The 285,700-nt window shown below is 36.2% G+C and overlaps 4 protein-coding genes and 3 long non-coding RNA genes across 9 annotated transcripts; 4 read left to right on the top strand and 3 right to left on the bottom strand.

The window, feature by feature from the left end:
• Window positions 1–26,748: 26,748 nt before the first annotated feature.
• LOC121417964 (hydroxyacyl-thioester dehydratase type 2, mitochondrial-like) lies at window positions 26,749–31,184 on the bottom strand. The gene is made up of 4 exons (XM_041611672.1): window positions 30,835–31,184; window positions 29,485–29,567; window positions 28,620–28,720; window positions 26,749–28,118 (listed from the first exon to the last, which is right to left on the bottom strand). The coding sequence occupies exons 1-4, from the start codon at window positions 31,089–31,091 to the stop codon at window positions 28,035–28,037; spliced, it is 525 nt and encodes a 174-aa protein (XP_041467606.1). The 5' UTR covers window positions 31,092–31,184; the 3' UTR covers window positions 26,749–28,034.
• Window positions 31,185–32,422: 1,238 nt separating this feature from the next.
• On the top strand, window positions 32,423–36,687 carry LOC121417963. Its single transcript, XR_005970407.1, has 3 exons — window positions 32,423–32,629; window positions 34,389–34,533; window positions 36,272–36,687. It is a non-coding gene; the product is annotated as an uncharacterized LOC121417963 (long non-coding RNA).
• An 8,686-nt stretch (window positions 36,688–45,373) lies between these two features.
• LOC121418458 lies at window positions 45,374–58,334 on the bottom strand. The gene is made up of 6 exons (XR_005970468.1): window positions 58,254–58,334; window positions 52,582–52,917; window positions 49,837–49,941; window positions 49,050–49,238; window positions 48,651–48,838; window positions 45,374–48,278 (listed from the first exon to the last, which is right to left on the bottom strand). It is a non-coding gene; the product is annotated as an uncharacterized LOC121418458 (long non-coding RNA).
• Window positions 58,335–63,242: 4,908 nt separating this feature from the next.
• Window positions 63,243–133,703, bottom strand: LOC121418456 (E3 ubiquitin-protein ligase UBR2-like). 3 transcript variants are annotated; one of them, XM_041612346.1, is made up of 52 exons: window positions 133,555–133,703; window positions 118,237–118,365; window positions 116,841–116,974; window positions 116,338–116,416; window positions 115,744–115,851; window positions 114,669–114,799; window positions 113,547–113,610; window positions 110,166–110,243; window positions 109,238–109,424; window positions 108,385–108,489; window positions 107,978–108,066; window positions 107,252–107,353; window positions 106,054–106,135; window positions 105,492–105,567; window positions 104,801–104,900; window positions 104,000–104,128; window positions 103,007–103,091; window positions 102,197–102,283; window positions 101,777–101,838; window positions 101,269–101,379; window positions 100,696–100,761; window positions 94,252–94,359; window positions 93,566–93,629; window positions 93,244–93,302; window positions 93,007–93,072; window positions 92,103–92,155; window positions 90,910–91,015; window positions 89,519–89,567; window positions 88,929–89,083; window positions 87,617–87,707; window positions 86,769–86,857; window positions 85,269–85,552; window positions 84,477–84,632; window positions 84,009–84,055; window positions 83,333–83,426; window positions 82,500–82,688; window positions 81,420–81,787; window positions 80,944–81,043; window positions 80,391–80,451; window positions 79,670–79,757; window positions 78,924–78,979; window positions 78,230–78,326; window positions 77,106–77,179; window positions 75,007–75,163; window positions 73,821–73,917; window positions 72,887–73,020; window positions 70,576–70,676; window positions 70,279–70,349; window positions 69,586–69,663; window positions 68,826–69,005; window positions 66,466–66,567; window positions 63,243–65,585 (listed from the first exon to the last, which is right to left on the bottom strand). In XM_041612346.1, the coding sequence occupies exons 1-52, from the start codon at window positions 133,615–133,617 to the stop codon at window positions 65,450–65,452; spliced, it is 5,577 nt and encodes a 1,858-aa protein (XP_041468280.1). In that variant the 5' UTR covers window positions 133,618–133,703; the 3' UTR covers window positions 63,243–65,449. The 3 variants fall into 3 exon arrangements, with proteins under 3 accessions (XP_041468280.1, XP_041468277.1, XP_041468279.1); XM_041612343.1 differs by lacking the exon at window positions 93,007–93,072 and having other exon boundaries at window positions 93,178–93,302; XM_041612345.1 differs by lacking the exons at window positions 70,279–70,349; window positions 93,007–93,072 and having other exon boundaries at window positions 70,505–70,676; window positions 93,178–93,302.
• A 9-nt stretch (window positions 133,704–133,712) lies between these two features.
• Window positions 133,713–165,353, top strand: LOC121418457 (WD repeat-containing protein 74-like). Its single transcript, XM_041612347.1, has 10 exons — window positions 133,713–133,813; window positions 147,990–148,096; window positions 149,447–149,644; window positions 150,645–150,788; window positions 151,404–151,505; window positions 152,666–152,766; window positions 154,323–154,378; window positions 157,021–157,163; window positions 163,139–163,195; window positions 164,571–165,353. The coding sequence occupies exons 1-10, from the start codon at window positions 133,747–133,749 to the stop codon at window positions 164,784–164,786; spliced, it is 1,191 nt and encodes a 396-aa protein (XP_041468281.1). The 5' UTR covers window positions 133,713–133,746; the 3' UTR covers window positions 164,787–165,353.
• Window positions 165,354–220,337: 54,984 nt separating this feature from the next.
• On the top strand, window positions 220,338–244,408 carry LOC121418455 (bestrophin-2-like). Its single transcript, XM_041612342.1, has 8 exons — window positions 220,338–220,583; window positions 225,033–225,238; window positions 228,965–229,119; window positions 236,554–236,631; window positions 238,426–238,578; window positions 238,942–239,022; window positions 241,211–241,362; window positions 242,233–244,408. The coding sequence occupies exons 1-8, from the start codon at window positions 220,408–220,410 to the stop codon at window positions 243,116–243,118; spliced, it is 1,887 nt and encodes a 628-aa protein (XP_041468276.1). The 5' UTR covers window positions 220,338–220,407; the 3' UTR covers window positions 243,119–244,408.
• Window positions 244,409–255,424: 11,016 nt separating this feature from the next.
• On the top strand, window positions 255,425–266,840 carry LOC121417962. The gene is made up of 5 exons (XR_005970406.1): window positions 255,425–255,847; window positions 264,162–264,295; window positions 264,821–265,449; window positions 265,691–265,860; window positions 266,809–266,840. It is a non-coding gene; the product is annotated as an uncharacterized LOC121417962 (long non-coding RNA).
• The last annotated feature ends 18,860 nt before the right edge of the window (window positions 266,841–285,700 follow it).

Genomic DNA, 285,700 nt, shown 5'->3' with positions numbered 1-285,700 from the left:
TGTTTTGGCATCCTAACCGATCATTATAGCGAGAATCGACAAGATCCAAGGAGTTTGAATTTTCGACCCCTCGCCCCACCCGCGACATGGAAAATTGGCCAAAATTGGCCATAATTGGTTAAAATATTTTTTTTCCAAAATTGCCCCCGAAACCCCCCCAGAGCAGCCGTCTTCGCTCCCTGGGATGTTTGGCATCCTAACCGATCATTATAGCGAGAATCGACAAGATCCAAGGAGTTTGAATTTTCGACCCCTCGCCCCACCCGCGACATGGAAAATTGGCCAAAATTGGCCATAATTGGTTAAAATATTTTTTTTCCAAAATTGCCCCCGAAACCCCCCCAGAGCAGCCGTCTTCGCTCCCTGGGATGTTTTGGCATCCTAACCGATCATTATAGCGAGAATCGACAAGATCCAAGGAGTTTGAATTTTCGACCCCTCGCCCCACCCGCGACATGGAAAATTGGCCAAAATTGGCCATAATTGGTTAAAATATTTTTTTTCCAAAATTGCCCCCGAACCCCCCCAGAGCAGCCGTCTTCGCTCCCTGGGATGTTTTGGCATCCTAACCGATCATTATAGCGAGAATCGACAAGATCCAAGGAGTTTGAATTTTCGACCCCTCGCCCCACCCGCGACATGGAAAATTGGCCAAAATTGGCCATAATTGGTTAAAATATTTTTTTTCCAAAATTGCCCCCGAAACCCCCCAGAGCAGCCGTCTTCGCTCCCTGGGATGTTTTGGCATCCTAACCGATCATTATAGCGAGAATCGACAAGATCCAAGGAGTTTGAATTTTCGACCCCTCGCCCCACCCGCGACATGGAAAATTGGCCAAAATTGGCCATAATTGGTTAAAATATTTTTTTTCCAAAATTGCCCCCGAAACCCCCCAGAGCAGCCGTCTTCGCTCCCTGGGATGTTTTGGCATCCTAACCGATCATTATAGCGAGAATCGACAAGATCCAAGGAGTTTGAATTTCCACCCCTCGCCCCACCCGCGACATGGAAAATTGGCCAAAATTGGCCATAATTGGTTAAAATATTTTTTTTCCAAAATTGCCCCCGAAACCCCCCCAGAGCAGCCGTCTTCGCTCCCTGGGATGTTTTGGCATCCTAACCGATCATTATAGCGAGAATCGACAAGATCCAAGGAGTTTGAATTTTCGACCCCTCGCCCCACCCGCGACATGGAAAATTGGCAAAAAATTTGCCATAAATTTATTTTTTTTGTCATAATTGTTAAATATTTTTTTTTCCAAAATTGCCCCCGAAACCCCCCCAGAGCAGCCGTCTTCGCTCCCTGGGATGTTTTGGCATCCTAACCGATCATTATAGCGAGAATCGACAAGATCCAAGGAGTTTGAATTTTCGCCCCACCCGCGACATGGAAAATTGGCCAAAATTGGCCATAATTGGTTAAAATATTTTTTTTTCCAAAATTGCCCCCGAAACCCCCCCAGAGCAGCCGTCTTCGCTCCCTGGGATGTTTTGGCATCCTAACCGATCATTATAGCGAGAATCGACAAGATCCAAGGAGTTTGAATTTTCGACCCCTCGCCCCACCCGCGACATGGAAAATTGGCCAAAAATGGCCATAATTGGTTAAAATATTTTTTTTCCAAAATTGCCCCCGAAACCCCCCCAGAGCAGCCGTCTTCGCTCCCTGGGATGTTTTGGCATCCTAACCGATCATTATAGCGAGAATCGACAAGATCCAAGGAGTTTGAATTTCCACCCCTCGCCCCACCCGCGACATGGAAAATTGGCCAAAATTGGCCATAATTGGTTAAAATATTTTTTTTCCAAAATTGCCCCCGAAACCCCCCCAGAGCAGCCGTCTTCGCTCCCTGGGATGTTTTGGCATCCTAACCGATCATTATAGCGAGAATCGACAAGATCCAAGGAGTTTGAATTTTCACCCCTCGCCCCACCCGCGACATGGAAAATTGGCCAAAATTGGCCATAATTGGTTAAAATATTTTTTTTCCAAAATTGCCCCCGAAACCCCCCCAGAGCAGCCGTCTTCGCTCCCTGGGATGTTTTGGCATCCTAACCGATCATTATAGCGAGAATCGACAAGATCCAAGGAGTTTGAATTTTCGACCCCTCGCCCCACCCGCGACATGGAAAATTGGCCAAAATTGGCCATAATTGGTTAAAATATTTTTTTTCCAAAATTGCCCCCGAAACCCCCCCAGAGCAGCCGTCTTCGCTCCCTGGGATGTTTTGGCATCCTAACCGATCATTATAGCGAGAATCGACAAGATCCAAGGAGTTTGAATTTTCGACCCCTCGCCCACCCGCGACATGGAAAATTGGCCAAAATTGGCCATAATTGGTTAAAATATTTTTTTTCCAAAATTGCCCCCGAAACCCCCCCAGAGCAGCCGTCTTCGCTCCCTGGGATGTTTTGGCATCCTAACCGATCATTATAGCGAGAATCGACAAGATCCAAGGAGTTTGAATTTTCGACCCCTCGCCCCACCCGCGACATGGAAAATTGGCCAAAATTGGCCATAATTGGTTAAAATATTTTTTTTCCAAAATTGCCCCGAAACCCCCCCAGAGCAGCCGTCTTCGCTCCCTGGGATGTTTTGGCATCCTAACCGATCATTATAGCGAGAATCGACAAGATCCAAGGAGTTTGAATTTTCGACCCCTCGCCCCACCCGCGACATGGAAAATTGGCCAAAATTGGCCATAATTGGTTAAAATATTTTTTTTCCAAAATTGCCCCCGAAACCCCCCAGAGCAGCCGTCTTCGCTCCCTGGGATGTTTTGGCATCCTAACCGATCATTATAGCGAGAATCGACAAGATCCAAGGAGTTTGAATTTTCGACCCCTCGCCCCACCCGCGACATGGAAAATTGGCCAAAATTGGCCATAATTGGTTAAAATATTTTTTTCCAAAATTGCCCCCGAAACCCCCCCAGAGCAGCCGTCTTCGCTCCCTGGGATGTTTTGGCATCCTAACCGATCATTATAGCGAGAATCGACAAGATCCAAGGAGTTTGAATTTTCGACCCCTCGCCCCACCCGCGACATGGAAAATTGGCCAAAATTGGCCATAATTGGTTAAAATATTTTTTTTCCAAAATTGCCCCGAAACCCCCCCAGAGCAGCCGTCTTCGCTCCCTGGGATGTTTTGGCATCCTAACCGATCATTATAGCGAGAATCGACAAGATCCAAGGAGTTTGAATTTTCGACCCCTCGCCCCACCCGCGACATGGAAAATTGGCCAAAATTGGCCATAATTGGTTAAAATATTTTTTTTCCAAAATTGCCCCCGAAACCCCCCCAGAGCAGCCGTCTTCGCTCCCTGGGATGTTTTGGCATCCTAACCGATCATTATAGCGAGAATCGACAAGATCCAAGGAGTTTGAATTTTCGACCCCTCGCCCCACCCGCGACATGGAAAATTGGCCAAAATTGGCCATAATTGGTTAAAATATTTTTTTTCCAAAATTGCCCCCGAAACCCCCCCAGAGCAGCCGTCTTCGCTCCCTGGGATGTTTTGGCATCCTAACCGATCATTATAGCGAGAATCGACAAGATCCAGGGAGTTTGAATTTTCGACCCTCTCGCCCACCCGCGACATGGAAAATTGGCCAAAATTGGCCATAATTGGTTAAAATATTTTTTTTCCAAAATTGCCCCCGAAACCCCCCCAGAGCAGCCGTCTTCGCTCCCTGGGATGTTTTGGCATCCTAACCGATCATTATAGCGAGAATCGACAAGATCCAAGGAGTTTGAATTTTCGACCCCTCGCCCCACCCGCGACATGGAAAATTGGCCAAAATTGGCCATAATTGGTTAAAATATTTTTTTTCCAAAATTGCCCCCGAAACCCCCCCAGAGCAGCCGTCTTCGCTCCCTGGGATGTTTTGGCATCCTAACCGATCATTATAGCGAGAATCGACAAGATCCAAGGAGTTTGAATTTTCGACCCCTCGCCCCACCCGCGACATGGAAAATTGGCCAAAATTGGCCATAATTGGTTAAAATATTTTTTTTCCAAAATTGCCCCCGAAACCCCCCAGAGCAGCCGTCTTCGCTCCCTGGGATGTTTTGGCATCCTAACCGATCATTATAGCGAGAATCGACAAGATCCAAGGAGTTTGAATTTTCCACCCTCGCCCCACCCGCGACATGGAAAATTGGCCAAAATTGGCCATAATTGGTTAAAATATTTTTTTTCCAAAATTGCCCCCGAAACCCCCCCAGAGCAGCCGTCTTCGCTCCCTGGGATGTTTTGGCATCCTAACCGATCATTATAGCGAGAATCGACAAGATCCAAGGAGTTTGAATTTTCGACCCCTCGCCCCACCCGCGACATGGAAAATTGGCCAAAATTGGCCATAATTGGTTAAAATATTTTTTTTCCAAAATTGCCCCCGAAACCCCCCCAGAGCAGCCGTCTTCGCTCCCCCTGGGATGTTTTGGCATCCTAACCGATCATTATAGCGAGAATCGACAAGATCCAAGGAGTTTGAATTTTCGACCCCTCGCCCCACCCGCGACATGGAAAATTGGCCAAAATTGGCCATAATTGGTTAAAATATTTTTTTTCCAAAATTGCCCCCGAAACCCCCCCAGAGCAGCCGTCTTCGCTCCCTGGGATGTTTTGGCATCCTAACCGATCATTATAGCGAGAATCGACAAGATCCAAGGAGTTTGAATTTTCCACCCTCGCCCCACCCGCGACATGGAAAATTGGCCAAAATTGGCCATAATTGGTTAAAATATTTTTTTTCCAAAATTGCCCCCGAACCCCCCCAGAGCAGCCGTCTTCGCTCCCTGGGATGTTTTGGCATCCTAACCGATCATTATAGCGAGAATCGACAAGATCCAAGGAGTTTGAATTTTCGACCCCTCGCCCCACCCGCGACATGGAAAATTGGCCAAAATTGGCCATAATTGGTTAAAATATTTTTTTTTCCAAAATTGCCCCCGAAACCCCCCCAGAGCAGCCGTCTTCGCTCCCTGGGATGTTTTGGCATCCTAACCGATCATTATAGCGAGAATCGACAAGATCCAAGGAGTTTGAATTTTCGACCCCTCGCCCCACCCGCGACATGGAAAATTGGCCAAAATTGGCCATAATTGGTTAAAATATTTTTTTTCCAAAATTGCCCCCGAAACCCCCCCAGAGCAGCCGTCTTCGCTCCCTGGGATGTTTTGGCATCCTAACCGATCATTATAGCGAGAATCGACAAGATCCAAGGAGTTTGAATTTTCCACCCCTCGCCCCACCCGCGACATGGAAAATTGGCCAAAATTGGCCATAATTGGTTAAAATATTTTTTTTCCAAAATTGCCCCCGAAACCCCCCCAGAGCAGCCGTCTTCGCTCCCTGGGATGTTTTGGCATCCTAACCGATCATTATAGCGAGAATCGACAAGATCCAAGGAGTTTGAATTTTCCACCCCTCGCCCCACCCGCGACATGGAAAATTGGCCAAAATTGGCCATAATTGGTTAAAATATTTTTTTTCCAAAATTGCCCCCGAAACCCCCCCAGAGCAGCCGTCTTCGCTCCCTGGGATGTTTTGGCATCCTAACCGATCATTATAGCGAGAATCGACAAGATCCAAGGAGTTTGAATTTTCGACCCCTCGCCCCACCCGCGACATGGAAAATTGGCCAAAATTGGCCATAATTGGTTAAAATATTTTTTTTCCAAAATTGCCCCCGAAACCCCCCAGAGCAGCCGTCTTCGCTCCCTGGGATGTTTTGGCATCCTAACCGATCATTATAGCGAGAATCGACAAGATCCAAGGAGTTTGAATTTTCGACCCCTCGCCCCACCCGCGACATGGAAAATTGGCCAAAATTGGCCATAATTGGTTAAAATATTTTTTTTCCAAATTGCCCCCGAAACCCCCCCAGAGCAGCCGTCTTCGCTCCCTGGGATGTTTTGGCATCCTAACCGATCATTATAGCGAGAATCGACAAGATCCAAGGAGTTTGAATTTTCGACCCCTCGCCCCACCCGCGACATGGAAAATTGGCCAAAATTGGCCATAATTGGTTAAAATATTTTTTTTCCAAAATTGCCCCCGAAACCCCCCCAGAGCAGCCGTCTTCGCTCCCTGGGATGTTTTGGCATCCTAACCGATCATTATAGCGAGAATCGACAAGATCCAAGGAGTTTGAATTTTCGACCCCTCGCCCCACCCGCGACATGGAAAATTGGCCAAAATTGGCCATAATTGGTTAAAATATTTTTTTTCCAAAATTGCCCCCGAAACCCCCCCAGAGCAGCCGTCTTCGCTCCCTGGGATGTTTTGGCATCCTAACCGATCATTATAGCGAGAATCGACAAGATCCAAGGAGTTTGAATTTTCCACCCCTCGCCCCACCCGCGACATGGAAAATTGGCCAAAATTGGCCATAATTGGTTAAAATATTTTTTTTCCAAAATTGCCCCCGAATCCCCCCCAGAGCAGCCGTCTTCGCTCCCTGGGATGTTTTGGCATCCTAACCGATCATTATAGCGAGAATCGACAAGATCCAAGGAGTTTGAATTTTCCACCCCTCGCCCCACCCGCGACATGGAAAATTGGCCAAAATTGGCCATAATTGGTTAAAATATTTTTTTTCCAAAATTGCCCCCGAAACCCCCCCAGAGCAGCCGTCTTCGCTCCCTGGGATGTTTTGGCATCCTAACCGATCATTATAGCGAGAATCGACAAGATCCAAGGAGTTTGAATTTTCGACCCCTCGCCCCACCCGCGACATGGAAAATTGGCCAAAATTGGCCATAATTGGTTAAAATATTTTTTTTCCAAAATTGCCCCCGAATCCCCCCCAGAGCAGCCGTCTTCGCTCCCTGGGATGTTTTGGCATCCTAACCGATCATTATAGCGAGAATCGACAAGATCCAAGGAGTTTGAATTTTCGACCCCTCGCCCCACCCGCGACATGGAAAATTGGCCAAAATTGGCCATAATTGGTTAAAATATTTTTTTTCCAAAATTGCCCCCGAAACCCCCCCAGAGCAGCCGTCTTCGCTCCCTGGGATGTTTTGGCATCCTAACCGATCATTATAGCGAGAATCGACAAGATCCAAGGAGTTTGAATTTTCGACCCCTCGCCCCACCCGCGACATGGAAAATTGGCCAAAATTGGCCATAATTGGTTAAAATATTTTTTTTCCAAAATTGCCCCCGAAACCCCCCCAGAGCAGCCGTCTTCGCTCCCTGGGATGTTTTGGCATCCTAACCGATCATTATAGCGAGAATCGACAAGATCCAAGGAGTTTGAATTTTCGACCCCTCGCCCCACCCGCGACATGGAAAATTGGCCAAAATTGGCCATAATTGGTTAAAATATTTTTTTTCCAAAATTGCCCCGAAACCCCCCCAGAGCAGCCGTCTTCGCTCCCTGGGATGTTTTGGCATCCTAACCGATCATTATAGCGAGAATCGACAAGATCCAAGGAGTTTGAATTTTCGACCCCTCGCCCCACCCGCGACATGGAAAATTGGCCAAAATTGGCCATAATTGGTTAAAATATTTTTTTTCCAAAATTGCCCCCGAATCCCCCCCAGAGCAGCCGTCTTCGCTCCCTGGGATGTTTTGGCATCCTAACCGATCATTATAGCGAGAATCGACAAGATCCAAGGAGTTTGAATTTTCCACCCCTCGCCCCACCCGCGACATGGAAAATTGGCCAAAATTGGCCATAATTGGTTAAAATATTTTTTTTCCAAAATTGCCCCCGAAACCCCCCCAGAGCAGCCGTCTTCGCTCCCTGGGATGTTTTGGCATCCTAACCGATCATTATAGCGAGAATCGACAAGATCCAAGGAGTTTGAATTTTCGACCCCTCGCCCCACCCGCGACATGGAAAATTGGCCAAAATTGGCCATAATTGGTTAAAATATTTTTTTTCCAAAATTGCCCCCGAAACCCCCCCAGAGCAGCCGTCTTCGCTCCCTGGGATGTTTTGGCATCCTAACCGATCATTATAGCGAGAATCGACAAGATCCAAGGAGTTTGAATTTTCGACCCCTCGCCCCACCCGCGACATGGAAAATTGGCCAAAATTGGCCATAATTGGTTAAAATATTTTTTTTCCAAAATTGCCCCCGAATCCCCCCAGAGCAGCCGTCTTCGCTCCCTGGGATGTTTTGGCATCCTAACCGATCATTATAGCGAGAATCGACAAGATCCAAGGAGTTTGAATTTTCGACCCCTCGCCCCACCCGCGACATGGAAAATTGGCCAAAATTGGCCATAATTGGTTAAAATATTTTTTTTCCAAAATTGCCCCCGAAACCCCCCCAGAGCAGCCGTCTTCGCTCCCTGGGATGTTTTGGCATCCTAACCGATCATTATAGCGAGAATCGACAAGATCCAAGGAGTTTGAATTTTCGACCCCTCGCCCCACCCGCGACATGGAAAATTGGCCAAAATTGGCCATAATTGGTTAAAATATTTTTTTCCAAAATTGCCCCCGAAACCCCCCCAGAGCAGCCGTCTTCGCTCCCTGGGATGTTTTGGCATCCTAACCGATCATTATAGCGAGAATCGACAAGATCCAAGGAGTTTGAATTTTCGACCCCTCGCCCCACCCGCGACATGGAAAATTGGCCAAAATTGGCCATAATTGGTTAAAATATTTTTTTTCCAAAATTGCCCCCGAAACCCCCCCAGAGCAGCCGTCTTCGCTCCCTGGGATGTTTTGGCATCCTAACCGATCATTATAGCGAGAATCGACAAGATCCAAGGAGTTTGAATTTTCGACCCCTCGCCCCACCCGCGACATGGAAAATTGGCCAAAATTGGCCATAATTGGTTAAAATATTTTTTTTCCAAAATTGCCCCCGAAACCCCCCCAGAGCAGCCGTCTTCGCTCCCTGGGATGTTTTGGCATCCTAACCGATCATTATAGCGAGAATCGACAAGATCCAAGGAGTTTGAATTTTCGACCCCTCGCCCCACCCGCGACATGGAAAATTGGCCAAAATTGGCCATAATTGGTTAAAATATTTTTTTTCCAAAATTGCCCCCGAAACCCCCCAGAGCAGCCGTCTTCGCTCCCTGGGATGTTTTGGCATCCTAACCGATCATTATAGCGAGAATCGACAAGATCCAAGGAGTTTGAATTTTCGACCCCTCGCCCCACCCGCGACATGGAAAATTGGCCAAAATTGGCCATAATTGGTTAAAATATTTTTTTTCCAAAATTGCCCCCGAATCCCCCCCAGAGCAGCCGTCTTCGCTCCCTGGGATGTTTTGGCATCCTAACCGATCATTATAGCGAGAATCGACAAGATCCAAGGAGTTTGAATTTTCGACCCCTCGCCCCACCCGCGACATGGAAAATTGGCCAAAATTGGCCATAATTGGTTAAAATATTTTTTTTCCAAAATTGCCCCCGAAACCCCCCCAGAGCAGCCGTCTTCGCTCCCTGGGATGTTTTGGCATCCTAACCGATCATTATAGCGAGAATCGACAAGATCCAAGGAGTTTGAATTTTCGACCCCTCGCCCCACCCGCGACATGGAAAATTGGCCAAAATTGGCCATAATTGGTTAAAATATTTTTTTTCCAAAATTGCCCCCGAAACCCCCCCAGAGCAGCCGTCTTCGCTCCCTGGGATGTTTTGGCATCCTAACCGATCATTATAGCGAGAATCGACAAGATCCAAGGAGTTTGAATTTTCGACCCCTCGCCCCACCCGCGACATGGAAAATTGGCCAAAATTGGCCATAATTGGTTAAAATATTTTTTTTCCAAAATTGCCCCCGAAACCCCCCCAGAGCAGCCGTCTTCGCTCCCTGGGATGTTTTGGCATCCTAACCGATCATTATAGCGAGAATCGACAAGATCCAAGGAGTTTGAATTTTCCACCCCTCGCCCCACCCGCGACATGGAAAATTGGCCAAAATTGGCCATAATTGGTTAAAATATTTTTTTTCCAAAATTGCCCCCGAAACCCCCCAGAGCAGCCGTCTTCGCTCCCTGGGATGTTTTGGCATCCTAACCGATCATTATAGCGAGAATCGACAAGATCCAAGGAGTTTGAATTTTCGACCCCTCGCCCCACCCGCGACATGGAAAATTGGCCAAAATTGGCCATAATTGGTTAAAATATTTTTTTTCCAAAATTGCCCCCGAAACCCCCCCAGAGCAGCCGTCTTCGCTCCCTGGGATGTTTTGGCATCCTAACCGATCATTATAGCGAGAATCGACAAGATCCAAGGAGTTTGAATTTTCGACCCCTCGCCCCACCCGCGACATGGAAAATTGGCCAAAATTGGCCATAATTGGTTAAAATATTTTTTTTCCAAAATTGCCCCCGAATCCCCCCCAGAGCAGCCGTCTTCGCTCCCTGGGATGTTTTGGCATCCTAACCGATCATTATAGCGAGAATCGACAAGATCCAAGGAGTTTGAATTTTCGACCCCTCGCCCCACCCGCGACATGGAAAATTGGCCAAAATTGGCCATAATTGGTTAAAATATTTTTTTTTCCAAAATTGCCCCCGAAACCCCCCCAGAGCAGCCGTCTTCGCTCCCTGGGATGTTTTGGCATCCTAACCGATCATTATAGCGAGAATCGACAAGATCCAAGGAGTTTGAATTTTCGACCCCTCGCCCCACCCGCGACATGGAAAATTGGCCAAAATTGGCCATAATTGGTTAAAATATTTTTTTTCCAAAATTGCCCCCGAATCCCCCCCAGAGCAGCCGTCTTCGCTCCCTGGGATGTTTTGGCATCCTAACCGATCATTATAGCGAGAATCGACAAGATCCAAGGAGTTTGAATTTTCGACCCCTCGCCCCACCCGCGACATGGAAAATTGGCCAAAATTGGCCATAATTGGTTAAAATATTTTTTTTCCAAAATTGCCCCCGAAACCCCCCCAGAGCAGCCGTCTTCGCTCCCTGGGATGTTTTGGCATCCTAACCGATCATTATAGCGAGAATCGACAAGATCCAAGGAGTTTGAATTTTCGACCCCTCGCCCCACCCGCGACATGGAAAATTGGCCAAAATTGGCCATAATTGGTTAAAATATTTTTTTTCCAAAATTGCCCCCGAAACCCCCCAGAGCAGCCGTCTTCGCTCCCTGGGATGTTTTGGCATCCTAACCGATCATTATAGCGAGAATCGACAAGATCCAAGGAGTTTGAATTTTCGACCCCTCGCCCCACCCGCGACATGGAAAATTGGCCAAAATTGGCCATAATTGGTTAAAATATTTTTTTTCCAAAATTGCCCCCGAATCCCCCCCAGAGCAGCCGTCTTCGCTCCCTGGGATGTTTTGGCATCCTAACCGATCATTATAGCGAGAATCGACAAGATCCAAGGAGTTTGAATTTTCGACCCCTCGCCCCACCCGCGACATGGAAAATTGGCCAAAATTGGCCATAATTGGTTAAAATATTTTTTTTCCAAAATTGCCCCCGAAACCCCCCAGAGCAGCCGTCTTCGCTCCCTGGGATGTTTTGCATCCTAACCGATCATTATAGCGAGAATCGACAAGATCCAAGGAGTTTGAATTTTCCACCCCTCGCCCCACCCGCGACATGGAAAATTGGCCAAAATTGGCCATAATTGGTTAAAATATTTTTTTTCCAAAATTGCCCCCGAATCCCCCCAGAGCAGCCGTCTTCGCTCCCTGGGATGTTTTGGCATCCTAACCGATCATTATAGCGAGAATCGACAAGATCCAAGGAGTTTGAATTTTCGACCCCTCGCCCCACCCGCGACATGGAAAATTGGCCAAAATTGGCCATAATTGGTTAAAATATTTTTTTTCCAAAATTGCCCCCGAAACCCCCCCCAGAGCAGCCGTCTTCGCTCCCTGGGATGTTTTGGCATCCTAACCGATCATTATAGCGAGAATCGACAAGATCCAAGGAGTTTGAATTTTCGACCCCTCGCCCCACCCGCGACATGGAAAATTGGCCAAAATTGGCCATAATTGGTTAAAATATTTTTTTTCCAAAATTGCCCCCGAAACCCCCCCAGAGCAGCCGTCTTCGCTCCCTGGGATGTTTTGGCATCCTAACCGATCATTATAGCGAGAATCGACAAGATCCAAGGAGTTTGAATTTTCGACCCCTCGCCCCACCCGCGACATGGAAAATTGGCCAAAATTGGCCATAATTGGTTAAAATATTTTTTTTCCAAAATTGCCCCCGAATCCCCCCAGAGCAGCCGTCTTCGCTCCCTGGGATGTTTTGGCATCCTAACCGATCATTATAGCGAGAATCGACAAGATCCAAGGAGTTTGAATTTTCGACCCCTCGCCCCACCCGCGACATGGAAAATTGGCCAAAATTGGCCATAATTGGTTAAAATATTTTTTTTCCAAAATTGCCCCCGAATCCCCCCAGAGCAGCCGTCTTCGCTCCCTGGGATGTTTTGGCATCCTAACCGATCATTATAGCGAGAATCGACAAGATCCAAGGAGTTTGAATTTTCGACCCCTCGCCCCACCCGCGACATGGAAAATTGGCCAAAATTGGCCATAATTGGTTAAAATATTTTTTTTCCAAAATTGCCCCCGAAACCCCCCCAGAGCAGCCGTCTTCGCTCCCTGGGATGTTTTGCATCCTAACCGATCATTATAGCGAGAATCGACAAGATCCAAGGAGTTTGAATTTTCCACCCCTCGCCCCACCCGCGACATGGAAAATTGGCCAAAATTGGCCATAATTGGTTAAAATATTTTTTTTCCAAAATTGCCCCCGAAACCCCCCAGAGCAGCCGTCTTCGCTCCCTGGGATGTTTTGGCATCCTAACCGATCATTATAGCGAGAATCGACAAGATCCAAGGAGTTTGAATTTTCGACCCCTCGCCCCACCCGCGACATGGAAAATTGGCCAAAATTGGCCATAATTGGTTAAAATATTTTTTTTCCAAAATTGCCCCCGAACCCCCCCAGAGCAGCCGTCTTCGCTCCCTGGGATGTTTTGGCATCCTAACCGATCATTATAGCGAGAATCGACAAGATCCAAGGAGTTTGAATTTTCGACCCCTCGCCCCACCCGCGACATGGAAAATTGGCCAAAATTGGCCATAATTGGTTAAAATATTTTTTTTCCAAAATTGCCCCCGAAACCCCCCCAGAGCAGCCGTCTTCGCTCCCTGGGATGTTTTGGCATCCTAACCGATCATTATAGCGAGAATCGACAAGATCCAAGGAGTTTGAATTTTCGACCCCTCGCCCCACCCGCGACATGGAAAATTGGCCAAAATTGGCCATAATTGGTTAAAATATTTTTTTTCCAAAATTGCCCCCGAAACCCCCCCAGAGCAGCCGTCTTCGCTCCCTGGGATGTTTTGGCATCCTAACCGATCATTATAGCGAGAATCGACAAGATCCAAGGAGTTTGAATTTTCGACCCCTCGCCCCACCCGCGACATGGAAAATTGGCCAAAATTGGCCATAATTGGTTAAAATATTTTTTTTCCAAAATTGCCCCCGAATCCCCCCCAGAGCAGCCGTCTTCGCTCCCTGGGATGTTTTGGCATCCTAACCGATCATTATAGCGAGAATCGACAAGATCCAAGGAGTTTGAATTTTCGACCCCTCGCCCCACCCGCGACATGGAAAATTGGCCAAAATTGGCCATAATTGGTTAAAATATTTTTTTTCCAAAATTGCCCCCGAAACCCCCCAGAGCAGCCGTCTTCGCTCCCTGGGATGTTTTGGCATCCTAACCGATCATTATAGCGAGAATCGACAAGATCCAAGGAGTTTGAATTTTCGACCCCTCGCCCCACCCGCGACATGGAAAATTGGCCAAAATTGGCCATAATTGGTTAAAATATTTTTTTTCCAAAATTGCCCCCGAATCCCCCCAGAGCAGCCGTCTTCGCTCCCTGGGATGTTTTGGCATCCTAACCGATCATTATAGCGAGAATCGACAAGATCCAAGGAGTTTGAATTTTCGACCCCTCGCCCCACCCGCGACATGGAAAATTGGCCAAAATTGGCCATAATTGGTTAAAATATTTTTTTTCCAAAATTGCCCCCGAAACCCCCCAGAGCAGCCGTCTTCGCTCCCTGGGATGTTTTGGCATCCTAACCGATCATTATAGCGAGAATCGACAAGATCCAAGGAGTTTGAATTTTCCACCCCTCGCCCCACCCGCGACATGGAAAATTGGCCAAAATTGGCCATAATTGGTTAAAATATTTTTTTTCCAAAATTGCCCCCGAAACCCCCCAGAGCAGCCGTCTTCGCTCCCTGGGATGTTTTGGCATCCTAACCGATCATTATAGCGAGAATCGACAAGATCCAAGGAGTTTGAATTTTCGACCCCTCGCCCCACCCGCGACATGGAAAATTGGCCAAAATTGGCCATAATTGGTTAAAATATTTTTTTTCCAAAATTGCCCCCGAAACCCCCCAGAGCAGCCGTCTTCGCTCCCTGGGATGTTTTGGCATCCTAACCGATCATTATAGCGAGAATCGACAAGATCCAAGGAGTTTGAATTTTCGACCCCTCGCCCCACCCGCGACATGGAAAATTGGCCAAAATTGGCCATAATTGGTTAAAATATTTTTTTTCCAAAATTGCCCCCGAATCCCCCCAGAGCAGCCGTCTTCGCTCCCTGGGATGTTTTGGCATCCTAACCGATCATTATAGCGAGAATCGACAAGATCCAAGGAGTTTGAATTTTCGACCCCTCGCCCCACCCGCGACATGGAAAATTGGCCAAAATTGGCCATAATTGGTTAAAATATTTTTTTTCCAAAATTGCCCCCGAAACCCCCCCAGAGCAGCCGTCTTCGCTCCCTGGGATGTTTTGGCATCCTAACCGATCATTATAGCGAGAATCGACAAGATCCAAGGAGTTTGAATTTTCGACCCCTCGCCCCACCCGCGACATGGAAAATTGGCCAAAATTGGCCATAATTGGTTAAAATATTTTTTTTCCAAAATTGCCCCGAAACCCCCCAGAGCAGCCGTCTTCGCTCCCTGGGATGTTTTGGCATCCTAACCGATCATTATAGCGAGAATCGACAAGATCCAAGGAGTTTGAATTTTCGACCCCTCGCCCCACCCGCGACATGGAAAATTGGCCAAAATTGGCCATAATTGGTTAAAATATTTTTTTTCCAAAATTGCCCCCGAATCCCCCCCAGAGCAGCCGTCTTCGCTCCCTGGGATGTTTTGGCATCCTAACCGATCATTATAGCGAGAATCGACAAGATCCAAGGAGTTTGAATTTTCGACCCCTCGCCCCACCCGCGACATGGAAAATTGGCCAAAATTGGCCATAATTGGTTAAATATTTTTTTTCCAAAATTGCCCCCGAAACCCCCCCAGAGCAGCCGTCTTCGCTCCCTGGGATGTTTTGGCATCCTAACCGATCATTATAGCGAGAATCGACAAGATCCAAGGAGTTTGAATTTTCGACCCCTCGCCCCACCCGCGACATGGAAAATTGGCCAAAATTGGCCATAATTGGTTAAAATATTTTTTTTCCAAAATTGCCCCCGAAACCCCCCCAGAGCAGCCGTCTTCGCTCCCTGGGATGTTTTGGCATCCTAACCGATCATTATAGCGAGAATCGACAAGATCCAAGGAGTTTGAATTTTCGACCCCTCGCCCCACCCGCGACATGGAAAATTGGCCAAAATTGGCCATAATTGGTTAAAATATTTTTTTTCCAAAATTGCCCCCGAAACCCCCCCAGAGCAGCCGTCTTCGCTCCCTGGGATGTTTTGGCATCCTAACCGATCATTATAGCGAGAATCGACAAGATCCAAGGAGTTTGAATTTTCGACCCCTCGCCCCACCCGCGACATGGAAAATTGGCCAAAATTGGCCATAATTGGTTAAAATATTTTTTTTCCAAAATTGCCCCCGAATCCCCCCCAGAGCAGCCGTCTTCGCTCCCTGGGATGTTTTGGCATCCTAACCGATCATTATAGCGAGAATCGACAAGATCCAAGGAGTTTGAATTTTCGACCCCTCGCCCCACCCGCGACATGGAAAATTGGCCAAAATTGGCCATAATTGGTTAAAATATTTTTTTTCCAAAATTGCCCCGAAACCCCCCCAGAGCAGCCGTCTTCGCTCCCTGGGATGTTTTGCCATCCTAACCGATCATTATAGCGAGAATCGACAAGATCCAAGGAGTTTGAATTTTCGACCCCTCGCCCCACCCGCGACATGGAAAATTGGCCAAAATTGGCCATAATTGGTTAAAATATTTTTTTTCCAAAATTGCCCCCGAAACCCCCCCAGAGCAGCCGTCTTCGCTCCCTGGGATGTTTTGGCATCCTAACCGATCATTATAGCGAGAATCGACAAGATCCAAGGAGTTTGAATTTTCGACCCCTCGCCCCACCCGCGACATGGAAAATTGGCCAAAATTGGCCATAATTGGTTAAAATATTTTTTTTCCAAAATTGCCCCCGAATCCCCCCCAGAGCAGCCGTCTTCGCTCCCTGGGATGTTTTGGCATCCTAACCGATCATTATAGCGAGAATCGACAAGATCCAAGGAGTTTGAATTTTCGACCCCTCGCCCCACCCGCGACATGGAAAATTGGCCAAAATTGGCCATAATTGGTTAAAATATTTTTTTTCCAAAATTGCCCCCGAAACCCCCCAGAGCAGCCGTCTTCGCTCCCTGGGATGTTTTGGCATCCTAACCGATCATTATAGCGAGAATCGACAAGATCCAAGGAGTTTGAATTTTCGACCCCTCGCCCCACCCGCGACATGGAAAATTGGCCAAAATTGGCCATAATTGGTTAAAATATTTTTTTTCCAAAATTGCCCCCGAAACCCCCCAGAGCAGCCGTCTTCGCTCCCTGGGATGTTTTGGCATCCTAACCGATCATTATAGCGAGAATCGACAAGATCCAAGGAGTTTGAATTTTCGACCCCTCGCCCCACCCGCGACATGGAAAATTGGCCAAAATTGGCCATAATTGGTTAAAATATTTTTTTTCCAAAATTGCCCCCGAATCCCCCAGAGCAGCCGTCTTCGCTCCCTGGGATGTTTTGGCATCCTAACCGATCATTATAGCGAGAATCGACAAGATCCAAGGAGTTTGAATTTTCGACCCCTCGCCCCACCCGCGACATGGAAAATTGGCCAAAATTGGCCATAATTGGTTAAAATATTTTTTTTCCAAAATTGCCCCCGAAACCCCCCCAGAGCAGCCGTCTTCGCTCCCTGGGATGTTTTGGCATCCTAACCGATCATTATAGCGAGAATCGACAAGATCCAAGGAGTTTGAATTTTCGACCCCTCGCCCCACCCGCGACATGGAAAATTGGCCAAAATTGGCCATAATTGGTTAAAATATTTTTTTTCCAAAATTGCCCCCGAATCCCCCCCAGAGCAGCCGTCTTCGCTCCCTGGGATGTTTTGGCATCCTAACCGATCATTATAGCGAGAATCGACAAGATCCAAGGAGTTTGAATTTTCGACCCCTCGCCCCACCCGCGACATGGAAAATTGGCCAAAATTGGCCATAATTGGTTAAAATATTTTTTTTCCAAAATTGCCCCCGAAACCCCCCAGAGCAGCCGTCTTCGCTCCCTGGGATGTTTTGGCATCCTAACCGATCATTATAGCGAGAATCGACAAGATCCAAGGAGTTTGAATTTTCCACCCCTCGCCCCACCCGCGACATGGAAAATTGGCCAAAATTGGCCATAATTGGTTAAAATATTTTTTTTCCAAAATTGCCCCCGAAACCCCCCAGAGCAGCCGTCTTCGCTCCCTGGGATGTTTTGCCATCCTAACCGATCATTATAGCGAGAATCGACAAGATCCAAGGAGTTTGAATTTTCCACCCCTCGCCCCACCCGCGACATGGAAAATTGGCCAAAATTGGCCATAATTGGTTAAAATATTTTTTTTCCAAAATTGCCCCCGAAACCCCCCAGAGCAGCCGTCTTCGCTCCCTGGGATGTTTTGGCATCCTAACCGATCATTATAGCGAGAATCGACAAGATCCAAGGAGTTTGAATTTTCGACCCCTCGCCCCACCCGCGACATGGAAAATTGGCCAAAATTGGCCATAATTGGTTAAAATATTTTTTTTCCAAAATTGCCCCCGAATCCCCCCCAGAGCAGCCGTCTTCGCTCCCTGGGATGTTTTGGCATCCTAACCGATCATTATAGCGAGAATCGACAAGATCCAAGGAGTTTGAATTTTCGACCCCTCGCCCCACCCGCGACATGGAAAATTGGCCAAAATTGGCCATAATTGGTTAAAATATTTTTTTTCCAAAATTGCCCCCGAAACCCCCCCAGAGCAGCCGTCTTCGCTCCCTGGGATGTTTTGGCATCCTAACCGATCATTATAGCGAGAATCGACAAGATCCAAGGAGTTTGAATTTTCGACCCCTCGCCCCACCCGCGACATGGAAAATTGGCCAAAATTGGCCATAATTGGTTAAATATTTTTTTTCCAAAATTGCCCCCGAAACCCCCCCAGAGCAGCCGTCTTCGCTCCCTGGGATGTTTTGGCATCCTAACCGATCATTATAGCGAGAATCGACAAGATCCAAGGAGTTTGAATTTTCGACCCCTCGCCCCACCCGCGACATGGAAAATTGGCCAAAATTGGCCATAATTGGTTAAAATATTTTTTTTCCAAAATTGCCCCCGAATACCCCCAGAGCAGCCGTCTTCGCTCCCTGGGATGTTTTGGCATCCTAACCGATCATTATAGCGAGAATCGACAAGATCCAAGGAGTTTGAATTTTCGACCCCTCGCCCCACCCGCGACATGGAAAATTGGCCAAAATTGGCCATAATTGGTTAAAATATTTTTTTTCCAAAATTGCCCCCGAAACCCCCCAGAGCAGCCGTCTTCGCTCCCTGGGATGTTTTGGCATCCTAACCGATCATTATAGCGAGAATCGACAAGATCCAAGGAGTTTGAATTTTCGACCCCTCGCCCCACCCGCGACATGGAAAATTGGCCAAAATTGGCCATAATTGGTTAAAATATTTTTTTTCCAAAATTGCCCCCGAATCCCCCCAGAGCAGCCGTCTTCGCTCCCTGGGATGTTTTGGCATCCTAACCGATCATTATAGCGAGAATCGACAAGATCCAAGGAGTTTGAATTTTCCACCCCTCGCCCCACCCGCGACATGGAAAATTGGCCAAAATTGGCCATAATTGGTTAAAATATTTTTTTTCCAAAATTGCCCCCGAAACCCCCCAGAGCAGCCGTCTTCGCTCCCTGGGATGTTTTGGCATCCTAACCGATCATTATAGCGAGAATCGACAAGATCCAGGGAGTTTGAATTTTCCACCCCTCGCCCACCCGCGACATGGAAAATTGGCCAAAATTGGCCATAATTGGTTAAAATATTTTTTTTCCAAAATTGCCCCCGAAACCCCCCCAGAGCAGCCGTCTTCGCTCCCTGGGATGTTTTGGCATCCTAACCGATCATTATAGCGAGAATCGACAAGATCCAAGGAGTTTGAATTTTCGACCCCTCGCCCCACCCGCGACATGGAAAATTGGCCAAAATTGGCCATAATTGGTTAAAATATTTTTTTTCCAAAATTGCCCCCGAAACCCCCCCAGAGCAGCCGTCTTCGCTCCCTGGGATGTTTTGGCATCCTAACCGATCATTATAGCGAGAATCGACAAGATCCAAGGAGTTTGAATTTTCGACCCCTCGCCCCACCCGCGACATGGAAAATTGGCCAAAATTGGCCATAATTGGTTAAAATATTTTTTTTCCAAAATTGCCCCCGAATCCCCCCCAGAGCAGCCGTCTTCGCTCCCTGGGATGTTTTGGCATCCTAACCGATCATTATAGCGAGAATCGACAAGATCCAAGGAGTTTGAATTTTCGACCCCTCGCCCCACCCGCGACATGGAAAATTGGCCAAAATTGGCCATAATTGGTTAAAATATTTTTTTTCCAAAATTGCCCCCGAAACCCCCCAGAGCAGCCGTCTTCGCTCCCTGGGATGTTTTGGCATCCTAACCGATCATTATAGCGAGAATCGACAAGATCCAAGGAGTTTGAATTTTCGACCCCTCGCCCCACCCGCGACATGGAAAATTGGCCAAAATTGGCCATAATTGGTTAAAATATTTTTTTTCCAAAATTGCCCCGAATCCCCCCAGAGCAGCCGTCTTCGCTCCCTGGGATGTTTTGGCATCCTAACCGATCATTATAGCGAGAATCGACAAGATCCAAGGAGTTTGAATTTTCGACCCCTCGCCCCACCCGCGACATGGAAAATTGGCCAAAATTGGCCATAATTGGTTAAATATTTTTTTTCCAAAATTGCCCCCGAAACCCCCCCAGAGCAGCCGTCTTCGCTCCCTGGGATGTTTTGCCATCCTAACCGATCATTATAGCGAGAATCGACAAGATCCAAGGAGTTTGAATTTTCGACCCCTCGCCCCACCCGCGACATGGAAAATTGGCCAAAATTGGCCATAATTGGTTAAAATATTTTTTTTCCAAAATTGCCCCCGAAACCCCCCCAGAGCAGCCGTCTTCGCTCCCTGGGATGTTTTGGCATCCTAACCGATCATTATAGCGAGAATCGACAAGATCCAAGGAGTTTGAATTTTCGACCCCTCGCCCCACCCGCGACATGGAAAATTGGCCAAAATTGGCCATAATTGGTTAAAATATTTTTTTTCCAAAATTGCCCCCGAAACCCCCCCAGAGCAGCCGTCTTCGCTCCCTGGGATGTTTTGCCATCCTAACCGATCATTATAGCGAGAATCGACAAGATCCAAGGAGTTTGAATTTTCGACCCCTCGCCCCACCCGCGACATGGAAAATTGGCCAAAATTGGCCATAATTGGTTAAAATATTTTTTTTCCAAAATTGCCCCCGAATCCCCCCAGAGCAGCCGTCTTCGCTCCCTGGGATGTTTTGGCATCCTAACCGATCATTATAGCGAGAATCGACAAGATCCAAGGAGTTTGAATTTTCGACCCCTCGCCCCACCCGCGACATGGAAAATTGGCCAAAATTGGCCATAATTGGTTAAAATATTTTTTTTCCAAAATTGCCCCCGAAACCCCCCCAGAGCAGCCGTCTTCGCTCCCTGGGATGTTTTGCCATCCTAACCGATCATTATAGCGAGAATCGACAAGATCCAAGGAGTTTGAATTTTCCACCCTCGCCCCACCCGCGACATGGAAAATTGGCCAAAATTGGCCATAATTGGTTAAAATATTTTTTTTCCAAAATTGCCCCCGAAACCCCCCCAGAGCAGCCGTCTTCGCTCCCTGGGATGTTTTGGCATCCTAACCGATCATTATAGCGAGAATCGACAAGATCCAAGGAGTTTGAATTTTCGACCCCTCGCCCCACCCGCGACATGGAAAATTGGCCAAAATTGGCCATAATTGGTTAAAATATTTTTTTTCCAAAATTGCCCCCGAAACCCCCCAGAGCAGCCGTCTTCGCTCCCTGGGATGTTTTGGCATCCTAACCGATCATTATAGCGAGAATCGACAAGATCCAAGGAGTTTGAATTTTCGACCCCTCGCCCCACCCGCGACATGGAAAATTGGCCAAAATTGGGCAAAATAATTGTGGATGCTACAACGGGGGTGGGGGGGATGAGCGATTAGCTTTCAAGAATGAACAAATGATCTTGCAATGAATAATGCAATCAACCGGAATCCAATGTGTTTCTGTGTAAAGAAAAAAAATATTATATGAGACGTTTCCATAAAACAGCTTTTTTAAAAATAAGTTCATATGGATAATTTTTATTTCAGTTGATATTCATATGGTTCTTTAAAGAGGTTTTTATCCATATTTATATTTTATGTGTCCGAGCCTTCTATTCAGGCGCTCGACTTATTTTAAGATTTGAACACATTTTGTAGCAAGTTGATTAAAAATGTCGGATACTGAAAAGCCATGGCCCTGGGAAGTGCCCTCCAGCACCCACAAAAAATTTCCTTGGGGTGTTGTGTGTATTATTCCCCATAAAGAGCAAATGGAAAATGTAATCGAAATTACCTTCATTTTGTTGTAATTAAAGCTTTTTTTTCTTGCTTCTCAAATTTCTCGAGACTAATTTGACCTCCATTTTGTAGCGAAAACTTTTTTTTTGTAGCATTTTTTCTTTTCAAATTAACATCATCACCCCCATCAAAAAAAAAATCTTTCCGGTTTCACAGGCCTAATTCATTCCCCATAGACTCATGTGTTAAATTGGCAGTTTAAAAAATTCATAAAAAATAAGGATGAAATTCGGCGGTCAAATGTTTACTACCAGTGGATAGGATATATATCTGGCAATCCATATCTGACCCCATCTGACCAGAAAAGGTTTCCTCGACCGGCTCATTTTAAAAATAAATTGGCGTGTTTGAAGACACCTTCGGGGGGAGCAGATTCATCACCTCAAACAGCAAAATAGCCCTAATCCTTCCGCCAGTCAAAATATAGTCCAAAATTGGTGATATTTCTTCCCAATTTGGGAAAAGGAAGTTCAGTAATTACCAAAAATAGAATCAGTGTTAAATGGACAATCATATGCATACACTTTGTCAATCAGTCATATCAAAATAAAAAAAATAGCAATGGGTTGGCTCGAATGAATATTTATGGCCTGCCACTAGTGATTAGGCCCGTGTAACCTTCCCAGTGCCCTGATAAAAGCCGGTCCTTCTTGAAAGAAGTTTGGGATTAGGTAGTCTTGGCGCAAATCAGTATTTTTAAACCTCAAAAGAATGATAAATATTCACTTTTACAAGCTTCCATATCTAAATCTAATCGCCAGTTGCATTCTATTGCCGTCTGATTGAGCTTTATGCTGGTTGCACAGCATTCTGCATTCTTTCCTCGTAAAGTGGTCCCAGTTCTGTCAGGTTATTTAGACGTAATTGCAAAAGTCATTTCCGAAAGTGAAACTGCAAACTCTTGTGGCTTCGCGTCACAGCATGTAAAAATCAGTGGATTTGCTAGTAAAATAACACCAATAAAAAAGGAGAAATGTGGAACAAGGGGGAAATGTATATTTGGCCTTACAAATTTGTTGAGAATGAAAATTGATGACCACCCGTCATCTCGTAGTACATCGCTATGCAGGGGCGGACCCTGGATTGTCCGCCGGGGGCGGCAAAAATGTTCATCTTTTGTTTTCTGATTAGCTGCCCAAAGAGCCAAAGTCGTTTGAGGATGGACGGGGGGGGGGTAGTCATAAAAGGCGAAGTGTAAATATTTTTTAGCTTTATTTGTTAACAAAAAAATATAGGTCTTGTAGTCCTCAAGTAATGATGCGAAGTATTTTCTATTTGTCACCTCTTTCTTTTTTTATCACCTCCGATTGAATATTTTAACCTGTGAAAATGTCTTCTTGTATTGTAATTATTGTAACATGAAAAATGAAGACACTGTCATACAACATCAAAGTGATTTTATTATCTTTAGAACCATATAGTTCAATGCAAAGCAACAATGTGATTGCATAGTATCCTAACATTTTTTTTTTGTTGTTTTAAATCGTCTTTTAAACTCCATGGAAAAACCAAAAGTATTTAGGACTGGATAAAGACCACCCAAATATATTATTTTAACCCCCTTTTGTTTGACAAAAAACAGAGACGAAATGTCACTAAATTCGCGGGAAGCTGTATAGAGGCAAATATATGGCTGTCCTAACAGCCAAATGGGGAAAATTAAGGTATGATCAAAGGGTGATATGACGTGGGTAAAGCGGTAGAATACCAATCGTATTGGGATTTCCCTCATTCACAACTTTGCTCTTCATTACAACCATATTATTATCATGAGCTAATTATCAGGGGCGGCGACAGGGTATTTTGATAGGGAGAAGGGTAAGACAAAAAAAAACGGGGAAAATATGCCCAATATCCAATTAAATACTGGTTTTAAAGATTACGGACATCGATGTTTCCAACCCTTCTCTTTTGTCGTGATTTTGTCCACTTCTCGAGAAATCGCAGGGAGTGCCCCTGTCCGTATGGCGTTTCCCCTAGCCCCCACAAACAAATAGATGGATCCGGGCAGTGAATTGCTTTGGACTGACCATATATTTGTCGAAACAAACTTTGTAGCCATGCCTTTAACTATAGTCAGTACTAAATGGACTACAGTACTTGGTATCAAGTTCAAATGCATAGTAGACCTCTGTATTCCTTATTGTTTTTTGGGGAAAGTCTCGAGCAAACATTTCGGTTGTCTGGAAAATTTGATTAATTTAGAGTGCATAAATTTGAAACGTGCACTTTCTTTGCAAACCCTTCAGTTTTTGCTGACGAAAACTACAGCGCTTTAAACCTAAATTCATCTTGAAGGATAGAAAATGTACACCAACGCTCCTACAAATTGGTATCGACAATCTCAGGATGATGCGCTATTATCTTCCCGCAGAGAGACCATTACATTCTGACATTACTCCAGCTGAAATTTATAGGGTTGCATTATTATAGTTCGTCCATCTTTAATACAAAGGGAATAGGGAAAATGAACATTTTTTTCTTCTGGATAAAGAGAGGTATGAAATAAAGTATCAAGCAGTGGAAGAAAAAAATGGGGACAGGGCGATTGATTTTTGTTGCGGGGGGGGGGGCAGATTGAGGCTTTACTCGAAAAGGTGGTCCATTTTTTTCCTTCAAATTTCCTTGACAAGCAGCATAAAATGGTGTTAGAAGTATGATCCCGAAGTATGATACAATGATTTAACCAGAACAAAATCCTACTGTTTTTATATATTTTTTAGGGTGGGGCAACCCCTTCCCTCAAACCTAATAGGAATGCTAGGGTGTACGTGTCTCTAGATTGTTTAATTTCAATCCGTGCAGTATATGGATTGTGACTTTTTTGAAAGACGGTAAATTTAATCTAAGTGAAGGGAAAGTCATGATTTCCAAATGCAATTCTCAAAACACACAATAAAATCACCTTTTCACTAACATGATTAAAAACATAGACTATAATAGAAGAATTAAGAATCATCGTAACAGAAATAGGAAATAAACGTCCAGCCTGTCTGCAAGCCATCCCAAATCACAATTTCCCATCAATCCCTTTAAACCCTCCCACATCTCGCTTGGGGTGTGTAGGGTTAATGAGATTCTCCACAGGCCTTCCATAAATGCAAACTACTTTGTTATTCCAAGACAATTAACTCTCTAAACACAGAAGGTCAACCCACATACTCGGTACCATTGTTTATCCACCAGTAGGGGGAAGCTGCCGGGGTCTATCACCACCCAGAAGGGCGCTGCGGCTCATCATTGCATGGTGCTATCAATTCTTGTGTCAATCTTTCTAAAAATGAGGAAATTACGATTGTAAAATAGAGACCCGATGGGCTCCGTCTTATGAAGAGTTGCGACATATTCAAAGTCGAGCTCAAAGTGCGATTGATCTCAAATTGCTATCTCTTTAGTATACAATATCAGATCAATCAAAGTTTGAGCTTGTTTTGAATACATCGAAACTCTTCGTATGTATGATGGGACCATGGGGAGCATTTCATTAAAAAAATGTCACTGATCTTCGCAGACTACTTTTATAAGCTACAGAAATCCTTGCATCTGATTGGTTAAGAGTAAAATTTTTAATGAAAGTCAATAATTATTTGTATAATAAAACGCTCCCCATGTCGGTTTGGGTGCAGCATTTTTATGTTAAGTTTTAACTTCTGGTTCAAGAAGAGTGATTGAAAAAGTATTCATGCTTCCTAAACCCATAAACCTGAATCCCTTCTTAATGTTAAAATGGAGCTTGGGGCACTTTTTAGAAAAGATCACTTATTAGAGAATATAGCAAAGGGTTTATTCATGATTTTATTTTCAAATGTGATTTTTTTTAAATGCTCGTTCATCACAGAATGCCGTTTTCAACCTGTACTAAGGGTTTAGAGTGGACTTGGGGCCCTTTTCAGAAAAATCCCTCAAATGTCACTTTTCATTAATTAGAGAAAATAACTTTTATAATTTTTTTCCACTTGTTAGAAAATCTAAGATGGGAAAGTGCTTCGAAAATGGCGACGACCCTACTCCTTTGTTTTTTTTTGGTGGGGCTTGTCAGATAATTTTTGCCTCTCTTGACGATGTTTTCTTGGTATGCTAATGGGTCAACCATCATGATGACCAAGACATAATCATCATCATCATCATCATCATCATCATCACTACCATCATGAGCATCACCATTATCATCATAAATGCTTATTAAGCATAATTACTGTCATCACTACTATCATCATCATTATCGTCATCATCATCACTACCATCAACATCACCATTATCATTATCACGACTATCATTATCAGCACCACAGTCATCATAATCATCAATATCATCATCATCATTGGGTGATTACAAGTCCGGTGTTGGAATTTGGATTGCTTCCCCTGGCTCCAAAATCAATTCCGAGTTTGTAAAACTGATCCAGATCACATTATTGACATCTCAAAAACTAGTGAGTGACTTTTCAGGACCATCTTCATTTTAAGTTTGGCGTTATACTCTTTTAAAAATTGACCCAACACCAACCCAATAGGTCAACACTAAACTTGAAATCATCCACTGTCATGGCCATCAGCATCACCATCACAACTGTCAATAACACTTGCATCATCATCATCAACATCATCATCATCATCACCATCATCATTATCATCCTCATCATCATTATCAACATCATCATCATCATAATCTATCAAATCAAATTTAGACTAATATACAAATTTCCAACATGACAACGAATAGATCACAGGACTGAACAAGTTGCTTCTATTTTCAGTACAGCTGGAACACAGAAGTTAGTAAATTCACTGGCCTGTAGTCTGAGGCTTGGTTGATAGATCCAAGATTTTAGGAACCAAATGTGAAACAAATCCCTCTCAGTCGAGTTGTCCATTCACTATTTCATGAATAGTAAAAATGAAAATGATGAGTATATTATTCAAGGCCTATCTGAACCATTGGTAAAGGTTCAATGATAAGAAATATAGTTTTCTATCATTTTAATATCCCCATCTTACATAAGTAGTGGCTGTTATATTGTTTGCAAATCTTTTTTAGAATTTAATTTTTATTGTATATTTACCATTAAAGATTATATTTCAGATCACATCCTTCACCCAATCTGTGGTTTATGATATACTCTATTTTTTGCCTGAGAATGATTTCGTTAATAAATGATCAACGATTTGAGTAATCTTTATATTTACCAAACTGAAAACCAATACAACTATAGAAACAAAGTACAACAGCCCAAGTTTCATGGCTTTTTGGTGCTTACCACATAAAACGTTTGGCCTTCCATGTTTGTGAACATTCAAATTTGTGTTTCTTGTTTCTAAACTTTGCTTTCAGTTATGGTACAAATTTTAGGAACCAAAGACAAAATTACCCTCTGCCCATTAAATATCTGGACTTCAGTAGCTAATAACAAAAACTTGTAAATGTCTAGTGAAAATAAGTTTCCTGTACACAGAAATCAGATCTGTATTTCACATTGTGATATTCCTAATACTGAATTAATTTTCTGTTCCGACTATTCCTATTTACTGTGGAAGCATCGTGGTGTAGCAGTTCTGACTCTCGCCTTAAGATCAAAGGGTTGCGTGTTTGAACCCCATGGCACGTAGCATCCTTTGGCAAGGCGTCAATCCACACTCTCCATCAAGGTGTTAAATGGGTACCTGTAAGATGGGAAAGCCTATGTAGTATGCCTAGCAATAGAGTCTTGGAACTCTGGTTGGAAAGCTCCCCAGGGAGTGGAGAATGTGCATATACTGTGTAGGGGCATGCAAGGATCAGATGACCCAGGTGATAATATATCTGTAAAGCACTAAGAGACGTTGTTCTGATGTATTAAGCACTATATAAAAGCAGAGTATTATTATTCCTGAAATAGAAGAAACAGTGCATTAGCTTTATTGGCACTTGCTGAATTGCTGAATTTGCTGAATCCGTTTTTAACTTCAATTGTTAGCTGGATTATGTGAGCAACTGACCGTGCCTCAATGTTCAGTTCACAACATCACATAACAGTCTTCCTTATTTTGCAAATCCTCCATTCACAGTTGAAAACTTTGCATCATGTTTCTTCTGAATTTGGGTTGAGTTTCTTCCTCCTAGCTGATTTGGGGGCAAGAAGTGTAGCTGTTCCAGTCATCACAATCTGAAATTTAATATTAAGAAAGTAATGAAGTAAGTCCGATGTAATTGTTGCAGAATATTATCATTATTATTACCGTCATTATCATTATTTTTAATATTATTATCGTCTTTACTCGCTCACATTTTTTTTTAATTTTGCCCCTTCCTCTACATTTGGCCCCATGAAAATTTTTGGCTCATTGCACTACTGTGCAGTAAAAAACATGCATATATCAGCTGCCTTGGATAAATGAGCCTATTACTGGCCTTTAACTTCTCATCATTGCAACCATGCCTATTTTATCTTTCTGAATCACAATTCCCACCTCTACATATCCACTTCAATGTCCTATCTAATACAATATAATCTCAAAATAACATCAGGGAAGTATTTCAAAAAGCAGACAATTGTTATAAGCTACCCCAATTCTAGCATCTGATTGGCTCAGAGCAAATCAGTTAGTGAAAAATTAGTCACTGCTTGTTTCATGAAACATTCCCAGACATGTGTATCAAAGCCTACCTCATCCCTTTCAGGAACTCGACAAGTGATGGCGCAATTTACCAATAAGCTCCTGACATCTGTGACTTCCACCTCGGCGATGACCTCCTCACCAATGAATACTATAATGAAAACATGAAAAGTAACTTGGGACATAGGACAATTACAAAAAATTGATATGATAAATTGCTACTTTTAATCAATTTTCGAATTACATAAAACAATTAGAAAATAAGAGCTCTGTGAAGTACATTCACAATTAAGTATGTACCCTCTCTCTATGTCAGTCATTCTCAATTATTTTTTTGAAGCTCCACATTTCTTGTTGAGAATCTGTACTGTTCCACCAGTGCTAACGAGCGAAATATTGCTGAGGGGCCCCTGGTGGGCTCGAGGGCCGCGGAGCCCCTATCCAAGAATCCCTGCTCTACGTCCTTTCCCCTATTCCTACATATATACTTTGTAAAAAATGACTAATTGGAAGCAAGAAATTCAATGTTTATCTGATTTGAATTGAGTTTTTACAGGGATGTGAGTGGTCATAAATAAAAAGATCTGAAAAAAAAGCTGAAGAGTGTTGAAAAAGTCTGAAATAAAAAGAGCTCTCATACTTTATGTACAGAGAAAAGCCAAAAATAAGCTGAAATTAAGCTGAAAATCAAGACAAACAAATTCTGAAATCAGCTAAAAATCTGAACTCTCACACCAAATTGCTTTTTAATGGTGCAGTGCCATTTGATGGCTGTACAACAAGTAAAAAACAGCCTGTTTGCAATACACTTGTGACTTTTTTACAAGGTCACCTGAATAGAATGACACATAATTGCTGTTTGCTGTGTGGGCATCGAAGGGGGAACGTGACTGCAGCATGAACAGTGTTACTCACATGGTTTTGGAAATTCAGTAGAATGAGATATGACAATGGTTCCAGGTCCAGGTAGTTTGGTTCCCATGACAGCAGATGCCAAACTATGATCAAGAACAAGATAAGAGTGAGTTTAATTTCAGAGGCCTGTATTCTGAACTCTGGTTTAAATTAAACCCTGGTTTAATTATGGGAGCCGATTGCTAATTAAGCTTCGTGTTAAGGCCCCAGATGTAATGTAAAAAGGGAATTTGGAAATTATGAAAGCTCTGGGGATTCAAATACAATGAAAGATTGATCTCCAGAAAACAAACCAACAAATACATAACGTTAGATAATGAGATAGAATTGACACATTTTTTTTTTGTCTAACGTTAGTCATTACATCTATTTATTAAGAAGTACCGGTACTCTGCCTCAATCCCCAAATTTCCAAAAGTAACTTCTTTATTAGTTCTTAGTTTTAAGAGAGTCAAAAGGGGCCTAAGCTTTCGATCCTAGCAGAATCTTCTTCAGAGGCAAAATGACAAACATATAAGGTGGAACAACCATAATATAGACCACAGACATTCAAGTATTCAAGTACAAAATATCCAAAAGGAAAAAAAAATATATATATACAAATGGTGTAACTGCATATATATGGTGTAATATATATATATTTTTTTTCCTTTTGGATATTTTATACTTTTATACTTACATATTTATTTTTACACTTACTTTCTTCTCTTAGTTTAATGCTCTATCATACATACTTATGTCTTTTGCACATTGTCAGTTGTTCCCTTCTCTTTCCCTTTTTTCCCCACTCTTACGCACCAGTTTATCATGCCTTTCTTTGTTACCTGTTTGACCCACCTCTCACTAATTCTCTTGTTATTCTTCTCTTCCTCATACCCTCTATCACTGTTTTGTTCTAGATCCTGTTTGATGTTGCCTGCCTTATATCTTAATCCCTCCCCGCTTGAGGTCTTTCTTTGGCCTTACTCACACTAACTTCCCTTTGTGTCTGCCTAGGCCTACTCCTTTTCTTTCATCCCCTTCATTAACCTGATTGGTAATGCCCCTTCGTCTCCTTGTTTCCAGTGTTGCTGTTGAATGTCTGTGGTCTATATATGGTTGTTCCACCTTAAATGTTTGTCATATTGCCTCCGAAGAAGATTCTGCTAGGATCAAAAGCTTAGGCCCCTTTTGACTCTCTTATTTACTCCATTGGCTCTTTTTTTTTAGATAAGCAGTTTTCAGCAGCTTCTTTTTGCCAGTTCTTAGTTTTGCACTAGATCTATCAAATATTTTTCACAAATAATCAAAATTATACGCCTGGCTTGCATCAGACTTACTAGAGAGCATAAGATATAAATCGATCATTACCCATTCAACAAAACTCCATGAACCACAGTCCTGCCAAATCTCGTCTTAGCAGCATATTCTTCATCGGTATGCAGAGGATTTGTGTCGCCCGAGAGTTCGGCGAAGAGACGCACCTCTTCTCCGCTAAACGTCCTGGAGAGAGCGGCTTTATCTCCCTTTTGAAACCACAGCAAGACACTTGATCCTGACGCGTACATTCTTGAAAACATGATGCTGCATCTTTGGAATGATTTGAAAGGGTGAAGAAGATGAGACATGTTCCCTATAAAATACTAAATTAACGCGGAAAACCTAAATTTATTCCGGCTCGAAGATTGCAGACAAAACTCGTTTCTGTGCTGACTAGCAGACTGCCCTCTGTTGACTGAATCCGTAAATTCTAAGGGGAATTCCCGTTCCGACGACGATCAATTATGATTTTCATGTGAGAAATACTGACAAATGATAAACAAAGAGAGATCAATCGCAAAAGAGGACCATGTGACTCGAAAAGTTAACTAGATAGATGGCAAATTGCTGTGTTTACTATTGGTTTTTTGTTAATACAGATTTATGTTCCTTTTTATCATAGAGCAATACCACTACATATCCCCACTAAATAAAAGAAAGAACGGCTTTTGTTTATGTGTATAGATAAAATGCCCCTGTGAAATTGCAAAAATACTCGTATATTCCAACATAAAGGAAAATGTTCGGTATAGACTAAAATTCTGATTGATATAATTATGATGGAAACTAAGTTCATGAAAACAAGGCGTCCAGAAATTTTGTGCCTGGTAACAAAATGTGGCTATAAAATGAATTACGATTTAATAATAAAACAATGGGAAAATAATTTTGTATATATATTTTCTCATTCTCAATGAATTGGAACCTTCAAAGGAAAATCAAATATTTCGAATACTTATTTCAAGTATTTCAATAACAAGGGATGTTAGCGTCAGTATGAGGTATAATTTTATAATTTAACTGTTACATGCACTAAAAAAAGAATTAATAAACAAACACAGAGAATATCCGGAATTTTGTTATAAATAGATACATTCGTTGAGTTGATATAGATGGTTCACATAAATCGGAAAGATTGAATAGATTGAAAATAATAATTCAATTAGTTATGAATTGTTTCAGTTGTAAAACGTTTTGATAATGAACATTTGAATGGATTTATTAGGATAGACCTATTCCACAAATTACTGACCAAATATACTGATTAATTAAGATCCAGTTACAATAAATATCAATTTAGAGGAAACATTACATTTTGAATTGTGAAGTTGCAAAATGAATAGATCGATATTGAATAGAAGAAAATACTTGCTCATTAAAGTCCAGCCTCTGGAGAGGTGGGGGGGGGGGACGTACTGTCTAAATATGACGTCATATTTTTCTCAATTAAACTATAGGGACATTAGAAGATTTCAATATATTTCATTTATTTTCTGCGAATGTGATTATATTAAAACGACATGTGCGGAGGCAATCGCGGTAACAAAACGACAAATGTCCACCCACAATAGCCCATTGTAATGCACTGGGGCGGAAACGAGAACATAATGGCGGGAAATTTTGAAAAGCTGATGAGTTTGAATGGATTTCACCAACAGGAATGCAAGTAATGTTTTTGGCACGTAATGTCCAACCTTGGCGCCACACAGCAGAATCTATACGGCGAGGTGCTCTCAAATAAAACAAGACATCAGACAGAGATTCTTTTCCTAAACTGCGTATATGGTAGGAATGGTTTGACACTTCAGGAGGTGATTTCAAATATTAGCAGTTTGCTGATAACCAGGTCAGTGATAGGATTTATCTTACTGTTCAACAAAGTATTTACTTCTGGAACGTTTTAAAAATGTCGGAAATAAACAGATATTTACAAGGGTATAGTACCAATGAAGTCAGAGCATAAAAAGAAATTTGTTTTTTTCGAGATTAACTGAAAGTTTATTTGTCAGTGTTTGTCAGTTCTTTACTTTATGGGGAAATTATGAGAAAAATTTCTAGCAAATTAGAGAGCCCCATCCTGGATATCAACCTATGAGTCAATAGCAGAGTCTGTCCTAACGTCTCCTTTATCCATTGACGTAACTGGGATTTTCCAAAGGAGGGGGGGGGGGGAATTCGTCCGCCAAAAAAAGTGACAAGCAAAAAAAAAAAGGTCTTCAACTGTAAGTAAAGGACATTTCTCATCCGAAAAAAATGACGCCCCCCAAAAAAGGTCTTCAAGTTCAAACAAAGGAGGGGCCACTTGTGGCTCGTCAGGGGGGCAATCTGCCCCCCCTAGGTACGCTAGTGCCCCTCTCCCTTTTCTCTATTCTTTTGCTTCTCTTTTTTTCTCTCTCTTCCCTTTTCATTCATTTCCCTCTCCACTTGCTGCTCTTTCTATCTCTAATTCCACTTCCTTTCATTTTTATCTTCGTTCCATCTTTTACTTCTCTCTCGTTTCCCTTCCTTCTTTCCTCTCTCCATCTCCCCCTTTCTCTTCCCTTCATTTATTTCCCCCTTTCCTTTACCCCCTTTCCTTTTTCTCTTTTCGTCGGTAATAGGCCGATAATAAATAATACCGATATTTTGTCGGTAATCAGGGCCTCCACTCATTGGCGGCGGAAGCCAAAAATTTTAGGAGGGGACAACCAAAAAAATTTTGACAAGCCCCCCCCCCAAAAAAAAAAGGTTTTCAACCCAAAAATTTTAGGGGGGACGTAGGAAAATAAATTGATAAGCAAAAAAAAAAAAAAAAAAATTTAGGGGGGGACCGTCCCCCTCCTCAAATTTAGGGGTGGACACGTCCCCTGTCCCCCCCGCTTCCGCCGCCTATGCCTCCACCCCCCCCGAAAAAGGCCTCTCGACGCCCTTGTCTGAAGTTGGCATATTTTCAACAAATAGTGGATCTGTGGTCATTTCATAAGTTATATACACATCGTGCTTTGTATGCAAATGAGGGAACAGATGACGTAACCCACTCATTTCTTTTTTTAAAATTATGAAATATTTAATTTCAGTCCTCATTGTAATGTGAAAAAAGTTTTATTCCTCCGTAAACACGTGAAATTGAATTACCATCAATGTAACATAATGTGATTAAATGATTAGTTTCCTTATTGTTAGATCTGCATCCGTGGGGGGCACTTACATTGACGAGTGGGTACCATGCACGACCAAAAAACACGTAAAAGAATATCTTTTTCAAGATAGGGCACGTTACGTACGTAACGTGATACTTGTTAAGGGTACTTTTTCATAAAATGGAAATACTTGTTTAGGGTGCTTTTCGAGACCCCATGGTCGAGCATGGTATCCACTCGTCAATGGACGTGCCCCCGGATCTGCAAAAATTAAAATATTTCATAATTCATGTAGTAAATGTAGAAGAATTATAGTCTGTTATATTATGAGTGTGTCTTATCAACTTATCTGTTGCAAATTACTAGATTGTGTATATAGTAACGTTTTATGAAAAAATAACGAAATTTAAAAAAGGAACTTTATTATTCCGTACAATTTGATGATAATTTCAGCGTTGTGCTTATTTAATTTTTCTTTTTATTCAGATCAGCTTTTTGTTGGGGAGGACTTTTCCTTCGACAAAAGCTCCAGGAGCCCGTAACACAAAGCTTAATCAGCAATCATCATAGAATTTTTTTTAACGATTAATTCCATTGACTACAGCTGTGCTGCCATTGTCCATTGTATTATGTAAGTAAGTCACGTTGACTCCCGGTAGGGTTGACTCTGATGTCACTGTAGGGTTGAGATCTGGAACATCTTTTTAGGGAATGGCGTTTAATAAATTGAAAAATATTCTTTTTATGAATTATTAAAAAATAAAAAAAAGATTGTTTATGCACGACGTATATTCCGCACTGTGCATCAATAGGAATCAACTTTAATTAGGTTGCAGCTTTGCAGGGATCCCCAAAATTGATACGAAAAACGTCAAGTAAAATGAAAATCAGTAACAAATACGTTTACTTTGATTATTCTACCTATCATGGAAAACTTGATTGTGATCGGCTCCTGAACCCCGTACCATAGATGTGGCTAATTTTCAAACTGGGCAATTTAATGATGAGAATTATGATCTGTTATATTATTATACAGTGCATATCAAAAAAAGTTTACACTTTCCTGTAAAACTATACATTTGTAATATCCTGAAGATTTTTCCACATTTTAACATTGGTACAGATCCATTTAATCAAATGACATATAACTGTCGAAAATATTTCTGCTTGAGTGAGCACCACTTTCTTTTAAAAAGTTAGTGAAAAATGAATTGCGCAGAACTTTGAAATAGTTATGGGAATATAAGTAAACCTTAATCATGAAGACGTGGAATTTTGCAAGTAATTAAAAAAAAAACTTGTTTCCTTGCCCAAAACACTTCGAAGAGTAAATTGCGCCTACCCCACTCCCCCATACACCGAGGCAATCGTGACGATATTTGCTTTACACTGAGCTGTGATTTACATGAAATGGCTAAGGCTTGATTTTCATTTTGTTAATCATTGTAAAGCTTGGGAAAAGTATGGAGAAACAAGTATTAAATTAAAAAATGAAATGTAACCCACTTTAACTGATAAAAACTTACTGAAAAAATGCTGGAGATGTCTGATCTAAACTTTTGTTCAAATTCAGTTATGTCCTCAGATCCAGCTGGCACAAAAATGGATGTGCGGAAATCCCAGGGGGGACAGGGGGACGTGTCCCCCCTACTCAAAATAGTAGGGGGACACAATATCAAATGTCCCCCCTACTATTTTTGGTCTTTGGTGATGCTAAGAAATATATAACTCAAAATAGGAATAGAACGTGCGTTTTTTTTTTTTTTTTTTTTGCTTGTCAAATATATTTTCGTCGAAATAACCTTAAATTTTATGTAATGGCCTTTTTTTTTTGCTTGTCAAATTTTCCAGACCCTTGTCCCCCCTACCTTTTGGGAGAGATTTCCGCCCCTGCAAAAAGGGTAAAGATTGTGCTTACTAAGTGTTAAATTTCATTTTGCTTGTCAAAATTGTTACAAAACGCTTGAATGTTTCCGCTTTGAGTTAGCTAAAAGTGCAAGGTAAATGTATGAGAAACGTTCCGCAGGGTAAGTTTGACCATAGAGCTATTCCATGGTTTGACATTCGCTCTATCCTTTTGACACAGCGTGAAAACGGGCATTTCTGCGCAAACAGATTTTTTTGAGCTTTACAAAAAATGGACAGTGCTCACTCAAGTGTAACATTCTGTCAAATCTTTTACTTTCATTAGATAGATGAGACCCAAGATTATAAGTGAAACAATTACCCACATATTGTATATTTTTTCATTCCAAGGGCTTTTTCAAAGTGTAAACTTTATTTTTGATACGCACTGTATAATGAGAAAAGGAGCATGTATCACTGTTTAAGACTGTTTCACTTGTTTTCTTTACGTTTCTGACTTTCAGCGCAAGATGTAGCCTGGTCAGAGAGGAATGGAGCAGGTTTTCATCAGGGGTTAAGATAACGGCGGGTACAAGTGCAGAATACAAAATATTCTTTGGAAGGCATCTGTATGATTACCTTACGGTGAGATGAGGTACGGCGACGTCATTTTTGACCAGGTAATCCAAGGGGACCCATCGGTTTTACCAGGAGGAGTTGGACAGTGTATTCGAACGACGAATCTACCGTGTTGATACCATGGTCTTAGAGTTCACCCGATGCAGTCTCATCATGGTGAGGGGTGATCAAGGATCCAGTTGGTCTTCCGCCGGCCCAAGACCCAAGACCTTTGTTACATGCCGGAAACCCCAACAAAAAATAATTGAAAGAAAAAAAAATAAAACGAGCATATCTCTGAAAATTTCATCAACATCGGATGCAAAATAAGAAAGTTATCACAAAACATTTATCGACCAATCACTATTTCTTTTGTAATGATTTTATTTTATGAAATATGACATGTCTTTATTTCGCATAATGTGAACCAAGGCTTGATTCCTCCTTGAAAATGAGGTATTATCATAATTATATTGTGATTACTTTAGACACTTCCTTGTCAAATCTGCACAATTTGAAATATTCAATATTTCATTTCATAAAATACAAAATAAATAGTGAGTGACGTGGCCTACATCAGAAGCATTCTTATTTGCATATCACTTTGTTATGCAAAGCGCAACAAAGTGACTGCATTTTCTTTCAAAAATAAGCAACTTTATGCTCGTTTGATATTTCTCTTTATTAAAATTCACCTTTTGTTTGGGGTGGACTTACCCTTTAAAAATTACAATATGATTCGTTGGAACAAAACAGGTCAACGAAAAGTTAAACATTAGGCCTATTTCAAAAGAAATACTTGCATGCGGTAATTTGAGCGGGGTGCAGAAAACGAATAACAAAATAATGGAGGAAAGGAAGAAAAATGTGAATGCCAAAGGTAAAGCAAATACGCCAGACGGTGGCCTGTACTTATAGAGAAGAAGAAGATCAGAAATGAAGCTTTGAGAGTTTGAAATTTAACATTTTTATCAGAGTTTTTGCTCTCTCGCAAGATTTTTCCTTTCAGGATCTCATAAAATTGAACAGGAATTGCGGGTTAAGATTTAATTTATAATGTTGATAAAGTGTATAGGCCTTTCTTATTTGCCAGTTTCTACTCCCTACATCTGTTAAAATATTAATGAAAAGCACAGAACAAAATGTTTATTACTAAGTTTTTGACCATCTCTACCACTTGATTTCAGTGTTTTATTTATTTATTTAGTGTTGCTCTTTGCACATAAAGCACAGGAAAGTGCGTTTTATGGATAGAAATTTGTATTATCCCTTGATAATTCAAAGCTTTAGGTCGTCAAAGAAATTGCGCGTCGAGTTCGAAAAACAAAAATGTTTCAATGTATGCGTGTAATTGCTGGTACAGCCTTGGTTAAGAATGAAATATGTGAGGCATATTTTCTAAAATTCGATTTGTTAATTCGAATTGGTGTAAGTTCCTCAGCAAATGTTATTTGGGCTATATTTTTTAAATTTGTTCTGTTGCCTGGGAGCATCCTCATAAAGCCGTTCTCAAGTTACGGATGACTTTACACAAGACTGTTGACCTTTTCTTGTGCAAACAGTTGATTCCTAAGAAGCTGACTTAGCACATAAGAACAGGTTCCAGCCGTTCATAACTTTACGAACAGCTTTATGAAACGACACCCAGGATGACTGATTAGTAAATGATCGTGTTACACCTTCTTTTGGCTACTTGTATTTATTCTCGTACCGGTTTCATATAAAACTTGCCACCCCTCTCTCTCTTTGCATATTTGTTGTATTTCCATCACTAAACTTCGTAATTTCCCATTACTGAAAATATCTATCTGTCTCTCCACTTCCTCTCATCTTCTTGTCGCTGCTAATTTGCGTTTATCATTTTAAACACTTTCCTTTCCGGTAAATCTTCTAAACTTTCTTTCACAAGCCATTACAACTGCCGCCCTCACTCCTTCGTGTTAAATGATCTTTCCTTTAACCCCTTTTTTACTTTTTTTTTATCTATCATTAACATAAAATGCTAACCCTTTTTTAGTAACCCCTCATCGATTATTCATCCCCTATCCCTCTTCACATTCAGATCCACCTTGAACGCCCTATTTCATATCTCATCCCCTTTCTCATTCTTGACGGATATTCAGCGATCTTTCAGCTTTTCTCATTTTAATTCAATTTTTAAATATTCTTAGTTTTTATATAACTCTAGCTCAATCACATCCAACCAGACCCGCGGCTCGGTCATTCTACTTGGTTAAATATCTTATCATCCCATACCTTCTCTGTGACAACTTTCCCCATTTTCCATTCCCTCTCCCTCTCACTCCAGTCTCTACCCCTCATTTTCACAGACCTCTTGGAAAATGAGAGTGAATTTCATGAAATGCATTGATAAATCTGATCTAATAATCACTTCAGCAATAGAACTAAACAAACTTCCAAAGAAGACTGATCTAAAGCAGTGCCAATTTGTCATATTTATTCTTGCTTTGTGAATTCCATACTGTATTCCATAGTATTGTGTCTCTCAATGCATTGATATCTATTACATAATACAAATTGAATCTGTGATAATATATACAGCACCTTGTCGGAAATACTATTCAAGTAAATCTAAACTGGTATCGATTTCAAATATTTTCAAAAAATTATTTTCATTTTCTGAAGTTCACTCTTGTAAAATCAAAGTAAAATATCCCTTATTTTCAATTTCAATCATGGCTGGAATGTTGCAAAGTGAATTGTTATTGAGGTGTTCACTAATGACTAAACATTTTACTCATGATTTTTCTTTTGGGTTTATGGACAAAAACTGAAATTGACCAAGTTTACTTTCAATAGTGTTGATAATGAATACTTACTCTCAAAATAACATGATAATGCAGTATTTACTGTGATTATAATAAAAAAAATTGAAGAAGGAAAGGTTGGCCATCAATTTCAATCCATTTTGCAACATTTTACCAATCTGGACGGGAGGAGTGTGTATGTGTGTGTGTGTGTGGGGGGGCTAATTGAAGTTTATTTGGCTTGTACGGTGCAGAAAAGGGCAATCCACATTATGAGGGTCTATGACATAAAAAAATAATTCCCTTTGTGTATATTGAATACGAATTAGGACTGATAGTGATAACAAAGTGAAAAATCACTATGTTAAGGCATAAATTAAAATCTAATCATGGCCTTTCTTCTGAAAACTTGAAGATGAAAATTGTACCAGGAAAATATAGGCCTATTTAGACATTTTCTTTGAAAAAAAACAAAATTCTACGATAAACAATTTCAATATACATTAGCCTTCTAAATTTGGTTTACCTTCTGCACATTGTACAGTAGCCATGACAACCTAAAAGCTGGTATTCTGAAAATCGTGTTATTTTTTGTATTACATTTTCTGCATTCTGGATTAACTGCCATGAATTTAAAAATAGGATTTATGGTTATTTAAAATAAAAACCTCACTATGTGAGCCAATTACAAATGTGCTAGCAAAGATACAACACAATACAAACACAATTTTCAGAATAACAGCTATGGGCCCTGTTGCATAAAAATCAATATAAAATAGAGATATGGATCCTTAGCAGATGATTGGCTCAGATCTATCACATGACCAGGTATAAAATTTAGCTATTAAGAAAAATTTCTAGAGTGGTCATGGTATTGAGACAGTATTACAAGGGGCCCGGGCAATTGCACCCCTGAAATGCTCAAAAGGGCCAATTAACTGCACTGTTAAAGTGTAACAGTATCCAATATTGCAGATTTATGCAGTTGTAAAAATAGCCCCTAATAAAACTAATTTTTTGCCTGTATTGAGATGAGAATGATTTATCAAAAAACAAGGATCCACATCACTATTTTATATAAAAAACATAATACACATTTTGCTTGGGCATTAGAATAATTACCCACACTTGTTGCCTCTGAAACAGTCAAAATGCCCTTAGCTCTGCCTCGGGCATGTTAGAACTGTTCCAAAGGTATCTTGTGCATATAGTTCTTACTAATGCCCTTGATGTGTACTGCTTGTATGCTATTAAAGTAATTTTGCCATCCATTGGTAGACCATGGAGTTCCATGGCATTTGCTCTGGCGACAATTGCTCTGATGGAAAATCTGCGTGTTGGGCCAAATATGAAATAAACCCTTATCCCCATCTTTTCATCATTTTGAATAAAAAAATCAGAAAAAACTCTTACACTCTGAAATATTAAGACCGGAGCAAATGTCGTGTCACCGACCATGGACCCCACCCCCCAAAAAAAAAACAAACAATTGGGCAATTCCATAAAATGTGTACGTCCAACCCATGTATGTGAGACCATGAAATTTTCTGTCTCTGATTTCGGCTTCTTATGACAGTCTGTAATGCTGTCAAATGACCATGAATTGGTCAGTTTATGAAGTAAAGTAAAACTTGAGAAAAACGAAAAGTAGGATGTAGAAAAAACTTATTTTATGGAATTGCCCAAATCAGAAAATGGAAGGAGATATATATCAAAAGGTAAAAACTTTTCAGCAGTTTCTTACCCCCCCCAAAAAAAAACGCCACACAATGGATGGCAAAATTACTTCAATAGTAAATTTCATGCAATGGGGCCCGCCCTGGGGATTAAAGAACAAAGCAAAATTTTGCATGGGACGGGGGGGGAGGGGGTTCATAAGAGATTAAAAGGGGGCAGGCAAGCGGATGATATACACAGTGGACAGAATAAGCATAATTGAAAAGCAATGAATTTTTATTTTCCAAACCCTTTTATCAAATAAAAGATTTCCCCCAAAAATGGCCAATTAAAAAAAAAATTGACCAGCAGTCCAGAAGATTCATTCAAGTATACAAGATACCATAGCAGCTTACGACCTCTTGATTTGACAGGGCAAACCCAACCCTCACAAAATGACCAGCAGCCGAGTCTGAGCTTGGGGCCATCTTGTCAAAATCTCACAATTTATGACATCACTACTGAGAGACCTATTTTCCAGTGTACAGAGAAATGCACTGGATACTGTTGTGCATGGTATACAACTTGCCACAATGAGTGCTTTAATAATGATTTCAATGACCTTTTGTGTAGCGAAGAGTATGAAAGACAATGGATCAACTTTCCAAGTGATTATGTTACTGGGGGCAACAGTTACTTTTTATTTTGGGGGGGAACATTCATTCATAAAAAGAAATTTCCTTTACCATACCACCATCCCCCTCCTTGCCATAAGAATCGATCTATTAGTCTCCTTATTTTAATCTGCTCCCTTCCTTACAACCCCCTCCTCTTTCATTCCCCCTTCCCCTCCCTTCTACATGAATAACAGTTAATCCACTGATTGCGCTCTCTTCCAAATACCTCCCTGTACTATCTACCCAAGAAAGCATTTCATGAATATTTTTTGTCAGTGATTTTCACCACCAAATCCTTGCATCCGATTGGCTTAGAGCAAATTAGTGATAATCATTAACAAAACTTGTCATGAAATGCTCCCTGTATCTGCCCATTTTCAATCATTTCACATCCTGTCAACATTAACTATCCATGACTGACACGACAATGTTCTAATGTTCAAATTAATATTTTTGAGTATTATCAATAATTTTTCACATTTCATATTTTTATGAAACAATTCAATTTCTATCATTACATTGAAAAAACCTTGCCAATAAACAATTAATTTTTAAAGGGGGAGCTTTTCTTTTCAAAAGAGCAATGGAATATATTATGATTTTGCAAATAAATAAATAACCTTTTCTGTTCATGATGCAATTGTGGTTCTATCAGGGAACACAGCATTTTGATAAAAATAGCTAATTTATTAATTCACCATCATACAAGAACAAAATGTTGGCTTGCATATCCATCACATAATCATGAACTCTGAGAGATCAGGCGAGGCACCGACAATGAAAGATAGATCTAATGGGTTGGAACCTCAACATAGGCTTGTCCTGAGGGAGTGCACTTCATATCACACAATGGTTTATAATTCCCCCATCAATCATTACAATACAATGCATGAACCCTAGTAGTGAAGCAAAATGTCAAATTTCAAAGACGGCACCCAATAAAATTTAAACAAAAATCTTTCCATGGAAAAAGAAACCATTTCTTCAGCTGAATGGTCATCGAGCATCAATGACAACTATCACAGACAGCACCCAATAAAATTGCCTAAACTTGTTTCAGACTGGATGGAGGAAACTATTTCTTTAGCCAAAGGGTCATGGAGTGTTGGAACAATCTACTAAAACATGCAATGTCAAATCTGTCAAACAACAGCCAACAAAATCTCCCAAACACGTTCCACACTGGATATCAGGAAACCATTTCTTTAGCCAAACGGACATTGTTGGAAAAATCTACCAATCACTGCCATATCCACAGACTGGAAGATGGATGAATGAACAGCCTAGCATCACTTAATATCAAGCTTGAGGACGGGGCTGAGAAACTTCTCTGACATGATCAAAGGAACGATAAGCAAGAAGAAGGAAATAATTTTATGATGGTCTGCAAATGATGCATTGTATGATCATTGCAAAGAAGTGAAAGACTCACAAGTTCCCATGAAAGATTTTTAGATGTCACAAGATCATAAACAAATTGAATGAGTGGAGGACCTCCAAATATAACTGGCAATGGTAAATAGGTACATGCACATCTTAACCCTATATAGCCCGGGGGAGGGCTTTTCATAAAATTTACCTCCACAACATTCTTTGTGATATATTTGTAACAATCAGGCCACAAAATTTCATGACATTTTCCTCACGCAATTTTATAGACCAAATTCACAATGTACAATGTAATGGTATGCAGTTACAAAGTTAGGAAACATTTTGTAAATGCATGTCTGACCCCAAATTGCTCAAAATGTGATTACATTTAACAAATCCAATGCAAATTCTGTATGTAACCAAAATTCATAAATGTATCTTTATTTTTACCTACACTGATTACAAGCTATTGATGTCATGTATTTATGATTGAAATTGTGACATTGACAACTTTCATACAAAAAAAAGAATAAAGGTTAAAAACAAATAAATACCCCCCCATCTATGTAATTTCAAAATATCCTGGGCTATATACTGTAGGGTTAAACACTGGAACTTCCCCTCACTTTAATGGATACCTGAACATGATGAAGTTTCCTCTGCACAGGAAATCTTTTCAAAATTCATTCCAAAGAAAGAGCATTTCCTCCTGGACACAGAATATGAATGGTGACAAAGACTACAATCTGCCTTATTGGAATTCACACAAATGCCTTTCAGTTTAGAGTTACTAAGCCAGAAAATGTATCAGATGTATGTAGTTTCCCTTCGGTGACAATAGGAGCAAATAATGGCCTTTGACTCTGACTCTGTAATACCAAGACTTCACATTGCCTTTCATTTCACCAGAGTCAATTAAATCTGGAAAAATCCAACAAACATAGGAAAATATCAAACACTAAGCACTGTAAAAGACAAAAATGACTAACTGGAACTAGATCCACTGAGAATTCCTCTAATGCCACCACAAAGAGGCCAACCTTATCACAAGATACCAGCATTTGTGAGTCCAAGAAGTGACTTGCATGAGGTTTTGAAGCACTGGATAACATGCGTAAGCTGAAAGGAACACCATTCCTTGTGGTCAGACAGTACTTGAAGATTATCAAATTACCAGATTCCAAACACCAAATATAAAGATGTCACATGCAATGAAAACAAATTTCTGTAATTCTGGAAGTCTGCAGCATTTTTCAAACATAAGTTGCCAGTTCCTCTCTCTTCTCATTGTGCAGAACTGTGTCGATTTGGAGAGCACATAAGTTTTTTATCAATCTTGATCAATGGCACCAAGCTCCAAAGCTATATGGGCTAAACTGCTCCATCTATATCTCTAATATCAATATAGGTCAACTTGAAACACTACACTGGCAAGTCTCTAGAAATCAAAATTTGACATTGCACTTCTGAAACAAGATTCCAGACTTACATATATTGCTCTGATTGAAGAAGCATTTTTTTTACACATTGTGGAAAAACCATTGAAGTGCACAACCCTCATAAAAATGGGTGGAAAATTTATATCCGAAGTTGAAGATTTGGGCAGACAAACCTATATTGAGAACCTACCTTATCATCACATATCTTAACATCCGTGCGGTCCACAATATCTCTTCACATTCTGTGAATACATGATGGATACGCAATCAAACATGAGGTTCATGTACGTACATGGTGAAATGATCGCGATAAAGTTTGATATATTAATTCAAACTAGTCTGGCCAAAAAAAGAACACATACAGAAAAGGAGAATATATATATTGCAAAATAATTCACATTGCTCTATTATTGCTCTGCAATAAAAAAAATAAGATCAATGTGTGTATATATAAATTTCTAATATAAATTGTTTATCTTCTTAGCACATTATTAAATCAGTCATGGCAAATATAATGTTGCAACAGTGTGAAACAAAGATAAAGTTAGAGCAACATCTAGAACAAATAGTACTGGGAGGTATATACAGAGAGACCATAATGGATTGATCTGGCACAGCCAACAAAAGGATACAGAAATGGGAAGAAATACCAGTTAAGGTAAAGAGAAGGGATTATTCTCATTAAAAGAAAAGGGAGAGAAATTCCTGATATGGGGAAAATTGCCGCCCAATATTTTCACAAAGGTTATTGCCCTCAGTACATAATTACTGGAAAACTGATTGCATTGTCTCACATACTTTTGGCTACACAAAATATCATTGAAATCATTATTAAAGCACTTACATTGTGGCAAGTTGTATACCATGCACAACAGTGTCCAGTGCCCTTCTCTGCACACTGAAAAATAGATCTCTGGGTAGTGACATCGCTAATTATGTGATTCTGGCAGGAAGATCCCAGCTCAAACCAGACAGGAAGCCATGTTTGTGAGGATGAGGGCCTATCACCATCAATCGATGAGGTCAACTGCTATGGTCCTGCAACTTGAATGAATCTTCTGGGCTGCTGGTCTTACAATTTATTTTTTCAAAAAAGAAAAAAAATACACTACATGAATACAAAGCAAGTATAGCACAGACAATTGTACACTGTAGGGCAGGTCCAAGCTATCTGACATTGATGTCAAGGTCATCACACACCTTTTGATTGGTCTATGAACCGATTATTACAGGAGTATTTGTGAACATACTGTAGAGACATGTGACATCTTGCTGTGTAATCTTCCAAATCATCAATGAATATACTCATATTGAAATCTGTGACTATGCTAGCATCATCATTTGAATACAAGCAAAATGACAATCTAGTCAAAAAGACATCATAGCAATCGTATGATTGGTTACAATTTAAAACCAATTTGGCCTTAAATTTGGACTAAAAAAATTAAAGGCTTAAAATCATCCAAAATCATTTAGTGTACTTAATTAATTCAAGTCTCGAAAAAAAGATAGTAGTCAATCACATTTCAAAAAATTAGCAAAATGTCATTAGTTCCAAAATTAGATCATGGACCCCTCGCAAGGTGTGTGGAGGCCTTAAGAGACAAATTAAAAAGGTGTTTCACAAAAAATTAAGCGTGATTAAATTTCTACTTGCATGTGGAAAATAACAGATCAAGAGATTGCTGGAATCACTCTCAAAGGACCTGCTTTAATGCAAATGAATTGATCAGACTGTGTATCAAAGATCATGAGTACGTTAATGCTTTCAGCATGATTGGTCAGATTTCTGTCTTTTTTTGGGGGGGGGAGGGGGAGGGATGAAATACTTTCAAGAAAGCCGCCCAGAATTGTTTTGCTAGTTTGATATACTTATAAAAAAGGTAAAATATTAAATAATATGAAAGCAATTTATAACAGAGTAACATCAGACCTATCTACCAGTACCTTGGATTTTTGTCTTAATCTGGGTTGAGTGTGGCACAATGTTTCTTGTTGAAGGAAAATACAGATTGAAAGCAAGAGTTGATCTCCCAAACCGTTCTTCATTTATAGCGAGAACAAATTATTTCAATACAGGATATTTCAAAACTAGGGGTGTACCAAGCTGTCTCATTTGACTAAAAAATTGTTTGTTTTTCCTCATATTTCTGTGTTGGAAAGAAGTGAAATTATATATTTTTTTAGTTGTGAGAGGCATAACGTCACCCACATATTTTTTCTATGATTGGTTAATCTTTGATTAGATGTTCTGTCAATTACCTATTTTTTTATTTTATTTTATTTTTTTTGGGGGGGAGGACACATTAGAAAAAAAAAGGATTTTAAACAGACATTGGAACATGAACTGTCTGCAAAATAAGTGGATGTGAGCAAACAGAAAACTACAAGTGTTTTATATTAAAAAAAAAAAATCATTTTTCAAGTAATGGGTAAGCATATAAATACAGAATTCAAAGAAGATATTTTGGACAGATTTGGCACTCATTTTTTTTTTTTATAATAGTCACCAAATAAATAATCTGTTGCAAAATCTGTGGTTTTAAATTTTTGATTAATGGCATTTCAATAATCACTAATACTTAAGACACACAGGCTCAAATTTTTTTTTAAAAAGCAATTTTGGCCATAAAAAGCTAAATATAGTACATTTTCTTGATGTTTTTCTCGTTGCTCTAACAGTGCCCAATCACATGCCATCGTAGATTTGAGTCCAATTACAGTACACATATTTTATTTCTTACACACAATTGACCTTTCTTATATGATATATCCTGATTGAAAAACAGCCTGACATATATGACCTTTGACTCATGACCCAAAAATCTAGTCAGATCATTGTTACTCACATCAATACTTGAATCTAGTCTGAATATTAGAAGTACAATTGAATACAATCTTATTCTATTTTTTTATATCGCATGTATACACCATCCAGAGTTTTTTAATTAGAAGCTACGTATAGAAATACAAAAAATATCCACAAACAAACCTTTCATTACACGATGCAAAAGGAACTTAATTAGAGGGCCCCCATCAACGTTTCGTGTGATATTTTCTCAACAAAACAAAACTTCTGTATCTTTTAAGACTACATTTGTGACAACTGGGTACGTGGTTCCGAAGATACACATAATTTACTGCATGCATGTTGGACCAAAATTTGTTCAAAAACATGATTTTGTATACAATTTCAATACAAATTGTGTTTTCAACCAAATATGAATAACTGAATATATTTGTTTTCATATGCTGCTTGCAATCTTTTAAGTATCACCGGAGAATTTCATTAAAAAAGTCAATGGAATGCAAGAGGTCAAAAAGAAATACATAGGAAATTGTAAAAACAAAATAATACATAAGAATTCAGCCTGATATTGCAGTTTTTTCCAAGAACATTTTATAAGAACACTACAAAGACTTTCTACACCAAAAATTAGGATATTTGGAGCTTTATTTTGGAAGCAAAAAGTATGATTTTGCATTTTACAAATAAATTAGTAAAATCAGGGACAAGGCAATGTGCATGCCAACTATCGGTACAATTGCAGTCGATGACCGATATTTCAAGGGAACCCCCACCCCCTTGTTAGGATTAATTCTAAGCCTCACAACATACATAGTATGCATGCAATAATGACACAACAGACAATTCAGATACAATCAAATGCCAGCAAAGAGATAATAGCTTGGACCTGCTGATTGGAGCTATGTAAAAATCATAAAAAATTAATAAAAATGGGTTCCTGAATATAAATTCATATAAAAGTCACATTCTTCAAAAAAAGTTTTGGATAAATTTAAATAAAGTTTAAACTGATAATTGGTTTGATCAAGTTGATCTACCTGATCAATTAAATACCAACATCTTTTAAAACTAGAAGATGATTTTAAGATTGGTGCCATGTCCTTGTCTCTGATAGACTATCTCTCTCTTTTATGCTTGGTAAATGGTTCACATCAGATAGGGGGTGTATCCATGATGTACATTGAGTGACATGACTGCAGGTGTAAAGTGAAAGAAAAAATATTATATTATTAAAAACAACATTTCTTTTTCAAAAAGTTTGCATTGGGAAAAATACACTTCTGGTATTTATCACAATTATACAGGAATTTTAACCAATATTTATTTGATTAATCAATATATGCACATAGATATACAAAAACACTTTATGAATTCACTCGCTTATTTAGTATTTTAAAAGGGATATCTTTTGGAAAAGAATATTGCAAATTCAGGTGTAATGTATACTTGCATTTTCTGAGACACACTGTAAAGAGATGTACTTAGCAGTGCATTAAAAATGTTTATTTCTAGTATACATGAATTATCTGTGTTGACAATCATAAATAGTGCACTGCACAACTTACCAATGGTTCTGGTGGCATATTGATGGGCATTTTCTTGACCATTGACCCGAGTTTGTTGAGTTTATCCTCCAGCATGACACCAACTTTTCCTAATCCAACTTCATATACAGCACTTCCCATTGGGCCACTTCTGCTAGTAGAACCCTTGATTCCAGGGCTCTGCTCTCATGAATAGAACTCTATACCTTCTGCATATACAAAAACATAAATTTAAGATAAAAGTTAGTTCTTGGTTCTGAAGTGAAATGACTCTTATGAATGAATGAATCTTATCTGCTTCACACCAATCAATATACATAGGACTGATGACTTTGTGATATTAAGATATCAAGTATTTTCTTTTTTACCTGTTGATTATATAATGTAATATATGCCACGGAGGGATATTGCACAACTTACCACTGGTTCTGGTGGCATAATGCTGGGTATTTTCTCGACCATGGACTAGAGTTTGTCGAGTTCATCATCTAGCATGACAATAAATTCTTCTTAATCAAGCTCCATATTCTGTGCTACCTGCTGGGACACTTCTGCCAGATGAACCCTTGCTTCCAGGACTTTGCTCTCATGGATATTACTTTGTGCTTGCTTGAGAGAGTAATGAAAATAGAAGATAAAATTTAGTTCTCGGTTGTGACTCAAATCACACAAATTACCATTCACAGGATTGATGACTTTGTGGTGGTGAAATATCAAACATTTCTCTTTTCCATTTATCCATTGAATGTACAACACAATTATCCAAGGCTTTGAAAGGCAAATGTTCTGGATACTCCGTTGACTGGCCTCAATGTCCGTCTTATTGTCCTTTTTATCGATGCCCTATTTAATATGTGCTGTAATGAAAAATGATATTGATAGTGATATTGACACATGGTCTTAGTTAGTTCATTGACAACAAAATGACTTTTGACCATGACCATTTTATATGAAACTCACGCCAGATGATCAGCAACACTTAATTACCCTTATGTCCTACTCTGACATAATACACATAATAGGTCAATTGTGATGACAATTCAGAAACTTTAAACCTAAGATTTCAATATTCAGTATCATAAACAGAGACTCGATATGTTTCTATTATTTAAATAAAAACAAATTTATACTTCTTAACAATTATCATTATAATCAATTATTATCATTACTATAATTACTACCACCATCATAATTTTAATATCCTTACCTCTGATGTCAGTCTTCTTTTCCATGTCTTTGGTTTGAGGCACCAGGCTCCGTAAATCATCTTTACCCAGCTGAGGAGTTTAATTCCCTGAACCGTACTGCATTTCTTTTAAGAAAGATAATATCATTTTAAGTTTATTATTTTATGAAAAATTATTATTAATTACAAATTACCATTTACATGTATAAAGAGAAACATGGTGGCAACTTATCTTCAATTTGTTGCACACAAAAAGCTATATATTATCAACTGTCCAGGGTGGAAGCAAACTGAATGTTTATTGAGGATAGATATGTCTTTACAAACCTTACCATAAGTCTGTGATGCGATTTTTTCATAAAACTTGGTAAAATTTGATTCCTTTCATAATATGGAATATTTTACTGTGTAAAGTTCTAAATCACCATACAAGTACTATGTTGCTATATGTAACATCCTTATTAGAATAAAAAAGAATTGAAAATCTAGTCGTAATGACATCAGAGCAATGGTATGATTGGCTACGATTTGAAACCAATTTGGCCTTTACTCCAAAAACTCCAAAATAAAGGCTTGCAATTATCAAACATTGTTACATGTATTAGTACTCTCACAGTTAATTGAACCAGTTGTATAAGATATAAGACAGGTGCAGATAGGACGGGACATCGGGACTTTGGATGTGTAAGTAGAGTTCTAAAGGGCATGTGTGTGAAAACAGTACCGCAACATATTACGGGAAAGGTGTTTCAAGAGCATAAAGAACGGCGGTATAGAGTGACAGTGCAGCAGAACCACAAGGAATCAACAGAACAAAACAAGGAGTGTACACATATACTCAGAGTCAATGAGGCTGCTAAAGTAGGGACCTTGTTACAAGACAAGAAGCTGGAGGCAACGTGTGTAGGGAAAGTGAAGAACATAAACCAAACTCTTAAGAAAGAAACATTCCGGGATGGGGAACTCGTAAATGCAAGGAAGAGATTGTCACAGACTATGAGGTGACCCTCGAAGCCGGATTCCTCTGGAAAGACTATTATTACGATGCACTTTGCATATAGAACTGTCAAGTTTAACATGCGTTTCTGATTTGCTTTGTTTAACCTTTACGCAGCCTTAGAAAGTTCATGGAAATTAGAGAGCAATATCTAAAACAAAACGATTGTACAAGTTTTTGAAGGAACAATATCTTAAAGTATTAGAGATCAGAGCAGCACCATCAGCCAGGTGGTTCCTGTGGTCCTGGACCTGAACATTTATCTGAGGAAGTGGCTGGCCAAGGGGAGGCACTGCAGGCATATCGTTGTGGCAATGAGGGACTTCCTTCAGCGAAGATTCTAAGGAATCTTGAAGCATGGCATGGTTCCAAACAGACCAGAAAACCCACAATGAGCCCTTCGATGAGGGCTTATTCCTCATGGCCCCCGTCCTGGACCCACAATACACGTAGCATTGGACTGATGCTGAGGATGGCCATGTGGAGGGGAACCGTAAGGCAACACAGTAGGATTTGAAAATATTGAAAGGTGGGTATTCTTGTCTACATTAGAAGGCACAGATATATTTGAATTAGATTTTAAAGCCAAATTTGATTGTCTGAAAAAAATAATGAATTATACATACAAAATGTGTAATCACTTTATTTGAGATTCATTTTTATCTATAAATAAGAGATTTAAAACATAATACTTTTATTTAACTATGAAGGTATATTAGCCTCTAACCAACAAAGAATGAAAGTAGAAGTATCTGAAAATCTGGATTAATATTTTTTTTTTATGCTTGAATATAAAGAATTTTTTTAAATTACATCAATTACAGTCTAGAATGAATTTAAAATATTTAAAATAATTTGCTACATTTGTTTTCTATCATATCTAATTTACTGCAGGTAACTAGATTGATCAAATATTACCAGACATATAAAGATTATCTTCCATGTTTCATTACAGAGACAGTCATCAGTGAGGCAGAGAGAATGTAAGTAATGCAGAAGATGTACAGAGGGAAGAAGGAATGCCAGCCATCAGCACCAGCGAAGAGGAGGAGATGCCAGCAAAGGTCCCGCGTCTAACAGCTAAATACCGAACAATTCGCAAGCGAGTAGACTGGGGGCAAAGACACAGCAAGGGATCAGCTGAACAACGACCTAGCAACAGAAACTAACAGCCAAGATGCCATTACCTTCTGGGACCCTGAAAATTCTGCCTGTGTTAAATAACCAGCCCCACACCCAATTGCAATGCAAATCGTCAGTGTGCCTGCAAGTAGTGCACCTGTTAAGAGGGTGTTCAGCACAGGTGGAATTCTTGTGAGGCCACACAGGGCTCGTTTTAGCCTTGTGATGGTTGACTAACAGTTTTTAAGTGCAACAAGCACATTTTGTAGGGGGAAAAAACCTAGACTCTCGCATATATATGAAAAGCCTGCCTTGCAGAAGTTGCAGTGTATCCCTTCCTTGTATAGCCACATAACTGATGAGCTGGTCTTTTCTTGTTAGATTAAATCAAGTAAGAGAGTAGTCTGGTATTTCTAAATTTTAAATTGAAAAACTGTTTCTGATTATGTAATACATTGCACATGTGCCAGACTTGGACTCGGACATGCCAGACTCGAACACGGAAGGCCAAACTAGGAATGACTAGACTCGGACACATCGATGAATCTTGGATGGGAGTTATGTAATGAAATTACAAATCGGATCGCGGACTAGTGTTTAGGTGTGCATATGGTATTCAGACAATTTATGATATCTTATTTACTCACCAACTATTTCTGCTTCTTCTCCATCTGTTCTGAAGTCTGCAATAGAGCCTATTCTGACACACTTAGCTCTGCAGGAACCTTTGTTAGTTGGATGACATGGATCAGTACAGAGAGGGCGGGCTTTGTCCCATAACCACTAGCATAGATACTGTGAATTGTTGACTCTTCTACACAATTTTTGTTCCGGCCCAAATCATGAAACCCAGTTGCAGAACTCTTTGGTGAGTGCTTTGAAGTATTCATCCTGTGATGAAGAGTCCTGTCGTTTCACCTTATCCGTCGAATCCTTCTTCTGCTCTTCATCTTTGTGATGCAACCATCAGACCTTCTGATGCCCTGTTGACAGGAAAATAAAGTATTTCAATTAAATTTGACTCAATTCACTCTTTATTCATTGCAGGCATGTACCAGTATGCATATTTTACTTTGAAATGTATTTTACAGATATTGTGTCTGACATACAGTATGATATTACAAAGATTGATAATCATAAATACAAGAAGGTAGAATGCCTCTGGCAGTCTTGCCTATATTTATGCATATTCAATATAGCACCAGTGTTGAATTTGAAAACTACATATAAAATGAATAATTTAAAAAAAAATACAGAATAAAAACCTTTCACTTGATAATAAAATCGTTCATTAAAAACCTCAAATGACATTTGACCTTGACTCAGAAACTTTTCCATTTCATACCATGTGAGTACAAATTTCTTGTTACAATAATAGTCTCATCCAAGTTAATTCATCTGAAATGACCACTGACGTTGGCCTAGTAACCTGAAATTATTCATCTAATTTCTGATACCTGTTAACCACTGTCTATGTTTAACAAATTCTTACTGATGATTTCAAAATATTGGAAATCCTAACTTCTGGTTAATTTTTTTTCTAGTATCAGTTTACTGAACCCCAAATGACTTTTAATCTTCAAGTTCACTTAGTGATCTGAAATAACATTCATCCATTTGCCAGTAAATATTTGATAGCTATTATATTAAAAATCAATTGAATAGGGACTTATAGTACTTTCAAAATCTTCCTGAAAGTTCAAAATCTTAACCTCAAGTTTCTAATATTGACATGTAAGTTTCTAATTTCAATACTTGGGCAGTTCCACGGTTACGGAGTGACATTCAAACAAAGATATCACCCATAATTAAATAGTTATTTGCAAAGAAATGGTACCTGGCAGTAGTTGCTGAAACCAACTTTTCAAAATAATGACATTATTTTGATCCACTGAATTATAGAGATATGAACATTCATTAACATGGTTACGGAGTGATGTAAAATGGACATGTATATTTGAGGAGAAAACATATTGCTCAAACTGTGAACTTTAAATGGCTCTCACAATGTTGAGTTCTTGATTGGATTCTATGTTGCTCTAGCTTTAATTTGCTACATTACATTAAAAAATTTGTGTATTTTTTTCATTAATTAAAACTTTTTTAACACATAAATCCATTCCCGGTTACGTAAAATACTTGCATTAGCCAATAAATATTTATTGGCTAATGCAAGTATTTTACAATTCACGATATTCATCGGCCAATTGAAGTTTTTTTTAAAATTGGCACTGCTCATGATATCGTTGCCCTCTCTTAATTTCTTATACGCGTCTTGTAACTAGGCTATGAAGATGGAAATATTCACTACTGAATGACACGCGCCGTATAAACTAAAACAACAACAACAATATGGCAACATGATCATCAGTGAGTATCTGCTCATCTTCCTATGATTTTTCTTAATATTTGTATTATTTTTTGTGGAAAAATAATTTTATAAATGCCTATGTGGGGGAAATGAACTTCGTTTCCATTTACAACATTGTGTGATAAGCAAGTTAAACAAATCAAGTATTTTGGAGCAACATTGTTGTCTCCAAATACTCGCCTGTGTGTGTGCCAATGCTTTACCGTACCAGGCTTCATGAGGGTAAGCCTAAACAGTAGATGACTTACTCCCGGAAGCCTCCAGGCTACACAAACAGACGAATACATTTGTAAGACTCGAACTCTGATCGAAATAAACTACAAAGTACAAATTAATGGTGAATATACTAGGCATCATTATTTCACAATTGGTTTCATTTTGAGGGGAATTTAAATCAAGTAGTAGTCAAGTTAGACATTACGGTACTGTTTATTTTGATGATTGTGCCTTGTGAACCAACGGCAAAAAGGCAAAGCGAATCTGCCGGCCGACATACGGTATGGTACCGGTATTTGACCTAGGCCCTAAGACTCCATTTTGGTTTTTTTTCTTTGAAGCACCGATTTTACAAAATCTGCACCGGCACTCGATGACATCGATCAAACACTGCTTTTAAAATCGATTCCACTCAGGCTTAGGCCTACCTAGACAGCTGGCAGCTGTCTGTTTCGAGGAGTTTTTTAACATTTAAAAAAAAATTTCTCCTCGTACACAGACGGCTCGCTATCGTGCAGCCACCATTAGGGAACTTGCAATGCAAAATCCCCCCGTCGGGGCTCTTCAATTTTTGTCTTTAATAAATAAAAATTTTAAAATTAACGCGACCAAAATGCAAATTTATATTCCCTCTTGGCATTAATTGCCAAAAAACGGAGAAAAATGAACTTGAAAGGAACAAAAACAGTGACTAACCTCGGCTGTCACGCAAATTCACTTCCCCGTTTTAGCCGATCTTGACTTAAGTACATAAACATATGGGGCGGTATTCTGAAAACGTTCTTTTCTTATATTTTGTTCTTATCTTGCTTTCCATCCAATGCTGAGCGCGTAAATTTATAATTCGCGCATATGATATAAAAGCGCGCTAAAAGATAAGAACAAAATGAAGATAAGTGGTATTCTGAAAACGTTCTTATCTTTTTTTCTTTATCTCTTTACGATATTTATGATAATATTTAAGATAGCTAGAGGGTTATCACATCTCACGATGTCCGCGTTCTTTCTTGCTAAAAATCGATAGCCACTGGTAGTAACAAGTATTCCTCCCACCCTTTCTTTCATTCACCCTTTATTTTGCCTGTCTCTTTTTTCTATCCCTTCTTTTTTTCTTTTTTTCTTTCTTTCATTCATTTATTTTTGCTTTTTCTTCCTTTCTTTCTGTTTGTCTTTTTTTCTTTCTTTCATTCTTCATTTTGTTTTATTCTTTTGAATCTTTTAACTTCTTCCTTATTTTTCTTTTGCGTTATTTTATCTATTCTTTCTTTTTCTTTTCTTTTTTATTGAATATATTTCCGTTAAAACAAATAACAATACATATAAAATGATACATGTGAATTGATAAATGAAAAACGGGAGGATGGGCTTACACAGCAGCATCAATCCCATGAATGGGAGGGGTCCTTCCACTTTTATTTTCCCTTTATGATTTTTTTCATTGAAGATTTTATTTTCTTTCCCCTTTTTTCTCTTTCTTTCTGTTTTTCTTTTCCTTTCATCCTTCACTTTATGTATTTTTTAAATCTATTTATTTCTTCATTCTTTTTTCTATCTTTCATTCATTCTTTCCTCTTTATATTTCTTGTATTTTATTTATTCATTTTATGTGTTCCTTTTTTCTTTCTTTCCTCCTTCCCTTAATTTTCAATTTTTTTCCCCTCATTATTTTTTTTCTGTTTTCTTTCTCTTATTTCTTTCATTTTATTTTTGGGGTTCTCTTTTTTTCTTTTACGCTCGTTCATTTGCTCTTTCTTTCATTCTTTTTATTTCTGCTTTATGACACTAAATGCGTGCCTTCTTTCTGACTACTTTCTTCTTTATTCTAATTTATTTTTTTGCTCATTCTCATTTCGTCCGTTCTTTATTTACTCTTTCTTCTATCAATTTCTAAAAATCATTTTCTTTATTCTTTCCATTAATCTTTCTTCGTTTCTTTTCATTCATTCTTCATTTTCCTGCCTTTTTATTTTTCCCTTCTGTTTCTTTCCTTCTTTGAATTAACCTTTCTTTTTATCTTTATTTAGTTTTCAATTTTGCTTTAGTTTTCCTTTCATCTTTTATCTTCTCTCTCTTTATCTTTTTCTTTATTTCTTTGTTTCATTTTCCCCTTTTCTCTCTTCCTTCACTTTTTACATATTTTTGTTCCTTCTTTTTTTTAACTTGGCTTTCATTCGTTTTTTCTAACTTTTTTTGTTCTTTATTCCTTCATTTTATCCTTTTTAATCTTTTTAATTTGTCCTTTTTCGTTTTTTTTCCTTTAAGTTTCTTTCCTTTTCCTTCTTTATTTTTCCTTAAATTTTGTATTCCTCTTTTTATCATTGATTATAAAAGTTCTATTTATTCCTCCTTTTCTTTCTTGTATTCTTTACTTTTTTATTTCTTTGATCCTTTTTTTCTTTTAAGTTCTTTTTGCTTGCTTTCTTTCGTTTACCTTTTCTTTCTTTCATTGTTTTTTGCTTTGATCCTTTTATTTTTTAAATTTCTGCTACCTACTTACTTTCTTTCTTCCTGTTTTATTCTTATTCGTAACTGCTTTCTTTACCTTTTTTCTTTATTCTTTCTTTATTTTGTGCACGTGTCTCGAAATAATAATCAGTCATTGCGTATAAAATGCCTATTTCAAGCGATGCACCAGAAACAGTGTACGCGCAGCGCCCATGATATTCTCTTCACAAATAAGGAACGCTTCTATTGGTTAAACTGCCAATATAAAGCGCATTTTGATTGGTAATATCTTAAAAATGGGCGTGTTGAAGATAAGGAGGCAGTCCTTACAGAGATAAGAACGCGTTAAGAAGATTTTCAGAATACCGATTTGCAATGATTTTAGCGTCTTCTTATCTCATTGAGATAAGAACAAAGACAAGAACATTTTCAGAATACCACCCATGGCCATTTAGTCCCCTGTACAGATCGCGCTAGACAGCTGGCAGCCGTCTGTTTCGAGGAGTTTTTTTAACGTTTTTTTTTTGGAATTTCTCCTCGTACACAGACGGCTCGCTATCGTGCAGCCACCATTAGGGGACTTGCAATGCAAAATCCCCCCGTTGGGGCTCTTCAATTTTTGTCTTTAATGAATAAAAATTAATGCGACCAAAATGCAAATTAATATTCCCTCTTGGCATTAATTGCCAAAAAATGGAGAAAAACCAGTTAAAAGGAACAAAAACAATGACTTACCTCGGCTGTCGCCCAAATTCACTTCCCCGTTTTATCCGATCTTAAGTACATAAACATATGGACATTGAGTCCCCTGTACAGATAGCGCTAAAACTTCGGTCTCTGTAGACTGTAATTGGTGAGTGAAGCCAACGGAGTTCAGCTGAACAACCAACATAGTAACAGAGACCGAAGCTTTTGGACTTGGTCTAAGATCGTGCTAGAACTTCGGTCTCTGTATTTGGTGAGTGAAGCCAATGGAGTTCAGTTGAACAACCAACAAAACAAAGACCGAAGCTTTAGTTTTGGTCTAAGACTAAGGCCTAGGCCTACTCTAATCATTATCATCACCGCCACCATGCCGGTACTATCGAGGCCTTGGCCTGAGCCCGCCGCGCCGGGCGACTTCGGCGACGGAGGAGACCCCTCGCGCCCAAGTCATGCGAGTGAGACTAGTAAATCTAAGAACTAAGTAGCATCAAAATTCTCATCACTCATTTATCAAATACAGTGAAAGCATACGCAATTCAATGGTATAGGACTGGTTTCGATAAACGAATCGGGTACACTCACCTGTAAATTAAGAAAGAAAACGTCACATTTGCATCATCTTTTCGAATTTGGCGCTGGATGGATATGCTGGCGCTTACGCATACGTACCGTACTCGTCCAATCGCAAAGAAAAAAGAAAATCAGAAAGCTCAGAAACCCTCAGAAAGCCCGTGATATGGGCAATATACCCAAAGACTTCCTAGTCATAAAAATGAAAAGGGGCCGATAAGAAAAAAAATTGTAAGAACTATAATCCATAATCTCTGATATTAATGATGCAAAATAGAGTAGGAACTAGGAAACAATTTTTACTAGGGGCTATTTCAACCCTCCTATATCCCCCCCTCATGTTGGGCAATTGCTGGGTCAATTATTGCTGAATTTAGGGGCCTACAGATCTATATTTCTTTAATTTGAAGGGTTACTTTTTTTCAACAAGAAGCAATTTATGCAGTTTATTCAAATATCATCAATCAGTATTACGTAAAAATATCAAATATAGATTTTTTATAAATTCATTGTTTGTGGCAGCTTGGCAGGGCTATTCTTGAGCCCGGGGGGGGGGGGGGGGGGGGGGGGGCATTGAATTGTGGATACCATGCGTGAACATGGGGTTTCAAAAAGCACCCTAAGAAGTATTTTCCATGTTCTGAAAATGCACCCCTTAAGTATCGGCATGTGAAATCCTACCCGCCTTTACAAGTAGGCCTATTGGAAACAAAATGATATTCCCTTACTTTGACCCCATAAACAAGTAGTCAACAGAGATAGTTTAACAGCCCCAGCATTATCAGCAATCTTTTTTTATAGTATGTGTATGGACATTGGAGTTACAACTACATCAGAGAAACTTTCTTTGAAGTCATGTAAATTTTGACTTGCACCAAAGTAAGGCATGACCTGCGATGAATGAATCCACAAGTCAATGATGTCATAATCCTATAAAGGTTGCATTAAACTCAATTTCAAAACACTTTCAGTAATTTACATTATACTTGTTTAATAAACATCTTTTAGCATCAATTCTCAAGTTAATTTTATTGAAAAGGGATTTGCTAATATGTTTACTAACTCATGTAGGATTATGACATCACTGGCATCTGAATTCATGCATGACAAATATCACCTAAATATGGCATCAAACTATGTAGGAGAACATATTTTTAGGGCATGTATATAATCACAGGTTTGTGACATATTTTTTTTTTCATAAATTGGGGATTTGTGAGGTGTCATTTTTTAAAAAACTCACATGGGGTATATCCTTTTATTTCTTGGTTGTGAAACTTGTTGTTGGGAGGGAGGGGGGAGACCCCCATTTCAACCAAGCGATCTTCATAGAAGTAGGATAAAGCAAATTTTATATCTTAGCCTAATAAAATCTAGCTAGCATGAATTGATGTTGAAAAAGAAAATGTGTGTAAAATGACAAAATGAATACAAAGAAATAACCAATATTAATCAATAGTTGGTAAATCATTTCTATACTGATATTCCCTATCACAGGAAAAGTGAGAAAAATCACAATAAACTGAAACAAGGAGACACAAAGAACAGCAGTAACGATTAAAAATCTTCATTGAAAGTGATGTAATAACATTTACCAAATGACTTGGTAAATTTAATTTGCTATATATAATATGAACAAATGAGGAACACTCTCAAATATGATAAATACATGCAGATTCATTAAGAAGAGACATAGACAATGCTGCTTTAATTACAACAATAGCTGCATTAGAACCGACATATATCAGCCTAACCCTCTCTCATCATTATACAAGTTTTCCAAACATTTATAATGATATATTTTGGTGTTAACTAATCATATTAAAGAATCTTTCTGATAGGAAATACATGAATTAAACTACTAGTATTGAGCTGTACAATACAACCATTAAAAATTCCCTAAGTAGACTGTGGAATCAATAATACTAGATTCCTATTCCTCCCTATTTCAACTTTCAAAATAATGACAAAAATGCTATTTTGTGAACTGATTATGCCCTTCTCATTTTGCTTTACCTGACATAACAATTATTTAAAACTGTGGATGGTAGTATTTGCTGCAACAGAGGGTACAAAGAATGGATATGCATATGTGACAAAGTTAAACTAACATCCTTAGCATAAAGATAAAACCATTGTCTTGTATTCACAAAGACACACTTTAATTAAGCTAGGGTTTATTCAGTTTAATTACTGATGGCAAAACATGACACAAAATTCTTGCAGTTTTTAAAAAAAACTTTGGGGTATTAAAATCATGCAAATGAATTGTTTGGAAATGAGAAAAAAAAATTAGTTTTCTTGACAGATAAATAATAAACCCAAAAGTCCAGTTGACATGAATATTTAATGTGCAATTTATTTATCACATTTGACCATTACTAGTACTACTATATTTGAAACCATACTTCTTCAAAGATAGTGGGTAGAGACCTTAGAAATTTACAATAGATATGTTAACCTAATTTTCATTTCCTATTCAGTTGCCAAGAGAGTTTTGTGTTTTAAAACTCTATCTTATTTTTCTGATTCCTTGCGTTAACATGATTTATATCCGATTCAGATCATTTCACTTCATGATCTCAATTCAATTCAAATTCTACATTTCTGTTGAATAATATTTCACTAAATCTCAACAATTCCTTGTACCGGTAAGTATAGCATTATGCACTGTGAACCTGCTGATAAGTAACAGGTCTGTATAACATATTAAATACTGTATATATGATTGTATATACCATGTAAACTGAATGAAGTTCATCCTTTTGGCTGCTATTTTCAGTGCATATTTGAAATATACCATTAAATAATTGTACAAATAATAATAACTTATGTAATGGTATAACTCTGTGCTAAATTGATGGGAATCCCATGTTTTACATTGTAAATTTCTTGTGTTTCCTATGCTCTTTCCACATGCTTTTGACAGCAAAGACAATTTTTTTTAGTTGTTCTTTACAGACAATCGTGAATGGTTCGAGTGTCAAATGAGTCAATAAGTTGAACCTTTGTGGTTTGTGTCACAGTTGGCGATCCAGAGTTAAACCACAACTTTAGACCAGAATTTTGATTGAACCCGAGTTCAGTGCACAGGTCGAAATATTTCCTGGCTTTTCACACATGTAACGGTTACTTGGTCCATTTTTATAGGATAGAGCCAATTGTTATTTTGATATAATTATGATTATCAATTCAATAAATCATAGAAATTAACCTGCAATCAATATCTAGACATTATGATACGGGTCCCTGATTGGTTCAGGGCCCAGTCTTACAAAAATTTGCGATCGATCCAATCAATCACAACTATGGAAAGCCAGCAATGTCAACATCGGAAGTACATGTTTGTTTAGAATATTTTCTAGTTATGATCATGTACATTCATATTATTCTTGAAAATTCAGTGTGCTTTTCTTTGTTAACAAAGGACATCTTGCATATTTTCTGAAGAAAAAAATATGACAGTGATGGATTTCCATATACTTGATCGGATCAATTGTTAAACTTTATAGAATGGGAACAAGGTGTTAAGGGAACCGTAACATAAAGCTGGATGTTTGACACAGAATAAATTTTTTGGATTTATTGCATTGACCACAATTTATATACAGTCAACCATAGAAAATCATATAAATTAACACTTGCTATCAAAGACTCTGTGTTACAGGACCAGAAGTTCTGAACTATCACCCTTTTCCATCCTATTTGTCCGCAAATCTGATGACGTTAACCGGTATTCGATAAATGATGCATAGTTCTCTATACATTAATATCTTCATGTGCCATAACAGGGCTCAGTTTTGAAAATAATGTCCAATCAATCTGGGTAACAATTGCTAAGTGAGTGTAACTATAAATGAAACTCTTAACCCTATCTAGGCCGGGGTATTTTGGGAGTTCATATGGCCGGGGGCCTCCCAGGCCCCCCCTTGAGATCTAACCATGCAATCACGCCGAAAATTGGCACGCGGGTTGTCTGGGTCATAATCTACAATATTGTAAAGTAATTTATTTCATGCAAATTGCTATTAAGTGATTATGCTAATGTATGCATAATTAGTATGCAAAATCATACTTTTTCCTCAAACTCCCTAAATAAAGCTTCAAATGTTCTAATTTTTGGTATAGAAACTCTTTGTGGTATTCTTAGCAAGCGTACATGAACAAAATCGTGATATCAAATCATTTTCTTATGTATTATATTGTTTTTTGTAATTTCATTTTTTTTTACCTTTTGTTTTTCATTGTTTTTTCAATGAAATTTGTTGGGGACTCTTCTGAGATCATAAAAAGCATAAAATAAATACATTTAGACCAGCAAAACTAAAAATAAACATACATTTATGATTTTTGGTTGAAAACACAATTTACATTGACTTTGTACACAAAATCATGTTTTGAGCAATTTTTGGTCTGACTTGCACTTACACAATATTGCGTAATTTCGAAACCACATACCCAGTTGACGCAAAATTGGTCTCAAAAATTGCGCAAGACTTGAAAGTAAAAAGTCAGTGAGCGCTTAAAAAATTTCGCCCGGCGAAAATATTGCGCGGATCGTTGAAGGGGCCTCCGAGGCCACCCCCCCCGCGGCCTAGATAGGGTTCAATTAATTGCATTGTCAAATTCAATGACTTAATATAATAATTAGTATAATAAGCAACAAATGAAGAAGGTTATAATAATGTGAAACTTCAAACAGCACCAAAAAAAAAGAGAAGAAATAATTGTTAAGTAGGCACATAATACTGCTGAATATTTGGTGACATAAATGATAAATATGAGCAGCCCTTCCCATATTAAACACAAACTTGTTACTTACAAACATTCCTTCACAAAACATAGTTTCATATACATGTATATAAAAACGAACGGTCCTTAATTAACTATGGCTGTTAATAATCTAAGCATATCTTCATTATAAATTGCACTGAATTCTGCCATATCGGCACCATTTAAAAAAAAAGTTTTAAACTCTCACCAACCCCATTTTTTCAAAAAATTGTTTTAAACTCTCACCATCACCAATAAGCAAATTGTGGATGAAATGTAATTAGAATTGAATAACAAATTATGTATCGATGTGTAACCCACATGTAACTGAAATAACCATGAAAGAAATACATATTCATATTAATTCACTTTTAGGAAGAAGTAAAGCCTTAAAACATACAGGATTACATGCAATTATCAATTTAAACTTAATCAAACCAAAAACAATCCTTACAAAAAAAAAGTTGGCAAAATAATACATCAAATTAATCATGCAGAGAGTGAATATGGGACGGTATCCATTTTCTCGAAAATCAATCAAAAATTAACTTCTGCATTTTACAAGCAAATATCTACTTTAACTTTACTATAAGCATAATATACATCTCAATTGTAATTCTTGACATCACAGAAAAATAGAGCTTTCATTTCAGATACCTAGATGCATTCATAACCTGAACAGAATCGAGCAATAGCCACACACTTCGCTTCATATGAAAACCTAGATTTTAAAATATCATTTACACTTCTTCTCATGCAAAGTCTGCATTTCGTTGGTACAACAACATGCATGAGCGATGCATAATTAATGATAAAGCTAAGAAATGAATATTTCCTCATCTAAATGTGATAACTGATATTTCGAGGATAAGTATTGATGATTTAATTTAACAAGTAATCTAAAATGAACAAAAGTGCACTCGTCATACCCTGTTGACAGGTAAATGTAGAACAAATACATGAACATGCAATTCAATGGATCTTATGTATAAACCTCTTGGAACAACAACAAAAATCTGCATTGTAACAAACCTGACATGAAAGAAATAAACTTTCGATTTTCATTCACAATTCTAAGAATTAGAATCAACAAAAATAAGTACATGCGTATGATGAGTAGAATGAATGTACAGTATTCTAAAACATCCTCTGTAGACTTTTCTATATGTATACATTTACACGCATCTTGTACTGATCCGATTCAATATTTCAAAGCATATAGAATGTATTAGATTCTATTAAATCCATGTAAATTAAATCATACATTTTCTTGATTTCCTTCTCGTCAACAAAGTTTCTATAAAAAGTTTTCCTCAGGTACATACATGAAATTCAGTATCTTGTACACACACTTGAAGTTGCAATCTTTGCATAATGAAGACATGTTGTGCACAATTCTTTTCCTCACATGGATTTAAGCACTGTTATACAAACAGGCAAATTTATACATTAAACATGAAGTTTACAAATGAAATCTGACATTTAAAGCTAAATAGGATTATTATAGATTTGCCGTAGTTAACAGAAGGCCCCATTTGAATATGCCTGACATCAACAAAATGACTATAATGCCGATTCAAACTTTAAAGGTATTCAGTGAACTTATGATCTCAAATTTCAATCTAAATCACATTTAAAATCATATCACTATCGTTTTCTTAATCTCAAAATGTAACTCTTTGAGACAACGCACCCACCTTATATTTTGTTCATCGGCAGGCAGTCACTCATAAATTCAATGTATCGGTATTATACTTGTAAACTAAATCTCAACATCGCATACTGTACAAATCTAATTTTCATATGAATAAAACAATGCCTTTGTTGGGGCATTTTATTCTAGTTAGATATCATTTGAATATTACTTTGCCTAGTTTTATACATGTAATAATTATCTACATATATATTTTATTAATCAAGATATACTATCTATATCAAGACCTACTTGTACAAAAACCATCATCTATGGTACACGCTAAATCTCAAACAAGGAAAGATCGATCGATAACAGTTACAGACACATGTACCACTGACAAGTATTTTGAGTAATACTGATGCTACTGTAGCGACTGAAAGATTTGAATGAATGCAATATATATCTCAATCCTTTGTTTGAATAAAATCACAAATACTGCTGAAGTCCTTTCTCCGGCAGTTTAAGATGGAAAATGTAAATATCTGAACATTCAGGTGTCATACGAGATGCTGTTTCCATGGCAAAATGATGACAGCATAACAAATTGATGATTTACTTTAAACTCATGTTCAATCCATGTGAAGAATGCAGTCATGACAGGAGGTTGTCATGGTAACCAAGAATGTTATCATGATAACTACATTTTTTGCCAGTTGATTAGAGGAGATGCACCTCTTAGTTTTCTGCTAACTTTGCATTGATGAGGTTGCCATGGTAACCAAGAGTGTTATCATAGTAACTACATATTTTGCCAGTTGATGAGAGGAGACGCGCCTTCCAGTTTTCTGCTTACCGTTGCCTGGATACTGTGTGAGAGCCAGAGTTTGTGAAGCTCGCTGTAACATTCCTTACTCAAGTGTAGAGGATTACCACGCCTATAAAACAAATAAGAACTTGGTTCAAGTTTATCCCTTTAAGGCCTTTATTCATGTACCTTTGTCTACACAAAAAGATTATAAGCTCCTAGCTTCTGCATTGATTAATTCTTCCATGAAACACCAAGATCAGGGCGACTGAATACTGAATAAACTTTCAAACACAGATTGATAATGTATGTACTGCAAAGGTATATTTTGAAAAAAAAAAATCCCCATTGATATGGTCCATTTTTTCTTCTCCAGAACAAATTTGAAACCATCGCAACATAAGTGAACATCCAATAGATATCAGTATAAATATTAATTCAAGCTCATGGTAGGCTAATACAATGGACCAGAATTGAAACTAATCTGTACACTTGAAACATTCTAGAGAATAGATAAATTACTAATTATGACTTTGTCAATATGACAACAAGATATGGTGATATCTTCAGGTGTAAGTGCAAACCCAATCCATTAATGCCCCATCGACATTTAGTCTATGATTGTTGTTGGGTGCCCAGAGGGTGAACGTATCCTGCTTATCATAAAATCTCCTTGGGGTGCATAGGACAATCATACAAATGAATGAATTCATGATCATCATAGGGTCTACACTTTTTGTTAAGTGCAGAATTTGACAATATTTTCATAAATGCAGAAAACAAAAATCACAAGGACATTGCCCAACCTTTGTAGTCTTCGGCCTGTTTATGATGCACAACAAAATTGTACAGAGGAAGTAAACCTAAACATCTTAGCCTGTAGCCACCCACCAAGCCCCCTATAGACTTAGACTTATCTATCATACGATGATTGTAGCGAATGTAAGCTAGGCATTATTATTCAGTGCAGGGGGGGGGTAAATGGAGATGGTTACAAATAAATGACAAACCTTAGACCAGGATCAGGTTCACCATATTCATCTAGATAGGGTGGGGTGTAAGAACATCCTTGACTCTTTCCTGACATCAATAGTAGGTTACATTCTCTAACCCTGTAAATAAATAACAAAATATATAACTATGATGAAAGACATGATAAATATCAAAAGATCCTGATGTCATCATTCTTATTGCTTTCGTTACCATCAACAACATCATCACAATTATCATCGTCATCATCATCATCATCATCATCATCATCATCCTAATCATCATCAACATCCTAATCATCATCATTATCATCACCGCCACCACCACCACCACCATCATCATCATCATCATCATCATCATCATCGTCGTCATCATAATCATCACCATCTCACCATCATCATAATCGTCATATTCTTTATCTTCATCATCATCATCATCATCAGTACGCGCAAGTATTTCTTGTAGAAATCTAGGAGTTATATTTGATGATAAATTGACATTCGATGAATTTATATCCCAAAAATGTCACTCTGCATCATATGCCTTATACAAAATTGGTAAACTTCGTGAATTCTTGGACAAACCCACCACTGAAAAATTGGTACATGCTTTTGTTTTATGTCACATTGATTTCTGCAATAGTCTCCTTTCAGGATTACCTAATAAACAAATTAAACAAGTGGAATGCCTCTGGCCATCTCACCTGCACCACGCGGTTCAATATAGCAGCAGTGCTGACTTTGAATACTACTCTAACTCGCACAAGATGTTCAGTGATACATGGTTACTCTTATGTCCACTTTTTACTAACTAGACCAATAAACTTACAGAGATATGATGGTTATTCAACAAAAAACCCCAACATGGCCAAAGTTCATTGACCTTACATGACCTGTGACCTTGATCATGTGACCTGAAACTCGCACAGGATGTTCAGTGATACTTGATTACTCTTATGTACAAGTTTCATGAATCAGATCCATAAACTTTCAAAGTTATGATGGTAATTCAACAGATACACCCAGTTCGGCCAAAGTTCATTGACCTTTGACCTTGGTCATGTGACCTGAAATGCGCACAGGATGTTCAGAGATACTTGATTACTATAATATCCAAGTTTAATGAACTAGACCAATAAACTTTCAAAGTTATGATGGTAATTCAACAGATACCCCCAATTCGGCCAAAGTTCATTGACCCTAAATGACCTTTGACCTTAATCATGAGACCTGAAACTTGCACAAAATGTTCAGTGATGCTTGATTACTATTATGTCCAAGTTTCATGAATCAGATCCATAAACTTTCAAAGTTATGATGGGAATTCAACAGATATCCGCAATTCGGCCAAAGTTCATTAACCCTAAATGACCTTTGACCTTGTTCATGTGACGTGAAACTCGTGCAGGATGTTCAGTGATACTTGATTAACCTTATGTCCAAGTTTCATGAACTAGGTCCATATATTTTCTAAGTTATGATGACATTTCAAAAACTTAACCTCGGGTTAAGATTTCGATGTTGATCCCTCCAACATGGTCTAAGTTCATTGACCCTAAATGACCTTTGACCTTGGTCATGTGACATGAAACTCTAATAGGATGTTCAGTAATACTTGATTAACCTTATGGCCAAGTTTTATTAACTAGGTCCATATACTTTCTAAGTTATGACGTCATTTCAAAAACTTAAACTCAGGTTAAGATTTGATGTTGACGCCGCCGCCACCGTTGGAAAAGCGGCGCCTATAGTCTCACTCTGCTTCGCAGGTGAGACAAAAACTGCAAACCATTCAAAATTCAGCTGCGAGATTAGTAACACGAACACGCAAGTATGAAGCAATTACTCCAGTTCTCAGAGAATTACATTGGCTCCCTGTCCGTTCCCGGATTGTATTCAAGCTTCCAGTTTTTGCACACAATTGTTTTTATAAAATTGCCCCGTCCTATTTACTCGATTTAGTATCATATTACCAGCCATCCCGAAATCTTAGATCAAGCTCAAAAGCATTATTTGTTGTTCCCTCTGTCTTTACAAAATCATATGATGAGCGCTCTTTTACTCATACCTCTGCTGTCCTCTGGAATGCTTTACCTAATTCATTGAGATATCAAAGAGATTTACCGTTATGTACATTCAGGAGATCCCTCAAAACATATCTTTTCAATGCATAAAATACCAACTTTGAACTAATGATCCAATCTAAATATCTTGATTACTTTATTCTTACCTTTCACTATGTCTTCTTTAAGCACATAGAGACATGCTATGCTATGTGTGATGCGCTATACGAGAATTGAGCATTATTATTTTTAATTATTATTATCATCACCATCATCATCATTCTCATCATCATCACTTGACTGAATATGTGAGTATACCTGAGGAAGACACCAGACCCAGATCCACACATGATAGCATGCGCTGTACAGGCTCCTACTGATTCACCGTTGATTTCTCTCTGGCAGCAGTAACTCTGTGAACACACCACAGTCCCACACACCAGGCACATGGCCGGGGCTCTACTGTCGCTCTGTGTTGTCGTGTTCCCACGTGGGCACCTAGATCAGCAACACGAGACGACATAGATTATCACACTACTAAGGAATGCCGAAGTGTGATGCCATTAATTTTCATTTCGGGGGGCATTTCAGCATTGTGGTATACCATACTAGGTACTTTTAGGTAGAGCATGATAAAATACATCCCCACACAAAATATTGTTGGAATTTATTCTTGGCCGCCAAAGGCATGGCCAAATGAATACTTAATTAGCCCCACTGAAATCAATGTATTCTTGGCCATGAGAATGACAATCATACAATTAATAAATGGGGCTAATTTCTGTAGGTATTATTGTGGTCCACTGATCAGTATACAGATCCAAAATGTGTGAAATATTAGCATAGATGGTACTTATTATTTGTACATGTAGCTGTTTTAAGAGTAATGCAGTATGATGCAAATAACATAGGTTGGATTTTAACTGTAATGGGAATTGTAAGCCTCTTTCTTTTTTTAAATATCTTTTTACTCCGTCCAGGGAGTTAAAAAAGTAGATAACTTAAATATCTCACACAAACATAATAATCAATAAACTTTTGTATTTCTATGATTTTTGAAATTGGTAGAAATACTTACGCAAACAATGATCTATCATTCATGAGGTCACTATAGTCTCGAGGCAATTCAATCAGCTGGTTTATCTCAATGGGATATCTAGAACAATCAAACACAAAGCAGGGAAAGATCTGACAATGTTATGAATTAAAAAACCCCCATAATTTCCAATCTTGAATAGCGACCTACACCTAAACCTTAAACCTATATATAAAATTAATTAATATTTGAAAGTGATCAAGTTATATTAGTTGGTATGCATGATTTTAAAGCAAACTTTAAACAAAGAAATGAAAATTACATAACATTTTCTACAGAATTGAAAATACATAAATCTAAAAGATAATCCTTGTTTTTTTTTACTGCCATCACTTTTTTCCTTTCAGTTGATGAGAGCACCACCATTTGAACATGTCTTCCATTACGTGCGATAGCTCAGTCAGTAGAGCAGGGGATTTGGTTTGCTCATGCTCTTTGGTCAGGCATTTATCCAATATCCTCATTATCAAGTCCCTAGGAGAGGACAAATGCTTTCGGTCCTATGCTTGCTTGCATACTAGCATTCATGCTTTCTTAGAAATCCGTAAAATCCACCACCACCATCACTGATCATGTCCTCCATGACGAGTTTTGAACCCTTGACCCACTGACTAAAAGGCATGTAGAAGCCACTACACCTCATCATTTATTTAAACATTGTCTCGCCTTTCTTACCTCACCAGACCCGAGTTTTGTTCGGTCATCTTTATCTTGATATCTGGATGAGAGCACCATCGTTTGATCATGTCCTCCATGACGAGTTTTGAACCCTTGACCCACTGACTAAAAGGAATGTAAAAGTCACTACACCACATCATTTAAACTTCATCTCCCCTTACTAAATGAAAAGAACTCAGAATCACTACACCACAACACTTTGCCGTCATCTCCCCTTACTTACCTCACCAGACCCGAGTTTTGTTCGGTCATCTTTATCTTGATATCTGGATGAGAGCACCATCGTTTGATCATGTCCTCCATGATTGGTGTTTCTGAGCAGTCTAGGAGGGTAGCTAGATTGATAGGTAGGCCCAGGTACTTACACAGCGGTTCAAACTCGTCTATGCCTGCATCTAAGGAGGCAATATTACAAGAGAACCAAGTAAAAAGCAACATCAGTACAAGTAGATTTATTATACGGATAATTACAAGGAAAACATTGTAATTCTTAAAAAATCTTAGCACCTACATGAAAATTATCATCCTTTATTATTAACAATTTTTTTTAACAAAAGACAAAGTTGTATTTAGTATACCAAATTTACAATTCCTGGAAAATCCATCTCATCTGTATTAAAATCTTTTATATTCTTGTTCTTTTAATGTATATCTTTATCATGATGGTATCAGTTTTTAACTTGACAAAACTGTACTTATACATTGATTATTTCTGGAGTGTTTCATCAATATTTTGTCATCAAACAAGGTATCAGATCTTACAACTTTCTTTGGTTTTGAATGGCTTAGAATCACTGTTACTATGGTAACTGTCAGATAAAACAGGACTTATTAGATAAAAAGTCCTTTCATGAAATGCTGCCCTTTGAACAAACATGCATGATAGATGTTGACGGTGCTGGCCGTCCATAGTGGCGATTGATTGGATCAATCGTAACTCTTTGTACAACAGGGCCCTAGTCTACATCAAGTAATAAAAAGTCCTTTCATAAAATGTTGCCCTGGTCTACATCAAATAATGATGATAAATTTTACTGATCCCATTTTTATATTTTGAATATTTCAAGCATCTTGATTGTCCATTTCAATATTCTAACATAGTTTTCAGAATTGAAATATTGCGACAATAATTATTTTTTTCTTTCTGTTTTTCATGCATGCTATAGTTGCATATATACACAGCAAGGTTAATAATTTAATTTTTTTCTGAGAAATTCACATCAATCAATTCAATCAAATGGTATGTTTTCGAGTGCAAATGAAAGGTTGTAATGCTCTCAAATTATTGTGACTCAAGGGGTCCATGAAGTGAATTAAGGTTAGAAAAATGGGTGTTCGACAGAGCTTTCAAGTCTTGCACATCTTTAAGACCAAATTTGTGATGCCCAGGTCACTATTCCGAAATTACACATTTTTAAAATGCATGTCAGACCCCAAATTGCTCAAAAATGTGATTTCTGTGTACAAAGTCAATGCAAATTGTGTTTTTCAAGCCAAAATCATAAATGTATGATTATTTTTACTTTTGTTGGTTTAAATGGATTTATTTTATGCTATTTATGATTGCAAAAGGGTTCCCGACAAAGTTCATCAGAAAAAAACAATAAAAAAAAAAGTTTTTAAATAAACAAAGAAATACGTAAGAATAAAGAAAACGATTAAAATACACAAGAAATTAATTATATGTTTGCAATTTTTTATAGAAATGTAAAAATTGATACTCTCATGAAAAATGAGCAATATGTTAGCTATAAATTGAGTTAAAGGCAAAAACAAACACAAAAAACAAATTTGGGCAAATTTCTTACACATATTCGCATAAATAATCAATAAAAAACTAAAAACAATTAAGTTTTTGAAAATTTTACCATACAGCATTGTAGTTTACATCTGGTTCTATGCGCATGCAAATTTTTGCGGCGATTGCGCAATCAGCAGCAGAGACTGGAGGTGGGGTCAAATTGGCCCCCCCCCCTTATATCCTGGTTTGAAACAGCCCAGTTAAAATAGGGTTAAAGGAAAGGAAGGCAGTGTTAACTTTAGGGGCATCCAAGGCCATTGAACAGGTCATCAACAGTGTACTTTTTAAGTGGGACACATGCACTGTTTTACTGCAGGACACTAAGGTTTTGAGTAAAAGGGCGCTTACTTTGGCCTTCATTCTACAAATATTTGGAAGGCATCAACGCCAATCTGACGGTTTCGGAGGTCATGGCCTTTGGCTAATTTGAACCCTGGGGTTGCACATAAAATATGTTGATTATTTTATGGAATTATTGTCAGTTCATCCAACTTAAAAGCAAAATGCAAGATAGTGCAGGTTGGAGATATTTCATTCATGACTCTAGAGTTGGCACAGGCTATCCCTGTGGCACTCATACTAACAGTAGTAGTAGCCCATCGATATTCATATGGTCTGTATGTTGGTATTCAACATCTCACAAGTCTTCTCCAGTACCAAGGCAAAATAAGACTTACCTCCCTATGCAAGCATTTCAAGCAAGAAAACACCACACCATGCCTTCAACGAGCATGAACGCTATACATAAAGAGAAGAGCCTACCCTGATCATATTCTGAAAGTTGACTTTCGATTTCTAACTCACTCTGAAGTTCTGCTGGACACGGAACACTGGTCAAGAAGTGGAAGAAGAGGGCAGCAGACCGGAGGAACGGAAGGCACGCCACCTGGACGTGGTTGACTAGCTGCCAGCCGGGCGGGAGAGGGGCTGCTTCCAATCTGTGAAAAAGGGGGACATTTTACTCTAAATTACCGATTGGTCTACATCCACTTTGAGGACTAACCATTTGGCCTCATTGCTATTAAGTGCATTTCACATTTTGACAAAGTTCAAGTTAACATGTACTCCTTTCACCTAATATCCACCTAATTTAAAAATAGTTTTTTATGTGAAGAAAAATTAGATCAAATCATCATTTGACAAAGTAAAAATGATATGGAGAAGAACTAGAAATTAGACCATATTATACGATCATTAGGTTAAATAAAAATCAGAATAAGTGGATATTAGACAAAGTGGAGTGTAGATCAATTGACAATTAGACTGATCTTCCGCTTCCAAAGGACTTAGATATTATTACCCCGCTGTAGCTCAAGCAGCTAGCTTCCGGCGCTCGGTATTTCAAGGAATAAATTCCTGCTAGGTACCCATTCACCTCACCTGGCTTGAGTGCAGCACAATGTGGATAAATTTCTTGCTGAAGGAAACTAAGCCATGGCTGGGATTTGAACCCATGACCCTCTGTTTCAAAGTCCGGAGACTAATCCACTGGGCCACAACACTCCCCATGTAGACACAACTGCTTACAGACCAATATTAACCCATTTTACTTGTTTATCACAATTACATGAAACATCATCACATCAATCTATTTCAATAATTTTAGGGCAAGGCCACTTTTCAAAGCGCACTTTTTTATAGAGCACATTTCTTTGTTATTACAGCGCAAATATGATATCCAAGGCCATGGCATTAGATGATGTTGGATTAATTTCACGCCCCCCCAAACTCAACGTACCCTGCATATTGTCTTAGCATTACACAAGCCTTTAAGAGATCATGTCCTTCTCTGCTGACATCAACACTGCTTCCTTCCTCTTCCATCGATTCTTCAACTGAAAAAAAGAATGAAATGTAAGGGGAAAAAAATATTATAAACAGAGTAGATAAATGTACATTTTAAGAAATTTATGTGAATACCACTTATTCAGAAATCTGTTTGTCAGAAACCCTGATATACAAGCAAGAAAATTCCAAATAAAAATGTCAAGTTTAGAATGTTAGATGACTTTTTTTCAACGGTGGTATTAACCTTTTGAATCTTTTCCCATGTAAATAATAAAAAGTACTCAGTATGTTATATAATCAAATGTATACTTGACAAATAAACAAAACTGAAAATATTTACAAATGATACATTCAAAGTTACACATGATGCATCAATACCCAATACATCATCATCTAAACATTTGGCAAACTCAAACCATAGCATTCATAACACAAAACTTAGCAATGATCATAGAACATTTAGAACATCTACAATTGATTCCATAGACTGGACTGTACAATCAATCGTAGAAATCAAGCGTAAAATTGATCACTAACCTTTGTGTTATGGGGCCCTGTGGTGGGCATTTCATGAAGCTGTTTGCAAGTTACAAATGACTTTATGCACGACCGGTGACCCTTTTATGTGTTAAATGATATATCCTCATCTAGCAGACTTACGGCTCAAAAGCATGTTTTATGAACAGTTTTATGAAACATCCACCTCCTCATATACTACAGACAAACTAAAACATGCATTCATAATAGCAGACCTGCCAACCTCTGGGAATGAAAAATTGTATTCTGAGATATATAAAAAAAATGTTTTTTCCCCCTAAAAGTGTATTTCATAATAAAATGCGTGGTGCATTCGCTCATCGCAGCGCTCAAGGTGCACGTAAGCTAAAAAACATTGAAACATGTGAATATCTCACCCTGGTTTTAAACAGAATGATTGAAAAAAAAACAAGTTACCTGAAATTACATTTATGTAATAACCATATTTGTGTAAGTTTTATGAAATAGAGACATATAGAGATCATTTTTTTTCAATGAATTAAGATTCGTGACCCCCAAAAATATTTTTTTTACAAAAAAACATATTTTTGGTTGAAAAAACGTACTGGTTGGCAGGTCTGTAATAGGAAGTTACTTACATGGGATATTACTGGGGGCAGAGAGGAGGACCTGGACCAGATGAGCTGCTAGGGCTACCCTGAGAAGATGATGATCACTGATTGGTCCACCTAATAAACTCATTGATACTCTCTCATTGCCATTGTACAGCCTTGGTAATGACATGCATACACTCACCTGTGTAGGAGAAGAAAAAGGATAACGGTATGAGATTTATTCATTTGACATTTCATTTAAACAGGGTAGAATTGTAAGTTTCAATTCTGCTTTCCACAACGGCCCCTTCCGAATGACATACATTTTCATTACAATATAATTAAATCATTAATATTTACATAATCAATAGCACAATTACATTTTCACATATCTACATGTATATAAATATGGAACCCAAAAGAATTGAAAAAAATCACAAACAAAACATATCTCTTAAAAATCTAAACAATAAATCAATTGGTTTAGAATTAAACAACCCCCCCCCAAAAAAGAAAAAAAAAATTGAAAAAAAAGAAAGAAAAAAAAACATTAAAAAAATAATCGAAAATCAATCATGAAGTTTTTTTCTAATCCAAAAATGACAATAAAATTAATATCAAACTATCATACATTTTTGTTAAACCAGGCATTAAAATAAAAAATATTTTCTTTCACATATTTTGATAGTTTCAGATGATACATGGAAAATCATAATTTCCTTTAATTTTGATTATTAAAACCTGGTTTAAAAGCATTTCATTTAATATTCATTATGATGAATGGAAAATACTCATAAAGAGTATCATTTGTAACAGCTTGTCAATCATCCACTTGTGTTCATGAAATTAATATCATAATTGATATCATTATCATGATTTATCATTATTAGCACAACCCCCCCCCCTCCTTCTTATAATCATCTTCATCATGATCATAATCAATTTGGTGGCATTGTTCTAGTTGTTCATTCACCTTGCAATACCAACAAGTCTGAAATAAAATAAACAGATATTCCTTGCTTAGAAAATTAAATTCTTAGTTTAAATCTTACAATTACAATGAACACTCCATCATTTATAATCCCATGTACATGTTATTTGATGTTCAGATCTTGTTGCCAGTCATTTTGACCTCTACCACTTTCTTGTCATTATTCATTCATTAATATCATCATTGTAATAGTAATCATCATCACCATCATCATGATCATTTGAAGCTTTGTTCTACAATAAGTACATTGATATGTATGTATTCTGTACATTACAAAGCAGTTTTGATTGTGTCCCATTGACATCCCAGTTAAATGATTTTCGAATGAACTCTTGAACTCTCATCTCAATAGGTTGGCTGATTGTTAATTACATTCCTCCTTGTTTACAGATTCTTGCCAATTAATTCCTCCCTGGTCAATTTCATGTACATTACTCCATTCCATGGGTGTACATATCACCAGCTGGTCATGAAATCTACTCCTGTTTGTGTAGATTTCAACTAAGTATTTCCTGTGTAATTTACAACCTGTCAATCAAAGTTCACAGTGACCAGAGGTGACCTAATTAACCTGAATTAATTAACTGCAGTTCAATGACATCAAAATGAAATGGGAGTCGAGTAATTTCCTTCAAATTTGTTTTATCCTAAATGAAGTTTGATTTAAATGATTGGCCATGGCACATTGACTTTCGCTGAAGCGCTGCTAAGCCAGCCCTAATAAATTCATTCTGATGCCAAAATATACAATGTTTTAAATATAAAGCACTATAAGACCAACATTTTATATATTGAACCACATAATGTGTAGGCCTAAAGGCAGAATGAACTATCATTTAATCTATTTATTTAACATGCATCATTTGAGATTAAAATAGTAGGAATACAGTAAGACAAGACAAAAGAAATGATCCCTTCACTTTTATTCTCTCATAGACATTATCATCATTAATATATTTATTTCAAAAACATCTAATCATAAATTCTTCCATCCATCCATTCATTTGTTAGTTTGTTCATCCATCCATCTATCCACCCACCCATCCATCCATCCATCCATTTTAGTCATGCCTAAGTTCCCTTCTATCCTTCTCTATTTTTATCTCACTATAAATGAATTATCAGAAACAAATCATCATGAAAATATTCTTACCAGTAATGTAAAGACATCGATATCTAAGATGCAAGGATCGGTTGGCCTTCCACTCGATTCCTGAGGATATAGGGCTGTCACAAGAATAATACACCATTACTTTATAAGAAATATGACTCTTTAAACATGCTTTTTAATTCATCATAAATACTCAAAAAAGAGAAAGAGAGACAAGTGGAGGGGAGTTGATGATATATCCAATTTCAATATGAGTATCATGTTAAATAGACATTTCAAAAGCATATAAACACAACTAATGTTTGATGGATTCATGACTGTGCGATTAAAAGTTAAATTGTAAGTATCCCCCTTTGTCAGATCTGAAATATATTGCTCAAGATTTATAATCTAATCAGACTATCATTTCTATCAATGTCGCTCCTATAAGCATACATGACCCAATTTTGCAGTTGAATCCTCAAACAATTCTGATGTTATTGGAAGAATGATAAACTTTCATGTAATGATCTATGTGACCTTAGAATTTTGAACTCGTGACCCCTAAATGTAATTAAACCATTGTCATTTCTGTATCCAAAAGAGTACCAAGTTTGAAGATGATGCGTGAAACATTTTTGGGCAGATTACTACATAATCAAAATTTGGAAAGACAACCAAAAATGTAATTATTAACAAATTCTTAATTGAATATATCTTTTATACACAGGCTCTGAAATTTCTTTATCAAAGAGGAAACATAATTACAAATTACCATAAAGGACTGGTAAATTGCAGACTGGTATACACTCATTTTATTTACTCATCTGACATATTCTAATCCTAGTTCAACTCAAACCAGTTCATCTACTGACTAGTTGGTATTATTGCTATTTAGCCCATTCACCAATTTCACACAATTTATAATATCCACATGGCCTTACACCATGAACTGTTTATGAATAAAAAGTTCAATGGCAAAGTACAAAATAATTAGTAGTCAAGTGGAAATAATGGAAATTACACCTTTAGGAGCATTAGGCTAAATGAGATTTAGACAACAGGGGTATTAGGCCAAGTATAGTGCAGACCAAATTGAGGGTAGGCCAGATGTGAACTATTATTGGAGTATCTGAGAAGTAGACTAAATACCTGTAGTCCAAATGAAAATAGACTGTGTCACTCACCTGAAAGTAATCTAATGGCATGTCTCTGTACATGGGCATAATTACACAGGCAGCTATTGACCACAGAGTACCTTATCAAACAACGTAGACAGTCCATCTGAAACAACAAATTGAAACAGTCATTCACTTTTGTTGTCATCAACTTTTTTTTTCTTAAATTATGTTTTCATTCATTCTTTATTATCATCAAAAGAATGTAGTCGTTGGGTAATCATTTTGGACATGTCCCTGATATTTTCAAACTAAAATATACATAGATAAGATAGTTCCATTGAGGGGTAGATGTTTAGATTCACACATGAAACTTCTGTGTCCCTCTTACAACTAGATCTTCAAGATTTCTCTAAAAATATCAGGGGGAGGAGGAGGGTTGGGAAACATACAAATTTGATGAGAGATTATTTATGTATAGCACATTTCTTTTTACTCGTTTTACAGTTTTTGTTACAAAAAGATCTAGTTTAAAGGGACTTCTTTGATATATTTGCCTCATAAAAATACCAGAAACATTTCTGTTCAATTCTTAATTTCTTTCAAAGTTTCTTAGAGTACATTAAGCACAATGCAGAGTGGATTTGACATGATATAAGTCTAATAATCATTATTATTATTATCGTTATTGATTATATTTCTATAGTGTTACTAACAGCCCTTCTTATCAAAACCACCCTACCTTACAGTACAAGTAACTTACCTGTCTCTGTGACAATGATCCAAATAATGCTTTACCTTCATTCCTGAGCTGAGTTTCTACAATGAGCAATAAGAACAAATAGACAAAGTTAAAGGGTGCAAAAAAAAATACTGCAAGAACTGGTGGAACATTTGGTTCACCTTGTACCTTACAGAAACAATCCTGATAGACGATTGTCATCAAGCTAAACATTATGTGTTCATGTTTACAATGGTGAATGATGACGATTATTAAAAATAGCATTGTAAAGTGGTGATTTGGACCCTAATAAATTGATTGGCAGAAATGTTTCACATGATCAGTCATCTACATGTCCCCTAGACCTTTCCATAGAGGATTATCTATTGTTACTGGGGGTGCTGTGACAATGCTCAGCACCCCCAGTAACAATAGAATAATCCTCCGTGGATAGGTCCATGACATATCCATGTACTTTCAGCTAACATGTTAATTCTCTTAAGGCTGATACTAATGACTAGGTATGTTAACTGATCATGGTTTTGAGATGAGGCTGGTTTGTGACATAAGGATCCACATCACTACAATATTATAAAACAAATAATACACATCATTTTGCTCAGGCATTACACTAATTACACTCTATTTTTACCTTTGAAACTGTCCAAACGCCCTCGACTATGCCTCTGAGCTGTAAGGGCTGTTATTAAGGTGCGCTGTGTGTCTCAATCAAACTCAATGCCCTCAATTATGTGTATACATACACACATTATCATTGATGTCCTTACCTGTAACTTGTACTGTATATGCACATGTATTCCATGCTAGTATGGCCATCCTACAATCATCATCATGGGGCATTACTCCCAATCCAACCTGCAATGATCACAAAGGAAAACTACACTATATTCTCAAAGAAATAAAATAAAATTTTATACATGCTTAGTTGCATTGTTTTACTTATTTTTACTATTATAAACTTTTTATAAACTATCTTGCTTCGGCTTGAACAATAAAAAAAGGTAAAACTATATGCTCTTTTATCTTGCCATTATAAATTTTAATTTTTTGTTCAAGGGTCCAGTTCCTGTGACTTACGATTATGTTAACTTTGCCACTATGGTAATTACCATGGAAACCTTGATTTTGAATGGCTGCTTAGTCTCGTTACTATAATGGTAGAGTTATCATGATAGCAGGTTTTTTATGAAACAGCGTTCTAGATGTCATCAAAACACAGTCATTAAAAAAGTTCATGTTTTAATCTTAAGTCACCCTACTAATTTATATCAAATACTACTTCAATAAATTAAGTGATGTTGTCCTTTTCTATTCATCTGATTAATGGCAACTCTACGATATTAATATATTTTAAGCAAAAAAGAACAAAAATCTGACAAGACTACTGGAAAATTGATATTTAAAATGAAATGAGATTGACATTCTACTTTACACTTGATGATCAAAAAGAAATATCAATGTGTACAATAACAAATTTTGAGGACTTACCGTGTAGGCAGATCTTGAAAAATGCCTAATCATCTCTTTAACATTCTCTGAAATTGGCAAGCTGAATTATTGAAGAAAGAATTGGGAGAAAAAATAACAAATAAATAACTTGGGTTATATCTTAACATGGAATTCATATATATTGCTAGTCACATCTTGAAATAAGAATCCATGCTCTATATCGCATAAATAAATGACATATTGAAGTTCTACTTTTGATTAAATTTCTCAAAAGAATACAAAATTAGGAAATGCTGAGATCATCTCTTTAGCATTCTCTTAGATCGGCAGGCTGTATGATTGACAAAAGAAGAATGAGTAATGACTAAACATTTCTTAATATCGTCTTTGAACATATAATTTATATCTATAGCCATTTATTTATTCAAATCAATGTACAGAGCATACGGAAGTTCTATTAATGATCATAATTTTCACAAGGATACATGTATGTACTTGCGTCAAGTTAACCATCTGTGTCTAATTCAGAGTATGCAAGAAATTATGACACAAAACCACATGCAACAAAAATGACATGTATTTCAGGATTTACCATGAAACTTGGATGAACTGGAAGAGCTGCTGAAATTTCTGGGATACGGTTTCAGCAAGAAGCCTTTTCAATGAAGGGATGTGAGAGATCTGAATAAAACCTACAAAATGAAACAAAAATCAAGATAAAATCATCAATAAATCAAATGCAAGGTCATTTAAAAAAAAATCAAGAACTGATTAAGAAAAAAAAAAGTTAAATGATATTTGTTTCAAAAATAATATTCGTAAGTCATATCAATATGGATCAAAGAACCTGATTTCTGTCAGCAATAAGTATTCATACAGCACATTTTAAAAAATGATTTTATGTGATATCAATACATGTCAATACAACCAGTCACTGGTACCGGTCATTAGCAAATTTCCAGTTAGCTGCATGTAAAATGAATGACAGGTCACATGACTGAATTCGGCCAATCATTTCATCACGATCCATATCACCATTTTTGAACACTGTATATCCACCATACTTACTTCCAACTCCTATCTCTCCTCCCTCCACAGCTCCAGGCATTGCAGTAGCTCCTTCCACTTTGACCTCCTCCTCCTCCATCTCTTTGGCTTCCATCCCATCTCCTCCCGGTAAACCTCCTTCTTGCGCTCCTTCCTCTCCGCCCATCGCTCCCAGCTCCATCTCTCCACCAGCCATCTCCTCTCCTTCATCCTTCTCCTCGATGCCCTCCTCGTCCGAGGCAGCCGCACTGTTTGCTCCTGCCTCCATGGGGACCACACCTGCCTCCTCCTGCTCCTTCTCAAACTCCCTCTGTTGCGCGGAAGCCTGGAGTGTTTTCTGGATGCCTTCGAGCCACTCCTGCAGGTTGACTGCCGTCTCTCCAGATTTCCTGTTAATACCAAGAGACATATTCAGCCCATGATTATTAGACAATCACCAGCTACCAAATAACATTGATTCTGTCTTTCTTAAAATTCTTACGATCAAAAATGATGTATTAATCATCATACTTGGTGATAATTACATTAGCATATAAACTTTGCTGCCATCTAAAAATTTTAAAATCACAAAATAGTCTACGAGGTAAAAAAAAACACCACAAAAAAACAAGCAGCCATAACACAATATAGACAAAATTGAGAAAGCAGTTTTCCTCCAAACATTCTTCATTTTCTCTAGTACCTGGCAGAACCTCCTCCATAACATAATCTTTGGGCAGTTTTGAAAAGTCAGTACATCCCACCTCCTTTTCATTGGACCTTCCTGTAATGACTTTTCTTTGTTTTCTAGTTCATATTAAAAGTTGTAATGCAATCAAATTAATAAGGCTTGTGCAGTTCATAAAGTGAAGAAATAATTGAAAAAAATTAAGGTTGGAGCTAAAAATGGTTGACTATTGTATGGAAATGCACCTTTTCCAATTCGATCAAAACCAAATTTTCAAACTCAAAACTTAGCTAATTGAACTTGAGGATCGGTCCTTGAATGCACTGAGCGCTGTTGATAAAACGGAAGCTTGAGCTTAACATGGGGAAATGATGTATCCTCTGGTAAAATGTGCTACATAAATTCAACTATTATTATTATCATTATTATCTTACTTTTCGACAGGTGCACCTTCTTGGGTAGCATTCTGTAACCCGACTACAGAGGGCAGCAGAGGTATAACTGTATTACTCAGTGTCTCACACAGTGGACATAAGAATTGATGCTGGCTGATGTCATAGTTGAGGATTCCTCGCATCCTGAGGTTCCTTCTTTGCTCTTTGGCAAGCAGTGATTCAAAGAACCTAAGAATGGCAACATAAGATAAACATTATTACCATTTGCATTACAAGTATTAATGGAAGCTTTGTCATTGATGGTAACTATCACAGTAACAATGCTAACAGCATATCAAAAAGCTGTCTTTGGAAGGCACTAGTACCAATATTGGCATGAATTATCAGAATTGTATGTTTATGAAATAAGGTCCAGGCCTAAGTAAAAAAAAAAGAAGTATTTATTTTGTCTTGAACTAAAAATGACAAACAACCATCGTTACTAAAATGATAATATTCATAAAAATATATTGTTTTACACTGAAAGTACATGTATATGGTAGGGAAAGAAATGGCTATCTTTTATTGATGTGTACATAGCAGTTGGTCATTTAAATATATACTAAATAGTTCTCACATTACATCATAATATAAATCAGGCAAAGTCATCCACGTTAGAAATTATATACCCATAAAATTAATGACAATCATATTTGATATAAAAATGACAGTATAACCTCATTGTTCAAAGAATAAATGATATTTCAGGCAGAGATCCATGACTAGGCTTGAGACTGCCTGATGTTCAGTACTAAATATCTATCGGCATAGATACATACAGGAGAGAAATTATGCAGTGAGATTTGGCATGTCTATTGACTCCTATTACTTACCCTTGCCAGCATGTTGAATGCATGATGTGACCGCATGTACTCACATGGGTACCCCAATACAGATCAGAACTAGCAAACAATGGATCAAACTTATCTGTTTGATGATAAACAAAAAGAAATCAAAATCATATTCACATTCTGGGCATTCATGATTAATATTTTGGATTGAAAAAAAAAAGATTTGTGCATTACAGACAGAACATAATTAATAGGAAGAGAAACATTAAAATTGCCTTACAGGAGTCTGTTTCATAAATGACTTACATGAATGATTGTAGCAGCTTGGCATAATGGTGGTAACTCAGCTCAGTAGCCAATAAAATTCAAGGTTACCATGGTATTTTACCATAATTTAAATGATATAGAATAAGGCCAAGGGGATGTTTCATAAACTGTTCATAAGTTAAGAGCGGCTTAAAGAACGACTAGTGAACCTTTCTTACGAGCTGAATAATTACTAAAGAAGATTTAATGGTTAATATCATTTACCACAAGACAGGATCAGCAGTCGTCCTTAAAGTCGTTCTTAATGAACAGCTTCATGAAACACCCACCTAGATAAATTCCAAGTGTATGTAGGAATTTAAAATGGTCAGTGATTTAATTATGAATTTAATTTGTGAAGTCTGATTATGAAACTATTGGTTTGTTCAGAGTTATATTCCCTATATCTTACCTCCATCTTCTATTGTCTTCTCTCTTGCCTTTGAAAGAACTGTGGATCTGAAGAGAAAACAGAAACAGACATGCTTTTCAAATTTGTCCTAATGTATGGATGTATGTGGAACCCCAAATATTCTCATAAACATTTAAGAATTGTATTACTTTATATCTAATTAGTTTGACATAAAAACCTCCCACTTTTTATTTTAATCATAGTTTATAATTTGGTTAATATGGGCCACTTTTCATCCTTTTGTGATGGCAACATCAAAACTAAAAAGAAAAATATATCAGCTTAGACCACACTTTTACAGAATGCAAGTAGCCATCTTATTCACCAAGTGCAATATATTTCAACAGTTCTACAGTTAACTAAAATAGACGGCTGGACAGATGAACATGACCTAAAAACAAAGTTTCCAGCGACAATCTATGGTGTGTAGAGGCATAAAATGTTTGTATAGAAAACTTAAAAGTTTACCTTTGAATGAAAGCTGCAAGTACCATGGCTTTGCCATCAAATGCAATATCCTCCTCTTCTTGGCAAAGGATGCAGGTAGCTGTCACTGATTCAGTCATTACCGATGGACTCTGACGAGGGCCAAGGCAACAGGGGTACTCAGGGGCTGGAACATCCCTGGGAGGATATGATCAAGAAAACATGTATATTTGGGACATTTTCCATGAAACAAACAGTGATTTTTGTTGAAAACTGTTATAAGCTACTGAAATCCTTGCATCCGATTGGCTCAGAACAATTTAGCCAATTAAAAAATAGCAATAACATCATGTCCACATATACTGCATCCAGAAATCATGTAAAACTGAAAATTTATTTCATGATCCCAACACACCTGTAATTTGGAATTTCTGTGTGGAATGGGATACATTGAATATACCATATATTTTATAAGGATATACAAAATATGAGCCTAAGGCCCGTATTCTGAAGTCAGGTTTAACTTAGACCATGGTCCAACTCTGAGCTAAAATTATGGGAAGCCAAAAGTGTCAAAATTTTCATTACGTTGTATGTTTCTTGTGTTTACTGTGCTCTTTCCTGATTCATCGATGGTGAAGACAATAATCTTTTATACTTCCTAGACAATTATGAATGATTTGATAGCCAAATGAGCTGAAATATGATATCTCTACCGTTAGTGATATATGTAACAATTGGCAATCCATACTTAAACCACAACTTTAGACCCGAGTTTAAGCTAAACCCGACTTAAGAATAGGGGCCTACATGTAAGTGCTCAAGTACACATACCCTGTCTCCATGCTGCAGGTGGAGGCAGTCCGGTGACGGGGCGACCCGCCCTCGCTTGTGGCGTCAAAGAACTCTGGGTTCTCCCTGATGAAGTTCTTCTGCATGGCTGACATCTGCTGCATCAGATGTTCTCTCCTTTTCCTGGCCATCTCCTGCCTCCTCTTCTTCTCCTCCGCCTCCTGGTCTCTCTCCTCGTTGGACCTGGCGTTTGCTGGAGCCGGAGGGGGCATCATCTGGGAACTGGTGGAAGCATGTCCCGTTAGCTGCAGCAGGGCCTCGTATTTCTGCAAAGATTTATCAGTCAGTCAGGGATGAGGTTATTATTAAAATACAGTGAAGGTGGTGAGTTTTCTACCTAATTTTACCTTATTGCTAAAGAAAGCATGAATGCTTGTAAGCAAGCAATTAGAAGGCATCTACCTGACCAGTGAGGATAAATTCCTTATCAAAGGGCCCTAGTGCACCAAGTGGAAATCAAAACCCCTGCTCTATCAATTGAGGCAACACACCCCCTTTGATGACATGGGAAACTTTAAGGCAAAAGGCAATCTGTCCAATTCTATTACATCTAATGCCGGAATGTTATTTCATTATTTCACATGTGACTGCAGTTAAATTGTGTTCTGAGTTCTGACTGAAAAAAAATTAAACTTATTTTCCAATGTTCATCATGAGGAGACATTTTTTTTTTCTAAAGCCACTTTTACTTTTGCTGATTTCTTATAAGGTTAATCTGACCTATTTTTTATACTGGGACCAAAACTTGAACAAAGCGGGCAATTATAACATGATTATGTGCTAAATCATGTCATTACAGACTTCTATCTTCAATACTTATATGCAACATTATCATAACACCTTAATGTGAACTAACAATCAGCACAACTTAAAAAAAAGCAATAATCTTAACTTTCATGTATTATTTTTCCTAGGGTCCCTACAGCATACCTGCCAACATTTTAAAACGACAAATCTTACTGAAAAAAAATCTGAATTTAGGCAAAATTACATACTAAAACTAAACTACATATCCTCAAAGAATCTTAATGCCCCATCACATCATTCAGTGCAAGCCTCGCGTGCGTCTTTTTTTTAATCCGCAGGTTGCCCGCATTGACAGTATCTTAAGCAGATGCAAATCTGATTTGCATGCAGAACACTTTTGAACATAACTTTGTTGCGAGCAATCACCTCCAACTCCCCCTCAAGGCTTGCACCGAACGATTTGACAAGACCTTTAGTTTTGCTCGTCCTATTATTTTCCTTTTTTGAATGGAAAAGATCTTTCTTATTCTGATAAAATCTTGCTGGTTGGCGGGTATGCCATAGAGTCCAACAGATCTAGGTGGAAAGCATTATGCTCAAGTCACACAAGCAAACCCGACTCCACACCAACAAAAGGCTATTACATTATTATAAATGACATATCACTGGTTTGTTTAGAGTAAATTCCCTTAGTGTGACAGTAGCACTAAGGAGCAAATGAATGAAGTGTCTGACCTTGAGAAGCCATTCTAAGAACTCTTTGTTAGATTCTATTCTTTGATGTCCGACCAGACCCTGTAGAGCTCCAAACATGTTAGGAGATCCTGTTCACACAAATAATCAACAACAAAAAAAGTGGATGTTATAGTCAATGATAAAAGCCAAGTCCTCAAATCTATCAATGCTTTTTTCCCTGTTGATGCATTGTGCAATTAAGATAACCAACACTATCAAAATTTGTTTGCTCATTTGTAGCCTGCCTTTAATTTTACCATTTCATTTGAAGAAAATGTCTGTTCTATTAAGTGAAATTGTCTGTTCCAACAATTTCATACATATACTCTCAAAGACTTTCACCTGAGATATCAATGTTGGAAAACTGGAGAGTGATTTAATTTTTTTTGTAATGGCACACAATTCAGGTTAGGTTAACATTAACAGATCCAGTAATCCCCTCCCCTCCACTTCAGGGGCGGATCCAGGATTTTCCAAAGGGAGGGGGGCACATTTTCCCCGAGAAATATTTGACAAGCCAAAAACAAAAGGTCCTCACTTATGAGTGACATATATCCATTAAAATATATGTTGTGACTGAAAAAAGGGGCGGGGGGCACACTTGCGTAAAAACGGCATATTACATTAAAAATTTTGATAACATGGGTGGCATGATTCACCTCACACTCACATAGATCACCCTTACTCCCCCCTCCCTCCACTTTACTCTAATCGGTGCATCCTCCTCCCTTAACCCTCCTACTTTCCTCCACCACTTGCTTCTCCCATGTCTTCTTCAGTCATCCCCTTTCCCTCTGTATTTTAAAACATTTCATTGATGAATTGAATGAAACAGGATAGGGTCATACCTTGTGATCCCTTGATGATGAAAGTCATAGGATCGCCTTCCTTGTGACTGGCTTCTGCTTCTATCAATGCTATACCTACCAAGTACAATGTCTGTTCAATCAAAGATAATCAGAAAAAATTGGAAGTTGACAGATTAATGTTGACTTACATTCAATTGTAAATCAAACTGAGTAACAAAATCAGGCATTATAAATTATAGGGTGTTGAAAGAAACATGTGATCAAATGCAAATCAAGCTACATGCAAGTCCCAATATCAAGAGTAATACGGTGTTGAGAGAACCTTGAATAAAATTTTAGGCATTATGGGGAATTACAAGAAATATGAGTTGTAATTTAATTCATTTCAACTTCAAATTTGTGTTAACTCAAGGACTTGGAGCACAAGATGGAATGCATGTTACTTGCAATGCACCATAAGAAGACATGTAAATTATTTTTAAGAGATTTTTTTTTATAAAACACTCTATTGAAGCCTGCCAGTGCCACACAGTACATGATCTGACTGCATCCTGAAACTTCAAACGTTTGGATAAGGGTATAGGTCAAATCATAGTCAGTCACACACAATCATAATAACAGGCTGATTTTTTTTTAAAAAAAAACTTTTAAAGTTATGACACAGTACACAATCAAATATAATGTTCAAGAATTTGAATTAAGTTATTCTCAACATTTACAATTGCTGATAATTTCTTTTTTAATATTCAAGGTTTATATCAAGTAATTCATTTTTCCACTAACATTTAATTTAATTTTGCAATTTTTAATTCATTAGTATGATATACAATATAACTATAGAAATGTTTCCTCCACTGGCTTTAAAATACTTATTAGCTATTAAACATAAAATTGCACATTTTTTTATTGTAGTTGTATTATGAAGTGTGTGGGAATCATTAAAGTCATTAATAAAAAGATATTACAGAGAATCAACCATTTCAACCATTCAACCAAAAAAGTCAAAATTATCAAAGATAGTTTTGAAACAATAGTTTATGCATATTTCATGAAGTGCATTGATTTTGCATGCCCAGTCAATGCATGCAATTGTCACAGAGTGTTAAGTTCATGCTTGTTTCTAAGTTTAGGCAAAATAAGCTCACAGTTCGAAAAATTAACTCCAATGGTAAATACATTCAAACCAAAGCAACAAGCACGCATTTGCATGATTTGTCTAAATGTTCGTTATTTCATCATCTTTTTTTTTTTAATTCAAAATTGATTAATGCATAAAATCTGCATAAACATCCTTCAAACTGAAGATTAGAAACCACCTTTGTGAATTCAGGTCAAAGGAGTTTGTTCTTACCCTATGTATGATATTCTCAGTGAGGTGGATCCCCTTAGGTTTCCTAATCCTTATCAGTAACGTCTTGATGACAAACATGAAGGTATCACTGTATAGGATCCTCAGGAGAGGTTTGAAGCTACGCATCAGCTTTGGCATTGCATATGGCAGGATCACTAAAAGGAACAAAGGGATTGACTTATTAATATAATAACTATTCATTCATGTCATTTATTTGTTTTATTCATGCAGGATAACTGTCTCAGTATCATTCTTGTTTTCCTGAAGGGTGCTAATCACACAATGATACAATGAAAGAAACCAAGTTTTCCTTTTTTGCATGTGTATATGGGAGTTTTTGTGTATTATCATGTGGTATAACTCCATAATATGGAATAACATCATAAGAATGAATGACCAGCCTATAAAAAAAGAAAGGAATAATTGATAATTACCCCCACCTGTAATAAACTGTTCTGGTATAAAATCAGAACCAGAACAAAATACTGGACAATTCCATATATGTAAATCCAACACCCCAACCCCCCACAAAGGGACATTCCTTTAATGATAGAAACACGAGAAGAGGAAAGAAATTAGTGTTATCTTACGTTGCGGTTTCTTTTCCTGTTTCCTTCTTTGTCTGATCTGTTCTTCTGACTGGGTGATAGAAAATAAGAAGTGAAATCGAGATCAAAATCTTGAATGTATTCAATTCTCTTTATTAACCTTTTGGAGACTGGCCTAAATTACGCTAAAACATACATTTCCCATCGATCCAAGCCTGCATATATGATGGCTCAGCCTCCAACAGGTTAATAAAGATTTTTTTTCACTAATAGAGAATATTATTACTGCATTTTCACCAAACATAACAAATTGGTTTCAGGAACTGTACAAATTCTATAGGAATTAGATAATTAATTTAAATGTCCTACTATTTCATTCATAGTTATTGGATCATACATGTATTTATACTTCATAAAATCTTCAATGAAAATAAAGTTAACAAAATAATAAAAATAACCTATAAAGAAGATAATCAAATGACAATGGTTACATAAACTGTAATATTTAGCAGAAGTGTCTCAACCACTACAGATCACTTAATACAGAATTATCATAAGGCCAATGGGCATCACCATTCTGCACCTGATGGAATTTCAACTGAAATCATTGATTCAACTTTCACTTTATTACTGTACTGGCCTATGTGTATGGGAATATTGTGTAGAGTACTGGTTTATGTTATATCCTAAAATGACTTAAAAAACACTTTATATAAAGTTTAAAGAGAAATTCCAGTAGTTGCAGTAAACGCTGATTTCATGAGAAAGTTTGTAAAACCAGGCTTAATTGTCAGAAAATCATCAATGATCTAGATCTGGTAGTTACATAAACTGAACTTTGTGAAATCTTGAAATCTACGCTGAAAAACGTTCACACTGAAGATCACCAACACAGATAGGCACACGTGGGACAGTGTATTATTATTGCTGGAATAAAGACCAGACGGAAGTGACCGAATCCGCGTTTATTTTGCTTATTTCTCAGCAATTACACAATTTCTCCCAGAATTCTTTGGCACATATTTTGTATTCATACAAACAGACATTTGGGTGGTCATTATAATAGATTCTGTAAAAAGTCATTCTGAGATCGTTACCAAAACTTGAATTTATCTTTAAAGGCAACTTAACAACATATAGTCTATGGGAATTTCAAATTTCCATATAAAAACAGGGGGATTGGAAACGCGCAAATGCAAACATGTTTGATAGGTACATTTCACTCTGATGCAGGGTTTCGCTAATGGATATCATTTTTTATGTTCTTAAATTTCTCTGTATTTCATCGGCCTGAAAAATTATGATTTTCCTGAAATTCATGAAAATTCCTGAAATATGTAAAAAATAACATTATATCTAAAGAGTACTGCTTTGATCTTCTACCACCCCTGATGAGCAGACAAGCTACGAGAGGAAGGGAGCCAATACTGTACCTTGGTCTGATCCACTTTAGAGTAATGGTAGAAGTACGGTGAGTACTCATCCAGACACGATGCCTTCAATTCATACATTCCTTTCCCTGCAACGCCGGTCGGTTTCCTACGACAAGGAACACATAATTCATTTCACTGGGATAGTTTTATTGGGCATATAACAGGATCAATGTTGCAGTGTGTTGATATTTGGTGTTGGCCTCTCGGGAATCTTAAGGCTCATTTTTACCTTGGTCTTGAGGGTTTGGGCCTTGACTACAACGCCGTATCGGAATCAGGTTGAAGACAATGATTAAGACGCTACTATACACTTCCATACAAGTACATTGCACACTTCTATATTAATCTAACTTGAAAGATGGATAAAAAATAGATCATGAAGGGCACTGAATGGAAGGGGGGGAGGGAGGTGGCAGGAAATCTACAACAAGTTTTGAAATTATGAATTAACATCGTATTAACTTTTCAGGAAGCTTAAGTCTCCGATGAAACTGTTCTGCCAAAATGATCCTTTTTCCACCTTTGGTATGAAGTGGCAGAGGATATCAAACCACTGTTCCTTGTAGTCAAACTTTGATCACTGAAGTTTTAAGGGAATATAAGAATTGACTGTCTATCACAGCTGTTGGAAGAATGAGGATGAATTATGAAACTCGTTCAATTTGGTCTTGAATATCATTCTGATGAGGGAGAGTTTTTTTGGGGGGAGGGAGGGGATAGAACATTTGATGTAAAGCTTATGAGGGTTATGGAGGGATGAGAGGAAAATCATGAACAATCGAAAGGGAAATGAAATATGCAAACTATTATTGATTATCAATTTCATGGATATATCATTCAGTAGGCTTTATTATTTTTTTGGAGGGGGGGGGACTCGGGCACATTTCATGAGAAAAGGATTAATTTTCAGAGTATTGTTATAAGCTACTGAAATCCTTGCATATGATTGGCTAAGAGCAAATTTGTCAGTGAAAATCACCAACAAAATACTCCATGAAACACTCCCCTGATATAGAATATAATAGTTCATTTAAATCAAAATCTATCTCAGTTATTTCAACAGGGTTTAATTAACATATAGTTACCCATTTATTTACTTTCAACAATAAACAATAATAGGTTGGTAGCTGTTTGAATTGAGATAATCAATGAGACAATGAGTTTGAAGATGAAAACAGAGAATGAAAGCTTACTTGAAGTCAGCAATATCATGTATGACTGATTCCATGCCTGTTTCGTGACAGTGCTAGAAAGATAGAAAGAAAACAAAATATATAAGATTTCATTCACAAAAATCATTGATTGAGTGGGTACAACTATCAGGCATAGTATGGACAAAAGAATGATTCAGTATACAATGCTGTTAGAGTGACCAAATATTGTTTCTTTAAAAATTTGATCAGGAAGGTAAAAAAAGGCACATGATGGCTTTCATAGGACTATTGAAAAGAATTAAGAAAGGACATTACTTTGCTAGCAGAAAGACATGGGGATTTTACACGTTTGTCAATTACTATTCCTAATGGTTAGAAAGATGTTAAATCATGTATGCACTGTATATTACATGGAGCACACAATTGCATTAACAACTTTATGCTATCACACAGGAATTGCAGATTGTTGTGCATTTTTTACCCAACTTCTCATTTGTCAGCCAGGCAACAACAACTTGATATGTTATTGAGTCTTGAAATTTAGATCTTGACATTTTGCAAACCTTCTTTTGGGAATGTGTACTTGTGTTCCCAATTTTTCTTATGTATTAGATATCAGACAAGTAGGGTCTATTCAGAATTTCAGACAACATCAAGGTTAAATGTCAAATGTGAACTGACATCTTCAGTAAATGTTCTTGTGAGCTCATTATAATCCATAGGACTGATACAGAGTTGATGTAGTACTTCTCTTCTCACTGTAAACTCATCAGATACATCACCAACCCCTTTCACACTAATCTTTGACATCCCAGCTATTCACAACTTATAACAACAATGATTCAATAATGTAAATGGGAACTTACATCTTAAACTGGGCCCTTTCACACTACTCCTAACACCCCTAGATATTCACAATGTCAATGTATAAATGTGAACTCACATCTTCAGGAAGTGCTCTGGTGAGCTCACTATGAGCCATAGGACTGATACAGAGTTGATGTAGTACTTCTCTTCTCACTCTGGCCTCATAAGCTTTCACACTACTTCTTAACAACCCTCGCAATTCAAAATTTCCAATATTATTAAAGTAATAATGTAAATGTGAACTCACATCTTCAGGAAGTGCTCTTGTGAGCTCACTATGAGCCATAGGACTGATACAGAGTTGATGTAGTACTTCTCTTCTCACCCTAGCCTCGTCAGATACATCTCCAACTCCTTTCACATATCTCTCACCTACAAAATGATGGAAAAACAAGGTGGTCATTCACAGGAAAAGAGTTACTTTGATTTTTGACGTTCTTAATATCAGAGATTTTACAGCTGATTAGACTCCATGTATATCCTTTGCTGACCATAATAAATGCAAATTTTATAGTTCCGGCATTGGTCAATTAGAAGTAGAACTGACGTAGAATATCATTAGAATCACAGTCTACATGCTATTTGCTAATTTGAAATTTTGGTCAATAAATTATTGTATAATATAAAGGACTTACAGAATATGACAATAAGCAAACCAAGGAACTCCTCTGTGATAATAGGAAGATGGGCACTGCAATCCTGAAAGATATAAATATAAGAGATTTTTCCATATTAATCAATATGAAGTGTCATTGAAGTAAGAAATAGCAAAATTTTTAAAGTCACTGTTTCTTTGTTATATGTGGTTATCATTTTAATTCCTATTATTCACTATATGTTTTGAAATTCATTTTTATTTTATTCAATATTAAAACCATTTTTAATACATATTCTTAAAATCCATTTATTTTTTACTTTTTTTTTGTAATCTTATCAATATTCATTCATTGTTACAAATTTATTTCATCATCGCAATCAAGCTATACTGTTGGGGCGACACATTCCGGTGTTCTATTTGTTAGCTATTATCTATAATCATTCTTATGTTTTATGCTTGGTTTCCCTTTTTTCAAGCCTTTGAGGCTTTTTGGGATACCTTTTTCTTTCATTATTTTTTCTTAATCTCAATGTTTCATGATTATATTTGTATATTTATGTTCAAAATAATGTATGATATTTGTATGTTTTTACTTGTATATAATATTGAAAGAAATAAATGAGAGTATTTCTGCTCTCCCACAATCACAATCACAAAATTTTTGGTGCTTTAAAGAATCTGAATGATCACTTGTGGTCAATAAATAATGAATTTGAATTTTACCTCAGGTGATTTGCTTTCTTCAAAGTCCTTTGTCCAGCATCTAACAAGATCAAAGCGAGCGATGAGCGAAGCCATGAAGTCATTAGGATCCATCAAGCTACCACCAATCTGTAAATGAGAGAATAGCATACTGATATTGAATGCCTAGAGGTAGAATATTACATTTTATTTCCCGAACAGAGTTATATTTTTAATGAGGGATTATATTTTGCATGAAGCAGTTGTGACTTGTGAGTAGATCTACTATATCGTACTGTACGCAAACTCTATTAATTTTCGAACAACGTTGTCCTTTGATCTTGTCTTCTATCTTTACTGTTCAATCCATTTTCTCTTATCAACAACTATTATACTAATCTTCAATGGCTGACGCAACTAGAGGAAAAGAGAAAGTATCTGCAATAATAAAGGACATTGTAAATGACCCTAGATTCCTAGGTGTCATTGAATCTCAATTGGCTAAACATATGTCTGAGATGAGGGAGACCCTTGAAAAGCAGGAAGGAAGCATCTTGGAACTGGAATCTACACTGAAGAGTAAGGATAAGGAAATTCAACATCTTCGATCCCAAGTAGAGAAACAAAACAACAACATTGAGCGTCTGCAACATCGTCTCAACCACCAGGAGCAATATGAAAGGAGAAACTGTCTACGTTTCTTTGGAATCCAGGAAATCGCAGGGGAAAATACGGACGACTTAGTCATTCAAGTAGCATCGCACATTGGAGTTGATTTATCTAAAGCTGATCTTGAAAGAAGTCATCGGGTGGGTAAACCGAGAAACAACAAGCCCCGTGCAATAATTGTGAAATTCATCTCGTATCGGAAGCGTGCAGAAGTTATGCGTGTACGTCGTAAACTTGCCGGCTCAGGGAAATCAATCATGGAGGACCTCACTGCACCAAATGCAGAACTTCTCAACTATGCCCTAAGTAGCAACACTGTCAAAGCAGCTTGGTCGCTTGATGGTAGACTCTTCGCCATAGGGAAAGCTCCAGGATGCCAGAAGATACTCATAAAGTCCAAAACAGACGTTGATAAAATATAGTTTGAATGAAATGAAGTACTCCTACTACTACTACTGTCTCACAAACTTTTAGCCGTTTTTTAACCTTTTGTACATTTTTTAATCTCCTTGATGTTCTGTGTTGATTGTAACTGTGCAGCACTCATAGATTGTCCTTTTTGTAAAGACTCAACTTTCAGTGATGTAGAATTATGCAATTGTACGTTTTCAAGATGTGTACATTCTGTATTCCCTTTTAGTAGTATTGATGATAACGAATTTAAACTATTCTTCAATGATACTAAAGCCTTATTAAACCATCAACATATCAATGATTTGAATAACTTAAAAAATAGCTTTTCCAATGATTTTGATGAGTTTGATGTGCAATATGACCTTGATTTTAACTGTAAATACTACCTCGAAAGTGAATTTGAAGACTTTTGTAGGGATAAGTGCTCTGATAACCATTTTAGTATGTTACACTTTAACTCACGCAGTCTCTCCAAAAACTTTCAGGCTATTTCTGACTTTATAAGTACATTACCTTTGAGTTTCACTATTTATGGTTTCTCTGAGACTTGGATCAATAATAGCACTCCCATTTTGTTTAATATCACAGGTTATAATTTTATTAATAAAGACCGTAAACATGGAAGAGGTGGTGGTGTGGCCTTGATGGTTGATGATAAGTTAGATATTACTATCAGAGATGATATACTTCCCAATGAAGATGATTATGAATCCCTTTTTATTGAAGTTAATTTGAAAAAGAGAAAAAATATATTGGTCGGTATTATTTATAGAAAACCACAATCTAGCATTACTCATTTTAACGACATATTTCAGAACTGCTTAGAAAAAATTGATAGTGAAAATAAACCTTGTTATATCATGGGAGATTTTAATATCGATCTTATCAAATCAACCAGTGTGGGTTCAAACCATTTTCTTAATGTCTTATATGCCAATAATTTTCTTCCTTTAATTGACAAACCTTCTAGAATTTCAAACATCTCATATACTCTTATAGACAATATATTTACCAATAACCTAAATTGCGATATATCATCTGGCTTATTTTATAATGACATTTCAGACCATTTACCAGTTTTTCAGATTACCAAAGAATATAGCCTCAATACTAAAAATGATGGTTGTGTGAAACGACTCATTAATAAAAATACTATAAACGAATTTCAAGAAAAGCTATTAAATATTGATTGGAATGTATTATTTGATTATGACAATGCCAACAAAGCATATGATATTTTCTTAAACAAATTTCTTTTATTGTATAATGCAACTTTTAAAAATGTAAAGTCAAGACCTAAAAACAGAGCTAAAAAACCATGGATTGATTCATCACTACTTAAAATGATTAGAAAAAAACATAGACTTTATAAAGATTATTGTAAAAATAGATCTGTAAATAATAAAAAGAAACATGTTATACTCAGGAACAAATTAAATCAATTACTAAAAGAAGCTAGGAGGAAATTTTATGTTAACAAATTTGATGAATGCAACGGAAATATTAAAAAAACATGGAATGCTATTAGAGAGTTACTTGGTCAAAAGAAAAAGAAGTTACCAGATTATATAATAAATGGTAATGATTCAATCCATGGTGATGAGAATATTGCCAATTGTTTTAATGATTTTTTTGTGAAAATTGGTTTACTTTCAAATAATTCTACAAACTTTGGTGGTTTAAATATTTTTACAAAGTTTCTTCCGGAACCATGTGATAAATCATTATTTCTTCACCCTGTTTCAGATAGCGAAATATTTGATGTTGTAAAGAACTTAAATTCAACTTCCTCTTGTGGAATCGATGGTATTAGTCCTGTTGTCATAAAGAAAATTATATACTTGATATTGAAACCATTGTGTTATATTTTTAATTTGTCTTTGTCTTCAGGCATTGTTCCTTCTAATTTAAAGATTGCTCGAGTTACGCCCATATATAAAAAAGATGATGTACATAATGTCTCCAATTATCGTCCAATATCTGTTTTGCCATTTTTCTCTAAAATTCTTGAAAAAATAGTTTACTCCAGACTATATGATTTCCTATGTAAAAATAATATCTTGAACCAGTCTCAATTTGGATTTTTGAAGAATTCCTCCACTGACTTTGCCGTTATAAAATTACATGATTACATTATTGATGCCTTAGATAAAAAATTAACTACTATTGGTATATTCCTTGATCTTAGTAAAGCTTTCGACTGTATAGATTTTCAAATATTATTGTATAAATTGCAATGTTATGGTGTAAGAGGTACCTCTTTACTTTGGTTCAAACATTATTTGTATGATAGATCCCAATATGTATCGTATAATGAAACCCTGTCTGACTCTCGTTCAATTTCATGTGGCGTTCCTCAAGGGTCCATTCTGGGCCCACTGTTATTTTTAATTTTTATCAATGATTTACCATATTGCACAGACAAACTCAAGTTTATTTTGTTTGCTGATGACACCAACATTTTAATCTCCAGTGATTCATTTTCTTCATTAAATACTTTACTTAATACTGAACTGAAGAAAGTCTCACTTTGGTTCTCTTCAAATAAACTTTTATTGAATACAGAAAAATCTAATTATGTATATTTTCATATCAACTCAAAAAATTCACCACAGCAATCTTTGGATGATTTTCAAATCAAAATGAATGATAAAATTATTGAACGTGTCCATCATACAAAGTTTTTAGGTGTTTTAATAGATGAAAAATTATCATGGAGTATTCATATTTCTACTATTACAAATAAGGTAGCAAAAAATGTTGGTGTTATCAGCAAACTCCGTCATATTCTCCCTCAACGAGTTCTTTTGACTTTATATAATACATTAATCTTATCTTACCTAAGTTATTGCAATATTGTATGGGCTAATACTTATCATTCAAAACTACAACCATTGTATCTTCTCCAAAAGAAAGTAGTCAGAATATGCACTCATTCTCATTATTTGGCACATACAAAAGATCCTTTTATTCAACTGAATGTACTTAATATATTTAATCTAAATGATTACCAATGTGCAATACTTATATTTAACAAGTGGAATGCCTCTGGCCGTCTCACCTGCATCACGCGGTTCAATATAGCAGCAGTGCTAACTTTGCATACTACTCTAACTCGCACAAGATGTTCAGTGATACATGGTTACTCTTATGTCCTCTTTTTATGAACTAGACCAATAAACTTACAGAGATATGATGGTTATTCAACAAAAAACCCCAACATGGCCAAAGTTCATTAACCTTACATGACCTTTGACCTTGATCATGTGACCTGAAACTGGAACAGGATGTTCAGTGATACTTGATTACTCTTATGTACAAGTTTCATGAATCAGATCCATAAACTTTCAAAGTTATGATGGTAATTCAACAGATACACCCAATTCGGCTAAAGTTCATTGACCTTTGACCTTGGACATGTGACCTGAAACACGCACAGGATGTTCAGTGATACTTGGTTACTCTAATGTCCAAGTTTAACGAACTAGACCAATAAACTTTCAAAGTTATGATGGTAATTCAACAGATACCCCCGATTCGGCCAAAGTTCATTGACCCTAAATGACCTTTGACCTTAATCATGAGACCTTAAACTTGCACAAAATGTTCAGTGATGCTTGATTACTATTATGTCCAAGTTTCATGAATCAGATCCATAAACTTTCAAAGTTATGATGGGAATTCAACAGATATCCCCAATTCGGCCAAAGTTCATTGACCCTAAATGACCTTTGAACTTGATCATGTGACCTGAAACTTGCACAAAATGTTCAGTGATGCTTGATTACTATTATGTCCAAGTTTCATGAATCAGATCCATAAACTTTCAAAGTTATGATGGGAATTCAACAGATATCCCCAATTCGTCCAAAGTTCATTGACCCTAAATGACCTTTGACCTTGGTCATGTGACGTGAAACTCATGCAGGATGTTCATTGATACTTGATTAACCTTATGTCCAAGTTTCATGAACTAGGTCCATATATTTTCTAAGTTATGATGACATTTCAAAAACTTAACCTCAGGTTAAGATTTCAATGTTGATTCCTCCAACATGGTCTAAGTTCATTGACCCTAAATGACCTTTGACCTTGGTCATGTGACATGAAACTCTAATAGGATGTTCAGTAATACTTGATTAACCTTATGGCCAAGTTTTATTAACTAGGTCCATATACTTTCTAAGTTATGATGTCATTTCAAAAACTTAACCTCAGGTTAAGATTTGATGTTGACGCCGCCACCGCCGCCGCCGCCGTCGCCGTCGCCGTCGCCGTCGGAAAAGCGGCGCCTATAGTCTCACTTTGCTTCGCAGGTGAGACAAAAATGAAAATAATATTCTTCCTAGCACAGTTTCATGTATGGTAAATAAAAATTGTAATATACATACTTATAACACAAGAACTAGGGAAAATTATCATTTATACCCAGTTGCAAAAAATTATACACTTCAATCTTTTCGACATCGTGCCCCAAAAGTTTGGAACAGTCTTTCAATTGAAATTCGATCTTGTAAAACACTTAACGTATTTAAAAGGAAGCTTAAGAAATATTTGCTGACATCTTGAATATTTTAGATATGCTGCTTTGTATAGGGTTGTGTGGTATCTGTCCTATTCTTCTGTTAATTTAATTTCAATATAGTTTTATATCTGGTTTTATTTCAATATTGACAATAATTTATTTCCCCCTACTAGGGTAGCCTGCTCGACAAGCCATCTGGCTTTTTTTGGCTTTCCCCTAATTCCTGTAAATTGCAATATGTTAACATTATTCGTATATACCATGTATACCAAATTATTGTTTAATCCTTGTTTCTATTGTGTGTAGATATATGTATTTTCTTAATGTTATTTTTATATGGAATTTGAAATAAAATGAACTGAACTGAACTGAAAACAAGTGAAAATAAACAAACAAATTACAAAAAAAAATAATCTAGCTCAATGTTTAGCAAAATTTCTGTAAAAGAATAATGAAATGCAGAAGCTGATTGATGTTTTACATCAATAGAAGTCATAACTAGAATTTTGTAAAAAAAAGTAAATGTCAGAACTAAAACTATACTATATACATGGATGCGTGATAGCTCAGTCGGTAGAGAGGGGAATTCGTATTCCAGTGACCCGGGTTCGATTCCCACTTGGTGCGCTAGTGCCCTTTGGTAAGGCATTAATCCTCAGTACCAGGTCCTTCGGAGATAACCTTAAGCCGTCGGTCCTCTGGTTGCTAACTTACAAGCATTCATGCTTTCTTAGCAGTCAGGTAAAAAATCACCGCCAATCACCAACAATATATTTATATAAACAAACCTTATGCATAAAAATTTTGTTATACTTTCTAATGGATATTAATAATAAGTACATGTATGTTTTCTCATGAACAGCACAAAGATATCTTACCTGTAACATGATGATATCTTTGTCATACATCTCTGTTTGGCACTTGACATTCTGATAGTAGTAAATCTAGGAGTAATGTAAATACACATGCATATCAATAATTATTACCTATATAAGGCATTTTTAGCAGATAAATAAAAGTCATATTTTGCTTGCTACTTTCAATCCGAGACCAACGTTGCCATGTTGCCCTCCCCGGACTTTGCCCATAGGAATCCTGTACAAAACAGAGGGCAATATTGGCCATATTTCTGCTAGTGCGCTTGCGCAGTAGGAGCCAATTTGATCGCTAATTTCAGTATTTGAGAGAAATCTGGCTGTAACTAGTTTGTGAACCTATGTATTGCAGATAATGTGCAGAGTGGCCAGTGCATACACAAACCCAAGCGAAAGATTTCTACACGTTCAGTGTATGTGCGCGCCATGCATGATGCACGACTGCAAGGTAACAATTTATACAGATGAAACAATTCTATCATGTCTTCACGAATATGCAATGAGCAAACTAATGTCATATTCCCATTTATTCTTATATTTAGATTTCATAAAGTAGACAAAAAGAAAAGTAAGTACCTGGTTAAGAAGAGAATATCCGTTTCTCCTCCACATCCCAGCATGCACCTGGGCAATAAGAACTTGTGTCCTCAACGGATCCTCTATCAACTCCTCTGGAAGTAAGCTTGGCTAAAAAATGAAATATCAAAGGTTAAAAAATCTCTTAAGCATGAATGTGTTTTTCTTTAATATGAATTCAATGGAATTGTTTTGCAATTGACCATTTATTTTAAAAGGTTTGCTACCTTACTGCACTTGAGATTATTATATCATTGGTATAAAATCATTTCGTATGGTTGTCAGACTCAGTAATAAGAGGAATGATATGTTTGGCAATGAATAGGATTGTTTGTTTTATAATGGCAAGCCCAAGATTCTTGATTCTGAGCTTATACCTACTGCTCATTTCTTCTTCTTTTCAGTGCAAGGCATCTGTAGATGTATGATGTACATCCAAAAGCATTCAATCATTAGGACAGAAACATCTTATTGGATAACTTCATGAATTTATTTTGGACTAACTCACCCCATTCATAAGACCTTCTGTGTAGAAACCTAATTCATAATGACCTAGATGAAGGTGAAGACCTGCATAGGAGGAATGATCAAAACACGACAAAAATAAATACATCAATAAATTTCTTTAGGTAATGCACGGATGGAAAAGCTCAAATTCAATAAACTCAATGAAACCTAAGGGACACTCTTTTTTTCTAGTAACGATCTTAAAATGAGTTCAAACAAAATCCCCAAACCATACATGTGTTTGTATTTAGAAATACAAAATATTCAACAAAAATTCTGGTAGAAATGGATAATGGCTGAGAAATTAACAAAATAATCATGGCACTTCAACCATATGTTATGTCCTTTTCGACATGTGTAATATCTGCGTTATTGACCTTTATGATATTTGACTTTGTTAGGTCAATGTCTATTTACTCACCTGCTAAGAATCTAACCAGTGCATAATGGATGCTAATCGTCATTGAGCTTACTGAGTACTTGATGCAACTATACATCTTATCATTAACTGAGAAAGAAAACAAAACATACAAAAGAAAGTAATATATAATACATAATCTTACAAAACAATATGTACAAATAGGAAACTAGATAGAAGGCACACTCTAAATTCTATATATCATTACAGATGTAGTGACATGTAATGCTAATTTTTTACCATTGAGAATCAGTTTATATACACAAAATGTGTAATACATATAAGAAAACAAAACAAAACAGCTTGGATATACATCACTGTTTATAACAGAATTTTAGCCATGCCAGCAAGATTTGCCTTTACAACATTCAAGCAAATTGCAACTCTGGCCAAATCTTACAAATTCCCCATAAAGCAAATATTTCTGCACAGTACCATGCCCCACTGCACATTCTAATGAATAACAATGACAATCATACATGTATTTCTTTTCTTCATGGGATACATAGGGAGCATTTCATCAACATCTTTGTCCTACAAGTTGTCGTATCTGACAACTTTCCTTGAATTTGGCTGAGAAGTATTGTTACTGTGGAAACTGTCGGATAAAATGGAATTTATCAGATAAAACGTCCAACAGGTCCTTTCCTGAAAAGCTCCCCCAAAATATTCCAATCCTTAGGGCAAATAATGCACTCATCTACAATAAGTGCGTTATTGGTCTGAACTTGTAGAATATTTCTAGTATCCCATTCTCAGTCACCCAATACAATACACATATGAATAAAAAATAAATAATAAGTGAAAACTTACTTTCTATATTTTCTCTCTGCTGATCTCTAGATAGCTTCCTGAGGGCAGCCATGGTTGCTCTGTATGCCTTCACTAGTAATGATCTCTGAGAAAGTTGATTGTGATTTATGTTATTCAAGAGGGATATCATATGAGCACAGTGGCTGCCTGGCCCATGATCAATTGGGCAAAATGAATTTTCTGAGTATTTATATTTCAGATTCTATTTCAAACAATAAAATATTGATTTTCATATTTTTTGGTCATTTTCATACGTACTCTTTGTTACATGAATGACCCCAAATGTCATGAACTTAATGATCTTGTTTCAAATATTTCAATTTTATTCAAACATTTTTATTTTAAGTCACTCTTCGTCGATCAATCAAACATGTCTTGCTTTTTCATGATCTTCTTTATCTCTATCATTATCATTAATATCTCCAAAATCACTTTCATCATCATATTTTTTCATCACACACACCATCATCATCATCATCGTCATCATCCTCTTCCCCCTTCTAATCATCCATGTCATCATAGATATAAAAAAATAATCATCACCATCATTATCCTCATCATTTTCATCACCATCATAATTACTGTCGTCCTTGTTACCATAAAATCACAATCACCTTCATCATATCACCTGTCTTCAGCACTGTCTAATTTAAGTCATCATCGTCACTATCATCATTATCATCAACATTACCATCACCATCATCATCATCCTCCTAATCATCAATAATGTCATCATTAATTTAAAAAAATAATCATCACCATCAATATCCTCATCATCACCATCACCATCATAATTACTGTCACCATTGTTACGATGAAATCACAATCATCACCATTATCACATCACCTTCATCATATCACCTGTCTTCAGCACTGTCTAATTTAAGTCATCATCATCACTATCATCATCATCATCATCATCACCATCAACATTATCATCAACATCATCATCATCACCATTATCATTATCAACATCAAGCACTGTTGACTTACATCAGATGCACACCATTCCAGTAAAAGGGTCAGACATGGACCCAGCTTCATCTGCATCGAGACGGCCATTTCCCATTCAGGTTCATACTCTATGTGGTGACCAACCTGCCGTAACACACTGTCCATACACTAGGAGAAACATAGAAGAAACAAAGTGAAATTCAATCATAGTCCACACCATAGAGAAGAGTTACATAGAAGGGCATGTAAGCATATCTTTCTGCCTTAACATCAAACTAAGTATTGTCATGATTATTATGAAAGGAAACAAGAAGCAAAGGCAAAATTTGACCATCATTCATACTAGAAATTCAATGTTAGGTAAAGACTGGTAAATACAGATATATTGGTAAAGATTGGTAAATACATTCATATTTATGCCTCTACATAAAAAAGAGCGAAAATCAATGTTGTGTGCAAGGTAGGAGAGCCAAAAATACAGCCAAGGCCGAAGCCATACTATCCTAGCAGAAGGACAAGGCCAAGACCTAACTGCCCAAAGCCAAGCAAAAGGGCCAAAGGCCAAGTCTAAGGGCACAAGGCTACTTAATAGACCTCTAAGACCAACGACAAGGCCAAGGCCATACAGTTATCCTCAAGTCCAATGCTAGGCTTGGGATCAAAACACAATAAATTACCTTCCATAAAAGACGATTTGATTCATTGATTAATTGTAGCCTTCTTATTTCTAAAATATTTCCTAGCCACATTTGAAAAAAACTACCCTGACCCTGAGTCCAAGGTCAAGGACTTGATGTCTGCAGCAACTAAAAAAAAAAGAAGCAAATTCTTATTACTTACATGCATGCTAGAGAGTAGTTCTACCAAGACTGTTACTCCTTCCATTACTCTATCTCTAAGATCACTGGTCCAAGATTCTGGTTTGTTGGACAACACATACCTGTAAATATATGGAAAAGAACACAACCCAACATCACACATGAACAGCGAACATGTAATGCTTGGTGGAGTGCTTCCGACTCTCCTCTTGCATTCAGAGGGTCGCTGGTTTGAATCCTACTCCAGGAAATAATTTCATTTCAACCAACATGAGGTGACCTGGTAGAGTTTTTTCATTGAATACTCTGGTGCCGATATGGTGGCCAGCTACAGTAAGGGTATTACTATGATACCAAGTGCAACAGAGTTTATGCATGCAGTTGCTCTACATGAATATGTGTATCGTTATCATCATAAATGGAATCCCAAGCAGATGAATTTTAAGGACAAAGTGCCACCTCAAAAAAAAATTATCTAAAACATTCTCATTATGGTATTCCCAAAAAAGCGGATAACTTCTTCTCTATCTGCAGGAACACAAAATGATTTTTTTTTTCATTCTTAAGGATCCAACATGGTAAAAGCTTTCATTTAATCAACAGCTTAATAATAGCATCAACATGATGTTAAAATAAAAAAAAGAGCACTTATAACACACTTAGATACCGTGTTTGTTGGAAAGGTACATTATAAGTACTGAGTATTAGATTACCTGAGATCTAGAAGTCCATAGAGTGCCCTTCGAATACTGGGCGGGGGATTCCTACGAAAATGCAAATGTCCCCTCCCTAGAAACAACAAAACAATGAATAACAGTAATACACAAAAAAATGAAAGTAAGAAATATCATGAAGATTCTATGATGAAGATTTAAAGACTTCACACACTGTCCAAAGGTCAGTTCTCTGGTACAAAAACAAGATAAAAATAAAATATAAACAAATAATCAGTAGCTTCAAACATAAATAAAAAATTCTTGTTATTACGATGTTGGCCAATATTATTAACTTGGTCTGCCAGAACTTGGTCATATGATCACTTTCTAAAAAAATATATGTTACTTAAATGAACAAAATTTCCATAGCCTTCCATAACAAAATGACAAAATTAGTAAATGTCATTGATTTTCCAAGTATATTCTGACCTACACAAAACCTGTAATAATGTTGATTGCATAGTTTACACTCATTGGATCACTGATTATATTAAGAATACAGCACATTTCTTCCTTATTCTTACATTCAATTTGGGTACCGGTATCATTTAGAACTCACCATCTCTGAACTGAATAGTCTGATCTACGAAGCTCCTTAGGATTACATAGAGTAGATTGTGCTCCTCAACAAGCATGCGAGACTGTCAATGGTATAAAATAATAGATGATTATTATTTTATCTTATACACATCATTTTTGCATGAGGCAATGGCACTAGACATCCGCTTGTTAAAAAAAGTAAAATAATTGCACCTCAACGTGATTAAATCCCAGTTTCATTAAAAATGTAAATATCATTTTGATTTTTCTCCCCTTCCTTGTCCCTCTACCTTATTCTCCTCTCTCCTAATGATCTTTTCCCTCTTCTTCAACATGATCATCTCCTTCCTCCTCCTCCTCATCATCACCCTCCTCCTCCTTCTCATCGTCGTCGTCGTCATCATCATCATCATCATCATCATCATCATCACCATCATCACCATGCCTCCATCTGCTGATTATTGCAACCTAACTCTGTTCCTCACAATTGTATAACTGATATTAGTTAAAACATACATCTTGGAGAATCAAGATATTTTTCAACTTTAAAGTAATATATATTATAGATTTCCATACCTGAGTGGGGGTGAGGGGCAGGCAGGGAAGGGGGCAGAGTGCCCCCTTCTCAACATGACTTTTATGAACTTTTTTTTTACATGTCAGAAAAATTTGCACTCCCTCCATCTTCCCCTGATGATTTTTTTCCAGGTAAGCCACCGCAAGTCATCAATCAATTGTGTTCCTAAAGGCCACCGCACACACCTTACTGGTCTACGACTCGCTTGCGACTGAGTGAGTAGAGATGAATCGCAAGGTAGTCATAAGCCTCAACACCGTACACTTTGCTATCCGACTACCATGCTGTCTGCAACTCACGCATGCGCTTTTTTTGCTTTTTGCCATAGCAACTGAGAAAATGGCACTTACTTCAGAGTATTCGCATTGTATATCATATATGCGTTGTGTAACTCTGCTGTCTGATTGGCTGGAAGTTGGATTGAGTTTGCGATTCAGTCATACGGATTCGACATGTCAAATCTTACGATTTTCCTTGCGACTTGTCTCTGACCAGTCTGCGACTCTCAAGCGGACATCTCCCCTCACTCAGTTGCAAGCCAGTCGCAGAAAAGTTGGGTTGTAAGGTGTGCGGTGGCCTTAAGATCTTCATAATATGTTAATGGTTTTTAAAAAAATCCATTTGATAGAATGCTACTTACCACTGTAGGTACTGTGAAGATTTGAACAGAGAGTGATGAGATAGACAGGGCATGGTCATGATCATCAATGGTAGAATAGTCTACAAGGATTGTTGGGTAGTGCTAGATCAAGAAAGAAATATAGAAATAATGATAATGTGGATTTATGGAGGGCACACACTGTCCAAAGACTCTCATGGTGCTAGCCACGCAACATATCTCTTATACACAAATAAGCTGCAAAAAATCTACAAACCTATCTAATACAATCAACTAAGCTAAACCTGCACTATGCAAAAGTAGCACACATTTGATAGTATACAATTTTACATCACTCATCAGAATTCCTACCTATATACTTGTTTAAAAAAGATGATGCAAGAAGAAATTGTTGTTTGTGGAATGACAAAATTTGAATTATCATGGGTTTGCATAAGAAATCTGACAGGACTGCGCTCACAAGGGGACTGTTTTATGATGCAAACAGTCAGTGATGTGCTTTTCACCAACTAATGTGTGCTAAGCCAATCAGATGCAGGGATCTCTACTAGCTTCTAACATCTACCAATGAAAATCACTTCAAAAATCTTCATGAAACACTCCCCTTGAGAGCATTTCATGAAACAATGAGTTAGTGATTTTCACTGGCAACTGTTATAAGCTACTGATATCCTTGCCTCTGATTGGCTGAGAGCAAAGTAGTTAGTGAAGATGCTCCATGAAACACTCCCCAGAATGTGACCTTACCTTGGTGAAGAGGATTGCAAACTGTTTCTTGTGTTCTGAATCCATCAGAAGAGTACTCATAAAAAGCTGATGCCACTGGGCTCGAGCAACTGCAATTAAAGAATTGTACAGACAATGATATTATGATTAAGTATAGAGAATGTGATTGGGATACAAGATGAAACTGTTTGTCTGCAAAAAAAAAAATTCTTAAGAGTAACAGAAAAAAGACTGAACCGTAATTTCCTGTTGCATGTAATACCAATTCATCACTAAATATTGAGGAAAAAATATCATAATGATAATTTATTATATTGCTGGAACACTTAATATTTCTATGCTCTTTCAAAAAGTTTTGTCGAAAGGGGAGGTTATCCATGAGCTGTCTCAAATTCTGACTCTCAACACATCACTCAGTAATGACCTACCTTTCCACAGATGTGTATCATTCAACATACTCTCTTCTATGACTGCATTCTCCTGGCCTTCTTTGATGCTCAGGAGCTCCTGACATAGCAGCACTCGCATAGCATCTACAGTAAAAAACAACGACAAAAAATACAGTGGAGGTTAAAAGTTGACCATGTGGTTAGTTCTGAAAGGACTGTTGGAGAGTAGAGTGATGAAGATGAAATTGAAAAAAAAATAAGAAAAGCACTTCTTTTATATCCACACATTTTTAAATGACAAAACAGTGGTCACAATCAACACAAATTATGGAGCCAAAATAGAATTAACATTACAGTATATTGTGCTATTTCATTCATAATATCTTCATTATTCAAAAACTTTAAAAATCCATATATCAATTGGGGCAGTTGTTGATTTGGATTCTCATCCTTTAATCACAGGCTCATGGGTCCGAATCCCAGCCATTGTGTGTTTTCCCTTCAGCACGAAATTTACCTACATTGTGCTGCACTCAACCCAAGTAAATGGGCAAGAGAATGGGGCACCTGGTGGGTGTTTCATAAAGCTGTTTGTAAGATACGAATGACTTTACGCATGACTGGTGATACTTTCTTGTGCTATCCCTATGTAATTGAGTTATAACCTAAGAACATGTTCCAGTCATGCGTAAAGTTGTTTGTAACTTTACGAACAGCTTTATGAAACACCCACCTTGCAGGATTAATTCTTTGAATGCACTAAGCTCTGGAATGCGCTCAAGCTTGAGCCATAATAATCATAAAAGTTCGCCTCAGAATAGATTATGTCTAGATGGATGAAACTATATAAATGCCTATAACTACTATCCATTGTACAAAACATAATAACTACCTGATCCCCCAGCCACAGTAGAAAGCCAGTTGAGTAGTTTGAGTGAGCAGGTTTGATGAGCGACTACCACCATGTTCATGACCAATACCTTCAACGGGGTGCTGTTTAACCTTGATGTTGATCTCTCTATCACATTCTTGGCCCTCTCACAGTCCCTCTCGTTACCCCTCCGTACAGCACTCCGACCCTGAAGTTTACCAAAATAATATCATCAGGAGGGATATCACTTTATGTTTACTTATCATTTATTGATCTATTTACTTATTTATTGTTTCTTGTGTGTTCACATTATTCACGAGCAAATACATAAGAATAGATTGATACATGGTTATTGCATTATACTTACAATATTACAAATGAGAGCATGTATATAATTGCCTATTACTAGAAATATTTTGCATCATAAGCTTAATAATTATGATCAAACTGTAAGAAGTCATGGGGATACACAGGCATTACTCGGATTAGAATCGGGACAAGAAATTGCCCTAGGTTTCAACTTTTGCACTGTGATAAGTCTGATCTTATTGAAAAGCAATCAAAGATGGCTCCAGGATGAAGCCTAACGGGGCGTTACGTAATCGGTGCCAGTATGCCTAGATTGGTGTCTATGTCTGGACATCAGAAAAAGTGTAGAAAAAATTGTTATTATTCAGAATTTTAGGACAAGGTTGTCTCATAAACAGGTCGCTTAAAAAAAAACAAGTTGTGATTGGATAACATATAAGTTGTTGATATGCAATAAATTGTTCATTTAGTACTAGGACATTTGAGTAGTAAATAAAATAATCATCTCACAATATTTTAAGAAAATTTGCACATATTACTGATTGCAGTCATTCATAATCTACAGACATATCTTTTTATCAAGCAATGTTCTAAATAACTGAACCAAATCATACATGTAGTATCGAGTTAATAAACTTACATCCTTGTCCACAATGGTGGCAAACTCTAATGCTGCTTTGCGTGAACATTCAACAGCTTTCTTCAGAGAACTTATGACCTTTACATTGAAATACAAACATGTGAGATCATAATTATATATAAAATGGTATCAAAATAATCTTTAAGTACAGATTACTATAAATAAATTGAAAAATAAAGAAATAGTTTGCAGCATGGTTGTTCTTACATTTGTTTGTAATTAGTTGACACATTAAAACATCAATAAATTGTATTATATGAATATGACTCACGTAGGAGTAAAAGAGACAGGGAGAAAGCAAGCAACAATAGAGAGAGAGAGGGGGGAGATAGAAAAATACAGAGTGAGAGAGAGAAAAAAAAAGAAAAAGGGACAGGGATAGACAGAGAGATTAAGGAAGAGAGAGAGAGAGAGAGACAGACAGACAGACAGACAGAGAATTGAATGCTCAAGCAATAAATCTTATCTGTTTTTCTTAAAGGGGAATCCAACCCAAATAAAGACTTGTGTTTATAAGAAAAAGAAAAATCAGACAAGTTAATAGGTGAAAGTAATGTTGTAACCCGCACCCGTTGCGGTACGGGTTAACCTGCCGGTATGCCTCCGATCGCGGGTTGCGGGCCGGGCCGAGTTCATTCTCAAACCCGCAGACCGTCATGCGAAAAAAAGGGAGAATAAACGACGCATGATAAAAACATTCACAGTGAAAATTGAGTTAAGATCATGTGCTTCTTACGTGGCAGATTCTTTTAGAGACGTAGATATTTCCTTTTAAAAATGCCGGCGTATTTTTTTCTTGTGAATAGTGCACAGGACTGAGTCTGAGACAGTTCAACAGGTTAAATACATCGAGTTGCTCTCTTTCAAAGGCCAGCGCCAGTGCGTGCATGGATGCAGCGCAGTCAAAAGCAACCGCATGGGCCAATGAAACTCGATGTTGAGTTTCCCGTCCCATTTTTTCCAGCTCATAATGAGGAACCGATTTCATTATTCATTATTTTTCAGAAGATGAAAGTTTAACCTTTTGTAACCTTTTAACGCACTTTATTCTGTGGAACTTGAAGCCAGGGAAAAATTAATCATTTTTTTTTTGGGGGGGGCTCTATTTTCAATTTTTTTGCAATATTTCAGGGGCTCTTTTCAAATGCTACGTTTTTGTATTTTGAGGAATACCTGTTCACTTATTAAATTAATTATTACTTGTTGTTTAGTATTGTATGATTTTTAAAGTTTTTTTCATGCCTAGAATCTTGGATGTGGGTGTGTTTGTGTGGGTGAGACTGTGAGTTGAACTTGATATAAATGAATTTAATATCTAATTTTTACTCCATCTAATTCCAGTACTTGGCCATGTAATAAAGGCCCACATACCCTTACTTTTCCTGAAGTTCTTTGAAAACGCAGATCTCCACGAAAATTGTATTTCTCTATGGGGGAGTCTAAATTTGGTGAGAATGAACTCATTAATTACTTAAATATACATGACAATGAAGAAATCATCAAACTTCATTGGCAGTTTTGAAAAATATACCCGAAATATAAACTCTATCTGAAGCAGAAAATCACCATCATTGAGGCCTTTACAGAGCGAATTGTCCCCCAGAGCTCTGGCAGAGAGACAGAGCTCAGACTAGCTAGCACAAGCGCCAATGCGTACGTGGGTGAGTCTCCCGTCGGCCTTGCAACAGATTGAGCTTTGATGATTTTTTGTCTGATATTTAACTCATCCCCTTGGAAAAATAAAACAAATGATTTTTAAGTTATAATTAGCAAATAAGATAAGTTATTTTGGATCAGTACTAGGCCGTATGATAACTCACCATCGCGAGGTTACTAGACTTTGGGATTTATTGAGGTACATGTAGCTCAACCATACCTCGAGCGATGTTCGTGCAGGCTCCACCACTTCTACGGTTGTTGAGTGGAGCCTGCACGAACATCCCTCGAGGTATGGTTGAGCATGCAGCGTCATTCCATTCACAAAAAAAGAAAGAAAAGATTTGCAGGTATTTACAAGATATACAAGTAATTGTCTTCCTGAAAAGCTTATATTAATGTTTTAAATCAGTTTTGAATCTAGATATCCAAATAGTTTATTTTCAGAATTTGATTTTCAAACGCGGGCCAAATTTCATAACGCGGGCGACGGGAAACTGAACATCGAGTTTTAGCGGCCATATTATCGAATGAAATACAAAAACAGAAGGAAATAATATAGAGATAAACGAGAAGAAAAAATTGACTGTATCATTATCCAGGTATTTATTGCAATTTTGATTATTTTATAGACGAGGTCCCATAGAATTGAATATTGTAATTATTATTGTTGTGAGTCGCAGTGTCGACCGACCTGGACTGAAAAACAACATTGCCGTCTGCCGATCCTTGCTGGGCAGCCTGGGCTAGCTAGCGCGCTGAGCTGCGGCTCGCTAGCTAGCTCCGATCCGAGGCGTTAATTGCGTAATGCTTTCAATTTCGAGATCAGAGCGGACCCATTTCGTGGTACAAAGTCACCAAAAAAAACATTTTCTCTCCGGAATAAAAGGCGAATTTGCAAATTGTAAGTAAATTCACTCTAGGCTAGGTAGCAGTAGACATATATTTTCCTGATTTGAGCCTGTATAGTGTGGGGATTGCAGAAATAACGTTTTTCATTTTTCAAAGATAAATTGACTTGCGGGTTAAAACCCGACGGGTCAGCGGGTCCCGCTTGCAAATTATTGGATTATACGGGACGGTACGGTTCGGGTTTTCACTTGCGGGTTACAACATTAGGTGAAAGTTTGAACAATATTGGACAAACAACAAGAAAGTTATGAATTTTTAAAAGTTGTAAATATTGGTAATCACTATACCCATGGAGACTTCAAATTGGCCGCATATGGGATGTCATAGTGATGTAAGGCAAGGACTACTCTTTCATGTACTCCAATACATATTATGGCTAAAATGTCATTTTTCCCAAAAGTTTTATTTCAAATTATATTTTTCTTTCATGAGGACATAAAACAATATACTACCAGGATTATATTTAGATTACTGCCCCAGGGGAATAGGTACTTAGGAGAAAACCACAAATCCCTGATAATAAAGTACATGGCGTATGGGAAAGTTGTCCTTGCCCCTTGTCATAATTTACTTACCCAGTTGCCAATTTGAAATCTACATACTATTAGTGATCTCAATTTTAAAGCAGCTATAACTTTCTTATCGCTTGTCCGATTTCTTTCAAACTTTCGCCATTCTGTTTAATTTATTTTTCTTCTTCCCAACACAACATATTATGGCCAAGGCTGGATTCCCCTTTAACATAATTCAATTAGATTGTTTTTGCTTTTGTGCGTTACACTGATAAAAACTATTACTTTTTGTAAACATTACCTGTTCATATGTATGAACTTCATCATTAAAAAGCATAGTGCAGTATACATCTGGTTTGCTCTTCCTGTATGTGTGACAAAAAAAGAGAAAGGAAATGAAAATGGGTAATAAAAAAAACAAAAGACAAAAACTATGATGGAGAGGAGATAGCAGCAATTGAAAAACTCATTTTGTCCTTAATTTCTTCCTGCATTAAGCCGACATTGCTAATGTCAAGGAAAATCATGTAATAGATCCAAGATTGTTCATGGTGGTACATGTAAATGAGTACTACTTTCACTGTTTTATAATCACTATTTTCTATTTTACTTCCCTAAATTATGGAGGAGTTGTGGTGAACTTTCAATTTCAAAATTTTGGGCCCAAATCCCACCCAGCACACCATTTCCATGGCAAGATTCTTATCCACATTTGCCACTCTTCACCCAGGCTTTCACTGGGTGACTGGTCAGATGGACATGCCCACTAAAAAGGAGAGGCTTGCATTTTGTGGGCTCCTCAACCAAACAATTTCTGTTATTTTATTGCAATTTTATTCCCTTCATTGGAAAATACATTACAATAACCTACTCATAAAGATTAATTGCCAATGAAACTATATTTCATGCTTCCCTTTTGGTTTTTATCGACAGGTTTCATTGTAAATTATTCAGATGTCTTCCATCATAATAACTTTAGCTGTAGCAAATTAGATTTCATTCATTTTGTAGCAAGAAGCAAATCAGCGATCAATTGCAAATTAGCAATTAATTGGAAGACATACATGTACAATTGCTTTGGGGACCCCAAACAGATTTGGAGTCTATTCTAAGTTTCTTGCAATGCCCTGTAAGACTTACAATCCTTGAAGATCTTCTGGTATCTCCTTTGGTTTGTCCAAGAACAAGATATGATAGCAATGTCTAAAAAGCAGACAGCACTTTTTTCAACATGTTTGGGGAAAACACAATATTCATTCTTTTATTTGAAATATTTTGCTTTCATTTGAACATGCCTTTTAATGAAGACCATATGCCTGTAAAGCTAAATCAAATATTTCTCTTTAGCAGTCTTTGCAGACAGATTTCACTGTAAATTATTTGGATGTCTCTGAGATCATAGAGAGAATAATCTAGGACTTACAATCCTTGAAGATCTTCGGGTATCTCTTTTGGTTCATCCAAGAACAAGATATGATAACAATGTCTGAGTAGCAGACGGAACAACATCACAGCTCTCGCTTTGATTTCCTGAGGAAGGTTTTCCAGTGGATCCTGAAACATCAAAAACATATTTAGATGGGTTATAACCTAATATATCTCAACAAATAAACTTCCTTTACAATATGCTCACTCCCAGAATAAGGTGCTGCCCCAAAAGCCTATAGCCCTTATTCCTGCTCTGCTACAAACACATAGGCCCATATTCTGAAGTCAGGTTTAACTTAAACCATGGTCTAAGTCTGGTCTTAAATTATGGGTAGCCAAAAACTCGAAAAATTCTGCTTATATTGTATATTTTTCATATTTACTATTCTGTTTCCTATTGCTTTCATAATGAAGAAACATAATTCAGTTACCATTCCCAGACGATTTTGGCGTCATATGAGTTAATAAATTGGATGTCTACTGCTAGGGATTTGTACCCCAATTGGCTCTCCATAGTTAAACCACAACTTTAAACCAGTGTTTAATTTAAACCCGAGTTCAAAATACGAGCCATAATGATTTTAAACAAGATACCCAATGCTAGCTCTGAATGTTGTAGTTTACCGCCCGTTATATAGACAATAATTGGGACTATGAACCAAAAACCAAGAACTGGAATATGTTCTAATACACATATGCTTACAGTTTTCATGGATTTTTTTACTCCACATCCTCTAAAAGAAGCCCTGAAAATCATGAATTAATCAAAATCTGAGAAATAAATTCATTTTAGAATGAAACAATTATATCTGATATAAAAATGTGAATTCAGAAATATTATGCAGTTGTGCACCAAGAAATAAATAGGGCCTACAGGTAAGTTTGTTTGTCAAATCTATCAGGACCACATTAATCTGATTGACTTAGAAGAAATCTATGGAAATCTACATGACATGTTTTCCATAATCCTGTCTAAAAAAAAGCAATGACTTGAGAGAATAGTTTACTAATAGAAGGTTAACTTCTGAAAGTATACCTTTATTTTGAGAATTTGAAGGTTTTTAATTTACCTGTTGTGGATGTGTGGCAGCCTGTGAATGAAGCTCACAGAATGGTTCCTGTTTCCATGCTTCTTCATCACCACAATCACAATATCCTCCTCCACCTGATGTATTCATCTGAAAGAGAAAGAAAAGTTGATATCTTTGTGAATATCAATAAACACAGCATCATCATTGTCTTGATTGTCATCATTTTCATTATCATCACGATCATACTCATCGCCATCATAATCATCATCAACATTATCTTGATCAAAAAGATCATCATTACCAAATCCACTTCGTAATCATCATTATCAAGAGCATCATCACCATAATCATCCTCATCAATACCATAATTACCGCACTTGCCGTATCTTTGTCAATGTTGTCCTTGTCGTCGTCATCATCACCATCACCATAATCATCATTTACATCATTGCCATCATCATCATCATTTTAATCATCATCAACTCATCATTATCATCATTTTAATCATCATCATCAACATCATCATCATCTTCATCATCATTTACAACAATGCCATCATTACCATCATCATCATCATCATCATCATCATCATCATTATAATTATCATCATCATCATCAACAATGAGGAAATACCTTATATCTGTGAGATTTGTGTGCACTTTTCTGGAAGCAGTCAATGCAGAGAACACAAGTAGGATCCATGGCACAATCCCTGTAAAAAACATTTATTCACTTTTTACACATGCAAGATTTTTATGTTTGGGAATAAATATCTCTTGGATGGTAGGCTCACTAACATATTACACTAAACGCTAAACAACTTTTTATTCTTCTATTTGATATTGGATTCTTATCAAGTGTATCCATGGACCGCTGATCAAGTATCATACACCATATTACAGATCCTATTGAATATCATTCACAGTTGAATGAACTCATAACATGCCAAATAAATTTCAAATCTAATTAATCTAGAAATACCGATCATTCAACAAAGCTACATGAATTTCATCAGTTGCAGCAGATTCAACCAAACTAAAAAAATACCTGTACCTACAATGACAATTTACTACCCAATCTGCCATCAATATTAACACTAATTTTTGAAAACACTTAAAAAGCCTAGATCTTCTCACCTGCAAGAATATGTTGGTTCTCCATTCTTGAAGACATGTCCACAGAGCTGTGGGGGACACTCAGAAGCCTTCAGATCACTCTTCACTTGATCAGGGTTGGGCCCATAGAGATACCACTCAAGGGTTAGCACCACCTTCATGTCAAAGGTCATGATGAATTTATTCCAATATCATTGTTTTGTGACAGATAATTAGCATATTCTTTGAATTTTCATATTTTCTATTTCACGTGTGTACATAATAAAGTAATTACTTCAATCAAGTGAATTATTAAAAAGTGGTTTAATTATTAAATTTGACCCATATTAAAGGACTCTAAATCCAAATACAAATTAGATTAGTTTATAACTGGCTAGATTTCATTAATGGGCATAGTTTATCAATGCTTCAATTTATATCAATTAATGCAAACATTTGTGATAACCACAAAATATTATATCATTTAAGAATACCCCTTTCATCAATTCTTTGGTTTGGACTATGGGCAAAATATTTCTCGACAAATGAGATGATGAAAGGGCGAGGACCAGAATAGCCCGCACTATTTGAGTACTGCTACAGTTCGCACAATAGGTGCACTTTATCTCATCATGGAATTAATTAACGGGACATTACTTCCTCACTGCACTCATAAAAAAACAGTGCTGACTATTTTAGGGATAATTAATGCAATATCTAGTACCAGATCTGCGCACTATTCTGATTATCAGAAGGTGAATTAATGAATCAATTATAACGCTAACGATTCATAGACAACAAAGGCCGTGTTTATGCTTCCACTTTTCAGGCCAGAATCAGCGTTTCCAAACGTGATTAGTCCAAAACACGGTTGCGTCCATGCTTACTTTCATTTAAACGCTGTTTCAAAACGCCGATCGTAAACTCACAAAAAGGTGCGTTTGTAAACGTCGTTTGACCAGAATCAGGCTTTCTGGGGAAGCATAAACAGAACCACGATCGTAAACGTGTTTAAATGACGTCATTTGGTACATGCTTCCGGTGAGATGAAAATCCGCGGGCAAATACAGTCGTATTGCTCCATGTTATCTCCATGTAATAACAACAATCGGAAAAAAACTTTCGAAAAAAGGCGCGCCCAATTTGACCTCGCTTTACGATGTGAAGCCAGCTGGAGATCGCGATTTGCTCTGAAAAGTTAAGCATAAACAGCACTCCCAGAACCACGTTTACGATCGGCGTTTTGAATCGACGTTTGAAATCGCTGATTCTGTCCTCGCAATGGAAGCATAAACACACCCTAAACACACACAGAAGTAGCACCACTCATATTCAATCCATACCATTAAATTAATTTACGAGAGGACTATTACTGATCTAATTTGCAATAAATATTAATAGTAATTGAACATCAAGCTCAAGTGGACTTAACTATTACCTTGCGTGCAAACTCCTCTTCCTCCTCCGGTTGCAATTCATTAGCTTTGAAGATATCAGGAACGATATCAGCCAAGAACGAGAAGATAGCTTTCTTCAATGATTTACTGTCTTTACACTTTGTCCACACCTAAAAAAAAATGAAAAATAAGGAAAGTACATGAATAAACAGGTGCAAATATTGTAAATATCATATGTAAAGTAGAAAATAAAAGTATGGACTTGATGGTGATGATCTTGAAGAGTATTATTTTATGGCATTTTAACCTCCATCTGATACAATTTTCTTACCTTTATCTGCTTGACTTCTTTTTTGAAAGCTTTGCAAAAGTATCACGCACAAATTAAGGTCACGCAATGTTTTGACACTTTTTCAGCTGAGCGTGCACTAGTCAAATGCCATATAATTTTGAGATCTGGATACCAGCGAAACCCTTGACCCATTTCACTATTCCGTCAAGCAATTTTAACTCTAGGATCTTGCCTTCTATTTGGTGCAAAATGATTTTAGTTGATTTTGTATGAATTGTGAGAAATTTTGGATTGAATATCATCTTCATGATAATTTTTTTAAATGTGCGCAAATTATTGTTATCATACATGTATGCACACACTAGTCTGGAGGCACAGACCCTGATCTTCACACAAGACTACCACATAAAAAAAAAGTGCTGTTTCAAGTCATTGTACATGTAGGCTGCGCATTCGTTTCCATGACATTTGCTCCGGCGACAGTTGCTCTGCTATACATTTCACACACTAATGGAAAACCTTAACCTTGGATCTAACACTGTACCCTATCCTAAACCTAACCATACAAAACATAAAAGATAAATGGAAAACCTTAACCTTGGATCTAACACTGTACCCTATCCTTAACCTAACCATACAAAACATAAAAGATAAATGGAAAACCTTAACCTTGGATCTAACACTGTACCCTATCCTAAACCTAACCATACAAAACATAAAAGATAAATGGAAAACCTTAACCTTGGATCTAACACTGTACCCTATCCTTAACCTAACCATACAAAACATAAAAGATAAATGGAAAACCTTAACCTTGGATCTAACACTGTACCCTATCCTAAACCTAACCATACAAAACATAAAAGATAAATGGAAAACCTTAACCTTGGATCTAACACTGTACCCTATCCTAAACCTAACCATACAAAACATAAAAGATAAATGGAAAACCTTAACCTTGGATCTAACACTGTACCCTATCCTAAACCTAACCATACAAAACATAAAAGATAAATGGAAAACCTTAACCTTGGATCTAACACTGTACCCTATCCTAAACCTAACCATACAAAACATAAAAGATAAATGGAAAACCTTAACCTTGGATCTAACACTGTACCCTATCCTAAACCTAACCATACAAAACATAAAAGATAAATGGAAAACCTTAACCTTGGATCTAACACTGTACCCTATCCTAAACCTAACCATACAAAACATAAAAGATAAATGGAAAACCTTAACCATGGATCTAACACTGTACCCTATCCTAAACCTAACCATACAAAACATAAAAGATAAATGGAAAACCTTAACCTTGGATCTAACACTGTACCCTATCCTAAACCTAACCATACAAAACATAAAAGATAAATGGAAAACCTTAACCTTGGATCTAACACTGTAACCTATCCTAAACCTAACCATACAAAACATAAAAGATAAATGGAAAACCTTAACCTTGGATCTAACACTGTACCCTATCCTAAACCTAACCATACAAAACATAAAAGATAAATGGAAAACCTTAACCTTGGATCTAACACTGTAACCTATCCTAAACCTAACCATACAAAACATAAAAGATAAATGGAAAACCTTAACCTTGGATCTAACACTGTACCCTATCCTAAACCTAACCATACAAAACATAAAAGATAAATGGAAAACCTTAACCTTGGATCTAACACTGTAACCTATCCTAAACCTAACCATACAAAACATAAAAGATAAATGGAAAACCTTAACCTTGGATCTAACACTGTACCCTATCCTAAACCTAACCATACAAAACATAAAAGATAAATGGAAAACCTTAACCTTGGATCTAACACTGTAACCTATCCTAAACCTAACCATACAAAACATAAAAGATAAATGGAAAACCTTAACCTTGGATCTAACACTGTACCCTATCCTAAACCTAACCATACAAAACATAAAAGATAAATGGAAAACCTTAACCATGGATCTAACACTGTATCCTATCCTAAACCTAACCATACAAAACATAAAAGATAAATGGAAAACCTTAACCTTGGATCTAACACTGTACCCTATCCTAAACCTAACCATACAAAACATAAAAGATAAATGGAAAACCTTAACCATGGATCTAACACTGTATCCTATCCTAAACCTAACCATACAAAACATAAAAGATAAATGGAAAACCTTAACCTTGGATCTAACACTGTACCCTATCCTAAACCTAACCATACAAAACATAAAAGATAAATGGAAAACCTTAACCATGGATCTAACACTGTATCCTATCCTAAATCTAACCATACAAAACATAAAAGATAAATGGAAAACCTTAACCTTGGATCTAACACTGTACCCTATCCTAAACCTAACCATACAAAACATAAAAGATAAATGGAAAACCTTAACCATGGATCTAACACTGTACCCTATCCTAAACCTAACCATACAAAACATAAAAGATAAATGGAAAACCTTAACCTTGGATCTAACACTGTACCCTATCCTAAACCTAACCATACAAAACATAAAAGATAAATGGAAAACCTTAACCTTGGATCTAACACTGTACCCTATCCTAAACCTAACCATACAAAACATAAAAGATAAAAACCCTTTAATTGCAACCCTACAACCTAACCCTACATCTTAGACGAAATAAAGTCCGGAGAAATTGTCGTCGGAGCAAATGTCGTGTCACCGCGCATTCAAATCCCTCGACTCCGGTGAGGGGTTTGCAGGGCAGGCTATATGTAATGTACATGTATGTTCGCACATTGAACACATTCAACAGGGAGAGGAAGGGTGGCAATGAAAAGGGAAGTTTGGGAGGATGTATGGGTTAAGGATTGGGGTGTCTTAGCCAGGGCTGCAGTAAGGCTCAATGCAAGAAATTCTAGCCTTGGTCTTGACCGTGCCATTCCTGTTCTTCGCCTTGACCGTTGGTAAACCAGCCTTGGACACGTACAACACGCTTTTATAGAATTCTAGAAAATAAGAATCTAGTCCTGAATATACATGCATGTACATCTGCTTTTCGAACTATGAAGATTTGTAAGGTGAGTATATACATGATACATGTAGCCTATAAACAACAGACATGATTATTTATTTCAATATTCATTTATTTTCAAATTTTTACAGACAGTCATCTCTTTATAAATGATTGCTAGACTGCAATGTACATGTATGTTAAATTTAAAAAAAATTGTATTCTATTTTATTAAATTTTCATTCAATTTTAAGTTTTCATTGAAGTTCAAGCCCGCTGTGACTGTGGCGTGTTATACAATAAACGCTTTATGTACAAGTCTACAACAGAAAAGTCATGCCAATCCAATACCCTGGGAAATTATCAGGCCTTGCCAAATACCAATATTTCTAGTTTTACTTCCGTTAACAAGTATTTTTTTTTTTGGGGGGCAATGTTTTTACAAATTGTTCCATCCTGGATACATACATACTGTGTCATTTAAATCTGCTATATAGGGTTACAAAATTTATAATTTATAAAAAAAAAAATCATCAGCATTTATAGCATATGGGCCCTACTACATCTTTTTACTAATGCCTCACATGTGATAACCGACTATTACCATATCATCCTATGGGCATTGCAGGATCTGGTTGTATAAACTGTTGACAGATTGAAGCTTAGGGCCTATACTACATGTATCCCACAATATCTGATATATCTTATTTCCTGAAACTTGGTGTAAGACTACCATAATAATGTTAGCTTGTAATCAAGGCTAATGACCATGACCTTTACCTATTTTCTAATGAAAGGCGATCAACCCTAACTGATTAGATCAATGTTATGTGAACTGGTGTAAGATTCCACTGTATATTTAACCCTCAATTACTGATCATGCTAGTCTCTTTCCAAACCTTTTCTTCTTATATTATGTAGTAATGTGAGAAAACATGCATATGATATAGGTACATGCATGCATGTTCATCAGTACCCCCCCCCCCCGACAAGTTGAAATGTTGCAGGGAAAAAATTGTGTAATTGCTCTAAAATTATAATACAGATTTTATTGAACATTATGTACATTACATCAATACACACATGTATACTGTGTATGTATATATGCTACACTCAGACCTGTGCTTCATTTCTTTTTGTTTATCGTGCAAGTTTCTTGTTCAACGTTCATAAGGAAGTAGTAGAATCCCAAATGAAAATCATGTTGGCCTTTAATCAACACAATACCATTACCACTATTGATGCTTTAAATTTATAAAAGCAACCTGCTTGCTTTGTACATCCATGGACCTACATGTACAGTAGGGGAAGGCGGGGTAAGTTGTGACAGTTTTTGCTTTTTGCATGTTAGAATTGATATGATTAATAATCTTGTCGAAATAAGTACCTTGCCTTGAAATTTAATTCTTCTGAAATATTTTCCACCTATATATAACTTTCTATCCCCACACTGAAAGTCATCGTGACCTTTGAAAAAAACGATGTCAAATGGCTCAACTTGCCCCATATATGGGGTAAGTTTGAGCCACCTTCTGGGGTAAGTTGAGCCACAAAAACTATGTACAAAGTGTATGAGGGGAGAACCAGCATGTCAATTTTTTGTTTAAAGTTTTTTCACTTGCTAATTCTCTATAAATACTAACATCCTTTAAAAGGAAAAGAGCAGTCATGTAAATTTGCTCCTTTCAGCCAGCATTTCAATCGATTTTTATGGTTTGTTTGTTTTTTAAGATACATTACCATAGGAATTACCATGGCTCAACTTGCCCCATGCTGTTTGGCTCAACTTACCCCAGTCCGAACTTAGTGCGATAATTTTGTATCCACACATTTATTATGCATCCATCATATAAAAGACTATGACAAGAACGAAGATCCATATCTGGACTAATAATATTGTTATCATGTCTTTATTATATTTAAAGACGTGTGTGTTTATAAAGCACTTATCTATTTCACACTCTTTTTTACTTTTTTGGCTGAAATTCATATTTTTCCCTCTAAAAAACTACTTTTTGTTTCAAAGTTGAAAACAATGTGGTGGGGTTAGGGGTTGTGCTATGGGTCATCAATACATGACACCACCACAATGTCTGACTCATTCATTATTGGCCTGGGGCTGGTGGCTCAACTTGCCCCTATGCTCAACTTACCCCGCCTTCCCCTACTCTGACAGAGTAGGACTAGAACAGAGGTAAAGCATTTATAGCAAAAGGATTCAAACCTATTTATGAGCGCTTAAATACCTACATGTATTTCATATTTTTGACTTGAAGGAGTCAATGTATTCATAATTGATGGCACATTCCAAGGGGAATTAATTTGCTCTAATGCCATTCTATAGTCAGGGACAGATTGAAATGCTATAGTAAGTACTGGAGATGATCTGAAAGGCAGGTTGAAATAAAATAGCTGATTTTCCCCTTGGGTTAATTCCTGGCATTCACCGTTCAAAAGGATAACATGCTTGAACTTAAAGTAAAGGTACATGTATAGGTGGTGCAGTGGCGTGAGCCTGTGATAAAAGCAATGTTAGGAAGTTACAAGTTGATGCAGAGGTTCAAGGTTCAAACCCTTTTCATGTCTTTCAGATGGTGACGTTAAAGGTCAATCCCAGGCATAAATAGTCATACTTATTGATGTCTCTAAAACCTAAATCGACAGGTACACTATTTTAGTTTCACTTTCAGTTTAGTTTTATTCCATATTCCACATTCAAACATAATAAATAATACACTGCATCATCAAATAAATGTATTCACAAGAAGATAAAAGTAAAACAAAGCTACACATTACGTGTACTGTACATGAATATGAACAAAATTGGATCTTAATGTTGTTGTTTTTGTTGTTTTGAATTTTAGGGCATACTACCATTCCATTCAATTGCAAATATTTATGCCAGTAAAGAAACCAGATTTATATGAAAACTGAAATAGAGTATATTCATTGAAATCTACTGAAAACCTATGCTTGTTATTATCGATTTCCTGTGGTTTTCAAATTTAGTGAATTATGAAAGATCTACATTATTACAGAAATAAGAGAGAAAAAATAATAAAAATGAAAAAAAAAACAGAACCAACATTAATTAATTAAATTAATGACTGCATAATTTACATGCAAAATTGATAATGAAAAAATAGCTATCTGAGGTTTTGGAATGAAAATGAAATATCTAAAAAGCCAACAAGAGTGAAATGCTAACCAGAGTGATACATGTACATGGTCAAATAAAATAGAATTACTGTATGCAAAAAAATTAATTTGATAAAGTCATACTTATAATGAGGTAATTGTTACATGTATACATGTACATTATGTAAATATTTGTAACCTTTAAAAGATTTCATGCACACTTGCTTTGCTGATGGGAAATGAAAGATTGGGAAAGCGGGATGTAGCATTCCATCTCAACATAGCTCACTCAGCATGGAATAAAAAGAGATACAATCAATACAAATTCAAATTCCAATCTAGATGTGATGAACTTGTGCTGTCTTGACAGGATTCTCAAGCCGCTTTATAGACCATGTCTAGATCACTCTTTGCAATGAAGAATATGATATGATATGATGTATGTTTGACGTATGAAGATTCAAAATTGCCTAGAGCTCTCACTCTCAGGATCAATTTAATGTTAAAATGATTTATACCACCATCTTTAGGTATATTACTAAAACATTCTGAAAATCTAAATGAATACAATGCACATGATGAAAAGAAACATATTTTTAGGAAAGCTCAGATAAAAGCTAGATTTCAGAGATGAGATCCATACTTACATGTACATGTGTAAAGGAAAAGAGTTCTACAGGATTGTTTTCAGACAATATAAGTTTGCTACATGTACATGTACCAATGACACAATTCTAAAATTAAAGCTTTTTCTGAACTGCCCTCAATTTTTTTTTAGACCAGTTTTACCTTTAACAGCCTAACAATGACATGTACTTTGTGTCTGTTTATTATAAAAAGCACATGCAAGAGACAAGCACTTTTACATGTACATGTACAATATAATTTTCTTCAATTTTCATCACTTCTACCCGGGCAACAGTCAGGAACACGAGTCAGAAACACGAAACACAATTTTACAACACCAGAGAGGAAGCTGGATAATAGGAACTGGGGGATATGTACCCTACATGTACCTAAATGCAACAAAAAGTGGAACATCCCTCATGATTCGTGTATCTAAGTGCCCCTATATCAAAGATACTTTTCTGTTTTTAAAACTAATTTCAAAATTGTAATACATTGTAGCACAAAATGAACAAAGCCTCAGTAGAAGTAGTACACTTGTATCTAGAGCAAATATTATTCATCCCCTGTATAGATAAATGTGCATCATTTATGTTAAAGTGTCTGTCATTTGGTTAACATGAAGACATTGTTTTCCGACGTCACATTGGGGTGTCCAAATGACCTTCTTGACATGTAAATGTTCGTTTGTGTCATCATTGCATGATGTAGACGAGATGATGATGAACTTTAAAAGTTCAAGTAAACGCAACACCTCTCAGATGTCAGCTCTCCATAGCTCATTAACCTTACATGAGTTTTAAACATGTGGAAAGAGCACAAGAGTAGATGCATGTAGGGATGGCGATAGCTACAGCTGTGTATTTCAATCGATAATTGCCACTCGGTCTACACCCAGTGGTCCATATTCTGAACTCAGGTTTAACTTAAACTCAGGTTTAAAGTTGTGTTTAAGTATGGATAGCCAATTATTACATAAATCACTAACTGTAGAGATATCATATTTCAGCTCATTTGGCTCTTAAATCATTCATTAATTGTCTAGGAAGAATAAATACATGTAGATGATTGTCTTTAAAGAGCACAGTAAACGTAAGAAACATACAACTTAATAAAAATTTCGACACTTTTGGCTTCCCATAATTTTAGCACAGAGTTAGACCATGGTCTAAGTTAAACCTGACTTCAGAATACGGGCCTCTGTTTCCTTCTCTTTTGGTCTCATCCCACATGGTCTAATCCTAGTTCGACTATGATCAGTGCATGCTTACAATTTGGTCTAATTGCCTTTGAACTCATCTAACACTTTAGGCCATGTGTATTTCATCCAATATCCACTTGGTCAATTACCACTTAGTCTGTATAAATTTTAATTAATTGACAAAGTGCAAAATGTTGTATTTACATGTAGACAAAGTGGATTTCAACAAAACCATCTGGGCATCAGACTAAATGAGTATTAGACCAAGTAATGGTTGGACCAAATGGTCATTATAGACCAAGTTAATAGTTTAACCAAGCGGTTTATTAAGCACAGATGGTGTTTAATAGACGATCAGAGAAGCAGACCTTCAGGGGCCGATTGCACGAAAGGGTCTTTCCAAGGACCGTCTTTCGTGTCGCCCATCTTTTATGATACGCTATAAGCGGGGTGTTTCTGAAATTTGTGATAAAGAATAAGATTTGTTAGCTTGCTTTTAAATCAAATTTTATACAATTTCATGATATATCATATCATTTATAAACAAATATTCTGTTAATTTTAAAGGACGAATGAAATATGTTTGGAGATGATTTATTTAAAATGCGTATCACATGGCGCATCATAAAAGATGGGCGACACGAAAGACGGTCCTTGCAAAGACCCTTTTGTGCAATCGGCCCCTGCTTACCAAGTGGATATAACACCTTTCAATCTGGGCAAAAGAAGTTATGAATACGAAATACGAATACGAAATAACTTCTTCTTATAATGGACATCTCCTTGCTTAGAATAAGAGTATCACACTCTAATCCAAGAAAGATACACATATTACTGCTTATGTCTCATTGATGCTACATGTACTTGACAAGATGATTTGTACATGTTAAATATATGCATCACAAAAATTACATTACAGCATTAAGCAATGAGTAGGCCTACAGAAATTGTGAAGCATTTTGACTTCTACTTCTCTCAGTGCAAATAAGGAGATGTTACATCCATGACAGTGGAAAATTTGCTTCTTTTTCCTCTTGATTTCCAATAGTTGCCTGTGATTTTAGGTGCTATCATTTTGTACATGTAAGTGTTGTGATTTTATTTGATTATTCTATAAGAACATTAAATGAAAAGAAAAAAAAGGAAAATGGAAATGGAAGCTATAAAGAATACATGCTACTAAAAAAAAATCGAGAGCTCTTATGACTGCCAGATGAGAACTTGAGCACTCTCCCCCCCCCCCTTTTCAATATTTATATGAACTGGTGTAAGGTACAAATTGATGCAGAGGTTAGAGTTTCAAGTCACATTGTCCCAGATCTCTATGTCAATAATCATATATGAATGATACATGTCTGTAAAAATACACAGGTGTCATGCACATTATCATCAGGGAAATATTTCGTTGATTGTACAAATCACAGGAGCATTTGATATGGAGAATGGCGCTTAAACAAAAATTGGAATCCAATACAACACGTACATGCAGGTCCCCATACAAAATGGCCTTGTAGCAAAAAGGACTTTTATGAAGGCAGGACGTCCAGTCAACCTGGCATTTCCATCTATAACTCATCAAACTATTCAATGGACAAAATTTCAATGTTTTGGGGCCATTACATCAGAATGATGATGATGATTTGCAAGGTTTCTAATTGGACAGAAAAAGGGAGTTTATTTCCCATTTGTCTACCTATTATTTTCCACTTGTTAAATGAAAATCTGGTTTATTGTTCATCTAATAAATATACATGTAGTTCCCAACTCTACTGCTTTTCACAATAATCTTTAATACAACTTTTCAAGCATTTTCACCACCTACCACTTTTAATTTATACTCTCCTTACTTGAACTTGTAAAAATGTACAATTGAATCTAAATCCGCTTCTTTAAAAATCTAATAAGCAAAATATGTGGCAAGAAAGGAGGAACCTTACATGTATAAACACCAACCCCAGATACATGTACTTAAATGATAACAATTGAAATAACATAGAAATTACACTAAAAATGAGACAAAAAAAAAGCTGAACAAACCCTGGACAAAACAAAGCTATACAAATTATACAAGAGCGTATTAATGCAAATAATATTTTCGAAATTGAAATATCTTTTGGAAAACATTTTAGTTCTATGAATTTCAGTTGGAATTGAATTCCAAATGACAGGACCTTGATAAAAATACTGATTGTTTATACAAAGACGTATCAAAAGAGGACAATATTTACTATCACCAACCCCCCCCAACTCGAGTAAGACTATGTGGACTATGTGGACTATGAGGCAAATTATGGATAAACCTATGATCATTATCCAAGTTTACTTTAAAGCCAATAAAATTAAATCATTTCAGTAACTTAAATATTGCAAATTTGATTCTTTATTTTAAAACAGAAGCCAGATCATGCACTATCAAAGTCAATTTAATAGGACAACAGTCTAACCTCTGTAATATGATCTGTTGCATTAAAAGTAGAAGTCTACCTCAACAAAATTATGGCTTAAATAAAAATACAAATATAAAAAAAATCAAAACAAGCATCACGTTGAAAATTTCATCAAAATCAGATGAACCAGTAACCCTATAAAATTCCCTAACTACTCCTAACTGCAATATATATATTTTTTAACTTTGGGTGGCTGTCGCAAAATGAACTCTTCCTGAAAAGTAGGAAAGTTATTTTTAATATATTCTGGTAATTCATAAAACAGTGAGCATGTAACTTGTAAGGCACTGTCACTTTCCCTATTTTCAACATTTTATTTGGACAGTGTTATACGGTTATACTCAGGGGCCCGTTTCTCAACACCGTCATAAGTCTAACTTTGGAGAAAGTGAACTACTTGTCGGCTAACCGTTTCACAAAGCCCTCTTTACCAAGATCGGGGACAACAACCTGACTAAATATTTATGACGCATCCGAACCTATCATAACTTCTTTCGTATTGACGTAGTGGCATCACATGGGTAGATTATGATATTCAATTTAAGTGCCTCGAAATTTGACAATTATAATCTTACGTAATCAGAAGTTGAAATTATCCTACATTGCAAAACAAATGGGAAAGATCATTCATTAATAAATTTTGTAATGCACAGAAACTGTTGGAAATGCCATTTTTTGAAATAGTAAAAAAATTGAATCAACAAAGATTTTACCACTTCAGGCTATCTATAACTGAACTCGTATTTGTTGTTTTCAGACCCTTATCAAGGTAAGAGATAAATTCGATCTCTATATGCATAGAAATTGTCAAATTGCATGTTCTTGGTATCTATAAAGATTTAAACAATATATAAATTTTACACTATATTTTGGTCATTTAGGGAATCATAAAAAGCATATAATTATAATTTTACTAGGAAACCTTTATGGTTTACTTTCTTCAACTATTAAAATTTGATATCCTGGGGGTACCCATCTCAACGTTCAAATTTAATTTTTTTTGAGTCACGAAATGAATTATTCGTAATTTCATTTTCTCAGCAATTGAATGCTCCAGTCTTCATGGTTTAAGTATATTTTGCCTCTGATATTTATTTTCACTCTATGTTTTCCCAATCATCACAATAAGGCGCGAAAGCTCAGTCGGTAGAGTAGGGGTTTCGCATTCCGGTGACCCGGGTTCAATTCCCAATTGGTGCGCTAATGCCCTTTGGTAAGTCATTTAAATCCTCTTAACCAGGTCCTTTGGAGAGGACCTTAAGCCATCGGTCCTCTGGTTGCTTACTTACACATATTCATGCTTTCTTGGCAATCAGGTAAAAAATCACTACTTGTACCATAATTGCACTTTTATCATAATTTTGCTTTTTGGAAATTATGCTATTAAAGGCGATGTCTCGTCTGCACTTTTTACTGATAATATCAATATCAAGGAATTCTAGTTTGAAAGCCTTTTGTGAAACAGGTTTATTAAGACTGGAGCTATCTCCGTAGTGGTGGACAAAGATATGAATACTTGTCCAGGTGTTGTGAAATAAGCTCCCGGCACCCAAGGCAAAACCAAGGCAAAAGGCTGGCACGATCAAAATTGATTTTTACTACAAAATTCCCAAATTCATTCTGCAAAACACTCTCATTTCATATCTTTAACATTATAAAGATGATGGATATCTTCCAGATGGTAGGGGGTCCTAAAGCTACATGTATGCACTACTCATTGCGCATGCAAGTTCAAAATGCGCACTCTGTGTGTGGAACTGTGACTGCAGTGTGACAAACGATTCCTTTTAATTTTTTTTTTACAGATGCTGCTAGAAATCACTAAATGCAGAGAAAACCCACAAATGTTTGCAATTTCGAGTAATACACGTTTTCATTTCATATTTTTCTAGAGTATTAGTAATATATTTTAGAAATTGAGGCACGAGAAATACTATTTCTTTGCATGATAAATCGAGTGCGTAGATTTAGACCCCTTCTTACATGTACATTGGGCGGCAAAATTGAGAATATGTGTTCAAAAAACACTGCAGAATTTTTGTATCAGTGAGTTTTGTGATATTTTCTTCTTGGTTAAGATTCTTTAGAATATTTCCCATAAATTAGAGCCAGACAAATTTGTAAACAAAGTGCATAGCTAGCTTTAGGTCCCCCCACCATAAAGATCTATGATGATGATTTACGTATGAGTACTTTTTTTAGCAGATTTTGTGAATTGCAGATCGGCCACAAATTTAAAGGGGAATCCAGCCTTGGCCATAAAATGTTGTGTTGGGAAGGAGAAAAATAAATTAAACAGAATGGTGAAAGTTTGAAAGAAATTGGACAGGCAATAAGAAAGTTATAGCTGCTTTAAAATTGAGATCACTAATACTATGTAGATTTCAAATTGGCAACTGGGTAAGTAAATTATGACAAGGGGCAAGGACAACTTTCCCATAGGCCATGTACTTTATTATCAGGGATTTGTGGTTTTCTCCTAAGTACCCATTCCCCTGGGGCAGTAATCTAAATATAACCCATGTAGTATATTGTTTTATGTCCTCATGAAAGAAAAATATAATTTGGAATAAAACTTTTGGGAAAAATGACATTTTAGCCATAATATGTATTGGAGTACATGGAAGAGTAGTCCTTGCCTTACATCACTATGACATCCCATATGCAGCCAATTTGAAGTCTCCATGGGTATAGTGATTACCAATATTTACAACTTTTAAAAATTCATATCTTTCTTTTTGTTTGTCCAATATTGTTCAAACTTTCACCTATCATCTTGTCTGATTTTTCTTTTCCTTATAAAAACAAGTTTTTATTTGGGTTGGATTCCCCTTTAAAGGGGAATCCAACCCAAATAAAAACTTGCTTTTACTAGAGAAAAAAGGACAATCAATCAAACAATAAAATTTACTACGTGATTATAAATAATCAGTATAATACTGCTAATTATTTATAATCACGTAATAAATTTTATTATTTGTGAAATAATAATTTTTATCTATCAATTGTTCTTCAAAATGGCCTCGCTAACCGGGTGTACGTCATACGTAAGCGGTTCAAGGGTTGACCCTATTATATTCATTGCGTTGTGTACATTTGGATTGAGGGATCTACACGACATCGGTCTGGTAAGAAACCTTTACTTTTTTAACATTTTAATTGACTATTTTTTAAAACCCTTCTACGCATTAGGCGTAGGAAGGTGTAGAGATTAAAGGGGAATGAAACCTTTGGAACAAGTAGGCTTGTGTCAAAACAGAAAAATCAAAGAATAAGAGCAAAGAAAATTTGAGAAAAATCAGACAAATAATGAGAAAGTTATGAGCATTAGAATCTTGCAATCCCTAATGCTATGGAGATCCTCCCATTGGCAATGCGACAACAATGTGTGATGTCACATGTGAACAACTTTCCCTTTGATGAACTATTAAATACCCCCCGAATATCTGTTTTTGCTTTTTCTAATGGTGGTACAAACACTGTATTCTCTAAAAATCTGTAAATTACATACCCTCCTATAGAAATAGCTCTACTGATAGATGTGAAAAAGAGGCAGTGTAATTGAAATGTATACTAAAGTAATGGGGAGAGTTGTTCACAAGTGACATCACACATCTTTGTTGCATTGCCAATGTGAGGATCTCCATAGCATTAGTTATCGCAATATTCAAATGCTCATAACTTTCTTATTATTTGTCCGAATTTTCTCACACTTTCGTTAATCTGTTTCTTTGATTTTTTCTGATTTCACACAAGCTATCTTGTTCCAAAGATTTCATTCTCCTTTAATAAAATCACGACCATTTACATGATTTTTAATAAAAAAGATGGATTTCCTAGGGAAATCCATCTTTTTTTGGTCAGTCTCTTATAGTGTACATATATGGGAGGAGATTGAAGACTCCAATGATGAAGAAGTAATAATATGTCAAAGGATTTTAAAAAGACATCATGGAGTCCACAAGACTAGATTCAAATGGCCATATGTTAAGTTCGAATAAAACTGGGAAGTGAAGTTGTGTGACAGCCAAAGTAAGTCACTGTTTTTCCCCCTTTTAACTTAAGGTTATTTTTCCCCATTTTGCCTTTTTGGTGCATTGCAGGCCAAAACAGATTATAATCTTTATTTTGTTACAGTTCTTTTAAAATATTTTTATGAAATAAACACAAAAATCAATGAGCCCCGTCAGAGGGATTTTGCATTATTAACCCCCTAATGGTGGCTGCATGATTACAAGCCGTCTGTGTACGAGGAGAAATTAAAAAATTAATGTTTTACTTTTAAAAACTCCTCGAAACAGATGGCTGCCAACTGTCTAATTTTCCCTGACTTTCAATCTCCACAAGTGTGGCACAACTGATGATAAAAAAGGGGGTCATCACGGTCAGAAACACATCCCCTTGATACATGATTGCCCCCCTTTCCGGTGATACCCATCTTAAAACTTAATACACTATAAATACAGTAATTGTATCTGTAACAATGTGAAGTGACTAGACTAAGGCAGCAGTGAGCACCTTGCCTGTGGGCTGTGCTGTGACTGAGAGCTGTGTCCACACGGCAGTCTGGCGGTGTAGCGCAGCACAGAAACAAGAACAAGTAATTCAACAACATGAACGTAAAAACCAACAAATTCACATGATAAATATAAAAATATAAAAGATATTACATACACTTGCCAGGTGTGAGACATCAAATGCATCATCTTTCCCCATCACATCAACATCAGAAGCCATAAAAAACGTATGTTACCAAGAAATTCTTGTACCATCACCAGCTGGGTTTTTTGTAAATAATGTCAATGAGCAGTCGAGTCATTGCAGATTCTGGTATAGCGCCATCAGCGCTGGGTTTTTTATGCAAATATGGCAGCCCACATGGAAACTCAACTTTGCCAAATTTGGATCGGAGCTCAAACTGGCATTTTGAAGGGTGAATTTGTTTTTGAGTGATTTTTTATGTTAAATAATATCGTGCTTTTATAGGCTTCATTTTTTAAATATTATTGTTATTGGATACACAGTCAGATCAGATAGGATGTAACTTAAACTTCTTGCTTAATTATTTTTATGTCCTCAGTCCCATGTGTGGATTGATTTGTCATGTTTGTTACACCCTTCACTCCATCTCCTCTTGTAGCCATCTAGTCTTGAGGACTCCATGATGATGTCTTCAAAAATATTGACATACTACTTCTTCACCATGATGAAGAAGCAGTGTTCTCGCCAGGAATTTTCTTACGCGTGTCGGAAACCCGCCGATTCGGTGGTGGCCGATCATGCCGATTTTACACGTGATGTTAATCATGTTTTGAATTTGATTTTCACATGCACTTTGAATTGATCACGGTCAAGTCAAGTTTCATTGCCAATCCGCGAAGTTCACTGTAATATTGTTCTAATCGGCGGCGCACACCAATACCTAACTTAAAGTTGATATTGGCAAAATATTGAAATGTTAAGTTCTTGTTTATCTAGAAATTTATGGGTCTTTTTGTCTGGAAATGTTTTAAAGTGTTTTGAGGTGTATTGACTTAAAATATATTTGATATACCTTTCGTTATGGACTCCAGTTCTCCGAGAAGAAATATAAATCACGCATCTATCAGGACATGTTTTAACAGAAGTTACAAATATCTAAGATTAATGAACGATCTATCAGGACATGTTTTAACATTGTTTTGAGGTGTTGATGAATTAAAATATATTTGATATACCTTTCGGTACGGACTCCCGTTCTCCGAGAGGAAATATAAATCAAGCATCTATCAGGTAATGTTGTAAATCGGATCAAAAATAAGATCGGATCGGGAGTTAAGCTTCTAAAATCGAAATCGAATCGGCGATGTTTAAAAACAAAGAAATACATAAAAATTTTGTTCGCGGTCGCGCGCATCTTCCTGACAAAGTCACAAAGACGAATGCATTGGAATGGAAGTCGCCAACATGCGCGATCGTTTGGAACATGTTTTAAAGGGGTTTTGAGGTGTTATTAAAATAAACAGAGTGATTTTTATTTGAAAGATAAACGAAAGATGCATCTTCCGAGCAAAGGAAAATAAAATGAAAATATTTCTCATAGATCACAGGTTAATGAACGATCGGCGGGACATCTTTTATAAGTATTTTTAGGTGATAGCGATTTAGAATTATTGGAATGATCTCTTGATCTCGTACGACGCATCATCTTAAAGTCGCAAGTGCAATTAAAATGTAGTAGAAGACGCAAGCACGCACGATGATTTGAAATATGTTATTAAAATGTTTTGGGTAGCTAGCGTTTTAAAATCAATTTATTACTATCTTGAGAAATGAACTTTTGATATCTAAGAAGAAATATAAAAGAAGCATCTCCCGACGAAGTTGCAAAGACAAATATATCATTGAGGTTGAGAAGATGTATATCGTCATAAACGATGTAAGAGAGTAACGCAATGAGCTCCGTCGATAGTACGACTTTTAAAAGTTCACGGCGGGGTCCGCTATCACCACGAGGTTGAAGAGAAGATGTCTAGCATCATAAAGAGGGTAAGAGAGTAGCGCAGTGAGCTCCGTCGGTAATACGACCTTTCAAAGTTCACGGCGGCGTCCGCTATCACCACGAGGTTGAAAATAGAATGTATATCATCCTAAACGATGTAAGAGAGTAGCGCAATGAGCTCCGTCAGTAATACGACCTTTCAAAGTTCACGGCGGGGTCCGCTATCACCACGAGGTTGAAGAGAAGATTTATATGATCATAAACGATGTAAGAGAGAAGCGCAATGAGCTCCGTCATTATCACGATCTTTAAAAGTTCACGGCGGGGTCCGCTATCACCACGAGGTTGAAGAGAAGATTTATATCATCCTAAACGATGTGAGAGAGTAGCGCAGCGATCTTCGTCAGTGATACGACCTTCAAAAATTTCACGGCAGCATCCGCTATCACCATGAGTTGGAAGAGAAGATATCTATCCTCTTAAACATCGTCAGAGATAATACCGCGTCTTTCTCCCTGAATAATGCGACCTCTAAATAGCTAGCACCTCAAAAACAATCTTGAAATATGTTCTGAACGATCACGCACTGTAACTAGATCTACGCCGATTTTTTATTTTCAATTTTTTCCTTCAAGGGGCATGATCGAAGATCGGCAAGTGATTGCCGATTGTGGTGAAATCGAATGGAATCGGTTGCCGATTGCAAAATCGGTTACTTATCAGGACATGTTTTAACATTGTTTTGAGGTGTTTGAGTTGAAATATATTTGATATGCCTTTTGTTATATACGTACTCACGTTCTCCAAAAATAAATATAAATCACGCATTTTTCTGACAACCACAGGAAAAAAAATTAAAGAAAATAGAAGTCACAAACATCTCAGATTAATGAACGATCGATTAAGAATGTTTTAAAATTGTTTTGAGGTCCTAACGAGTTAAAATATATTTTATATACCTTTCGCTTTGAACTCTCTAAGAAATAAAAATTACACATTTATTCTGACAACAGCGGAATGAAAATAAAAGAACAGAAGTCACAAACATCTAAGAGTAATGAACGATCTATCAGGACATGTTTTAACTTTGTTTTAAGGATTGAAAATATATTTGATATACCTTTCGTTACGGACTCCCGTTCTCCGAGAAGAAATATAAAGCACGCAATTTTCTGACAACCGCGGGAAAGAAAATAAAACAAAATAGAAGTCACAAACATCTCAGATTAATGAACGATCGATTAGGTATGTTTTAAAATTGTTTTGAGCTCCTAACGAGTTAAAATATTTTTTATATACCTTTCGCTATGAACTCTCTAAGAAAAAAAAATGAAGCTACAGCCAAAGCAAGTGATACCTCCTTCGTCATAAGGTACATTGCGTAATACCTTGGGTGAAGCAGCTGGGCTAGATCTGTCATCAGGACACTCGACAACAAATTTAGATAATCTGTCAAGATTTGCTGAACCGTTAAATCAGGTAAACATGAGATAAAAATTGTTTCTCTTGGGTCTCATTTGGGCAGCCACTGAGGTCATTTTAAAACATGAGCCATGTGAGCGATTGCTTTGGGTGGTCATTTCATTGATTTTTTTTCAATCAGCGACTGTACAAATAAAAAAAAATGATACAAATTCTAATAACTTTTAAAGTCTTTGATGGATTTTCGTCAAACTTTCATCAATGCTTATCATTATGTTTTTCTGCTATGTTTACAATAAACTTTTTGTCAGGGTGAACTCCCGCTTTAATGTTTGGTCACTTGAAAATGACACCTACGTATCACGAACGTGTGTTTTCAGTAAGTTAATTTTCAGTTGGGAAATATTGGAAATATACAAAATCACTTATCATTCATTTTAACATGCTTTATTTTTTTTCAAGTTGAGACTTCGAAAATGTGTCGACCATTTTCATCATTTTGCAATTCAAATTCCCTTTAGAAAGATGTTGCAAAGTCTTAGGCATATTTCTGATCTTTACGATGCAGAATCTAGGGGCGGGGGAGTTGGCATGACATATCGATTAGAAATACCTAAACATATGATTTTTTTTAGATACTTCTAATCGATATGTCATGCGATCTCATGCCACCCCCGCCCCTAGAACATCAATCAATAGAACTGTACACACATGTGAAAAGCAATACAAGAAATTATAGTCTGTTTTAGATGAAAGAATGAAAAATAAATGGTGAATCCAGCAATTAGCTGTCATACAAATAACATTAACATCTCGCTCCCTGGATCTCGCTTTTTTCCTTTCACAAAATCATCCACATGTATATCGCAAACCGTTTTAACATTCATTCACATTTTCTGATATCAAGAATTAGATTTCTTGATATCAAGAAATAATTTCTTGATGTCAAGAATTAATTTCTTGATATTAAGAATTCATTTCTGATTTCAAGGGTCAATGTATTGCAAGAAATCATTCTGATTTTTAATCAGAAATTAATTCTTGATATCAAGAATTCATTTTCATTTTTGATTTCAAGCGTCAATGTATTGCAAGAAATCATTCTGATTTTTTATAAGAAATGAATTCTTGATATCCAGAAATTATTTTTTTATATCAAGAAATGAATTCTTGATATCAAAAGAAATGAATCTTTGATATCAAGAATTCATTTCTGAATTCGATCATCAATTTATTGCAAGAAATCATTCTGATTTTTATTCAGAAATTAATTCTTGATATCAAGAAATGAATTCTTGATATCAAGAAAATCATTCTGATTTTTAGTTAGAAATGAATTCTTGATATCAAGAATTCATTCTCATTTCTGATTTTGAGTGTCAATGTATTGCAAGAAATCATTCTGATTTTTTATAAGAAATGAATTCTTGATATCCAGAAATTATTTTTTTATATCAAGAAATGAATTCTTGATATCACAAGAAATGAATCTTTGATATCAAGAATTCATTTCTGAATTCGATCGTCAATTTATTGCAAGAAATCATTCTGATTATTAATCAGTAATCCAAGCAGTAATTCTTGATATCAAAAAATTAATTCTTGATATAAAAAAATAAATGTTTTTTGGTATCAAGAATTAATTTCTTGATATCAAGAAATTGTTTTATGATATCAAGAAATGAGTTCAAGAAATTAATTCTTGATATCAATAAATCTAATAATTTTTCAGAAAATGTTAAAATAGCTTGCCATACGCACGTCGCCCAAGCCTATTACAGTTCATACATCCAAGAATTCCAACAATTATTTTGTTGTGACATGACAGCAGGAATTGAGAATGAACGTTAAGAATATACTTAGCAAGTAATTACCAGGAAAATTATATGGAACAATTAATTTTAAAATAAAAATTTCCTGAAAATTATCAGAATACGGTATCATGTAAAAATGAAAGGTTACATCGCATCGCGGACAATTCAGTTCCAAACATAGCGTGCAGGTCCGGCTCTGGCTCAGCTAGCTAGCCGCGCCAGCGCGCTTGCAAAGCTAGCGTGGCTGGGTGGCTGGCTAGCCTGCTGGAAGTGGAAATGCGCCAGTGTCTATGCATGGATATTATCCGGTCATAAAATGATAAGATCGTAGTTTGTCTGTTGCGGAAATGATTCTGAAACATCCTATATTTTTGAGGATTGATGATGAATGATGCTCGATTTTCGATGATTTTCCCTCACTTTTTATAATTTTTGTCTCACCTGCGAAGCAAAGTGAGACTATAGGCGCCGCTTTTCCAACGGCGGCGGCGGCGTCAACATCAAATCTTAACCTGAGGTTAAGTTTTTGAAATGACGTCATAACTTAGAAAGTATATGGACCTAGTCAATAAAACTTGGCCATAAGGTTAATCAAGTATTACTGAACATCCTATTAGAGTTTCATGTCACATGATCAAGGTCAAAGGTCATTTAGGGTCAATGAACTTAGACCATGTTGGAGGAATCAACATCGAAATCTTAACCTGAGGTTAAGTTTTTGAAATGTCATCATAACTTAGAAAATATATGGACCTAGTTCATGAAACTTGGACATAAGGTTAATCAAGTATCACTGAACATCCTACATTAGTTTCACATCACATGACCAAGGTCAAAGGTCATTTAGGGTCAATGAACTTTGGCCGAATAAGGGATATCTGTTGAATTCCCATCATAACTTTGAAAGTTTATGGATCTGATTCATGAAACTTGGACACAATAGTAATCAAGCATCACTGAAAATTTTGTGCAAGTTTCAGGTCTCATGATTAAGGTCAAAGGTCATTTAGGGTCAATGAACTTTGGCCGAATCGGGGGTATCTGTTGAATTACCATCATAACTTTGAAAGTTTATTGGTCTAGTTCATTAAACTTGGACATTAGAGTAATCAAGTATCACTGAACATCCTGTGCGCGTTTCAGGTCACATGACCAAAGTCAAAGGTCAATGAACTTTGGCCGAATTGGGTGTATCTGTTGAATTACCATCATAACTTTGAAAGTTTATGGATCTGATTCATGAAACTTGTACATAAGAGTAATCAACTATCACTGAACATCCTGTTCGAGTTTCAGGTCACATGATCAAGGTCAAAGGTCATGTAAGGTCAATGAACTTTGGCCATGTTGGGGTTTTTTGTTGAATAACCATCATATCTTTGTAAGTTTATTGGTCTAGTTCATAAAAAGTGGACATAAGAGTAACCATGTATCACTGAACATCTTGTGCGAGTTAGAGTAGTATTCAAAGTCAGCACTGCTGCTATATTGAACCGCGTGATGCAGGTGAGACGGCCAGAGGCATTCCACTTGTTTTTTTTTTGCACGTGTCGCTTGCTTTTTGCGCGTGACGCACCAAGAGCTTGTGGAATTTACGTGTGTCGCATGCGATGCGTGTGTTCTACACTGGCGAGAACGTTGTGAAGAAGTATATGTCAATTTTTTTTAAAGACATCATCATGGAGTCCTCAAGACTAGTACTAGTAGTAGCCATCTACATTCTCAGCGAGTCGCCTTTATGGCAAATGCCAACAAGATGCTGTCTGATTTGGGGATGAGTGCCAGTCTCCACATAGATGACCCCCTACCTAGCATTTGCCCTGCTAATTCTCCTCCCAAACCAAGAGCAGACCTCTCTCAGTCTCTGCAAACACTGTAAAAAATCTTTTACGACACTTGCCCTCAATTTCTTGCTGAAAATCCATCTGTTTAGATCTTCTACACTTGAATCCTAGTCCTCTCTGCTGAATACATCTACCTTCTCAGACTGACCTCTCGTACAATACATACTAAGCTACATATACTATTTGTGCAGGATCTCTCTGCTGATCTCCGAAGCTAACGGTGGAAGAAGAAGAATAAAATAACAGTGACAGTGTCCAACTTCTTTTCTTTGCTGCCTTGTGCACTCTTCACTCATGTTTGGAAGAAAGTGCGGCACAAAGAAATTGATTGAACAAATATATTATAATTAGTGCAAATGATACAGCACATGATGGTCAGTAATGGCATGCAATGTATTGTAGTAAAGTCCATGCGCAGTGAGTTGCCATTGGTGGTCTTCAAGTTCAACCTTCAATTTTGCAAAAAAATAAAAATTCTTAACCAAATCTTTGTATGAGATGAAAGTATCCACAAATCCTGTCATATATGTGAAAAACTTTTCTCCTGAAATTGCTACAAGTAAGAACGTCATGAATTACGCATTTCCGGAGCGGCGACACAATGATGGGTAAATTTTGAGTCGTCGATTCAGAAATTCCAATACATTTACTACACATACATATCGCGCATGCGCACACACACGCATCTATTGTACACAAAAGTGCATTGACTCAGCTGCGTTGTTGAAACCTCTCCGTTGGTTGAGATATAGCCTACGTTGAGATATACATTGAGATGCCACCCCCCTCTTTTTTTGATGACAATTGTCACCCCCACTTTCAAAATGAAATGATCGTGAGCATTTTTTATAATCTATATTTTGATACCAAGTATTGGTAACTTGAGGGGGCAGCTTTTGAAACATCGTTGCTTAGTGTGGGTGTCTCAAATCGTCGCCTGAGAAAAATGGCAGCTAAAATACACACTGTACGGACCAAGTTTGGAAGTCTGACTTTGACTGCGCTAAACTCCCTATTCTTTTGCTGGATCTTTTAACCAAACGTTGCAGCATTTTATGGAATTACTGAGGATTGATATCAAATGCCACAAGACACTTTTCAAAAGTGATATTTTAATGATTTTTTAAATTGTGTGTTGTGTACATCATTGACATACCATAGTCCTACCTGTAGATTCCCCACAGGCAGAATGGTAATGAACCCTTGAGTGTATTTGACCCAAATATGTACTCTAAAATTATCTAGTACTTTGCATTGTCCTCTTATAACACTAATTTTCAATTATCAGAATGAGAATTTTCTCCATGTAAAAAATGTTACTTAAAGTAGACAACCGAAGAATCAAAAGTATTTTATAATGACTTTTTTTGGTCATCATTGTAAAGGGGAAGTATTACTAATCAGATATATAGCTTCACCTTTTAACTCTTACTGTGCCAGGTCCAATACCCCTCTAGTGCCAGGGATATTCGAGGAATCCTAAATTGACCGAAACGTAAGCAAAGACTGATTTTAAAACGGTCATAACTCTTTACCCGTACGTTGTATAACGAAACCTTCTACACATGAAATGATGCATGGTTCATGGACTTTATGATCATGTTATGACCTTTCAAATTTGCGTTTGGAAAAATTGAGAAAAGATGAAATATTTTACATCGTTTTGTTCAATAAGTAAAACCTAGAAAATTATGATTTCATGAACATTTCAAAGAGTAAATAACCCAAGGAATTGTAGAGATACCAAGAAATTAAGAAAATGAAATGAAAGTTCAATGTTTACCCTTTCAAATGACGTATCTATTGATGTAACTGAACAAACAAAAATGTGAAAAATAATGCTCTTTTGAATGAAATACTATTTTGCTATTCAAGTTATTTCCTCTGAAATACGAGAGGGTTTATACACACACAATTGAAACCATCCTTTTCCAAAAAAGGGCATTGTCGTCGATCAAGTGACCAATCACAGCACAGCTGCGATCCCCACGCAAACACACACAATAATATATTAGAGCCATGTATCTTCACAGTGCAGCCAACCGTACCCTTACATTCGTGTAGTCTTCAAAACAAGACCCTTGTTTATTTAGAATACGCGGTATTCCGCAACAAAATTATTGGTGAAGAGTAAATTTTATGTCATTTCTATTCTTGCCAATATTGTCGTAATGCAAAATATGCTTTAGAAAAATCGTAACCTGGATACGATTTGTGGTGTTCGATGCACTCAACTATATACTGTTTTGGATAATGTAGGCGATTTCTATCAGTTTCTATCCAGTGTCGGCAAACAAACATTTGCGACCCACTCAACGATCGTTCTATAGCATGAATCAGTGTAAAGTTTGGTCATACTTTGTCAGGGTCTATTCGTCGTACATACGGGCTTTCATACTGTAACAAAGTCATTGCCAGTCACAAGGAGACAAAATATAGAAAACTAAAGATGATATATTGAAATATAGATAAAGAGGGATCGGACAGATTCAATACTAATACCCCTTTCATAAACCTATGCGGATAATTCAATAAAAATTGCGTTCATAAACTCCGGAAATAATCCGCATTATTTTTACGAGCGCCCGTCCTGAAAAAGGAGGATAATCGTCATGGAAACCGCACACACCCCCTCCGATGCGGTTGCGTTTGAAAAGGGTGACCTTGTGACCGCTCCATGGCAATTACCCGCATTACTTTCGAAATGCGTTTATAAAGTCAAAATATGGTCCCGATGCTGCTATTATGCCGATAATTGCAGCATCAAAATAATGCAGGTAACTCTGGTCCTCTTCCGAATCTACAACCAAATTATGCTGCTATTAGCCGCATAATTGGGTTTATGAAAGGGGTATAACAGGTTTGGGGTGTAAAATCCCATTAAATGATGTGGGCGTTCTTGGCAAAGTACACAAAACTAGAAGAAAAAAAATCGTGAATCAAGAAGAGGAAATGCAGATCAGTTACAAACTAAAAATCAATAAAAACTTTCAAAATGAAAATAATACCCTTTTCATAAACCTATCCTCCAATTAGCCGCCTAAGAGTAAAGCGGATAATATAATAAAAATTGCTTTCACAAAATCCGAAAATAAACCTCATTATTTTTACGAGCGCCCGTCCTGAAAAAGGAGGATAATCGTCATGGAAACCGCACACGCCCCCTCCGATGCGGTTGTGTTGGAAAAGGGTGACCTTGTGACCGTACCATGGCAATTATCCGCAATATTTGGAAATGCGTTCATAAACTCAAAATCTTGTCCCGATGCTGCTATTATGCGGATAATAGCAGCATCAAAATAATGCGGATAACTCTGGTCCTCTTCCAATTTTACGACCAAATTATGCTGCTATTAGCCGCATAATTGGGTTTATGAAAGGGGTATAAGCCTATTTGTTCTGTATTTCTTGTCTGCCCCCCCCCCCCCCCCCCCCCGCCTAAAAAAATGTGAGGTCCGTGATTTTTAGCCCTTTTTGTGATGACCCAGGTTGAATACAAAATTAAATGTATTTATTACAAAACATAATTCTCGTATCATCTTCATACGTTATCATTATTACGTAACTGATCTCACATCTCTATCCATCTATCTATCTATCCATACCTGGGTAATTTGTATATTTGTTATGAAATAAAGATGATTTGTATAGAGAGGATATAAAGATCTCTGGAAAAAAATATTTTTAAATATGATCATATCTGATCTTTGTAGCCTCATCTATGAAAGGATATTAATCTGAGCCAACTATGCATCTCGTACATGCCAAGGAATTGACAATAGATGCCGGATATTATTTTTCTTGCGGAAAATATAATGCCATATAAAATGAAAATATATTGACAATCTTAGACAAGAAAATGGCCTCATTGCATATTTTGCCTTTGAATAATTGATTATTTTCAAACTTCATTTCATTCCGCGAGGCTTCATTTCATTCAGCGAGCAAGCGGTTTGAAAACAAGGCAACGGTCTTCGTCGACATGCCAGGAAGCCCTATGAGATCACTATTTGATATAAAATCGTAGCTGAACAGTGAAAGAACGATAAACATAACATGTAAAATTCACTCTGTGGACATTTCATGATGGGGGTGAAATATTCATTATATCTGTTTCGGCATTAAAAAGAATAATGTTCGACCAAAGTAGCCACCTGTCTGATAGCGACTACACGTTATTGTTCATGCCACCAAGTCATGAACAATAGATGCCCAGACTCCCTTTTATGAGGAATGTCTAATCCGCGCTCCCTCCTGACCTATTATCGAGGAAAGTAATTTAGCACAGGATGTTCATAGAAATCGGGCCACGCGCGCGTCTTTTGATTTGACAATTGAATACTTTCAAAGGTTCCGATACGAACAATAGTTTTTCTCTCCGTTGAGATCAAGATTAAAATTCCTCTGTCGCTTTCCCCAACACCTTCCATTGACTTATTGCCATTAAAATACATCATTTTTATTCAAATATTTGTTTCGACTTTAAGACATTTAGCATCAACAATATGCTTCAAATTTCCTGTAATCTAAATGATGATGATAGGGATGATGGTAAAGATGTCATGGATAATGTCGAGAATGATAACAAGAAATCAAGGGGGAACAGCACACCTCCACCACCACGACCACCACAAACACTGGCATCGTTACTTCCACTTATCAAAAGCACAAAGAAAAATAGTTTAAAATAATTAAATCAACTTGTAGCTGAAGCCTATTTTGCATATTTAGAAATAAAGGATAAAGATGAAATTTAAGATTGAAGAAATGTATAGGCTATAATCCTTGACAAATCAAACATACAGAAAATTGAAAGATAAAAGAGGAAAAAGAATTAACGAAGCGATGGGGTGTGAAGGTAGAAATTACTAACAATTTGTAGAAAATTAGATCTTTATCATTTGTTGAACCTTTGTTTATTCAAATAATATGTTTGTAATGGATCATCTATCGGAAAAGTAAGATATTGCTTTCGACAATATCAGAGATTATATTTACTACACCTCTTATTTGTGATATCAATAATTACCCCGTCATTGAAACTATCAATGTAGTAAAAATTAATTTTACTTCCCCTTTCCTGAAAAAAAAATGAAATGGACATCATTTGCTGTTCAAATTATATATAAGTGACACCACTAAACTTCTTTATAACGTGCATTGTCAATATTTTATTCATGCGGTAGGACTTATGCACAATCAACATACTCGATATGTTAGCACATTTAACATTTTCAATTATAAAACTTGCTTTATATATTTTTTTTCATTTCGTAGTAATCCAGTTTATGCTACCAGATTTGCCATATAGAAAAATATCGAAATGATAATAATAATCAAAATAACAATAATGATAACAAAAATTATGATAATACTCACATACTAATAATGATAATAATAATAACAATAATAAATGAATAAATAAACAATGAGTGTGGTGATTGCAGTGCGACGAGAGTGGGAAATGACAGCCTTCTTTACTCATATATTCATAACGACAACAATTTTGTGAGAATGCAAAAAACAAAGTATAAAACCTCCCCCCCCAAAAAAAAAAAAAAAAAATCTCCCCCAAACCGTGCACATTTGCAGGCACAAAAAAGCCTTGACACAAGAACACTACCATACCGGCCTGCAAAAGACCAAATCGATAGCTCATGAATATTCATGTAACAATAGCGAATGGGCGAGTAGTGCTGGGTGAGGAACATCGTACCGTTCTGTCATTGGTCAATTCCGAGCTGAATGCCTTCGCACACTCGCCTTTGCTCTGCCCATAGAAGTACGTGTATTGCTACACACAACCGTTATATCACACGTTTCTATAGGGGAAATCCTGATTCAGATCGCGGCAATATCCAAAATCAACTCTTCAAAATAATGATGCAAAATACAATTTTACTCAAAAAATGTCTATGTAAACCACTATTTTTTATGTGATAAAATGAATTGTGAATTCCTTGCCAGTCTAACAACATAAAATACACAGAATATGGTGCTGATTTCCTGGCTGTAAAATTGGTTAAACAAAAAAAAGTTACTTGGGCACAAATAGCTGCCACCGGCAAGAGTGGCCTATGGTCACAAATAGCTGCCAATGGCGCTTAAAGAGTTAAAATAGTGATTAGAGTTTGCAGAAATCAGCTCTCAAAAATGACTTATTTTCATGGCATATTTCTGCCTTCGTCCGTCCTCTGGCGAGCTCCAGCTGAGTGACGTCACACCATGAGCAGTGAGCAGCTGAGCTGACAGCAGCCCATTGAAGACGATCTTTCCAATCAGCGTTTTTTGCTCTTAGAATAGTTTATTCCTCTCAAGATTGGTCTTATTACATAGATAAAAGTTTGAATTTTCTGAACAGTAAAATGAAATGCACATTTAACATATTTTGGTAACCGATATTTAGCTTAGAAAAAATTATTTGTTTTCAAGAAATATACGTGAATAAACAAAGCATATTTTCACTTAGAAATCATGCTTGCACCACATTGATATAATTACCAATATAAAGCATAGACATTTGTCTTCACAACTGAATAAAAATTATGAAATTTAATTACGTAGCAAGTTCAGGAACCACAAAAAACACGGCAATATATGATCGCGAAATGATTGGAATTGCAGTTGGATTGCCGAAGCACTGCGAGGCAACAGCAGCGAACGCACTTTGTTCATATATCGTTATGAACACGTTCCATAAAAAGGACATGGTCTGTGGAAAAATCTGTTCGCACGAAGTTTTTTATGAGTGCGGGGATCCTGGTTCGAGACTTTGATTTTTTTTTGGTTCTGGATTTTTTTTTTTAATTATGTTCCTTTTTATTTTCATGTGAGATTCTATTCAGTCCTGTATTTATTAAATCTTACTTCTTAATTGCTGCTTTTGATTTTCAAGTTCTTGATTAGATTCTCTACTTATATTATTTGGGCAGCGACTCACTCACTCACTCACTGGAGTGGAGCAACACAATGACGACTGCAGTGGACAAAATTGGTCTTTACAGTCCACAATTCAATAAAAACGGGCAAGGAACACAGTTCTGATTCACGTTTGGTCTGAAGTTGTCGAAAACAGAAATTGAATATCACATTACATGAAGAAAACGGTAAATTCGGAAGATATTGAACAGGTCAGTAAGGTGATTCAGTGCATGATGCACAGAGAGATGATGAGCACGTCGATTGTGTGACGTCATTATTCTCGACCGTTTTCGGCTGCGTGATTGTCGGTCTGGGGGGCTGAGAAGGGTGTCTAATAATTTCATTTCTTGCATTTCCACGACATCTATAAGACTTTTTAGTGACATATTTGTGTATAAAAAGACAATACCTTTCCATCCATATATAATTTGTCTATAATCATCACTTTCGTGAAATTTTCTTCGTGTGTCTACTTTAAAATCAATTTTAAGAAAACAGTTAGCTTGTGTGCATATCCTTTTATCTTTATCTAAAGCTTATAAGCATCTGCTTAGATAATCATAACAAACTTGTCTGTAGCTAATCATTGACTGATTTCAATTTTGTCGTTACCTCGTTTCACTGCAGGAATAGATTTGAAAAAGAATGCAGCATCTAATTTCACAGACCTCACAACTTTAGAGAAGAACAAAGAAATTACATCAATATGCTGGTCTGGAACTGATGAAAGACAGGTATAATGACTCATACATGTCCTATGTCGTGCATCTCAGTTCATTCCATTTGTTCATGCTTGAATTAATCTTATGCAATGTCAGTCTTCTATTAAGTTTTAAGTAAATATTGATTGATTTTTGTGATTGAAGGGGAAGTTCACCCTGAAGAAAACTTTGTTGTAAAAATAGTAAAAAATATTGGTGAAGGTTTGAGGAAAATCCGATAAAGAGTAAGACAGTTATTAGAGTTCAAAGTTTTGGATTTGTGACGTCATAAACGAGCAGCTGCCCCATGTGTTATGTAATATAAAATGCATGAATTTCAAATTTTGTATGGTTCCTGATGACTTATTTTTGTTTTCTATTCATGATCGGGTGTGAAGGGTTTGTCTATTGATATACAAAAGGTACAGTGAAAACATTTTCAATTTTCTGAGAAAATGACATTTCATTGATTTTTTACCATTCGCTATGTAGGAATGCTGCTCGCATATGACGTCACAAATCAAATAATTGAAATTCTAATAACTTTTTAATCATTTGATGAATTTTCCTCAAACCTTTGGCAAATTTTTTATTATTTTTTCTGCTATTTTTACAATAAACTTTTTGTCAGGGTGAACTTCCCCTTTAAAAAGACTTTTACTGCAAAGTGTGTGTGTGTTTTAAGTTTGGCGTACATGTTTTATTAACTTTCTAAACACATATAATCGTCTGTAAACAAACTTTGCACAAGTGTGAGTGCATATATGATCATAAATTTTATGCATTATCTGTAATATCTCAAAGATTGCCAACAGGAATTGTAATATAAACAACAATAACATTAATAATGATAACTTGTTGTTACACAACAATGGAGATGTAAATTTATTGTACAGGGGAGCACAGCACAGTTTTCTCAATATATCTACATGTATGTCCTACACTGACAAGAGCGACCCCAACATCAATAATTTGCAATACAGGGCATGTTTTATAAAGCTGTTCGTAAATTTATGCAGGATTTTACCAATAACTAGAATAATAAGTACTAAAATGTTAGCCTAAACCTTTTTTGTTAGAACAAAGGTATGACTTAATTTCAAATGATTTCATTGAGCATATGATAAATAAAGTAGTTTACACTGATATTTAATGTTAGCAATAAGAATGTTGTTCAGGGTCTTAAATTTCAACATTTTCAGGCAAGGCCACTTTTCTACAAGGCACTTTTGATATTGTAGCATAGATAAGGAAAAAAAATGTCTAAATAAATCTTGAAGGCCAATGATTAAGACATTGATTTAAATCAAATGGGCATAAATGCCAAATGAATTTACACCCTGGTAAAGTCATGTTAACTTATTGGATTTGATTCAATATCAGGTTCTACTTGGTTTAAGGAATGGCACCGTGCGAGTATTTGATCCAAAGAAGATGGTCTATGATGAAGACTTCCTAGAATGTGATACAGATGGAGATGGCCTCTTCAAAGGGTTAGCTTCCCTCGATGAGGACAGACTCATTACATGTCAAGAATCAGGACTGGTCAGAGTTTGGCAGAAAGGACAGTCGGAACATACAGTAAGTCACCCAAGAAAGAATTCCATTCGGCTCTATGTGTATTTGGGGTTTTGTCTTGTCTTTCTATCATACGGTCGTGGGTTCAAATATTAGCTCTGGTAAGTTTTCCTTCAGCAAAAATGCATGCACATTGTGCTGCACTTAACCGAGGTTAGGTGAATTTGAACTTAGCAGGAATAATTTCTTGAATTCACCGAGCACTAGAAGTGCAGCTTGAGCTAAAGCCAGGGTTATTGTGATAATGAAACTTGGAACAGATTATAATAGATGAAACTACATTGAAAATATTAATGCTGTTATTACTTGGCTTGTTCTCTTCCATCTTGATACTTGCTGTTCTTGACAGTGTTATTGTTTGTACTTGGTAGTAGGATGGGGGGGTGTCCGGACACTTTACAATTTTGAAGCCTTCTTTTTTGTCTTGGGATTACACTAAAAATATAAATTCAATAGTTTAAATCATCTTTTATTTTGTTCTCTATGATATTTCATAACATTTTGTACTAAAAAGTGATGAAACTTTGTTTGTAAATTTTTCCAAATGACTTTCAAAAATTGATCGTCCGGACACACAACTTGTCTGGACCCACAACTGGGTATATTTTATTATTATCCAACCTAAATCTTGTAAACTTTTCTTTGCTCTCTGTATTTCTGTTTTTTTCTTCAACGTTTAATAATGTTTTATGAAGTTGCCCAATATTGCAAAGACACAGCACTGTGATTTTCCTCCTGTAATTCTTCATCATTCAAAGAAATATCTTGGTGCAAAGATCTTATGGTAACATGCAAATAAATGCTTTATTTCAATTCTGTTTATCCCTACTCCTCCTTTTCTTTCTCTTTATTTTCACCCATCCCCTCTCTCTCCCTCTCTCTTTCTGTCCCACTCTTGTTGTTCTTTACCCTCTCTTTTCTCCCTTTATTTCTTTTTTCTTAATTCACTGTCCCTTGTATCTCTCCCCCTTCCCGTTCTCTTTCCACCCACCCCTCCTTGAAGACTGAAATTAAAGCTGGTGCCAACTTGAGTAGGATGAGACAGAATCCACATAGGAGGCAGTGTATAGCAACAGGTGGAAAGGAGAACGACCTCAAAGTATGGGATCTCGAACATCCAGCTGAGCCAATATTCAAAGCAAAAAATGTGAGTGAGGTACTCGATGGCTACAGACTGACAGATTTATAATTTTCTTGTGACAATGTTGTAGACTTGTTTTGAAATCAGCAACGCAACATATTCTGCCCAAACATTCCAGCGGAAAACTTGGGGCCGAATAGGTCAGCCAGTAATATAGTGTTAATTACTAAAAGACACATTCCTGTACAATCAAGATGTTTTTTTTTTCAAATGCAAAGTGAGCAGTATATTGAATATTACTTACTGTTTGTTGTACTCCCATCATGTTTTTATTTGGTGGTCAGTGATCAACAAGGCTGCTTGCTCTATTTTGTACATCCCTCGTTGAATATTGTTTTTGTTGTATTTTGCGATTTGTGCTAAGTTGTATTTCATTACCTTTAATGTTATTTTCGATTTATGTGTTGAGCATTTTTACACTTGCATCTATTGACTTGTATATGTGCCTTAATGAGGAATGTTTTAAAATCAAATCAAAATAAATCTTTGTGAATTTTGGGTGATTAATATTTCCACCCCAATTCCATCAGCACAAAAGTAGTAATATCAAATCCATTTTACATTGTATATAATAAGAAAATCATATTTTGTACTTTGTATTAATTTACTTTGTGTCACTAGGTGAGGAATGATTTCCTAGACCTAAGGGTTCCTGTATGGGTGAATGACATGCAGTTTCTTGCTAATTCATCAAAGATTGTAACCTGTACAGGCCATCATCAGGTCAGTATTAAACTTACTTTCTTGAATTTAATTTAAAGGATCTTTTATTCTGTACAAGAGAAATTGGCAAGAAGATGATGAAGCTGAAGGAGAATAAAGAGAAGAGAGTGGAGAGTGAGAGGGTGATAACATTATATATGTACTGAATTTAAAAGCCATTGTAAAACTTTGCAAAATGGCCAGTATTGTAACATTCCAATGTTACAAGACTAAAGTGGCCTTTGGTTTTGTTTCAATGGGATAGTCTTTGTGAGAATTTGAAATGGATTTTATCTGTCACACTCTCAGTATTTTTTTATATTAACCCGACCAAAATGAATGAAACTACATGTTATTTTTTTATTTTTTTTTTATATGAAACCACTTCTTAACCATGGAATGGGCTGCAGTTTCAGGAAGTAGTCTTTGTTGCTTTCTGATATGCAATTACTAAATTTGTAAGAAAAGAAGGTGGTCTATTAAAAAAATGAAAAATACAGAGAGAGGTGCTAAATACCCTCAAAAGTGGATGAAAGAGAGCTTCAAAAGTCACTGCAATTTTGTATTTAAAAAAATGGAATACAATACTAGAGTATAATTTACAATAGACTTTAGCATTTGCTCTCTCAAATGCAAGCTTAAAGTAGTTCTTACTGTAACGTTTTCTAACAAAAAGAGTGTTAATGTCATACTTGTGAGAATCAGAAGTAAGTAAGCCATGCTGTTCGTACAAATAAAAATGTAAACAGTGCTGTTAATTATGAAAGTGCAATTCTCATTGATAATATAATTACTAAAGTATAGAATCCTTTATATTTTCTCTCTTAAATATTATGGCCCGTATTCTTAAATCGGGTTTAATTTAAACTTTAGTTTAAAGTTATGGTTTAACTATGGATAGCCAATAGTGGCATAAATCTCTAACAGTATAGTTTCATTGTATCAGCTCATTTTTATATCAAATCATTCTCAACTGTTTCGGAAGGATAAATAGGATAGCTTTCTTCACCATTCATAAGTTAGGAAAGAGCACAGTAAACCTGAGAAACGTGCAATGTAAGGAAAATTTTGAAATTTTTGGCTTTCCATAATTTTAGCACAGATTTAGACCATGGTCTAAGTTAAACCTGACTTCAGAATACGGGCCTATGTATGTCTCTTTTAATTTCTTATTTACATAGGTGAGGTTATATGATCCCAGTACAACACAGAGAAGACCTGTTCTTGATATTTCATTTGATGAATACCCTCTTGTCTCCATGGCATTGGTTCCTGGTGATAAGTAAGTGTAATTGACTCAATGACTCTCTTTCATGAAGCTTGTTATCAATCATAATAATATATATATACAGAGCTGCCAAGTAGTACTGATTGTCAGTATTTAGTACTGAAAAGTGAGAAGAATACTGATAGTTTCATGTAAAATACTGATTTTTAATGTTTTAGTCACGTATGTGTGGTCCTATGGTATTTTTTGAAAATACTGATTTTCTCACCGAAATACTGATTTTCAGCTTAAAAACTACTGAAATGTTCCTTTTCAGGTTGGCAGCTCTGTATATAGTGCTTTATGTTTTTATGCACTGTACTCTATAACCTTAGCTTTAAATGGCTATTTTCATCTTACCCTTCTACAGTCCTTGTTAACGCAATAACTTTAGTTAACTTAACTTAGGCTCATATAATTTGGTGTGTATGATACTTGCATGGATCCCAGGAAGCCTATTGATTTTGAGGTCAGAAGGTCAAGGTCACAGTGACATCTTTTCATCTTACCCTTCTGCAGTCCTTGTAAACGCGATGACTTTAATTTAACTTAACCGAGGCTCATATAATTTGTTGTGTATGATACTGACAGTAAGTTTAATTCACTTGATGACTCTCTTTCATGAAGCTTGTTATCAATAATAAAAACATGCAACATATATATAGTGCTTTATGTTTCTATGCGCTGTATACTATAACCCCGGCTGTAGCATGACTAACCTGATCAGATGCTTGAGCATTCAAGGAATTTCTTCCCACCGGGTTCCCATTTACTACACCTAGATGGAGTGTGGCAAATGTAGATAAATGCCTTGCCAAAAGGACACTTATCTACTGTGTCACATCACCTCAATGGCAAGTTACATGCACGCGTTAGAAGCTCTTGTAATTCTGTACTTTGATTGGTCTAGAGAAAATGTCATAGATATAGATATGTTCTATACATGCTTGCTTCACTTAAGGGTTCCACAACAGAAATTTTAATGATGGATTGCAAATGTAAAAGAATAGCCCTGATTGGTCCTTGTTCATTGTTCTGAACAAAATGCGCTTGCGGCGATGATCTGGATTGGCCATTGGCATTCAGCGATTGATCACAATCATTTGTGTTATGAAGCCATGATTTACAAGAACTTAGAGATCTAGGCCATATAACGCAAAGCTTACCTGTAGTACTTGATAATAAGGATAGGTATTATATTTGATGTCATTGAATTGAATTTATTAGTATTTCCAATGTGGAATTATTTCCCCATATGTTCAAACTCTACAAACAACAATATATATATAAAATGGAATTTGATCCCACAAACAAAACAATTACAGCCATGGTATCTAGAATGATATTTGTGGAAAAAAAATTTATGAGTTGTCATAGCTTCAAACGCCCCGATATTGATCATTGTTGACAACCAAGTGGAAAAATCAATGGTAAGATCTTGTGTTACGGCCCCTGATTATAAGAAAATCTTGAATTGTAACTCAAAACTACTTAATAAAAGTCTGAATTGGCTGTTTTGTTTGTATCAAAAATTAATGTAAATGATATTTTACCTTAATTTTCATTGACAGTGCAGTACTGGTTGGGAATACACAAGGTCGGATGGCAGAAATAGATCTCAGAAAAGGTATGCATTATTGTACAGGGGTTATTTCATAATGACAGTTATCAGCAATGACATTTGGTCATGCAGAGTTTACAATTTCAATTTAATCCTTGGTTTAGATTGACTGAAGAGCACTGGCCTCTGACTGTTCGTATCAGTTGCAGACCGTGACCCAGAGAAGACAAAGCATTGGGGGGGCACAACATTGTTCACAGACAATGCAGTGCCCCCCCCAATGCTTTGTCTCCTCCGGGTCACGGTCCGCTACTGGTTCGTATGGTAACTGTTGGAGAAAGACAACTATCATCAAACAGTCCCCTGAAGATGTATGTAATAACATGGCCATTTTGTATACAAACTTTACTTTAACCCGAAAGGACGGGGGGGGGGGACCCTCCTCAACACTTCACGCGACATTTCCGAAACACAAAGAGATAGTGCCGCAAAATTTTATGACTTATTTCTTTGAAGTCTTGCTCAAATTTGGAGACCAAATTCACAGTCCTTTTAAGATTATTGTTAAATTAGCAATATTTTTCTGTATCTATCCTGCCGTTGCCCTGCAGTGCTTATTCAAAATCTGTGATAGGGTTGTGCACAGTACCCACTCACTTCTAATGAAGATCTGTAGGTTGTATGGCACACTTTTCAGGCCTTTTATCAATCTTTTTAGGGCAAGGCCATTTTTTAACCCTTAACTGGGAAGGGGTCAATTTGACCCCCTTCTTGGACAATTTTCGTCACTACCCAGCCACACAAAAAATTTTGACCGCGCTGCTCGCTGACTTTTTGGAACAAAGGTTTGAAAAAACAAAGAAATACATAAGAATTTAAAAACCAATAAAATACATAAGAAATTAAATATATTTTGGCAATATTTTGTAGATATTTGTTAGAAATATAAAAATTGATACTCTCACCAAAGATTAGCAATCTACTAGCTATGTAAAGTAGTTACATGAAAAAACATACACAAAAAAAACAAATTTAGGGCAAATTTCATATGCTTATTTGCATCGATTAATTAGTAAAAAAAATATAAGCAACTTGTTGAAAATTTTACCATAGTCTTGTAGTTTACATCCAGCTCTACGTACATGCAAATCTTTGAGGCGATCGCGCAATCAGCGACCGAGATCTGAAGGGGGGGGGTCAAATCGACTCCCCCCTGGTATATCCTGGTCTGAAATAGCCCAGTTAAATAGGGTTAAGGGAGTACATTTATATATTATAGCACAAATGAGAAGAAATTAAAAGAGCACAATTATATGTAAGGCCAATGAGAGCGGCATTACACTGTCATACTGAAAAATACTGAACTAAATTCCATGTTGCCAAAATGACAGTGACTCTTATTTTCATGCCCCTGTAGACGAAGTCTGGAGGGGGCATTAAGCGTTGCTCCTGTCCGTCCATCCATCCATCCATCCGTCCCCCCTCTTGGTCTCCATGCAATAACTCGGAAAATATTCAACAGATTAAAAAAAAAATTGGGTGTGTTGGTAGATGACATCAAAATACAGGCTAAGTTCGAATTCGGAGTCTGCATGTCAAAGATCAAAGGTCACAGCTCATTATATATGGGAGTAGGTAGTGACAGTAATCAATCCCGGTTCAAGACACTGCTGCAAGTAGCTGTATTGGGAAAATTGACGAGACAGCAAGACCATATTTCCATATGACACAATGAAGTGAGGGATTATCCACATCAAATGACCTGACTATCATATCTTCTTTCAGAGATTATTGTGGAAAGGGTGAGTTTTTAGGTCAAAGGTCTGACTTTGTCCATTATTTATATGCATATTGGTTTCTGCATGATATTAAGTTCAATCATATTGAATGAATTTCTGATCACTGGGTTATCTGTGTCCTTTGGACATGTCAAATTTCTAGTTTTAGTTATACCTAGTTCATTATTTCTTGATATGCGCCACAATTGATATTGTGGTCTTAATTGTGGGGTAATTGTAGTGATTGTATCAGGTCGTATCAGTTCATATGAAATCAGTTGAGGCAATCGTATTGAGGTTCAAAGATTTTCGCCATCAGTTACAAAAGGACAATTACAGCATTTGTAAAGGATTGCATGACAGGGAGAAAGAGGTATTAATCATATTATGAAATTCTGGTTGGATAATTTGCTTGATCTGCTATTTAAAAATTGCTAATGGAATTTGCTGTCTTTAATGGTTTTATTCATGATAGAGATCTTCAAATATTCTCATTGGACTCTTTGGCCCGTATTCTGAAGTCAGGTTTAACTTAGACCATGGTCTAACTCTGTGCTAAAATTATGGGAAGCCAAAAGTGCCAAAATTGTTATTAAGTTGTATGTTTCTAATTTTTCACTGTGCTTTTTCCTGATTCATCGATGGTGAAGACAATCATCTATTTATACTTCCTAGACAATTATGAATGATTTGAAGGCCAAATTAGCTGATTATGATATGTTTACTATTAGTGATTTATGTAGCAATTGGCTTTCCATACTTAAACCTCAACTTTAAACCTGAGTTTAAGTTAAGCCCGAGTTTAAGTTAAACCCGAGTTTAATAAACCTGACTTTTGAATACGGGCCTACAAGTTTAGAGTGTTAATTTTTACTCTATACATGCTATAACATGACATGATGATGATTCATGATTCTTTTCTTTCTTCAGGTCAAGTAGGACGGATGTATAAAGGTTTTGCAGGGAGTATACGAGACATGCAGTGTCACCCTACCCTTCCCCTAGTAGCGTCCTGTGGTTTGGATCGATTTCTCAGGGTACATGATATACATGATGGATCATTAAGAAGCAAGGTAGGTCTCTCATTCTATCCCTTTATTTTGATTTTCTCTCTCCCTTTTAGTGCTGCAAGTCAGACGGCATGTTCTGGTTTGGTTCGGCAGGGTTCTGCAATTTTTTTCTGAACTTTGGTTCGGTTCAGGGTTCGGCAATAAATGCCAAATTAAATTTAACATATAAAAAAAAGTTCGCCAACCCACGAAAAGATAATTTGTCTGAAAGATCTGTCGTATATTTGTTTTAAATTTTGTTTCTAAAAAGAATAGTTATGAAAATTGTTGCATAACTTTCTTTTGTTTTAATCTTTAAACAAAAAAATATGAGTCATTTCTACTTTCATTTTTAAAATGAAAAAAAAAATCAAAAGAAAAAATATTGATAACGAGAGAATCAGGACATTCACAGAAAAGATCAGAATATTTATTTCATGATTATTTCATGTTATTTCATGCACCTAAGATCATGATCGATTACAATGTCATTGCCAACGCAGCTTCTCAAATTGTAAAGTGTTGATCGGGAATGTCAAAACAGTAAACAAACAACCTCCACTAAACTGTTATTATACTGGTAAAATTCACATTCCAAAGAATATGAAATGTTTTAGAAAGTCCCTATTTTCCGAAAAGTGGTTAAATCTGGTCAATCAATTACTTTAAAAACATATTTCCAACACGAAAATGAGCACATGGGACTGTACTGTGTATTTTAATGTTGTGAAATCACTCGGCGATGATCGTTGGAACCAAGACGGAACTAATAATTTATCATTTCATTTTCAGTAATTGACCAGATTAAACCACTTTTTAGAAAATATTGACAACAAAAAAACGTTTCAAGTTCGGAATACGAATTTTACCTGTATAATAGCAACTGAGAGCAGGTTGTTTGGACTTCCTGTTTCAACTTTCCTTACCAACCATTTCCGGAACATCGATCAGGGAACATGCGTTGATTTGGTTTGAATTTTTATCTTTTCTGTTTTTTCTGTTTTTTATGAAGAAAACAATTAATTCATGTTTATAAAAAAAAATGAAAATGATAAAAATTTAATCAAACACGAGACCGAAGCTGTCATACTTTGTCATTTACGAGGAATGAATTTATGTCTGGTTCTTTTCTTTATTAAATACAAAATGATTAGGTCCGATTACGATCACGATCGATTACGGCAATACGTAATTACACCACAATTTTTTACCGAGTTTAGCTTCAAAATGTCCCCTCATTTTATCAAGAAAAAATATATTCAGGTTAATAAAATATTCTTAAGTTGATAACAGTTCAATCAAAGACGAGATAGGAGCTATCATAGTAGATTGTAAAAATATATTGAGTGGAATTCTTTTTGTGCGCAATCACTAACCAATATATATATTTTTTAATTTTATACTTAAATCTATATAGTCATCATACTCATGCATTGCAAATTAACATACTTTTTTTTACCGAACTACCGAACCAGGCCTTTGTGTTTTTTCTCTATCTCTCTTTCACTCTTTCCTTTTCATTTTCTCTCTCTTTAGAAAAATATGTTAATTGCATGGGATAAAATTGAATTATGTTGCTGTCCTGTTCAATTTTTATTGGTTTGACTTGCCAATTTAATTTTTTGGTATTTTTTCTGATTTGGCTATTTGAAACATAATATAAAACATGAGATGTAAGAATTGTTTTTATTTAATAATCATGCCCATTTTATATGAACCTGTAGGAAGTTCAGGAAGTTAAATACAGAGGGTTTTTTTTTTGTTCTTGTCCTTTAATGTCAAATATGAGCTGACATGTTTAAAGGGGAAGTTCACCCTGACATAAACTTTGTTGTAAAAATAGGAAAATGATGCAAAAATATTGATGAAGGTTTTATTTTTTAAAAATTAAACATTTTAGAATTTTATGTTCTTTCATTTGTGATGTCAAATAGCAGCTTCCCATGTATCCTGAATTAAAAAAAAACAACCAAATGCTATTTTATAAAAAAATTGAAAATGTTTTTTATTGTACCTTCAGTATATCAACAGACAAATTATTTCACACCCTCTCCAGAAAGAAGAAATTTTCTAGTCATGAACCATTAAAAAATTGAAACTTCTGAATAATCATTTTTTTCTGCTAGTTTACAAGAAACTTTTTCGTTAGGGTGAACTTACCCTAGTCTAGATATAAAATTCTAATTTAAAGAATACAAGAAAGCAAAGTGTGTTAATATAACATTTCAAATATCACCACATGCAAACAGTTGTCAGCGGAGATCTATTTGTCATCTGCTCTTGAACTTTTTTTTTCATGTTTAAAGGTAGTCATTTCTCCAATATTTAGGTCCTGGGTCCCGTAACACAAAGGTTAGCGATTGATTACTAATTTCAAAGAACAATTCTGATTGGTTCATAGTCGGTCTACTTAGCAAAATGCGCATGCAACGAGGATCTTGATTGGTCATTTCATTTAGCGATTAATCGCTAACCTTTGTGTTACGGCGCCCTGATTTGGCATTCATGATCATAAATAACCATCATAAAAAACATGAATGTTATTGCTAGTTGCCGTTTGGTGATAAACACAGTATCTGGGCCATATAACACAAAACGGAGTAATTGATCATAGGATGGACTTCTGCAATTAATCATACACAATAATCGATGCGATCGATTGTGTAATTCTTCCCTACAATCCATCACTAAGCTTTATGATACAGGGCCCCGATTGTGTTCTTCCAGCATGCCATTTCATCATCTCAATAACGCAAAATCCATCACAATTTCCCCTCCATAATTTATGATTTATTTGACAGTCATTGAAAGATTACAAAATTTGCCTTAAATATTTATGAAGCAATATGCTGTGGTTTGACAGAAGTGAAATGAGAAATGAGAGGTTCGATCTTAAAGTGAATGGTGACAGTTATGTAAATATTTGAAATAGATTTATGAAGAAAGTAATCAGAATTCACCATGCATGTACCATTAGCATAGATGAACAAATCAAACATGAAAAAATAAATGAAAGTCAGTGCATCTGTTGTCATAATAGAGAGTGTCAGAGTTAATAATTGCATTACTTTTAAAATCTTTAAAATATAAATGCCAGTTGCAGGCCAGGGGTCCATTGCAGAAAGAGTTGCGTTTAAACGCAAGTCAAAAAATCAATCGCAAATGCGCACTGTTGATTGATTGAAAATCAAGTTGCGCACGAATTTTAGAGTTGCGATTGATTGCAACTCTTTCTGCAATGGGCCCCCTGGCCAGTTGTAGATTTCTTTCAGAAATCAGTAAATTTCTACTGACCCTTTTTCCGTGCATGTACATTTAAATGCTATGAATTTCATCACGAGATTGCTATGCACTAACCCTATCAGTCTAAGGGTGGGGAGAGGGTATTATGCCCCTCCCCCCTCAACATTTTTTACAATAAATTAATGACATGAGATGCTTGCGCTGTGACACTTCATGGCTATTTTCTTTAAAATCTTGCTCAATCTATGAGATCAAATTTGTGCAAAGTTCCAATATCATACCCAAAATTGATCAAAAGCATGATTTCATGCACAAATCCTATTCAGAGTTTTCCCAACAAATATTCAAAACTCTAGCATTATCATTTAATTTTACTGATTAAGATTTCATGTTTATGATTTGGAAAGTATTACATCAGACTTAAAGTCTGCTTGAGCCTTATCAATTACATGTACATGCACAATTTCATGTGAAGAAAATAAATTAAAAAAAATGTGTGTTATTGGTTAAATTGAATTCATTTTGATTGAGTGCCTGATAAAAATAAAATATCTTTGTATTTATCTCTTTTACATGTGCTTATAAAGTATGGAATGGGCTGAAAATTTCAGGATATAATCTTAGTATTTTTGGCCGGAAAACCAATGACTAAATCTGTAAAAAGTCACAAGAAATTGCAGAATGAGGGTGCTTTATGTAAAATTTAAACTCTTATGGCTGTATAAATTGCCAAATTTGAAATCTAACGACCAAAAACATCCAAAGATTATTTTACTTTTGTGAAACACTGCAAAAATGCCAGTGCTAATTTAACACCAGCCTGGTATCTATATCGGTCCACATCAGAGAGGTGTTGAAACGACACCAGTTAAGAATCAAACCGATATTGGTTTAACACTAATTTGTGTTGCTTGAATCCCAAATTGGTGTTAGCCTAACACCAAACACATGTTGCTTCAACACCTCTTTGGTGTGGACCGATATAGATGCCAGGCTGGTGTTAAATTAACACCGGCATGTTTGCAGTGTATCAAATTGTTAGATGATACTTGAGTTATGTGTAATTTACATTACTGATCTTTTGAAAGCTTTATCTATGGGCTTCAATGTGAATTCCTTGATAATCAATAAGACCAAGAATTGAAAGAGACATTTTGATCATTTTTAAGTCTCCAATAAGGGACCGATACACTTTCAAATTTGCTAATTAGAAGGGGCCTGCAATACCAGACTAATATGTTGCCAATTTACTCAACGATTTATGTATGCACATGTAATCTCTGTTTATACATGTTCAGAGCATTACTCTTACTTGAAATCCAGTACACCCAATAAATAACTACTAAATGGCTTTCTTTGCTGTCAATTCAACAATGATTTACATCGAATGACAACTTAATGTAAACAATGATTTTGAAGGGAAGATTTCTGAAAATTACCCACTTCATGTCCATGGAGTAACAGAAAAATATTTCAAACAAATTTGTCTTTAGATATCCAAATAGTTGGAAAGAAATGTGTTGCATGTAAATTTTTTACAATTTTTCATCAGTGGAAATGGGGATATTTTCATGAGCTTATTTCTTGGATAAAAATCCTCAAAGCTACTAGATGTTATAAAGATATCCATGCAGGATGTTTAATAAAGTGGTTACTATTCTTATGCTATTAAGATACTCTTCTTCTTTTTGGGGGGGGGGGGGGGAGTGGGAGTGAATTTCGTGTAACCCCAATAAAATGTTGACAAATCTTAAACTTTGCATCCAGCTACATGTTATTACAATAATTCTAATATACAAAGATTGAATTTCCTAAAAAAGGGGGGCTTATGGGAATTACGGTAAAATGATTCATATCTAAGAAATGGGCATGTGACATATTATTTAAAATGAGTATTTTGTTTTCATCAGTGTTCAGTGCCTTGATGCTCAGTGTCTCTGATTGACAAGACATACATGTATATTAAACAATGTTTACTTGTTTTTATGTCAATATGGTTTTCACAGTGAATGTTATTTCAGTATGGTTTCAAGGAATTCAACAATGTATTTGTTTTTGTGTCCATTTGGTTTGACAAGGAGCTTTATTTTACTATGGTTTCAGGAAGGAATAAAGATTTACCCAATCCCCAATCCAAACCAAGTGCATGGGTCATGCCCCATTTATTTTAACATCGTTTTGAATATTGCTTGATTTTCGTTAGTATTCTTTATTCAGGTTTGTGATGTTACATTTCAAATTTGAAAGAGGGTATAAGAGGAAATTAATCTTGAAAAATGAAAAAAAGTCCTGAAAATGGCCCACTATCAGGTCAGTATATAAAAATTCAAACTTGCGCTTTTCACTCTCATTATCGATGTAGTCCTTTTGAAGAACCTATTGTTGTAAAATAAAGGAAGCAACTCTGTGCTTAAAGCTTTAATCTTATGGACACCCCCCCCCCCCTATGCTTTATAGATGGGCTGTTTGTGGGCCATAGACCCCAAAAGTTTCACAACCAAAGAAAAAAATGAGAAAAACAGAAAGAAAAGCAAAGGGAAAAGGGTGAAATATTATAGGCCTATATTTCTAATGTTAAAATATATCATAAAATGAAATTTTGTATTACAAAGGTCACAATTTTTGCTCTTTCACTTCGCTCACAGATTTTTTATAATTTTGCCCCTGTGTGCCATGTACTTGTTTTTTTTCTGTTGATGCACTGTTGTAAGGAAAACTATATGTATTTTAGTTTTCTCTCTCTTTTCTCATTTCAGATTTATCTCAAATCCAAGCTCAATTGTTTACTATTCTCATCCAGAGACTTCACCCAGGTATTTATGTTAATATCAATATTATCATGAATATTTCATAATCTTTATGCCTTGAATGTCATTAATCTGGTTGATTTTCAGAAGTTTATATCCTTAAAAAATGACATTCCTTATTTACATTTTATGTCAATTTAGTTGAAATTTAGTAGGTTTCATGACAGTCTCTCTATCTATGTAGATAGAAGAAAAAAAACAAATAGTTAAACCTCTCCTCAAGAGACATTTGAAGAAAGAAAAATTAGAGGATTATATCAAATTAAAGAGTGTTGTTTTCTATAGAAAATCACTGGAAGAAATGCAAGTTATAATAAAAAAACATAGAAATACATGTAGGGATAAAGAAATAATGAATAATAATTCAAATTGCGCTATGTCTGTCAAAGATGAGACTATTCGCACAATTCGAGAGAGATCGGGGAGGGGGTAATGATGTGATTGTGGGCATGCATTTCTAATAAATCAGGAAAATGAGCAAACTTATGTGAATATAAATAGTAATATCTTTACTTGAATTTCTTCAATTAGTGATATTAAGTAGTTGCCTTAAACAGTATTAGTCAATTCAGTTGTGACTGTACATGCTAATCAGATATTCAGCTAAGCTATCGCTTAATGAAGACAATATGCAAATGAGACCTTAGATGCAAGATCCATTGATCTAATTTCACAGAGCAGATTTGATAATGAGTATTGTGCCCATTGTCTTTTCATTAGTTCTAATCCAATTGATTAAAGCAATTTGCTGTTAGAATGGAATATTGGTTATGTAGACTATGAAGTGATTGGATGTTGACTGTATGAAGAAACTAATTGACATGCAAGGTTAACCTAATATAATGGATCTTTGACTATATTGATTGTAGGAAAAGGTTAATTGATAGGAATAACTTTACCTGCTTTGTGAAGTTAACAGAGAAATTAATGGTACAATGAAATAATTTGCCACAGCAGTCAATTCCTCCATGTATGTTATTAAAGAAATTCAAGTGTAATATCCATAATGTTTAAGCTTGGTGTAATGTACTGTAAAAAAAGGTATTGTTTGCCGGAAATTTTAGGTGAATGATAATACTTTGGACTGGTCAGATGTGACACAAGCTGGTAGGCCTAGAAAATCAGATTAGCTATTGACAATATAATTTTCATTATTTTACTCTTTGTGTAATCTTTTATTTTGTTTTGGTTTTATTGTGATTTGTTTTTATTTATTTATCTATATATTTATTCATTTATTTTTTTATCTATTTATTTATTTTAATGTTAGAGTGGCAATTTTCAACAGCAATTTTCAATTTTTGCATCACAACCTCAATATTATATGAAAGGTTCAATGTGTACCTGATCGAATGTGTTTGATTTATTTGTATTTGCATAGGATGAAGATATGCTGGAGGCTGGCAAGAAGAAGAAGGTTGTTGACGACGAGGAAGAGAGTGAAGAAATTTGGCAGAATATGAAGACGATTACAGACACAAATCCAAAGAGTGAGAAGAAGAAGAGGAGGAAAACCAAGGAAACTAGTGAAACAGGGAAAAGTGACAATCTAGCTGCAAGAAAAAAGCTGAGATCTAGTCGAACTGGGGAAGCCTGATGACCAGAGAATGATGATAGAATGGCAAAATTTATATCCGTGTAACATGCAAATGGTTTCTTTAGGGACAGATCGTTGATTATCAAAGTCTTATGTCATTCCATTCTTCAAAGATCGTACTGGGAACATTGACTTGGCCACAGTAGGGATAACAACCCCGGGACCCGTAACACAGAGCTTAGCGATCATCGTAGAACATTTTAATTACGATTGATTGCATTGGCTACGAGATACAATCAATTGTGAAAATCAAGCGTATGATCAGTTGCTAAGCTTCATGTTACAGGACCCATATCTCAAAATGATGTGAGCTTTTAACAATAAATTACAGAAAACCGGCTTCTGTATTTCACTACTGGGATACCAACATGTTTATTTGATTTATTATATTTGTTCAGAAAATTCAGGTTTTATAACCAGTATTCCTTTTTAAAGACTTTACAATTATGTTTACTTTTACATTTTGGTGACAGGTATATACAAATAAACTTCAGGGCCCCGTCTTACAAAGAGTTATGATTGATCCAATCAATCGTAACTCTATGGATATCCATCAGTGTCATAATTTTTTTCTCCAGGAAATTTGCAAAATGTCCTTTGTAAAGAAAGGAAAACACACCAAATTGTCAAGAAATCAATGACTTCATGGATATACATTCATATCTAGAACACTTTTTGAAAACTCAAACATGCATTTCATATATTGACTGTGCTGGCTTTCCATAGTTGCAATTGATTGGATCAATTGCAACTCTTTGTAAGACGGGCCCCTGGTTAACAATTGGCCATCTTTTTTTAGAAAAAAAAATTCAGGGTCATATACCAGGCTGCAAATAAATAGAAATAGACCTTTATGAACTGTCTCTTCTAGGCTATGGAACTTCCAACATTTTGTTTTATTATTACTTTGGGGCATCAATTTATAGATGGATGCCTTCAGCCCTCTTACTAATTAATTGTTCAAGAATATCAATCATCACCAACATCACAATTTCTAAAGATCAAGTATAAAAAAGCATTTTGTAATAAGACAGGAATATAACATTTCTTGTTCTTTTTTTTAGATCGACAAAATCATTGGAAATTGTGTTAATCATGTGATTAATCTCTCATGAGGATGTTCATAATAAAATGAGATAAGACATTTTGAATATCACTTGTCTAGTTCATGCAAGTGTTGTAAATGATATGTGCAATGATGATTATTTGTGAGGGTATCTCTATTTGTCTATCTGTCAGTGTGTGTGGGTGTGTGTGAGAGTTTGTAATGACCTACTTCTGTGGACATTTTCTTATACTTTACCCATCAATCAGGTATGTTCCATCAATCAGGGATGTCCCTGGTCCAGAACACCATGCCATTAAATTCCTTACCTCATTACAAATTATTTCATTTAGTAAGTGGCTGATTGTAAAAAGATCAAGTTGGACCAATCAACCAAAGTTGTGTTAGTAGGAGGTAAGAAGCATCCCTGATTAGCAAACTACCAGTATGCTCACGCTATGTCCTAACTTGAGCACAATTAGTGAATTTAATCAAGGAGCTTCAAACAAGCTCCTTGATTAAATATAAAGTTTTTTTTAGTGTACCAAACTGCAAACACATGTCCCCACTTGATGATGTATTAGCGAGTCCCCATTTGTCAAATTAAAAGACTGTGTGTACATGTATGTGCGTGATACTGAGTTTCTGTCAGCTAATTGACATCAACACATAGTATTATATTTCATCCATGAAAGCGACCCTGCATATCAGTTGGTGTATTGGTATGAATGAGAAATACAAGGAAAACACAGCATTTGACATATTTAACATTTTATGAATTATACATAAACCTGTACGTAACAAAAAAAGCAGTCTGCATAAACTCATGTGCAAGAGCAGCACAGAATGAGGTGAAATACAGTGGATGATTGCAAATCTAAACATTGTGCGACCCCCACCTGCTGTGATTAATGATAAGAATATCATACTATTGCAAAATTGTGAAAGAAATTATGGATTGTAAATGTACCAGGACTATACACCAAAATGCATTTGATAATGTTCCCCCTATGAGATTGCTTATGAAAATTGACCCCCCCCCCCCGTTCTCTCTCCCTCTACCCCCTCTCTCTTTCTATCTCTCATTCCATGTCTCTCCAACCCTTTCTCTTCTCTTCAATCCCTCCCTTACCATCTACTTCCAATCTCCCTCCATGAAAAGGTCTTTATTGATTCTATTCCACAGGTATTCACCCTACACAAAACATGTTCATATCTAAAGAAGAAAGTAATCAAAAGTGTAACCATTCTAAAAAAAAAAAGAATATTCATTCCCCATTTTCAAATCCCTTTTTAAGTGGAAGGGGGGATTAATTTTCAATGTCTGCCTGTCTCAGTTTCTGTTACTTGACGGTTTCTACACACTTTTTGCTTACCCCCCATCCCTCCTTTTATTTTCGAAATTCTCTCTTTCTTCCTCTTTCAGTTATCAATGTAATCCATGATCACATTTTTTCGTGACAACTGGTATTACCCTTGTCTGGCATCTCGCCTGCATCTTATATGCATATCACATGCAGCAAGGGGCCCGTTGCAGCAAGGGATGCAATCAAACGCTACTTCTTAAAGGGGAAGTTCACCCTGAAGAAAACTTTGTTGTAAAAATAGCAGACAAAATAGTAAAAAATATTGGCGAAGGTTTGAGGAAAATCCGTTAAAGAGTAAGAAAGTTATTAGAGTTCAAAGTTTTGGATTTGTGACGTCATAAACGAGCAGCTGCCCCATGTGTTGTGTAATATAAAATGCATGAATTTCAAATTTTGTATGGTTCCTGATGACTTAATTTTGTTTTCTATTCATGATCGGGTGTGAAATAATTTGTCTATTGATATACAAAAGGTACAGTGAAAACCATTTTCAATTTTCTGAGAAAATGACATTTCATTAATTTTTTACCATTCTCTATGTAGGAATGCTGCTCGCATATGACGTCCAAATCAAATAATTAAAATTCTAATAATTTTTTAATTATTTGATGAATTTTTCTCAAACTGGCGGCAATATTTTTTTTTCTGCTATTTTTACAGTAAACTTTTTGTCAGGGTGAACTTCCCCTTTAAATAAAACGCAATATGAATTTAGCCAATCAGAAGGGCGAAGGCTATTTTGTGAGTATGTGGTTGACTTTTAGTATGGTATAAACATTACTCTATCTGTAGCAGGCCAACGTGCTTGTTATAAATAACATGCATTTTACATTAATGCTGACGGCCTACCAGGTGGTCTCCCATACATACATAGAATAGAACACAATACAATTTGGCATTAGGCTATGGCGCCTTTCCACAAACATGATAAATGCACAAAGTGCTTTACCATATGAAATAACATAGAATATATACATGTAATGACAAAATATATTGAACAGAAAATACATATGAAGAAGTGTGGAGTGTCAAATACACATTTATGAAATCATTCTGATTTTAATTATTCAGCTGCAATCCTGCATGTAAAAACAGACACCATCAATCATCATTCCTCTACAAACAGTAACACGTTATCTCCCTTAAATTCAAGTTCGTGGCTGCTTAAATGAAAAAATAATGAGCTTTGGCATATTCTAATTTTGGCATCATTATACGGGGCATGGACTGCGTTGATTACGGTGTGATTTAATTTTTCTGAATTAGGTGTGTGAAAGAGGTAGTGTCATTGGAATTTTGTAATACTTGTAACACTGTAGAATATAATAGAATAGAACATAATAAATGGGAATAGACCAGAATTATATAAAATATGTACTGCATTAAAACCAGTCTTTCAAATTATCATAACACTCTCTTTTGCTCAAAATAAAAATAAGATAAGAACAAGGATCAGAAACATCAAATATATCTTTCCCAAATTGTGCTGAATAGGTCTGGTATTATATAGTTATGTGCAATCAGTATTCATTTTTTAAAAGGAAAATTATACTTAATCAGACAATAAAAGGTAGACAAAAATACTACTATTATAGCTGTGAAAATTGACAATGGTGAGTCGGTTGAAGAAGCTGGCGCCAAACCGAATGTACCAAAATTGCTGTAATGTATATGGTACAGTGTGAATGTTATTTGAATATTTTTCTTTTTTTATCAACCAACCCTTTCCAAGACAGTGCATCGTGTGTAACCTAAATCTTTCATTTACCGAATAAAATAGAATTGACAGGATGACATCCATCTATCCTTTGAGGAACCCTGCTATGAACCAGCTATGTCAACGTAATTATGTTGACACGATCATGGTATTCAACCCAAACTACAGATATAGCAAAAAGAGCCTCAATACCCAGCTAGCATTGAGACCTGCATTTATTCCATCGCTTTCGTTCGGAGTCAGGTCAAGCTATATAAATATATACGGGTTGCATAAAATTGCATTTTACGAGTCGGACAATGTCATTTTTCAAACGTGCATTAATTCATTAGGTCGTATACATCGAAAGTATAAAAGTAATGATATTTTTTGTGCGACAACCAGCTTTGAACTCATCCCAGAGTTAAACGAATGACGTTGGTGGCTTTACGACTGGAATGCTTTGCATCTGAGAAACATCTATAAGGGGGAGCTAGACGCTGTTGCTATACACACGGAAAACGCCAGCGCTTGCTTTCTCGAGCCCATCGAAAATTTCATATCGAATCGCCGGCCCGCGCTCGTCGCAGACGGTGTGGGTATCTCTTTCTCCTCCTCTCTCTTGAATGAGCTTCTGTATTTGCTTGTCGCGTCGCCACGGCCTCCAACTCCGAGTGTGCGCCAAAACGGAACATCATCATCATGTTGTCTGGCACGCATACGCTGTATAAGATTCAAATAAGTTTTCTTGGATAAAAAGGTACCCCTTGTTTCCACGATGGGGCCCCTCCCTCCTTCCAGCATCACCATGAAGGGTGTTTCGTGTACTAACGACCACGCTGAATGCTCTCACCTACCGCCAAGTGTTGGATCGCTCCCTCCATGTTACCCATCCCGCCATTCCTGTGAACACTTATCGGACTATACGCATTGGAGTTTTTCTCTCTGCCATCATGTCTTCTCCGCCCAGCCCTCCTCCACCTCCCCCTCCTCTTCCTCCAGAAGAGATTGTTAAGTGCAGGAAAAGTTTTTCTTTGGAAAGCCAGCATCAAGGATTAAGACCCGAACCCTCAATCAGTTCGGAGAAAATGTCGGATTCTATCTTCAGTAACGTAAGTAAATAATTATCTTTAATTTCGATTATTAATATTGACAAATCTTTTGTAATTGTCGCGGTAGTTATAGTAAATGAATGAATGGATGGATGAATGATAGAATGAATAAATGAATAAGATTGAATAATGAATGTTAACCTTAGTTTAGATAACTTATTTCTAATTGATATAAATTATCATATCAATTTATATTTCGAAATTCACTACCAAACAATTTTCAGGTTAAATCTTAACAGGGCATATCTCCATCATCATCAGCCGCAGCATTGTTATGGTTATTATAATTGTTTTTATGTTGAATTATTTTTTATGTTGTTTTTATCATTATTGTTATCATCTCAGTAGTAGTCGTTGTAGTATAAAAAGTAGTTAATATTAGTGTCATTATCTAATTTTTAGCATCGTCGATATTTCCACTGTTACAATACAAGTCTATTTTTTGCAATAGCAATTATTAAGATTCAGTGTAATAATTTTGTAACATTTTTTTTATCTTATTCAAAATCATTATGTGAATGCGCATTAAGAATTTACCAGTGAAAAACACGTCACTTTTGAAAATCTGTGAACTTTAATAATTGCTCATAATGTATCGAAGGATTCTGCTTTTTTACATTCGGTTCTGTTGTCACTTTCATCGTGAAACTATAACATCTGTCCTTCATTTCATATCATTGAATATGGTTCTTATAATGCTTATTTGTCTCGATTTCAAGCAGATGTTTTTAGCATGTGTGTTTGTCTTTAAATCAATTACATTATCGCTCAAGATATTTTGTTATTAATTAATTTTCCGTGTTTTTTATGATGAAAGGGGAGGACACTTGAATCTGGAACAGTTGAAGTTAATGACGTCCTTAATCACCTTCCGCATCTTTATGTTTTAAATATTTTAAAGTATGTTCAATGAAAGTCATTAACTTTTATTGAAGATATCTAACAACAAATCGCTATGTAAGTAATAGCTTTTTTAGATACATCTTTGCACAGTATATTTCTGTTAGAAAATACTTAAGGCTCTGAATATTTCATAAGGGACTTCAAGCAAACAAAGTAACCTACAAAACAAAATGTATTTACGAGAATGCAATAAAAAGAAGAAGATTCCCCTCTTTGAAAGATGCAAGATCGCAGCGATCCCGTGGGCTCTATCATCGCAATTTAATTTGCTGATCGTGTCTTTTCAAGGATGTAATCTATCTTTTCTCTAGTATCATCTCTCTCAACCTTTACTTTCTCCCATTCCCCCTCTCTCTCTCTCGCTCCCCTCTCTCCCCTTTTCCCTTTCTGTCTATCTCATGGCTTGCCAGCATTGATCTTCAGATCACTGTGATCTTTATGTTTTCATTCACTTTTATGGTTATGTTTTGTTTCATTGTATACTTTATATGAAATGCTCTATGTACCTTTCCAAGAAATGGCGCTATAAAATGTAATCATTATTATCATTATTATTAGTAGTAGAAGTAGTAGTAATAGAAGTAGTAGTAGTAATAATAGTATTAGTATTATTATTATCTCTCTCATACCTCACCCCCCCCCCCTCTCTCTCTTTATACTGTATGTATCTTATTCTTTTTTATTTTTGTTTCGATAATGTCAATCACTCCGGAATCTCTAATTCATTACTGTTTTTATTTTCAAACCACTTCCTCTGTCTATCTTATATGTCTTTGATATAATTTGTATGTTTTATTTCTATTCATCTCAATAACGTCCAAATTTATGTTTCATACCTTTAATGTGGGCATGGGTGTCGATCGGTATTCTTGGTTGGGGGGGATGATTGACACAAATGTTCATGTGGATGGGGATCTTTCAACATTACCCCCACTAAAATCACAAGTAAGGACATTTGAGAGTGGTTGATATGCATGGAGTTCTTGGAAATTCCTTCATTGTTGTAGTGTACTGAAAATTCAATTTGTGTTACAAGTAAGCCTATTCTAAACTAATACGAAAGAAAAAAAATGACAAAAAATTGTCTGGACCATGAACGTAGTAATCTGTTTATTGAGCATGATGTATACACACATATATATGTATATATACAGTGCGTCCCAGAAAAAACGAAACCGAGATTTAGCGATCATTTATCATTACTTATTCATAAATAAAATAGACAAATGACCTACCAATTTAAAGCTTAGAATCTCCTCTTTCATCTGATATTACTTAGATTATTTCTCATTCACGCATGAGTGAGCAAATACAATTTGAAGAAAGGATATCAAAAACTCATTTTGCGGGGGTATCTGGGTTTCAAAAAGAAAAACACATTTTTGAAAAGTTCAGTATCTCCTCCTTAATTTGATACCTAAGTTACAGAGAATGGTCAAGAAATAACAAAGTTCTGGTCATTTGAAATAAGGCTTGAATTTCAATAATTTCATAAATTGAAGAGGTTCTCCAGGCTGGCTTTCAAACTCACTCGACACTCCGTTTTGTTGACGACCAGCCATGCATTAAATCTTTTGTTCACCATGCGAAAGCTTCTGTGGGAAACCGGTGAAAACACGTTTATCTCATGAAATTATGGAAATACAAGCCTTATTTCAAATGACCAGAACTTTTTTATTTCTTGACAATTTTCTGTAATTGAGGTACCAAATTAAAGAGCAGATATTGAATCTTTCAGAAGTGTGGTTTTCTTTTTGAAACCCAGATACCCCCCGCCAAATGAGTTTTTGGTATCCTTTCTTCAAATTGTTTTTGCTCACTCATGCGTGAATAAGAAATAACCTAAGTAATATCATATGAAAGAGGAGATTCTAAGCTTTAAATTGGTAGGTCATTTGTCTATTCTATTTATGATTAAATTATGATAAATGATCGCTAAATCTCGGTTTCGTTTATTCTGGGACGCACTGTATATCACCCTCACCAACAATGCGAGCGCGAAGCGCGAGCAGAAATTTTTAAGTATGACATGAAAACAGGAAAAATGTACCCGTTTAGGTTTGTTTTTAGTAACTCAAGGAGGATAGATTAGTATGTATCTCACTAGAGAGCGAGCTGAAATTCCTTTATATTCTGACCTGAAAGCTTGACATTCTAAGCATTTTTGGTACCAATGATTAAGAAGGGTATCTAGAAGAACAATAGATGCGAGCGCAAAGCGCGAGCTGAAATTTTTTAAAATTTCGATCTGGGGGGCGTTTCATCAATATTTTCGTCCGACAAGTTGTCAGATCTGACAACTTTCCTGGATTCTGATTGGTTGAGAAGCACTGTTACTATAGTAACTGTCGGATAAAACAGGACTTGTCGGATAAAACGTCTGACAAGTCCTTTCATGAAACGCTCCCCTGGAAAAAAAGATAGTTTATTGGACGCTATTACTAAAGAACAAGATATATCATATCCAACAAAAGATTATTGCAAATCGAAGCGGGAGTTCTTTTGAGGTTTAGAACTAAAAACGGGACATTCTATTCACCTATTTAATGATGAAAAGTATGGGTTGTTGGTACAGAAATCATGCGAGCGCGAAGCGCGATCTGAAAACTTAAATATTCCAATCTGAAAAGCAGACATTTTGAGCACGATTTTAAATGAAAATCGAGTTGGTATCTCAATCTCGCTTGCTGATTTCAGTGTAGCATTACAATCTTATTCTATTTTTTAGTTGCACATGCGGAATTATTGGGGGGGGGGGGGGCAAAACGATATCTTTTCCTCCCTGCGCCCCCCCCCCATCGACGCCTCTGTGTATACCACTTCTCTTAAATCTAACCCGACTGGCAATATCTTTTTTTCTTAATTCATGATGATAAAATGCAGAATCGGACCAATTAGGACTAGCACAAATTACAAACTGTGTGGCTTCTCGTGCGCCATCGGGCTTACCGTCATTCCATAGAGCTATTACTGTAGTAGCTATATGGTCATTCCTTAGACGATTTATCTTGCCACCCTTTTACTCTGATTTATTTTTCCACCCTTTTGAATTAATTGATTCATCAAAATTAATTTATTCACCACTGGTGGGATGAAACACCCTATCAACAAAAGTTGTTTTTCGTTAGGGTCCATTTATGTCATGTGTTAAAAAATATCATATACATAAACATTTCATTCTTTTTCATTTGAATCTCCACCCATCTGTTTAATAGTCCTGAAAAGGAATGTTTTTATTTAATAACAATATACACAAATTGCGAGGAAAACAAACTGATTGATGGTATACTATAATCATCATGATCAAACTTTATTTTTTCATCATCATCATTATAATTTGTCTACCCTAAATTATTGGGGGGGATGATAATACAGGCCATCCCCCCCACTTGAAATATTGGGGGGATATATCCCCCCCGTGATCGACACCCATGAATGTGGGGATGTCTTGGTCTAGTAGATACGACTCTCGTCTTTCAATCAGAGGGACGTCCGTTCGAATCCCAGCAAGAAGCGCAGTAGAGTATATGAAATTATAGTATACGCTATATATTAATGTACCATATTATTATTACCCCCCCCCCCTCTCTCTCTCTCTTTCTCATTCTTGGGATATCATCTGATCAAGACAAGAATACTTCAGAACAAGAAATACAATAAATCATGAAGTTGTCACTAATAGCCAATTTTATTCTGTTTAAGGCATAATGGCAAGCCTAACTTACCAATGGTCATTTCGAATTTGAATAGTTGTATGAGAACTTATTTATTCATTTCCCCCCTTTTGTGCCCTCGTTTATAAGGAGGCAATTGAGCCCCCGAATTTATCCCCTTTCACCTCTCCCCCACTCCATTGGTTTCCTCTCTCTCACACGAAAAAAAAAGAAAATATGACAGGTTTCTTTTCCGTCACATACAGAATACTTCATCACTGTACTTAAAACATGGAAAAGAAACATGATATGCGAAGCCATGCCGAGAAGCTGCCATATTTTTAATGGTGAGAGAAATAATGAAATGGGCACGCATATAGAGAGTGAAAGAGAACCGCTCAGTGCGTTAATTCATGACCATGAAACAGATCCTCTCAAAGGGCACATCATACCCACCGCCATCATCACTGCTCATATCGACTGGGGAATGCTCGCAGTTTATGGTCGTGTTAAATCATTTTTCCAAAACAGATTAACGAGAGGGTTAGGGGGCTCTCGCAGCTTATGAGGAGGAATATAGTGTGCAGCCAATAAGGATGTTTGCCAATTTTTATCTGGACCCTTTATCATAAAGTCTAGGCATTGATTGTAGGATTGATTTTTTTAAGATTGATCGAATTTATTTTGTGTTGTCATACTTTATAATAAATCATACAGATCATTTACTACAAGGAGGGTAGAGAAGGAATTTGTTAAAGGATGGCAAATACACGGAGCGTTGTGGCCCAGTGGATTAGTCTTCTGACTTTGAAACAGAGGGCCGTGGGTTCGAATCCTAGCCATGGCATAATTTCCTTCAGCAAGAAATTTATCCACATTGTGCGGCACTCAGCCCAGGTGAAGTGAATGGGTACCCGGTATATAGGAGGAAATTCCTTGTGCCTATAAGTAGTCCAGCTGAAGCCGCGGTAATAATATCCAAGTCCTTTGAAAGCGCATAGAGATGTTATTCGTAATGTATTATGCACTATACAAGAACTGTTATTATTATTATATATTTTTCTCGATATACATAAGGATATCAATGGCAGGTTTAAAATGAATTAGTTACTGTATAGCCATGAATCTTATTAGAATATGGTATAGCCCTGTTTACAATGGCACAATAAATGTAATGTCTTGAAATTTAATACACATATATACAAATATGTATTGTAACAATTCATTGATATCATAGCGTCAAAATAACTTCACATTATCAGGTTAGCCCTTTTGTATATCGTGTGCAAAGGTATGTAAGAGTCACTATTTTTCCATACCTTTAACACAAGATCCTCTAACTCCATTCATGAAAAAAAATGCGACAATGCGCACAATATTTAGCTTGGTGGCTTCGCTTTCTTGCTTGTATGTAATATTTAAGCATTATATATATTTTTTTGCCCCCAAAATATTCTGGGCACAAATATTTCGTATATATGACGATGAAGATTACAGCACATTTAAAATGACAATAAAGCTATAAAGACAGACTTTTTTCTTCAAATAATTGCTAGCTAGGAAATACAAATGTAAATTGTCACCGGTTTTTATGGTTCAATAAAAACCCTATTCCTAATCACCTTTTCCCCAAACTATTAAAAGGCAGGTCACGTGTTAGCACAATTCTTAGGGGCTGTCTGCTAAGTGTAATCAAACTGTGAAATGTATTCCCTCTTTATCGACCTGTTTACTATGGAGAGGAAAAAAAAACTTGTTTGATGAAACCTTTTCATTTGACGTCGACCCCCATTTTGGTAAGGATTATTTCAGAATAGAACTTTGCATTTTACTTCTCATTAATTTTTTTTTGTATCCATATTATCCGAATTATGCTCCGTTCTTTGGCAAGGGCATTTAAAGGTAGAATTCGGCATTTTGTATATTTTTTTCAATTATCTTTCTGACCTGTTTTGATGAAACTCAATTCATGCAAAGTTTTAATATACGCTCACTATTTCATGTCACATGTAGTCGTGCATCCCTTTTCTTCTTGAATATATATATATTAAGCTAATTAAAATGTATTTTTTCATAAGAAAGAATGAACTTCACAGTGTTGTCCTACTGATGATTCAATTTGTCCAAGTTCAATCCACCTCCTTGTATTTCTTTTAATGATATATAATTTTTTAATAGGTTCTGTCACTTTACAACTGAATAACAATAATAAAAAAAATTAAAAAAATAAAAGCAAAAAGAAAGAGGATCTCCTGATACCCAAGAAGATACAATTTACTTGAAATGGCCCGTTTATTTTGATGATGATGATGTCCTTGTATGAGCATTGTTCCATGACCACTGATGACCAGTATTCACAGAATTATAGTGCTTAAGAACTGCTTGTATTACACTCATACTCCCGCAGTCTTGACGTTCACCCAGGCATAATGACTGCTGTTTTAGCAATAAAAGACAGGGCGGCGCCAGGGTAGTTTGATCGGGGGCAAGAAGAGTTAAGTGTGACGTCATTTTTTCTAAATAGGCGAATATAGACTGACACGATACTCTCCTTTTCTCCCTCCTCTACCCCACTTTCCCTTCTTTTTACACCACTTGATTAATCATGCGCCAAAACCCCTTGCCCCACATAGCACTGCCGCGCACCTGTTCATGATTATAGGATAATATTTTGATGTCGCTAAAAAAAACATGGCTACCAGCCATATGGTTTTATAGTACATTCGTCAGTTCTGTCCTTATAAAGATTTTTTTTTCAATTAGGTCACTATTACGCAATCAGAAAACTCAACATCTGAAATACCCAGAAAATATCACATTATACAAAATGATTAACTTTGCATAATTGTTAGCCATTACCTTGGTAACAAACTTTTAAAAATCGCCCTCCAAGCCCCTTATATCTTATTTACCACTCATAACCACTCGTAGATTCCGCAGCTTTCATTTTCATCTTATTGGTATAAACTTCATATATATACTGTTTCTGTTTATATATATATAAACCGTATTTATAGGTTTTTAAATTGCAACACAGGATTTATCACATCACAATTCCAATCATTGTATAGTGCTTCTAATAATTAATGTACAAAAGCAACCCTTTGTCTCGCATTGTTTGTGAACTGCAATTCAACAGCTTCACACGCATCCCCACACTCCGCACTCACCCACACACACAACATTCTACGTCCAGTCCAATCAAATAGACTGCAATTTTTTGTGAATTTTTCGGCTGCTTTAAACTATTATATTCTTCAACGCTGGAAAATGTTACATTTTTAAGAGTTGGTATCTTAACTGACGTGAAGAAAGTAAAGTATATGATATTATCAGTGAGAACAGCTTAAGCATGTGCATAGGAGATCTTTTGAAAGGTGTTTTGAAAGGGATATGAAACGACTGCAAGAAGCATATTCTCTAGCGTGTTCTGTTGATTCTATTGCTTTGCATGTTATCATGGCTGTACTAAAGGAGGAAAATGTGAATCTGAAGAAGCCTTCATAAACCAGTCTTATTATGAAAAAACAAACTGGGGTGAGTGCGTCTCATGTCCTCAAACGGATCTTCTGAGGACATTGACTCTGTATCTACCGAAGGTGCAGTTGGGAATGCGCAATAAATAAGAGTGTGCTTTGATGTTTATGATTTGATTAGGTCAGAGTGTACGCGGGTACCACAGACCATGTCTAATGTACGCCTTACTTGTTGACAGGTGTTGTTCACGTTATGGCCAAGTCTCCTTTTCCTTCGCCCATATAGCCAGGTCACTTCGCAGTATCTGGCGCATAACATACAAGAAAGTGTATTTTTCAATGGGATACTTAAAAATGGCATTTGTGAATAGAAGTTCATGCGACTCTCTCCTACGAGCAGAATTATTGGGATTTGTTTTCATATCACAATGACTGAAAAATAGGAATTAAGTGTATGCACGTAATAGAGTGAAAAATATGGGGAAATAGCTTGAAAATTTGTTTTAATATAACGAAAGTGTTCTTCCCATGAGATACATTGTTTAAAAAAATGATTTTACAAAAAAAGCCTGCATTTTGCAGAAAACAATAACAGAATCATTTTGTAAATTCATATGCAGGAATTTTTCTACAATTTAATAGAACAGGTCTGTTTAAAAAGGGGAAAAGGGTGTTTTATCTAAGGAAATTTGTAAGGTTCCATACACCAAATACCAGTTTCCTGTCATTTTACATGATATAATGTAGGATTACGCAATCTGGTAAGATTACAGGTGTTCGCGAGACTCTGCTGCAGGAACTTCTTTTATTTTAAGGATAGATTTTCTAACAGTGTATACAATAATGGAAAAAAAACAGTGCAAGCGAATACCCCTCAACATCCTTTTTTTCCCATCCTCTCACCCCCATCTTTGTCAGATATGTTTCTTTTAGAGGTAAGGACAACACTGAATTCTCTGACTAGATTTTTGTACAACAAATAGGCTATTTGATAATTTGATTGTGAAAGGTTGGTGTATTATATTTTCGTGATCCCCTGTATACGTAAATTCTTTAGCAGCATTCATTCTTGTTTGTGCATGTTTGTGGAATTCGTAGAGAATATGAGAAATTTCAATATTGGAAAGGCTTTTCGAGATTTAATTTGCGCATTTATCTATTTTGTTAAAAAAGTAAAATTTTATTGACCATGAAAGACTTCAAACATTTTCCCTCAGACTTATAGAAAACAATTTACAGAACAACTTTGGTATGGAGCTTTAACATAATATAATATGCAATTTCTCTCTCTACTTCCATTTCTATATACAGAAGGTTTCACGGTGATTTCAATTCCCTTTTCCCATCAGACTTCCTTATTGTGATATCGATGAATAAGTGCATCAACGGGTCTCTCCGAAATCGGTAGGGACTCGAAACGAAAACAGGAGGAAACAACAAAAATGTATTACGACTTGATGAGCCATTCTCTACCTTGTTTGAACATCGGGCAAATGTCGGTCCCTCAGGCCAATTGATATAGGCCATTTCAGCATGGTTTCCGCAAAGCGCAGTGACATTTCACTCTTGCATATCTGGCTTTTCTCGGATAAATCATGGATCCTTTCAGATAAATCATGCTTCTGAAATGCCAGTGCTATGTGTAACACGCCCGCATTCTGAAAGAAAAAAGTGGGAATGTTCAACAATACCTAATGCTGGCATTTACAATAAGGAGAGATTTTTTTTCAGAATTCTTGAATATTATATAGCCCAGTCTATTGTTAAAACATCAATACTTAAAAACTGACCACGCGCATTTGAAGTGGTAAGGCTTATTGTGTATTAAATTTGGATAAATTGGGTACTTAACGTAATAAACATTACATTCATAATGTTGAAAACAAAGTTCATCCAAACATTGAAGATAAGTGTTATAATAATATAATGCATTTAATAAACGTTGGCGGATTCAAATAAAATCATTGTTATATCTTGCATGACAATGCTTATTAGTTGTGAACTTAAAGGGGAATTAAATCTTTGCAATAAGTAGGCTTGTGTTGAAACAGAAAAATCAAAGAATAAGAACAAAGAAAGTTTGAGAAAAATTGGAAAAATAATGAGAAAGTTACGAGCATTTGAATATTGCAATCACTAATGCTATGGAGATCTTCCAATTGGCAATGCGACAAGGATGTGTGATGTCACATTTGAACAACTTTCCCTTTGATGGACTATAAAATACCCTCAAAATGTCTCTGCTTTTTCTTGTGGTGATACAAACTCTTTATCAATGATATATTCTTTAAAAATCTGTATTACATGCCCTCCTATAGAAAGAACACATGATCTACTGATAGATGTGATAAAATATGCAATTTAAGTGAAATATATACTAAAATAATGGGGAGAGTTGTTCACAAGTGACATCACACATCTTTGTCGCATTGCCAATTCGAGGATCTCCATAGCATTAGTGATCGCAATATTTAAATTCTCATAACTTTTTCATTATTTTTCCGATTTTTCTCATACTTTCGTTGATCTGTTTCTTTGATTTTTCTTTTTTCAAACAAGCTATCTTGTTCCAAAGGTTTCATTCTCCTTTAAAGACCACTTAGCATGATAAACATACTGAATACATATTATGTTCTGAATATAAATATACTGATATAAGTTTCCGTTTTTACTTCAGTAAGACCTAGATCCCTAAGCCTTAAGCCACTTTCATATTCCAGCTCTGATCCATCAAGGGATTGGGCAGTGTTGTTGTTTCCGCGCTAATGCGTTTCCCGCCAAAACACAGAAAGCGCTCGTTCCACATCATCCCTTGCGTAGCTGGCTGGCGGCGTGGGATTCTTTCGTTATGCGATCACGTGATGCATTGGATAGTGGTAAGGAATTCAGCAAACAAGTTTGCTATTGACCAAGTGTGCTGTAAGTAGGCATAATGAAGGGAGGGGGGGGGGGGTCTAGAATAGAGTGCATAAAAAGAATCGGAGAATTAGTACAGAGAAAGAAAAGATAGTATGGTCGAATGGGGGGGGGGTGAGACAGATCATTACTAAAGAAACACAGAAAGAAGACATAAACAGAGGAAAGAAGATAACTTGGAGAGACAGAAAGAGAGAAGCAATTTGCTTTATCATTGTTATCGTTTTTGTGTGGAGGAGCTAATTGGGAAACAAGATATTTACCTCGAGAGAAGGATAATAATATTCATTGTTTTCCAGTCAGAAATGCATTGACATAAGTTCATGAACCCTAACTTACTCTTCTTCAGTTTACTTGTAGTATGTGTAGCTACGTGGGAAAACCATGAGAACCTTCTTAAAACCTAACATACACAATAATAATTATTTATCAATCAAACTGCTGAATGATATCGGGTTTATGAATAAAGGGAAAGAAATATACATCCTAATTTATCCTTAAGTATGTCTATGTACATGAGCCTGAATCATGAAAATGTAATACATAGCATGGATAGCTTCACCTTCCCGAACTAAGTCTATAATAATACTATTAATATTCCTATATTAAGAATATGGGGCTCAGTACATGGGAATGAGGCCTATAAGAGCTGTACAGAATATAATCTTTCCTTCGTTTTTATATCTAATTTTCAAAACTCTAAACGAAGCCTATTCGAAAGATTTTACCTCCATTAAAAGCAAACCACTGTAGTCACATGTTATGTAGGCAGTAGAATCAGGTAAGCAGTGACTACTATTTGATATTGATTCTAACATGAAGTCAATATCATTTTCATAACTGAACCAAAAAAGTCAATGTGTGAATTCATGCAATATGTAGATCTAGACTAGACTATTCATATTATGCAAACCAATTGCTAACTAATTTAGTATTATTCAAATCGCATTTCTAGGTTTTGTGGTGGCAAATTCATACTTGTTTAAATGGTCCCAATCAGTCATTAGTAAGGGCCAACATTTGATTTATTTATAAGAATAAAGTTCTATACATTTCCTTCTTTTTCTTCTATCAGTCCTTTCCTAACCCTTCTTTCTTTCTCGTATTGTATTTGTACAGGCGGATCCCGCAACATGTTTTTGCTTTTAGGGAATTACGCCTTTTTAATAAATCTTTTATATGTTTATACTCATTTATTGCAAATGATTTTTGTATTATTTACATTGAAATATTACGATTTGTGAAAATTGAAGAAAATGAATGATTGTTTGGATGAAACAAAATAATAGAATAAGTTAATACATGTATAGTAAAAATTACATGAAAATAAATGATCGAGTATAAATAAACAGATCAACATTTAATTGCTGGTCGAATAGAATAATGAATGATGATGTCACGTTTTGAAATATTTCTGATTGTTTCATTAACTTAAGCTTGTGCATCTACGCGTTGTCTCATTCATAGCACCTACAAATCACAACAATCAATTAAAATTATACTGTGTTCATATCTAACGAAGATATACGCAGCGCTTCTCAAACGGTGGGCCGCGAAGCTCTCCCAGGTGGGCTTCGAGAAGCTGCTCCAAAGGAAGAAAAAAATGGAGGAAAAACTACAAAATGTTTCACAGACCTCGATCTGTCCGACTGGCCGAATGTGTTATGCTTGAGCGGTCTACGTGGGTCAAACAAAGCTAAAGCATGCTTTATGCATGTTGCAATATGCATACACATGATGGTTTCGATCTAACTTTTATGTAAACCTCATCATTTATGCATATTGTGTAGAATTTAGTTAATTGTCGCCCTTTTACTGGACCTTTGCGAATTCAGTTTGTTTCGAACGTGCTTCAGGGCTTTGTGTTCAAATTTCACGAAAACATACTTTCATCAAAATGGACCTTTAATAAAGCGATTTAAAAAGGGCGAGGATTCATGACTGGCAGTGATGCAAAATGTTGAAGGTATTCAGCATTATTGTTATTAAGTTGTTATTTTGTCATGGTTGTATAATGTTTGGAGGAGGGGCTCAAAGGCCGGGCTACAGAAAGTAATACGCACTACTATGCTCATTAGTATGATCATTGTCTATTTTTTAGTCGAGACAAGTCATATCGCTTTCTTAAAATTTGAGAGTCAAAGTGGTCCTCGATTAAAAATGGTTGAGAAGCGCTGTGCTTAAATAGATAATTTGAGATTTTTTTTTTCAAATTAAGATTTAGGCCTACAGTAATATAGATTTTTTTTTTGGGGGGGGGCACGCAAAACTTATCCCCACCCTCACACACGCACACACTCCCTCACACGCACACACACACCTAGTGTCTAGTCTGTTCCCGACAACGCCAATCACTTGCGCAAGTTAATTTGTAATGCACTAGCCCGCCGACCTAATGAAAGTGTTAGTACGTAAAAATGTTCACATCGAGGTGAAATCGTACGGTCTAGTTCCCATGGTAAAACGAGATTCCCATTATGACAGCACATCCCACATGCATTTCCTTCTTCCGGACAAAACACATCTGCGATACATAAGCATCCCTCCCAACACTAACTCACACACAACTCACGCTTTAGGCCCTCCTTTTAAGCATTTTGTTTTAAATTCACTTTAAACCGATCTGGTCCACGGGTACAGCATTGTTGTTTTATTTTCTTGTGTGTCTCTCCTTAAGGATGTCTACCGAGTAAGTGATACTGATCAGTGACGTAAAGACCTGTTAATTTTGTCTTCACTTAAGAGAACTGATATGGTGCCTATCTGACACACTTGCGTGGATAGAAAAAAAATAGATGCTCTTTTTATGAGCTATGAGGAAATCTTATCCTAAATGGCATCGCCAAAGGTGGTATATGAATGCCGAACTTTTGAATATCTAACCCCCACAAAAATATATAGGTACGTACTTATTCATTTCAATAATGTTTGTTGATAATTATAAGTTATAAGTTGTAGAAGTGCTATACAGTTATACAACAATTCTCTATAACTTTTCTCAAAGGCCGCGATTCACTTCCAATTTGATGCAAATTCTGATCGATACAATGAATAAACGATGCTTGTACCCTGATAAATATTCATTTTTATTTCTTTGACAACAGTGTTGCGACAGTTAAAATCGATATATTGTAATATCTAGTCCAAATTATGATTCAATGAGAACAATAAAATCAATTTCAGGTACCCTTTACTTCACCAAATTCTCTGACCTGGGGAAGGTATTCTCCATGGTGACAAGCCCACCCCCTTCTTCTAAATCATACTAAATCGGTTAAATTACAGAATTTCAGAAATATGATTTTCAAGTTCTAAGATTAAATTAAATACTCATGTAAATATGCAAGGTTTCGCAAAATCGTGCTCCATTCCAAGAGGGTGATATAATTATGCAGAAAAGGATATTGCTAGGAAGATGTGGCAACTATGGACCGACGGATTTTCGACAAAGAACTTACAATGACAAAGTGCTTTTCACATGCATTGTGGGTTCTAGTATATGCACACTACTATATACTGATGGTATATTTCGGAGTCATCAGTTAATTGACATTGACGCTTGACACGCATACGTTACACGCGAGAGACCAAGGTCTGCCAGCGCCTTGTCTTAAAGGGTAAACTGACACCGACTTAGCCTTTTGCAGCATGGAGGAACACAATATAAAACTGATTAGAAATAACATTTCAGATAATACCAAGCCAGGGTAATTATGCTGCATTGCATACAGTGCGTGAAGACTTATCAAGGCGAGTATCAGTATATATCATTACTCCTAAACGAAAAAAAATTGCATTTAATCTGCATTTTAAAAGCATGACTATAATTATGTATGTACATGATAATAATACATAACGGTTTCAATAAAATTATAGAAAATTATACGTACGGCTTCAGGCTTCAATATCTACGTATTATTATTTTTTGTTCAAGAGTCGACCCTGATATTACGTTTAGTGTGTACAATGTCTTTAAAACCATAAAAATATATTTATGCATGGGAAAAAATAAGCTATGAACCGATTATATCTACAGCCTGTACATACTACAAATACAATAGAATTTACAGCAGGAGCTGATATTCCCATATCAATTTTCCATTTTGTTCCATAATTTGACTCGTATATATCTCACTTTTACAAATCTCAACAAATTCTTGGCGCTTTACAAAGTTCGAATCACCATATGAATTAAAATCTCTTTTCCACAGAAAGTAAGACCGATATGAAAAACTTCCTGAAAGACTATAAAACTTGCTTGATCTTCTGATTGTCTTTCAATGAACTTTCAATGATCTTCGAGGTCTTTCAAACTTCCTGATGAGTCTGGCATTGGTCTTTTTCTCCACACCTATATTTGAAATGATTCGAAATAGTCTTTCTGCGGTCTTACAGGAAATTTGCATTTAGGTGGTCTTCCAGCAGTTTTACAGCAGTATCACGGTGAAATATCGAATGGCTTATTAGTCTGTCCATGATCTTTTTACAGTCAAACACATTTTAGCAGAGATCACTCAAAGACTCATGCAGGATCCTTGAAGGATGATTGAAATGCAAGTGAGGGTCATGCAATAGCATAGAGATCGACAAAAGAGTGTTGATAGACCATTGAAAGATCGACGCAAGACTAGCATAAATTCAGCGAGACAGCAAGGACTGAGCAAGTACTGAAGTATTAGTGAGTGTTTCAGAGTTCTTTCAGTGGTCTTGATCAGTCTTTTACACCATTTTGCAGCATCTAGGTCCCATGGAGATCTTGCTCGAATGCTTTTGGTCTTTTAGTGGTCTCTCATAGGTTTTTGGATTCGTTCAGCAGAAACAGCACATTTCATTGACCTTGGTGACTGCTGTAACACCTTGCTAATTTTCGGCCTTTAAGTGGTCTTTTTAAGAGACTTTGTTGTGTGGGCAGTTTTTCATAATTCAATGAAACACATTCTGACAAAGAGAGATCTTTTTCCAGAATTGAGGTCCAGCAACCAAAAAAACTGTTATCTCTCGAGTTGAAATTTGTTCTGGGCAACGGAAGTCTCGTATTGTCGAGAACCAAGTTAAGACATAAAGAACGAACAATGCTTTAAGGCAGTTTGCGATATAGTTATTTTTGTAATGAATGGTTGTGCTGTTTCCATTTGAAGGACGTGGCAGTGTGTCTTATTAATAAATAAAAGCTTAAAAAATTATTATATATATATATATATATATATATATATATATATACATATATTTGTTTATATGGGAAGCCCATGGAGTATCAGACAACCTGAGAAGAAGAGCAAGTGTTTGTTAGACCAAGAGAATGAACCATGCTGGCCTGCTCGAAATGTATCAATCTGGTGCCACAATGAAGCTGTCAAGACAAGAACAAATTGATTTGACACACTGGGCCCCCTTGCGGGTGATATATTACAGTAGCAGAAATTATATTGTGTTGGGATTTCCAACTGTCTGCCGAGTTCTCCTGTGAGAAACACAGATCCTATTTTGAAACTAGTTATTTCCATTGAAACCCCTTCGGGTGAGTTTTCTCCGCACTGTCCATTATTATTGTGCGTTGATTATAGATATGTCGGCGCGGGTGTTTGTTCGATATTCAAAGAAACAAGTGAGATTGAAATCGAATTACAATTCCTCGACTGCTTTTAGGAGTTATTTTGGTGAATGATTTAATATTTCAGTGTTGTTCGCGAGCTTCTTTAGTCATAATGAGGACAAGTCCACCCCAACAAAAACTTGATTTGAATTAAAAGAGAAAAAATCAACAAGCATAACACTGGAAATTTCATCAAAATCCGATGTAAAATAAGAAAGTTATGGCATTTTAAAGTTTCTCTTATTTTCAATAAAATAGTTATATGAACGAGCCAGTTACATCCAAATGAGAGAGTTGATGACATCACTCGCTCACTATTTTTTTTGTATTTTATTGTATGAAATATGAAATATTGTTATTTTCTCGTCATTGTCATGTGAAATGAAGTTTCATTCCTCCCTGAACAATTTAATTATTTTAACATTTTTTGCTTCAGGCAAGGGGGTCCTAATCGTGAAATTCGTAAAAATTGAAATATTATATAATTCAAACAATAAAAAACAAAAGAAATAGTGAGTGAGTAACATCATATCGACTCTCTCATTTGGATGTAACTGGCTCGTTCATAAAACTATTTTGTTGAAAATAAGCGAAACTTTGAAATGTCATAACTTTCTTATTTTACATCCGATTTTGATGAAATTTTCAGCATTGTGCTTGTCTGATTTTTCTCTATTGATTCAAATCAACATTTTTCTTAAATGGACTTGACCTTTAAGTCATAATGAGTGATGATTAAATTTACGAAGTTCTAAGGAGATTTGAAACATTCACGATATTCACATATTAAGGAAGCTGCCGCTGCAGTATACTTGGGCAATAGAGTTGAAAATGTTTCGTAATTCAAATTCCAATTCTTATCCATGTTAACTTTAAAATAAGCAAACGAGAAGCCGGTCATTTGTATCTTCTCATGATTGTGTAAGACCGATACACTACATTTTAATCACTAAACTTGTTATAACTATTTAACCTAGAGGCGTAATTATAGCTACAATGCACAAATATATATTGATACGCAAATCAAATAGTCCTCTTAATCTATTTTACAGTAAAGATCTTTTTAAAAGTAGGAATTGGTCGACACCCTTTACCTTTAAACCAGTCTTGTCTTCCAGAGGCCGAATCATCGATCATTTGAGAAGCACCAAATCTGACGTGAAAATGATCACTCACATCAACGGGATGACTTAGATTCCGCTTATTATCCCAGATTAGGTCATAACACCGAATTGGGCCCAGCTAAGCGCGTCAAATCTAATCGCATGAAGATATTGAATTTGCGATGATCGCTCAAGCAGAAAATTGCCTATTGGCGCGGGGAGGGAGAAATGTCGCGAAGCTTACCGCAAGGTGTGTGTACCTTGGCATATTTTGAGTTTCTAATCTGTTGAGCTCAAGGGTCTGGGGTATTTGATCCTAATGGAATCGTCCAATTCACTGTCAAAATATTTATAGGGTGCCATTAAAATGCCCATTTATTACGCTGATGGTGTAACAAAAATAAACGATCTCTTCTTTGTTAAAATCAGACTGATCTTCATTAATATTACATTAAGTGTAAATTCAAAGGTCAGACCCAACAATAATTTTAGGGTACACCGCTGAATAGTTCAAGGTCTGTCAGGCAAATAAAAAAAATGTCAAAAATAATAGAAAATAAATGAATTTCAGCAAATTATAGATGATTTTCGAAATCTTCACAAAACAAAATAAAATTGATTTGGAGTTAATATTGCAGAAAGTGAACCGACAAAGATTAGAGAATTTAGGCCGAATTCGACCGATTTCTTTTATCTATTTTGTTTTAATTGTCCTAAATGTAGTAACGGATGAAGACCATCTTATTGTAAGAGTCAAATAATTCCAGTATTTTGAAACTGACACACCTATTAAAAAAATATCTTCTCTATCTTGGTAAGGTCTTCTGAAAAAGGCTAGTATATGGATGATGCTATTTGGTGGAAGAGAGAGGCTCGTCGGTGGCAGAACGTAATATTATTATGATGGAGGAATTATGCATTTTTGGGCATCACTGTTATGCGTGGGCGCCGTTGGTTATATTGTTTACTGCAGCTGTTCATCTTTCCTGTGTACCAGTATATGGCATGTCAGCCAGGCACGTTCGTGGCCACTGGTACTCTATAACCTCCTTTGCTTCACCAACTCCTGCTGGCCATGGTAGAATGGAAGGCTGTTTCACACTTAGATGCTCTAAGGATCCTATAGGAAACATAAAAAGAATAGCCTTTAGTGGTGTTACAAGAAACTGAATTACTATCAAATGCAAATACATTTAAAGATTGTTTTTAATCATAATGAAGGCCGACAATCAAAATTGCATTACTTACTGTACATTCAGGGAGGCATGGACATATTACGATTGACCATCATTTGATGACAAGCTTCAAGAATTGCGTCTTAAACTTGTTAAGTAAGAGAACTAGATAAACGTGTAGAATCTGTTGTGTACAACGACAAATGTTTTACTTTTTTTCGGACAGTCTACAAGTTGGCATATTCTTATGAAAATATTTCTGTTAGTTTTAATATTTCAGTTAGCTAATTGGTTTATGTAGTCCTAAAGACTAACTAAAAGCTAACTAAAAGCAGTATTCAGCTGAATTTCTAGATATATCTATTTCTTGATCTCCTTAACTAATCTCAGTGTCCCGTTACTCAAAGCGATTAATCGTACGCTTGATTTTTACGATTGATTGTACACTGTAGTCCATGCAATGATCGTAGAAAAAATGTTCTACGATCATTGCTAAACTTTGTGTTACGGACCCCAGATGATCATGATTATAGTGGACTGTCCAACTGACTCATCCAAAGTATAGTCACAGTCACATCAAGAAACCCACTGCAGACCGATCAAAGCTATTACATTATGACCAATGACATACACTGCAAAAATCCGGTGTTGATGTAACACCAGCCCGGAATCTATATATGTCCACACCGAGAAGTTAAACAACACCAGTTTCGTTTTGGTCTAACACCAGAAAGGTGTTTATACAACACCAATTAGTATCAAAACATCATCGGTTTGACTACAAACAGGTGTTGTTTTATTACTTCTCTGGTGTGCACATACATAGATTCCGGGCTGGTGTTAAATCAACACTGGAGTTTTTGCAGTGCGGTCGATTTGGAGTCGATTTCGTCGGTGTGACTGCAGCATCTATCAAGCCCAAATAATTTAACCAAGTTAACTCGCACGATTCAAGGTAACGAAAAAACAATCTTAAAACAAATTAGTCAACTAGGTGCAACTGATATGATAATCAATAATTATTATCCTAACATTTTTGACATATATTTTATTCAGAAATAATTCTGGGGGGCGTTTCATGAAAGGACTTGTCAGACGTTTTATCCGACAAGTCCCATTTTATCCGACAGTTACCATAGGAACAGTGCCTCTCAGCCAATCAAAATCATGGAAGATGTCAGATCTGACAACTTGTCGGATGAAAATATTGATGAAACGCTCCACTGTTTGTAAAAAAAAAAACACACTAGAAAATAGGAAAATACGACTAGAATTACAGTTGCACCCAGCTGACCCTATCATTTTTTTAATGATTTGTTTTTAGAGTGAAGGGTTTTCAATATAGTTCATCTCCATTTTTTTAATTCGTAAATTCTATTCAAAATAGATTCTTTGTTAACATTTCCAAGCCTGTCACCCTTTTCGGTGTTGGATGAACAGTAAGGTATCCCCGTTTTCTAATTTATGACTCAATACACCACAGTCAGATATGGGGAGAGGAAATCAATTTCCGATTCTGGTTATTGCATATATTCGAAGACCGTCAAACAAAATCGATTTCTTCTTTTGACACAATGCGATGAAATTGCTTATGGGGTGAGAAAATTTTTGATACATACAAATGGAAATTCTGTTTATAATTTTATGCAGAGGGTTTGATCAGATTTGCTCAAAGATTTTTGATGTGAATTAGATTGTTTTCTTCTCCTTTAAGTTACTCTCCAACTTTGTAGACATCAATGTCTCCCCTCACCCTCGTTCTTCCTTTCACTTTCTATCTGTCGGTCTCTCTCTTTTCTATTTTCTCTCTACGACAAGGCCTCTTTTTTTTACTACTTTTCCTCTCTTTAAATAATGAATGCCCTTCTATTCCTACACGCTCTCTCCTCTTCTTATTCCCCCTCTCTCTTCCCTTCTCCCATCTCTATGCCCTCTCTCATATCTCTCTCTCGTTTGCTCGGAACTTAATGTGACGTATATGCATATACAATAATATCCCGATGCCCATGGACCCTCCTTTCTATACCCCTTAATGACGCATATTATGACCCAATATAGGCACTAATGTCTTTTCTTAAGTAACGCAACAGTCACACCAACGAAACGAACTCCAAACCGATCGACATTAATCCATTGGTAATAACGTTATAGCTTTGATCGACTGGAGTCGATTTCGATGGTGGGACTGAACCATATAAGGGGATATTCAGACGTAGTATCTCTACCCAACATTCAAATTATCTTGCTTCTTCGATACGTGAATGCAATGTTTTATCTCTGCACAACAAAAACTGCGGTGTTAACCGGTATACATAGAGAACAACACCGGTTATTTTACTCCGATGTTAAATTGACGGTGTTAGTTTAACACCTATAGGTGTTACATTTACACTCTGGTGTTATGTTCAATCTCTAGGGTGTAATTTTAACACCTCAGGCTGTAGTCTTCTATTAACACCAACTGGTTTCAGTTTTCAACACCACAGTTTTTACAGTGTGGGGTTTTCACAAGGGAGTGTTTCACGAAGTAATATAGTCAGCGATTTCCATTGACTAATTGTTCTGAGCCAATCAGATGCAAGGGCTTCAGTAGCTTATAACAATTGTCAGTGGAAATCGCTATTATTTTCTTTCATGGAAATTCCTCCACTGGTGAGGATTCTTGCCTGAAGACAGTGTGCTATACTATCTTCTTTGATGCGCGTCCTTATCCTAATTGAAGTTTGCTCCCCCAAGTTTCATAATGTGTTGCAGCTTTTCAGAAAATGAAAGGTGAAAACTGGTGTATCAAGAAGAGAATCGCCACAAGGAGAACATTTTGGATTTGCGATTGCTATGGTTGCACAATTTTGTAACACAATAATCAGTGTCGTTTTATGTGAATGCTAAATTAATGTGCTGTACTACGCGACTAATAAGACCGACAGCTTTACATCCATTACTCCTGTAGCATATCCTTCGCGCTTGATCATAGCCTAGTAACGTCATAAAGTAGTTGGCTATGTGCAGTGTTTCATGAAAAATCCATTCAGTGATTTTCCCTGACAAATCTGCTTTGAGCCAATCAGAAGAAAGGATTTTGATAGCTTATAACAATAGACAGTGAAAATCAATAACTGTTTAATTCATGAAATGCTTCCATGTTCTGTCACCAATATTTGAAGGGCGATGCACGGTGGTAGCCGTCATGAGACGGTATGACACAAGAGGGAATGATTAACCATACATTAGGGACGATCTCCCCTTAATATTCCCCTGGTCTGAGAGGGGAGTGTTTCATGGAATGGAATCGTCAGTGATTTTCACTGACGATTTGGTCCTGAGCCAGTCAGATGAACGGATTTCAGTAGCTTGTGAGCTACTTTCATGAAATGATCCCCAGAATGAGTCACCCACAACACGTCTCAGGTTGACGTTGTAAAGACTATTATACTCTATCCCGACGGAGAAGTGTGAACTGTCAAAGTGTCCTGAAAAGTGCATAAAGGATGTCTATTGTTCTTCCAAAAGGAAAAGGGATACACACATAATTATACTAGCCTCAAAGTTGGGGAAAGGGGCCGAAGTAGGAGATCTTTTGAACAAACAGGTCTTTCATTTTCATAGGTATTATACTGAAATAGATATTAAACATAACAACAATGAAAAAATCAAAATCCATATTTTATTGTTCGAAATAGACATCAGATTTCAAATAATCCGAAATTTTGTTTTGCCCAATTGATAGTGGGCCTGGAAGCCGCTGTGCAGCGCCAGATCGACGAGGCACTATCCCTTTATTGTTGAACACCAAACAGGGTAGCAGCAACTCCCATGTTTTTACGTCTTTTTGTCTGACGCGGCCGGGGTTTGAACTCCCGACCTCCCAATTGTGAGACGGACGCTCTACCAGCTTTGCCAATGGCAAACTTGAGCGATATAAAAAGGGTATACGTATAGGTTTTACTTATCCCTTTTAATCGATTGCAGAACAGAAACAAAATGCAGAAGCATGATTGATAATCGGGTATCTCATTCCCTGATACTGATTTATCACAGAGCATTCATGAACCTAATACGAAATGACGTGACCGAAGATGAAGTATCTCGACAAACGGGATATCACTTTTTTCTACAAGAGTGTCGGATTGGTATGTTTCTTGTCATCATGATATCTGAACATAGTTTTCTTCTGACAAATTTATTGAAAGCGCTGGAAGGACACTGATGTCATGTCAAGAATACGCGCAGGCCTATACAAAGACTTAAATGAATTGCTACTTTCATGTCTTAGCAATATCCATATTACAGGGATTCATAGGGGGGGGGTTCCTGTCAATTAATTTGATACCCAAATATGCCTTTGCAATCTATTGGAATATTAATAGTTATGGGCCTATACTTTGTGTTACTCCAGACCAATTAAAGGTTTGACATTACATGTACTATTACGAATGACATTCTATCGGTCACTGGCATGTTTACAGTGTATTGTTTCATCGTTGTGACTGTAATACTATCCAGTTGTGGTCAAAAGGATAAAAGCTAAATTGAATTTGAATCTTTAATAACAATGTGAATATACACATTTTAGCTGACGTAAGCCATAAACTTTTGTGCTATTGGAGACGGCCCTACGAAACAGCTCCAAATAGATTTGTGAAAAGGACTTCGCTGTCGCAAGAAGATAGGAATAGATTTGTGTAAACTGCTGATGATAAATATTATGAAAGTCATCAATATTGGAAAGTTATTCAACATAAGAAACTACAATATTTAGCTAATGTGAAGTCAATAGTTTTGCCGTTTGCAGATGGTTTGTCGAAACTGCCCAAAATAGTTTAAACTCCGTTATCTTCAGAAGATATGAACATATATTGAAAACTGATGAGAAAAAATTTAATCAAAAGCGTTAGCTGGAAAGTTATGAAAAAAAAGAAATTTTGAGCTAATTTAAAACTCTATTTTATACTTCCGCAGATGGCTTGTTAAAACAGCCCCAAATAGAATATGTTGAAATTTTGTTATCTTAAGAAGATATGAACATATTCCTTAAAACGAATCAACTTGATGAAAAACATCAAGTAGAGTAAAGTGGCAAGTTATTAGCTCAGAATGACAAGAGGTAAACCACACTCTTGTCATGTTTTGATAAATCGACTTCATACCCCGTGTCAGGTCATCACACTTTGCACATAAAGCTCTGGTATTATCTAAATGTTACTTAAATCCAGGGATACGAGCTCTTAGCACGCTTCCATATTTAAAGCAACGGACCGACTGGAGAAAAAAATATGAGAGCGATCGAGGGAGGATAAAGTACACTGGCTTTGAAGGCCGCTGGGCAGTGCAGAGCCAAGTACGTCTTATCGACATCATCCTATTTACATTGTAGATGAAGACATTTTTGAAGTGGCTTTCAGGGTTCTTGTAGAAATACATCCCAGGGGATATAACACAGCCGATAGATTTCATTCTTGGCTATGTGCTTGGCCAATATCTCTTAAGCTGATTAAGAGTACTCTATTAATCGAAATACGCCTCCTAATTACAACTTTCTTATATATATATATATTCATATCATTTTCATGCCTCCTCTTATACTGTAGTAGTTATTAGACTAAGGCCCTATAGGGGTGTTGAACTTCGTTCTTTAATCGTTCCTGAATCTTATCGAACCATATTCGTTACCCCTCTTTATATTGAGAGCTATTCGATATCCTCTACTCCCCCTCTCTCTCTGCCTATCATCTATCTATTATCTATCTATCTATCTATCTACCTATTCATCTATCTAGTTGTCTCACGAACTCACCTCCAATTTATTCGAACTACCTATTCAATTGATCTACTTCATGCACCATTCCTATCATTTCTAAAGAAAAAAACATTTATTGAAAATATTATTTTGGGCCCGTTCATTTTATAGAAAGTAAATATTTTTTCACTTTATGCTTCATATCGGTAAAATATATTTCTTTGATTGTAGCGAATTTACATAATCATATTTGTATCATAATCACTTTATGCATATTGAATATTCAGACGCTTCTATTGTTTGCCTTCGTCAAAATCGTATCTTCTAGCACAAGAAAGGGTCCCCAGTCTTTGCGAAAAGGCATGCCAAACGTACGAACAGCTTCATGAAGCGGCCCTCATGCAGGTTAGCAGCGACCTTCTCTTCTCTAATTATTCTGAACTAGTTCTAAAAAAAATCAAAAGGCGAAAGAAGTAGAAAAAGGCCGAGGGGTTACAGAATTTTTCACCCTTAATGCTGTCACTTATCGACCTCATTAAAGGTGATTTACCACTTTCCACCCTTTATTTTTTCTAGAGTGTACAAAGTTTAAAAACACTATATCCTTGCATATGCAAAGTGCGTTTCGAGGAAATGAATTGCAATCAAATGGATTTATTCTACCAAGTCACATGTAAAATAAGCCAAAACTAGGTGTGGCGATTATAAAATCCAAAAGCTCTGAAGATACCAAGTAACGGTCGTACCCATAATATGAATATACCCTTTTCGATACCTCAACGGCCGTATTGGCCTCTATCACGCTTTAGGGACGGGTTTCATGTTAGAATAAAAATACATATGAGAAAAAGAAGAAATCGAGTTCGCCCTGCTGTATACGTTTATTCATCGCTTAATGAATATATACATGATCATAATGCAGCAAATCGAGGATTAGATTTGCTTCCCAACTCCTGCTGCATTTGGTTACAAAATCACTCAAGATAAATACCAGAATTTCTTTTCCTCCGGGTATACCCGTGCTTCTCCAGTTCCAGGATGCAGGCATAAATCATTTCTTATAATAAATATATCACATTGGTTAAAATCACTCAAATTCCATAACTTTCCCTTCATCGTGTTCATTATTTTTTAGTTCCAGTATACATGCATAAATAATTTGTTATAATAAAATGTTCACACTAATGTACAACCAGAAGAATATGTTAACAAGAAAACTCGGCAGGTTGTAAGTCCGTATTAGTACAATAACCGTTAGGAATAATCCTCTGCAGCGATTCCTCCCACGCGATCGATTATTTTGTGAATTTTCAAAAGTGGTAATAGTATTCCTAGCGGTCAGTGGCTGACCGAGGTTTTCCTATTTATTGATCCCTTTAAGACGTCTCGGTTTCAGACGCTCCTTTTCTCTTTCAAACCACCTGCCAATGAATGCAGCCTGTTTCTCATTTTTCTTTGGTTATAGACTTATAGTATGATTCTCCTTATATCCATATCGACTTTGTTATGTCTATACACATCAACTTTATTCAACCAATCTGTAATCAGATATACATACTTTTTACTACTGCACGTACATTTTTCATCGTCGGCCACGGTAATTAAATTGCTACTAATATTTGTATTCCAGTCAATGAGACATTTAGAGGTTACTGTCCTTCTATTCCTCTCATGTTGAGTTATTATGGTTCCTGTACTTTTTTATTTTTCATACTTGTCTCCTATCTTTCTCCTCCTCATCCTTCTCCCCCTACTTCTTTTTTGTTCTTCGTCTTCTTTCTTTCTATTATTATTATTATTATTATTATAATTATTATCGTTTTTATTGTTGTTGTTCTTATTATTCTTATCTTCATTTTCTCCTTTTTCGTCATCGTAAACTTCTACCCCTCTTCCTCATTGTTGCGCTTTTTCGTCCTCTTTCACTCCAATTCTTATCAAACGCCAACCTGTTTTTCGCCTTTCTCTGATTTTCATCATCATAATTTCTTCTCCATATCGTGACCAGAAGACGACATATCATGTTGGCTCTCTCTCTCTTCTCTCCCCATTCGGTCTATGACCCCCCCCCCTCTTTTTATCTCTATCTCTCTCTCCCCTTTTCTCTCTCTTTCTCAGTCTGTACCCTCAACACACATCTACATCCCTCCCCGTATTCTCCTCTTCCCTTCCTCCACCAGTTATCCCTGCCCCTCTCTAGGCGTCTTTCTCTCTCTCTCTCTTTCTTATATCAACCTGTCTTATCGTATGACCTGATAGCATCGATCTCTCTTCCAACCATGCAGCACTCATATCAAACCCATGAAGCATTATACCACCGTCACACCGGCAAAGCCGACTCCAGACCGATCAAAGGTACTTTGTTGTCTTCAATGGCATATCACAGATCGATTTGGAATCGGTTTCGTATGCGTGACTGTATAGCATCAGATCTTAAAGCTTCAGCACACACGTGAATATGCGGTCCACCAAATCAGGTCAAACTGGAATAAGAGCTGCTTTATACCACTGCCTTTCTTTAGAGTAATATTCGATTATCATTTGGCCTGGAGATCATTTTAACCACCAAAAATGCCCCAACGAAAATGTTAGATTACAACTTAATGACATATGGACCATAACCATCCTTAAAAACGTAAGTTTCGTAAACTATTTCCAAATGGTTAAACTTGTTAGCGCTAGAAGCTGATTGAGGCCATGCGGTATCTTTTAAATAATAACATTTCTATACTGAGTTCATGCTAAGCATTTTGATTGTCATCCTGATTTAGTTATCCTTAATTGTGCTATATCATCTGCGTTCTATCTGGAAATGATATAAAGTATTCCTCGTTTAAGCTTGAAATAATCGTGTATACGTCAAATCATTCGCTAAGAGTTTAAGAGTTCGTTAACCCTGGTCCCATCTTGTACTTCCATCATACATCATCTTATCTGCCAATCTTTCTCTTTCTTGATTGACTGACTCGTGACACAGGATATTGATCAATCATCACACAACTGTCAACAACTCTGCCCACCTACGTTTCCAGAAGGACCGTTCCTACGTTCAGTAAAAATGGCGTCGTCGGTACCTTCATTCCACATCCCCCCCTCTCTCTTAATTCATTGCAAAGGCGCCGCGCCGTTGTTAAGTTAGCCCGGTATCTATACACGACACATTAGAGTAGTGTTGAAATAACACCAGCTTGGCTTCGGGCTAACACCTGCAGATAAGTGTTCAAACAATACCAAATAGGTTGAAACAACATCGGTTTTATTGTAAACCGGTGTTGTTTCAACACTATCTTTGCTGGTGTTTTTTAATATAGATACCGGGCTTGTGTTAAATAAAGACAGGAGTATTTGTATCTCTCTCTCGTTTTCTCCCTCTCTAAAATTCTCTCCCCGCCTCTGCCACCCTCCTTCTCTCCAACCACAACTCACATACTCAATCGCTCTATCTGATTCACACGAATCTACTTTAAACATCATTCACCTTAAAAAAAAGTGTCCTCGCACACGTTTTACCAGTTGACATGACCATAATTATACTCAAGATGACTTTCACGATTTAAGATTTCTGACTGTCATTTCTATGGCAAGACAAAAATAGATTGATAATGAAATATTGGCAGTGGTAACGTCTCTTTCGGGACAATCTCTTGGATGCATGATAGATGAAGACTTATGTAAACATTGAGATCAATGCATGAACTAGGTCAAATCCTCGCAGTAAGTGAAATAGAGTAGGGGAAAATGGAGACAAAGCAAATGTATTTTAGAGGAAGATTACTATCGATGTAGCTATATTTCTTTCCCGGTATAAGGAAAGAAAATGGATTCCATGATGGTCACGGTAAAGGGACGAAAATATAGGATTTCACTGTGTGTATCCGAGAACAAAGATGAGCTTCTCCTCTTGAAGGATTTTTTTATACGATAAAAATAAACCTAGATCGCAATGAACCTGAATCAACAAACAACACTTTAATTGCTATTTTGATTGATAGTTAATTGACGGCTAAATAGCTCTTATGTTGGAAGACATGCTATAGAAAGAAAGATGTATATCTCAGATAGTTCATAACCCATTTTTTTTTACCGTTGATATGTTCCCACGATCATTACGATACATAATATAGTACTGTGTGTAGTACTATTGTTAATAAGCTAATCCTGGATTCAAATACAAGTTTGGAGTAGCAATATAATTTTTGAGTAGTCTTAAATAAGTACATAATCGTCATGATGATATCCATGTACAAAAATGAAAATAAAATATTTACTCACAACGATATCTATCAAAAAATATGTCCTCTGTCCGTTCAGTTGCATAATACATGTATGATTATGTATTTCAAGAGATATTTACAAACATAGCCATAAATAGCTATTGAAATGTAGGTATTAGTTTCTGCTCGTGATAATCATATCCCGACTAGAGGTATTAAATTTCCATATTATGGTAGTTCTTGGTGTGTTATTAATGCTACCTGTGTTTTTCTGTTATCTATAACTACCTCTTATGAAATTGATGCATAACTCGGCCGAGAGCAGCACATCTGGATAAATATTGCAGCGTCGTTCGTATAGTCCTGCAGGAATTATCATCATCTTCCCCGCCTAAAATGTATGCACCACATTATGTAAAAATGCGACCGTCTGCCTTGTAGAAAACCTTATGACGTCACTACCCTATGACATGCTGTCTTCACAATGGACAAGGAAGTGTGTTATTTCTGATGTTATTCGGGGCAAAGTTGAACACACAAAAATCAGTGATGTTATGACTTAACATAAGGAATAATGCGAATTCGCAAAAATATAGTTTATTTATTCTTAGAATAATCATTTTTGTGGTAGTATTACAATACATTTTTTTTCAAATTTACGTTGCAATAGTTTCATGGATCAGAATACCGAAATAATCTTCCTGCATTTTATGTTAATGACATTAATCACCCATATATTTATATTGAATAATGTCTGAAAAGGCTAGAAGTTTTAGTTTGGTTTTTATAAGTATCATTAGAGTTGAAGTATATATAATCAAATCCGACTGGTTACCTTTCTTGTGCACATTGAAATTATAGAGCACCTTATACCCAGTATGTTTACGATGCCTCGACTTCCTATCTGTACACGAAATAGACCACCTTGATCAATTAAAGCACAAATATTATAGTATTATTTACATTGCTTTAAAAGATCGAAAATTATTAGATTTCCATTCGTTTTCAATGAGACGATTCGCCAAATTGTAAAAAGGTGAGAACTTCATTTCTTTTTCAAATTTTAGATGATTGATTTCTGGAATATAGGGTCACTGAAAACCATTTTACCCTCGGGTTAGATAAATACAGAGGACACAGCAATGAAACACAGAAAAACTGTAGTGATTTTCACATGACGATGCCTGCAATCAAAACACGACTGAATTTATCAATTATCACGGTCCCAACGCACTAGATGTCTGTACAATTAAATTAACACGTCAGAAAACAAAATGGCGACATCCTCGGGCAGTATTTGGCTGTTTTATTTACGGACAACAATATAGGATGTGGACTGATGTATAGATTTGATGTCTGTAAATCAATTTTATATTGAATGTACAATGATCACAAGAAAGACACGGGTCCACGGCAGCTCATTTTTAGCTAATCAAGAAAAACTAAATTATTTTCTTCGTTGTCCAATGATACCTTTTGTCGCTTTTTAATTTTATTTCGGGAACGTCTAGATGTCGAAAATCCAGGATACAAATAACACACCATATGGGCTCTTGTATAAGCAACAATATAGCATTGTTAACTAAATTCGGCCAAGAGAGAAACTTGATTCGACTTTATCTGAGCAAATACTATACGAATGCCAGTATATTGCGCTACTATGAAGATATGTAAAGAATTAATTTTAAATTATGGAATATTGCTAGCTGGTGTTCTTTGAAATATTACATCAGACGGAATAATAGAGAATCACAATCTTTCAAAGAATACTCTGTATTTTTTCTATCATTAATGCCGAAGCTGATACTATGCAAATCATATAGCTCACACAGAAAATAATATCTTACAAACAATAATTACAAATGCGTAATAATTTTGTTAACTACGATTATGATGATATTAACCTAGATTTCATTGGATACTGCGATTTTAAAATGGTATTTTACATATTTCTTAAAACGTTCTAGTCGGGGGTAGAAAGAGGCTTTGCCAAAATTGAATTAGATTTAATTTAATTAAATTTATTTCTTTATTTATTTTTATTTATTTGTTCATTTATTTATTCATTTTGTTTATTTTAGGGGGGATACGACCTAAAGGAGACGTAAGTTTTTATTCATTTATTAACAGAAGTAACATAGTCGCATACAACTAAAAGCATCTTTCTCTCTAAACTTATCTTTCTTAATTTTTTCAATTTTCTTCCATTTTGGTTGCCTTGTATCTTATTTCTTTCTCCCGCCCCCCCAAAAAAAAAGGAAACATTGAGGCTGTCACCCATGTCCCCCGTAGCGCCACGACCTTTGGGGTAGATGTCTCTGACCGAACTCATCGAAACAGTTTATCTCACGGTTGATGGTGCATGCCCAGATTTAATTCTTAATGAGATGGTGAAGATTCGTCCTTGTAGTCATCATTGAAAGGAAAATATCAGAGGATGTCATCGGAGAGAAAAAATGATTTCAAGAAAAAGGAGTCGTGCTGGTATCTGTCAATCACACCATCTGGTTTTCATTGATGTACTAAGAATATGATAAAGTGAGATCTTCTGAGGAATTTCACAAAATTGAGAAAACTTGAATATAAAAATAGAATCTTTAAGAAATCCCAAAATTTGATTTTTAATCCATTGTAATTAAAACAGATGCTAATGTATGCACTAGATACTTGATAATATTCGGGAACCGCGCTATTAAATATTTTTTGAAATAGTTTTTCCCCCGTGTATTTGAAGTGAATGTAATCCAGCCCATTTACTTTAAGTTAGTTTTTCTCAATTAACTACGTTATTAAGCCTGTTTTTGGCGGATATTTGATACTTCTGTTAATTACTACTCGTCAAATTACTCATCTTCTATCTTGAAAACAGTATAAGACACATCCTTTACTTTTTATGATTCCACCTTACTTAAAAATGTTGATATGAAAAAAATTGTAGAGTTTTAGATCGGATTGAAAGGACACCTACTGGTTATAGTCATTTAATTAATCTTTATCCTTTCCAAGCATACATGTGACTCTCCTTATCTTATCTCTAATACCTGCTCTTCATACTTTATATTTGGGGACTGTGCCGAATTGATTATGATAACAATGTGTGAGAGAATGTACTGGCGTCGTTTTCCTATATGTGTACCCCAGTGCTACTTATCAGGATTACACTAGTATGTAGTATAATATACCACTTTCCTCTTTAGACCTACTTTTTCGTGTTTTAAGTCCCAGGATTCCTTACCAAAGTGCCGGTGAGTGGCGCCATTTTGTATTGATTTCCAGCGCTTCAGCTTGACTGCAATGTGTAAGACATCCGGGTTGCATCCCGTCTGGGTGTCATCTGCAAGTGAATATAATCCTACACATGGGATCCGATGATATGTCGGGTATGCATCAATGTTAGTCTGATTGCATAATGTGGTGTTGATGATAATGTTTCTGGAAAAGTTCTTCTCATTCGTAGTGGTGCCTTTGCATTATCATTTCCTTTGACGATGGCTCTTGGTTTCGTTGAATGTAAGGCATGGAAGTGCCAGTGTGTTTCCCTTCTTCAACAAAGGCTATTTGTCTGATTTTTCTGCGTTCGAATTCAATGAATTGGGTCTATGATAATAGTAATTCTTGGCTGAATTTTATCAAATGGCTTATACAAGTAATTTTTAGGTGTAGCCCGGTCGTCACACAATAATATATGTTTTATGCACTAGATTTTTTAATACTGACACATTTTATTTAATAAGTGTTTTTTATTTAATAAGTGTTTTTTTTATCAGTGCAGTAGTTTTGAACAGTCTTTACGACTGAGGTTGCCAGTTACTTAATTTTGACCAAGGCCTAATATAATACGCAGCAGAGGCAGATGGTATGAAAAAAGTACTTTAGAATGCTGCATACAACTTATTTTCTCAGTCTTCAACCCCAACACGAAGTCTGGTCTATACATAGAATGTTCTCCCGAGACGTTACTTTGGTTAGACATGGTGGAATTAATGACTCCCGGTCGCCCCACAGCCCTCCACCGGGAAGATGCAGTTTCAACTACCCAGATGTTGTGCCCCTGAAATCAAAGCATCTAGGAGTATTGAAATTTGTTTCTCCACCATGCAATGACGTTGGCAGTCAGAGAGAGTCAATATTTGAAGGGGTCCCCGAATCCAATAAGGGAGTGGGCCACGAAAAGGGGTAGACCAGGGCCTCTAGATGTATCCCAATGTTCAGCACAGGGAGGCCGGCCAATGTCAAGATTAAAGCATCCGTAATGGTCATAATAAAGGTGAAACCTTCTGAGCATGGGCTATAAAGAGACCCAAAATGTCCAATGCGTGGTCTTATTTGTCTTATGAAAGATGCATGCTAGATGCGTTTCATTTTTATAGACATGCATGATAGAGGCATACAACCTTGAATCATCTTGTTATGTTTTTCGTATACATTTAAGATTTTTTTTTAACAGAAATAGGGGCATACACACAACACTCATTTCTTTCAATAGCTGGTTTAAATCATGCAAAATTATTCAACCCGTTTTCGATTCATCAAAATGGATAGTCATAGAATGTTGGTCTCATTTTTTGTGGGGTTTGTTAAGTTTAGGGGGGGGGGCTACAAAACTCTACAGAATGAATTTGAATTAGTTTCCTATTATTTTACTATTTTAAACACACAAAACAGGTATTTTATCCTTCCAATACGCATGGAATTTGTGTAATGACATTGATCTCCTGAAGGGATGACCCTGCCACCAACTTACATGTAACTCATCATGTGTGCTAGCTCCCGTATGGAGAATCCATTTTGTTTAGTTTCCCATCATCTTCTTCAAATATTGATACAACCACTGTATTCACGTCACGACGCTCTGATACCCACCGCGAAAGAATCTCACATTGCTCATGCATTTGCGTCCAACCATCGCGAAGGATTATGGGTATTATTCGGTCGGAGGACCCCTTTTCCCCCTTTCTAGATTTGGGCTAAAACATTGAATAAAGCCCCCTCCTCCCTTCAACATCCTATAGAGATGATGGGTGAGTTCTTGGATTTGAATATTTGATATTCTCTTTTTATGTTAGATTGTTCAACAATCCATGAGAATTATGTTGGGGAGAAAGCGAGAATAACTTAAGAAATAGACCGATTTCTAATCAAATGCTATTCTACATTCGGGATCGTTCATATTCAGTCCGCAATGAATTATCTAGAATGTGCGAATGAAATAAGATAGAGTTGTATAGATAAAATTATTCCATAAACGAAAACGAATTCCCAGTATTCCCACAAAGAAACATGCTATTACCAATCATGGAAGTTTACTCATTGTGGTAGTGTGATTGTTACTGTTGCTTCTATTGTATTAATTTAATATTCGGATATTGAAAGCGACAGCCAATTCTTTTGTGGGTGGGAGAGAGAAAGAGAAAAACAGAGAGGATGCGAGAGATGGGGGAGAATCAGATCGCGACTGCAGTCATTAACAGTTTTGAAAAAGACGACGCAACAGCACCATTCAAATTCGAAATATATTTTGCATTTATCAGTTGATTAAATATTATTTTAGTACAAGGCAACCACCACTCTAAAATTGCCAGTGTATTTATACAGCTCTAGTTCTGTAATAGTCACATTTCATTATTGTTAGGTGTATTGATATACATGAAACATAATATACATAAACATAATACCCAAGACGAGAATAAGAACAAATCTTTTGCCATCTGCTCAGCTGACATTTTTTGACATTCATGTTCATGTCCTGTCGGTTATGATGTATGTGTCTTACTAAGATGTGAATACCATGCCTCAACTCAGATCATAATGGATTATGACGTGTATCCAGAGAGAAAGGATGCCCCTAGATGACGTATTACGGCCAGGCTTGTTGAGACTAATGATACATTCACACCGATGATGCCGACTACAAATCTACCGATGATATTCCATTGGTAATAAAATCATAGCTTTGATCGGTCTGGAATCGACTTTGTGTGACTAGAGCATTTGAACTTGTTGAGACATGGTGTGTCAAACATCGCTACATCAAAATAACAGCAACATTATAATGCAGAAAGTCAACGGGGCATAATGTTACAGAGATATCCAGACAGGGTCATGTTGGGTGTTTCATAAAGTTCTTCGTAAGTTAAGACTGGTAATCATTTCATGTGATAAGAAATATTCACCATTAAATGTTCATTGGTGATTATTTACCGCGTAAGAAAGGTTCACCATTAGTTCTTAAAGGGGAATGAAACCTTTGGAGCAAATAGGCTTGTGTAGAAACAGAAAAATAAAAAAATAAGAATAAAGAAAGTTTGAGAAAAATCGGACAAATAATGAGAAAGTTATGAGCATTTGAATATTGCAATCACTAATGCTATGGAGATCCTCCCATTGGCAATGCGGCAAGGATGTGTGATGTCACTGATGAACAACTTTCCCTTTGGTGGACTATAAAATACCCTCAAAATGTCTCTTTGCTTTTTCTTATGATGATACGAACTCTTTATCCATGATGTATTCTTAAAAAGTATGTATTACATGCCCTCATGGAGAAAGAACACATGATCTATGGATAAATGTGATAAAAGAGGCAAGTCAAGTGAAATATATACTAAAGTAATGGGGAGAGTTGTTCACAAGTGACATCACACATCTTTGTCGCATTGCCAATTTGCTATCTCCATAGCATTAGTGATCGCAATATTCAAATGCTCATAACTTTCTCATTACTAGTATTTGTCCGATTTTTCTCAAACTTTTGTAGATCTGTTTCTTTGATTTTTCTGTTTTCACACAAGCTATCTTGTTCCAATGGTTACGAACAGCTTTATAAAAAAAAATGTTTATACTATAACAGGATGCACAATTGTCAGCCAATCGCGTCGATTGATTTCACTCATTTCAGTAGCTTTAAACTGTTATTGCAATTTTTATTATTGTAATAAGTTTGCGAAACGGACTCAGTACTATTTTTGGAAGGAGGTGTTAAAGAAATATATTAATGTCCTGTGTTTGTGTGCAGAACTTGTGAAAATAGACCAAAGATGTAATTTATTGAGAGTAATAAGGCGTATTACCATGATTATGCGATTTCATTAACATAAGTGGCGATGTTTATCGCGCCATGACTGAATAGTCCCTTAGCCTACATTTCGGATGCGTGGTGGAAATTCTGATAATTACCTCGCAAACAAGAAATATGTGCCTTTCTTAAAATGAAAATCTAATTATATTAAATGTTAATTGTGACATTATATCCAGATAATCATTTCCCTTTAGTCTTAATTATATACCTGTGACAGTTTTTTTTTCTCAGTCGGGGGACATTATTTTTTGGGAGGCAACTGCCCCAACCCCATCTGAACACAGGAACACAAGAAATTTTAGAATCGTACAATGCTAATTACAAGTAATGCACGAATCAACCTAGTGTACTTGCATATCAGTGGCATTAACATCCCGTAATATATAGCACTTAAAATGAATCACAGTCGTCGTAAAATGTCAAACGCCTTATCATGGATCTTTAGTGCAGACAGTCTACGTGCCCACAGCGCACAGTTTCTGCGACACCGTGAAAGCCAGTTGTCGAATTTATCGTAAGACATGAAACAGAACACTAGATAACTTACAACAGTCCTATACCACTAGCCAGCAGAACGGTGCCTCAAGATAGGCCTTCTTCGACATATGGATAAATTAGCATCACCAGAATTATCACGCGCGTTCATTCGGAAAATCGGTCATCCTTGTTAATCAGATCTGTTTCGAATTGGTCTCTAGCTGTAAAAGCATGGCGTCATGAAAGAGGTCCGTCGAAGAAGGTGTAGTGTGGGTTGGTGGAAGAGACATGGTCGCCAAAACTTCGCAAATGTTAATGCTGCAGGCACGCAGTCACACCTGCGAAACGGACTCTAGACTGACAGAAGCTATTACATACGCTGTAAAAACTGCGGTGTTAAAACTGACACCAATTGGTGTTAATAGAGGACCACACCCGAGGTGTTAAAATTACACCCTAGAGATTAAACGTAACACCGAAGAGTGTAATTGTAACAACAAAAGGTATTGTAATAACACCTATAGGTGTAAAACAACACCACCAATTTAACACCGGTGTAAAATAACTGGTGTGGTCCTCTATGTACACAGTTTTTGCTGTGTATTTACAAATGGAATATCATCGGTCAGTTTGGAGTCGGTTTCGTTTGTGTGACTGTGGCACAAGCCACCATATATCATGTTGGGATTGGTGCATTAGTGGTGTTTACACGAAGACACGTCTTGTTAACTTCCAGAACACGTATGTAATTGACATCTCTGTAAAGTAACACGTCTTAACCCCCTCAAGCCACTAACATACGTGGAAACAAAGTAACCTGTTCGTGACTTGACTTGAAAGTCATTTTCGAATTCCTGTTCTTCCATGTGGATAATAAGCTTAGGTGGAGTAAAAGGATTTATAGTCTGAAAGTGGGCTAATTATACAGTCTACAGCATAGGCATATAGTGGTATAGTTCAAATGTGATTCTCAGACTTTTGTCTTGCTATTCTGTAGGCCAATCCTTCACTCTTCTACACACGGTTGTAAATGTCACTTCGAAAGTAAGCACCCGAGTAAAAGAAAATCCAAGGCAAGACAAACATTTTCTCCTGAGCCAGTTCGTCTTGTGTGTTTTAGATGATATATAGTAATAAGACAATGTTTGTGTGAAGAAAAACCCTTATAACATTCGCTTGAGAAATGTAGGCCTACATCGAATAACTGGTCAAATTTCAAGCATTTCGTGTGTCACAACGAAAAGATTTTATATCATGTCCAATGTCGATTCCTGTATCCGGAAAGAGAGTCTGCATGGCGAATCTTCAAGCATTATTTCAAAGTGACGTTTAGGACATAATGTAAAATATTTCATATAAACCACCTTACTCCATTTCTGTTTACCAATGTTTACTGTTTAATCGGAAACGCAGATGAAGGCATCAGAATAAATATTTGGTCATGTCATTATAATTAGTTCCGATCATCTATTAAGAAAGAGAGTATATCAATCAAGCTTTGATTAAGTGTGACCCTGTGACCAATTGAATTCCTACAGTCTAATCCTGGAACTGTTTGTCCTCCTGAGAAACACATTAGACCGGCCCTTTCATGGTCAGCTTCTGATAGAAACTTAAATAACCTCTCTTGATTAAGTGTCTTGTTTGTTAATTGCATCCGCTTTCTCTCCTTCTCTCTCTCCCCCTCCACCCCCTCTATCTCTTTCTCTCTCTCATGTCTCTCCACTTGTCTGACCCCTTCTCACACTTTCTCTCTTTTTCCTGTGACATCTGAATCAATGAAACGAGAATCAGAAGTCGAAATCTAAACCGAATTTTCATTTTTCCAAAAGCGTTCGTGTAACAAAACAAATAAACAAGGATGATGGTACTAAAATGCGTTTTAGGACCATAATCTAGATCCAAATTCTGGTTTTGCCTATGAGTGTAACTGTAACACCCCCACCACACCCTGGGTAGGTAAATGTTTGAAATAGGATATAACTGGATTTTGAAATCCCTTTTTGTGTTTTGATATTGAGTTAGAATCGGATTATACCAATGCAATTTCAGAAATCCGTCTTCAGGAAAGACTGAATGCGGATACCCTTGGCAAAGACCATGAATAGTACTACATTTTCCCATTAGTAAATCACTTATAATAACAAGGAATGTATGAAGCCAGTGTGATATCCCAGTGATAATTACCATGTACATGTACATGCAAGTAAGACCATTACCATCCTCATTCAACGAAGCTTAGTTTGCCACTCATGCAACAAATTTTCATTTCGCAAATGGGTGTTGAATGATATCACGCCCGATGAACAATACTCCATTGAAACGCCTTCTCTCTTGATAAATTATACTTGACTGGGAGATGGGTAGGCCTTTTTCAAGAAGCTAATTTCCCATCATATTTGCAATGTTAGGATTATATAGTCTAAATATATTACGTAGTAATTCTTATGTGTGTGCGGTTATGTGCTGGTTATGTGTGTATGTTTATTTCCTTTTCTCAACATTCCCCCCAGCACTAATTCTTGTGTGTGCGGTTATGTGCTGGTTATGTGTGTATGTTTATTTCCTTTTCTCAACATTCCCCCCCCCAGCACTACATCCCTACATATGAACACACACCTTCACATATACATGTACATAAACACACATGCACACCCTCACAACATCCTTTAAAATAAAATCATCAGGTTTTACATGACACACATCCTCACCGTCTTACACATTTTCATTCTCTGCAGACTTTTGTTATTACATTAACAAATTGGTAAATTGCTCAGCAAAGATGAAATAATTACATTCGGGGCTGTGCTTCAATGAAATCTTGTCATTATATCAACATTTTCTCATGTTTGTCTGTCTATTAAAAAAAGAAGCTTTTGGCTATAGAGGCTAGATTTATCTTTTTTTTTTCAACATGTCTAAATGTACATGTACACCCAGAACATCCGATAATTTATGGCAAATGATAAACTGAGGAAAAGAAAAAAATGTTTTTATGCAATAGTTAATGGATGAAAGTGAATAAATAATGCCTACATGTTTCAGTGTTGTGTTTTATTAGTTTCTTCGCTTTGCAAATTTTCGAAATCTTTTTGACAATCCTTTCCATAATTCAGAAGTTTTATTGAGGGAGGAGGATGATAATAAAATGAAATAGTATCAGCAAAAAAAAATTGTATATTAGGAAAGGGAAGTCAGCGGTATACTCTAAACCGTTGTAGCTAAATCAATTTATCTGTCATTAGAAATCCTTACCATTTTTGTGTCAGTCAAATACTCCAAAGAGCGACGGAGTGGATGTATTACACAGAGTGGATAATGGTCATGTTCGACTATTGTCATCGCATACATTGATCATGTCTTTACGCAGCGCCAAATTGAATATGATCGTTCGCTCATAACTCATTATAGAATCAATTATTAACATGCTTGGCGTCTGTCAAAGAACGAACTTGAAGGGTATTCAAAATGGCTGCTAATCGGCATGCATCTATAGGCATCTGCAATGATAAATGATGAATAAACATATAATATATTCATGCGAACATCACAGAGTGAATCAATAAGATTAATCTTTCAGATAATTTATTACATTAATTATATAAGATACTTATCAACAAAAATCGATCTACTTATCTTTTATAAAAATATTCAAAATGGCGGCTTATCGGCATCAAAAGGCATTTAAGAGTTCTTATGATATTAAATGTTAGCTGTTTTGTGGGCAACGTTTTATGAGCAACCACCATCTGTTATGATAGATGATGAATAGAACTGCAATAAATAATCTATAAATTAATCTTTTATCATTAATTTATTACACTTATTTTGCAACATACTTATAAACACACATCGATCAACTTAATATTTCCCTATGCTTTGTCAAAGTGTGCAGTGATGAACAAAATAGACCAGAAACATTAACAAACAACTTAACTGAATACTAGTAGACCTATAATAAATTTGGATACTTATATTCATTCGTTCGCGATGCAGTTATATATTATCTGAGATAGAGACTGTCAGGAAAATAGTCGCAGGCCTACTGATTGCTAGCTATTTTATTCTCGCATTGAAAAATATACCAGCATAAATATATGTTTTATGTATTACATATTCCTGTGATATTTTTATAAAAAATGTTTCCAGGGTAAAAATAACCTGAGACTACCAGCAGAATTTACGCCATGGTTTCATGTAAACTATTCGATGGATATCATTAATGTTTATCATGAAGCTGTCTCAAGCACTCTCATAACAGAATCATAACCAGATTACATCAATGATGAGTCCCTATAATTGTCTTTAAAGTTAAAAAATCCTCTGATGGAATAATGTAAAGAAATTCTATTCACCTTTCGAGAAATATGAGATTCGGATCACAAAAATGTTGTTTTAAATCAATGCGATTTCATGTCAATACTCTGCGATATAGATAATGGCATGTTCAAAGTGTTAGGGGAAATTTTCTGAAGAATGCATTTTCAAAAGATCTTTATATTTACAGCAGACAAAAACTGGTAGGTTAAATTTTCTCCGTAGAAATTAAATAGAGCAAAATAATTGGAACGTTTAAATGGTAAACATGACTTGCTGTTGCACATTGTCAACAACGGCGAGATGACATCTTTCTCGCCCAAAATATTCGAATGCCTGCAGACATAATCTTTAGACGGCACAATGAATTCTCCTGGTATTGTTCAAGGTTACATCAATATTAACATCTAATTGTTTCACTTCTCCTATTGATAAGCGAACGTGCGAATGATCAATTCATCCAAATTAAACCTCATGGTCATTATCATAATAATATTGCAAGTACGTACGGTACATGGCGCCCAGTAATAATTAAGGCTAAGGCCTATGCCCGGTATGGGCAAATAAAGGTGATTTTGATATCAGGAATGTGACCGTGGGTGTATTATTTAGACTTTGGGTAAATTCAAACGCTCTCTGAATATAAATATAGCAAATGATATTTTTTTCATTGAAGTGAAGTAAAAATGTGTTTTGAGTGTTTGTGCATATGCTCTCGGGTTCCTAGCCGTATGTGTGGGTGTGCATAAGAAATTAGGCCTGAATTGTGTGTGTGTGTGCAGGATGTTTGAGGGTGTATGAGATTATTCATACAACATTAGGCCTTGGATGTGTGGGGTGTGGGTGTATGAGGATGTGCATAGGACACTGAGCCTGGATGTTTGTGTGGAAGTGGGTGTGCATAGGACATTAGGTCTGCATTGTGTGTGTGTTTGTGTGTGTGCAGGATGTGTGAGGGTGTGTGAGATTATTAAACAACAGTAGGCGTGTGGGGTGTGGGTGTAGGAGGATGTGTATAGGACACTAAGCCTGAATGTTTGTGTAGAAGTGGGTGTGCATAGGACATTAGGCCTGCATTGTGGGTGTGTGTGCTTGTGCGTGTATGAGGTTATTCATATGGATTGTGCGTGGGGTATGAGGGGTGTGTGTGAGTGAGAGTGTGCACATTACACTAGGCTTTGGATGTGTATGCTCATGTGATTATCATAAACTTGTTATAAAACTATAAGACTATAAAAAACATGAAAACAAGTTTCCTCTATATTAATGTACACACATATACCATGGACCCTATCACGAAAAAAGCAACCTAGCCAAATCGTAGAATGTGTGTTTTTGCAGGGATAATTATATGAATTCACAGCATAATATTATTATACAAAAAACCTATGCACTGATGATAAAAATAGTAAATTTGCTCTTGTGACTAACGAATGGTAAAAACTTAAATTTGGCTCTCGGTCTCTGCGTATTATGAATATTTGTTTTAAATCGAATTCATCCAATTATGTTTCTCCCAGTGGCTTATAATAAATCTTTGCCGTGAGCAGATGACTATCAACAGGTTCTGTATTTACACAGCAGGTCATATAGAAGAATCATTTTCCAATATTAACCTGCCTTCATTAGTCGGTGTGGGGGTGCTGCGGAGAGCAGGTGTATTTCACTGGCACTTAAGTCGTATGCGGCGGGTAGTATTACACCTTGCGATGGTTATATCGCCAGTTATTGGAGCTTTCTCCGGCTATATAGAGGACAGGGTGTTTCAAGATGATGACATTAATATTAACCTATCTAAACCGCAATTTCTTCAAAGCGAATTTTCTGGGGGGAATATTTATAAATCTATTTGCATGCCGATATTAATTCACGAGTCCAAAACACAATTTTTTTTTATTTGTTTACCATTTACTGATATTATGTCAAAGAAATTCAATGTTTTAAGAACAGATCGTTGACATCTCTCGAGGCGTACTGTGATCAGAACTACATGATTATATTTATGATAACATCATTCATTGACCTTTTCATGATAGTCATGAGGCGATAAAGTCATGAAATTGTTCGAAAGGTTGCGCCGGAGAGAGTTAAAATGCATAAGCACCAAGCAGTATGTGTATTTGAGCCCCTCACAGTTGCGACAATTGTAAATGTATTCAGCAACCATCCCAGGACCTAAATGTAAGCTGAATGGGGCCCCCTCTCCAAAAAGGTAACCAGTTCAAAATATGTGTCGTATTTTATCTCCTGCATGGGGTATGCATGAAACCATGAATTATTGACCAAATTTGACTCTCTTCAGGTGCCATGTGATGGTCTATTGATGACATTTTACATTTTTAATGATTTTAGAATATTTATTTTGTTTCTCATTAAAAATTAAACATAGAAACTGTTCATGACAATATGTAAGCCAACAAAAAGCATGAATTCATTTTCTTTTTTTTGTAATGTGTGAACATTAACCTCAAAAAATATATTGCGTAGTTTAGGGGACCTGTCACTGAAGGAAATTCTCCCTCATTCCATGGTTATTGAAACTATTTCCTGGGCTCCGTAACACAAAGGTTTGCGATGAATTGCAAATATGAAATAACCGCACTGATTGGTTCCCGGACAGTATTTTAAACAGAGCGCGCATGCAACGATGATCCTGATTGGTCATTGGTAATTAGCGATTGATTGCAACCTTTGTGTTACGGAGCCCGGAACATTGTGATATAAGCCAAGACGCGAACCTACAAAAAACTAACATCATCAGCTATAGAGGCAGACATTTTCTGAAGAGCCGAACAAGAAAAATCTTTCAAAATTCAATCAGTGGGCACTTTGCCCCAATCTCTTCCTCCATTACAATTTGCAAGCCTATTATTTTAATATTAACTAACCGTATTTACTAGAATGGGCTCACAATCCAGTATTATTGTCGTACAAAACGACCATTTTCTTATACCATCTAACCCCCTTTTAACATGACCTCAAGTCTAATGCATTACGTGACTTGTTAAAATGAATTTTGAAACCAATCGAGTGTTAACTCCTTGGGAGCAGGTGGTTTGGCTAATACAGTGATATTGTTACCAAGATTATGTTTCCTTTTGATGAATGTGTCTGACCTATATAACTATGCACCCAGTTTTTTTTACTATTGTTTGGGGTTCCAAGGCGAGTAATCAAAATAATTTTTAAAAGATCCCGGTATAAAAATGTACATTTTTGTGTGTGTACTTTTACAGTGCCTCGTGTTTTAGTGCATTAAGTGCTTGGGAGAGTGCGTTCGGGTGTAAGATTGGCCAGGGAAAATAAAAATGGTATATATACTTCCATCACAGCAATGGCATTTAAAATGTTTATGTATCACGATCAATGAATACCAGGGAGAGTTCTGGGACCCGTTGCATAAAAGTTACTATTATAGTAACTTTGGCATTCAATTGTAACTTCTATGAAATCCTTGATTTTGATTGGCTGTTGAGTAATGTTACTATGGTAGAGAAGCGTATCCTCTTCAAATTCCTCGTCATAAACATTCAAGAGCATCCAAGGAAAGTCCCCTTCATACATCGCGAGTATGATCAACACCTACCAACCCTTCCAATCACTTCGGTCATCCAACAAGAATATTTTAGTTGTTCCCAAGGCAACCTCCCACACCCATGGCGGCAGAGCCTTTTTCAGTTGTGGCTCCTACACACTGGAACTCACTTCCTCTTAGCTTAAGATCCCATTCTTCTCTAAGCTCCTTTAAACTAGCTCTTAAGACATATCTCTTTCGAAAATAATATGATTTTTACAGTTAAAATGTCCGTAGTTAAGTAGGTGTTCTAGATAATTATGTAAGGTAGTTACTTTGGATGTGTATTTATGTAAGGTAGTTAAGTTGATAAGTGAGTTTATTGTATTAAGTATTAGTAGTTAGGTTTTGTGATGTAAACCGCTTAGAGAAATTTTGATAGGCGCTACATAGATATTGAATTATTATTATCATTATTATAGTTACCATTGGATGGCAAAGTTATAATTTCAACATTTTATGCAACGGGCCCCAGCTCTCAAAAAGCACAACCAATTTTGATACAGATAACCAATGACTATGGTTTGATCTTTATTCAATATTTCATCAGTATTGATGATCTTCAAGGGCTCTTCTCATTAGTACGGTTTTCCAAACGATCATCACGGGTCAGTCCACTGAGTGGCATCAGGTGTGTGTGTTGTCCTTGATTAGGCTGCTTTGATGAAGGTAGATTTAAATTCATTTGCTTTTTCGCAGATAATTTTGCATCAAAGACCCAAATTTATGTTGGGTATAACAAGTGTACATAGGCAACTTGGCATATCAAGTGTACTTGATATGCCAAGTTGGGGAATGATACTTTTGACTACTTTTGACTACTTCCAACACTTTTAGATTTCACTTCATATACTACTTACTTGCTCTCTTCCCTTTCTGACATGTTTATCTTCACCGCACATACATACAGCTATACACACACTCTCTCTCTTATCCTATTTCTCCATCTCTTCCTTTCTCTAACTTGCCCATCTCTGTCTCCATCTTTCTAATCTCACACACACACACACCCACACGCACACCCACCCATGCACTAAGATCTTCTCTCCCCCTCCCAATCTTTCCTCTCTCCTCTCTTTCTCTCTCTCCCTGCTTCTCCATACCCCCTCTCTCTTCTCTATCCTACGATCAACCTCCTATGGCTGACCTTACCTGTCAATGCTCTTGAACCTGGTTTGTCTATCGAAACGAGCAGACGATAAACATAGGCCTATCTCACATATTTGGCGGGAATGGCATTTCATGCTAATGAATGTTACGCCAGCCGAGGACAGCTCTCATAAAAGAGGGCTTTGGTGAAGCATCAGGCCTCAAGATAATGCGCAGGTCCCGCCGGGAAATGAATTTACGACTGAGGGGGTAATGTGTTCATCCCTGAAAGGCATTCGGGTTTCCATTTTGTCGTTATATTCGGGTATAGTATATTCCTTACATTGTACTGGTAGGCCTATATACTTTCAATTTTGTCCGAGGGATGTGCTGTTTTATCTAGAGGGTAAAATATGGGTGAGATTGGATCAGGATCGGGCCTGTGCAAGGCTAGTTTGATAAAGAGGATTAATTGAGAGTCAGGGGACTTCTTTCCCATCAGTGTAATGCAGCCACGATAAAGCACTCACGGAAACCGAAAAGAACCCATGCCTTGAGAGCTATTAAGTATGTTAAAAATTTGGCGCCACTCTCCGTTTATATTCCTACACGCTAGGTGTTTATCCCCTTTGCTCATTATTTTGTTTGATTCGATATGAATCAACACATTTCCGGTTTATGGTTACTTCTATCACTTTCTTTAGCACTATGTCTGCAGTACACAGTGATTAAAAATCATTTATTTAGAAGCATATAAGTGGTTCTACAATTTACATTAATTACCCTGTATCATGTCCAGGTAGCATATACTCTACCCCTCATTAAGTTCACGAAAATTTAGATGATGCCTTCAGCCTACTCATGGCAACACTTGGAACGGGCGAGGAAGGGGGGGGGGGTAGTGGCCATGTGTATAAGATGAATTAGATTTTCCATATTAATATTATACTAAAGCAGTGGCGCATGGCTAAAATTTCCCAACTTGTCAACGGCAACAGCTTCTTTTTATGTTTTGTAACAAACATTGCATGTCATCAAGATGTCCATAATTACATAGAACAAGAGAAAGGGGCGATATATTGTGAGCGTTTCAAAAACACATTCGATAAAAAGACCCACTTTCTTTTCCATTGAAAAATATATCACATACCAGTTTATCAAAATTGACACAATATTAATGAAATTTGTAAATTAACCGGCAAGGGAATATGTAGTCATTCGCAAAGTAAGGACTTGACTATGATCCAGTGTTAACATTTTGGGTTGTTTATTTTTTTCTTAAAGTAAATCACTATGAAAGATAGGGGGTCACCGGCCTCGATTTTCATAATGAAGTGCTATCAAAATAGAGCGTTGTTTATTCTAGTATCGTAGCTGTAATGTAAGTGGATTATGAAGAGCAGCTGGGATTGGAGCTGGGTATATTAAGATATACAGTTGGTATGCCAAGACTTGCAAGAAGCGGGACAAGGCTGTCATTTATTAGTGCTGTAAAAACCACGCAAAAATTATCTCAGATAGTGCGCTGACCTGTATGCTGCTAAAGCATGTCCTGATTGCAGTGTACTTTTAACAGTTTACATTTATGATTGCTGAATAAAATATACATAGTATGTTTTAAGTTGGTGCACTGCAAAAACTGTGGTGTTGATTTAACATCAGCCCGGAATTATGTCCAGAGAAGTGTTAAACAACACCAGTTACGTTTTGGCTACACCAGATAGGTGTTTATACAACATCAATTTGTATTAAAACGGCATCGGTTTGATTCCAAACTGGTGTTGTTTCAATACTTCTCTGGTGTGGAAATATACATGTATAGATTCTGGGCTGGTGTTAAATCAACACCGGAGTTTTTGCAGTGTAGGATCTTATAGTTCACATGCAAGAAGGTTGAAGTCAGCCAATCAGTAATACAAAAGCAGCAGCATTTATATCCTTGTTATAACATGTTTGTTTATTTCAAGACAAATTGCGAATTATTTTGCTATCTTACATTATGGTATGAGTCTGAAAATTTGCAACTGATAAAATACTTTGGGAAAAGATTGATGAAGGAACGTCCCGACTTGCTTTGATCGTGAGGATGTGCTCTTCAAAAAAGTTACAAGTTTCAAGTTTTCTTGTCAATTGAAATTCATCTCATTCGCAGAGGCTTTACATGAAAAGGAGAAAAACATGTAAATCCATCTTCTTGTAATGCCTTTATCATATTCATTCGACAAGTCTAATAATCTTTAATCAATGCTCATATCTGTAGACTATGTTCAACATACAAACCTTGATTTCAACTGCCGTATCTGTCTGTCTGCCATATGCAGGCCATATGGCACATTGGAAGTCGAACATCTTTCAATCTCTGGCAGCGAGACATGACCTGATGTTACATGAGAATGCGTCAAGATGCAGTTATCAGATTCAATTATTTCAGACTCCCGACAGATTCCAAGAACACTATACCATCTCTTGCCTTTCTAACATCAATTTCATCGACATCCAAGGATGAACAATGATTTCTAAACCATGTGGCAATGACATTGACATGATCAGATCACATAATGTTGTCATATCTTTGCATGGCAAATATGTTATTCTTGAATCATGAATAGCATCTCCAAGCGTCGATGGAGAAATGGGTACCTATATACCAATGATGAAAGAGCCAGGTGCTCTGTCTGTATAAAAATAATAATGTAACATAGGAGCTATAACAAGAAAATTAAAATTATTCCTCGAAACTCAAGAGTCACTTCTTTTAATTTAAACTTTCCGCAATGGTTTATGATAAATAAAGTGGAAAGAAGTCCTCAAGAAAGCGAGAGGGTAGAATGGAATAGATACATGTATTTTAGGTCGTCAGTTCGCAGTGTGTTAAAAGCTTACCTACATAATTTGACAAAGATATTAAAGCATTTCGAAGAAAGTGCCGATAAATATTCAAGATATATCACTGTAATTGTGTCTTTCACCCATAGATGTATGTGTTTTGTAAGGCAAAGGTAAGGTATAATATCCTTACACTGATCACCCCTGTGGTCATAGTGTTTTACACAACAAGCACGCTTATTATTTTTTAAATCCAGTATCGAGGTCGCATATTCTTATCTCAAGATGAAGGTTACCACGTGAACTGAGTTATTTTTGACGTTTCCGTCAATGACCCAACCCACGTGTTATTGTAGAATGGATGAGTGTCAGGTTTTCAGAGCGTCTTTAACGTCTTAAAATACTATTTTTGTTGCGCCCAAGGGTTTCCTTACACGGGTGTCGCAGCCGAATTGAGGGTGAAATATTGCTTTCAATGCTTTACTTATCGTGACGTCATTGTGTAATATACTTTCCTGGGTAATAAACGGGGTTCTTAGCTATACTTTCTTATCGCGATGATAAAGCACACTCCGCTCTCACACGCCATCTTGAAGTTATGGATGGGTTAGGTAAACAACATAAATTGCTTTGTAGCTTGCTAAGGATTTAGGGGTACTCACGGATAAAGTTGACAGATTTACATGATCATACTCTGGGAATGTTTTGAGAAATGCTTCATAGGTCTATGCTTTCTATGATTTCTAATCTTGAATATGACCTATTGCCTGAATTTTAATAAATTTACCACTTTTTGTCAAAAATGTTGAAAATGATATCAAGTTACAAATTGAACTTAACATTTCGAGAGAATGGTAGTTGATTGTATATTTATTCCAATATCGTTATCTATTCGATGGCTACCATTACAGGTCACACCGTCTTACGCTTTGAGTTATCAATGAAAATAATGAACTTCTTCAAAGAAATAGATAAGTAGCATTTAGATTAAACCTTTATTTTGGGTATACGAACACGCACAAAAACGGTCTGTTGGCGCCATTCCGTTCCGGGTCATGTAGATCACTCGACATTAGGTCCTTATTAGCGACTATTTCTGGTCAACCACAATGCTGTCACATCAAGATCTGTCACAAAGGACCTTACCTCGGATTTGCGTGTCATTACTGACCCGAAACGGGGTGTGACGTGACTCATACTGACCCGGGATTTTGTTTGAATGGTTTAGAGATCTGAAGGGTCGCTGTCCCTATACCGGATCCCTAGGTCTAATAGAACTGTCAACATGGAAACAACTTTCTAAATAGTGACCTAGCGAGTGTTTCATAAAGCTGTTCGTGAGTTATGGACGACTGGCGAACCTTTCTTACGCGCAAAATAATCACCAATGAACATTTATTGGCGAGTATCATTTACCACGATAAAGGATCACCAGTCGTTCTTTACTTACGAACAGCTTTATGAAACAGCCTCCGGAATCATTAACTGAACACCGGTATCTTTGTCCTCAGAGACGTGCAACATCGCCACCTTCACGACAAACCCTGAACAAGTATCAAGAAAGCTTCCGCCGCTGTTTATATGCAAAAACTCCATCCATACTACCATTACCACCAATTATAGTGATGTGAAAACATGCAGTAAGGGTTTGTTAATGGTGTAACAGTTTTAAAAAGATATAAAACTCATAGAAAAATGATGTTGGTTGCATCCTTTTCTTCTCGCGATTGAAACCTTATAAGGTTATTCGAAGAATCTGAAAATTTACATCTCAGGATAAATAAAAGTAATTCTTTATCCAATATTAATCAATTACTCTACCTTTATTGGACTACTATTATGTTTCATTTGTTAAATTTTACAAAAAAGATTGTCTTCTAAAGGGCAAGATAAATGGGTTTTAAAGCAGTGTCTGCCTAACAATATCAGGCAAGTTCTTCCTATACTCAATAGAGGACTTTTTGAAAGAGCTGGCACCGTATAGAGAATTTAAGAATCATAATATTTTAACTTACCCAAAGAGATTTGTTGTTTGGTCTTAATTTCAATGGGGAACCTACTTAGTTTTGGGGAGTAAGAGTGGAACGAACCTTGTAAGCATTGCAACGTTCAAATTTCTCCATATTTTTATTCCCACTTTGTCTCGTCATCATTGACCAACTCTCCTTAATATTGTCCATCTCTGTTTCCATTTTCAGATCAAGCTTGGTGGACTTGCAGGGCTTCTTTTAAGATGGCGGGCCAGTGTGTACAAACTCCTGTGGCGAGAGATGATAGTATTCATTTTATTCTACACCATAGTCAGTCTTATCTACCGCTTCGCGTTCGAAGGATCCAGTATAGTCAAGGAGAACTTCGAAAAGCTGGCCATTTACGCTTACGATTATACCAAAGTGTTCCCTATAAGTTTCGTCCTGGGTTTCTATGTTACCGTTGTCTTTGATAGGTAAGTGAGAAATGTAACATTTGCTTTATAAACTGTTGTCTTTCCTAAATTAATTATGATGAAAATCCGCTTTTATATTGCTCTTAATACTTTGGAATGACGTCCCAAGCGTTTAGCAGATCCCGGCCATCGGATCCTGGCATGCCCGAACCCAATATATATATTTTATCCACTCCCTGGTGAGCATTCCAACAAGGCTTCCAAGACTCAATGCGAGGCATACTTAGTAGGCTTTCGCATCTTACCGGGTACCTATTTAACACCTGGGTGGAGAGTGGCAAAGTGTGGATAAACACCTTGACAAAGGATACTCGGCCGCAGTGGGATTCGTTAACACGACTCTTTGATTACGAATCGAGTGTAGACAGTAAGAACCGCTACACCATGACGCTTTCTCAGTATATTGTATCAATAATTGCATGTTCGTAGACCATTCATAATTTTGATATCTCCAAGCGATAAAATTCCGGAAAATCCCTCCCATGTGTTATTTTTTGTTCCATACGACATTTTCTTTGGGGCGTCGGAATGAGGTTTATTCAATCAAAGGCTTCACCCACTTATCTGTATTCTCTAATATTGGCTACATCCCATGAGTAACTCGTTAACATGGCGCAATGTGATAATCCTTTTGCATAAAATGGCAAGGGTATGAGTTTGAATCCCTGAATGGGCAAGAAATTAATTTGAACATGTCCTCCTTTTTATTTAAATTGAGGCGAATGTTTATCTCTGGCTACAAGTCCACGACTTGAAGACTTCAAAACGCCTAACTGTAGTACGGAAATAACAATGAGAGAATAATTGATAGACAAGTTCTCCTCCCGTGTTCGTCTCATCTCCTTGTTTTAAAATTCTTATTTTGAAGTGGATATTCTTAAAAAGGAATCTTTGAAAATAAATGCATTATTTGATATAATAATAATAATTCAATACTTACATAGCGCCTATAATTTCTCTAAGCGCTTTACATCACAAAACCTACTTAACTTAATAAACTAAACTCACTTATCAACTTAACTACCTTACATATCTAAAATACCAACTTAACTACGGGCATACTAACTGTAAAAAAATCATCATACTATTTACGGAAGAGATATGTCTTAAGTGCTACTTTAAAGAGGAAGTGAGTTCCAGAGTGTAGAACCACAACTGAAAAGGTCTAGTCTGTCGCCATGGGTGTGGGAGGTTTCCTTGGGAACAACTAAAAGGTTCTTGTTGGATGACCGAAGTATACACCTTCTTAATATGCTCATGTTGTCCTTGGTTTTTCTTTTGAGTTGTTAATTATTTCACGATGCAAAATGTTTGGATGATGACCATGATGCCGTGAGGCACAATCCGTCTTCCAGTGGTATTTTGGTACCCATTGAAATGACATTTACACTAACTCTTTATTTATACGAATTTCAATAGATCTGTCCGTACACCCCCATTCCTTCTGCCCTTTACCTACTTTCATGTTGTTCCTATATCATAAAGAAATTCCTGTAGTTCTAACTGCCTCAAGAACAATACGGATAGCAGTATGTCAACCAGTTAAAACTGTGTCAACCGTCAAGTACAGCTGCATTATCAGGGCATGATCACACTCGCCTACACAAAAACCTTCCTCGCTGTGCCCTACATTTTGTTTGTTGCTAGTAGAAGGAAATAAGTTTAATATTCAATAGCGAATCGTTTTACATTGCATAGATACTAGAATATTTCAAATATACGCTGGAGTCTCCGATTAATACGACCACGAAGGCCATGTTTAAGTGAGTGGACATTACGTTGTGCACTATGCATCTGTGTTTTTTTTCGTATTTTATTCTCGGGGTTCTTGATGTGGTCTTTGACGAAATTTTAGTTGGGTTTTTACGTCTTTTTGTCGAACCTTGCTACTGCAGCTGTTCTTATGTGAACATGAATTATATCAGCGCAGAACCATATGTTTATTTAGGTGTAAGATGAAACGTCTGACATTTAGGATAATTGTGAAAAAATGTTCTCTCGTTATTTTTAGCACAATAAACAGATGGTACAGTGGTTGTAATCGTTTGAAGTCCACCCTTCTACCCTCTTGAATGAGCCTCCATAAATAATAAGAACCGTGAACCGGGTTATAAAATATTTCTATAAAATCTTTAATTTCGTAAGATTTTCTTCCTCCTTTGTTGGTTTGTATTTTTTTCTTGGGGTGGGGAGGGTCCTCTCATGAGTAACTTCTTAACGCTGGGGCCAATAAAGGACCAATTGATAGCTATGTCAATAAGTTTGCCAAATGTTTTTTAACTACAATTAGGCCTATCAATTTTCAGATTCGCTGAATAATAGGATAATATTAAAAAAGATCCCAAATTATCACTTAGTTTCTATATGGATCCTTTATTATGTTTCGGACTATTTTGACTGGCCAGAGAATAATTTTCGTCGGTTTTTTTAAGGTTTGAAATCTGTGCTTGCTCGTTGGCATGTCTTTTGAGAGACATGTTTATAACTGTTGGTTCTAGTTTAAGTAAAAATATTTTATTCCCTCCATAAGTTTTAAAATTGGATGAACACCTGCTACATTTAAACGAGGAATGTATTCTTGAATATCCTGGCCATTGGAGAATTAATTGTAGGAAATGTTCTCTTATTTGATGAATAATACAAGATAGAGCTAAAAATAAACAATAGGACACCAAAAGCGATTCCCATACGTTTCGTGTAATCCCACACCGTGTGTTTATTGCATGTCAGTATGGCAGTTAATTCCATATCACCTTCACGACACCAAACCTCGCAACACACACCAGTTCGTATGCGTTACATTATCACCTTCTTCCAACTGCTTTCGGGCAAATTCTCCTCCGCAACAACACGCTAGACCCGGAACTCAACTCTAAACTTTTAAGTGAAGTAATTCCGTGCCGTCAGTAGATGTAGCCATCACGCTTCGCATGGAGAGGGGGACTCCGTGATGGACTGGGGTATTTACATTTCACATTCTGTCGAACAGCAGGAGAAGCTTTCAGACGACCGCTCGATCTGACCTCTCAACGTGGAGTAGAAGGAATTGAACAACCGCTTCACTTGTCGTCTGTACGTCATCCTAAGATGTCTGATGTCATAATGGAGACCCAGAACTTTGCAATATGCGACTGTGCATAAATTTCGACAGCAAAAAGTCAGTTAATGGGACTACGTGTATGCCACATGCCTTATATTGGTCTCAGTGTAAAAATCTACGGGGATTGGATTAACCCCCTCCCCCGGGCTGCCAAGTAAAAAAAAAAGTAATCACCTCCATATAGGAGCCAACACCTAATTACCTTCACTTTATGGTGAACTTTTTTTTGCTTGTCAAATTTCTGTCAGACCCCTTCCTTAGAAAAAGCTAGATCTGCTCCTTGATCTATTATGGGGCCCGTAACATAAGCTTAGCAATCATTGTAGAATGATTTCTTATGATTGACTGCATTGACTACAATGTACAATTATTCGTGATAATCCATCGTACAATGTTAATCGCGAACATTTTGCTTTACAGGATCCTGATGATGTCCGATGCTACTGTCAAATCAACAAAATCGATTCTCGACCGATCAAATCTTTACGTTGTTTCGAATGACTTACTATCGTTCGGTATGGAGATGGTTTCGTTGGTGTGACTGAGTATTGGGTAGAAACAGTAGAAATACGATTTTCAGCAATACTGTGTTTAACTTCGTCATCTTGTCGTTGTTTGGTCACGCCACCAATAATTGTCAACACTGCTTGGCATATGTTGACCAAAATGATATACATCGGGGTCAAATACCTTTGACAGGCATCACTTGAAAAATAAGCAAAGATATAAACAACCATTTCAGTTATAACTGAATCCAAATATATGTCAATGTTTATGTATATGTATATGGAAATGATGAAGGCCAAATGATGATGAAGGCCAAATGAATATTATGAACAACACTAATTTATAGTCAGATATTGTGAATCTACCTACATGCGCTTTGTAGGCGTTTTACAGAATGTAACAATGTTTTCTCTCAAATTGCTGTATCCGTTCCATTCGTATGATTTGTTAACTCCCTTGTTGTCTACAATGATATTTGGTGGACGTGTAGATGATAAAATCGTCAAGGAATTGTTTTCAATTATATATTTAATTTTGATTGCAAGTGATACCATCGCTCTTCGTAACACCTAAAACCTGACCTCAAACTGCATGTCCTCACTCTACCCCTGGTGTGTGGATGTGTGTGTATATGCGTTCCATTGACCTTTTCGTCAAGTATGCACGACTTTACGCGCGACTGGAACAAAAATTCCTTTAAACACTAACCCTGTTTCTTATGAAAAATCTTCATTAACATTACGAGAGCAATTATCAAAGGAGCAAATAATTGGGCACCTTTGTATCGTATTTTAAAAGTATAGGCCTATATATTATTCATAATTTTTGTCTTAAACTTCCAGATGGTGGATGCAGTTCAAATCAATACCATGGCCCGACCGGGTGGTGTATAACGTCTCCGCCCACGTACTTGGGAACGACGAAGAAGGGAGGATAATAAGGAGAACATTAGCCCGTTACGTCAACCTTGCAGCTATACTTGTATACAGGTCCGGTAGCAAGCGGGTTAAGAAAAGGTTCCCAACTCTTGCTCACCTTGTGGAGGCAGGTATGGCGGCATGTATAGAAAGAAAGGTACACTCTTGAAAACGATTGGTCAAAGTAACCATCTGTTCGTTTATATGTGTCCGGTCGACCGATGAAAAGGTAAATAAATTCTGGTGGACAATAATAAATCAATTGTTTTTTTTGACAAGTTTTGTCGGTCCGACACATATTCATTAACACTTTGGTTAGTTTTACCAATCATTTCAGAGTGTACAAAAAGCTAGGAGGAATAAGGGTCAAGTCTGGGATTGAGGCTGGTGTTGAAATCCCAAATACATTTTATGACCTCAGTTGGCAGCCTGATTTACGACTTTCACGTCAGTATCAACACCAATTTGAAACAATCCATTTTTGTCTCACCTGCATAGCAGAGTGAGACTATAGGCGCCGCTTTTCTGGTGGCGGCGGCGTCAACATCAAATCTTAACCTGAGGTTAAGTTTTTGAAATGACATCATAACTTAGAAAGTATATAAACCTAGTTCATGAAACTTGGCCATAAGGTTAATCAAGTATTACTAAACATCCTATTAGAGTTTCATTTCACATGACCAAGGTCAAAGGTCATTTAGGGTCAATGAACTTAGACCATGTTGGAGGAATCAACATCAAAATCTTAATCTGAGGTTAAGTTTTTTAAATGTCATCATAACTTAGAAAATATATAGACATAGTTCATGAAACTTGGACATAAGGTTAATCAAGTATCACTGAACATCCTGCATGAGTTTCACGTCACATGACCAAGGTCAAAGGTCATTTAGGGTCAATGAACTTTGGCCGAATCGGGGGTATCTGTTGAATTACCATCATAACTTTGAAAGTTTATTGGTCTAGTTCGTTAAACTTGGACATTAGAGTAATCAAGTATCACTGAACATTCTGTGCGCATTTCAGGTCACATGACCAAGGTCAAAGGTCAATGAACTTTGGCCGAATTGGGTGTATCTGTTGAATTACCATCATAACTTTGAAAGTTTATGGATCTGATTCATGAAACTTGTACATAAGAGTAATCAAGTACCACTGAACATCCTGTGCGAGTTTCAGGTCACATGATCAAGGTCAAAGGTCATGTAAGGTCAATGAACTTTGGCCATGTTGGGTTTTTTTTGTTGAATAACCATCATATCTCTGTAAGTTTATTGGTCTAGTTCATAAAAAGTGGACATAAGAGTAACCATGTATCACTGAACATCCTGTGCGAGTTAGAGTAGTTTTCAAAGTCAGCACTGCTGCTATATTGAACTGCGTGATGCAGGTGAGACGGCCAGAGGCATTCCACTTGTTACTGTAGACTTGACAGTTGTAGAATTGAGTATAAAACAGTTTAGGAATGTCAGATAGAGTAATGAAGATGGCAATGTTATAAATTCTAGTGAAAGTTAGCACTCTTTCCCTTTTGAACACATTTTTTTCTTCTTTAAGAGCACAAAACTTGTACTAATAAAAACTCAAATGATTATGTGAAATCCGGGAAGATAAGACGTATCTATGATGAAAAGCATTGAGTCATAGTTCTCTCAAAACCATATAGGAAGAATTCGTTTTGAAACACCATCACTAATGTCTGTCTCCGAACTACTTCTGGGCACAAGTTGCTATGTCAGAGGGTAAAAACTTTGTTTGATATACATGTGTAAAACCCAATTAAGAAATAAATTACTATAAAAGCAGCACCTAAACCGAATCCACATTTTATAATGAAATTCAATCACACCGGTTGCCGAGCATGTCGTAGGCATTATGGAGACTTTTCATACAGCAAACATAGGTTAATAGCTTAATAATTTTCTTTCATTCAAGGTCCGATCAAAAATGCACTATGTTGCAATCTACTACTGATATCAAGCCCTCGTTTAGATTAATAACCCCACCCTCTACTCTTAAACAAAATGATTATACGGCATAATTATAATATAGTGTAAAGGAACTCTCTTTGACACATCCAACATTATGTTGTATTTAAAGATATTTTCATGATATTCGTCATACACTTAACTTACGATCTACTGCTGATATCAAGCCCATGAGCTTCCCATTTTGATTATTACCTTTCTCTGACGCAATCATAGTAAATTAGAATGTTCGAGTACTTGTAATTTATAAATAAAGTTTTCTTTTAAGTCAGACAAAGTCATATACAAGGCTTTGCATTAAATCCGATAAGCATACACACAAAATAAAATACAATCTACTGCTGATATGAAGTTAGTGAATTGACTCCCATTTTCCCCCTCCTCTATTTCAAGGGAAAAATACTCATACTTAAAATACAACGTTTGCTTTTATTCCTAATTTTTTACCCTCAAGCCTACTCATATAGTTTTCTTATTGAATAAAGTCCATAATACCCAACAAGTACCGATGCGCTTTGAAAAGGGCCTTGAAAGGTTGGGGCAACAGAAGATAGATTTCGCTAATTCACAATTGACATGCCAACGTTTTGTTCTGCCAGATTCGGCATAATGCAGACATCACGATAACGACAATCCCACACTCTGAATTTCAAAGATTTAAGATAAATCTAGATCGGCTGTGAACAGTGTCCAACCGAATATTGGATTTAAATTTTAATCTTAAGGATTAGAATTTAAATCTTCAAAGAATTCACAGATCTGGATGAATTTTAAATCCTTGGAATTTAGAGTGATCAGATAGTCGTCTTGCAAACCTTTTACAGCAAGAATCTCACCTACGGTAGATTGGCAATGGAGCAGTTAAAAGCAATTTCTCTGCCAAAGGGAATGTGAAATTTATCAAGTCAGGATATGCGTCTGTGTATCATAAATTACATCTTACGTGCGCCAGAGGGTGCCTTCCAAGGGAAGTCCTCTCATACATGCACATTCTGATGATTACGTTCACCCTCTCGTGGAACGAAGAAGACCTCTTTGTGGCGTGTGTTTTATTGGTATTCAACATGCATTTCAATGGATGAGCTGTATTCATGTGCAATGATAGAAACAGCAACTTTCGATATGTTGTTCTAGATTAAATATGCTATATAAAAATGATCACATTGCTCAACATTAAATTTTTTCCTTGTAAAATTGTTTGTCATTTTATCCTTAAGTATCGCGGATTTATTGTACAAATGTTTACCTCTGATGGATACAGTATATTTTACTATTGCCCGAATAAAAGAGCAGTCATTCACCGTTTTATATACCGATTATTTTCAGCTAGGCAATAGCTTTTACTATTGCCCTTTTAAAATCATGCCAAACAGTAAAGTACACATGTAATTGTCAGATACACTTAACACAGCTGCTTGAATGGCATGTAATACGAGTATATCCCAGTGAATCCCGACGTCCGTAAATGTAACAAACGCGATTCGTTTGAATGAAAACTACATATATACTGTACTTCAACGAAATTAGAATGATTGATCATTTTGGAAGATGGATCTTTATCTGAATGGTCAGCTTCATATCCGTAATAAGCCATTCATAATTGCCATGGGGGATATTGTACAAGTTGATGGATACGTTTCTACCATACACTAAAATAATTTTAAACATGGCTGGGTTCCACTGTTGTTTTAGCCATATTTGACCATTTTTTAGTCAGATTCTACTAGAACGAGGTCATTTATGGGTACAGAATTAAAGGAAATGGCACCAGACGTATCCGTAATTGTACCCAGTTGACTTTGGTGGGCTGTTATTCACAATCATATTCATCTTTAAATACTGTCGTTGTTTTTTGTTACTTTTCTTTAGGTTTAATGACTGATGATGAGAAGGATATATTTAAGAACCTGGGGACAGAGAATCCTAAATACTGGGTACCTTGTGCCTGGTTTGTCAATCTATGCAGAATGTGTCGCAAACAAGCCCGTATTATCAGTGACCCGGCCATGAAAACGGTCATAGATGTAAGTATGAACAGTTTTGTTTCGGGTATCCATGAATGGGTTTGTGCTAGCCCAATTGTTGGTGGTGGTGTTCGAGGTGGTAGTGGTATAGTAGATGGGTATAGTAGGTATAATGCTGCTGCTGGTGGTAATGTTGGTAGTAGTGGCGGCGGCGGTATGGATGTTTTAGTCCTTAATTAGCTCCCTGTGAAGTATAAAAATTACCAAAGCATGTCAGGAAGCTAAACTCTTTGGCACTTCTGATATCTATAAATCACCTTATTAGCATACACCTTAAGATGCTAGAAGGCTTTCCGTATATTGTGTAAACTATATTAACCATTGCTGTATATAGGCTAAGTGCAATTGGCTTAATGGAGTTAGTCACTATTTCTTCACATTACGTTCTTACCTCTTTACCGCTTCAGCCTCACAGGTGAAACCGGTGTCAGACCGATATAATCTCTAACGTTATTAGCAATGTCAAACCATTGGTCGGATTATCGGATAGGAGTCGTTTCTGTTCGTGGTGTGCCTATAGCCACGTAGCATCACGTGATTATAAGGAGTAACGAACAATCCCAGTATTTAGGAATAAGTCGCAAGTTGGATGATGAATCAATCCGTCTATTTACCCAAGCACTTTAATGGACCTTACTAATGACAAAGATCGATCGAATGCCCAACCTTTCAAAGTCAAACCAGCGATACACTCGGGTCATTCTGACCAAACGAATCGTCCCTAGTTGAAGAAGTCACTCATCGTTCGTAATTGCCGCCAATCATAACAAGCCAAAAGAGCCTTTCCCTCTTCCAAGATGTTCTCCATTTCCGTATGAGATGCATGGTCGAAAAAATAACCAGTGACCTTTATGTTCTTATTACTGAATGACCTTGCAATCCACTGAGATGTGTCCGTAGTTACTGACCAATAAGCCTATAGTTTCTGTCATATGCATATTATCTTAACCCATTTTCTTTTCTTTTACCTACACCCTAGTTTATCTCATGTTTATCTTCTTCCCTTTTCTTCGTTTTCTCTCTCTGCAGTGACATGACCTGCTCTCATGTTTTAATTCTATGATATTTCATAGCCGTATAAAATAATATCATAATATTTCAAGGTTGGGATGGGATCAAGGACACGGCGTGAATACGCCCAAAAGAATTTCCCAATCATCAGTGAAAAAATAGAAAGGATTTACCAGGGGTAATTTCTTTCTGGTTAATAAACGTTCCTGTATGTAGTAATCCTCCCTCATGTATAGTGACGCATTGGAACATGTGGTTTTTTTTAAATGTTAACATAGTTCTCCGTCTTCTCGGCTTATTTTATCTTCTCCTTATTCTCCTGAAAAATACTTATATCCTCCTTTTCACATTTCCATTCGTATTACATGCCATTATCTTAATTCTATATTACCGTACTTACAAGAAGTCAAGGCTGCAACAGGTCAATCCATCTTTTATGTTTATACAAAGAAACTTAATTCAAACCAAACGAGAATGCCAAAAATAGATACAACGTTATAAGAAGACATATTTTCCTGATAGCAACATAGTATATAAGAGCATGCAAACCTTTCTTCGTCTGTCGTGCCTTTAAGAGTGGACATCGGCATTTTATTCTCCAGAGATTTCTGATGGAAAGGATCCATTCGGATCGGAATGGCCTTACCAGTTGCATGGTATACAAGAAAGCTTATATGGTTTAAGATAAAATTACACGCTCAAAAGAATAAAATGGGAAAATGGACATTGGTGTTGTTATTTTCAATGTCACCATTTGCAGTTAGTCATGATTATAAACGCGTGAACAATAAATTTTCGATCCCATTTTTCATGTAAATAGCAGTTACAGTCAATGAATAAACTGTACGTCTATGAGGAAATGTGTAAAAAGAATTTAGAATCGAATATCGTAGATCTTAGTTGGATTTAGGAGCGGGCACTAAAATTAATTTTAAAAACGTAAATTGGGAAAAAAGGTTAAAGGATTGGTCACAATGAAGATAAAACTGTATCTAAAGGAGAATACTTGAAGGTGTAACTCCCCTATTTATTGAATGAAAAGCGTTAGCTTTAGGTTGCATCCCCCCTCCGTAACAGAAAAAGAGAAAACTTGGCACCACCCCTGCTAATTATATCTCACTATGTTATACATGTACAGAGTCCGTGTATTTTTTTTTAACCGTTTATTAACACAGTACTTGTCGCCACAGGCTTGATAGATCTGATTTCAAGTTTATACGGTATATAATTATACACAGTGCTCATGTCATAATTACGATTTTTTTCAGCACAGCTCCATACATTGACAAAAAAAAATAAAGTTCATGCTACGGTAAATGACAGGAAATTCTAGATCATAAATCATGCCAGGCTGTCATCATGATGCAAAAAGCAAAAAATGAACGACTACATAAACAATCCAAGAAAGACCAAAGTTCACGTCTTGGCTAAACTGAGTTAAATATGGGATATTGTTGCTTATACATATGCCCATATTTTGTTTAATTCATATCCTTCACTTCGAACTGGAAATACTGCAGGAATGAATGAAAAACTGACAAAAAACATCATTGAATTAACAAAATAAATCGTTTCATTTCCTTCAATCACTTGAATTGAACCTTTCTGGACTTGGGTCATTCTTATATCCATATACTCAAATCGTTAAATGTATGAAACGTTCACCTGGAGGGCTGGTAGTTGAAAAGAGGTAATTTCCGGCCTCGATTGGAGCTCCTTGACAATGAGAAACGAATATGAAGACCGAAGTAATACACTGAGACGCGGTGACTTAAATAATGATAGGTAGGTTATTGAAACACAACTTTACTATGTCCATATTTAGAATTATGATGTTAGAGGATTAGATTTAAAAAAAACATTGATTTCGCTTATTTACTTCGCTTTCCTTTGTTATTCCATGCCTGAAACATTTATTTTTTATTTTGATATTATATGCTTACGTACAAAACAGGTCAATCAGAAATGTCGGATTTTATATTTCTGAGAGCTTAAAGATTATTTTATAAATTTGTCCCCCTCTCTCTCTCTCTAACACAGCATTCACCCACACAACCGCATACACTCCATCTCTCCCTCTCCCCCTTTCCCCTCATACTGTCATTGATCCAACGTGGGCAGAGAATGGCCGATGGAAATCACCGTGGCCGTGCAAATGAGATTCCCTTTTTGGTAATCTCATTTCCCGAAATCCAACCCGGTGCTTTTTTGTCTCACTTTGAGCGCCATTTCCCTCCGTAGCCCCTCTCTTCGGGACTCGTTTCTGTACCGAGATGGCTCACGTTCCTTTCCCCTCATCAAACCCAGGAGCGGCACTGCAAGGGGTGGGGGCGGGAGGGGCGACGCCCCCATTATTTTTCAAGTAGTGGAGAAGAGGGGGGGGGGGAGAAAACAAGCAAATGAGGGGTAAAGGGGAAAAGTTAGACTAAACAAGTATATGTCGTGCAACTATATAATCCCTGTGATGCAATTGAGAAAAACATGACGTTATTTAGGTCGTCGTACACCCCCACCTATTTGATACCCTGATGGGCCCATGTTGAAATCACTCTGGACTATATATTTATTTTTTCTCCCAGTCTTCTTGTCGCTGTATCTTAACAGGTTTCAGTTTTATCTGCTTGTTGCCTGTTTCCTGCATTTTATTGTTGTTGCTAAGGATTACTTGGATGCTAAAGTTCCTCACTGTATTAAAATTTAAAAAATCCTCGCTTTTTAAATTATTTTTTGGGGCGATATATCACCGAACGTATGGATAGCAATATAGATGGGATATGAACAAGATTGGTGTAAGGAATGGCAAATCCACTGAAAGAAATAAAAAAGCAACTATATCAAAATGCTTTGAAACATATTTTCAGTATTCGTTTATTAACTTTTCATCATTAAATTTGTTTATTTATTTTAGTCACAAAAGTATTTTTTAAAACAAAGTTTATGTGAAAATGAATAGCCATCAAAAAAGACAAATTGAAAAAAAAATGATGCAATTTTTTTAGGTGACATGAGCAAAATGCACAGATATTTCCCCTAAGTTATGACACCTCTATGTACCCTATCCTCAGCAACCCAAGAGCACCTAAAGCAAGAGTTTCCTATCGCATCTGTAATTGGTTCGATTTGGCTCAGATATCGACAACTGAGATGCAATTAGGAGAAGGGCGATGCTCACCATTTAGAAAACATGAAATAGATTGGAGTGTTTCCATCAGGGGCTCGTCCGGGGTCAACATGGGCACATTTTATCCTCTTTCTCCGCCACTATTTCCCCGGAGGCGCCCCTCCCACGCGGGAATCATTTTAAGATTTGTGTTGATGCTTGCAGAAGGTTTCACACTGATAAACACCCCCCCCCCCCCCGAAATATTCAATGAATCGATAAAAATTGTTGCGTTTATTTGTAACTTATTTATTTTGAGGAGATATAATCTCAGGTGTAACGGTTGGCACGTGCTCCTCTCCCCCAAAAGGAAAAATAAATAAGTAAATAGATAAATGACTAAATAGATAATAAATAAATAAATAGAAAGATAGATAAAAATAGAAAATAAATGACTAAAATTTCAAATTAATAAAAATTGAATAAAATATCAGTAGGCATAAAAAGAGGGAAGGAAATAGATAGGAGATTTGCTAATGAACCTGTATCTTTTCTGCAATTATTGATACTTTTAATCTTTTATTTGTTTATTTTGTGCTGAACCAGTTCACGTAAGTTGCGTCGAAACTATTATAGCTGCCATTAATTCTGGTTCTTCCTGCAAAGCGCAGCTTACCAGTATCCCCTCTCTCATTACATGTAAATTGGGGATGAATTGACCAAATACGTGTTAAAAAATCAGTAAAAGGAATCTTCATTCCCTTTTGAAAGATGATAGAGTTTATAATAATTTCACGCTCCTTGACACTGTTCTTAAAGCGTATAGATATGCATGCGAAACTGCTCCAAACGTCCTTGTTGTCAGAGGCTTTCTAAGCTATCGCACGTCTTGATTTATTGCCCGTTCTCTTGTAAGTCTTTTTGACGCTTTGAAATATGAATCTGTATCCTATTTGTATTCATTTGATTAGACGTTGATGGGGGTGGAAGGGAAGTAGGGCACGTCCAAATTGGAAAATGACAAAACGGTGGAATTGAGGTAACGGGGATGGTCTTGAATAAAAGGAGAGGAGAAAATGGGAAGAGGGAACGAGAGAGGGTGAGATTGAAGGGGGGGGGAGAAAAATAGTATAGTGAAGGAGAAGGTCGATTTAGAAATGCAAGCAATGAGAAAGGGAAATCAAACCACTGTACCACACCAAGATATGAAGCAGCAGGGGTCTTCCTACGAGGCTGATTTTGTGGTGGCGTCACGACGCGTCGTGGTCTGGTGGTTATGACTCTCGTCTTCTCAATCTGAGGGACGTGGGTTCGACTCCAAGCCATGACGTGTTTCCTTCCGTTTAAACTTAAGAATACACTGTTAGAAAATTTATCCTTGAAATAAAAGAAGTTCCTGCAGCAGAGTCTCGAGAACACCTGTAATCTTAACAGATTGTGTAATCTTACAGGAAATTGGTATTTGGTGTATGGCATCTTACAAATTTCCTTGAATAAAACAGTCTTTTCACCTTTTTAAACAGACAGAAAAATCATGTTTTATGAATTTACAGAATGATTCTGTATTTGCTTTCTGCAAAATCTTCTTTTATTTCTCTGTAAAATCACGGGTTTTTTAACAGTGTAGGCTCAGCCGAAAGTTTTCAATTGACGCGGACAAACATCTTGATGAAAGAAAATACATTATGAGAAAATCTGCCTCGTGGATTTTCCGGCTATCGACATGTTAATGGTGATTATGTTAATTATAGTTTTAGATAATATCTTTTTCGTAAAAAAAGTAATAAAAGTCAATGAGTCAATGCATATTAGCCAATCAGAATCAGTTTCCTATATTTATTTTTCCCCTCATGACTAAAGATAATTTGGATAATGATTTTAAATGAGGTCTATGTATTGACTTATTGGTTTGTATTATCCATCGTTTCTCAAGTCAATCCATGGATTTTTTTTCAGATGTCTTTTTCAACATATTCGGTGAAAAGGCATATGTATTCTCGTTATGTATGAATATGCCATTTTCGTATACCAGTCGATACAAATTAGTCACACTACCTCGGCACTTAGGGTTCATCCTTGAAATTGAAACACGTCATGATCGTGCCGGCTCCAACCAGATGACTTATTCATTGACTTACTTGACACATTTCATTGATGAAACGAACCAAATCCCCCAAGAGTATTCCATTCCCATCGGTGCCTCATCAAAAAAGAAAAAAAAGATAATGTTTAGAACATTATTGGCCATGAGCCCCTGGATGCGATCCTGGATGATGATAATGTTCATCTGAGAAACATGGATGTGACTCAGACGTGATTCATCATGTTCTTTTCAGAAGTTCTCCCCAACATTTCTCTAAAACACCTTTGAATTCATTATGCTATAGTCACACCAAATAAACTGACTCCAAACCGACCGATGATTTTTTTTACATTTTTTTTTTAAATCATATTTATTTCTTCCTCGTATCACATGTAAAAAATAAATATAACATGACATCATTAAAACACAATTGTTACAAGTTTTACGCATAAACCTTTTAATTTTGGTTAGAAAAGGAATATATATGGATTCCAAATTAAACTTAGAATCAATCTGCTCACATTTCTTTAACAGCTTATAATCACGAAGGGATAAATACAGAACAGAATCCGGGTACAACAGCAAAAATCTGAATTACGGAAATACACTTATAATCTGTATATAAAACTCAAGTTAAGATTCTCCATACTCTTCAATCAAACTGATTAATGAGTAAGTTATATTAATAATAAAAAAACATACACACGATTTAAAACCAGACCATTAGCTACACTTAACCCCCCCCCCCTACCCCCATAAACGACAAATAAAGAATAATAATAATGGTAATAAAGAAAAAAAATATGCCAAATGATATATCGTAAGAGCTTTGATCCGTCTGGGGTCCATTCCCTTGGTGTGAATGTATATTGTAGCATGGGTTTCTTATACAGCAACAGTCACACCAACGAGACCGACCGATGATAAGCCATTCGATATATCTTAATCGCTTATGTCGATCTGGGGTTGGATTCCACGGTGTGGCTGTCGCGTGATCGCATTTGGCGAGGTGCCGTGGCCGAGTGGTCTAAGGCGTCCGACAACATTATGAAAGTCTGGGGTTCGATTCACGACATGGTCTTTGTTCAAGTTATTTTTTTATCTACACCGCTCTTTTATCTTGCATCAAGTAAATGAAAGAGCTTTATGCATTATTGATACCAACGCATGCACGTGTTAAAAAAAATATCGTTCAATGTCAACTAAAATCATTTTTACTTGCGTTTATCTCCTTTTGCAGGAGCTGAACAACTTCCAAAATAAATGTTTTGAGCTCTATGGCTACGATTGGATTGTAGTCCCACTAGTTTATACTCAGGTAAGAAGGTGAAATGTCCTTTTCAACAACGTCTTCCATCTGAAATGTATCCATGGTTCAAATTCATCCATCTGTTCTAATTGGAAAAGAATTATTTGATTTAAACTGGGTCTGTGCCATTAAGACTTACATATGAGGCAACTGTGCCATTATTTTGACTACCATGGGAACCTTGATTGTGATTGGCTGCTGAGCCCTGCCTGTTACCATGGTAGTTACTATATAAACAAATAGTAATAAAACAGACCACGAAGTATCGGTGATATCTTCATAATTATACATTTATAGCAAGAATGGGTAGGAATTTTCTTCTCTTCCTTTGACACTTATGGTATTTTGAACGTTTTCGCCACCTTTTTAAACCAATATGATAAGCAACAGATCTCTTCGTATCCACTTTAATCAACTTCTTGTTTTTTCTCTGCATGAATAACAAGGGTGTTTTGTATATCTTATATAAGTTATAAACATCATTTGAATTTATTATATCTCTCTAAGCCCACAAAAAGTTATAATGGAAACGAAGTTATTAACAAAACGAACAAATCATTATACAATCCACCTAGATTAAAAAAAACAATGAAAAGAAGCTTCAGATGATTTTAAAAAGAAAAAAATCTCCCCTCTCCGTATATAATCTTCTCCTCAAAACGTAGGTTAAAACACACGTCTCTAAAGATTTATATCTTGTACGATAAAACGTTAATGTAAAAATATAATAAGTTCTATTCACCTAACCACGAATCTTTTGTACATGATATAAAAATAGTTTTTATTACATGCTTTGATATTCTATAACTTAAAATATATTGACTTAATGGATGTTAAGCATTGTAGATACCTAGTTTCATAAACACATTTCACACTTAGAATACTCTAATATCTCGTTATACAAAGAGACTTACTCAATAATGAAAAATTGTTAACTATGAGGCGTATAAACAAAGACTATTATCTAATGGTGCGATGGACATCATGCTGTTTTTGCGGTGTGTTTGACGTCATTTATTACATTTGCAAAAAGGATATTCTGCCAAGAAAAACAATTTTATTTTAATTCAGTGTACATGTACATAGAATTTTTGGTATTTTGTTTTTAAAAATATATTTTGCGACTGCAAAAATAACAAACAATATCGAGATAAAATCTTCCATTCAAATTTTTGTTGCATACAGAAAGTTATCTATTTTTGCAAGTTGGTCCTCATTATCAAGAGAAATAAATTGCAGTTTAGAAGAATATTATCCCCGACGGACTATTTTGATATAAGATCAATTACCATAGTATCATTGTCATTATCATGATTGTGATACATCACCATGGAAACTACACGAGTCCTAGAAATGAATATGGAAAACATATTATCAATATATATTCTCTATCATTATCTACTCTTCTTTTTGAAATCGTCTATTATGATAAATTTCCCTCGAATTTAATGAAAATGTACTGTAGTCATTTTTTACTTTCATAAGCCAATATACGAACGTGGTGCATGCATTCAGCAATTTACATTAATAACAGAAATCACACATGCAGGTTGTTGTTAAAACGCCATTATCCTAAACCAAATTACTAGATGGTCGACAAAATATTAAAGGAATAAGTGGAGTCCCTCTCTCATAATTAGAAATAATATGGTGACTAAGAAATATTAGGGTTCAGTATATAAATTCCAAAATACGTGTGTAAACTATTATACGTTATAGATATCAGTGTGGTGAAAACAACATCCATTTGTCGATGTGATTATAAGATACAACCCTTTTCTTATGTATTTTGTTTATACACAGGTTGTTACCATAGCAACATATAGTTACTTCCTCGCCTGTCTGTTTGGTCGTCAGTATTTAGATCCTAAGATGGGTTATGACGGTCATACCATAGATGTTTATGTACCCGGGTTCACCGTCTTAGAATTTGTCTTCTACGTTGGATGGTTAAAGGTGAGTATTGTTGGCTTGTTCCATTCCATCGGGTCGGGTAGGGTCGTCGTGAACACCGACTTTCCGTGAAACTGCCCCGATGATTCCCTAAAGATCAAATCTTACATTCGGTAGATATAACACCTTCATCTACAAAAATAATGTTTGGTCTATAAATGTTGTGCATTATTATAATCATTAACATCATTTTTGTCATTTTGTCATTATTATTATTATTATTATTATTGCTGTTGTTATTGTTATTAGTAATATTATTACTACTTCTATTACTATTATTATTATCAATTATCATTATTGTTATTATTATTTTTAATTATTATTGGTTGTAGTAGTAGTATCTTATCATATCTCTACTCCGTGCAGGTTGCAGAAAACCTCATGAACCCTTTCGGCGAAGATGATGATGATTTCGACATGAACTGGATTGTTGATAGAAATATTGAGGTAAGATTGAAATCGTATCAGTTCTTCTTTTTCTTTATTTATTCATCAAAAGAGGATTCAATCAGAAATCACAAATTCTATCTACTTTGTAAAATTAAACATATCAATAACGAAATGTGAGTCTTTTTATGTTTTAAGTCGTCCTGACTCACACATGCCTCGATTTATCTTCACTCATTCGCAAACCAGTCTTTATCGATAGGCCTGTATGCTGTTATGTTCATATTGTACTACAAGATTTGCTGCTTCATTTAATAGAACACTACAACGAACAAGCATATATACTTACTTTGGCGTTAAGGCTTGAAGTGTTTGCTTCATATAAATATATATATCCAATCACTCCTTCCATGCGTAAATATTGTTGTAACATCACTCAAATTCGGATTGAAAATTTATTTCTGTCTCGTAATGTTTATTCAATCCTAACTGATGGTCATCATCATCGGAGCGAGCAGGATATAAAGTGACAAGCAAGTCCATTTCTATAATCATTATGATGGCATTACACAAGTACACGATATGATGTGATGTGATTTATGAGACAGACAGGAAAGGAATATTGAGGACCGCGTCATTGCAGATTTACTATCTTTATGTGATGACGAAATAATAAAATATCATAGCAGTCATGTCCAATTAATTTTAATAGGCGAAAATTGGAAATATAATTTTATCTTGTTAAAATAAATCTCCTACACACGTACAATGGTTTTTTTTATTGTATTTGATATGATTTTTCATTTTATTTGATTAATTTACCAACAAAATTCACATGTTTGCATGTTAATGAAATACATGCAAGAAAAAATATGAAATTTAAAAGTACCAACCAACCGAGCCAACACACCGGTCTTGCCGCCAAAGTAACATTTTATGCAGTGTAGTTGTATTATAGGCCCCCTTAAATTATAACACACTTATTCACTATACTCGTTACATTCTGTCAATAATTTTGGTATACCAAGTAGCAAACCAGATTCCTTCCTCTCAAAGACATTTATTTGCTCTATACAATAAACTTATAGGCTAATTCTTCCTCTGTTTTATTATATATGTATATATATATATATATATATATATACATATTAAGACTATTCATTTATTACACAGTAAATTAGTGTCAACATACGGTGTTTGACAGTTCGATCCCCTTTTACACCCTCCGTTTTGGTAAGCAAAAGAATGCATATGGCGACATTCATAACGTGTTTCACTGAATCAAAACATGACATAAAAATAATTATTTCTGTTATTTAGCTCCATCCAAGTCATGCATACATGGAATGGACGTAAAAAAAACAAAAAAAAATGGATTTTAATTATGTTTAGGTCACGTACTCTTTAACTGCATGCACTCTCGTCAACGTTACGTATCACGACGTCATTGGTAATGAATAGGTTTATACCCCAGTAATGCGGGAAAATCCTTCGCAGATTTTGGCGGTGCGGTCGTTGTGATGAGTTCGCAGCGCCTGTATGGTAATTTAGGAGGCAAAGCTATATCTCTTGTACATGAAGAGATGGCAGGCTTTCTTACGGCTATCCCAGATGTGGTTTATTAGCTTGGGAGGGGGATTTGGGAAGGATTGTCGCCTTCTCGATGTAAGAACACTCAAGCTTCAAGGTTACCAAACAGTGCATTCCTCTAAGATGAGACCTAATGCAATAAGGTCTATGGAAAAACAACAACCCAAGTGAGATTATGTCTGTTGTCGTTCACACAGACAAAAAAAGTGTTTGCTAGTAAAGAATGGTGTTAGGTGTGAACAAAATCTGTTAATTTTTTTTTAAGTGATACTCATGATTATTTGCAAATTTATGACTCAAAACGATAAACACAGTGGTAATTAGAAAACAAATAGTAAACAATATTGCGATTGACAAAGATTTTGTTTTCCTTGTTTAACCCCCCCCCCAAAAAAAAAAAAAAAAACTGTCATGCTAAAGCATGATAAGTTAACGTCATGAGCGTGAAGTAGCATTGATGTATTCTTTCGTGGATGCAATCTACGACTGTTATTCTAAGGAGCGTATTCGAATATGAACAAATCTTTATAAAAACATACACATGTACAATCATGCCAGGACGCCTCTTGAATATCTCTGAGTATGTAAGATCTAATGATATTCATATTTCTTTTTATAAGTTTGAATTTCATTTTCAATATTTTCCCTCCGTTTACAGACAAGTTTCATGGTTGTTGACGAGCTTTACGAGGTGAGCCTTCCTATAGTTCGAGATCGTCACTTCTCAACACGGCATCCCGATATACCTTATACAAATGCTGCAGTAAAGAAGAAAGGGAAGCCATGGTTAGGTTCAGCTAGTAAAGTAAAGTGAGTATATACAATAATTCCCAAAAGAGAATTGTCTCTCGATGAGGAAAAAATGTCAGCCAGAAAAACTGTGTATAGCAATATTGTCATATCAGGTTTTTTTTTTTTTTTTTTTTTTTTGGGGGGGGGGGATTTTTCCCGCTGTAGGTCTAGCAATTAATGTTTTGCCACAGTAAAAACATCATACCGTTGGCATTGTTAGGTCTTTTGTAGAAATTCCATTTAGAAAACGGAGATCTGTTTTTCTTCCTTTTTTAATGTTCTATGATTCTTTTTATTTCACTTTTTGAGATTTGCCTGACTGGAATAGTTTATACATATCACAGTCTTATAATTATTACTTATTTCTTCATAGTCAAATTTGACTCGGAATGATGCCAGCTTGGGGTCAACTTTATACCCAGTCAAGTGACTCAGTTTATAATTTAAAGTGACTAGAAATATGGCAGCTGAAAATCACTTCATTCCAAGTCAATTTTGTTCGAGTCAAAGTGACTCCTTTGCGAGTTACTTGCCTCTGAACATGGTTGACTCCAGTTCCGAGTCAAATTTGACTCTTTGGAAATACGAGTGTATATTATTAGAAATCTACGATATCGGTATTGTTGCTCACTATAACTGATTTGCCAGTGATAATCGTTTGCATCAACAAAAAATGATGCCTGGGGAGATTTTCATGAAAAGACCTGTCGACCGTTTTATCCGAGAAGTCAATTTTGATCTAACAGTTACAATAGTAACAGTGTTCTAAACCAATAATGATCAAAGAAAGTCGTCAGATCCGACAACTTGTCGGACAAAAATTTCTATGAAACGCTACCCAGAAATAATGTGTAAGACTAATTGGTGGTTATTTCATATCTTCCTTAGATTATCACGTCAAGAGATGGCGTTTACCAATATGCCAAACAAGGTCTTTACTGAGGATGACGAGTGCATCACCAGTCGTCTCTCGTCCAAGAAGCGAGGAGAAACAACTGGCAAGGGCGGCGGGACTAATAACGGAAGTTTGAGCAAAGTGAGCAAAAGCGGCGGTGGAAACAACCACGCGTCTTCGAGCAACAGCCATGGCTTGGAAGAAAAACGAAGTAGAAGTAGCAGTAGAAACGAAGGCTCCACTCCAAGAGTGGTACACAGGACAATGAGTCAGGAGGACTCGCAGTATGACCACTATGCATCCATTCCCAACACACCACAAATACCTCAAGCCGACTATGAATCCGTCACCCGACGGGGGCAGTCATCGGCGACGCGCGGCAGTAACCATGGCAACAAGTACACTAGCGAACCGGAAGTACATCGCAGACTCAGTAAATCAACGGAGGAGCGAAAGCGATTGGCGAGTGACCGACAGCACCCCTCGAGACATCATAGAAACACTCAGTCTCTTGAAAGAGAAGGGAACTATAGCTCGGGACATGAAAGGGCTGGTAGTAGTGCTGGCAGCGGTAGCGGCGGCGGCGGCGGTAAAAACAGTGGTGGCGACAGGGGTAAAGGTAGTGGTACAGGAAATGGTGGCAGCGGTGGGAATTACCACCGATCCAGTAGTCAAGATAGAGGAGGCAACTATCATGCAACACATGAACGGAATAGTAACTACCACAATGGGTATCATTATGATGATTACCAAGGCAACGGGAGTAATGAAGGTCGTCAAGTACCGGACGACGTCAAGGAATGTCGTGATCGAGATGCCGACGGCGTGATCGACGCGAGAGATGTCGACATCAATGCTCTCAACGAGTCCATCATTTGACAACGTGTGCGTCGCGTGACTAGGGACTATATTCTGATTTAATATTACATACAAGTGTGTGAGGAAAGAAAGAAGGCAGCTCTCAAAAGAAGTATAAACGATTTCTGGAAGATCATCATTCATTTGAGGACACACAAAATGGGGAAAAAGGGTATGATGTAAAAAATTCTTCCTGGTATCAAAATTAAAAAGCACGAAGCGATAAAATATATACATGTATACTCTGCAGGCTTGATATACACAATATTCAAATATTGCAAACTCTATATACTCAATAACTGTTTATCGTCATCCCTTGGTCGTGATCGTTTTATCATTACAAGATGAACGTCAAAATGTTTCGATTTATTATGAATAATTTCGGCTATAATTCAACCACTTGTTCCATTTTTGTGCAGGTCTGACTCGATCTTTCATGTCAAAATGTACATTTTCTTCCATTTTTTTTCTTACGAAATTTTTATGAAAAACAGCACCGCGAAACAAAAATCGTTATTTGCCTGCATTTGGACGGGATCGCAAACGAGAAGGGAAATTTGCCCTACATTGGGCGCTAGTGAACGTAGAGGGCGTTAACACAGCCACTTAGAAATTCGAAGTGATGAAAAGATGGTATCACTTAAAATGAGTATAGCCAGAAGAAAGAAGTATTGACAAGGAGATATCAGACTAGTTATGCGATGTGCACATTGTTCAATCGAATTGATATTTTATAGAATTGATTTGCATTATTATTATTTTTGTCTTGATGTATACGGTGCAAAATGATTTAAGGTGCGATGATATGATTTTAACTTTGCCATTGTTTGTCTAGACCTAGCAATTTGAAGTATCTCATTAAGTTTGATGTTATTTATCACGTGTTAGTATTCATTGCGTTGATGACACTCGTACATTTTTATTATAATTGATTTCGAATTGCAACGATCTTTCTCGTGTTGTCATTCAATGTGATAATACACCATTCTTGACCGTCCAGCGCTGATAGGCCTATATTTATTTTCGAAAAAATATACCTGGTAACAATACATATATTCGAATCCCTCCCATTGAAATAAATACATGCATGCTAAAGCAAGAAATGTAGTGAAGAAATATTTGGGAGGATAAAAAATCGTCAAACCTAATTGTGGCAACGTAAGTAGTATAGTACAAACAGTTATTAAAATTATGTATATACAACAATAACGGGTACTGGTGTACACTGCGTAAATTATTGTGAAAAAAAATCTAGTACAAAATGCTAAAACTTTGGAATAGTTTATGGAGCAATGGCTTGTGATGTGAATTTTCAATAATTTTTTATCAATATTTCATTGATAAAATGCCTGTATGGGATAATAATATCGATAATAGAACATAATATTCCAAACTGGCAGTCAGCTTTACAGATATATCTTTGTACAAAATCTATTCAAATTAAATTCCATAAAGTATTCAATATATTGATATATATGCAATCCAACATTTACTCGTTTAAAAACGTCATTTAGAACCCTTCCTAATTTTCTCAGAAAATGCACGGAAAGAATGCACCACACTCATTACTTTTTAACACTACACAGGCCTTTGCAAAAGCTCGGTCGCTTTGTTCCCTTGCTTTTGTCTTTTTTAATATGCTACGTATCCCCCACAAAAATATTTATGATCTTAAACTCAATCCCTTAATTTTTCCGCGTTCACATCAAGTTTTTGCATATTTTACATACTCTGCCCCCTCCCCCCCTAACAAAAATCTCATGTGAATGTGCAGCCATGCAGGTAAGTGAATATGTTTATCATAATCAGAAGATGAATGTTGGTGTAGGCCTTGCTTACACCGTGCAAACAAATCTTGTCCAAGCCTCAAATCCACCATCGTTGCTTTGTGTTTTCTGCGAAATGATAGCATCGAACATGTCAAAGATAATCTATGCTGAACATTTACTGATTGAATTATATTGATTGACAAAATGAGTAAACATCCGTCTATTCTTCCTTCACATGTTGCCATTATCCTAGAATAGAGTGGGTATCAATATATAGAACCTTTCTCGCAAATAAACATGGAGAAAAAAAACGTACCCGCAGTATCTTTCATATCTAATATGTTATTCTCTAATAAAATATGTAATGTATACTTGTCTCGTGTAACGATGCATTGTCATAAAAGAAATTCAAACAATGAAGTTGCTATCGTATACTCTATATTCAAAAGGACATATATAATGTATCAATATAATGCTGATTAACATACACACCCAACTCATGATTATTGCAAATATACAGTTTACGAAATCTGCTGAATATTGCTCTACAATTATGATGCCCTTCAGTTTAAATAGTGATGCAAAAAGCGATATATACACCCAATGTGTGACTTACAAATAAATGAACATACAAAAACAATGTATGATCGAGATATATTAAGTTATATTTATGATTGTTTTCATTTACAATTCTTCCAAATTTCGACTACATTTTCAAAGAAATAATTTATTCCTTTGAGTATTAAGTATATATATAGAGCGTCGGAGATGTATGAAAATACGAAAGATGCACTGCAAAAAAACCTCCGGTGTTGATTAAACACCAGCCTGGAATGTATTATGTCCATACCAGATAGGTGTTTATACAACATCAAATAGTATTAAAACAGTATCGGTTTGATTCCAAACTGGTGCTGTTTCAATACTTCTCTGGTGGACATAATAGATTCCGGGCTGGTGTTAAATCAACACCGGAGTTTTTGCAGTGTGTATAATAATCTTCCCTCTCATGTAGTGGATCAATTTCTTATAAAAAAATATCGTCGATACAGAATTAATTAGCAATTAAAAACGGAGATGAGTATGATATTGTTACTATGACAATGAATAAATTATGAACGTTATTGGGTATTATTACAAACCATTTCATCTCTATGCAATAGTAGTTCGACATCCAACTCGATGCTCTTCTCTTTTAATTCCGATTGTCTGTGTAAAAATATTCGAAGCGATTATATGAAAATTGTGAGACTCAGATACATTTATTTAAGACCATATCAAGTTGTTGACAATAATATTTTATTTTTTAAAGGAGAGGAGTTGTATTAACTGTTATATAGTTTTGTCTCGAACTTGTTTGAGTTGTCATCATTTCAGAATGGTGTTCTAAATCATTGCTACAAAATTTTATACGTTTGAATTTGAGCAGTCATTTCAAGTCATGTATTTGTGTTATATGGATTAGAGTAATGAAAAGTATTAGAAATTTAAAGGGTCTTAAATCATCACTGAAATATTGTAAGATTTTGTTTTAATTCTCCAATATATCATACCCCTGATAATTTATATTTGTTATATTTTACCACTATGGTTGATGTGTAGAAGAGAGACGTTTGGACTTTGATTATGTGTAAGACAAATCTCTTTAGTTGGAGGTCTTTGTGAATTTGAATTTATAGTTTACTGATCCGGATGAGTGCGACCCTACACTATAAATGTCAATGTTAAGCAACGCCGTTTAAGCCCGTCACTATAACAACTATTGTTTAAACTTTTAAACAAGTTGTTTTAAAAAGTTTAAACAATATTGTTTAAGCAACAACGTTGCTTTACATTTTAACAGGGTTTTTACTAATTTCATCTTTATCAACTGATTCCGAGTTGGTAAATGGGCTCAGGGCAGGCAGGAAGTAATTCCTCCGAACAAAAAAGAAAGATGTAAGCACTGGAATCGGTAGCCGAGCTTATCCAAGGTGATAAATAAGGAGCGCCTTGCGCACCTACCATGTTGGATATACGTGCGCTATACAAATACCTCCCTATTCCTTTCTAAATATTGGAAATGAAAATGAAAACATAATTCAGGAATATTGACTCAAGAGCACCGGGTCCGTTGGTGCCACACTCCGTTCCGAAAAAAACCCAAAACACCAATTCCATTGTGACACAGAAAAGATAAGATCCGACTCAGAAATACATCGGACTCTATATCCCGGTTACTTAATTACCCGGAAAGGATGTGTACCAACAGACCCGGTTTCCGGATCAAACTGACCGTATTTTTATAGTGTGTATATTCTTTAATTCATGAAATATTGTAGCCCAAGTTAAATTTTTATTAGGCTCGAATTAATAATAGCACACTGATGCTGTGAATGATCATGAAGAATTATGATGAGAGTACTATTATTATATTGAAGGCAATTGTATGGTATAATGATAGCGAAAGACTAATCTAGACCTTGAGTGATATATAGTGTCCAACTTTTATCCTCAAATACCAAATATGATGAAATTTCATGAAGTTTGAAGAAGAAAATTTTTAAAAAATAATGATAAGAATGACGCAATAAAATGTCAATTAACTTGGTGCAGAAGACCTGTTTTGAAGAGTGAAGATATGCCTACTAGCATTCCGATAGAAGGTGGACTAAAATAGTTGTAGTCTCGAGTTAAACTCGACTTTCATTATCAGAATACCAACAAAAATGGTTTCAAGTATTGCTGAAGATAATGTTGGATAAGTTCGGTCAAATAAGTTTTCTTCATAAGTGGAAGTAATAAACCCTTTTTTAATATTCTAAACAATATTCTACAGTAGCAACTTTACAGCTGATATTTCACGATATGCATAATATTGTCCATATAATGAAAATAAAAAAATATATATTTATGTATAGAAAACCGTCCTGTCAACGCAACCTCTGAAAAAAATGTTTGTCAGTTCAAACCTACTATAGAGTACCGAAGTGTGACGTCAGTTGCCATGGTGTCATGGCGGGCTGTTTCTTAACAGAGTCGCAGCTGACGATCGTCTGATACACATTTGTATGACTTTGGCTCGTCTGAAAAATCGGTTGCAAGCGATCAAATTTCGATATCAGCCATTTTGTCCTATTCGGCGCAGTCAGTTGTTTAGAACCAGGCCGCCATGACACCATGGCAATTGACGTCATCGCTTCGATACTCTATTGGGGTGACTCTGAGTGTGGTTTAACATTGAAGTCAATACGCTGTAAGAGTAGCATTGTTGTGTATGAAATAAATCAAACATAGCTCATCGTTATCCTTGTGTGATGTAATCGTCTTCTTCATCTCAATGATGAAGAGAAAAAAAATCCTTGGTAGATGCATTGAAACAAAATAATACTTGCACAATGTACTACAACGATACAAATAAAAAATAACCTCCTTTATTATATTCAAATTATCGATGTCTCTTGTTTCTTTTTATTCTAATTGAGTTCTTAATGTACAGTACCCTCTAAAAATATTGGGGGAAAGTGCTTAATGAGGTTAATTATGTTTCCAACCAACATTGGGCATTATTTATCCAATGTGATGCACATTCTAAAGCAGTTGCTGCTTATCTTACCTTACGGGGGGCAATATGCTTCCCGCATTGGGTAAAACACTGCCCCAAATTGGTTGGACACAGTCATAAAAATTACCCTCGTCGTGGTAATTTTTTTTTACAGTGTGTGAGATATAAGACCTATGCTCAGAGTCCCATAGAGACAATTCAGAATTGTATCATCATTTACATTTTTTTTCTAAATTCCAAATTATTATTTTAGGGTATTAAATATATCAGGGGCGGATCCAGGATTTTTCCAGGGGGGGGGCATATTGTAAGGAAGAAATTTGACCAACAAAGGCTTCACTTGCATGGCATATTCCGAATGGCATACCGTGGGTCATGGCAGTGGAGGCTCGGTGTAAAAATGGCAGAGGTAAAAATGGCAGAGGTAATAATGGCAGAGGTAATAATGGCAAAGGTAAAAATGGCAGAGGTAATAATGGCAGAGGTAATAATGGCAGAGGTAAAAATGGCAGAGGTAAAAATGGCAGAGGTAAAAATGGCAGAGGTAATAACGGCAGAGGTAAAGATGATAAAGATAGGCTACATTATGATTATCATCCATGACCGGACTCTTGTCGACAAAACGTATTTCACTATATATCATATGATGCCAGTGCGAAGCGCGAGCTGATTTTTTTTTATGAAGAGCAGACATCTCATCAGTCCACTAATACTAAGCATGGACATAAAATGTTTGATATTTAGACCTTAACACTTTATTATAGTCATGAAAAAAGCTTATGTTACTACATAAAACAATGAAACTGGAAGTACGAGGAAATATAAATGGTGTTTGTTGATTTGCAAACGGGATGTTTTAGTACTATGTATACATAGTTACGCCACTGCATGATATTCCCATTAAAAGTATATATTTTTATTTAACTAACACAAGACCTCTTTTTGGTATGAATATATTTAGTTATCTCTGTTTCTATGTGGACTTATTGAAAAAAAATCGAATGGTGTTCGCATTGACGGCTTCCTCGTGTCTATTGTAAGTGTCTCAAGCAATGCTAAAGTAATAATAAAGCAACCTGCATAGTTATCTAATGAATGTTATATCATAAGAATGAAAAAAGGGTATAGCCTGTGCAGGGGCGTTGATCCATTTTTCAGATGGGGGGGGGCAAAATCATGAATCAACGTTCCAAAGGCGCTCGATCGTACAAAACACCCCCCCACCAGACACATTTAGGCATATTTTATATATATATATATATATATATATATGCATATGTATATATGAATATATGACTGATTAGATACAGACATGTAATGCGAGAGCTGAAATTTTTTAGTATACTGACCTTAAAACAGGAAAAGCGTACCTGTTTAGTACTGTTTGTAGTAACTAATGAGGATACCTCACTACACAAATAATGCGAGTGCCGAGAGCGAGCTGAAATTTCTTTATATTCTGACCTGAAAGCTTGATATTCTAAGCATTTTTGGTACCAATGATTAAGATTGGTATCTAAAAGAACAAATCTCTCTCTAAAAGCTCGCATCTGTATTCGCGCGAGCTGAAAATTTTGATATCTCGATCTGAAAAAATGACAGTTTATGGACTTATTTTTATAAAGAACAAAATATATATCCAACAAAAGATTATTGCAAATCGAAGCGGGAGCTATTTTGAAGGTTAGAACTGAAAACGGGACATTCTATTCACCTATTCAATCATGAAAAATATGGGTTTTTGCTACAGAAATGATGCGAGCACGAAGCGCGAGCTGAAAATTTTTGTATTCCAATCTGAAAAGCGGACATTTTGAGCACGATTTGAAATAGAGAACGAGTTGTGTATCTCAATCTCGCTTGCTGAAAATTACAATCTTATTTTATTTTTTCACATCCGGAATTGTTGGGGGGGAACGATATGTTTGCCCCCAATATTTTCATTCATGTGGGGCGATCGCCGGGCCCCTACCCCCCCCCCCCCGGATCGACGCCTCTGAGCCTGTGTTTTTCACAATACCCATGATACTGCTGGTTGCAAATTGTGATCAGATCATGCAATCAGTCATTCAGAATCATTATTTTCAGATCTTTGTGTGATCATTGAAGCACTTTTAACAATACCCCAAAGATTATAACCTTTTTTCTTTTTCTTTTTTTTATTTCCGAGAGCCGGGATTACATAAATTCTGATACTTTATTTTTGTATTTTGACAGGAAATGAATATGAAAAATAACCATAATCCCTATCCAAACTATGTGGGACAGCAGCAGCCAAACAAGCAGCAAAAAGAAAACATTTTGCAGAAGGAGTAATACCGATTTAAGTACAATAGAATTTATTTATATATTCATATGGATAGGATATGGTTTTCATTTGGTATTGAATTCTGTATCTGTTTTGTTTAATGATTATGACAGAAGTAATTATGATTAAAATCAAAAGAATGTATTCTATATCAAATGGAAGCATAATTGTCATCTCCTCTTTCGAGAAACATAAAATTCAACACGCCAATCCATTCCCTACCCGTTCCCCCACCCATTCAGTACAGCTAACGGAACGGTTTTGAAAATTTTGTTGATGTGTTTTTTCGGAGGGGGGGCATCTCCGTGCAAAAAAAATAATCAAAACAAATGGTTATTTATACTTTTTGATACAAGGTCTTGGAAAAGAGTAGGGATTGAAGCCTTCCACCCCATTCCATCCCCCCCCCGTTCCGCTTCAAATGTTCATCTTGTCAGTTTGAATATTAAAAATAATCAATTAGAATCTATTAGATTTTTCCCTTCAACTGATATTCACAGTCGTTTATTATTAGGCCTCCAGTCAATATAGCCAGAATAGGGGGGTGACCCGCCACTAATTGCAACACTTGATTTTCCACTGCAATGCTTTCCATCAAGGGCCCCTTAACAACATACTAAAAGTCCCAAAAAATCCAAGCAGTGGAAATTTATGAAATTTGCATATTATGCAAATTAGCCATAAAAATTTAGAAAAATAAGGAAAATAGTCCAAAAATTACAAATTAAGTGTCCAAAACAATTTAATTTGAGCGAAAAGTAATGATAAATAACTGTATTCAATGTTTTTATTAAAAAGCGCCAGCGAATCTACCTAATTTGCATATTATGCAAATAAGCATCCTTGTATGGAAAAAATGTCAAGATATTGTGCTTGTTCTCATATAGACTGCTTGAAAACATTTCATTTATGTAGACATTTTTTTGTTTTTTTTTTGTTTTGGACACTTGCTACTATCACTACAATTCATCACAATGCCTGAAAATTAATTTGCATATTATGCAAATTAGCCATTAAAAATAGCAAATAGGGAAAATAACACAAATATTATAAATTAAATGTCAAAAGCAAGCAATTTGAACAAACTTTCACGATGAATAAATAAGTACAATGTTTTTATTTTAAAAAGCTAGCCAATCTGCCTCATTTGCATATTATGCAAATAAGTATCCATATATGGAAAATGTCAAGAAAATTTGATTTTCTCACATTGACTGTTGTTCAAATCAATATGCTGCTATCACTAAGCATGCATATTTATCCTAATGTAATTTGTATTTAAGGTAAAATACTGCAAATGTGTTCTTCACGTCCTAAAGCCATGTTGTTAGTCTGACAAGATGATGGGATTGGCAAGAACAAAGCACAGTATTTGAAATTGGTAAGTAGTTTGTTAGAGCTGACGTCCATTTCTTATATGGATGGGAACGACAGAAGGAATGCCAATAAAAGCAAACTTATGGCAGGTGAGATCTGATGAGTAGTCTCATTAAGAAGTGTAGCAGAGATTCCATCTGGCCTAGTAGCTTCATGCAGGTTGGTTTCTTTAACAATTTCTTCAGTAGTTTGGCTACACCCGCTTGACTAAAAAATATGTTTTCTGGCCATGTCTGGATGGGTCAGAACAGGGTTCCAGGACTTGCAGAGCAATTTCATCATCATCATGATCAGTGGTAAATACTAAGACTAATAATCAGTTGTCTTCCAATGTAGTCATAGCATGATAACATGATATTGAGGGCTTTCAACATGCTAGTTGTTACAGCCTGGATCATTGCCAATCCGGTCAACAAATGGTGTATTATAGGCTTGTCTAAAACCATTCTATGGTCCTAGTGTAGCAATTCTGAGCTTCACCAGATGCTTTAGGAGCTCAACATGCGCAAGCCTTCCTATAAAACTCTTCTTCCGACACAACTTATGTCCAGCGTCTATTAAATTGAGGCATCTTGTGTCGGAAGAAGACATGGGTAATGGTTTGGTTCTTGCCAAAGTCCTCTTGATTAACATTCAATCTCCTATGCTCGACTTGTCGGATTTCAGTACAGAGAGTTGTATGATTGTCCAAAGTACATGTGCATGACACTATGAATGTCAGCATTCCTCCAGACTAACATCCTCAGTCGTACCATAATTTCTGACAGGTTTATTCCTCTGTATACTCACAGTATACCAATGAGTAACACAAAGTGGCAAACAAATCCTGGAATGGGTACACACTGTTTAATCATTGTTGGATGGTATTTGATGGGGGATGTTAAGGGTGTTTCGTTATGTTGTGCCCTCTTGTTGGAAAGGCAATCATCTGGTTTAGTCCTTCATCTGTTAACGTCTACTTGGTTGTTCATTGTCTCACTGAGGAATTTCCATTTGCCATAAATATCAGGAAATTGATATTATTTGCATACGATTTGCTTAGAAACTATAGCTACAATATTTGGAGATAGTTGCCATTCTTAGGACATTCATCAAAGAGGAAAGAACAGAAAATGGATGCTTCATCCTGAAGCAGCAACTGGATTCAGCAAGAACGTCTAATCATGATTCCTGTATCTGGGAAAGATGTCTATATACACTTTAAGCCTTTATCATGACTTTATGAATGGCTTTCATGTTGCTCGTATGGGCAAATGCTCATTGGTACTCTTATAAACCATGCCCAGAGATCTCGTGATTCGAGCAAGTACTCATATTCACCACCACAAGTGGTGTGCTACAAGGACCAAATATTCGAAGCTAACAAGCTTTTATTTGTACTGGGTGTGACATCTTGTGCTGATCACTTGACAATCAAGGAGAATGCTAGCGTGGACTATACTAGCAAGAAATGCAAAGACTCTACCAAGTCAAGGAGAGAGCAAGACTTGGATGAAGCATTCAAGCATTCAAACAGTGGGACCCATGTAGAACTGACTCATCATTGCACAACATGAGTGGGGTATCTGCTCCGGTGGTAACTGCTCATGAAAAAAAGTCAATATCAACCAAGCAAGGTCATCAAGGTTACACATAATCTACGTGGAATTTTAGAGGAAAATATCACAAGTTTCCTTTATTATTTATAACATGCCGGATGCTTATTTGCATAACATGTACATTCCACTTCAGATATAGATCCACAGAGGGGAGACCTTTGAAGGACCTTTCAAAGACCAAAAATTGGCAAGGTCTTAATTTATACAGCAGTCTCCAATATCACTGAAATTTGTCATCTCTGTTGTGGAATGACTCAGAAAGACCCCTCAAAGAACTCTGAAAGACACCTGTCCTATAGAGATCTTTCAATGGTCTTTCAGAGATGTTTATGCTTTAAGTGATCTTTCAAAATTCTTTCCATAGACTTTGCCTGATCTTTCATTTATCTTTCGATGATATTTCAATGATCTCTCATGAGTCTTACAGTAATCTCCGTAAAAAGCTTGAGAGACTGCCGAAAGATCATAGAAAGACTAATAAGAACTTTGAAAGTTCATTGAAAGACCATTGAAAAATCATCAAAAAATAATTTTACTGTAAGACCACTGAAAGACTGTTTTGGCGTTTCAAAAGTTTTGGGACTCACGAGGAACATAAAGACCATTGAAAGATCTATCAGGAATCGTGAAAGACATCGGAGATCTTTGAAAGTTCATTGAAAGACCCTTGAAAGATCAAGCAAGTTTTATCGTCTTATAGCAGTCTTTCAGAGGTCTTGTTCTCTGTTGAATGGGGGTTTAACTGTTTGTGTGAGAAAAATCAAAATTTCTTGGGGGGGTTTTCATACAGGGATGCTCATAATTATATATGCAAATGATGTAGGTTTATTTACAATTTTTTTATTTGAAGAATTATTGAATTTGTAAAGATTACAATGAGCTTCCGTTCATTTATATTGTTTTCCGCACTTGATTTCCAAATTTTTGATTATTTTCCTCATTTGCGAATTATTATGGCTAATTTGCATAAAATGCAAATTTTGTGATTTTCATATGATTGTCTATTTAATGACTTTTAATATGGTATTACTTTCCTGTAAGGCATTTCCATATTCCAATTTCAATAGATAATCTACTTGCAATTTTTGAGGAATATGTCACCAGTGTGTTTTCTTGAATATTTATTACATGTTAGATACTTATTTGCATAATATGCAAATGACACTACAGACACTGAGCTTAATATTAATGTTTTCAACGTCCTTAGTGATAGCAGCATAGTAATTTCAACATTATTCAAATTTTCAAGCAGTCAATGAGAGAAAAATCACAATATCTTGACATTTTTTTCCATATATGGATGCTTATTTGCATATTATGCAAATGAGGTAGATTTGTTTGCATTTTTGATTAAAAACATTGATTAAAGTTATTTATCATAAATTTCCGCTCAAATAAATTTGTTTTGGACACTTAATTTGTAATTTTTGGACTATTTTCCTTATTTTTCTAACTTTTTATGGCTAATTTGCATAATATGCAAATTTCATAAATTTCCACACTTTGGATTTTTTGGGACTTTTAATATGTTGTTCAGGGGACCTTCCTGGAAAGCACTGCAGTGGAATATCAAGTGTTGCAATTAGTGGTGGGTCAAACCCTATATTGACTGGACTATAGGCCTTCATCTGGCTGGTAAACTGAAACTAAGACTGAAAAAGTCAACAGCGCCACCTCGAGATATCGTGTGACACTGGATTTTAAAAAGAAGGGCGCTACTCATCGGAATTTGACCGCGTTCATTTCATCCCGGGCGTTCATCATGTTATTGTGCAGAGTTACGTATTTAACTCCATGTTTTTGTGAAGTATCATACAGTTCCGAGCATATTCTATTATGTCAGAAGTGAAAGTGGCTTTTTGTTGTGTAATTCGTGACGGCAAATATGAAGAATTATTAGCAAGCCGAGAAGATTCCTTATCCTGAGGGAGTTGCATCTGACTTGGTCAGGTGACCGGAAATACCAGGCTTGAAAATTACATTCGTTATAGCCTAGGACCTAACTTGTTTTAGGCTAGAGGCTCTTGCACTGATGTTACAGAAGAGCTGGATTTGGAGAAATGTTCCGAAAGCATAGTCAATGAAACTGGCCGGACAGGAGTCAAGAGCTTCAGCCCAACACCAATCTTTCAATCATTGGTGTAGATGAAAAAGGTGATTTGTAATTGTAAAAAATAATAGGGCCTAAAACATGCCTAACTAACGAGTAATTAACGTTTGATTTACTTGATGAACAAGGTCAAGGTAATGAATATAGATTTGTTCACTGCTACCATCCTGCCTGTGGGGAATCTTCAGGTAGGACTATGGTATGCCAATGTTGTACAGAGCACACACTTTAAAAAATCATTAAAATATCACTTTTGTGACCAAACTTACCGTACTAATTTCCATACAGTTGCAATTTATTTTACATTAGTAACTTGGTAATAATTTTTGTATTAACTAGAGCGCTCAAAAACTTGAATTTTGGGCATATTTTTGTGTACGCCCTCTATTGGTGGAAAGTAATATGGCAAGAAATTGTTCATTTTTTGATCTCTATTTTTAATTAAGAAAAAAATTATTTAAAGTGTCAAATTTAAATAAGAGCCAAGTTGTATGAATAATAGGTGGAATGAAAACTGTCAGTGTAAAAAAATCAGGCATTTGCCCCCCCAGAAAAAGAGAAAATAAGCCAAACATTGCCACCCTTATTTTGCCACACATGGAGATATAACTGAGAACAAGGTTATATTATAACCTTGTTCATTGAATGAGTGACTCTGACCTTGTTCTCAGTTGTGTGGCAGAATAAAGTTGACAATGTTTGGATTATTTTCTCTTTTTCTTTTTGACAAATGCTTGATTTTTTTACACTGTCAGTTTCCATTAGGATGGGGGGTCGGGTGTCTGGACACTATATTTTTGAAGCCATCTTTTTTGTCTTTGGATTACACTAAAAATACGAATTCAGTAGTTGTAATTGTCTTCTACTTTGTTCTCTATAATATTTCCTAACATTTTATACTAAAAATTGATGAAAATTCGCTTGTATTTTTTTCAAAATGACTTTCTATCATCCGGACACACTGCTTGGTATAGATCCACAGCTTTTCATTATATATCTTGGCTCTGACTTAAGTAAATTTGATTTTTTAAATTATTTTTTCTTTATTAAAAATAGAGCTTGAAATATGAAAATTTTCTTGCCATATTACCAATAGAGGGCGTACACAAAAATATGCCCAAAATTCAAGTTTTTTAGTGCTCTGGTCAATACAGAAATTATTCGAAGCTACTAATGAAAATTGAATTGCAACTGTATGGAAATTAATAATTTTGGTCACAAAAGTGATATTTTAATGATTTTTTTTTAAGTGTGTGCTCAATACAGCGTTGGCATAGTCCTACCTGTCATGCCTGTGGATTCTCCACAGGCAGGATGGTAGCAGTGAACCAGAGGTTTGATCTAGATTCTAACACATCAGGCCTAATTTATTCCTATAAAAATATATAAGTTAGATCTATCATTACTCGTTAGATCTAACTCTAAACGTTGAATGATATCACTCTTAAAAAATTGTCTCTAACTCTGTGACTGTGTTATTTTCAACTACGATCGCACTTTAGCTTGCACAGAGACAGAAGCTTTCCCATTCTTCTTCCATTCTGGTCTGGTCTGCTACTACTAGTATTACTAATACCTTCCTAGTTCCTACCTTCCTTCCCTTTAGACTTGTCAATCTCACAATGTATGCATGTGATATGTGTTTGCCTTTTCTCCCTTAACACCCTCTTTCCATTTTCACCCATTTTTTTCTCCTTAGTGATTTAGACTCATCTTCGATTCCCTGCATCCCTTTCTTCTTCTCTTCTCTTTTTCTCCTGGTTTCCCCTCCTATCCATCCCCCTACCTCTTTAGGACCCTCTTCCCTCTCCTTGTCCTTCTGTTTCTTGTGCATCTTTTTCTTCTACTGCTGTTTTGTTTCTTCTCTTCCTCTTTTTTTCTTCTTATGTCTATGGTTCTGTTTTTTTTTCTTCCGCTTCTTTTGTTTCTTCTTCTTTTTTCCTTCATCTTCTACTGCTTCTTCTACTCCTTTTTCTGCTTTTTGTTTCTTCTTCTGCTACTCCTCCTTTTCTTCTATCGAACTTTTCTTTTTCTTCTTTTTTGAATTCTTCTTTTCTTCTTCTTTGGTGTCTTATTATTATTCTACTTCTCCTACTTCTGCTTTTAGTTCTGCTCCTTCTTCCCCTGATTCTTCTGTTTCTTCTTTTGCTTCTGCTTCTGTTTCTTTTGTTTATTTTCCTCCACCTTCTGTTCTTCTGCTTCATCTGCTTTTGCTTCTTCCTCTTTCTAACAAAAAGGTGCTGTGCCCACTCAAGCTTTTTTCAGTGGAGATAAATTTTCGCATTCATGAATAACCTGACTCTGAAAAAGGCCAATAAGGTGTGCATGCATAGTAGTAAAGTACCAAAACTGCAAACCAGTTCAAGATCTTTATTCTTTTAAAGCCTGAGATGACTCCTGCTTGAATGTATCTCCCCTGATTCTAATAGGGCTAATTCATTGGATAAAAAATAGCAAGCTATTTAAAATAGCTTGCTATTTTAAATAGGTAGTACAGCACTGCCTCCCAAGAGTCATATGAAAAAAATTAAAAAGGGTTATTCATGAAGAAAAATATTTTTAAATCTTAATTGTATATGAAACATCTATGAAACCTACTTTGTAAAGATTTGTAATCAGCAGTAGATATGAACATATCATGTCTGTGTGCCTGCTTGTTAACATAATTTATAGAGCAATTAATTGCTAGGATATTTTTAGTAGTTAGTTGCGTAGCGGCTAGTACTTATAGTAGCATGTTGGTTTACAGCTTGGATGAGGCATGTAAAGCATTCATTGTCTCGCCTGCAAAGCAGAGTGAGACAATAGACACCGTTTTTCCGATGACAGCGGCATTAACGGAGTCAACATTAAAATCTTAACCAAGAGTAAGTTTTTGAAATATCAACTTAAAAAAAAAATGTGGATCTATTACATGAAACATGAAGACATAAGGGTAACCTATTTAATATTGCCAATCGTTTTGCATGAGTTTGAGGTCACATGATTGAGGTCAAAGGTCATATAGGGTCAATGAACTTAGTATTGTATTATTATATGAATGATGCTTTTTGTGAATAATTATTAAAGCCCCCATCACACTTATTCCGAATCAAGCAGAATTGGCCGGAATGAAAGGACTATTGTTTAACCACCAGTCATTTAAATCTACTTTGAACACCGATCGAAAATACCCCTCGAATGTTTTGAAAATGACCAAAACCTTCGAGACGGCCAAAAGAAATGACAAAAATATTTCGAATGCACTCAGAATGCAGTCAGAATATTTAGAATGCGCCTAGAATGTCCTAGAATGTAGCACGAATTATCAATCTGACTCCATTACGGATCATTTTGACTGTGTATGATGATTCACCTGGTCAATTTACTGAATTTCAACTCCAGTTTGATGAATAAATAAGTTCCTCCCCAAAATTTCAAGATTTTTAAAATATATTTTTCGTTCCAGCTTCTGCTTGATTCCTGCTGATTCCAAATACCGGTAAGTGTGATGGGGGCTTAATCTTGGTTGTTTTCCAAGTCAGCACTACTGCTACATTAAATCTTGTAATGCAGGTGAGACTGCCAGAGACATTCCACATGTTTAGTCTATTGACGTTTTAGTAAGCTATGCCATTAAATGACAAGTCCACCCCAGTAAAAAGTTGATTTGAATAAAAAGAAAAAAAATCCAACAAACATAACACTGAAAATTTCATCAAAATCGGATGTAAAATAAGAAAGTTATGACATTTTAAAGTTTCGCTTAATTTCACAAACAGTTATATGCACATCCTGGTAGGTATGCAAATGAGGAGACTGATGACATCATCCACTCATTATTTCTTTTGTATTTTATTATGAAAAATAGGGAATCCTATTTTTCTCATTGTAAAGTGAAACGATTCTCCCTGAATATGTGGAATGAGCATTGTTAAATACTATTTAATTGAGTCAAGTTGGTCCTTATTCTCAAATCTATAAAAAATGAAATATTTTATAATTCAAACAATAAAAACAAAAGAAATAGTGAGTGAGGGACATCATCGACTGGCTCATTTCAGTTGTGCATATCACCGTTTTGTGAAAAATAAGCAAAACTTTAAAATGTCATAACTTCCTTATTTTACATCCGATTTTGATAAAATTTTCAGCGTTATTCTAGTTTGATATTTCTCTATATATTCAAATCTACATTTTTCTGGGATGGACTTGACCTTTAATACCAAAGATTTATGTTGATGAGATTATTGCCAATATCACCAGTTATAAAAAAACCACGGCATGGGTGGTATTTGAACCTAGGACCTTTTATCTGTGATTTTCCCATTATACTTGTGATGCGCTTCTTCTGCAATCAAAGCGACCGTACAATGAGACTCGTACACTAATTAGAACCTCGCTACGGTGGTGCTACGAATGGAAGGTTGGTCATGATGGGCTCTTGAAACGATTTCAAGCAATCTGCATATTAATCACGGCACATGAGACATTCTTCAGTCGATTGCCAACCTCCGACTAAGATGGAGGTTGGACTTGTACACCTTAGCATTCTACAACAACATCAGTTAGAAGTTGAATACAAGGACAGGAGGAGGAGGCCAAAACAATACTGGGTCCGATCCTGGCTGTCTGCAGTTGAATTCGGCCATTTCAACAGGTTGATGACAGAGCTAAGAATGGTGGACACTGCATCATTCTTCAATTTCTTGAGGATGGATCAGAGATGTTTGATGAAATTTTGAGAAGAGTGGGCCCCAGAATTCAGAAGCAGGACACTCACATGAGGGGAGTTCCTGTACCCCCTCCTCCTCTACCCCACCACCATAACCTCTTGTTCTTCGGGTAGCTTGGGCAGCTTTCCCTTTTTGGTCCTTTTTCTGGGAGGCATGTTTGAGAACGTTGTGGTTTCGCCTCTTTATCTGTTGCAAATGTGATAATCCGTCACCATCGGCACGGCGTTTTATAGCAGCGCGGACGGTCGTTGCACAATCGCTGCCCAGTCAGCAGAACTTTGAAAGTTACCAGTTCAGTTGTGGTTCAGTTTGGTTTATTTTCATTTCTACTCAAGTCAATTTAACAGTAAAAGAAGTCATAACAAAGATATAAATTTAATATACAAATATAGTTTATGGATCTAGTTCATAAAATTTGGACATAAAAGTAATCAAGTATCACTGAACATATGCGAGTCTCAGGTTACATGTTTTAAGTCAAAGTTCCCATGTTAACAGCATATTACAACATTTTTCACATTTGTCAGAAATTCTGTTGCTATGGTAACCACACATTGCTATCTAGTCTTGTTTTACCCTATCCACATTTCTTTCCTGAAAATTATCAGCTTTTTAAAGCAGCCTTTATTGTAAATCGTTCAAGATTTCATGATGCAGTAGACTTTTTCTGAACATATTTTTATTTTCTATTTAAATGTTATGGTCTAGGGATTCTCTTTTGCATTTCACCCAATGCATTGTTTTTAAACCATCACCCAACGCATTGTTTTTAAACAAGCAGATAATGACTAATATCAGAATAACCAACATCTGGAGTCACTGATCAGCACCAAGTATAGGTACTTGTCCAGGGTTGAGGTGCTGACTTGCAGCCTTGACTATGGTCATTGAATGTCTTATTGTCGCACTGAGTGTGCGCTATCAATGAATAGAGGCAAGAGTGAATTAATGGCGGCAGATGGAATTTCTCTGCTAAGGGCTTGGAGTTGCTGATCAGCACCAAGTATAGGTACTTGTCCAGGGTTGAGGTGCTGACTTGCAGCCTTGACTATGGTCATTGAATGTCTTATCACCACCGAGTGTGCACTATCATCAAATAGAGGCAAGAGTGAATTAATGGCGGCAGGTGGAATCACTGCATTCTGGTTGTTAGCATGGTAGGCAGACCATGGTACCCATTCGTCTATTGATTTCTTCTATAGAGTATTTGTCGTAATATTTGTTTTTTACCCTCCTAATTGAGGATTTTTATTGACAAATCCAAACAGTGACACAAATATTGATGGAAACATTAATCATGATTTTTAGCAACAATAACAATTATACTATGAAATGTAATATAACAATCGATATGACAATGCGTTATCTTCTCTTTGTCTTGTGTCATTTAAGTGTATCTTTCTGTTTCTCAAATAAGCAAATAAGATTTTGTCACTATCTTGATAAGCCATACGTACTCCTCTTGCACAGAAGCTTCAACAGTGAGAAGTGGTATTTTCTTTCCCAATCGCCACTGCACCACTGTAAAGTTCATCATTGGAGTGTGATGGATGTTGTATTGGGGATATGCCAGCAGGTTTTGAAGGTTTTGGAGCCAAAATTTGTAGATTGCTGACTTCTTCTTGTGTCTAAGCCTCCCTCACAGTTTCTCCATCCTCGACCGTTGCTTCTTCTGTTATCTGACCTCTTCATGAGGTTATCTGGTTTTTGTCTCACCTGCGAAGCAAAGTGAGACTATAGGCGCCGCTTTTCCGACGGCGGCGGCGTCAACATCAAATCTTAACCTGAGGTTAAGTTTTTGAAATGACATCATAACTTAGAAAGTATATGGACCTAGTTAATAAAACTTGGCCATAAGGTTAATCAAGTATTACTGAACATCATATTAGAGTTTCATGTCACATGACCAAGGTCAAAGGTCATTTAGGGTCAATGAACTTAGACCATGTTGGAGGAATCAACATCGAAATCTTAACCTGAGGTTAAGTTTTTGAAATGTCATCATAACTTAGAAAATATATGGACCTAGTTCATGAAACTTGGACATAAGGTTAATCAAGTATCACTGAACATCCTGCATGAGTTTCACGTCACATGACCAAGGTCAAAGGTCATTTACGGTCAATGAACTTTGGCCGAATTGGGGATATCTGTTGAATTCCCATCATAACTTTGAAAGTTTATGGATCTGATTCATGAAACTTGGACATAATAGTAATCAAGCATCACTGAACATTTTGTGCAAGTTTCAGGTCACATGATCAAGGTCAAAGGTCATTTAGGGTCAATGAACTTTGGCCGAATTGGGGATATCTGTTGAATTCCCATCATAAGTTTGAAAGTTTATGGATCTGATTCATGAAACTTGGACATAATAGTAATCAAGCATCACTGAACATTTTGTGCAAGTTTCAGGTCTCATGATTAAGGTCAAAGGTCATTTAGGGTCAATGAACTTTGGCCGAATCGGGGGTATCTGTTGAATTACCATCATATCTCTGTAAGTTTATGGATCTGATTCATGAAACTTGTACATAAGAGTAATCAAGTATCACTGAACATCCTGTGCATGTTTCAGGTCACATGTCCAAGGTCAAAGGTCAATAAACTTTAGCCGAATTGGGTGTATCTGTTGAATTACCATCATAACTTTGAAAGTTTATGGATCTGATTCATGAAACTTGTACATAAGAGTAATCAAGTATCACTGAACATCCTGTTCCAGTTTCAGGTCACATGATCAAGGTCAAAGGTCATGTAAGGTCAATGAACTTTGGCCATGTTGGGGTTTTTTGTTGAATAACCATCATATCTCTGTAAGTTTATTGGTCTAGTTCATAAAAAGAGGACATAAGAGTAACCATGTATCACTGAAAATCTTGTGCGAGTTAGAGTAGTATGCAAAGTCAGCACTGCTGCTATATTGAACCGCGTGATGCAGGTGAGACGGCCAGAGGCATTCCACTTGTTGCTTAAGCTTATTCATCCTTTTTAAGGAGGTTTGATTTTTTTTGTCCACAAATTATATCCATAATGATAACATTCAGTTCTTGTACGTGTATAGCACATATTGCATCATACAATGTCTCTGTGATGCACTTCCAAAGGAACCTATTCTTCGGGTCTTTGTAGGGCAGTACGGTTTAGGGTGTCCGATCCTCATCATCATTTAGTCCTCTTTTGTTTCATGTTCCAAGTGTCAGTCTTGTCTGGGTCAGTCAAGGTTTTTCTCAATCTGTTTATTTCTTTTCTCATTGGTTTGGGGAATTGTTATGGTGCCCACTGCCCAGAAAGTGTTCTTATATGATTTGGGGGCATGATGAAGCGCTGCCATGATGTTGATCCCTCCTTCCTTTTTTTCTCATGAACCTTTTTTGCCTTTGAAGTAGACTATAAAGGCTACTTGCCCTGAGGCCCTCTTGTCTAGTGTCAAGCCACACTGACGCTCTTGGCATGAGGATTATCAGGGTATCCATCCACTCCCATTGATTAAGACACAGAAAACTAGCGTTTCTCATTTAGCTCAAATTGTTTTGCACTCTAATCTTGGCTAAGGTGCAGATTATAAAAATGACATGACATTTATGCATGAGAAATACATATTTTAATAAAAGAACTTATGAATTATTTTGATTGATTTCAGGAGAGATGTTCTTCACATCATAGTGAGTGATGTGTCTGGTCTTGGCCTTCATCTACATGGAGGTAGTGATAATTAGAAAGAAGAGCCAGGAATCTTTATTGATAAGAGTCATGGAAGGAGTAAACTGCTGAAGGGTAAGCTCACAAAGATGTACTCTTGAATAGCTACCTAAAAGGAAATGAAGCATAAAAAACAACAGTAAAAAGTTAAAGAAGCACATCACTTGTGCTTCAGGTGTTGAGATCACTATTGATATGGAGATCTTCCATTGGCATTGTGAGCATTATGTGTGATGTCACATATGTACAACTTTTAGATTAATATTAAATTGACTTAAATTGTCCATCTGATATTTTCTTTAGCATAGTTTTCACAAAATGTATCATGAACAACGTTTGTACCATCATTAGCATCATTGTTGTGCATATGTTGCAATTTGTTGGGACAGTGATTCTCTGTAAAAAAAGTTCTTTTCCGTTCTTATTCTGTAATTCCATTAAAACCCTGGTATGAAATCCATTTTGTCATAGTCAAAATGTACACAGCAGAAACATGAATTCTGTTTCACAAAGGTAAATCAAAGGAATTTCCATATATGTGTAAAATAAAGAATCAAAATGAATTTTCTGTTTTCCTTAATTCATTGCTTGTCTTTACAGACTGGCTGAAGAGGAGTCAAAATGGTCAGCTACCATGTCCGTCCTAAGGCAGAGAAGCAGGAGAAGCTGGCGGATGTTGCAGCCCAGATGGCCTAGAACGTTGCAGAAGTACTCTCCCACAATGCTGTCCTGGAGAGGATTGAACTGGAAAGGCTTGCAGTTGTGATCAGGTTTAACAGTCTGTACATTGAGATGGCAGTGTTAAAAGTCAATCGACATAAACTTAGAAGATACTCTATAGAAGAAATCCCCAGATGAATGGGTACCATGGTCTGCCTACCATGCCAACAACCAGAATGCAGTGATTCCACCTGCCGCCATTAATTCACTCTTGCCTCTATTTGTTGATAGTGCACACTCGGTGGTGATAAGACATTCAATGACCATAGTCAAGGCTGCAAGTCAGCACCTCAACCCTGGACAAGTACCTATACTTGGTGCTGATCAGTGACTCCAAGCCCTTGGCAAGGATTCCACCTGTCGCAAATAATGCACTCTTGCCTCTATTTGTGGATAGCGCACACTCAGTGGCGATGGCCTCTATTTGTGGAAAGCGGACCACAGTGTGAATGAGAAAGAAGCACTTGCCCAGAACATAGGACTGTCAGCTGCAAGATTGAAGAGAGCTGGTAAACTAATTGATTAAATTTATCATTCACAGGAAACTCACGTCTGTCCAAAAGACTGCTTTTCACCAATTCCATGTAATAAACAAAAAACAAACAAACACAGCATACAAAAAATGCTTTCATGTAAACCATTTTAAATTTTACAATTGACAAATATTGACATTAAAATGCATGTAAGACTGCTGCATCAAGTACTTTTTTCAAAATGAAATTCACACTGCATTGATTTTTATTTTCAAAGGAATTCAACAAAGAGATTGCTGATGTTGTTGGCAACATGTTAGTTGCTGATGTCCTTGTTGCATACTATCATGCCCCCACCAGGTCATACCATGTGGGGCTTGACAACTCTTGGATAGAAAAGTTAAGGAATTGCAGATAACAGTAACAGATGACCTAACTCTTATCAAGGTATGTATTTATTTTCTTTTATATGATGGCTCAGAATGGAATACCTGGCCATACAGAGTGGAATATTTCTGGTATTCCATGAAATAAGACCATCCAATAAAATAGTATTTATCCACACCCCCCCCCTTGAAAACAAAGTTATTGAACAAAGCATGTCACTTATCACAAGTTAATGGCCTGTCTTACAAGATCATTTTGATCATAGAAAAGGATGGCCTTGCTCTCTCCCAACAAATAAATAAGAAAAACAAGGCAAGTGATTGGGGGATGGTACCTTTTTCAACCTAAATTTCTGTTACAAAGCATCACAAATTTAGAAAGCAAGAGAAATACACTTTTTTTCCATTCCGGAGAACCTCAAATTTGTGGTTCCTTGTTCCAGTTCCATCATGAACCAGAGCATTGCATTTTTAGCAATCGTTGATCGTAGAGTAGTTCCAGAGCCTGCAAATTTAAGACCAAGGTTTAGTTCAAGAGCCCCCATTTTTGTCTTTGGTGTGGAACATAGGTGTCATTCTGTAATTCGAGTACCCCCCCCCCCCTCCCTCTGGATATGTTATTATCCTGTTCATAAATTACATTAAATATGGAAAATAATGTTTTGGAAATATTCTTCACAGGAATAAAACGCAATTGCATTACCAAAGTTGTTATTTGAACATCTCCAGTCATAATGCCATATCTTAATGAAATATATATTAAAGTCTCTCTTATTTTTTTTAATCGGTAGGAGGGTGCAGGCTGGGAGGTGGGTGTATGTTATCAATTGGGGATTTGTTTCCCTTCTTTGAGTTCTTTCCATCTCAACAATATTGCTACAGAAATGAGCCTTAACTCTTAGAAAAATGTATACAAATTTTTGTCTGTTTTGACAGTTCTGTATGCGCTGTCATTATACACCGGTCATTTTCCTAATAGCCATTTCTCTCTTCTTTCCCGGTGCCTCAGATATGGATGTTTCCCCTATCAATCCAGCCTTCAACACCGCTATAATGGGAATGAATTCATGGTGGTTAAGAGCAACGACGACATTAACAGCAGTGATGACCATTGAACTCCTCTACACCCAGGCAGCCAGATTAGCTATGGATACAGAAATTATCACATAATCACTTGTGTTTTTATAAAACTAAACAATACAGTAAAATCTCTCTATTAAAGGGAAAGTTCACCCTACCCAAAAGATTGTAGTAAAAATCACAGAAAAAAAATAATTAAGATAATTGTGAAAGCTTGAGGAAAATCATTTTTTTTTAATCATGAATCATTGAAAAATTGAACTTCATGTTTTTTATAATTACAGATGAGGCAGATGCTCGTTTGTGATGTCACAAATAGAAAAAAAAATCCATTAACATTGTTTAATATTTGTTTGATTTCCCTCAAACCTTCCCAATATTTTGAATATTTTTCTGCTATTTTTTAATAAAATTTTTGTTAGGATGAACTTTCCCCTAAGATAAAAAGTTGCCACTGGAGACAAGTGGTCGTTATAGACAAGTTCTTTATCACATATTCCATTCCAATGGGAACAGTTTGGTTGCCACTAAAGACAGATTTGACTGTACCTCGATATTTTCAAAATATTGTATCCAATTTTGATATATTCAGTGTTAGGCTGGTTTGATTTTCTCAAGCTGTTAAATTAAACTCACTAATTGGTTGATCTCGCTAAACATTTTGATTGGGGGTGTAAGCCTATCATGTATATTCTTTGAAAAAAGAACATGTCTTGAAAGGGGAACTTTGATAGTTCAATTTCTAAATTCTGGAGTGAAACTCTTGAGTTCTCATCTGATATGATGATGTCCCTGAAGAAACTAGATTTCTTTGCTGTTCTTCATATTGGAAATCTAACTGTTGTTTTATATTAAAGAAAAAAAAATGCTCCAACCCCTAAATGCTCCAAGCCTTGAATTTGATTTGAGTGCTATTCTTTGTGGTAATATCCAACTGGGATATTCATGGACTGACATCTTTATGCACCAAGCTCATCACATAGCACATCTAAAGTGCTTTTATTATTCTCTTAACACCCCCTCCCCCCCCCCCCACTTGCCATAATGGCTGCCATATAGGTTACGATACTCTGAAATTAAATTCACTTTCTCAATGTGCATAACTGTACAAATGTATTCTAAAAAGACACAAGTCAATTTTATGTGTTTAGAATATTAGTAAATTCCACCAGTTTGCCTGTGTGAATAAGAATGTTTATATTTTCACGGTGTATTTTAAGTCCAGTCAAAGTAAACAAAGCAAAATGAAGATTTTTAATATTCAAAATACGCTGCTGCTCACTTGGACCATCTTTATTGCTGGTCCAGTTTTCATGAACATTCCTGAAAAAAATAGCCAGTGATTTTTTTTATGACTGCGTATCTAAAGTTACTGAAATCATTGCACCTGATTGGCTCAGAGCAAATTTGATGTTTTATGAAACCATCCTAGGCCATACGACTGTTTTAAAAAACTAAATACAGTACTACTGTGAAAGTCCACCCCAATAAAGGGTTGATTTGAATTGTATGAATAATACAGTAAGGGAGGAATCAAACTGTGTTTCACTTTATATTGAAGAAAACCTGAAGATATTTCATATTTCAAATATTAATATATAAAAGAAGTAGTGATTGTATGATGTCATTAATTCCCTCATTGTATCCCAACCAGGATTTTCAATATAACTCTCATGTGAAATTAATAACAATTTCATACCTTTCTCATATTTTACATTCGTTTTGTATGAAATTTTCAACGTTATACTTTGATTTAATTTTCTCTTTTAATTCAAACCAACTTCTAGTTGGGGTAGACTTCAAGTGTCGCAAGGTATTCAGATTCTTTATTGATTACATGAACATTATGGCTGGGGTCCGTTTCATGAAGTTGATCCAAAATTTTGACTGGACTTTTTGTAATTAAATGACATTGTCTGATTTTGTCTCAGTGTATTTATTTGTTGTTTATTGTCAATATATTCCCCTTGTCATGCTTCTTTCAGTTTTCTATATCCCATTTTTTTTTACTTTCCATTCATCATCATCTTGCTCATCTTAACTACATGTTCAATAATTTGTCATTTCTCTGGGATAATTAGTTACAAACACCATCTTATCCTTGTTCAGTTAATTTTAGATTAAAAAAAAAAAAAGTTCTGGAGCTAAGTTTATAAATATGTTTTTAAAAAATAGTATTATATATATTAAAAAATAGTGCAGAGTTTATAAATATGTGATTTATTCACATTGACTGTTTTTTTTTATTTGTAGAGATGATATCTCCTTGGTTGTATATAAGGTATTGCTAAAGTGTTCCAAACATGAGTTTGGTACTTTGGTTGTTATCTTTTCATATTAAAAAATAGTGCAGAGTTAGGACAAGATAAAAACATATAAGTGACTTTCTGTGAAAACTCTTTTGCTTATTGTTTACATGAATAGGCTTCCAAATTAATAATAATGATTTATTAATAAAGTGCCATATGTATTCAACAAGTATATATTGCCCTATATCTTGCCCTACAATAACTTGTGATTGAATGTGCTTTGAGATTGAATTTGATTTAGAATTATCCACTAAGTTTTTCTTTTTTATCATTATACATCTGATTTTCATTTTGAATTTTGAACAGATTAAATTTTATCTTTAAAATTATGTTTTTGCTTTGACTGAATTGAAAATGCTTTGATTCTATAAAAAGTCCCAACTCACAGATTTTATTAAATGTACATGTGTATACATGTACACAAAGTATTAACATATTGTAAATGAGTACCTGGTATGAATGATTTTCTTAAAATGTGTAAAAGAATAACATAAAATATTATGATTATTCTGCATTTGTAACAGAGAATGCTCTGTATTCAGGATCCTATTCCTTCTGGTAAACATCTGTACATTCCTCTGTCATCTATCTCTTTATTCTCCATTTGTCATTGTCATTAAAACATGCCTTTCTCAATAGGCCACTCTATTCTGCACCATTTGTACATCCCTTTCCACTCTTAGACCCGTCTTCCATAATAAGTATTCTACCCTTCCAACATTATTTTATTACAAAGATTTTTAACACACTATCTTTTGCTCAGTTAATCTTCCTATAGCCGTCCCACCCCACTAACAGACACTGTGAACTCTCTTGCACCCCTCTCGCTAATCACAGTCATATCAACACCGTGCACCAGTAAAACATCATTTAAAGTTCCACGATCATGAGAAAAAGGAGTTGGAAAAGAAATTGTGAAATTTGATAATAAATTTCTGAATATTATGGCATATGGGCAAATATTACAGAGAGATGTGGCTCTGTTGATTAACCTCCTTACTTTGAACTGCAAATCCGGGTTTCAAATCCCACCGTGTCCTGTTGTCTACATTTGCCACTCTACCCAGGTGTAGTAAATGGGTATCTGGTAGGAAAGTATTCCGAGTGCACGATCAAGGTAGCCGTGCTGAAGCCGGGTAATTTTATCCCAACGCTTAAAACATATACATATGTTGCATATTATTATTACCAAAATTACCTTTTTAGAATAAAATTGTGATGTGATAAAATTATATCAAATTTCAACATTTTCCACTTCTTTTCTGGGTTATTGAACTTTTGACGGTCAGGTACCACTCCACACCAACCTATATGCCAGGGTCATTTACCCATTTTGAACTCTGGTTTGAGGTGAACAATTGCCTTTTTTTAAGTATATCACTTTACTAAGAAACATTCCCAGTTACACATTTGGGATTGTCAGCATTTTCTGAACTGCATGGAAGTTAATAGCAAAAGCTTTGGTATAGAGGCAAAGGAAAACACAAAATGAAAATAAAATAGAAATGAAAAAATATTTGGGCTACTTAATTCAGAGTTCAAAATGATGGCCTTTAATACTCTTGTATTGTTTTCCTTATGTAAAACTTCTGTTCTTAAAAGGCTTTCGTATTCAGTACAATTTTCAATCGTAAAGGAAACCACAAGAAGAGAAGCAATCTTATTGGAAAGAGTAAAACAAGAGGAACAATTATTTTTATCAGAATTGGTAATAAAATAATAAAATATAATTTTATATTTTCTATGGGAATCCTCAAATTTGCCACTGTGCTTCAAAATAGTACAGGTTCATTGGACAACTGTATTCCCTCATCTTTCAAACTGCATCCTACCTCCTGAGCTTAACATAGGTAATGAAGTATTATTCACACCAAGTATGACAAAGTCAGGAGGATATAATGTGAAATATGTAAAATGAAGGGTATAATTTGTGTACAAAACAAATGGAGAGTTGTCCACAAAATCAGCCATTTTGAAGCACATTTCCCAATATGAGGATCCCCATAGAAAGTACAAGACTTTTCAAACTGCCATACTAATACGAATCGATGAATGAGATTGCTCCTCTCATTTTATTCTTCCTGATAATATGGATTCCTTGTATTTTAGTTTCCTTTAAAATACCTTGCAATTAAAAGGAAGTTCACCCTGACAAACACTTTATTCTAAGAAATAGAACAAATATTTGCCAAGGTTTGAGGAAAATCCATCAAAGAATAAAACAAGCTATTAAAATTTTAATTATTTCATTTGTGACATTGTATGTGAGCAGCTTTCCTACATATTGTATGGTAAAAATCAATGAATTGAAAATGGTTTTTATTGTACCTTCAGTATATCAATACATAAATTTTTCCTGAAAAATAAGTCATCAAACCATTAGCAGCTGCTTGTTTATGACATCACAAATCAAAAACTTGAAATTCTGATAATTGTCTTAATCTTTAATGGATTTCCTCGAACCTTTACCAATATTTTTTTTGTTTTTATGCTTTTTTTACAATGTTTTTGCAGGGTGAACTTCCCATTTAATAATAAAATAGATTGATACATCAAACGGGCACTTGGGAGGTCAAAATTGATAAAAGGGGTGGTCGGGGGTAACAATGGATATAAAAAGGGGGTGGTAATGATGGAAAAAAGGGGGGTGGTTAGTTGGTAACAATGGATAAAGAAGGGGTGATCAAGGGGTCACAGTGGATTAAAAATGGGGGTCATGCCATGTTTCACAATGCTTGATGTACACAAATAAGCAGAACTGAAAAGCAGTTTTTCTAGGGATCATCAAATTTATTCAAAGAAAAGTGACCAAAAAAAAAAATGACCAGCAGCCAAGAAGATTCAATCAAGTATACAGGATACCATAGCAGCTAATGACCTCTTGATTCAATGGGGCAAACCCTACCCCCTCACAAAATGACCAGCAGCCTAGTTTGAGCTTGGGTCTCGACAGAAATCACACAGTATGTGACATCACTACTCAGAGACCTATTTTTCAGTGTACAGAGAAGGGCATTCGATACTGCCGTGCATGGTATAAACCTTGCCACAATGAGAGTGCTTTATTAATGATTTCAATGATCTTTTGTGTAGCCAAAAAATAAGACAATGCATGAACTTTCCAGGTGATTATTTCCTGGGGGCAACAATTACTTTTTTTTTAGGGGGAACTTGCATTCAGCTAAATTTTGCCTCAAAAAGAAATTTCCTTTACACCCCCCATCCTCTTTTTTCCCAACTACTACCCTTCCTTTCTGCCATAAGAATCGATCTCCTTTGCAGTCTTTTCATTCACCCTTGAACAAATCCACTACCTCGTTTCCTTTAATCTGCTCCCTTCCCTTACAACCATCCTCCCCCTTCTCCACTGATTGTGCTCTTTTCCCATACCTCCCTGTACTATCCATCCAGGGAAGCATTTTATGAAGATTTGTCAGTGATTTTCACCAACAAATCCTTGCATCTGCTCCCATAGCTGCCCATTTTTTATTATTTCACATCCTTTCAACATTAACTATCCATGACTGACACTACAATGTTCTTATTTTCAAATTAATATTTCTGAGTATTATTACTAAACATTTTCACATTTTTATAAAACAATTAAATTTATTTCATCACATTAAAAAAATATTTGGCTAGGTTTATTTATTTTTTTTTTTGGGGGGAAGAGTTTTTCATTTCAAAAGAGCAAATGGAATACATTATGATTTTGCAAATAAATATACCCTTTTCTGCACATGATGCAATCAGATTTCTAAAAAATATGAATGAATACTGAATTTTGATCAAAATAGAAACCAACTGTCAAGCTAATTCATATATTCACCATCATACAAGAACCAAATGTTTGCTTGCATACTGTATCCATCACATAACCATGAACTCTGAGAGATCAGGCGAGGCACCGACAATGAAAGATAGATCTAATAAGTTAGGACCTCAATAAAGGCTTGTCCTGAGGGAGTACACTTCATATTCCACAATGGTTTATAATCCCCCATCAATCATTACAATACAATGCATGAACCATTGTAGTGAAGCAAAATGTCAAATTTCAGAGAAGGCACTCAACAAGATTTCAAAAAAAGTCTTTCCATGGGTATAAGAAACCATTTCTTCAGCCAAAGAACCAATGACAACTCTCACAGACAGCGCCAAATAAAATTGCTTAAACTGGATGACAGAACCACTTCTTTAGCCAAAGGGTCATAGATTGTTGGAAGAATCTACCAAAACATGCAATGTCATATCTGACAGACAGCACCCAACAAAATTTCTCAAATTTGTTACACACTGGATATAGGAAACCATTTATTTAGTCACAGCATCACTGCCCTACCCACAGACCGGAAGATGGATGAATAAACAGCCTGGCATCACTTCATGTCAAACTTCAAGACCTGGCTGAGAAACTTCTCTCACATGATTAAAGGAACTATATGCAAGAAGGAATAAATTCTATGATGGTCTGCAAGTTCGCACGAAAGATTTTTTTGTCACAAGATCGTAAGCAAATTAAATCATTGAGTGGAAGCCCTTCTCCGAATATAACTGGCGATAGTAAGCAAGTACATTCATACCTTAACCCCATCTAGCCGGGGGGGGGGGGGGGTAGCATTCCTCAACATTTTTGTGATAAATCAGGAAATCTATTCAAAATTCATTCCAATAAAAGAGCATTTCCTCCTGGACACATTAACAAAGACTAAGAATCTGCTTTACCAGAATTCAAAGAAGTGCAATATGGTTTCATAAATAGAGTTACAGACTAAGCCAGAAAATGTATCAGATGTACGTAGCTTCCCTTATGGTGATAAGATGGACATGCATGAGAAGAAAAAAGATGGTCTTTATTGACTCTGATTCTGTAATACCAAGACTTCACATTGCCTTTCATTTCATCAGAGTCAAATAAATCTGGGAAAATCAAATAAACACAGGAAAACATCAAATGGCCAAGACAAACTGGAGCAAGATCCACTGAGAATTACTCTAATTTCACCCCAAAGAGGCAAACACTCTCGCAAGATATCAGCCTTTGTGAGTCCAAGAAGTGACTTGCATGAGGTTTTGAAGTGCTTGATATCATGCGTAAGCTGAAAGGAGCACCATTCCTTGTGGTCAGACAGTACTTGAAGATCATCACAACATTACCAGATTCTAAACACCAAATATAAAGATGTCATATGCAACTGAAACAAATTTCTGGAAGGCAGCAGCACTCTCTTCGAACATACGTCACTAGTTCCTCTCTCTTCTCTTTGTGCAGAACAAATGGTTACCTGCGTTGATTTGGAGTGCAAACCAGTTTCTTAACCATCTTGATCAATGCCACCAAGCTCCATATTGACAACACTGCTCCATCAATAAGGGTCAACCTCGAAACACTACTCTGGGAAGGCCTAGAAATCAAAATTTGACATTGCACTTCTGAAACAAGATTCCAGACTTACTTATATTGCTCTGATCGAATGAGCATTTTTTTTTTACACATTGTGGAAAAACCATTGAAGTGTACAACCCTCATAAAAATGGGTGAAAAATTTATATCCGAAGTTGAAGATTTGGGCAGACAAACCTATATTGAGAATCTACCTTGATCATCACATATCTTAACATCCGTGCGGTCCACAATATCTCTTCACATTCTGTGAATACATGATGGATACGCACTCGGCACAATCATGAGGTTTATGTACGTACATGGTGAAATGACCGTGATAAAGTTTGAAATATTTATTTAAATTAGTCTGACCCAAAAATTAACACATACAGAAAAGAGAATATATATTGCAAAATAATTCACATTGCTCTATCATTGCTTTGCAATTAAAAAAAATCAATGTCTGCTTATATAAATTTCTTACAAACATTGTTTATCTTCTTAGCACGTTACTAAATCAGTCATGGCAGATATGTTGCAGCAATGTGAAACAAAAAGAGAGTTAGAGCAACAGCTAGAACAAATAGTACTGGGAGGTATACACAAAAGGACTGTCAATGGATTGACATACATTGTACAGCCAACAAAAGGGTACATAGATGGGGACAGTAAAGGCCAAGAGAAGGGATTACAATCATGAAAAGAAAAGAGAGAGAAAATCCTGATAAGGGGAAACTTGCTGCCCAATATTTTCAAAAAAGTTATTGCCCTCAGTACATAATTACTGGAAAACTGATTGCATTGCCTCACGTACTTTTGGCTACACAAAATATCATTGAAATCATTATATAAGCACTTACATTGTGGAAAGTTGTATACCATGCACAACTGTGTCCAATGCCCTTCTCTGCACAATGAAAAATAGATCTCTTGGTAGTGATGTCACTAATTATGTGATTCTGGTAAGATCCCAGCTCAAACCAGACAGGAAGCCATGTTTGTGAGGATTAGGGCCTACCACCATCAATCAATGAGATCAGCAGCTATGGTCCTGTAACTTGAATGAATCTTCCGGGCTGCTGGTCTTACATTCTTTTTCAAGAAATTAAAAAAAAATCATGAATACAAAGCAAGCAAAGCATATAGTACAATCAAAGACTATAGGCAGGGACAGAGATTTTCCATTTCAAAACATGGTCATTTCCATTTCTGAAAACCTACAATTCTGTTTCAAACTTGATCTAAAATGGAGATTCTATGTGTGTACAAAGCAAAAGCTTGAATTCAGTTTGCGAAGGTCAACTCAATGAAATACCACATGAAAAGAAGACAACCAAAAATAATTTTCCGTTTTGATTTACAGGTATTAAACAGAAAATCACTGTCCCTAATATACAGTACATGTCAAGCAGGTCCAAGCTATTTTACATACAGGTAAGAGTCAAATTAAAGGAGGGTTCACAAAGATTTGAGAATGTCTAAAAATGCTCTAAAATGTTCCTATGCATGTATGTGAAAAATAAGGGATCGCCATATTGGTTAGATCTCCCTATTACAAGACGAACTCTACTGAAAATTAATCAATGAGGCTGTGTATCAAACATATGCATATTATGTATATGCATGATTTTTAGTGTCATTTAACTATTTGTGAAACTTTACCCAGAATTGTATCTCAAGAGTCGTTAACTTTTTAACACATCTAATACCAAACCTTTATCAACATGACTGGCCAATACATTAATGAGACTATGGAAAAATTAAAATAAACTAGATCAACTCTCAACTGCATACAGTCAAAAATGCCTCTGCCTTTGAAATACATCATTTGTAATTTCAAATAATGGCCTCCAGGACATTTGACCTTGTGGTTTAAATAATAAAAACAGACCCTCAATCACATATGCATTATTGAGCTAAGTTCAAATTATAGTATTAAAACATCTTCAATTTTTGTGAGGAAATATTTTTAAGCATGCAATGACCCTAAAATGGTTTTCTACTTAATATTGAAAGATAATAAATTGTTCAAAATGACTTACATGCATATATGACTTTTGACCTCATAACCCCAAATCACTGTGCTTCTGATATGAATACAGGAAACAAGTTTTCAATTCAATTTGAGAATGGGAATTTCAATATAGAACCTGTTTGACCTTTGACCAAGAAATTGAATCAGATCTTTGTCACATCCATACATGTATGCACACACAAGCCAATTTTGAAGTTGAACCCTTACATGGTTCTTTATCATGAGAACAAGATATTTTAGGGTACAAATCAAATTATTGCTCCTCCAACCTAAACAAAATAGGTTTGAAGTTGATCCCTCAAACAGTTCTTCAGTGATCACATGTGCATGATATTTCAACATATTTGTCATCTGTGACCTTTGGATGCGTGACCACAAAATCTACTGTATTCATAATCATAATATTAAACAAAATATACTTTAATGTTTATTTTCATTGATGTTGATGATATTATAAATTCATCTGAAATACTAAATTTCATTAAGCAGATAATATAAACTATTTTGTCACATATAAATGAACAGATATTGATTGAATATAGGTTAATAACAAACTTTGCTATTCTGTGAATTTAGAATACCCTTTATCCGTAATTCAGCATTTTACTTAAATAAAATTTAAATTGAAAATTTACATATCGTGGACTTATTTGGAAAAAGAATTTTATTCATTGGGACAGAACATATCAATATTATTAATGGGAAATAAGTATATATGAAGTATTGCACAGAAAATAGGGGGGGGGGTGGTGTTTGTGTAAGACAATTCTACGACAAGTAGTTCCAGGGTGAAAAACCAGAGATAAAACTCAAGAGGCAAAAACTCTGGAAAACCTTTGGATCCACTTTTGCAGAAATAATCAACACACACACAAAAAAAACACAATAACCACTTAAAGGTCTTGTCACATCGTTCCATTCAAGCCTTAATTGCACAGTTGGCAAAGTATTTTTTTATGCTATCCATAGGTTGCCTGCATTAAAAGTATCTTGCACACAGTATGAGTATTTTTCCAGCTGAAAACTTTTGAGTATTTTGTTGCATGTGAATTGTGGGTGATTGTTTATAACTTACCTGCAAGGCTTGCATGGAAGGATGTGACAGGGCCTTCACTTTATCAAGAGGACCTACTAGGCATAATAACCCATCATACTAATAATTAGAAACCTCAAGATAATTAAATATAATTTCCAACTTTATGCACATATCAATTTCTACTCCTAGTAATAATCATGCCCGACATAATACGCTTCCATAGCCAGCCAAAGAGAAAATAGCTTGGGCCTGCTCCAAGAATTACACAAAAGTAATCACATAACATATTCAAACAAGGTGGTTCGCGATCAATAAAATATGCAATATAATCTTTTGACCCCAAGATGACCTTTGACCTTATCGTCCTCATTAACACACATATGGTATTACCCAAGGATCATTTGAACCAAGTGTGATCAAAATTGATGCAGAAGAAAAAAAGAAATGAGATTACGTTGAACAAAAACCTCAAAAAATGAAGGACATGACCTAATATTTACCTTTTGACCCCTACATGACCTTTGATCCCACCATGTTCCTAGGGAAGCCTTAAATAAAAAGATCATATTCATATTTTCAGAAAATAAGCAAACATGATTAATTTTAAAATCAAGTTGTACCAGTCATAAAATGTGTAGTGAAAATTAATGCTCATAATTCATAATATATTCCAAATGAAAATACATGGCAATAAACCATAAAGGGGAGCAGGTGGGGAGGGGGTTAACCCTATCTAGGCCGGGGTATTTTGGGAGTTCCTATGGCCGGGGGGGGGCCTCCCAGGCCCCCCCTAAGATCTCGGCCGTCGACCGCGCGATCGCGCCGAAAATTGGCACGCGGGTTGTCTGGGACATAATCTACAAGATTGTATAGTAATTTATTTCATGCGAATTGCTATTAAATGATTATGCTAATTTATGCGTAATTAGTATGCGAAATCATACTTTTTCCTCTAACTCCCTAAATAAAGCTCCAAATGTACTAATTTTTGGTATAGAAACTCTTTGTGGTGTCCTTAGCAAGAATACATGAAAAAAATTGTGATATCAAATCATTTTCTTATGTATTTTATTGTTTTTTGCAATTTCTTATGTATTTCTCTGTTTTTTTTTACCTTTTGTTTTTCATTGTTTTTCAGTGAAATTTGTTGGGGACTCTTCTGTGATCATAAAAATCATAACATGAATAAATTTAGACTAGCAAAACTAAAAATAATCATACATTTATGAAGTTTGGTTGAAAACACAATTTGCATTGACTTTGTACATGAAATCACGTTTTTGAGCAATTTTCGGTCTGACATGCACTTACATAATGTTGCGTAATTTCGGAACCACGTACCCGGGTGACGCAAAATTGGTCTCAAAAGTTGTGCAAGACTTGAAAGTAAAAACTCAGTGAGCGGCGCAGTCAAAAAATTTCGCACGGCGAAAATATTGCGCGATTCGTTGAGGGGGGGGCCTCCGAGTCGGAGGCCCCCCGGCCTAGATAGGGTTAAGAGATTATATTTATTATCTCTTGGTAATTTTGAGAATGGATAATAAATATCCAAAGACTCTAAAAAAATTAACTCACAATAATTGGATGTAACAAGTTTGAATATCCCTATTTTCCCCATTTTATAGCCCGAATTCTTTTTCTGCTTGCTCTTTATTTATGATTTTGTCCCATTTTTAGAAGTGTGTCATAAAAGAGCCCTTAAACTTCTTGAATTTTGGTCACTAGGCCTGGTTCATGCAGGGCCATGTACCATCTATTTAGAAAAAAAACTTCAAGATTCCAGGTTATTCATTTCCAGCAAATCTGTTTTTTAGCTGTGGAAACACTGTACTAAATCTATGTTGCCATTGTCTTACCACGGTTTCAGCATATTCCATTTCAATTTCCTTGTTTTTTATTCTTTATACACTGTAGACCCCATCCGAAGCAAAAAGTGAAACTGACAAACGGTATACAAATAAAAACTTATTCAAACATGTCAACAGTGCAAGTTTTATGCATTTTCACCACTTGGCAGTTGCATATTTTCTGATGAAAAACTCAAATAGAGCAGGCTTCGAAAATAAGTTTTAACAGTTTCAGTAAGTTTCATTGAGCTTCTCACAGACCTGAATTCTGTCACATCAGACAATATGAGTGGGGTTGGGATTACATGAGTTGGAATGTGGAAAATATTCAATACTTTCTTGGATTCAAAATTATGAATTTGAGTTTTAAATGGACAAAAACTTACAGCTCTTGAACCTTTGGTAATTTATTTATCTAGCTATGTTTTGGCTATGACTGCTGTGTCACAAAACTGTTACACACAATCTAAATGCTGATACATGTACAGATAGAAAGCTATGCCAAAAATGTGCACAAAATACATGACAAAAAATAATGACAAGAGTTTAAATGTTTCATCAATTTAAGATGGAAATACTCTCCATATTTCCATGTGATAATAATACTAATAAAAAAAATAAAAATAAACATAACCTGGAATTTGTTTTTAATGTACAAATGCATGTAATTCCAAAACCATTTGTGAGAATGACATCAAAGAGTTCAAAGCTTATAAATGTCAACTTGATTATCAACTGATCAACAGCATGCCATTGATATTCTGTTTTTTGTGTAAATTCAACTCTTTCTAAAACTGGTCCCAGGTCAGTCAAGAACACAATGACTAATTTTAAAGCCAGCTTATTTGAAAGTTCATAAAAACATGACATACATGTATATACTCATCTGGGAAACTTGTGAAAATTGTGACATTTATCAACTGCACTTTTTGCTTCAGATGAGAACTTTAGCAATGAAGGTTGTTCTCCTGGTCTTGTGATCTCTTTCCCGACCTGGGACACATCTCATCTTAATCTCTGAGGTTCTGTTCTTGATCTTGAGCTGCAAATCCTTACTTGATCTAAGCAATAAGAAACGGGGCAAAAGGCATTAATTAGTACACATACAAGCTGGTTTACAACCAATAGGCTCTCCTGATTTAGTAATCAATAAAAAAGGCAATACGATCTTTTGACTGATAGATCACCTTTGACCTTATTCTAAAGAACACACATGTGGTATTACCAAACTTTTTTTTTACAGAGCATAAACACAATTGATGCAGATATAAAGTACAAGTAATGGGAGCAAGTTGAACAAAAATTTGAAAAAGTGTGTTGCTAAGGCGAGCACATAATATGCCCGCCTTTAGACCTCTAGATGACCTTTGACACCATCATGCTCAACATATGCATAGTTGCTAGGTCAGACGAGGTTTGGTGAATTCATTTATTGATTATCATTAATCCATTGAGCCCTATGGCCAAGATAACTTGCTATGATTTATGGAAAATTTGTATCATACTCAACAGGGCTTTGCTACAGGGGCAGCAGGAGGTGACTACACCCCCCCCCCACCATGATTCCTCAAAAAAAGGGGGAAAGATATCTAAAAATTGGGGGGATGATAGAAATAGTACCAGAATACCAGAGAGAAAGATCTAGGTCACAAAACTCTACCAAATAGTACCCATAAGGGAGAGTGGGGTAAATAATGCCCCCCTTTTCATAATTCTAATCATATCGTTTTAATGAAAATCAGTAGAAACATAAATGAGATGTATAATAGTAGAATACATTATCCAAAATATTGGAACTAATCAATCTAATTTGCATATCAATGAGCATTACATGTAAATATTATTGTAGAGGGGACTCATTGAAATGGGGCAAATGAGGCCCCATGACTAAAAGCAATTCAGTAAACAATTTAATTGGGTAGATACAATCACTCAACATTTACTAGTAACAATAACTGAATTGATATTTAGTTATTCACCAATAGACCCCTATCTTAGGATTAATTTATCAGTACTACTTTCAACACTGGATTCATTGGCCTAGCAAGTAATTATATTTTTCTTCAAGAAATATTATGTAAAAACATTCATTTTGCATACTTACATCATAGTACTATGAAAGCATTAACCTTATGCCTACATTATTATAAGATGGGTTGCTTGACAAACTTGACATATGTACATATACATGTAACGATTCTCTTTCAAGGGGGAGAGGGAGAGGGGGTGTCTCTATCAGTCTATTGGGGCATTGCAAGAAACTTGCGATCAATTGCAAGTCTATTTTTGTTCCCAAAATCAATCACATGCCGTGGAATTGCAAATTTGCGATTGATTGCTAATCTGCTCCTTGAAATAAGGAGTGTAATCTGATATGCTAAAGTTAAAGTGATCAACCAACTGTAAAATTGCAACAGAAAATATTTGCGACTGATTGCAAATATTTTCTTGCAACACCCCCGACGACATTTAAGGCTGTATGCCATGCAACAATTTGTAGTTATTTTGAAGGCCATTATTTTTGAAATTCTGTATCCTTTTCCATTTCCTTTATTAGGTGGTCTGTCATTTATGACAGATCACCTCTTAATTTCGTCAATTTCTTCTTATTACTTTATTTCTTTATTTTTAACGATGTTTCTTGTCGCCAAGTTATCTCAAAATAGACTTAATCAATTTCATTGAATTTCATGTCATTTATAGGATCTATCATGGACACGTCAAAATAAGCTTTTCAAGGTCATCAGGTCATGATGACGTCATCTAGGCGCCATTTTTTATAAAATCACATTATCAATCATATCTCCATTATCAATTAGCAAAAATCAATTAAATTAACATCACATCAACTTCAGGTCAAAGGTCATCTGGTCATGTCATCAAAGGTCACCTAAAGGTCACGACGCGCGCGTACGCGCGCGTCAAAATTTTAAAATGCTCAAAATCACTTTTTGACCAAACGAGAGTACGTTTTAGGTCATTTTAAGCATTTCAAAAATTTGCGCGCGCGCACGCATGCGTGCGCGTTTCCGCGCGTAACACCTTAACGCAACTCAGAAACACCGTTTTTTTTACATCATTGCATTGATAATAAAATTCTGAACAATTCGATACCTTGATCAACCTTCTATGACCATTAATGACGAAATTAACACCCGTTAAAGTCTGCAGCACGTGTGCGCGCGAGCTCTCACTATAGGCCATATATGGGCAAAAACATGCCTATTGAAAATTCACTGTAGCTCTTTAAATAGTCCATTGACCCCCAATTTTTTTTTCATATATCGATAGACTATGAGTTGTAGATTTGATTTCATGTCACCATTGTCCCTAAATTATATCGTGACGTCATCAAAATGGCGTCTAAACTAAAAATTTCATTTTTTCAAAAATGACGTCATCAATTTTATGCAAATTTGGTTGTAACTTCTCGAATATAGATCGTTTTTCGCCCAGATTTCGATATGTTGTAGTTTAGAATGCACTCTTTCTCATCAGTAACCATGAATTTTCGTTTTGAGAAATGCATCATTGCGTAAAACAGCGATGAAAAGAGGCATGTCATTTTTCCTCATTTTGCGTGTAATCTCTATGGGACATGACTTTTTCTCAAAACCAGATTCGACATTCCTCTATTTCGTGAGCCATATCTCCATTTTTTCTTGTCAGTTTTCTTTAAGCTTTTAGTATGTTGTAGCTGAGATTCTAAGCTTTCGTAAGTGTGCCCTTCATTTTTTGATCAGATGCCGAGATCATGCCCGTATTTCACTTGCAAAATTGGACTTGTAATTCTCAAAATTGCTTACGTGTATTCTCTATGGGGAATATCGTGGCTTTGACTGCTTCTTAAAGGGCGCGGGTTCGAGTCCTGGGGTGAACAAGATGAATTTTTTTTTCACTTTTTTTTTTCTTTTTGCCACTTCTTACATGATCCTTTATGATAATTTAAAGGTATAAAAGTTTAAATTTAGCAAGATAAAACAGATTATAATTACTTTTTTCATATCACATGTATTTTGCGTGTAATCTCTATGGGACATGACCTTTTCTCAAAACTAGATTCGACATTCCTCTATTTCGTGAGCTATATCTCCATTGTTTCTTGTCAGTTTTCCCTGAGGTTTTAGTATGTTGTAGCTGAGATTCTAAGCTTTAGGAATTGTGCCCTCTATTTTTTGATCAGATGCCGGGATCATGCCCGTATTTCGCTTGCAAAATTTGAATTGTAATTCTCAAACTTGCTTACGTGTAATCTCTATGGGGAATATGCTAGCTCAATGGATAACGCATTTGACGTGTTCGTCCGTATTGCTGACGTGTAGGTCCGTGTTGCTGACGTGGTGGTCCGTGTAGCTGACGTGTAGGTCCGTGTTGCTGACGTATTGGTCCGTGTTGACGACGTGCTCTGCCGGCATGATCCGTGTAGATCCGTGTGCAGCTGCCGTGTTGATGCCGTGTTCACAGTCATCTGGGGCAAACCTATCCCGGACCTCCCCGGATCATGCCGGCATTGCCGTGTTGATCCGTGAGGTATAATCATCTATCTTGTATGTATCTGTTTAAAGATGTATGTCTGACGATTGTCATCACCACATCAATAATCACATTTAGCAATGGTCAAAACTTATTCTTAGGATGTCTACGATCAAGATTATCAATGATATCTCAATGATTTATTTCATACATCAGCCGACACTGAATGACAAATCATGACAGACCACCTAATTCGTCCGCATGACGAATTAAATTCTAGTTTTCTTTTCAATCTTTGAATTTCTGCTGACCTTTCATAATTTTGATGCTGTAGATGGTGCAGGTGCCTGTCTACATATTCTGTAAGCTCTATTAGCTATCAAGGGTCTTGGATTTTTTTTTAAGCAATAGCCTCTAATCATCAGTGCCTTGGACCTTACTTCAGTAGTAAGATGGAATAGATCCATGTTTCTGAAGAAAAAAAAAATCATTTAACATATTTTACAAGTAAACCTATCACAAAAAACAAACAATAAAGTAAGTATCAGAAGACTGTGATATAAATCAGACATGGTATAATCATTCATCTAAATACAGCAAGGAGGCGTAGAAGGCAAAATAATGAAAACAATGAAATATGTGACACATTTTTTTTTATAAACAACAATAACAGTAAGGTTTTATTTTTAATTGGTCTAATGCCAGTTTGTCCACTATCCACATGGTCCAATAGCCATTTAGTCCATACACCATTTGGTCTAATTAGACTGAGTGTTAATTGGGCAAAATGAATGAAAATAAAATCAATTTTAGACCAACTGATTATGAGACAAAATTGCCATAAACAAACTGGTGATTATACAAAGTGATGATTAAACCAAATGGTTGTTGAACAAGTGGAATGCCTCTGGCCGTCTCACCTGCATCACGCCGTTCAATATAGCAGCAGTGCTGACTTTGAATACTACTCGCACAAGATGTTCAGGGATACATGGGTACTCCTATGTCCACTTTTTATGAACTAGACCAATAAACTTACAGAGATATGGTTATTCAACAGAAAAACCCAACATGGCCAAAGTTCATTGACCTTACATGACCTTTGACCTTAATCATTGTGACCTGAAACTCACGCAGGATGTTCAGTGATACTTGATTACTCTTATGTCCAAGTTTCATGAATCAGGTCCATAAACTTTCAAAGTTATGATGATAATTCAACAGATACACCCAATTCGGCCAAAGTTCATTGACCTTTGACCTTGGTGAGGCAGGTGAGACAACAAAATGATGGAAAGAACGGCATTAGACTAGATATGAAATGACTAAACCCATAAAGCAAGGTTAGGTGTACTTACAGTATCCAGAAAATCTAATTAAAATTCAGTGTTACACCTTGAAATGGTGGCGTACATGCAGCATTACAAATTTTTTACTATTGAATGTTATTGACAAGGCTTGTACCTACATGGAGTAATATTCTTTGTACTTCGTATGTGGACCATTACAACAAAGTGGGTGTATACCTAGTGCCAACTTACCTAAAACTTCCTTGTTGGTTGATGACATCGTAGTGTTTCTTCCAATTGACTGCGCCAATCAATGCCAGTCAAGTGATGTTCTCTCAATTTCATCTAAATTCAGAGACAATCTCCTGTTGGGAGAGAGATAAATTGGTGCCAAATAAAATTGTGATAAGCAGATTCCTTAAAAAAAAAAAACCTGTTCATCTCTG

The sequence above is a fragment of the Lytechinus variegatus genome, chromosome 7 (genome assembly GCF_018143015.1).
Source record: "Lytechinus variegatus isolate NC3 chromosome 7, Lvar_3.0, whole genome shotgun sequence".
Taxonomy (NCBI): Eukaryota; Metazoa; Echinodermata; class Echinoidea; order Temnopleuroida; family Toxopneustidae; genus Lytechinus; species Lytechinus variegatus.
This window is presented reverse-complemented; position numbering and strand designations above follow the sequence as displayed.

Bases quoted from the DNA above. Each gene is read 5' to 3' on its own strand.
- LOC121418457 (XM_041612347.1), top strand. From the start codon at position 133,747: ATGGCAGCCCACATGGAAACTCAACTTTGCCAAATTTGGATCGGAGCT. The intron at 152,767-154,322 runs GTAAGTGTAATT...TTTCATTGACAG, and splicing joins GCATTGGTTCCTGGTGATAA to TGCAGTACTGGTTGGGAATA. The intron at 157,164-163,138 runs GTAGGTCTCTCA...TTCTCATTTCAG, and splicing joins ATGGATCATTAAGAAGCAAG to ATTTATCTCAAATCCAAGCT.
- LOC121418455 (XM_041612342.1), top strand. From the start codon at position 220,408: ATGATAGTATTCATTTTATTCTACACCATAGTCAGTCTTATCTACCGC. The intron at 225,239-228,964 runs GTATGGCGGCAT...ACTTTTCTTTAG, and splicing joins TGCTCACCTTGTGGAGGCAG to GTTTAATGACTGATGATGAG. The intron at 239,023-241,210 runs GTAAGATTGAAA...CTCCGTTTACAG, and splicing joins TTGTTGATAGAAATATTGAG to ACAAGTTTCATGGTTGTTGA.
- LOC121417964 (XM_041611672.1), bottom strand. From the start codon at position 31,091: ATGTCTCATCTTCTTCACCCTTTCAAATCATTCCAAAGATGCAGCATC. The intron at 29,568-30,834 runs GTAATGATCGAT...TCTTGATCATAG, and splicing joins CATGGAGTTTTGTTGAATGG to TTTGGCATCTGCTGTCATGG. The intron at 28,721-29,484 runs GTGAGTAACACT...TTTTCATTATAG, and splicing joins TACTGAATTTCCAAAACCAT to TATTCATTGGTGAGGAGGTC.
- LOC121418456 (XM_041612345.1), bottom strand. From the start codon at position 133,617: ATGGCTTCTGATGTTGATGTGATGGGGAAAGATGATGCATTTGATGTC. The intron at 113,611-114,668 runs GTAAGTCCTAGA...TCACACATACAG, and splicing joins CCCGAAGATCTTCAAGGATT to GAAGAGCAAACCAGATGTAT. The intron at 105,568-106,053 runs GTGAGTTCTAAA...TGTTGTTTCTAG, and splicing joins GACTATTCAGTTCAGAGATG to GGAGGGGACATTTGCATTTT.